This window comes from Podarcis filfolensis, assembly GCF_964270895.1.
Source record: "Podarcis filfolensis genome assembly, chromosome: 2".
In the NCBI taxonomy this organism is placed as follows: Eukaryota; Metazoa; Chordata; class Lepidosauria; order Squamata; family Lacertidae; genus Podarcis; species Podarcis filfolensis.
Genome location: NC_139605.1, coordinates 74,787,054 through 75,046,437, shown reverse-complemented (window position 1 = coordinate 75,046,437; position 259,384 = coordinate 74,787,054). Strand labels below are relative to the sequence as shown.

Genomic DNA, 259,384 nt, shown 5'->3' with positions numbered 1-259,384 from the left:
GGGAGAAGAAGGAGGAGGAGGAAGAGGAGGGGGAGAAGAAGGAGGAAGAGGAAGAGGAGGGGGAGGAGAAGGAGGAGGAGGAGGAAGAGGAGGGGGAGAAGAAGGAGGAGGAGGAAGAGGAGGGGGAGAAGGGGGAGGAGGAAGAGGAGGGGGGAGAAGCAGGAAGAGGAGGGGGGAAGAAGGAAGAGGAGGGGGAGAAGCAGGAAGAGGAGGGGGAGAAGGAGGAGGAGGAAGAGGAGGGGGAGAAGAAGGAAGAGGAGGAAGAGAAGGAGGAAGAGGAGGTGAAGGAAGAGGAAAAGGAAGAAGAGAAGAAGGAAGAAGATGTAGGTGTACAATTTATAATCAAAATGAATTCAAAGATATTATGTTTCTCATTTGCTCTCGCTGCAGAATCATACTATTTTTTATTACTGTATATACCAAAATCAAAAATAAGCTAGTTTTCAAATGGGGCAGCATTCTGTGGCCAACGTGATGCCTGTGGGAAACCCACACGCAGGACTCGAGCACCAGAGCAATCTGCTATTCCTGTTGTTTCCAGAAACTGGTATTCAGGGGCAGAGCGCAGCCATCGTGGCCTGTAGCCTAGTGGTGCACCACTTTTGCCATCTAATTTTTTTCCCCAACAAGCAAATTCATTGTTCATTTCATTCATTGCAAAATCATCGTTCATTTCAATTGTTCAGGCGTTCAGCATGGAAAATTTATATTATTATTGCAGGATGAATGCAGAATGTATCGGGTATCCGAACTGACCTGCCCAAGTGAAATGAAACCTGTCTGTAGCACGGAGAACCAAACGTATAGCAATTTATGCATGCTGTGTTTTGCAAAACAGTAAGTCAACCGAACTGTAGGATTTGCTACCAGCAAAAAGCTCAGTTGGAATAATGCTAATGGAATTCTGCACTTAAAAGGTATTTACAGTGATGCAGGATTGAAAGATATATGTCTGGGTTCCAGAGAGGAATATTCTGTACACCTAAGGCTGCACGTGGCTCTTTCCTTCAAGCAGTAGCTCCCCACACTCTGCAAGCTGCTGTTTCTCAGGGTAGATCCACACCACACATTTAAAGCACATCCAACCCACATTTAAAGCACATTACTAACCCCCCCAATTCCCGTGGGTACTGGGAATTGTAGGTTTGTGAGGGGGGAAATTACAGCTCCTTAGATTCTTTCAGGGGTGACATGTGCTTTAAATGTGTGCGTTGGTTGCATTTTAAAGGTGTGGTATGAGAGAAAACCTCAGTGGTTTCCTCAGTTTCAAGGGCTTTTCAGTGGTTTGAAAGACCAGAAACCCTCGCACAACACAAAACACCACACAGAGCACTTGGGTTCTGGGGCTGTGGCGATATATTGTGTCATATTTCCACTGACTCCATGCCCGGCTATAAAACAACAGCACCAGCACAACAGAGCATGTAGCACATACTGCTACTCTCCAGCTTGCTGGAGCAAAGGGAGAATCCACATCTGCCAGCAACGTGGCTGTCGTTAGTGTTGCTACCCAAGCAACAGGGAGAAAGACTGCACAGGGCTTTTAAGGCAGATAGAAATACAGTGGTACCTCGGGTTACATACGCTTCAGGTTACATACGCTTCAGGTTACAGACTCTGCTAACCCAGAAATAGTGCTTCAGGTTAAGAACTTTGCTTCAGGATAAGAACAGAAATCGTGCTCCGGCGGTGCGGCAGCAGCAGGAGGCCCCATTAGCTAAAGCGGTGCTTCAGGTTAAGAACAGTTTCAGGTTAAGAATGGACCTCCGGAACGAATTCAGTACTTAACCCGAGGTACCACTGTAGATGGAGAAGACGGTGTACAGCCGCCCCTAGTATCTAGAACCACATCAGTGCAATATTGTGCTGCAGAATGGTGCAGTCCAAGGCAGTTTTTGCTGACCTTGTGGTTGCCTTTTCATTTATGTCATTGTAACTAGACCCGAGAATAGGATTGGACTGTATCTGTAATAAGTATGGGGAACCTGTGGTCTTCCACAGATGGTTGGACATCAGTTTTCTCTCAGCATGGCCCGTGGTTAGAAACGAGGGGAGTTGTGCTCCAACAACAACCAGAGGACCACAGATTAGCCACCCCTGCCCAGATTATTTTGTGAGTTTGTGGAATGTGTTAATCTGAATAAGTATTGTGACTCTATGTTTTTTTTCTACATTCAAGGCACAAGAAGGAAATTAATATGGCACATGAAGGCAAATGCAAGGAAATGGTACCTATTCATTTTATGTTCAGAACTTGCTTCCCTTTTCAAATATTACTTGACCATTGGTTTGAGTCCTGCCCTCCAGAGGACGAGAAAACAAGCTTGTTCCCTCTTCCACATGAGATATGTGAAGATGGCTGTCATATAACTTCCCAGTCTCCTCTTTTTATGCTAAACATACCCAGTTTCCTCAACTGTTCCTCATAAGGCTTGGTTTCCAGACCCTTGATCATCTTGGTCACTCTCCTGTGCACACATTCCAGCTTGTCAAGATCCTTCCTAAATTGTGGTGCCTGAACTGGACACAGTACTTCAGGTGTGATCTGACCAAGAGCGATACTATGACTTCTCTTGATCAAGACGCTATACTTCTGTTGATGCAGCCTAGAATAGCATCACACTGTTGACTCAGTGTCAAGCTTGTGATCTACTAAAACTCCTAGATCCAAGTACGACTGGCAAGCCAGGTGTCCCCCATCTTATATTTGTGCAACTGATTCTTCCTGCCTAAGTGCAGAACCTTACATTTGTCCCTGTTCAAATGCATTTTGTTGGTTTTGGTCCAGTTCTCAAATTTATTAAGGTCACCTTGAATCTCAATTCTGTCTTACTGGCTACCCCTCCCAGTTTGGTGTCATCTGCAAAATGGATGAGCATCCCCTCAGTTCCTTCATTCAAGTCATTTATAAAGATGTTGGACAACAATGAGCTGCAGACAGGACCCTGTAGCATGGCACCTCACTTGTCACTTTTTCCCAGTATGATGAGGAGCCATTAGTAAACATTTTGGGGGTTCCATCAGTCAACCAACTACAAATCCACTTAACAGTTACCTTGACTCACACACATTTTACCAGTTTCTCCACAAGAATATCATGGGGGATTTCTTTCCGAAATCAAAATACACTACATCCACAGCATTCCGCTGATCCACCAAAATTGTAACTTCGTACTCTTGAGCGGCAGCTCATCAGGTCTAGGAGATCTGAATTCATTTAAAGTAGCTAGGTGTTCCCTTAACGCCTCTATTCCTATTTTGGGCTGTAGTTCCCTCCTTGCATCATTTATTCTGGGCACTGCTTTCCTTTTGGGTGCAGAGTAGGTTTTGAGCAGTTCTACCTTCTCTCTGTCACCCAATAGCATTTCTCTGTCTTCTCCATGCAGAGAACCTACTATTTGCTTGTTCTTCCTCTTGCTTTGAACATAGCCAAATAAACCTTTCATTATTATTTTTAACCTTTATTGCAAACCTGAGCTCAGTCTGAGCTTTGGCCTGCCTGACCTTCTCCCTACAACTGCTGGCTACTCATGTACACTCTTCATGATTTCCCCTTTCCTCCATTTCTTGTACATGCCCCTACATTCTTGGCAAAGTTTGAGTTCCAACAGATATCAGGGTAATTGAAACCTTCCATGACTACTACATCTCTCCTTTTTGAATGTTTGGTAATCTGCTGTAGGAAGGCATCATCCAAATCTTCTGTCTGGCTTGGAGGCATACAGCAGACACCTACAGTAAAGTAACTGATGCTTCTCTCTCCTACAATTTTTGCCCATATACTCGCAATTTGCCTTCCATGTTCCAGGTCATAGAGCTCGTCACCAGTCTATACATCCTTAGCATATAATGCTCCTCCTCCTCCCTTCTTGTTAGTCTATACCTTTTCAACAGGTTATACCTTTCAATTTCTACATTCCAGTCATGACTCTCATCCACCAGATTTCAGTAATGCCTATTAGGTCATATATGCCAATGTGTATTAAGAACTCAAATTCATCTTGCTTGTTTTCCATACTCTATACTAATGCACAGAGACAACTGAAACCACAAGTCAGCCCTCCCCAGCAGCTTCCTTCTTGTAGTTTCTTGCTTTGTAACAGGTACCTGTGGCACCACTTCAGTTTCCTGTGCATCCATGAAGCTATTATCCCCAGTACCAGGTGTTATTGCGTTGTCTGTAATGTTGTCTCCTTGCCTCTCAAGATCTATTTTCCTCTCTCTGTGGACCACAACCTTAAACAGGAAGGAGTGGTGAAAAAAACACCTGTGCCCCAAGGCCCTTCCTGCCCAGAGTCTCATAGACCCTTGCTATACGTTGAAGGCTGTGTCTGGCAGTATCATTTGTACCCACACGAATAAGAAGGAAGGGGTTATGATCAGTGGGCTTTATAAGACTTCACAACTTCTCTGTATTTTTAACTAGTTTTGAGGGCTGTGCACACACTGCACATGCACCCTGACCCAACCTGGGCCAATCTAGGGAACACCCAAGTAGGATCCAGATCCAAATCAAACAATTAAATGCCAAACACTATATGGTCACAAGGAGAGAGCAGGAGCTACTTCACCAGCACATTCCCTGCGAGAGACTCAATGGCAGAACAGAATCCTTCAGGCAGCAGGCTTGCACCCTTGGTGAGCAGCTCCTAGCCTTTTGGAATTGATCCAGGCACCAGGTATGCCACACTGCAAGTGGGAGAGGGATATGGATGTTAGCAGGAGAGAGAATGGTTTGCTTTTATGAAATTTGGCTACATTGCTTATAAGTTGTTTCCCCCTTCATTACTATTTTTTAAATGAAGATTTTCTTGCAGCACTCCTTACTATGACAAACTATACCTTTATTTTTCTGTTTTCATTTTCACAGAAAGATGAATAACGATAGAAGAAACATTATTCTTCAACGGAAGACATTTTTTTGATTACTCTTTGCAAAGATACTGTATCTGTACCATGTACTGAAAAGAATAGTTTTTATTGATTGACTGATAGAACGAAGCATATACAGTGGACGCTCGGGTTGCGAACGTGATCCATGCGGGAGGCATTTTCGCAATCCGTAGTGCTTGCAACCTGCAGCACCGTGCCTGTGCACGCGCGGGTCGCAATTCGGCACTTCTGTGCATGTGCAAAGCGTGATTTAGTGTTTCTGCGCATGCACAAGCGCCAAAACCCGGAAGTAACCCATTCCAGTACTTCCGGGTTCGGTGCGGTGCGCAACACGAAAACACGCAACCTGAAGCATCTGTAACCCGAGATATGACTGTATGAGAGACAAACATTTTACAGTGAGAAATGTAAAACCCATTCACTCACCATTTAAAGGTTTTTCTCAAAGATTCATGGTTTGAAAGGCTGGTGGCAGCCTTGTTCAAAAATATAAAGTTTATTTAATCTCCTGTATTATTCCAGGATCTGTTGTGCCCAGAATAAAATACATATTTAACAAATTATCATCTCAGGTTGTGTGTTAGAACGAGTACTGCTTGCCACCTGAAGAGTTGGTCAAAACACATAAGACACAGTTGACATACTTGCCGTTCACTTTGAATAAGGGTTTGATTTGATTTAAAGCAAGGATGAAGAGGGGCCAAATGTGGCCCACACAGCAGCAGAGGAAGTGGCTCGGGCACCTGGTGTGGTGCGTTCAAGGGCGGGGCAAACTGCCCATAGGGAGGGGACAGGGCGTGCGGCACCCACAAGGATGAGATGGGGAGCGCCGCGGGGCCTCTGCCACCCTACAGCTGGGGGGAGGCAGCGGGTGAACAGTGCTGCCCGCCATTTTGTCACCCCTCCTCAGGGTGACACCCAGGGCATGCTGCATCCCGCACCCCCTTCCTATGCCCCTAGGCCCACAATCTCTCCTCCCTGCCCTTTCCCTGTATATCAATTTGTCTTAAAAAACAGTCCCCCATTAGAATCAGTGTAATACTTTTTTCCAAGTCTAATTTTCAGAGAGGCATTTTCAGAGTGGGGGCAGGGGAGGGAGCAGGGAGGGAAGAAGTGCCTGCTCATCAAAATTGCTCACACTGAATGCAACTAGGCTTGGAAACTGCCATCAGTTGGCGCCAAATTTATTTTGCCTGTGGAAGTCCTGTTCTTTGTCTCCGATAGTTCTGTCTTCACGATATTGGCTCAAGGCTTAGACTCTACGCTAGAGATTCTCAAACTGATCTGGCCTACCACCCCCCTATTCAGAAGAAGAAGAAAAATATTTAGTGCCACCCGTGGGGTGGACCAGCTCAATCTGCTCAATATAATGCTGTTTGTCAATGTACACTTCGGAGAGGGTTGTAGTCCAGACTGTAGAGCTGCTCCTTTCAAAGGTCTCTGACCTCACCCATAGTTGGGGCTGGCCTATCATGAGCTCTGCTGAGCAGTGTGACTCAGGTGACAGATTTGGGTAGTAGCAAAACATGCATTCCCTTGTCTACTAGCAACATGGCTGCCTATTTCCATATCTTCCCAGTTCACTGGCAAAAAGCAGACATGGCAAAGGTGCTCCATGAGGCCATCAGCTGCACTGCAACCGCTAACATGGCATCAAATCTAATGCCATGTTAAAGCTAAACTGCAAGAGGGGGAAGTGACATCCAGAAACCCTCGGGTTGTGCAATATGTTGTTCTGGCCCTGCTCACAGTACAGGTCAGAAGCATCTTCCAAGCTGAGCAACCTGCCCACAACCAAATTGGATGACATGAAACACATGGTGGTGGTGGGGGGATGCACTTGCCATTTATTTTATTTGTTGTAAAGAAAATGGAACCCATAGCTGTCAACTCCCCCCCCTTTTTTTAGAGAAATTCCCTTATTCTGAATAGGACTCCTTGCAAGAAAAGGGAAAAGTTGACAACTATGGGAACCTATGATCAGGGACAGAAGAATGGCAGGCAGAGAAGCTGCTTGCCCCATTCCCTTCCTGATAATTTCCCATTCAGACTTTTGGGTCCTCATCTCTTCTAACCTCTGGAAAGGAAAGTAGCTGGTGAAAAGCAGGTTTGAGTGGATAAATGGTGGAAGACAAAGGCTTACCCAGGTTCCTTCCCAAACCTTCCTCTGCTGAGTGTAGCAATCTCTTATGGCCATCTATCAACAAGCAAAACAAATAAAAACCCTTGGGTTTCCTACACATAGCTGGGGGCTCTCAGCGCACACGCTTCTTTCTCCTATTATTGCACAATCCTTGCCAATAGTTATTACCAATTTATTTCACCTATTCTGACCCCACCTGTTGCAAGCTTCCTTGCGTAGCTATTTAAATGAAAGAAGGGGAGAAACCCTTCCTTGTAGCTCACATTTAATGTTGCAATTACTGACATTGCAAGAGGAAAGTCCCACAGGGTCAAAATGCAGCAATGAGAGCAAGTGAAATCTGCCCACACAGAGAGATAAGAAGGGAAGTCATCCTCAACCTGGTTTGCTCCAGATGTTGTTGGGTAGCAGCGCCTCTCAACCTTGTCCATTAGCTATGCATAAGTCCTCAAAATCAATTCAGTTCCTTCCTTGTCCCTATAAGTGATGTGTTATTTTTTTCCTGATACAGCTACAAATAAAAGCATTTTGGACCATGCCTCTGGAGTCAGACGGTGTGTATCCTTCAAATTCAGGGAGATAAACACACAACAACCAACCTGAAGGCACACAGGAAGCTCCCAAGTTGCTGAAGTTAAATAGATCTGGGTCTGGTCAATGCTTGGACATGTTGAGTTAACACATAGAAATCACATGTGTGCCACCCTGGGTTTTGTGAAGGAAGAAAAGTAGGATATGAATTTAAGAAAACAAAAATCCTGGGTATAGAATGGGCCACCCCCTTCTGCATGAACTTCAACAGGTGTTAACATCTTCCTCTAAGTCCTTTTATGAGTCCAGCCATCGAACAGAAAGTGGATGATGACTGGAGATCTCCCCACTGCACCCTCAAGTTCACTTCACTCAGTGCTTGTTCTTTTTCCAGCACCAGATGTAGAACTTTTTTTTAAAAAAATGTGCCTCTCTTGCTTGTGTGCAGTGCACATCAGCTACAGTTCGGACTCACTACAGACACATGACTCCAGAACAGATCAAATCAAAAGAACTTCCAGCCTCAACAAATCTATGCCAAAGAATACAAGGGCCAGCAGCCTAGGATTAACACACATTTCTCTACTCACTCCAACGAGGAGGCAGAAGGTGCAATTTGAGCTACAGTATGTCTGGCATTGCTGTCTCAGGGCCATTTACTACAACCAAACAGGACTCTGGATATGCCGCTCCCATTTAATTCTCTGGGACCCTTGTTACCTGAAGAGTGGAACTTTAATTTTTGTGAATGGTTGGGAGAATGAACAGAATGTATTAATTAGACAACAAGTTAAGAGTTATTTGGAGGTCATTTGGGATGCCGAAGAGTGAGATCATCCCATGAACTATCAAGCTCTGCTACTGTTCTCCTGTACACATACAAGAAGGTACTTGTCAACTTTCCCTCCATATCTCATTACCATCTGTCTTTCGTTTCCTGCAGGTAAAATAACAAGATGATGGAGCCTGGTGATAATTAATGACCTGGTCCAGATAAAGAATGTGATTGCTTCTATAGATATGGTGCATATGTATATATGTCTATGATTGTGTACGTTCTTAGGTAAAGCAGACAGCAGTGGCTGAATCTTGAGAGAAGATAATACAGACTTCATTAACCATGAAGATTACCACCTTTCTTCTGATACTTTCTCTAGCAAACTGCTGCTTCTTTTTTGGTAAGACACCTTCACATTGTAGCACTATGTTAAAGTCTCCATAACCAATGACCACTTTATAAGGGGTAGTGGGAGAAATGACATTTGACTGCTGTTTCATTTTTAGGTTTCGTTTCCATCCTGTTGTGATTGACATTTCCATTTGTAAGCTACCTTGATCTTGATTTAAGCCTAGGAAAAGAAATGTCAAAAGGGGGAGGAGGTTGGGAGGCGCTATGGTCTAGTAACCACTAGCTTGCATGGGTTTGAACTCACTTAAGTTAGTCATCCGTAATGTTTGTCCCAGAGATTTCAGTGGGTCTACTCTAAGCATAGCTAAGTCTGGATCCAACCTAAGATCTCTCATTGGTAGTGTTTTGAAATGCTTTTTTTACTTGTTTTTCAGGTATTGAAGCTTCAGGAGGGAAGGTCAGTACATATTTTGTTTAAAAATAGCCTTTAGTGTCCTTGTTTAGCAACCAAATTGTGTTCACATTCTGCACATTAGAAATAAACTGTCCAGGAATGCATTTTTATATTTCCTTATTTATAAAAGCTGTAATAAATGCCCCACTTAGCAGATGTAAAATGGGATTAGTATGGGGGACAAGGCCTTTTTAATTTTAGGGGCATGTTTTTAGTTCTGACCCTTAGTGGATTTTTAAATTGACTGCTGTCTTTAAATGCTTTCCCGCTGTGTATTGAACCCAGACTATTTTTTGATATAGACAGCTGGGACACAAGTTATAGAATTTGTAGAAAGAGCTTTGGGTGGGGAAACCTCTGGTCCTCCGCTTAATTTCATGCAAGCCACAAAGATTGGGTGACAGGAGGCAGAACACTGCAATGCTGCACACTACCCCCACCATAGGCTCTGGGCCTGCCCCCATAGGTCTCTGCTTACTGTGTACAGAATACTGCTTAAGAGCTGTACAGCAGCATTCTTTTTACATTTCTAACGGAAACAGCATTTTGGACATCCCATTATACACCATATATTGTCATCTGGTCACCCAGGGTGTAGATAACCATGCATGCTGTTGTGGTTGATTTGTCCAAAAATGCCAAGGGTTTTCTAATGAGGGTAGAGATTCTCATTATCTGGTTAGCTTCTCTAGAAGGGCTGTTTCCCATATGGCTTGATACCAGTGGTCCATGTTCACTCCTGACAGGTCCCTCCAGTGTCTAGTAATGATGTTCCTGGCTGCTGAGAGTTAGGTGGCTTATTTTTTCTCTCCTTCTACAAGGATACCTTATCTGTCCCTCCCGCCTCGTTTCACCTGGCCAACAAAGGTTGAACTTGCTGAAAGTTTGTATTGTCAAGCTGCATTTGTTTCCACTCTCTGGATTATATATTTATTTATAGGTTGACTGCAGCAGGTATCCGCAGCCACCACTTGGTGATTGCCCACAAGAATACAGGCCTGTGTGTGGCACTGATGGTATGACCTATGCCCATGTATGCATCTTGTGTGCACAAATCTGGTAAGTCCTCCCCCCCCATCACAAATATACTTATATCCATAACATACAATTTGCATAATATCCCCTCCCTCCCTTTGGACTTCCCTCAACTTCCATTTCTGATGTATTATCCTCCCCATGGTACTCTGCTGTTTTTTACAAGATATCTACTTACTTACTTATTCAAACCTTTATTAGGCATTATACAAACAAAACGATAAAAGAAAAAGTAACATATAAAAGCCTTGAGATATATACAGAAAGGCAGCAGTTGGCTACATACATATATATTTATATACATATAAAATCAGTGGTTTTCCTTGTTAACCTGCTCCTTGGAGGACTGCTACCAAAAACTCGGCTACCCCCGCCGTTACCCTTTGGTCAACGTCGGATAGGCAGAATCCCACACATTCACCTTGTTGGAGCTCCAGACCACCCAAAAGAGGGGACAGCACGCGTTGACGGAGCGTACTGTACAATGGGCACTGAAAGAGAATGTGCTCTACCGTGTCCGGGACATTCATAAAACATCTGCAGAATCTCTTGTTTCTAGGGATGTTTTGATATCTTCCCCTGACAAATGCTGAGGGAAAAACATTCAAACGGGCCAGCATAAAAGCCCTACGTTGGGCTGGAATTATTAATTTGGTGACGTAATTGGCTCTGCTATCTAAGATATTTAAATCATAGAATATGGGCGAACAAATTTTATTTACAGCTGCCATAATATTTTGCCTCTCGACATCCTTTAGTCTAGTTAGGATATTATGGAAAATGTATTGCTCATTAGAATTGTACAGGGGCTCCAGCTCGATGCCTAAAGATTCAATCTTTTTTTCGAGGTACTGATACCATCTTGATTTGTAGGAGTCTTTGAGCAAATCAGCGAGCAGACTTGATGGAGGGCAGCGAAAATGGCAGCGTAACCAGTACTTTATTGAGGTGGACCAGGCCCAATATTCCATTGTGTGTATGCCTATTTCTGCACACATTGTTTCATATTTGGTCACAGCTGGGAGTCCAAGAATACGTCTCAGAAAGCTGGAGTGAATCTTTTTTAAATCACTATTATATGCTTGGACCCATAGCGGTATTCCATAGAATATCTGGGATTGCACTTTTGTTTGGAATATCTGATTGGCCGCAGGAATAAATTGATTGCCTTTCTGATAATAAAAACGGGTAACTGCTGATGAGGTGCACTTTGCCTGTTTTATGGCATTTGTGCGATGATTTGCCCACCCTAAATTGCTCTGGAATAAGATTCCCAGATACCTATAGATTTTCACTTGTTGGATTTCCTGCCCTCTTATTTTCCATTTCTCTAATTTCCAACCATTCGAGAAGACCAAAATTTTTGTCTTCTCGTAATTTATAGAGAGCTTGTTACATTCGCAGTAAAGGATCAGAGAAGATATAAGACGTTTCAGACCCAAGCTCGTTAATGATAGTAGAACAGCATCGTCTGCGTATAATAACAGAGAAACTGGTTTCTGATTAAGTTTAGGGGCATGTGATTCTATTTTTTGAAGGTGATCTGGCAAGTCTGATAAAAATAAATTAAATAGGAAGGGGGCAAGAATACACCCTTGTTTTACCCCTTTCGAGTTTGGGATGTCTGATGAAAGGTGACCTTTGGTGTTAAGTTTGACTTGACAGATATTGGAAGAGTATAAATTTTTTATTAGGATCAATAAGCGCTGATCAATTTTTAATTCTGCGAGTTTCCTCCACAGCTTTGGGCGGTCAATTGAGTCAAATGCACCACGAAAATCTACAAAAGCAGCAAATATCTTAGATTGCCTTTGAGATCTGTATTTTTCAACCAAATGCATAAGTATAAGGCAGTGGTCTAATGTAGAGCAACCTTTGGAGAAACCTATTTGTTCTTTCCCTGGTAAGTTTAGATTTTTCATCCAGGTAAGGAGTTTAGATAAAAGGTGCTTAGCGTAGATTTTCCCTATCACTGATAATAGGCTTATCGGTCTATAATTCCTTGGTTCTTTTGGGTCGCCATTTTTAAAGATTGGGATAATTATTGATCTTAACCATATCTCAGGTATGATCCCATATTTATCTATGAGAGTAAACAATTGAGCTAAGGGTTCTGCCCACCAATCTATATAGGTCTTAAATAATTCTATTGGTAGACCGTCTGGCCCAGGAGATTTCCCCGATTTGAAATTTTTAACTATCTCTCTAATTTCCTCTTCTTCTACCCTTGGCCACTCCTGGAGTTTATTGATTTTATTTTTAGTGGTTTCATTTCCTTTAAGTTCACTGTGTAGATTGTTAAATACAGATGTAAAATATTGGGACCATTTGGATTCTGCAATTGGTGGTAGAGTTAGTTGATTTTCGGCTTTCAATCCTCCGTACACTAGGTTCCAGAACGCTTTGTTATTTTTGCTCTGAATTGAGTCAAGTAATTGTAGCCATTTTTGGGTTGCATATTTCTGTTTCTTTTCGGCCAGAATGTAATGATATTTTCTTTTTTCATCAAGATAAGAGGGCTCTAGTTTAGTGCGATTATTTTTAAATGTTTGACGCAGTTTTCTTTTTAGCTGGAAACATTCATCATCAAACCAAGGGCTAGCGCTATGTTTAAGTACCCAAACTTTAGGTGGAGTACTAAGTTCTACGAACATTTGGAAGATTTCATTATAAATTTTCGGAATATCGCTGTAGGAATTAGTGGTCTTTAAGTTGGATAATACTTGTTTTCTCAGGTTGGCTGTAAGTTTTTGCCCCACTACTGCACTCATTTCCTGGGACCATTTTAATTGGGTCATTTGTTTGTATTGAGAGGGTTCTATAATATTGTGCTTGGTTATTTTGGTTTCATCCTTTAAGTTAATAGACAACAATAATGGCTGATGGTCGCTTTCAGTACGCGTTCCGATTTTGAGGTCCATGATCGAATTTATAATATTATAAGGGACAAGAATATAGTCGATGACACTGCATCCTCGGGGGGAGAAGTATGTAAACTCCCCGCTTCTATCGCCTTTTGTTGAACCGTTCACAATCTGTAAATTAAAGTTGTTACATAATTCAAGTAGGCGTAAGCCTTCGTTGTTTACAACCCTATCTCTGGAGAATCGTCCTATTTTCAGGGCATGTGCGATATCATTGTCAGTATTCCAATTTAGTTTGCTACATAGTTGTTCATTGTTGGTTCCCACTCTGGCATTAAAATCACCTGCTATTATCAATGAGGCATTTGGGTATTTAGCGGTCAAATTTTCTATATAAAAGGTTAGTTGTGACCAATTTTCACTGTTGCTGTTGTTTTTGGATGGGGGGATATAGACATTTACAAGTAGCAAAGTATCTTCTTTTTGGGTTAAAAGTAGGGCTTGTGCAAGTGGCAAGCATTTTTCTAGCTGCTTGATTTCAAACCCTAAGTTGTCTTTGATCATACAACAGAACCCTGCTTTCGGCCGGCCCTTCGTGTTTGTTTTCAATGCGGGTTTCGTATAGGAGGAGAATCCATTGATTTTAATATCTCTAGTTGACCATGTTTCTTGTAGAAGTATTAATTCAAAATCTTTAAAGAAGTTCATTAGGTCTGGGTCTCCGTCTTTGTTTCCCCACCCTGCAATATTCCAGGACAGCAAGCGTAGAATCCGTTTTTGAGTTGGTGGCTGGTTGACAGCATTTAGTCATTCTAATTCTGTTATTGAGTCCAGCGAGGAATTTTGTCTTGTGCCGATACAGCCATTTGTCACTACTTTCGGTGGGGAACATAATGGTGGATCTTTTAGATTCTTTTTTAAAGTGCGGGAAATTAGAATTTCCTCCCTTTCTTGATTTTCTTCCTTAGCTGTTCCTTGTTCCTGAGAGATTTCTGTGGTTGGTGGACTATTATGGACCGTAGGATTGTTTTCGGTCTCTACTTCCATTTCTTTGGTCTCGTTTGATGTTGAGTTCAATGTGTCAGGTCTGTTGGAGGTCATCTTTTGTTCGGGAATGTTAGAATCCTTTGTAGTACTTAAATAAGGGGTACCTATTTCGTTTGGGGCTAGTATTTGATATCTCAGCCAGGAATTTGTGGTCTCATTACTGGAGTTTTTCCTTGTCATTTCATATTTTAAAGGAGGCTGGATTTGAAGCTCTGCATCTATACATTTAAAAGTTCCATTAGTAGCTCTCTTTTTGACTATGCATTTTGGGGAGAGGGTTGATAGGTGTGAGGTTTGATTGTGTATTGTTTCTACTGCATTTTGTTGACCTTGTTGGTGAATTTCGATCAATTTGGCCTGTAGTTTCGTCAGTTTACTGAGTATGCTTATTTGTTCTTTATCTGGTAGGTTGGTAAAGTTACTCAGCAGATCTTCTTCTTCTGGGACTGTCCAGTCTGTTGTGTCAAGGGCGAGGCTGTTAATTGATGCTACAATCGCATGGTTTGGGAGCTTGGATTTTTCTTGCGTGATTTCCCGGGTATCTGGCAGCGGTTTCTCCCATCTACTGGGTTCTTCCACGGGAGTAGGGCAGATGTCGGCTTCTGTTGGAATGGCCTTGTTCATCTTGTTCTGTCTTTTAGATGCAATCAATGGTCTGAGTGATATATCTTCAAAGTGTCGACGTGGAATAATTCCTTTCTGGGCTAAATGAGCCTTTTCCCTTAAGATTTCGGTTGGGATTCTATGACTACCAAATCTTAGTAGTACTTTTTTGGAATATCCATCGTTAGTGAGCCTCTTGACTGCTTTTAAGTCAATCCTTCCCCCCTCAAGGCCTAGGAGCAGATTTAGATGATGTCTGGCCCAGAAGGATGACTCCCAGTAAGGTAGGGGCCCTCTGTATGGAAAAATGTGGAGAACAATCTCACATGGCCTCAGTATCAAGTTGACTGAGTGAGGGGGGCTTCCTCTGATTTTTGGCTGGTTTAGAGGTATGAATTTGTATTTGTTCTGTTTATCTCCAGGGCTTGTTAAGGATGGCAAAAAGGGAGTGAGTTGCCTCCTTTCATCTGGGTTATCCAGCTTCTTGAAGATGTTTTGTAATTGTTCAAAGATTTTTTGAACTGTTTGAGCAGTCAGTAGGCAGCATTCCTCCAGCAGCTCCACCTTTCTATCAATTAGTACTTGTGCCTCGGTTGTGGGAGTAGTAGCCTTGTCCTCGTTTATTCCTAGGGATATCTCTTCAACTGTCTTTCCATGTAAAGAGTTGAGGGAGTTTTTGGGAGGAGATATGTGCTGTTTTTGAGGTAGCAGATACTTATCTAGATTACTCTGTTTGAAACCAGAGGGCTCTGCGTCAGTTTCTGTGTCAAGACACCTGAGTCTTTTGGTTCTTCTCATTGCAGATTCTTCTTAAATCAATGAGATCAGACTTCTAAATAGAGTGATAAAGTATTAAAGTTCTCAGGTCGCAATCTCGTTCAATTTTCATTCCGTCCTAGGTGGGCTGCTGCGAGGAGTTTAAAAACTGGGTCCAATTAGAGCACTCCTTTGCAGTATCCCCCCCCCTTCTTCTCAGTTTGTTAAAACCACTGAGATATTTGGGGGTCCACGAAATTGAAGGTGTTTTAGGGTTAAAAGCCCATTAGAAGTCCTTCAAAATCCTTGGAGTAAGTTTGTCACGCGGAGTCAAAGAGAAACTGGGAGGGAGTGCCTTGAAGCCCGGAAGGGAATGTCTGAGAGCCTTTGTTAAAACTTCACTAACTTCATTAAGTCCCGGCACCGAGGAAGATGAGATACGAAGTGGTGAGAGGAAATAAAATCCAAAAGAAGGAGAAGAGCCAGCAACAAAGGCATTTAGCTAAAAGATTTCTTTGAGCTCCGATAAGAGCGTCTTACCTCGGCGCCATCTTGAATCTCCCCCTGCTGTTACAAGATATCATATTTTCCCTTCGTTACAATATTTGTTCCCTGTGCATAAAATTGTGAATGTTTATTTAAATCCTGCCATCAAGTCAATATCTTCTTTGTGTCTGCAAATATAATATAAAAGGTTCCCACACTTTTTCAAAATCACTATTGTCCTTTTCCTGAAGTCTGTCTGTCAGCTTTGCCAACTCTGCATAGTTCATCAGTTTTTCTTGCCATTGCTCTTTTGTAGGAATTTCTCCAGTCTTCCAATTCTGTGCTATCAGTATTCTCGCCGCCGTCGTAGCATACATGAATAATGTCATTTTCTCTTTTGGCAGATCTTGCCCTAAGATACCCAACAGGAAGGCTTCTGGCTGCTTAACAAATGTTATTCTGAACATTTTTTTCAATTCATTATATATCATTTCCCAATATATTTTAACGCTTTTACAATCCCACCACATATGGTAAAAAGTTCCTTCAACTTCTTTACACCTCTAACACTCCCTCTGTTCGTTTTTGTATATTTACGAATCTGGTAAGTCCAACATGGTAAGAAACTACTTTTAAGACAACTATGAAATACCATGCGCACACTCTACAGCAGACTTTTTCAACCTTGGGTTATTGCTTATGTTGATGATGGTCTTGCCAATATACCGGTAGTTTTAAATGGTAAAATGCCTTGGAAATAATAGGATCGAAAGCTGGGGGAGAAATATATATGTGTGTGTTTTTGTTTGTTCAAGAACTACTTTCTTTATGATACTTTAGTGATACACAGCAACTCTAAGTACATTATCCCCATCAGGATATTAGAGCCCCAGACTTTTGGTAGTCATTTATATAAATCATTCCTCTGCTATTACAGGGCAACTGGAGTTCAAATTGGCATACGACACAGAGGAGCATGCAGCTCACAAGGTGCCTTATGTCCAATTCTTAATGTTGATATTTTTAAGCTGAAGTTAACTCAGTATAGCAGAAATTCTCACTGAAAGATTATGACTGCAAAACAACAGCTCCTGCATTGGCACCATATCTAACCATTTGCCTAGTACATAATGAGCTTCTAAGGTATTAATATTATTGATTTGGGAAGTCATATTTGTAGAAGTCAGAAAATTTGCTATATTATAACAAACAATACAATCCTAGGTATGCTTATGGAGAAATAAGTCCCCATTAGTCCAATGAGACTTTTGCAGCTAAATCTACCGTTATTTGCATACAGTTAGAAAAGTGGCTGAAAGTGTAAACATGCAAAGTTGTTTGGCCTCTTGACATTTTCTGCTGTCCCATAATCCAAATTAAAAGCTAGCCTATTTTCTTTTCTTCTAGGTTAAGCTGCAGAAGAGCTGGTGTTAATAAGAATGGACAGTATTAAAAAAACAAGGAGTTCGTTATTACAATACTTGGCTCAATTCCACTTGTCCAAAGGCCTTTATTAAACACAAAAAAATAAAAGCAGAAGCCTTTCCTCTTTTACCAGCACACCCATACTTACACACACACACCATGCAAATCAAACCCAGAGTCTCTGCCTTTCACACCTCTGTGCCAGTTCAAACTCTCAGCAGGCCAAATACCTTCTGTAGCCAGTGGTGCAATGGGCCAATGCAATGAATGCATCACCCTTCACCAAGCATGTATAGATGTGTGTGCTCCACAATAGGTCCAAACACATGTAAGCTTGATTGACACCCCTCTTTGCTCTCTCCAATGTTTCCGGACGATACATTCCATGGGCTGTATCCAATGCTAGCCATACTGAGAGTAGACCCAGAGAAAGTAATAGAGACTCTTTAATTTCAATGTTCTACTCTTAAGTAGACATTAGCTAGATACAACTCCGTATGTGAATTGCTTTTACACATCACCTTATGCACACACAATCCCCTCCCTCCACCATGCAAAAATGAGCTATAGTTGGATTGTTATCTATCATTTGTCAGTTTGCAGAGGCCCAAAGCAAGGGTCAGCCTTTCAGTACAAGGAAGAGAGGACAATTTTTACCCACTGTCCAATGTAACTGCCTGAAGCAATGAGATACTATCCAGGAAGGATCCAATTAATAGATAAAGACAAGGTCATAGAAAAAAGGTAAACTAGTTCCAGAAACTTCCTAGTTGTAGATCTTTCCCCAAGTGGTGGGGTTGGGGGAGATGCTAATCTTTTCCTGTTGCTTTGAACTACCTGTTTGAACTATGACCCATCCGTTCCTTGAGAAACAAGCATGACACAGCAGAGGCCAAACATAACAGAGATATCGGAGATATAGAAAAGGCAAAGGGACACAGTCAAAATAACTGCAGAAACCTGAAATTCACCATTAGCCACTATAATCTATTGACACAGAGTGCTGTCACTCTGCCCCCTTGAGCCTCTTACTGCCTTTGTATAAGAAATCGGAAAAACAGTTCACTTTTAGACCAGCAGTATTAATAAGGACTGCAAAGGTGTAGGATTCCTACATTCTTCTAACTCTATGAAAAAGACAGCGGGATGAATACTGGAGATCTGTTGCACACCAAATGGTGATTTCGGCTACAATACTATGCATATTTTTACCTGGGAGAATGGTCCATTGAAATCAATGTGGCTTACCTCTGAGTAGATATGAATAGGACTGCACAGTCAAGGAGAGTAGGAAGAAAGTCTTTTTGAAATGATGTAATTTTATTAAAGAAATGTATTGTCACAATTATTCAGTTAATGCAAGCTAGACTACCATTTGTTGCTTTATGCAGAGTTGCAAAGCCCAGCCCCAGCATACCATTAAGCCTTTACCCACCACCAGGTTGCAGTGGCCATCAGCTACAGCTCAGACCCACCACCAGAGCAGTACTCTAAAGGCAGCAACAAGTACAGAACAGATCACACCAAAAGAACCACTACCCTGGGCAAACCTTTCCCAAAGCACACATAGGAGTCAGCAGTCCAGGATGAAGATAGCATTGAAGCACCTGCCTCTACTCACCCCAATGTGGAGGTAGAACCTACAGTCTGAGCTGGGAAAGAATCACAAAGCTTAAAGTTTTGTGCATGCATGTATGTGCATGTGTAACATCTCCTACATCTGGTACTGCTGTCTCAGGGCCATGTACTACAATTAAACAAATTGGGGAACTATGTGATCCAAGGTGTCTTCAGACGGGGTATTCTCCAACAGTTGATTTAAGGAGACCTGTAGACAATAATGATTTCCTTACAAATGAAACTGATCACCGGGAGTTGCATATCCCCAAACTACACCCCCCCCCCGACACATCATCTTCCTGGCAAGTGAAAGGCACATAATTTGCAATCAAAGGTGCAATTAAAGGTCACAGAGAGGTGCCACTTGGAAGAGGCCATCTGGGCAGAGTGGATAAACACGGCTGCGATCTCTTCAGCCAGCCGGCCAGTCCCCAGCGCACTGTGCGTCAGCGGCTTCTGCGGGGCGACTCAGTGGTCCTTGAAGTTCGCCTGCCTCTTCTCCACGAAGGCGCTCATCCCTTCTTTCCTGTCGTCTGTGGCGAAGGTGGCGTGGAACAGCCTCTTCTCTGCCTTATTGCCCTCGGCCAGAGTCATCTCGAAGGCCGCGTTCACCGCCTCCTTGGCCATGGCCGCCACCAGCTTGGAGTTCCTGGCGATCTTCTCGCCGCAGCTGACGGCTTCGTCCAGCAGCTTGTCCACGGGGCAGACCCTGCTGACCAGGCCGGCCGCCTTGGCCTCTTGCGCCGAGATGCGCTCGCCGGTGAGGACCATCTCCATGGCCAGGGACTTGCCCACGGCCCGGGTCAGCCTCTGCGTGCCGCCGGCGCCGGGGATGGTGCCCAGCAGGATCTCGGGCTGCCCGAACTGCGCCTTCTCGCCGGCGTAGATGATGTCGCACATCATGGCCAGCTCGCAGCCTCCGCCGAGCGCGTAGCCGTTGACCGCGGCGATGACGGGCTTCCTGACCGTGGAGACCCGGTTCCAGTGCGCCAGGAAGTTCCCCGCGTAGCACTCCTGGAAGGTGCGGCCCTGCATCTCCTTGATGTCCGCGCCGGCCGCGAAGGCCTTCTCGCTGCCCGTGATGACCACGGCGCCCACGCCAGGGTCCCGCTCCAGGGCGTCCAGCGCCTCGCTCACCTCGGTCATCAGTCCGTCGCACAGCGCGTTCAGGGCCTGCGGGCGGTTCAGGCGGATCACCGCCACGCTCTGCGCCGAGCCGCGCTTCTCCACCACGATGTACTGGAACTGAGGCGCCGCCGCCGCCAGGAAGCGACGGGGAGGCCGCCGCGCGGCAGCTGCCGACAGCAGGAGAGGCAGGCGGAGGCGGCGGAGGGCGCAGGCGGCGGCCATGCTGGCAGGGCAAAAGGTAAGGGCAGGAGGAGCCGCAGTCAATGTGGTCCTTCAGGAGGATTTCCGGTCCCCGCGCGGCGGAAACCCGCCATTGGAGTGGAATGGGTGGTGGAAACGCGCGTGTGAATGGATTTCGGAGGAGGAGGGGGGTTTAGAGAGAAAAAGAAATCTGGGGAGAGGGAGGGCAGGATCAGAGGCTCCCTTTCCTTGCACGGCTTTGAAAGCGTCCCTAGAATCCCCTCCAGGGTCATCTAGTCACCGCCCCTCGCAATACAGGAATCTCAGCTAAAGTATCCTTGACACTTTAGCCTCTGCTTAAAAACCTCCAAGGAAGGAAAGTCGACCACCTCGCGAGAGAGTCGGTCCCACAGTCTTACCGCCAGAAAGTTCTTTCCGATGTTTAGTCGGAATCTCCTTCCTCCCCTGCTTGCCCCCATGGAGCGTTTTAATCGAAGCCGGGAGTGACGGTTGCTGAGCTCTCTTGTTTTCATTCACCTCCCTTTGCGCACGAGCCTCCGGAAATGCCCGACGGCTGAACAGGAAGCGGAAGCGCCGCGTAGCGCTGGGAGGAAGTGTCTCCAGCTGGAGCGGCTCCTCGGATCAGAACCCCAATAACGGGGGGTGGCCGGGCAGGTGAGAGGCTGCTGTGGTGGGTTGTGTCTGGCGGGTCCCTAAGTCCCTGCGCTGAGGCGAGCGCGGAGAGCCGGGCGGGCAGCGGCCGCCGCTGACACAGCCGCCTCCGAGTCCCGCGGGGACTGTATTGGAGCTGACGGCGACCCCCTTCCCCCGACCCCCTTCTCCCCCCCTTCGCAACTGAATCCGAGGAGGGATGTGCGCGCGTGTCCGTGAGTGTGCGCGTGTTTGGGGCACCTTTAAATGCGCGGCCCAGGCTGGCCTTCCTCTCCTCGGCCTGCGGCTTCCTTCCCACCATGTTTACTCGGGAAGAAATGCCATTGTTTTTATGTGGGAGGCTGGCCCTTTTACTCGAGAAGAAATCGGCTGCTTTTGCCGAAAAAACAGAAGGTATTCGCTTTGTCTCTCTCTTTCCCCAACCTTCACCGTCTTGCTCTTAGGGGATCCTGTTTCATCTCTTTCATTTCTTACCTGGCGAGAGCTAGTGCATTGCTCTCGCTGACTCTCCCCAAGCTCCACTCCTTTTTAACGTTTCTTGGAGCAGGGGACTGATGTTGCTGGACTTGCTGGGGCTGATGGGAGTTGTTCACCAGGCGGTCATCACATTCATTATCCCTGTCACACAGAATCTCTGCTATTAATAGGAATGGTGGCCTGGATTTTCAGTTTCCTTTTGAATAATAGAAGTGAAAACTAGTCAGTGAATTCATTGGGCCAGGACTGAAAGGGGAATGGCTAACCATATAAAACACTGGCTTAATGAAATGTACATCACAATAAATATGTTAGTTTTATAGTACCACAGAATATTGTTCTTTTAAACTTGTTTTTCAGAAGTTGACTGCTGAAGAAATGGTAATTAGCAAAATATTTTTTGGAGGGAGGGGTTATATAAGAAGTCCCAGCTGGAGTCTGTTTATTTATTTTATGGAAGTTATACCCTGCTTGCTTGTAGAAAGCCTCAATTTACTAATTGGCTTCTGCTAACTCTGGGGTTTCTTTAGTCCTTATTTCTCACTGAGAGATTTTATATATGAAAGAGATCATAATCTATATATTTTTTTTCCTGAAATAAATTTATATTTACTATTTATTTTTATTTGTTCTTTACTAAATTTCATGTTTACAACAGGTCTTGCCTTGAATTTCTGTATGTTAAATACTTACATTCTCCTGTGTCACCATTTTCTCCTGCAGTTTCACTGTATCTGCCTACCAGCCCTGATCCCTTTAATCAGCAAACATCACCATAATGGGGCCTAGGCGGAAAAATGTAAAAGTATGTTCCACAAGCAGGGGAGGACCCATATGTGTTAAAACTGCTGATCTGAAGGACTATATGAACCAACTTTCACATGAAGTGCTTTGTCATATTTTCAGGTGGGTTGGAAGATAATGTTCTGTTTTTGATGTTTCATGTAATTCACTGTCGTACCTGAGGACAAAGATCAGATTATCCGTTCAATCCTGAAAGTGAAATACGTCTTAAATTTAGCCCTCCTCATCCCTTTTTTCCTTTGGTGTTGTGCCTTTTAGATTATTACACTTCAGGGCAAGGACAGTCTTATTTTTTAATGGAACAGTTAGTGACTGGGAGCCTTTTCAGATGCACATGGGAAGGGAAAAAGCAATCTGTGCCTCTAGTTGTTAAAGTTAAAGTTATTCTAATGAGCATCCTAGTGGAATGGCTGGTGCTACGTGACAATTGAGGGAAGCTTTTCTCCACCTAGAGGCTATTTTGAGTGGCGAGGGACCTATTAGGATGGTCCACTCTCAGAAACTGATAGAGCCAATGGGTTTCTGGATGGCTGTGGGTGATTTTTGATCCTGTCAGCCCTCTCCTGCTTTGTGGAGCCTCTTTGACTCCCTCATATACTCCAGAGCTTAGGGCAAGAAAACAAGCTGGGAGATGGCTTGAACGCGAGTGGAGGAAAACTCTGGTCAAATGCAATTGAACACTGGTGAAGGCTCATCATCGAGGCTACCTAGTGACAATGAAGGCTGCCTCCATCATGGAGGGCTTTCTTGATGGTGGTGCCTGCCCTGTAGAACACCCTTCCAACAGTTGTCAAGGAGATAAGTAACTATACAACCTTTAGAAGACATCTGAAGGCAGCCCAGTATAGGGAAGGTTTTCTTTAAAAGTTTAATGTTTTATTCTGTTTTTATATATGTTGGAAACTGTCCAGAGTGGCTGGGGCAACCCAGTCAGATGGGCCAGCTACTATTACTACTACTACTTTTTTAATTTGTCAGGTGGGTCTCAGTTAGACTGACCAAGGTAGAATTTCAAGTCCTAATGTTCAGAATCAAAAGAGCCAGCCCCCTAAATCATGAAAATTGGATGTAGCAATCACAAATTGAAAGTATTGTGAATGAGAGATGCTTGCTATTTGCCTTGCTGTAAGCATAGAGAAATGCTTATAGCTCAGCTGGTTAGAGCGTGGTGCTGATAATGCTAAGGTTGGAGGTTCGATCCCCGTATGGGACAGCTGCACATTCCTGCATTGCAGGGGCTTGGACTAGATGATCCTCAATGTCCTTTCTAGCTCAGTAATTCTATGAGATTTATTTTGACAAACTTCGATATTTTTAGTCTAATCATCCAATTTAATTTTCTGATGTGATGGGATGCTATGATTCTATACATGACTGTGGCCTGATGGGAAGTCTTGCTTCTAAGCTTCGCTTCTGCATATGATGCTGCACAAACCGTTCTAAGCTGAAACATTCCTAGAATGTTCAGTTCACATTGAGTTCGTACCTGACCTGTTCTTAATGCATAGTTGACCACATCTACGGATGAATGCTATATCAATCACTAGTAAAAGTTTAATAAGGAGGTTTTCATGCCTGTCTAGTTCTGTGCTCCCTTTCCCAGCCTTTAGTCTATCGGTGATTAATGCCTATATGCAACCCTTTGCTTTGTACTTGTGTTAACCAATCAGCAATAAGCACATATGTGGCAATGCTGTAATATTCAATAAAAGAGGCTCCTCGAGACTTGCTCGGGAGATGCCTCCCAGATGACACTCGCTACCTGTCTGTCGTTATTTCAACCCAACACTGATGAAGTGAATGGTATTAGCCGCAGTTGTATTATTTCCACTCAAACTATGTTGAACTGAGTGCCTTGCCTGTTTGATAGCCATACATTATTTCTGCTTTAATACAATAGTACAGTTTTGATACAGCTTTAATACTGTTTTAATACAATAGTACTTGCATCCATTGCTGAATTTATTATGTGCTTTGAGTGTGTGTGGATGTGTATAGCAGCATCCAGACTGTCATTTGTTTTAACAGCAGAGGAAAGAAAGAAACAAACCATTTGAGAATTAATCCTATCTTTTCTTCTCCCACTCTCCTTCTGAAGGTATCTTCCCCTGCAGGATATCATGTGCATGGAATGCCTCTCTCGGAAGTTAAAGGAAGCAGTCACCCTATATTTGAGAGTGGTGAAGGTTGTGGATCTCTGCGCAGGCCGCTGGTGGGAATATATGCCCACTGGTGAGTGTTGCTCTTAATCAGGGTAGTGATGCATTGCAGTATATCTTATGCTTTTAAATTATAGCTGTTACAAGCCATTGTTTTTAAAAAGCATTTCATGGATTCTAAATTTCTATAGCACTTTTTGCATGCACCATGGCTTTATGGAGTATTTTCTCAGGACCCCTTCCAGTGCTAGCAACTGTTTCTATTCATAGGAGTGCATCCTCAAGCCACTCCTTTGATAAGAATTGGAGCAGCAGAAGGACTTTTACCCATCTTCAGTTCACAAGGAGACATGGCAGAAGTCCCTCTGATGCCTTTTTTTGTCATTCCCTTTTGTGACTTGCAGGTGCACTCTGATGGACAATATGGCAATATCAGATGTGACCCTTCCTTGTTCTCACTACAACCTTATGCAAGATGATGCTATACCTCCCATTTTGCAGCTGGGGAACTGGGGCCAAGAGTGAGTGACTTGCCCAAGACTATCCTTTGAATTTGCTGGACTGAATGATCCCTCTGCCAAAGATTGTTAGATAAAGTTATGGAATTAAAAACTTCTGAAAACCCTACATGTGCATGGACCGAAGTTTGCCGCTGTGGCTGTTCTTATTTCCCCACCCCATGGTATTACTTAGTGCCTATCTAGAACAGGCATAGGCAAACTCCGGCCCTCCAGATGTTTGGGACTACAATTCACATCATCCCTGACCACTGGTCCTGTTAGCTAGGGATTATGGGAATAGTCATCCCAAACATCTGGAGGGCTGGAGTTTGCCTATGGCTGATCTAGAACAATTTTTTTTCAAATGTTTGTGTACCAAGATTTCTAGAACTGAGAGATTAAAAATGGAGGCCTTCCTCTTTCCTTTGTATAGGTTTCATTTTAAAGGAAATCATAATAGCAGTACAAAATAAGGAGCCACCAATAAAACATGCCAAAAATATAAAAACACAGTATCAAGGGGGGCGGGGGAAAGGTGTAGGCTTAGAGCAATATATGTCACATTGTATTCTCCACTGAGGAGGTCAGTAATGGCAGATAAGCTTTTCTTAAATATCTTGTCTATTATTACCAATCTTCTGCCTTATGTACCTGTGTGTTTTGGTGTGTTTTTAGTTGAGCACTTGGTTCAAGAAGGGCAACAGTGAGGCACAGGAGGCTCGGCCATGTCCCATGTGAACTTTGTGTATAGCCTAAAATATGCACTGAGTCCTCTTTAAGACAGTGCTTTCTGTTGGACAAATCAGTGAAGAGTTTCTTGAAAACAGAAAATTTGAAACCACTGACTTAGACAATGGAAAATACAAAAGAAGACATGTTTTCTGCATGTCAAAATACTGTGTAGTTGCTATGATATCTCTCAAAAGCCATTCCTTACATGATTTATCTAATTAATAGACAACCCTTCATTTCCTGTTCTAAACCTGCTGATGGTGAAATAGCTTACACACCCACCCACCCCAAATGATTGTAAAGTACAATCAGTATTTAAAATGCCTAATAAAAATTTAGTTGCTGTTTTCTGGATGCACATAGAAACAAGAGGAAGATCATCTTGAGCCAGGAAGGCTGGGGACAGTTATAATAGTCCAAAGCAAGAAAATATGGTACCCAACTTTAAAAGGGGAAATGAGAATGGCTGAAAGAATGAAGGGACAGGTGGCCTTGGTTTGTTAGCAGGAAAAATGAGTCAAACAGTGTATTATGAGTATATGAGCAGTAACATAATGTGCTCAATTACAAAATGGGGAGGTGGGGAAGCCAACATATATTTGTGCCAAAAGGATTGTAAAAAAAAAGTTGACATAACTTAGTCAAAGCATTTTAGTCCCCTCTTATTCTGCAAATTAAGCATCTTCAGCTTATATCCACAGTGGGGGAAATGCATAACTTTAGCTGGATCATGTCCAAATTAGATTCCACCTTTTTGAGTACTCTTATTTCTGTCAAAACTTGACTAATCAACCATACTCTCTTCTTGTATGTACTCAAATTTTTGTTGTTGTCTAAGCAGTGAAGTACTTTTGTAGTTCTCTAGCCTTGCCTTTGAGCTCTAGAATTTGAGTTCTAGAATAACAAAATTAAGTATATGGTTCCTCTTTTTTGCGTTTGTCCAAAGCATGGGTGGTGATGCATGTGGGGTAAAATAAAACAAAGAAAGCAACACAAATCCTTGCTCCATTATGTGTGGATTGTAAACTGCACCATCCGTCTTCCTTGCATATCTATACTTCTCTTCTTCCTCAGAGATAAAATATGTGTCATCTTCTCAGGATTCACAGATTCCAGCTTCCTGACATTGCTGAAGAAAATGCCAGATATTGAGCAGCTATATGGGCTTCACCCCAGGCACCTGGACAGGCGCAGAGTTCGTGGTTATGAAGCTTTCAGCATTCCAGGAGTTCTAGAAGCCCTGCAAGCTTGCCCAAATCTACTAGTAGGTGTTGTATATTCAAAATATAAACATACATGTTCATATGGCAGTTGTGATCCTTGATCATACTTGTGGGGCGTGAGGGGATGGATATGGTTGTACAAAACAGCAGATGGTGCTGTATCTCATGGATTTTGTTCAGTTCCATTCACTTATAGCTATTTATCATATTATTAGCTACAGCAACTGAATTTTAGATTCAGCTATTATTCAGCTGTGCTTTTAATTAAATCTTGAATTCTCTCCTTAAAATCCAACTGTTGCAAACAGATGGGCCAGAAATTATGTGACTGGAAAATAATGTACAAATAGCTATTCATATGTCTGTGAATCTACACCATTTAATCACTTATTTTTGTTTGCACGATATGTGGATTATATGCAGAACGAAGGGTGGGCCGGGAAGGTCCAAAAACTGATTACAGGTGACAGAGCAAATTGGTAGCTTCAGAACCGTCATGTTAAAAAGGTTTACCTTTCATCTATGAGACCTATGCATATTCTACTGCATTAAAAAAAATCAGATTCTCTTGCCTTCTGCAGTAGCTACTGATTTTGACATTGGAAATCAAGGTCTGTTTTCCATTGTGTAATTCCACCTATATAAAACTTTTGAATTCTTTTCTTTGAGGAATTTATCTGAACTTCAATACTTAGGCTTAAAAAAAGTTGAAGTATTCCTTCGAACCTTTTTTGAAGTTTCGAAATACTTAATCTAATTGGATTAATTTCTTTCTGTTTTTATAGCACTGAATTTGTAAACTTAATTGATGTTAAGATAATTTAGTTGCATGTTTTTATTGTTAGTTGCCTGGGATTTATGGAAAGGTAGGTGTATCAATCACTAGCAAGTAAAAGTAAACTTTAGAATTTTAGATCTATTGCAGTGTAAGCTAGGCATGAGTTATTACAACATCATAACTAAGAAATGCATGTGTCAATTGAGTTCGGTTTTTTTACTGCTGCTTACATGAATTGAAAGAGCTCAAATGTTGAAGATTATTCTTACTACTAATTGTTACTTGAGAGAGAGTGTGTGTGCGAGAGCGCTTATGCTAATGATTGAGATTTCCCATCATTCTATACTGGGTTTTTTGGTTTTTTGCTTTAGGGAGTTGAAACTTCCCACTTGGAACTGGTAGAAGCCATTTGGACATACATGCCACAAGTTCACATCCTTGGAAAGTTTCGAAATCGCAATGGTGCCTTCCCAATTCCAGCTGAAAATAAACTAAAAATACCAATAGGAGCTAAAATTCAGACTTTGCACTTAGTAGGTAAGCATTGTAGTGAAATACTTCCAGTGGATACATCATGACTGAAAAGCTGTGAAATCAGAAAGCGCACTTATTTCACTTGTGCTGAATTCTCAGCTTGAACACTGTTTCCTTTGCAGACTAAAGTACTAGTCTGCAAGTATTGCTTGCACACACCCCTACAAAAATTAAGCCTTTAAGTGTTTGTCCTTGAAGTGTCTGCTTTTTGGACCTGACGTACTGCTTTATTTCATGTATTTTAGGAGTTAATGTACCTGACATTCCTTGCATCCCAATGCTGAGGCACCTGTACCTGAAGTGGGTGAGGCTCACCAAACCACAGCCTTTTAAAGATTTCCTTTGCATCAGTTTACGCACTTTTGTCATGAGAAATTGTGCAGGTAAAAGAGCATAAGGTCCCTTTCTCGAATTTATATTGGGAGGGGAGGGTATGCTTCTCATTTACTAACAGTGAATGTGGATCTGTGTTCAAAGTAAGTTTGAATAAGGAAATAGCAAATAACTTGCTTAACAACCAAATGACTATTTAGTCAGTTTAACATTGTGAGAATTGAACTACGTCTTTGCTGGCAATTTTATCTAATATGTTTTCCAGGTGTGTTGTTGCTTTCAACATGGAACTTCCTATAGTGCTTCTGTAGCAATACAGAACTATAGCTCTGTAAATCTGTTCATATGGGCATTTTCTGCATTTTCTTTTCAGTACTAGTAAGCAAACCATTTCCCCACTTGGGTACAATGTTTGAAAAGTCATCTATGAGCATTATAATGATGTTGCTGCTGTACATAAAAATGTTTACCTAGCCATTCACCAGTGAATGCTGACTACTGGAATATTTCTGTCTTTTGTAGGACCCACAAACTCGTTGAAGTATGTCCCCTTGGTCACAGGATTGGCTTCTGCCCGAAATCTGGAACATCTAGAATTAGTTCGAGTTCCCTTCCTCGGGGGTCTTATTCAGCATGTTGTAGAAGACAGCTGGAGATCTGGTATGCAGTCTCTTACTTGCAATACAAAATTTGTTCTTTGAAACCAACTACTGACAGTATTTACTTTTCTAAGACTTTGTGGTGGTGTGTGAAAGCAAGTGAAGGTAATAGGTAAATTTAGATATTTCTTTTTAAAGTTTAAACCAATAATTGGATTTCACGATGCTGAATACTTTGCCTTAGACTACATGGGAGACTAAGAACTTGTTCACTCATGGTCCCAGCATGTACATTCACCATGCTGTAGGTGATGCTAGCCTTAGCTTGTTCACAAACACACCATTTTCTGTGAACCAGAGCCTCCATTGATATTCAGCTAGATTCTTCTCATGCAATCTATCCATTGTGAAAAGAAGCATTGTGGGTGTCAAATGTCTGCTGTATTTGAAAGTGCTGTAACAGGGCTTTATTGTTGAGATATTAAGCGTGCTAGAAAAGGCAGTGGGGAAGTCTTTCTTCACACCAGTGAATGGCCTGTGGAGGTTGCAGACAACACATTTGCTGCCATTTAATTAATTGCTGTTGGGAGAAAAATTATATACTTGCCAACATTTGAGAATCGGTGTCCTTTTTTATTCCATGTATACAGCTCAGAAATATACTAACAGCTGCTTCCCAATCTGTGCATCCATGATAAAAAGAGACACATCATTCCACTCAGATATTGCAGAGCACACAGGGGTGTTTTTTTTTTGATACTGACTTGTATCTAGCTAAGTCATACTCAGTGTAACCCTACTGAAATCAATGGATTTAAGTTATTCAGGTCCAGCTATTTCAGCTGGTCTATTGTGAGTGTGTTGTAATTGGGTACAAGCATTGAGATTGATGTATGCTCAATAAATAGAAATGTGCTGAAGCAAATTTAAGTTTGTTTCTTTAGTCAGACTATCCTTTATAGACAAGGATTGGTGGAGCCTATATTGAGATGAAACTGTAGAGTTTTGCTGTTGTTTCTCCAAGACACTGTGTACATAATTATTCCAGGGAGGCTTAGTATTGATACTCAAATATAGTGAATCCCTCTTATCTATCAACAGGGGGCTTTAGAAATTTGCACACTATAGTTCTGGGAGCCTGCAAGAATGCTCTGGAAGTGGACCTTGGCTACCTCATCATAACTGCTGCACGAAGGTACTTGAATCATTTCAGCAGTCTTTCTCCTTTTAATTTTATTTGCCAGTGAGTCACCATTATGTTTATACACAAAAGTCATATTAATAGACCTTTGCATACTGATGTTAGTGAATTCTGTGCACTGCTTTTAATTCTGCAATGCCTTATTTTTCATCATAGCGTATTTTTTAAAATCCTCACAATATTGCACTGGCTGCCCATTTGTTGATGAGCCAAATTCAAGGTGCTAATAATGACTTATAAAGCCTTAAGCAATTTGGGATCTAAATATTTGAAGGTGTGTCTCCTTCCATATCAACTCGCCTGTGGGCTTGGATCAGCTAAGGAAGCTGTTTTGGTTGCTCTGCAGCTAATGGAAATCTGTTGTGCAACAACCAAGGGAAGGGCCTTCTCTGCCATGATGCCTTAAGTATGGAACGCCCTCCTCTTAGACCTGTGACTGACAACTGGCCCTTATGAGTTTTCAGTGCTAGCTATGGACCCATTGATTTGATCAGGATTTTATTAAGATATTAATTTTTGTCAGGGATGTGGTATTGGTGTTGCTTTTGCTGCTATTTTATCTGCTCCTTGCTTTTTAAAAAATTATTGACGATTGTGGTTTTAAGCCTATTTTATGGTATACAGCCTGAGATTGCTCTCACAGTGATAGGCATATTCTTCTTGCAAGTTACAAACAATAGAAGTATTGTCTCCTATGTGAATGTGCATATTCTGTGCCAGGAAATATTTGTTAGTCTACGCTTTTCTCATTTTGTTTCCTCTCTTTTCAGGTTGCACGAAGTACGAATCCAGCCTTCCCTAACCAAAGATGGAGTATTCTCTGCACTAAAAATGGCAGAATTGGAGTTTCCACAATTTGAAACACTACATCTTGGATACGTTGATGAGTTTTTGCTGCAGTGTATGAAATCCTTCAATTTTCCTTTGGGTTATCTGTCAGATGTTAGGGTAGATCTGGATGTTATCTGCCTAGATCGGGGATGAGCTAACCTTTCAACTTCCAGATGTGAGTTGCAATCCAACAGCATCATATCTGATTATTGGCTATGCTGATGGGAGGCCAATAAATCTGGAGGGCCACAGGTTCCCATCCCTGGTCTATATGCTTCTAATCTTAGAGAGGCCAGCTGCTGTATGATGCATCCTTGTGTAATGCATGAGCAGCCTCTAGTTCCCTGTTGATGCTTTTCCATGATAACACCTGCAGATGTCTTACACAGACTAAAATAGCTTGTGCAAATATGGACATGTGGGCATTGGATTTTGTGGTGTCATCTGTTGGTGGTATGGAAACAATCCACATTCTTCAGAATTCCCATGTGGTGTGGAGTCAGTAGTGCATGAAAACGCTATGATAGTGTCATGCACTATTTTGAGTCCAAATTGGAAGGCAGCTCTTTTTGCTATCCCTTCCTCCTTTTCTTTCTGCCTATTGCATATGAACTGTCCCTCTTTCCAGAAGAGAAGCGAATAAGTGTGCAAGTGCAGAGGAAATAATCACAGCATGTGTTGGCATTTCCCCAGCCATAGAAATACAGGGGAGGATTGTGGCTCCTGCCTCAGGGCTGCTGCTCTTTCTGATTTGCCAGGAGACAGGGACAAACATTTTGACCAGTGCTAGTCTAGGGACTGGCACAAGCAAGACTTCAGGAGCAGGAAGGGACGTGTATTTCCCACTTGCCTGCTCACTTGACATTCATCCCAGGCAAGCAGCAAATGTAAATATCCTAAGTCTCTGGAGATGTTTTATATTGATAGATGTGATGGCAGGTCGGTTGTAATGTCATTATTACTTCATACCTGCTCCCTTGCGTACCCAGCCCTGTGATTTGTACCCTTATGGGGGGGGGACACAACTAGACATACTGATTCCTTATAAAGCAAGGGGCAGGGAGATTGCATTGGCAGTTCTGATGGATAAGGTTTTTAGTTTAAAACAAGTGAAAGGCAATATAAAGACTGTATCTTTTATAGACCAATGATGGTTGAAATTGCAACCTTTTGAAGCACTTTGATTTTTAAAGGCTTCACTTTACCTGCTTTACTGATCCCATTGTTTGGGTCCAGCAGATAAACTCAAGCGCTCATTCAGTGCCCAGACTGAATTGCTGTAGAGAATTAGGGAAAGAGCAAGTTGCTATTTTTTTCTGTTCTCTTCCCCCTGACCCCAGGTAAAATGATTAATGCGGACCTCGTGAAATATGGCTTAGCTGACGTGGTTGAAAATCCAGGCATCATCACAGACATTGGAATGAAAGCGGTGAATGAAGTGTTCTCTTCCATTAAATACCTTGTTATATACAACTGTCCTCATCTGCACAATCCAAGCAGTTGGATCACAGGTACTGTGTGCACAAGAACATATCTGGTTAAGGGGTTAAAGCACTTTAGCAAACGAAATGCAGCCCCACTTAATTAAATTGACCACTGTTAGTGATTATTACACTTCTCGGATAGACACCTTTAAGTTCCAGTATGACTTCAGAGTTTAAGCAGGTGGCAACCAGAGATGGGGCCTTAACTGTGTTACCCTAACTGTGTACACCCTTTCCTGAGATGTTTTGTTTGACACCATCTCTCTTGGCTTTTGATGAAAATTCAGAGTGGTTTTATTTATTTTTTTGAGCTTTTGGTAAGCAAATTTGAATATTCTTTCAGAGATTTGCTGCCGCTTTTTTTTAAAAAAAAAACTTTTTTGAAGTTCCTTGGTATCATACACAATGTTAAATTCACACGTACAAGTACAAAGAAAGAAAAATAATCTTAAATAAATTTAACGTGAAAGATTAATTTAGACTTAAACATTCTCTTTCCTCATAAATTCTAACTAAACTAAAATAGAATACGATAACATAGAATAACATAAAATAATATAAAGTAAACTTCCCATCATTTCACGATATAATTAACACTTATAATAGTGAATGTACTTATGATTATTACCTTACTCTTAATATATTTTCTAATACTTGCTTACAACATATTGTACCCTTTTCCCTTATTTCTCAGTGTTTTATATTCACAAGGGTCATTCAAATGGTGCCATAGATAGTATATCACTGTTATTTTTTTGTAGATATCTCTTGAACATATCCCATTCTTCCGCTTTTAATTGCCTGCATACTAGATGCCTTGATCTTGTTTTGGTGATGATGATGATGATTTGATAAATTGTATTTGGGTTTGTTGGGGTAAAAAGGCAGAGTGCCACCATTATAAAGAAATCCGTACTTCCTGGCTATTCTAATACGTTCACATGCTATGGGGGTTCTCCATCTACTCCACCTACAAGCCACCAGGAATTGTGTACCCTGAAACTTTTGAGATCCCTAGAAGTAATCAATAGAAGGGGGAATGCCACTTTGCTATTGACTAAAATTTCAAGTTTAGCCAGCAGATTTTAATGGGTGGGATCCATTAAAGTTTATTTTGTTCATAGAATGAAAGTTGGGCTCATAAAGGGGACCTTTCATGAACAGAAGCTCCTACCAGAATGATTCCTTCCATTAAAACCTACTGATTAAATGAAATCTTGGACAGTCAACAAAATTATTTCCTTTCCCTATTTTATTTCCCTTCTAAGAGCTAATTGACTGTGTGCTACACAACTCCAGTCTCTAAGAAATGGAGTTCAGTTCTTGTCTATACCAAAATTAAGAGAATACATTTTCAATTAGGAAGCTAAATTCTTTTGGGCCATAGTGACAGTTTCTGTTCTGTCTTAGCAACTAACTGCAAAAGGCTAGATTTTATTAGTCACTTGTTTTTTGGCATTCTGAGTAGGCAAAGGACCTCAGTTAAGAGTGGATGCATCAGAATAGCTAGGAAGTATACCTTTTTTAGAATGGTGACGATTCTAAATTGAAACTTAGAACTTTAAGTGGGGAATAGTTAAGCAGATTTTAGGTAAGAAATCTGTTAATTAAGTTCATTTATTTCGCTCACTCTCCCCACCCTGCAATAGATCATTCAAGATGGACTCGGCTGTTTGATCTCACCTTGGTGAGATGCCATGCAATAAAACTAGACTCATTTAGTCAGTTTATTGAGTTACTGCCAAGCCTGGAGTTTATCTCTCTGGACCAGATGTTCCGGGAACCTCCCAAGGTAAGGTGTTTGGGTTTTTTAAAGTGTACTTTGCTGTGTGCTTCAAATGTCTTTAGGGTATGTGAAATATACTAGACTTTTGGTATGTATTTTTTAAACTTCTGATTAAAAAGTACTTCAGGTAACTGTTTTTAAATGTTCAAACCATGGTTCAGTGACCATATTAGGAAAGCAGTAACATGAAAATGAAAACAAGTTCAGTACTGCAAATTATAGTAGTATAATTACTACTATAATTACTATTTACATTGTAATTAGTATAAATACTGCAAATTATAATGAGCAAGAAGCTTGTTACAAGAATGTCTGAATTACGTCTACATCGCTGCAACGATCTCATTTTGCTGGAATTCTTGCAGATCTTTATATTTTGCATTCCCCCTTTCTTTTCATTTGGTTTAATTTCATGCTTAAGAAAATTAGATTTGTTATGTCATGGAATCTCTTACTTTGCCCAAAATTGAACAATACTGGAAGACTATCAAAAACCAGAGAGCCATGACTAGTTTGCATATTTCACTACATATATTCTGTAGCAATGTATCACACTTCTGTGAATCTGTCTGCCTTGATGGAGAGGGATTATGTAAAAGCTGAGACAGGCTGAAATAATAGCATATGTTTGGGAAGCCTACAGCCTCTCACCCAGGAAAGAGCACCCCCCCCCCACACACACACCTGTCCCTTCCTCCCTAGGGACTGCATATGGTACAGCACTGCTGTCTTCTACTTTAGAAAGACAGCTGTACCTCTGTATCATCAGAAGCTGCTATTCCAGTTCCTATCCTTATCTCAGGCTTGCTTGCTTGCTTAGCAACCAGTTTGCACCAGACTAGGGAAAGATGCAGATACTTCTCTGCTTGACATGGTGAGAAATCAAGGGTTAAAAATAAATGTGAGAACCTGCACAAGCGACGCTGACACAAAACCCCACACATACATGAAGTAAAATAGAAACATTGCCACCCGATCCCACCCCCACTCACCACGCCCCCTCTACCTCTTTTCCCCCTTTCTTCCTAATGTAACACTAAAGTCTCAGCAAATGAAACTGATTTATAGAAAATGTAACTTGAAAAAAGAGATATTGCACATACTTTTGTAAACCAAGAAATCTTTAATAAAAATACATATTAAAAAGCAAACATAAAATAAATGTGAGCAGTGACGAGTGCGGCTTTTGTCTTGAAACGTAAATGAAGAAATATAAATGAGCAACAGCAAGGGATTTGAGGAAGTAGAGTGAGAGATGAAGGCCCCAAAGGATGGGGAAGGAGAGGAAGCAGAAGGCAAGGCAAAGCCAACCACAGAGGAAAGTTATAGCCATCGTGAAATTTTATTCACTTGCTGTGCAGTCATGTGCATGTTTACTCAGAAGTAAATCCCACTACATTAATGTTGTTTACTGTTCAGTAAGTAGGGTTGCATCCTTGGCTACAAACCAACTTCATATCCCCTCTTACATTTTCCCACGATTACGTATTCGCCTCCATAAATAGAATAAATTTACACAATAGATTTCTGCAAAAGCATGTTGTACTTCCTTGTCTTAATAGTGTGATGACTCACAACACCTTCCTAATGTTACCTGTAGTGTTCTGTCTCTTCATATTGAACCAACTGGTAACCAGAAAAGTAGCGTCGTATAGCTCACAGTATCATGATTGACTTGTACATCACAACCTTATTGGTTTGGCTCATGGGAAGTGTTCACTTGTCTCAGGGCAGGAGGTTTGAAATGGCCATGCAGAGGTTAAGAGCAGTTGGCAATGTGGAATTGCTTGCTTCAAATCTCTTTGTTTAAGAAGCAGTACACTGTGGTCTATGTATCATGGAAGATATCGCCGATTTCAAACTGTGTTTTGTTTTGGAGCCTCTTGCCAGTTGCTGTCAACAATTTTTACTGCATTTCAGGGTTGTGCTCGTGTAGGTCTTAGTGCAGGCACTGGGATTGGTGTTTCCTCTGCTTTGGTCAGCAATCAGAACTCCAACAATGAAAACGACAACAATAATAATCACCAGAACAATAATGCCAATATACACCATAACAACCACCAGCAACCAAATGACCAGAACGAGGAGAACGAGCTGCGACAGGAGGAGCAGGTGGAAGAACAGCAGATTGCAGCAGAAGGTAATTCAGGAAACAGTTTTGTTTGTTTTTAGTACTGGACCAGTAAATTGGTCGGCATCCATCTGTCTTGGGAGGGCGCCTTTGGGGGTGAAGTCAAACCACTGGAGAGTTACAGCGCCTGCTGTGGCTGCAGAGACCAATATGGGAGTCATGTTTTCTTTCAGATGAAGGCATCTGCTTGTGCTGATGCAGTTGTACCATGGCGTTTCTTCTTTCTGCACTGCTCCTAGCAGTCATTTCCCCTCTGGTCACTGCTGTGGATACCTGACCTGACTGTCTCCAGGCGCTTTGGACTATTATTGGTTTATTAACCAATAAAGCACACATTAACATCTCCAATTGATATTCAGGCTATTAATGTTCACAAGCATTTCCTAAGCATCTGAGCAACGCCTAACACTGCCATAAAATGCTATAAAGCTATTCATTTTGATTTGGCATTAATAACACTTTTCTCATTTCTCGTCAATATATAACGTTGCCACAGCAGGAGGACTTAAAACCAGTTAATGGTACTTTCTTCCTATTTAACAGCTCTAAAGTGACTTAATGCTCCTGGTATAACAACCACCATAAATATTATACAGTTAAATTAGTAGTTTCAGTTTTCATTCACTTTCTTCTTTTGGCATGAAGGCCCCCATTTTCTGTCTGAGAATGATTAAAGGGCAGAATCCTCATCGAAAGCTACAATATAGAAATGGATCTAAATGCCTTTCAGATTAGTGGAGATCTGCCTTGTTAAGTTTCCCGGGCAAAGACAGATGCTCCTCCATAGTCGCAGTGCTTTGGAGCCTTCCTAAGATTGTCATGCAATTATGTGTGACCAGCTTCTGCCTCCTTAATAAAGAGTGGTGTCTTCATCCTCCTTATCTCAGTCATTCTTATCTCTCTTTGCAGCACTGAATGAAATGGAGGAGGTAGCACAGGAAGATGGAGTGGCTATGGCAGAGAGCCGCAGTGAAGCCTCTGCAACTAATCAGGCACTTCTTCCCATGGAAGTTGATGAAGAACAAGCAGGTAACTTGTCAGGATCTCTCCCATCCATTTGCAGGCTTCATTGACTTACTACAAAAAAAATGTTTGTTTGTTTGTTGCTTAGAGATATCAATAGCATTTATTTTAGAATTAATAATGCAAACTATTTAAGAACTGTGAAGTCAGTGAACTTGAATAATTCTATAGCCTAAAATTAACCATGGTATTTAGCATTTATAGTCATTTCTCAGATGCAAAAAGAGTTGTGTACACATCATCTCAGAAATCTTGAGCACACTTCCGCTAGGTAAGCCACTATTATTACCTCCATATTGCAGATATAGGGGCCAATAGTGATTTACCTAAGGCCAAATAATCAAGGCAAGATTTGAACTATGGATTTGCAAGCTCCAACTAGCTGTACTCTGACTGCCAAGACATCCTCTGTTGATTGTTAAGTTTGCAATGCAGGTGACGGGGGTTTCTTGCATGTGTTACCTGACATTTATACTTTTATGTAATTAATAACTTGTGAGGTGTTTAAGATGATCATATGCTGTGTCTTGAGTTGCCTTGATTGCACGTGGTCTCATGGCCAGTGTTCCTCTCTTTGCAACCTTTTAATAGTATCATAGGGGAGCCCCCAAAAGGAGAAGCTGAATTGGTATTAGCAAATTGTACTAATCACCCAAGCAGCTTGTTCTCAGTCACTTATTTTACAGCACATTAGATATCTTTGTACACAGGATCAAAGTTGACTTGATGTGGGAGACTTGCAGCATGTCTCCAAACAATTTCTGTTTTCAACTCATGCATTTAATTAGGGTGGGGGGAGCGGCTCATTCTCTTCCATCTAGGCTGTTTACGGAATCAGAATTGCACCTCCACCGTGTCAGTAGCTGTTTTTCCTTCAGGGCCAAATTGATGATGACCTAGTATGGTTTCCCCTGCAGGGGGAAGAGTAGCCAGGAGGGGGCAGGGTTTTGATCACAGTAATATCCTGTGAATAAAGTGTTAAGCAGTGCTTTCCGTGCTCCAGTCTGATTTGGAGCTCTTCACAGATGCGTTAAAGTCAAACCAAGAATAGTTGTGAAACAGTTTGTATGCTTCCATGCTTCTTCTGGTTTGGCCCTGAAAGTCTCTAAGATGTTGTGTGGTTAATTTCTTGTTCTTAAAAAGTTCCATTTGCAGTGTGCGTTTTAATCATAAGCAGCTATATTTGCTAGGTAGGAAAATGTCAGTTTGATCCCACAGTAGGCCATGGGCTTACTTCCACCCAGTGCTTCTCTGTTCGGTAAATGCTAAGGGGATATAAATGAGATTGGGTACCTCATTTGTTTGCCGTTCTCTTACAAATTCATCCTTACTTTAATTCGCTAACCTGCTTTTTCTCAAGAAGTTGGAGATGGTTCCATTTTGCTGCCCAATATCAACAGTGCGGAAATTAGTATCACCAACTTCAGAGCTACCTCTTCATACATCACCACATTGTCAATATTTCCCAGATCTATTTCCAGTTTAGGGAATAAGAAATTCTAAAACTGAGTTCTTGCCATCATCCTGATGTTTGTACAGCTAGATAAAATTCAGCGTTTGAGCACACAGTTGTGTGCGTGCTTCAAATTGTTTCAGCTTTGATTCTGGCTGTGTCCAGATCCTTCTCCTTTGCTTCATTTTGTTACATATAATTTCTCCTCAGTTTCTACCTTTGATCTACATAATGCCTCCCCCCCCTTCTTGAGGGTCCTATGCTGTACAGAGATGCCTGTACACATGTGGCGCCTTAACCAAGGAGAGGTGGTTGTTTTTCACCCTTAGAGAAGTCTTGAAGCCCACCTCTAATTGTAAACATCTTTGCTGCTGTGAGATACCTTGTGGCTTTAATTTTTCTTTGCTTTTTCCATGTTTGTGCAAGAAACAATAAGGACGTAGGGCAATAGCCAACATTGAATGGCCCTTCTGCCACCCACACATACAAATATTCATCTGCTCCTGAGGGTCTTCTAACTTTCTGGAGCAGATTTAGAGGGGGAGTGTAGAAGGATTGCAGGGGGCAGGGAATTTTTTTGTCAATTGTGTCAATTTGGCTGGCGGATGTACTGTTGGATTTCATCCCTAATCTCAGTACAGCGCCTGCAATTTATAAAGCACATTGTGCTTTCTAATTGCAGTGCAGATTGGTGGATTGTGAGGTGGGCTGATCAAATTGGTGGGGAAGGGGTTAATAAAGTAAGAGGAGAAGATCACAGCGTAACACTAAGAATAACTCCAGATCCAAACACAATGCAGTACATGTTGTGTTTTGTTCGTTCTTTTCTACTGTGTTGTGCATTGTTGGTGTTTGAGGGGAACTGTGAAGAGAGACCTAGCCAGGTGTATGAGTGCAGAAGGTCCTTAGGTATGCCAACTAACCATGTAAAAACCAACTACTTTGTATGCATGTTTCGAAGGAGTAAGTTGCTCAGTCAGGTGAATTAAAGCACCCTGATCTCTGGAAAGCATGCTAGTTGGTTGCTGAACTTTCTTTTCTTTTCCAGGGCCCAGTGGCCTTCAGCCAAATGTAAAGCTAGCACCTATTACTGTCCATGACTCAGACAGTGAAGATGAGGATGAGAATACAGCCACCTCAAGATCCTGTATTACAAATAGCATTGCACAAAATTACTCAGATGGAGAGGAGAGAGTCAGAGATTCAGTGGAAATCCGGGAGCCCTCAGGTGAGAATTTTCGCTTCTTCATACATGTCGTAAAAATATTCCTTGTTGTGTTACAAAGCATAAAATGCACAAACAAGTTTTCTATGGAATGTTGTTCACAGTGGTTGTGGTTCAGCTTTAGAAAGATAGATAGATTTCCCTCATGTCCATTTCTGTTGTTCTTTCCATATTTCTGCAGATCAGCTGCAAGAGTGATGCCTTCTTACTTGACAGTGGTGGTGTAGTTGCCACCAAAACCACTTGTGTGAGGGAGCTCTGCTGTAATTGAAATAGGCTACTTGGTATTCATAGTCCCTTTGATCACAGTTATTGGGTGATTTCCATCAATTGGATTGCGGTTCAATTTGTAATTCCAAATTGTACAACAGTTTGATTCTGGTTTGTGTTCTGTGGTTGGACTATACTGCAGTCCCCCAAGTTCATACATAATGAGGAATTGAATTCTAAAGTGAATTGCAATCCTTTTTGCATGTAGGCTCATTCAGAATTGACTGAACAACTTCAAAAGCTTTGGATGAAAACTTCCACATGTTTTGCTAAGATTTGACAGGCTAAGCATCTGTAATGTATTTCTCTAGCAGATTCCTGAGGGATTTGATCCCAGTTACCTTTATTTCTTCACGGCTTGTGTCTTTCTTGCACAGCCTCCCTGCAATCTAAAGTGGGGACAAGGCACATCAGCAAAATATGAGGCAGGAGGCCAGGATACTGTAGACATTTTACTGTTCCACAAGCCGTACCTTCTGGTCAAAAAGTATGCCAGTGTAAACTTGAGGGGTAAGTGCATCAGGGGTGGGTTGGGGCGCTATCAACATATCTTTTGAACAACTTAGTCCAGGAAGAAAGGAAATTATTTGAAAACTAAGATTCTCATAAATAAATGGCAGGGCTGTAAATGTTTCTTGTTAACTAGGTAGCTACCGTAAGAAGAAATTAGGTGCAACAACTAATTTGAGCCTGTTGAGCAGCTTGACTGTGTGCAGTACAGTGGGTCAGATTCAACTAAGTAGTGCCACCGGTGGAAGTGTGCACAAGGACTTCTGCTAGCACAAAAGACTTCCCCATTCCTCCCACCCTGCCTCCAGTTAGCCCTGGGCAGGGAAGGAACCCCCAGAACCATAGGCAGGGGGAGAAGAGGGCAGATCACTCCATCAGACAAGTAGAAGTGCTTGTGCTGACAGAGCAGTCTGCTTAGTGCTACGTTGAATTCCTCCCAATATGCTTAAACATACTGATTCAAGGCGTGAACCTCTAGTAAGTGAAGTAACTCAACATATCTGCACAATATCTTTTCCTGCTTGGAATAATGTTGCAACAGTCGCAGCAGGTGTCTCACCAGGTTGTCTGGGGTGTGTTGATAACTAACAGGGTGCGTTTCCATGACTTTCTATCACATCGTAGCTCTCTTCCCTTTCGTCCTTGTTGTTGTTGCAGTGAGCGGTAAAGGCAAAGCTCCGCTGCGGAAGAGGTGCAATGCCAGCCGGGTGAAACTGTTTCTTTCTGAGGAGAGCAGCTGCGAGAAAGGCTGTCAGGTCACCAGTGAGCAAATTAAAGCGGATATGAAAGCGGCCAGTGACGTGACAGCGGAAAGGAACAAAAGCAAGGATTGTTACCCTGGTTGTGGTGGCGGCACTGGGCCTCCGGGGGCCTCGGACACTGCAGCGTCTCCAAGCCCAGATGGTATGAAAACGGCTGATAGCGGCAGTGACGCTCCCTCCGCAGCAACAGAGGACTCTGGGAAGTGTCTCTGCAAGAGTGAAAGCTCCAGCGAGAGGGACAGTGAGGAGAAGCCATTGTGCTCCAGGTGTTCCTGCTATATGCCCCAGAACCAGCAAAGGAGGACTAATGGCGTCTCGGGTGGCGAATGCCCATCTACCAGTGGAGCTTGTGGTATGAATGGGCCAAATGTGAGAGGGGCAGAATTCTCCCTAAGAACATTACCAAACTGTGGCTCTTCAGGAGAGGCCAGCAATGGGAGGACTAATGAGAGAGTCTGTGGGACTGCTAATGAGGAACGGAGCCCTCCTTCACAGCAAGGGAGATACGAAATGGAATATAATGAAGATTACCCTCGCAGGCCTCTCACGAGAGCCAGAAGCAGACTTTCCCATGTGCCTCTGGTGTCTCAGTCAGGTATGGTTTCATTTATCCAAGTTTTGCATCAAAGCAGTCTATTATTGTCAAAGAAGGGCGAGGACCAGCCACATTATCGTAATGTCAGAGCAGAAATGCCATTTTCTCTCTGTTGTTCTTGTGTTGGTTTGTTTTGGGTGTTGATAATTGAGCACTGGCTCTTTGAGAGAGTATTTTTTTGTGGGGGGAGATTCCTTGAAATACAAATACTTATAAACTGATTTGAAGCCTGCTTTCAAAATGAAAACATAAGCTTACTGATAGCTACTTGGTGAATATTGACTGGATTCTGTGATCACATAAGCCTTTGAAACTTCTCACCACACCTAAATCATATTGTTTCTGGTATATGTTTTTTGAAAGCGTAGAGCAGTTCTATGCTGGGTGCAGCCATCTTAGGTGATGGCCCATCCAGGCTCTGGGATGCAGAACAAGTCCAAGTCTTCCTTCCAGTTCTTGAGCTGGAGACTGGGAGCGTTGCTGAGTGTAAGCAGAGAGCAAAAAGAAACTTCTGGCTCGGAACTGCATTAGATCGGTGCAGATGCCACATTTATAGCCGCTTTCAGGAAGTTTTTATGAATACCTTCCAGTTAGGAGTTAGTTCCAGGAATCAGGGCTTAACTGGTATTTCACCCATGAGAGGGAGCAACCTTCTGCTGAGGCTTTGTTTGGCACATAAATGGTAGGTTCAGCAGACTTGTCACCCAGCTCCCATTACAAAAATATATATTTACATAAAACATGGTTAAAATAATTGCAAGAAATTTAGGAACATATTTAATGAGAGCAGTGCAAAAGTCATATATTCTAGAACAGTTTTATAAAAAAATAATAATTACTTCTCTCTCTATTCCATTTATCCTATAATCACAAGGTAATATAACTCCAAGCAAAATTAAATCAAAAGGATCGCTATTCCTTAACCTGATTAAAGGCAGGACTGATTCAGACTCGCTCCTAAATGTGTGCTTGTCAAAAACCCGTTAGATTCCAGGAAATCATTCATTTTCAGTCGTTCCTATCAGAAGAGATATTTTTCTTGCTGCATACTTCTTCTCAGAGCAGTTTCCCTTAAACATAGCAAGACCAGATAATGACTTCCAATTCAAGGTGATTCTTTCCGGTTTGGGAGATCATCAACTAAGGTCAGAGTCTTTCACCCAGAAAGACTCATTCGCAAGACACCAGTCGAGTGACGCTATCAATCAGATTGGCTCAGAGGATGGCTCCCGCTGTGACATAGGCATGGTTGCTTTTTCTCTGCGCCTGTTGAGGAGGTGGAGCTTCAGCCACCAAGCAGGCAGAGACTGAGCTGGAAGGGCATAGAGAAAGCTTGTCCCTTAGAGCTGCCCTGAGGTTCCAGCTACCTGGTAGAGGCCGAGACAAGCTTTTGTTGCTCCATACAGCTCTGAGTAGAAGAGGAATGGCGGAAGGTACGTTGTCATGACCCAGCAGGCAAAAAGGCAGGGAAAGCTAACACACTTCCACTACCCATCACCAGCTTTGGTTTGTGCCAGATCTCATGCTACTTTTCAGAGATGCAGCTTACGTTTGGGAGCAAGATGCTGCCCCTTAGGGTGTCCAGGTGGCCTCAAATTGTAACTTGTTGGCCCTGGTCATATTGATGTTCATGTGTGTGCAAAGCAGTTGGGAAGATCATGTTGCATTTCTGCTTCTGCTCACTGCAGCAGTAGGCCTACATTCATCCCAAGTTAACATTCTGTTGACCTTTGGGGCACATTCTGCCATACCAACATGCAACTACATATGTGTACCTTTAAGCGATAGTGCACGTTTCTTAATGTGAATTAATTATCCTGTAATGCATTTTGTCTACCCACTTTGAATGATTGATGGGTGGAGTTTCCCGTTGTTGTTGTTGTTGTTGTTGACAACATGTAATATGGCAATCCTACTGCATGTTTTGTTTGAAAGTAACAGCGTAAGCACATGTGTACTCATGTTCATTCTGCCTCCATAGTCTAAGGCTTCCCTTCATTTTACCCTCCAAAATTCAAGTGCTTATTTGGTGAGGCACGTCTTGCTTTCGCAGGTCTTTGGTTTGTTTTCCAAGAGTAAAATTACTTTGGGGGAGTGGGAAGAATTTGCACACGAAAGCTTATACCAAGAACACACACACACACATACACATATATTTCAGAAATTATCAGTTTCGTATTCTTTGCTTTAAGTACTTTGAATTATAGTAGTTAAAATAATTAATTTTGTTCAGCATCGATACATGAAATATTGAGATTTGCTCCTTTTCTCGGAGTGTTGAAAGGATCACTGCTGTTTTATATGGTGGGAGGAAAAGGGTGATGGTAACCTAAAGAAAAATATTGGTTATTAAAACTGAAAAACAATAGTCACTAAACCTCACTTGGTTTAGTGACTATTTAATGATTGTTTGTTATTTAATGATTAAGGTCTATTAATTTTATTACAACCTAAGCTAGAGGTTTCCCTAATCAAAATAACTTCTTACATGTTGTCTGTAATTCTGAGAGAGCCAACATTGTGCCCTCCAAATGTTGTTGGGCCCCAGCTCCCATTAGCTTTGATGATTGTGGTTGATGGGGGGGTGAGAGTCCCCCAACATCTGAAGGGTGCTGTATTTAGGTGGGTTTTTATTTTTATTTTTTTAAAAAAGAAATGCAAAGGAAATTCATGCTTTGAAATTATTCTGCACTTCTTTTAACTTAACATTTATTGAAATATTTAGCAAATGGCTATTTCTGCTTATTCCCTGCATATAACAGGGAAAATTAGACAGCAGGGAAAGGAAACATTTCAAAAAGAATGGGAAAAAATTATGCCATATATAGGAAAGATAAGATGAAATAGTGAAACCAGTAGAATTGGAAATAAACCTCATAACGGGAAAGATTAAGAAAAGTGATGGATAATGAAAATAATAAGCAAAATGTATAAGGAGATTACCGGTAATATAACTAACAGTAGTTGTAAATGAATACAGACAGACAACAAGAATTGTATAAACAGGAGGATTTATTTGTTTATGGATATACTATGGACAAATATGGAAAATGAATAACAATATACAAAATGGATGAAAATAATGTGATAAAATTATATGTGATATAAAAAAAACCAGAAGGAAGGAAGGAAGTCAGCGCTTAGGAGTAAGTATAAATGTAAAATGCAACACATTATGTGTATGTGGAGTGTGTAACCGGAAAACTAATAAAGATTATTTGGAGAGAGAGAAAAGAAATATTTAGCAAATGAAGACTGTAAAAACTGAGGTTGCTGATGGCTGTATTTTAGTGAATTAAATATTCGCTAAAACAATCTAGTTGCCTTTTTGAGATCTCTTTGGACAGAATCCATCAAAATGTTGTTTTTTTCTTCTCCATCACATATTAAGTAAAACAACCCTAATCATTCAAAGCTATATAAAATCTAGATAAAAGTGGCTGTATTCCTCTGAGCAACTCTTTTTCTTTTTCACCTATTGAATTTGTTTCATGTAATATCCCAATTATAAGACTTGTTTTTGAATGGTGTGTATCTGTAACCACAGTGCTTTTTTTACTGACATTTTCTGGCCATCTGAGTGTGGTGCCTGTTGACCTTGTTCTGCAGGGGCCCTGCAGACTTCAACAAGGCTGAGCCAAAGGCGAACTGAGAAATAGACTTTTTAAAATAAATAAACATTTATTCAAAAGTTACAGTACATTTTCAATCAATATATCCCCTCCACAGACACATCTGTGACGGTGGTGGCATTAAAATATCCTGTTGTACAATAAAAGAGAAAAAGGGAGACATGATGCACAGCATATCATCAGCTGTGTCCCATGCCCAAGTTTTCCTATTGAAGACACACTTATCAAAAGTTACTCAGCAAAATTAGTGCCCAAGTATATTTCCTATGTGCTTCCTTATTACCCAAAGGAAGGATGTATTGTAATTCTAAGGAAATTAGGAATCCTAAATTATTATTTCTTCAATGAACTGTGTTTCTGTGGTTGTTATTTTTAAGTAGTGTAGTCCATCTCCCCCCCCCCCCTTCCTGGGGTGCTAAAAGTACAATGACTTCTCCAAGCACTGCAATTCTCAAACCGTTTTTCTTCTTCCTTGCTGTATGCAGGCAGGGAGATGATATTTATGCCGCATGTCCCCTTCTCTTGTCTGCTTCAGTGAGCAGAGCTCCTGTAAATGTCACTTCCCTGCAGGTGTGCAGACCCAGGGTAAATATGCATTGGACGCGAATCTAAACAGAAAGAGCGCATAGGTCCTAATACCGAACTTTCCCTTCTCAGCTGTGCCCCTTTCACACCATCCAACCACATTGGTTGTTTATATTTTGTTTTAATGGTTTTTTATAACCTTTCAACAATATCTGAAAAAAATACCACGAGGAACTAAGTCTTTTCATGTCTTCATCTAAACCACTATTTAGACAAATATTTTATTTTTGTAATCCGCTGGACTACTAAGGCTTTGTATTTTCCTGCAGTGGTAGAAGTAGTTTCAGACTTACATAGGTAGATGATTCAAAGCTAGAGGCTGGAGCTAGAGTTTAGATAAGTGGAATTCATTTAGCAAGATGCTCCCACTGGCAGTAGGGTGGGAGGCATCTTTGTTCTGAGGGCTCTTATTCCTTGCCTCCCAGAAACTGTTCTGGATACTTGGGGGATCCTTTAAAATGAGCCTTTGTTCGCAGAGGGGCAGATCTCAACCCAACCTTAAGGGTTTAACACTATTTGTTTGCGCTGTTGTAAGTCCTACCACCGCCTGAACCTCACCATGTTTCACTTTGGTGTAAGTTCCACTGAGCCCAGTTAAGGCTTTTTTTCTGCTAAATATGCTTCAGGTTACAGTCCTAGAGCAATTCCAAAATCTACATGAGGGCAAGGCGTTCATTAGTTCAGCCCAAATGACATGAAGTACTGTGCAAGTTTTTGTGTGCTCCAGGACCTCTTTATCAAACTTAGATAGTTGAACATATGCTTATTTGGATTTTGTTTGTGTGTGTGTGTATGTGTACACACACACACACACACACACACACACACACACAATACAATATATAAGTGTAGCAAAATGTATTCAGTATAAACCGAAAATAACAACAATTACTAAACACTGCAGGCCAGCTACTTCCAAGACCCTCATTAATCTAAGAAACCATTCACAATGACTCTGCAATTCCTGTTACAGCTGCTCACAAATAAGAAATGTCCAATCTTTTATTCATTTGTTTTTGTTCCCAGAAGCGACCAAACCAAAGCCCAGGCATTCAGTGAAGCGAAAACGGACGGCCGACAAGTCCACAAGCACCAGCGATCCTGTGATTGAGGATGACCATATCCAGGTAAGGCCTTTTTGAGCCCCAAGCTGGAAACCTGTGCCATCTTGCTGACAGCCTAGATGGATGAATGCCCCTAAATGCTGCAGAAAATGTTTTGGTTCAAGGTCTACTCCGCAATTGACTGTATTTTTTTAAAAGGGCACTGTCAAACTGAAAAATCACATTCTGTCTTAAGGGGATAGCAAGCAAATTCTTCGGTTTCATTTCAACAGAATTTACTGCAAGTTCTTTGTGTGCAGTGCATATCTGGCTTGTAGTCTGAGTATCTTTGCTGCTAAAGACCAGCAGGCAAGGAGGAAGAAGTTCCTCTAGTAGAATGGTATGTCAGTCGATCCCTTTAACCATCCTGCTTGAGTCCCGTCAAATATTTCCACATCATTATGTTATGATGTTGCTCACACTCTGCAGAAGATGCTAGTTGCCCCGATTTCACCACCATTGGTAAATGTTTTGTTTGTCTGTATGTGTGTGGTTCATGTAGTGGTCTTTAATTTTGAAAATTAATTTCTCCAGGTTCTTACACTGAAATCAAAAAACCTTGTTGGGATCACTTTGACAAATTGTGGCATAACAGATCTAGTGCTGAAAGACTGCCCTAAAATGATGTTTATTCACGGTATGTATACTTTAATTGTAATTGTTGATGCCTGGGAAACTTGTATACATTTTCATCAGACTTGGGACATCTCCAGATGCACCACAGGGTTTCCTTGTTTAATTTTCTGAACATAATGGACTCTAGCCATTGTGTCCCTCTGCTCACAGAAGGCTCTTCAATCTAGCAGAGGCTTCTATGAATGGAAGAGATATTTTCATTGATTGTTTCCTTCCTTCTGCTCTCCCTTGAGGGGAAAAGTCTGATCCAGTGGGTTGGGGAACTCTCAAATAGCATGGGTGGTAGTGCAGTGGGAGAAAGGGGAAAGTGCAACAACCACATCCCTCCCCTGGAGCAAAGAGCCTTTCACAAACCAAGAGGAGATAGTTGGAAACAACCCTATCCATTTCACCAGCTATACTCCATGCTGTAACCCATGTGTTGGTAATCATGAAGTCGGGTTTCTGTAACACTTGCGATGTGGGGTTGCCCTAGGACCAGGTTTGGAAGCTCCAACTGGTGCTGAATGCAGCAAGAGAGCATCTGGCCAACAATATATGACATCATTGTTAAAACAGTTGCACCTGCTGCCCATCTGCTATAGAGCCAGGTTTAAGGTCCTTGTATTAATTTACAAAGCCCGGAACAACTCTGGTCAAAGCTACCTCATGGATCACCTGAACCATTATATCTTAGCTCAGTCACTGAAATCATCAGCAGGAGCCTTGTTGATCATTCCCCCATTTGGTGACACTCATTTGACAACAAGAAGAAACTCTGCCTGTAGTGTCATTGGCCTGGTATTGTGGCATCCTCTACCAACAGAGATTCAGCAGGTGCCTTCTGTGCCAACTTATAAATGCCTGCTGAAAACCTTTCTATTCCACCAGGCTTATGCAGGCAATTAAGAATACATCTTTCCACAATAGTGAGCTGATTTCTGATTTTTACTTTTTGATAGGGTTTTTAGTGTATGGTTTTGTGTATGATTGTTGTAAGCGTCTCTGATATTTTTAATGAATGTAATTTTTAAAAAAGAAAATAAATGCTTGAGTAATGACTGCTGTTAAGCTTTCACATTCCAGATAGGGTTATAATTTTGGGATAGGAGGAGTTGTCAGTGCTTCTAGATTCCTGGCAGCTTCATTTCCCAACCTAATGGGCTAAAGGGTGTTCTTTCTTTTCCTTTTTTCTGGGCTATCAGAATTTTTCTGCATAATGATAGAACAGGGAGGTGAAAAAGATAAGACAGCAGTGAAGACATAAGGCATAGACATAGTCATACTTCTCACTTTTTATGCTTTTAGTTTTCATTTCCTAATTTTACCCTAGGAGAACAAATAAGTGCAAATTAAGATTTTATTGTTCCTAAATGCATACAAATTGGCAATAAGACAACACAGCCTTTCCAACATTTGTAATGTGGTAGGTTGTCTGTGGCCATAGGCCATACCCTAAACCTAAATACATTATCTTACGGTCTTCACAATTTTCTTGTCCTGGAATATGTAGCCACCAGATGCCGCGTACTTAAGCACTTGAAGGTAGAGAACGCGCCAATTGTCAATCGATTTGACTATGCTCAGTGCAAGAAATTAAATATGGATCAGGTACTGGATCAGATACTGCGGATACCACCAGAGAGAAACCGGATCATTTACCTTCGTCCAATGCAGCAGGTAGTCAGATGGATTTCATTTACTCAAATCTGTTTGTATTCCTCAACATCTGAGTCTTGTCCATCCCCCCCTTTTTTTTAAATGAGAAATTTGCATGTCTAAGTGGGTTGTATGCAGTGGTGCTGCATTATCAGAAAACAATTCTGCATCAGGTTTTTCTTAATCCTCACTACTCTGATAAGCTTCCAATGGCACCCCAATAAAGCTGCTCCTGAGAACTTCAGAACCAAATGGGATAAGGTGCAGAAGTATTGGGGATAAATGAAAATCAGGTGCCCTGGTAAGTCTCCTTTTTGTAAGTGTTGGCAGAGCTTCATTGGAAAACATGTACAGAATCTGTTCATCATATGCATGCTATTTTGTTCCTTGCAGCTTTCTCAAAAGAGAAGTATGGCATATTTTATCAGGAAACTTGGAGTGGTGATAGGACACAGCTTGTAGATTATGTCACTGTACTTTGTTCTTTTATTTTGGTTATATTCCATGTTGTACCTTTTTTCCACAGGTTGACACACTGACTCTAGAACAGAAGATATTTAGTGGTCCCTACCCATACCACATCTGTGTAATTCATGAATTTAGTAACCCTCCAAATGTTCGTAACAAAGTGCGCATTCGCAGCTGGATGGACACAATAGCAAACATTAATCAGTAAGTCTCTCTCTGAATAGAACTGTAATGGATAAATATATATCTGTGAGTCAGAAAGGTCCTATGCTTCTCTCCCCCCACCACCCCAAGGATGTTGTTGGATTCCAATTTCCACCAGCCCCAGCCAACATAACCAACAGCCAGAGATTTATGGGAGTTTTATTCAAGCAAGAACTGCAGGTTCCCCTCCCCAGCTTAGTGTGATGTAGACATCAATCCTTTTCGGAATCGTTTAAAAGCTGATGGTGTTTTGAAACATCGGCGTATTCATTGTATTTTTCTTGTGTGAATGTAGTGATTCATCTTAAGTTTTATTCTGTCTAATCCTCATATCTATAAGGGGTCTTCCTTATGAGCCAGTGGAATGAGAGTAGGTTCAAGTCCAATAACTGTTGTCCTCATTATATTATCACAGCCTTGTAAGTTACTCCACCCACCCCCCAGGTACTAGCCTGTTTTTTACTCTTAGGAGGGCCTGCGTTTGGATGTACAGAGCACGCCATCGCTCCTTTGTCTGCCTCTCTTATGAGTGAAAAGCAGGCATGGGAAACATTCTGAAGGCTATGAAGGCTAGAAATGAGTGATTCCTCCTTCCTCCACAGGCCCATTTGGGTTCTATCTCCATCACACAGAAAAGAGCTTCACCTACTGCATACCCAACACGTAGAAACCAAGCATGCTAATGACAAAGCACATATTGCTTTGTCCCTTCTCCTCCATCTCCCTGTGTTTCTATGCTGGACATGTGGTGGGGGTGTCCTGTTCATCTAGCGTAGGAACCAAGCAGAGGAGTTAGAGAATGGCTTTTCCATTTGCCACTGGCTTACTATATTTCTTTGCTAGGTGTGCAGGAGGTTTGTCTGCTGAGTGTCCAGCAAAGAAATACAGAATACTGGCAGCAGAAGGAAGGCACGCTCTGTCCTCTGCTATCAGCTCTCTTGCTTTCTGTGCTGGGATATTCAGGAGGGAGCATCACTTTCTGGGGCCAGCGGGAGATGAAGTGCTTCCACCAGCATCCTGCTTGGTTTCTCCACAGGGCAGTATTAATCTGTGTTCCCGCTTGCACCCCAGTGAGTAAAGTGTAACTAGCGAGAAGGACCAGAGGCTCAAGATCGTAGCAGAAGCAAATTAAATGGTTTATTGATCCAAAATGCTCAACACGGGAACAGTAGGGAATTAACATTGCAGGTCTGCAGTACAGAAATAACAAAACATGAATTCAGGCAGTATGAGAATCAGAGATAGGAACTTAATAGGAACCAGCATAATAATGGCATTGACAAAGCAATCAGTCAAAGCAATTTGAAAGGCATCCTAAGCCTATAACTCCTTGCAGCTCAGATTGATGTGTTTGCTTTTTCAAAACCCTTCTAAGTTTCCTGATCATTGAAAAACTCCGTGTTGCAGAGTAAAGTCCATAACCAACAATGCAGTGCTGAGGGTGCAGGGGAGGAAAGGGTGAATAAAAGATCCTTTTTGTGAACTGGAACAGCAAAAAGGAGGCAAGACAGGAGGCAGGGAATAAAACTAGGAAATAAAAACAAATGAATGAAATGGGGTGAAATGTAAGGCTTTCTGGAAGTGAGTCTGAATAGAGATTGGGTCAACTTTTTTCACCTTTTATGTCATTTTGGGTACGGAGTCAGCAAGTGGATTTGTAGATTATTCAGTCTTTTATGGGTGCCCCACAGTTCTTCTGCTGTAAAGTGTCACCAATGTCTCTTCATCTTCTTATGCCTTTGTAAGCACATTCCACCATCTCCAAGGTTGTAAAGAATTCGTTATTCGCCATGTCACAGATGTTTCTCCGCCTCTTACCAAAGTGTCCCTGTTACCAACAAATAACATTAGGGTAGTCACTCTCTGCATCAAGAAAATAAGTCTCTTTGATGTCAACAGGCAATTAGACTTCCAAAGAAGTTACACTGAGCCTAGACTTTTCCACTGTTGTCATCTGTCTTGGTTGACTATTACTGCTGTGGGGCTCTCAGAATCCAGTGGTTCCTTGGGCCTAACAGATCCCAGATTTATAGGCGGGGAGGATGCAAAGTACCCTCCTCCACACACAGCATAGAAATGCAGTGGGCTGCCAGAGGCGGAGTTAATCTCTTTTTTGGTACCCCCCCCCCCCCGATTGTGAAATTCCTGGTCACCTATGGTGACCAGCCAAGTGGTTAAAAACAAAACTGGATTATAACGTCTCTTTCTCAGACAGAATTCCATGGTTCAGATATTCCATATTTCTCAGATAGAATTCCATGCTTACTCATATTTGTTGTACTTGTTTTCCCCCTCTAGAGAACTTATTAAATATGAGTTCTTCCCTGAAGCTACGCGAACAGAAGATGACCTGAAAAAATATACAAAGTACCCCTGGGGGAGAGACATGTACACGTTAGAAGGTGAGCATTATGGAGACATTTACCGGTATATTCTGTTTCTCAAGAAAATACTTGTTTGAGTTCCAACAGATATCAGGGTAGTTGAAGTCTTCCATGCCATGACTATATTTATTTATTATTTTAAAATTTCTATTCCACCCTTCATGCAAGGATCACAGGGCAGTTTACAATATAAAAACACAAAATACATTACATCATAACGAACAAAAACTATGACATCCCCCGATGCAGCTTAAAAGGCCATAGATTGTTAAATTAGCCAAAGGCCTTGAAGAAGAGGAATGCTTTTGCCTGGCACCTAAAGATATGTAACAATGCACCTGTCACTCAGACTCATACATAAGATGGATTGAGTAACTTTATCCAAACCTGCATTACACTCAAGTAGGATGCAAAATCAGCTCAGTCAGTGCTGTGAATCAAGTACCTAAATTGGCAGAACAGCAAAATTTCTGTGCACTCTTTAGCATGAAAACCCCATAAAGTAGGATAGCATTGTATTTGTTGCATGAACAAGTAAAAAATACACCAGATAAGCAATTGTTTTAAAGCTTATAATTGCTACTGCTTATTTTCCATTTTAGGGACGCGGGTGGCGCTGTGGGTAAAACCTCAGCGCCTAGGACTTGCCGATCGCATGGTCGGCAGTTCGAATCCCCGCGGCGGGGTGCGCTCCCGTCGTTCGGTCCCAGCGCCTGTCAACCTAGCAGTTCGAAAGCACCTCCGGGTGCAAGTAGATAAATAGGGACCGCTTGCCAGCGGGAAGGTAAACGGCGTTCCGTGTGCTGCGCTGGCTCGCCAGATGCAGCTTGTCATGCTGGCCACGTGACCCGGAAGTGTCTTTGGACAGTGCTGGCTCCCGGCCTATAGAGTGAGATGAGCGCACAACCCTAGAGTCTGGCAAGACTGGCCCGTACGGGCAGGGGTACCTTTACCTTTACCTTTATTTTCCATTTTGGCTATTGTATGTCTCCTTTTTGAATGTTTGGTAATCTGCTCTAGGAAGGCACCATCCAAGTCCTTGGGTGTCTGTAGCAGTAAGGTCACTGTTCTTTCTCCTACCATTTTTACCCCATATGCTCTCAATCTGCCTTCCATGCTCCAATGGATTTCTTCACAAGTGGACACATCCTTTACATATAATGCTCCTCCTCCTCCCTGTTTAATCTATTCCTTTTGAGCAGGTTATACCCCTCAATTTCTACATCATCTCATGTGTGATGGTCAGGTGTGTACAGAGGTGGCAGACCCAGTGGGTGCACTCAGTCTATCCACCTCAATGCACACATCTTACCACTGAACAAATACATGCACACACATTTTTCCATAGACTGGCCTCAAAGGCAGTTGTAGGTTGAACAGAGGGGATTACAGCTGACGAAGCAGCATGAAAATTTCCTTATTCTCTTTCCAATTGCCTTTGCCATAGGTGTTGTGGATGGTGCCCCGTACTCTATGATAACGGATTTCCCCTGGTTGAGGTCACTCAGAACAGCTGAGCCTAATGGCTATGCCAGATATGACTTTGAGGATGATGAAAAAAGTAAGTGAATGCAAATATCTTTACTGATGTAGAACATTTGTGCTGCCCATCTGCTCAAAACATACCCAAAGCAGTGCCCACCTTTGACATTCAGTAAAGCTTCATTGAAATGAGTGGCTTTCTGAGAGAAGGCCTTAAGTTCCTCCTTATTCATTCCGATCTGGGAGTGAAGCTTTGCTCTGTATTCCAGCAAGTCAGCAGTTACATTCTGCTAGGGCTCAGGGCAGACTCTGGAATGCACTAAGGTATGAAAGGCAAGTTGTCAACATCAGGTGAAGACAATTTTATTTAGAAGGATATTTCCTAACTGCTGAGTAAGGTAAGGTTATATATGGCAAGGGTGGGGAACCTTTTTCATATGGAGGGCCATATTTCTAGGCAACCTTCCATGGGCCACATACCAGTGGTGGGTGGGGCCAAAGTCAAAGGAATAGTTAATGTAAATCTTATCATTGTACAGTAGACTCGTTTTATACATACCGTTTCCTGTCCTCCATCCATGCAAGCAAGAGTCAATTAGAGCTCAAGGACACATTCCAGCTAGGCAGAAAACATGCAAGGAGGACTGACGAGGTTAGATGACCTCGAGATGCTTTCTAGTTCTATTGTTCTCCAGTTCTGTGGCAAACAACACTAAAGCAATGAAGCTCAGTCATGAGAGAAAGCAGGTTAAAAAGTGTTGCAGGATGTGCTTGGGTGAAAAGAGAGGACAGTCACACATGCCCTGTTGACAGCAGTTGCTTCAAATGAGGGGAAAGTTTATGTTAAAGTCGATGTTGTGGACCAGGGTCACCAGCATGGTGTTCATGGCAGCAAGGTTCCCTCTCTCCCCTTCCCCACCAAAACTTGGCTTGAAAGAAGCACTCTGTTGTACCCAGCAGAAGAGGCTCTGGTGTCCACAATGCTTTTTCCAGTTTTCTCCAAAAGGATGGTGACCCCTGTGCACTATTAGGCTAAATGGAATAGCCATATATTTTTTTCCATTTCTTTGTATTGCTTACACTTCAGTTTGAATGTTTGATGCTTATGCCTGAGAAAATACTCCTTGCTTTTTAAAAGCGAGTATAAATTCCATGGTTAATTCCTTTTGCTTCTATTTTCTTTTTCTCTCTATTTTTAGCTACTATTTATGCTCCCCGAAGGAAAGGACAGCTATCAGCTGACATCTGCATGGAAACCATAGGCGAAGAGATCTCTGAGCACCGTCAAATGAAGAAAGGTGTCTTCCAGAGGGTGGTAGCCATTTTCATCCATTACTGTGATGTCAATGGGGAGCCCGTAGAGGATGATTACATCTGACGGGATCAGGCTGCAGCCTTCTAGCCCTTCCTTCCTTTTGACTGGCGTCGCCGGCAAAGAAAGCAAGTGGATTCCTTCCACTTACCTTAGTGCACTGAGAGGTCTTGGAACTTGTGTGCTTCACAATTGCCCCAATGCCTACTGGGACAGAGTTTGTAGCAAATGTATAATGAGAAGTTGCATTGTACACTGAGGACTCTACGTAGAAAAAAAAAATCCTGAAGTTGACTTTATTTCATATGTTTATATTAAGAAATGTAATTTAAAGTTCCATTTTAATGAAGGCAACTAATTATGGCAAGGGAGAAAAGTTTGAATTTTTTTTAGCTCATTTTATTCATAGCAGTATTTTTGTTTGCCATGGGCAACTTTCCATATGCTACGTTTGGGAGTCACAGGATTCTTTTAATCTGTGCCTTTTTTTCCTCTTGAGTATCCTTAAGAATCCATTCTGAGTAAATCTGTTGAACAGTCTTTGAGTCGCATGCATTTTTCACTGGGAACTAAATCAGAGGCGCTAAGTGGGCCTATAGAAAACAGTCAGTATAAGCACAGACACACAAACTGAGAACTTTATCTTATTTCAGAAAGTTTGTGGGCCAGAGTGCAAGATAAAGCAATGCATTAAAAAATGGTTTCTGTTGCAGTTTCCTCCTCTAGGATACACTGCCTTTCTAAAAAGATGCAAATACACTTGATAAAAAAATATTGGCTAGGTTTTTATTGTATAGAATGGCAAGAAAAGAGAGGGAACTCACCTTCCAATCCCATTGTTGATATGCTATTCTGTGAATAAAAAACTCAGAATATCGTAAACCCTGAAGATGGAAATTATAGAGCAGTGCATCATCTTTTGTCTCAGTAACCTCGAGATACCAAATTATGCGAGCATTCTGGATATTTGCATAAATAAGATTGGCAGTTATGTGGAGTTATTGACACAGGAAGGTTATATAATCAAGGTTGAAGTAAAAGATCCAGCCGTTTAGTAGTAATTGGATATGAACACATTTCCTGTTCAGCAAATGGCTGGAATCTAATCTTATTTCTTCTGTTTCGTGCATCTCTAGAGAGCTTATCTCCCTGCATTTTGCTGAAAGCTGTGTTTTATGCATTAATTAATGTGTCTGAGTGAATGGATATGAAATGCAAGAGGAAAGGCTGTACAATCAAGGTTGTGTGTTCTTCGGAGGCACAGAATTCAGCACCCTGAAAATCTCCCACTTCCATGGATTTTATTTTCTTGGTGCATGCATTCATATTTAGAAGACCTTCACCCCACTGCAATTTTGAGAATGAGAAGCACCCATTCTCAAATTACAACTTCCTAACAGGGCTTTGCAGAGCCACACCTTCAGCCCTGCTGCTTATGGCAACCACAGCAGAAGGTGTGGGGCAGGACAATTGGGCAGCAGTCATATTGCCCCAACTCCCTCCCTCAGTTTAAGGCTTTGCACTAGCTCCTAGCAGCAGAGATCACACCAGCAAATAGAAAGAGGGGTTGCATCCAATGGGAAATAGTAGAGCTGGATGGAGAGACAAAGTGGGATGCAGTCCATAAAATTAAGTAATTAAAAGAGTTAATGCAACAATATTAACCTCATTACATTTAAACAATAAAATTGGCCTTGGAGAATGGCTCCCATTGCCTGCAATACCAATTTGAACTTCAGGAACCATTATGAAAGGATATTTTCAAAGCTTATTTAAAGAAAATCATAGAGAGTGTTTGCCTAACTGCCAGGATAGAATTCCATCAGGAAAGAGCCATCACAAAGATGGCTTGGTCCTTTTCATGGACCAAGCATCCAAATAGATTTTCCTGCTGGGCATCTCATTGGGTCCTCCAGTATAGAGCTGAACATATAGGTGAAGACAGTTCTGTTTAAGGCTTTGAAAGTAATCATCAAGTTCTAAAGATTTAGAACTTGAATAGCTACTGACTTTTGGTCTCTACTCTCCTGAGGACTCCCACCACCCCAACGCAACTAGTGCGGGAGCTTTGAATCAAGAGTTCCATTAATTCAAATGAGCTGAGAAAGTGGATCAATTAGAGTGAATCAATTATATTAGTTCCTAACTGTTGAGGATCTTTAATCTGCATATATTCTGCTACACATCTACTGGCAGATTAAATCACCCAGTTCGCAAGATTTGTGGACCTGCATCCCTCAGCACACATGAAACAGCTTTGCACATTTTTGATGGAATTTGTTGAGTCACTCCTAAAGCCAGCAGATTTCCTGTACTGTATAGTCCTGTTGGGCTGACATTGTGTTGAGGAATAAAGAACTAGATCAACCTATATTTACAAGTTCAGTGGAAATCAACTCTTAAAGCCAAAATATGTTCCAGACACTGTGAGGCTATACAACAGCAATTAGTTTTCCAGACCCACTGGGTGTTGATGAGACAACATGCAAAGGACATGGTGAGGATGTGTCTATTCAGATAATCATTTGGTGTGCAACTGCTTGATGGTTTCTCAATTCTGGGCTGAGGGCTAAAATTAACTTAGAATTCAGAGTCTTAACATTTCTGCCAAAGAGGGTAGATTCTGGGGATGTGGTAGCTCTCACCTCCGGCTTTGATAGGCTGAACTGACTACAAGCTGACAAAAATTAAGGGCTAGAAATCTACACTCTTAACCACTGATTGCAGTGGATGGACACACTGTCTGACCATACTGAGAGAGACTAAAAAGATGCTTACCTGAACACTTGGTACACATTTACAGTTATATTTAGACTGATGTCTCTCCAATCTTCACAGGAATTTCATGTTTATCTGCACAGCAATAAACAGATACAGATTTATTAGGTACTGTCCTTCTTATCTCTTCAAATGCAATGCTTCCCAGGTCTACCAGATTATGCCTATTGACATACCTATTGACACACTCAAGAACTCAAAAAGGTTAGTGAGAGAGAACTTACATTTTAAGAAGCCATGTTGATTCTCAGGCTCCTTAGCTCACTGGTAGATAGAAAGACAAAGGCCAGAGTTGAGAGTTGAGTGATGTGAGCTAGAAGCAGCTGGCTGGGAAGGCAGAGTGACAAAGTGATGCTTGATTTCTGTTTGAATTCAAGGCTGCAGCTATGGGAGAAGCGAGACCCTATTGGGGTGTTGTTGCTGTGATCCCCTCACTTGTAGGCTCAGATGGTATATATGTGTAAATAGAATGATAGAACTGCATAGTTGGAAGGGACCTTGAGGGTCACCTATTTCTAGTCCAACAACCTGCAATGCAGGAATCATGACCCAGACATTAAGAGTTCTGTGCTTTGCTAACTGAGCTGTCTACAAAGATACCACATTCTCTGTTGTACCTCGTTCCAAAGGAAACGCAAACCCTGGAAAAGTGCTGGAACCCCAGCAATTTTGCACCACTCGGGAGAGTGGGGGGTGGCATGCAACAGTATTAATGTGTAAGTATTTTTATGTATACCACAATGCATATAACACTATCTTTTTATGCGCTGGTTACTTTTGGAAACCTGGACTGTGCACGTGTATGCTATGTTTATAATAGTATACCTATAATAATACATACAATATGTGAAGATTGTATTTTTAGTGGAACTGGCAAAAACACAAAAACCCACATTTCTGAGATCAAGGAGTGAGATATAAATTAGAAAACATCTGCAAATAAGTTTGATATCAAGCTTTGATGATGTCCATCCCTATTTTGGGAGTATAGCTTCTAAATATAACCCCAAATAGCTGAAGAAGATCATATATGAGCATTAGAGGTAACTAACTTGAACAGTTCCGAGGGTTATCTGCCTGCATAATCTATTCCCTTTCAAATTGTGAATGGAATTCAAGCCTCAGTAAACTAAGAATGCAGTCTGCTTGATTTACCCTTTAATCTTCTGTTTGTTTAAAACTCTTCATAAATATGTTGCGAGAGAGCAGAATCTTGCATTCCAACTACAACAGGGATATCTGCAAAACATTCCTGACGTGATTGAAAGTTTTATCATTACAGATCTCTCCCTGGTACATAACTTTATTAAAACTAATGGATCTCCAAGAATAAACATAAAGGGTTTCATATTTTTGTCCAGTTGCATAAGAAGTCTCAAAAGTAGCCAGAAACTCATCTTGGTATCCAGACAAAATAAATTATAAAAAAATCCAGCTGTCAGTGCACTGCCCTGTTCCACCCCTAGATGTAGCTGCATTACAAAACTTAAATCACTTACCTGCATTGGTGTTTCGGTTTTAAAATATATAAAACTGAACAAAAATAACAGAATACTAAAGTTAGCTACAGGATCACATTTTTTTCCTGGAGCCGTACTAGAAAAACACTTTTTTAAAAAATTTTGTTGAAGATGCTTGCCTGTAATGCTGTAATCCTGACCAATTTGCTCAGAAGTAAGTCCTATTGAATTCAGTGGACCTTATTGCTAGGTAAATAGGGTTAGGACTAATACCTTTAGTAAGAATGTAGCGTGTACATATATATATATCTAGGTTCTTTCAAATGCTTACTAGTAGGTTTGGGGGTGGTTTTTTTGTGTGTGTGCCTGAAAGATGATTGTTGGAACCTATACACTGTATTTATTTGCTGGGTCCATTAATGGGAGTAACTCCTGTGAATTCATGTAAAAACCCTAACTGCCAAGCATTCACGGAGTGAAAATAAGTAGGCAAGGAAGCCCGTGCTGAAGTATTAAATTTGATTTTGCTTTGGTTCTCTGTCACACTCATGGCTCTCAGAGCTTAGGTGGAGAGAGATTATATTTTCAGTTTCATGCTTTGCAGCTGAAACCTTGGTTAGTAAACATACTTTGGTGTCTTGTATTATACTTCCTGAACAGTGTGCTGTAGTTATTGCATCAAATCTGTTATCTACCAAATAATGTTCATGGGTAAGCACAGCAGAACCACGTCACTGGTAGGAGATGTGTCATCAGAGAACTGAGTGGGCAGGTAAGATAAATCCTGCATTTGGGGAAAAGTACAACCTAAAATTCTCCATCTCTCCAGAAACCGTTATTAGGAAAATCACAGCAAGGCTGGCAGTTGTGGTGTTATCAGCCAGTCTTTTCCACCACTGATTGATTGTGAAACCTCTAACTCTAAACTCTCAAATGCGGAGTGACTGAAAGGCAGACAGCAAGGATGTAAGAACTGGCCCCAGGGGTGCCTCTTTCCAGTCTGTTTGCCTTTCAATGGTCCATTTAGTTGTAGCAGGAACACCCACAGCAGATTATGGCATTACAGAGGGAGAGGGAATTGGCCTGGGAGAAGATTGTGTGCCATTAGGCATCCCTCCCATTCATGTGCTCCCAGCTCAGTTTCCTTCCAACTTCACATGGCAGGCCCATTGTTCAAAGGGGTGGCCCCAGCTCCGTGGAACCAAGGAGGGTGGGTAGAAGGAGCAAACGAACCCTTTCCTTTGCAATGTCCTCCTCTCAGACTGCAAAAGATTTTCAGTACATTCAGTAATTGACATCTTGTCTCCATTCAATGCCACCCAAAATCTACTACCCACCACAGTACATGTGATGGTAGTGTTGGCTGTGTTATATAAATGGACTTTCTCAGCAGAGGGGAAACTTTTTCTAGATCCTTATCTCCCCAGCCCTGGAGGACCAAATCTGACAGATCTGCTGTGCTTTGAAACCCCTTGGACTTCAAAGCGCTGGGCTGTTTGAAAGCCCTTTTGCAAACAGCCCTATACTGCTCTTTGAATGTCCCCAAGCTGGTTCTCATGGTTCAAAGAGAAGCATGGGGCTGTTTGATGTTGCAGGGCAGATGACCAGTATTAAGTGTCTGAGGGCCAAAGCTCCTTAAAGTTCCACCTGACTCCTTATGCTTCACTTTTATCACTTAGAGCTCAACCATGCCTAGAAAGCACGGGGCAAATGAAAAACCTCTCGGACCAATGCTTTCTATGCATGGGATAAGCAGAAGTGTGAACAAGCCCTGATATCTGCTGATGGGAAACTTCTAGTGGTCACCTGTCATATGGCTGGCCTTCACTGGGGGCTGAGCCTTTGATATGGCAGGCCCTGTTCTATGGAAATACCTACCAGTAGAGGTTCAGCAGGAATACTCCCTGACTTCCTTTAGACATCTTCTGAAAACTGCCTTATTTAGACAGGCCCTCACAATACAAATTTAAAAATCAGATAGCAAGTGATGGGAATGACTCCTATCTAAGCCCCCAGAAAACTGCTACTAGTTAAGAGTAGACAGTACAGTCGTACCTTGTTTTGTGGCCGGGATCCTTTCTGGAGCCCTGGCCGCTAGCCGAAAAGGACGCAGGGCAAAGCGCCACGTCTGCACATGTGTGTGGAGCAGTATGCGCTTCTGCGCATGCACGAGCAGCAAACCCGGAAGTAACCCGTTCCAGTACTTCCGGGTTTGCTGCGGACGTTCACCGGAATGGACGCTAGACGAGGTGAACGGTTGCGGAGGTATTACTGTACTGGGCTAGAAAAGCAAATATCTGGTGCAATGCAGCTTCCTAGATTCCTGACTCTGTACGCATAATATTGCTAGGCTCATGCTGCTGGAAGTGAGGGATAACAAACTAAGAACATGAAGATTTGAAATACAGCAGACCTCAAAGGTGATCTGAGAAGACTCTTAACCCAGCGTCCACAGAATTGTTCTAACACGCTCAGTTGCCCTGTGGACATGTTGGGCCTTTCCATTGTTTGCACTGTACCTTTTGAGGTCTTTGTTCTGTGCTGGTGCCTTCCCTTCTTTCATTCTGTAGCAAGATTGGAGCAACAACTTCCTGGGTCACAGAGGCCAGACATGAAACTTACTATGTGCCTGGAAAGCAAACTGAACAAAAATGAAAGTTGCATTATTTGGTCTCAGAGGCAGTGCCAGGTTTTAGGAGGCCCTTGATTAAATACCTGGGGGGGGGCACTACAACTTTGGCACTTCTGGTAGACCCCCCCCCAATAACTTTTACTTTTAGTGGATGCTGCTACAGCTGTTCTTTTCCTGGTTGTTACTGCCCATCTTCTAATGGCCATCATCATCCCATTTCTCTTTCCTTTCTTACCTTTTGAGGAGGGTTGTGGGGTTGATCTTCACCCAAATGCCAGTGCCACCACCTGCCATCTCACCACTCCCATCACTACTGTGGGTAGTGGGTGGCTGGTCTGCTAGCTGGAGCAGGTGAGCAGCAAGGGAAGGTGCCTGCCAGCAGCAAGTATGCAGAAGCCCATCACTATTTTAAATATTTTCTGAAAATGAGAGGAAGTGAGCGCAGCTCCTAAAATGGCAACTTTAGGGATGTGGGACGAAGGAAGACACTCAAATAGCAAGAGGTCTACCTGCTATATGCTCCACAGTTCTCCTAGGTACTACCTTTGGGGACTGTGGAGCCAAAGTGGATGTACTTACTGCCCATCTCATCATACTCACAGTAAGTTTTTACCATTAAATAAAAAGTGTGGTTGGGTGGATATTTGGCACTTCCTAGTATGCCACAGCTTGCGGCCGTGTGTCCTTCACAGCTGCCACCTGTCTGGCAGTTGTCTGAGCCCTGAGCTACATGTGCGAGACTCAGATCTATGCCCCTAATGGGGCTAACATGACCAGTATTCCACCTTCAGGCTGGTCGGTCTTCCTGTAATTCTTCTGGTTTGCAGCGGAGAAACTAAAAATAGTCCTTTTCAGGATTAAGAAGACAAATGTGTGATCTTCCTAAACTCTGCCTGGAAATTATCAGTTGAGGAAGGGAACAGTCAATGAGCTAAAGACTCATCTAAATATTAAGCAAAGTTGACAGATCAAAACACTTTCACAGATTCCTACAGAATGACTATTTACAAGCACTAGAAGATTCTGTAGCCATCTTTGGCTTTCTGCTATCTCTATTGTAATTACGTTCAACAAATGCCATGCATCTGCTAAATTTTTCCAGCGCCTGACTGCTGTCACAGTTCTGTTTTATGGATTGTGCTTGCAGCATTAAAAAATATGCTTATTGTGTCTAGTACATAAAAAAAACATAGTGCTATCCCTTGATCACCCTTACAGTTAAGCAGTTCCATTTGGGTGAGGGAGGACACATGAAAAGCTTTTGCCTGATCAGACTTTTTATCAATAGCCTTGGGCTCATTCATGCATTATAACTAGAGTCTACTCTGCAGTAAGCAAGTGGTAATTCAAAGAAATAAATAATAATAAGCACCAGATGTAATGCTTCATTCTACATTAACTACAAGAACCTCTCTTGGCAATCCTGTTTCTCAGGGTCCACAGTATTCCAAACTTACATATTGGTTTTGTGTCTGTATCTGTCTCTCCTTTGCTGGATCATGTATTTGTATGATCTTCTAGCATACAAACTGTAACTGGAAAAATGCAAAAAACCATGACTAGACTTACCACCGGTGAGGACACCACCCTTATGAAGAAGAGCCAAAGAGGTTGGTACTTTCAGTTTAGAAAAAGACAACTAAAAGGAAGAAAACAATCATCAATAGTGATGGGAAGTGGATAGACTGAATGGGCTTTCTCTTAAGACTACACATTTTAGCTCTCTCAATGAAATTAATTGGCAAGGAGCTCCAGGTTGATAAAAGAAAGCTCTTCGTATGCTGCTTAATAAACTCATGTAATGTATTACCACAGGATGGCTCTAGCTTTGATAGCTTACAAAAAAACAACAACCCCCCCACAAGTTCATGCTAAATGATCAACCATTAATATTGAGAGAGAAATGGAACCCCTCTATTTCAACAAAGTATAAGGCTAAATACCAGATCCTAAAGACAAGCTAACCATCACCACCACGATCTAAGGCACAAACGGAAGGGGTTGGTTAGGCAGCAACACCTCCAATTGTGGAGCGAGTGCAAACATTTGCAGAGAGCCTTTAAAATCAACATTCCCACACATCGGTACTTCATATGGTTAACATTGCTGGAACTGTGTCCTATATGCATGACTTCTGACAATTGTACAGTGTGCCAGATTTTAAGTATATGATTCCCCTTCAAAAGGAATAGCTTTGAAAGCATGCATTTCAACACTGAATTATATTACTCATCTTTTCCTTCCTAAATACTAGTTCAAAAAAAGATTCTGCTTTATGGCACACCATTAGACTGACCGCCTGGTGCACAAAAACTGTGGCAGTCACTTAGCTGAACCTCTCACATAAGCCAGGCAATCTCTATCAGCTTGTACCCCTGGCATTTGAGAAGCACATATCCATTTATTGCTTTGCATCTTCTAGACAGGGCTGATCAACTTCTAATTGAAGTGTCTGACCTCTCCTCTGCACTCCTGTTCAGATCTTCTGCTTTATATGCATCAGTCTTCTGTTTGTGAAATGCTTTTATTAGATTTCCTTTTACCATGATTTAGAAATGAACAGAGCTTACTGAGAATGGTGCAGTCAGTGCTTCTGTACAGTATCTTAACAGGTGCCTGTTATTTCCATGAAGTGAAGAGCTAGAGTGTTTGTCACAGATCACACGTAGGAACATAAAATCTAGGAGGCATTGTTACAAACTCCTGCAAAAATCAGTGCTGGCATTTCAGTTTATCACCAAAGAACCCAACATATTTGCTTTTTCATTGGGATTCATTGTTTTTCAGTTTATGCCCTATAGAGAATGGACCATGAGAAGAAACAGATCACCCTGAACAGTTGCTATAGCTGGGAAGAGTTTTGAAGAATGACCAACACTTGTCAATAAAACACTGTTTTATTCAACAGGAAATCATGTCCTCCAAATATGTCAGATAAAGGAGTCTGCACTTGTTCACAATAATATAATTCAGCCAAGCTTACATATGAGCTCTCAGTGGCACAAATCCCAGACCCACACAATTTTTAATGAAATTTGGTTTTCAGATTATTGGACATAGTATACATTTTAAAAAACCATATAGGTAGTTTTTAGACATTCATCCAGCCAGTGCTTTTTTTCCTTAAAAAAATCTTTAGGGGTACTCTCATTTTCCTACTCATATTGAAATACTGCCCCTCAATGAGGCCAAACTTAGATTCACAAAATGTTTAGGGGTATGTGTACCCCCAGAAAAAGCACTGCATGCAGCCATGTAAAAGCTGCATTACAGTGGTACCTCGGGTTACATACGCTTCAGGTTACATATGCTTCAGGTTACATACTCTGCTAACCCAGAAATAGTGCTTCAGGTTAAGAACTTTGCTTCAGGTTGAGAACAGAAATCGTGCTCCGGCGGTGCGGCAGCAGCAGGAGGCCCCATTAGCTAAAGTGGTGCTTCAGGTTAAGAACAGTTTCAGGTTAAGCACGGACCTCCGGAATGAATCAAGTATTTAACCCGAGGTACCACTGTATCTCCAAGCAGGGCTGCTTGGGTAGGTCTTTCTCCTGGAATCTATACCTGCTCCTGGAATGGTGCTCATTCCATGAGAAAGATGCAAGCAAGTATTGCCTCTTCACATGGTTTGGTCATTTCAGTCACACAGGAGCTTCTTGTGAGTAAGTGGCTCCCATGTGGTTGGGAGGAGGAAGAATATTTCAATGAAAGGTGAAGATGGCTGGATTTCCTGATGAAAGCAATCTGCTGGCTGTCATCTGACATAGACAGGGTGCAGGGCAGCAGAATAAAGGCTAACTTCCAGAATTGCCCATAGAGGTGGAGGGGCAGGCAAAATATGATGTGTAATGTGGTGGTAGTGGCAGCTTCCCCTCAAAAACAAAGCAGCATGGGCTGGCCTTGTGGGTGGTGAAGAGGAAGGTTAAAATGTAAATTTGGCAGCTGATATGTCATTGTTCCAGGTTCTCTAGTTTCTGCGGAGCAGGACAAGTATGAAAGAAGTGAATCACTTAGTCTCAACACAGGGCCACACGGGTGGCCCATTTTAGCTCCTCTGCCTTTACAACACTGGTGAGATCGTGCAGTCTAGTTTTCTCTGGGGTTCATAAAGCTCATGCTTCTGCTCACTTCCCTTTGGGTATGGCAGCACACAACAGCGAGCATGCAAAATATCCAAAGGATTTCTCCCCACCCCCAGCTGGGTTACGCTAATCTGTAAAGCTAGTTGCACAGGCTGGTTAGAGCCTACCCAGCAGAATGAAGTACGCTTTGCACCTGTGTACAGCAGAGACTGGGCACAGTAAAATAGCACTCTAAGTCCCCATAGTTTGGGGCCAGCTGCACAAGCAACAAGAGTCTGCAGAGCAACACCAGGGTAAAAGCCATAGACTCATCCTCTCAACAAGAGTAGACCAATGAAATGTCCTTTGAATTGCATTTGTTTTGTTATAAAAGCTGTCTTTTCCTTCTTCTTTTAAAACAGTGAATAGCTGTCACATGGCAACAGAAAAATAAAACTGTTTTTTAAATAAAAAACAAAACACTAATGAAAATGTTTTAGCTCCTAAACTCAGAAGACGTCCATGGGAAAATAAAAATTCCCTTAAAATAATAATAAATAATGTTTTTCTCCTATACACTTAAAAAAAATATCTGTACATAATTACACAATGTAACAAAATACCTGTTGTCCAGAGCGAGGTTATCATCTTTAGGTTAGATCTTCATTGAAGGAGAATACAGATCCATGCTTGGATCTGTACATTTCTCATGATGTGAAAATCAAACTCCCAGAGTCCTTCGGTCTACAGCAAAGCTGATAAACATAACATGCAAAGAAAAGCGGAGCTACCACTGATAAGGAAGGCAGTAACATCTGCATGCAGGAAACTGCTGACATAAGCATGGCTGACATCCTTTTGAGGGACAGTTGCACAGGGAAAATATCTGAAGTTCCAATAAAGCATTAGAAAAGAAAAGAAAAAAGCCCTGCAAAGGTGCTAGGGGTCTCAAACCAGGACCTCCAGCAGGCTCCAACATCTTGCCACCAAGGCAGCATCTCCACTGAAGGAGTTGTGGGTACCACATAAACAGCATTACAGGTCCCACCAGCTGAAACAGCACTCAGGCAGCTGTCCCAGCCTAGGGAGCCAATGAATCTTTGCCTAGCTCAATAGAGCCTTAGTCCTGGGACTTCCTCATCATTCTGAACAACCCGTCTCCTACCAAGATGGCCATTCCAGAAGGCATATTTACTTGTCCCACCCTTCTCACGTAAGCAGCAGCTGTTGGCACTGCAACTGCCTCTAGTGTCTTCTTCCCTGTCTTACATCATGTACCTGGATTCCCACCTGGGTGCCTGCCTACTCCCTAACTGAGGGCTCTGCTCCTGTTACTGCCTGGGGTCATCAGCAAATACTGATAAACCCTAAGACACAAAAGTAGCTACTGGTCCATCACACACAGTCCCTGAGCCACAGAGCCAGCTTTTGGCAAAATGGGGCAAGTAAATGAGTCAATCAGTTTTCCAAACTGAGGGGGCAGATGGAGACATCTTAGTGATAGAATCTGCGACTGTTCATCGTTTAATCTTCACATTGTGCACAGTAGATCAGTTTGGTGGGAGCCTGCAGCACTTCATACCGCAATCAGTTCCATATCCCTAGGCCACAACGTAGTTCTCTTTGGGCTATTCGTGCTCCTCAACTTATTTTGGCCAGGAGACATACTAGGGTGGGGGAACATGCATAGCGTGACTGCCACTTTTCTTCTTGCACAGCTGGGGGAGTACATTTCTTGAGTAAAAGCTCACAATTAAAAACAGCTGAGAAAAATAGTATCAGTTCCTTGTTTCTTTTTGGTTAAGCAAAAGTGTGGTTTGATATTAGCACTTCAAGTCAAATTCTGGGAGAAGATTCATATTGTTGCCACATAGCAATACAAAAGAGAGACAGAGACAGAGAGATGTGTATAGACACATCTGTTGAAGCAAATGCAAGAACCATCAAGCATGTTGCTTACTGTTTGCGCATCACATGCAAAGCACTATGACTTTTCCAGGCATCACTCCGCAGCAACAAAAAAAGGACCTCCCTCCTCCTCTCTGCAGACTGCCTAATCCTTCCGGTTGGTAAGCACATCCTTGCTGTTGCTGCTGATGTCAAATCAGTAGAGGAGAGCACTATGGCAATGCAGACAACATTGATCTGGCAATAGGTTCCTGGTGCACCATCATCTTGCAACTGTCCTGCATGGCAGATCACATTCTGGGACCTTAGTCAGAAGCAGGACTCTTGGGATTCTGGGTCATTATGGATCGGAAGCTTGTCATGTTCCTGGGGTTGCCCATTATACAAGACTGTATACCTACAGAAAAGGAGGAAGGGAGGGAAAGACCACATTAGAACAAGTGCAAGGAATGCCAGGGGCGGGGAGAGCCTTTCTGATATGCCTAAGCAGGGTGTCTCTTAACAAGTTACATTGGGGGGGGGGGAGCCATGACTGTTTAAAGCGATATAAGAGTGCTTTAAATGCATCATGTGGATGTGAGCTAAGAACATGTGCACTAAACTACTTGGCTGTGGAAAATGACTTTAATTTGAAATGTAGTGACTAAAAGGAAAACCAAGTATTTCTAGTTATCCTGCATCATTTGGATACACAATTATCAGATGCAGTTAGCTGTACAGATTAGCAAAAATCTTTATCCTATTTAGTACAAACACAAACTTCCACTCTCTCCTATATAGACAACTTGTGGACACGTCACCTCAAAGGATTGGACCCATAAGGGAACCCACCTTAATAATATTGTCCTTGCAACCTGGTCAGTTCCAAAATTTAGTAGCAGCACCTTTTACAGGCCAACTCTGCTTGGTATGCCACATTTTGGGGGGCTGATACAAGCTCTCTGGTGCACTGCCCAGTATGGCTGGGGCAGTACTGAAATATGATGGCCATTTGTTGTGGGATGAGGCTCCAGACTGAGCCCAGAGTTCTACTCCTGCACCAACACATCATCACCTGCTGATTTTCTATTGGGAAGGAGGTAGCAATCAGGCTTAATCTAGACACCTCTTTCTGCTATCAGTACACAAACCAAGATGGAAGCAGTGCAGTGTTGAACCTCTATTTTTGGGTGGTTGGAGAGAAAAGAACCCAAACAGGACAGGTAATCACCAGCCACACAGATACATCACTTACTTATGAGTTAAACAAGAGAGGGAGGGAATGGCTTAAAGGCATATGGGTACTTTCTGCTAACCTGTAGGTAAAAACTTAACTAAGGATACTTCAAGTTTTAACTAGATAGTCTCCTACCCCACTTCTGAATTCGAACTGGGGCCCTGGGGAAACTTATGGGACAGAAGGTGCAAGGTATAATTTAAAAAAGAAATCTAGAAAAAAGTTGGTGTCAAGTATTATGGCTCGATAATCTTCTTGGCTCACATTTTCTTAAGGTACAAATATACAACTGTAGAAATCAGTTCCACCTGGCTGCTGCAATTTTAAATAACATCCACTGTTTTTCACACTTCCCATCTCGCTAAACCCTCTTTCCCCTGGTTATATGAAAAAGAGAAAGTAAATAATCCCCAATTCTAATGATTCAGGCTTACAGTTAGCAATTGCTTAGGAGCCCAGACTAGGCTATTTTAGTAGATGTGTTGCCTTGAAATAAGCCTTCCACCATCTGTTCAGCTCTATAATTACAAATGCAAACAACATAATTCACAATTGCATCATAAGAACACAAAGCAGAGAGATTAGGATGACTATGTTTGTTATTGCATGCTGTGAAGCATCTGTTTCTCTATCATTTTAGGGCACAGGTGGGAAGCAAGCCCTGAGAATAGCCTCTGTTTTTTATGACCAGTCAGTAGATCACACTGGAAGGTTTATATGTAGAAGTAGTTGCTGGAAGCAGCTGATTTGACACAATCATATGCACATCAGTTAGTGAACACAAGGCACTTTAAGACTTGTACAGTACATCCAGGAACAGGGCTCATCTGCTCCTTCAGAGGGAGTCTAACCCCATCCAAGGGAATCACCCACTAACAGCACCTCAGTCTTATCGGGATAAAGATTCAGTTCATTACCGATGCCAAACATTGGCCTAGCACAGGCATAGGGAAACTCAGTCCTCCAGATGTTTTGGGACTACAACTCCCATCATCCCTAGCTAACAGAACAAGTGGTCAGGGATGATGGGAATTGTAGTCTCAAAACATCCAGAGGGCTAAGTTTGCCTATGCCTGGCCTTGCATATCCAGTGCCACACCAGCAGGTGTAAAGGAGAAACAGAGCCACGTATCATCAACATACTGCTGACAATTATTTTTATGCCAATGCTGATGGTGTTTTTCTTACTAAATAACTTGAAGTGACTCACATTAAAACAAAATTAAAAACAATAGAAGCTGAAAAACACAGCAATACAATTAGAAGGGTAAAAAAATGCACAACAAAGCCCTGTAGTGGCTTCATGTAGATGTTGAACAGCACTGAGCCCTGTGGCATCCCCACATTGAAATCAGCATGGAGCCGAACAACCCCAAGTACCCTCTGGAGATAGCCATCCAAGCAGGAAGAATCACAAAAGGGAACTACCCATATGCTTTGTGTGCAGAAGATCTCAGGTTCAGTCATGCTTTAATCTTTTAAAAACTGAATTTCAGAATGTTTTAACCTAATCTCAACCCTCCACTGCCAAGTTATCTGAGAGCTCTCTTTTTAGCTATAGTCCCAAGTTCTATGATCTACAAGGTTTTGGAGAAGAGAAAGACACATTTATTATGAAAAGAAAATGTACGCTTTGACTTCCTCTGCTCTGTTATGGGAAAGCAAACCTTTATTAAATATATTTCCTCATCTTCTTCCGCTGCTGAAAGTTTACTGAACCTTTTAGTAAACCTTTGGCAGAAAAAAAGGAAGCAGAAGAACAGACATAATTAATATTAAGTCTTACTTTGTTGTGACAGAGTAGAGGAAATAAAAATGTACTGCTTTTAATAAATCTCTCCCTCCCCCCCCCCTCCTTCTGAACCAGAGCAGCCTGAGACTAGTGTTTTTTGCACAGTGTACTGTGGAATGCGTGGACCTGCTGAAGTATGTGACTCATAGGAGTCTAAGAACACCTTTCAAAAATTGTCAGAAATAATTTAGCCACATGGGCTTTAAAAACTGGACAAAAGAGAAGCGTGAAGAATCATTTTGCAACACCCTCCCCTCACAGTTTCTTCTCTAGCTCAGTCTTAGGCATAAGGCCTCTCCACCCCAAAAATTAAAAACCTGTGTGCATGCACAGGGAAGCAAATCTCTGTATGCATGACCACAGTTGACCTCAGACTTCAGATTGAAACCCAGGATTCAGACATAATGGTGCATTATTGATAATAGGATGTTGAGGGAGAAGACTAGACGGGAGGAGTACTCAGATCCATGGGACATAGAGTCAGGTAATTTTTTTAAAACTAAGTACAATCTATTTTTTAGATTTAAAAATAAAGCCAGGAGCCAATAATTACAGGGAAAGTTAGCTAAATTCAGCTTTTTTTAAAGTCTTGCTCACAATTCTAAGACGTAGTACCAAGACAGAATTTTAGGAAGCAGTAACTTTAGCATCACATACAGGACACAGTGAAAACCGTGATGGTTCAAAGCGCTATTTTGTGCTTCATCTACTCTTTTTCCATTACCTAATGCAGTCATTAAATCTGCTTTTCCGAGGGTCAGAGATTACTTAGTAGTTTATCTTGCCTTACTTTATCCCAGAAACGGAAATAGCTATGGAATTACGGCTGTTACTCTACAGTCTTGAGACATTTCAGCAATCGACAATAGAAATAGTTCTTTCCGGAGTTGCTTTATTTTAAAAATGAGACAATCTTCCCATAGCTCTAAATTGCTGCAGCATAACAAAACCCCATAAGCATTAGAATACACTTCTGTCAATTCCACATACTTTGTGCCATCACAGATAGTTTGATGCAGTATTAGTTATAGCATAAAGCTGATTTCAAATACAGAAGTTTTTATGAGAATTTCTCAGAGCTCACAACCTCCTGTTGAGCATGAATCATCACAGAAAGCTCTCTCTGGGAAATAGCAACACGATCAAGCTCTGACGACTACCACTTCTGGTTTCTGTTATTTCTTGTGCTCACTTAACTCCCATCAAAGCAATAAGATGGAGGACATTCTGTGAGTCTGCAGTCCCTTAATGGTGCACAGCCCGCCCACCTCTCTGCAGAGTTCAGTGGGGGGGAAGTTTCCACTGATCACCAGTAATTACTAGTTTGTGGTTCTGGTGCTGAGTCACCCAACAGCACATTTCCCCTTGTGCTCAAGCCAACTCCCGGCTGTTATATAGCAGCAGGCTGTGAACAGGAACTAGTCCAAAAGTAGTCAACATAGTGCCCTCCAGATGTTGTTCAGCTATAACTCCCATTCTCCCTGATCATGGGCCAAGCTGGGGTGGAGCAGATGGGAAATGGAGCCCAACAACAACTGGAAGGGCACTACGCCGGCTACCCCTGATCTAATTCTTTAGAACCTCTTGACGATGTGCTTCAATTGATACCAGTGTCTTTCCCAGAAAGGGCTGGCCCTGCCATGAGGTAATGTGAGGCAACTGCCTCAGGTGGCAGGATCCATGGGGGGCAGCAGATGTGGGCTCCCAGGAATGCATCGCCTGCTTCTGTTGCTGCCACAACAGCTGTAGCACACTCCTTGGCGGCTGAATCTGCCACTTCCTCGTTGCCCCCCACCCCTGGCGGCTCTACAGTGGCCTCTAGGTGAATAGGAGGTGCTGCTGGTTTCTTCCCACCCTTCTTCCTGATGTAGGTTTTCACCCACCCCTTCTTCCCTGGCAGAGGGGGATGCCATTTTGTGATTTGCCTCAGGTGTCAAAATGTATTGGGCCAGTCCTGTCCCCAGAGATTAGATTCAGAGTCATTCACAAGCACCCAACTGGCACTGTCCTAGTTATGTTCCTGTGAGGAACAGCTGTGTTTTTCAAGAATACATTCAGAACTCTTTTTACTCCAACAGACAAACAGGTTGGATCTCACCTCTTTGGGTGTGGGAGGATGAGGCCATAAGTACAAAGTGACTGACTTACTCAGAAAAAGAAATGTTCAAAACTCATATGCTTATGTGAACCAAATAATCAAGCCCATCCTAACATTTGCAGTCTTAGGCTGGAACTAGGCATTTCAAATGACACAAGGTGTCTGCTGAAAAGGGCACAGTGAAAGCGTCCAGATGCTTCAGGAGGCTATGAAGCGAGGGCAGATAGCCAGCTCTTTCAGAATGTGTTAAAAACCAGCTCTTTGCATATTTGCTGACAAGCGGGAAGAAAAGAAAAACTGCTTTCGTAGTAGCTTACCCACTCAAAAGTGCCTTACCCACTCAAAAAGTGGGTGGGTGGGAAAGAACACACATTTATATTCCTGGGGAAAATAGCCATTTTGTTTGTTTTGCTTGCTGAGTGAAAGTATACTGTTATGTACTGAGTTGAATAGGATCCAAACTGCAGCAGTCTGATTGGTCCTAGAACAATAGGATTCAGAATGCAGCAGTCTGATTGGTCCTAGAACAATGCAGCAGTATGATTGGTTGGCAGGAACCACCCAATCATGCTCCAGATAGAAGTGAATCCACAACCTGATTGGCTTACAGTAGAATTCCGGAATTAGCCAATCATGTGCAGCCCATTGTGTAAATAATGTATATAAAGCAGATACTTTGAGGGGACATTCATTCATTCCTCCTCACCACTATGAGCTGAATAAAGAGCATGAAATCACTTTGCGACTCTGAGTATATTTCATATACCATCACCTGATGGGATTTAAAAGTGCCATAGTCTTTGTTCCTCAGGAAAATATCCTCAAGAGCAAATCTGTCTCAGTAGCTCACATTTCATTTGTAGGTTTTTATCAATGTTATTTGTAGGTTTTTATCAATGCATTAGATTTGAACTTGCTCATTGTGGTCAATCTAACTTTTCCATCTTGGCCAACAATACTCAGCCTCCTGATCTTCCATAAATTTACAGAGTCTTTGTTGCTTATTTCCCAATTTTATATATTATTATTTTATTTCCTAATTTATTCTAAGAAATGGAACGTTAAAGATAACGCTGGCAGTAATTTTTTGAACACGTGTGTCTAGTAGGACTTGACAAACCTTCCTCCACACACCAGTTTCCTCAAAATAAGGACAATGAGAGATATTCTGTTTCTTTCTTGGGGGGTAGGGGAGAAATTTATCTGAAATTTTCTGGGCCTAGTTGCCCCTGAACATATTGTGGTCTGCTAGGAAGCGTGGCCATCAGAAAGAGAGCCCTGTGCACATAGTAGAACCTTTTTAATTAAAGCAAAAAAAAGAGTGGTGGAAGTGAAGGAAAACCCTTTGCCACATTTTAAGGCTAAGTAAGATAGCTGACAGCTCCCTCTCAGACATTTCAGACACATCCTCCTACCCCGCCACACTCCTCACCACCTGAATAATCTTCTAGGATCCAAAGAATGGACCAAAAACATAGTCTAGTAAGATGAACAGGAGAATTGAGTTAGGTCAGAGAAATCCTTGGAGACAGGGGGAAATAGAGGAGAGAAGAGAAAGAGAAAATTATGGCCAACTCTCCTTTTAGGCTAGTACTGTAATGGCTTTCTCCTCCTTGGGAGGCAACTGCCCTGAATGGAATATGAATCCCACTTGTCTAGTTTGGATGCTGCTCATGTCTAAGCAAAAAAACCCCCACAAACCCCAGCACTTGTGTGTCTGCTGAGGGACATGGCTTTGAAAGCTCATTTAAGTTGCTTAGTAGAGGTCAGGAACTTGCTGCTCTCACTGCATGCATCACAGTAATCATTATTTGAGCCGGGCAGTTTAAGCATGAAGGGAAAAGAGATTTCTCTGCACCCCCACCTGCTCTCTCACCTAGAGATGAAGAAGGGGGCTTCCACTCTGTCTTTTCCACTTGCTTAAAACTACATTTTTTGTGGAGTGGTTCTGGCACTCCAATACTGCCTTCTGCATCTTCAAGCAGGCTACTGAGCTGAAGCGTATGCTGTTTGTGCACAGCTCCTGTTCTTTCTAGTGCAGTGTGGAAAACTGTTCCCCTGATCCTCCCCCTCTGCAATCCTTTTAATGGCACCTGCCAAGATACAATGTCTATGGCGGCTGTATGACTCCAATGCCTCTTCCCTGTGGAAATCTACATTCTCAGGTTAGGAGGCAATAGCTCTCAACTGAAAGAAAGAGTGCTACCCTGACTCTTTTTTAAAAGTTGGACACTCTGGTCTGCCAAAAGATGGAAGAGCCACAGAGAAAACACAGATGGTCCACAACTGGGTGCACATTGTGGATGTCCTGCAAAATGTGGGTGGACCAAGCATGGCTGTTGTGGAGTGAAAGCCTTGCATGGAAAGCACTTCATCCAAGGCTATGAAATTATGATTTTTTAAATGGCACAATGTTAAGGATTCTGTTTCCAACAGTTTGTCTATAAAGAGAATCCATTGTAGTAAGTTTTGTTATTGTTACTTTTTTTAACTGTGCAGAAAGTTCAGGAGTACTGAAGCAACCTCCTTCCCCCGCAAAGAAACTCGGTTCAAAACTTTGTTCCCTGATCATTTTAAATACAGCCCTAGGTCCTAACCCTAGACAGCTTTCCTGCCCGTATCGTTTTGTATCTGCATGAGGTTTTAATGCCAAACCAACACCTACCCCTTCTCTCAGAAGCTGTGTTGTGTTTTGTTGCTGACAACTTTGTTCATCACATACTGATTGTTCACAGTCATTCCGTAATATCACACCGCCAACCATTGTCACAGGCCTCGCTGCCAGAAGTGAAATAAAATACAGATTCATAACAAGCCTAATTAGGAGAGTAATAATAGGTTTGTGCAGCCTTCTACTGCCTTAGAAATTACACCCTTTCCCAGGAGGAGGAATTTACCGCTACCCACATATGTAATGTGGAATAATCTCACAGTATGTTTAGTTAAGCTAAAGCAAGCTGGTTTAATTCTGTAAATACTACATGTTATCAAAGAATGCAACCAGGGTAAATAAACAACCTCAACAATAAGAAGTATTATAAAACTGTCATAAGCTTTTCATTTCCTGAAAATTAAAACTTGTTTTGTAAAGTGTTTCCTGGATCTTTCTGCTACTGGTAATCACAAAGAACAAGGGTTTTTGCTATACCAGATCACTGCCTTAAAAACTGGGCAATTATATAAGCAAGCAGGGCTCGATGGCAATATCCTGTGTCTGACCATGGAGGCTAGGAGCAGCTGAAAACCTAACCAAAAGCAGGCAGCATGTCAACATTTTCTTATAGGTCTAACTTGCAACATCTCTGACATGGTTCATGCCAATATTGATGTATGTTGCTTGGCTGAGAGTAGCCGAGTTAGCGTAGGGTTGCGAGCAAGTGTGATGGCAAATTATTATTCTTTTCCATGCACCTATTGAAATATTTGGTGGGCTGTTGTTATTTTCAACACACAGTTTCCTGGTAGACATCCAAATCAGCACATAGCCAGAAATTACAGGTGTCTGACCCTTAAGTGCCCTCAGAGTCCAACAAGCAGATGGTAATAACATAGCAAACCTAGATCTAAGCTACAGTGTTCCTCAAGCTCACGGGTGCATCGAGTTGTTCAATACTACGGTTGTCAAAACAAACAGAAGCTGAAGGTGAGCCGAACCCTTTAATTAAGAAATGCTACTTCAACAACCTCCTGTAATTGAAGCAGATGAGACTGTGTTTATTACACCAATACAAATTATGATTATTAGCCCAGTGGTGCAAATAAAAATTCAGAGACCCATTCCAAGACAGCCAGTGGTCTATTATTATTATTATTATTATTATTATTATTATTATTATTATTTACTCAGCTTTTGTGCAATGGCTTTGAGCAACTTAGACTTTAACCTAAGGGCTATATTGTTAATACATATAAGCATTTTAAACTAAAATAAGTCTCCCCTCCAATGAACACAATAAGGAGCAGCCAGATACCCAGCTAATCTTTTTAAAACCCAGTTGCCATGGTTGCATTCACAATCAAGATGCTCACACATTCCAAAAGTGCCTGTCTTTGAGACTGATATAATGCTAGGTGAATTTTTAAAAAAGTACTAGAGGATAGGTTTGTATAGCATCCTTTCACGCAGAAGATGTATTACACATTTATTCCAAGCTACGCTTGGATAGCTACCAAATGAATCATATACTTTGCAAATCTAGTAGCATCTGAAGGGTTTCCTGAGAATGAGGAATCCCAATACAGACTTGGACCTGATATAAGATGGGACTTCCATTATGGACCATTCTGCAATTTGGAAAACTGCTATACAATAGCTTAGACAATTTCTTTAAGTCACACAACTCAGTTTATGGTCAAGTAATGTTGTAACTTTTAGTAACTTTAAGCTTTCTATAAGATAGGAGGGATAGGATCTAGCAAATGAGCAGAGGGAGGAGTTTTTTTTAGGGGATGAGGCACCTTGATCCACGCTGCCACTTGCTTTATTTCACATAGTGACGGCATTTTGAGCATGGCTCTGAAGATAATAACTAATAATAATTATTATTATTTCTACCCAACCCATCTGTCTGGGTTTCCTCAGCCACTCTGGGCGGCTTCCAGCAAAATATTAAAGCACAATAATTTGTCAAATATGAAAAGCTTCCCTAAACAGGGCTGCCTTCAGATGTCTTCTAAAAGTCAGATAGTTGTTTATTTCTTTGACATCTGGTGGGAGGGCATTCAACAGGGCGGGCACTACTGTGGTTTTAACCATCAGTGTATTTCAAATGGGAGGCAGCTATTATTCAGGCACTCTAGTCCCAAGCAACATTCTGAATTGTGCCCCAAAACAAACTGGCATCCAGCATGGATTCTTGAAGATCTGGCAAACTATGGTCTGTGATGCTTCAGCCAGTTGCATTTTGCACCAGTTGTAGTTTCTGGATAATTTTCAAAGTTCGTTCCACACCAAATACATTGCAGTAGTCTAGTGAGATGTTCCCAGGGCATGGATTCCTGTAGCCTTGATTTTCTCCTTTTTTTCTTTATAGTAATAAGAACTTCACTTGGGAAGATAAGAACAGCCGGGTCTGATGAAATCGTAAGTCACAGCTAATGTAGCCCCCATAATAGCCCCCATAAACTCTAATGTGTAATTTTAGGAGTTGATAACACAGACTTCCATTTAAAAACCAGGAAATTTAAAATGAACCATACAACCATTTCAAGTTTTCAAAGATGTATGTGTAAAAAAGCATACCCCAAACTACAAGAATAACATTGTGTCAAAATAGCTGCTAGTTTTCATTTTTGAGATAAGCTCTCAGGTAATAAACAGGAAACTACCGTACATTTCCTGAAATCACAGAGGAACAAATCCAATGTAGTACTAAGGTGATTGTTCTGTGAGTGCAAGGATTTCTGCATGCATGGCTGAATGATCTCTCCTCCCTCCACAAGGTGTTCTGGAGGTTCTCCTGATCCTCCAAGCCAATCTGAGGGGGGCAGGCATGCATGGGGGTGAGGATGTGGGGGGGAAAGCCCCACTGCGCTACTGGAATTCCTTACATGCGCATCTGCTAGTGGAACTAGTTAGCTGAATCCAGCCTCAACAGTTTCCTTTAATAATAATAAAAACACCTTGCACTCATAAGTTTACCATTTCAGAGATTCCTTTCTACTTTCTGCCTCTTCAAGGATCATAGACAAGTTTTCAAATCTTCTCCACTGCCCCAAATCTAAGAACTTTGAAGATGAAATACAGAATCTTAGAATCAATTGGTTTCATTTTTACAGCACGGTAAGCTATTGTGGGACAAACACATTCCAACTGCTTTTAGGAGCATTCGCACAGGGAAAGGCTTGAAACGTTTCAGAAAGTGCCTGTAGAAGACATGTCACTTTAGCCAGGCAACTTAATTTGCTGTGGGGCTCTTTTGTTTGAGAGACTGGAATTCTAAGTAATTTAAAGGAACACGTTCATTGTGCTTGTTGAGAAAACTAGATAGAGCCACCCACCTATAGAAGCAAAGGCTTTTCTCTTAATTTTTGAAGGGCAGCAATGAGTCCTCTTTTACTGGGCCATGTTTATATTAGTCCTGTCTTTTACTTGTATAGCTTTGTTTTTGGGTTTCTTACTTGGTTGTTTTTAATTGCTTTTGATGTAAGTTGCTTTGGGAGAGACAAGTGACTAACAAATATAATATAATGGAATGGAATAAATAAATAAATAAATATGCAGAGAAAGATCATGTAGGTGGTACAATTTGTACCACTTGAAGTGTGATTATAACATACATTTCTTCTGAACAGCAAAACATATTTTCAGGGTGGGGATGTGGAGAATGGGATGCTCAGTCTAAATCTTATGTCGTGTTTATAACCTTTTGAAAATAAGAAATAAATGGGAACGTGGCCTATGCTGAAATGAAGCCTTTTTGGACATGCCAGTTTCCTCGTGTGATGATTTTTCCATCCTCCCAGATAATGAATAATTCCATCCCTGACACCCCCTTGTTGCTTCACTGCATTGTACATTCATCTAAATACTTCACTAAAACTAATCTTTGCTGATCTTTTCAAAGTCTCAACATAAGATTTATTGGAATATGTCAGGAGTCAGCATGTGCTGGAATAAATGTGACCTTTAAACTAATATTTGGGTTTCTTCCCATCATGGCAGCAATCCTAGTTTTGATATTTTTCACCTTTTCCTTTAGTTATAAAGCATTTTCCACCAGGCATGAGAATCAAACTCAGATTGCAAGTCCCTCAATTGGCAGTTGAAAAGCTCAGTTTGGAAATGGAAGGAATAAAGAATCTCCTAAATGAGAACTGTGTTAGGGATCCATGTGTGACATAGAGATCTCACCATTTTGTTACATAATAGGAAGAAAAAGCCATTAACACAGCACTGTGAGATACTGCAGCTATTACTTGAATTTGATTTTCATGGGCAAAGAAAAGTCTAAAGGAAAGGACAGGTGATGCACACTTATTTATTTATACATGTAGCTCTGCTTCCCCACATTTAGGGGCCCTCAGAACAGCAGAGTTCATTTCGTTCTCAGGCACTACTAGCATCACACAGTTGGGTGTTATACTCTTGTGACATTTGACAACTGCCCCACAGTGGACCTGTTTATTTCTTAATGCTGCCTACCTAATAAACCAGGCATAGGCAAACTCCGGCCCTCCAGATGTTTGGGACTACAATTCCCATCGTCTCTAGCTAACAGGACCAGTGGTCAGGGATGATGGGAATTGTAGTCCCAAACATCTGGAGGGCCGGAGTTTGCATATGCCTGTAATAAACTATTGTTTCAAATGCAAAATCATCTTTTGTTTATAGCTAAGAAAAAAGAACCAATGAATTATTATTGTGATCAGCCATCTTGAGAAACAGTAAATCATTTGGGTCTTCTTTTTCTATCAGGGGAGCTATTAGCCGATTCATTTGATCTTTGATGTGATTAAATTCCAACATTCAAAGATTTACATGAGCAATTTAAACTTTATTATCTCTGTGGCTGCCTTACTGTTCCATCTTCAAATGGTTTAGAATTGCACATTAATCCCTTGTTCTGTAGATATCTCTGGAGGGTCTTTTCCATGCAATAGCATTTAGCTTTGTGAGATAATAACTGTATGTAATCATAAAATCTTCATAGCCATCAATAGAACAGTCTGCCATAATGTTAAACGAGAGTTTCCAATGGCTTGAGCCAATTTAATCATATACCGGTACTCCTGAATATTTTTTACTATCAAGAGCAGTTCAAACACCAAAATCAAAGGCTTTTGTTATGTTTGATCATTTATTTAAGCGATCAGATGTGCGTACTCAAAGTATCAACCCAGCCAGACAAAAAAAGAAGAGAGAAACTTCTCAAAATTTAAAAGTATTTAAAAACATTATGCAAGACCTTACCATGATTAATTGCTGCAGTTTTAAGCAAATTCTCTTTAATTCCAATAAGAAACCATGAAGTAGTAACCTGTGGATCAGCTGGAAATATAGCAGAAGCTACTGTGTAACTGGGACTCTTAAAGTCAGTCTGACCACTATCTGTATTAATGCAATATTTTTCATCCTCCTTTTATATTAGGCTATAAGCTCCTCGATGGCAGGCCCTCCTCTATTTGTTTTTTTACTGTTGTGTTTATGAATAATCATAATATATATATAAAGGAAAAAATGATCAGTAAGTCAGCTGCCTCAGTTTAACTTATTTTCTTTTAAAACAGAGTTGGACGACATGCTAAACCAAACAATGGCTTAGTCTAGCTCAGCAGCAAAACAGCAGGGGAGGAGCAAAGTGCCTGTGATCTTTTCAGGAGACAGAATGTTTGCTCATAAGGACTAAGTTCTTAGCATTACATGCCAGCAAGCAGTACATCTCTTAGCCTAAACTACCAAACAGGGTCATCACTAAGACAGAACAGGATCAATACAGGTAGCCCATTTTAAGTTCTTTGGAGGGAAAGTGGGACAAAAACATGACTGGAAAAGAAAGAAGAGCAGGAATCCCAGTGGTCAGGAGCAGTGTTTCAATTACCTTGCCTAGATATTCACTCTCAGTACAATCATTGCACATATATTAATCCACATTAGGTATCTAACTTCACTTAAACTTTATATGGATACTAATTACCAAGAGCAATCACTGCCTAAGTATACAGAGGTGACATACAGTCATACCTTGGATCCCAAACGCCTTGGTACTCAGACGTTTTGGCTTCCAAACGCCACAAACCCAGAAGTGAGGGTTCCTGTTTGTGAATGTTCTTTGGAACCCAAATGTTTGATGGAGCTTCTGCGGCTTCTGATTGCCTGCAGGAGCTTCCTGCAGCCAATCAGAAGCCGTGCTTTGGCTTCTGAACGTTTTGGAAGTCGAATGGATTTCCAGAACGGATTCTGTTCAACTTCCAAGGTACGACTGCATATGTATCTTGAGGCCAGGGAGGTGGGAAGAGCCAAGTGCAAAACAGTGGCTCAGAGAGCACAGTCACTCTTCTACAAATCATACAGCAACCTGCCAGCAGGACCCAATTTACCTTCTACTCACCTGTACTCCAGAATACATTGAAATACTGGGAAGAACTGAATGTTGTGATGTTGCAAACATTCCACCGGCAAAAGCATTTCTGCTTGCTTGCTGGTACAATCTCCCCTCTGCTCTTCTCATGTGCAGTTCTGGGGGTTCTCCTGACACTTCAGAGTGGATTTTGGGGAGGCGGAAAGCCCCAGTGCAAGTCCTTACATGGGCTTCTGCTAGTGGGACAAGTTAGTTGAATCTGGCCCATTTTGTTCTTGTGTATAGGACATCCCTTGGGGATGTAGAATATCTCCAAGGTCAATATCAGCATGACCTTGTCTAAATGCCATCTTCTCATAGCAGAAGGGCAAGCTACATCCAATACTTCCTGCCTTTGAAAGGAAACTGTGCCTGTGCATTAAATGTGAAAAGAGCAGAAAGATAGAATGAACCAAAGTCTTGCTAAATTCCCATGATGCTCTTTACATGAAACCTATAGTAAACATCAGTACAATACAATTTCTTCAAAAGCAGGCAGGGTATTTGCCTGACAAAACAGCATGCTCAGAGGGGCTTGCATGGTGAAGCCTGATATGTTGTGCACTGTGCACACTGCATTTAACAGGTGTGCTCTCTGACAGTGTGACAGCATCTCTGACGGTGTGACATTGCTGCACACCAGGCTGCCTTCAATTCACTGCATCTTTTTTTCTATGAGGTAAAAGTTTTCCAAGGTTCAGTAGTCAATGCTTTTAGAATAAATACCCCTTAGGTACTTCACACAACATTTACTGTCACCAAAGCTTTCTCCGTGTAGTTGATGATTAAACATAGCAGCAAAGAGCTGGCATGTACATGAGAACAATTTCCTAGACAAAATTAGCTTCCATGGAGGCAAAAGTGCATCAGACAGCAACTAACGAGTACTTTCACTGAACTGCAGAAGACCCTCTAGAGAGATAAAATATATATATAACAAAGCTATGTCTCTGAAGCCTCTAGAATTCTAATGCAGAAATGAAGTGGGGTTTTCTCTCTCTTTCTCTCTCTCTCCTTTGATGTCTGCTCTGGGATACTTGAGTCATGTTGTATTTTTCTCTAGAACTGCATGTAAGATAACAATTAGGGAGACCAACAAACAATTAGGCAGACCTGACAAGTGGCGGACCTTGGGATCTCAAATTTCAGTAGCGCCCTGGGTGACTCTGAAAGTTCCTCCAATCAGCGAACTTCCTTTGAGCCCAGATATAATATGGTCTGCCACAACATAACATGCCAATGACTTCACAAGTGATATAAAGCTTCATTAACTATATGCTAGCTCCTTACAATACTACCATAAACTGACTATTGTCATCAGATCAAGGCCTGCGCCATACTCCCTCTTTGTGATGAGCAAAATAATTCTCAAACATTTGGGAATGGCTCCCGAGTGAGCTCAGAACCAAGTACCACAAAGGAATGTGAAAGAGGTTGCAAAATTCATTTTGCGTGGCCTTTAGCAGTTAAAAGGAAAATTATGGCCATGAGATGTATTTTTCAGTGGTTGCTGTACTACAGCTCCCATCATCCTCGAACATGCTGGTTGGGGCTGATGGGACTTGTGGTCCAAAACATCTGGAAGGCACCAAGTTCAGGAAACCTGGTTTAAACCATGTTGAGTATGCACATGTCTCACATCAGGGCTGCGAAACCTGTGGCTCTGCAGGTGTAGGACTCCTACTGCCATCAGTTCCAACCAGCATTGCCAACGGTAATCACCAAGAAGGCTACACTTTCCCCTGCCTTATATAAATATACCTTATGTTTCCCTCGCTCCATATTTTATTGTGTTTTTAACCAGCTTGGTATTGAAGTACAACTGTGAATTCCTCTTAATTTCAGACCAGCCCCTCCCCCGCCCAATCCATCATTTCATTGGCAACTTTCATGCTGAGAAAGTTAACAGCCTCTAATTTGGATATTTTCATGAAAATTTATTCAGAGAACTTGAGGGAGAGAATGTGTGTGTTACTGAACAGACTGTTCCAGATATGCAGCTTTATGAATCAGTTTGTCACAGCTGTATCTTTGAGCCAATGAGAGCCATCTGCACTGCTCACTTCCATCCTCTGTTGTAAATCACTTCGCCTAATTAGTTCCAATTAAGTGCTTCAGGCAATCTCTTGATCTCAGTCATTTTCTTCATTTAATTGTAGTAACACATTGTGCTATCCTTAGGATCAGCACTTTTCACAGTATTTTAATCCAGTAGCTAAAGGGGTTAATTGGCCTGCAGGGTATACAGAAGGACATGATAGGAACCTCTGCCCTCCTGTCAGTCTCAAGTAATTAATAATAATTAATTGTTCCTCATACAAAAAATATTTCTACAGATACGGATGCATTAAGATGTGGGGAATATGGCTTTAATTTTCTCACTATAACACTGGCACTTCTGCCTCATTTTCCAGTGTTCCCTTCACATTGCAGTGCTTGTGTTATGGAATTGTGGATTTTTGACAGGTATACTGACATGCCACACTAAATTTCATTCACATCAGTGGGAATGCTGTGACACAACAATCAACACTGGACAACATCATCGCTCTCCTATCCTTTCCATACATAGAATCATAGAACTGTAGAGTTGGAAGAGACCCTCAGGTTAGATTATCTAGTCCCACCCCTTGCAATGTAGGAATATGCAGTTGTCTCATATGGGGATAAAACCTGAAACTTTGGTGTTATCAGCACCACACTATAGCCAACTGAGCTATCCAGGCTGCTTCTGTTTCCCCTTTGATTCCTGTATAAAAACAACAGAAAACCCCACTTGGTTTTCTGAGTTAAGGTGGCAGCATTTTTCCCCCCCTGGAATCAAATAACATGGAAATGAACACTTAAAATGCACCACATTGCATTGGTTTTCTTAAAGTGGCTTTTGCATTATGTGAAACTGTAAATATAATGTTGAAATCACAGTTAGGGAAACACCAGAGAAATGGAATGAAGTGCTGCGTGAACACAGCCAATGACATGCAGGTCTGGGGAGGTATTCTCTAATGATTCCCATCAGCGCAAGAAATTCTGTTTGTACAAGACTTCCCTCCCATGCCCTCCATACCATCCACTCTCAAACCTGCTCCAGATGGTTGAGGGGAAATCTAGGGCAGATTTAGGGGTCCACAAGGAAGGGGGTAGGGAGTATATTCCATTGCGCAAGCAGAAATCCTTGCGCTGATGGAACTTTTGTCTCAGTGGATTTGACCCACTAACATAAGACATACATACAAATTGCACCCATGTTGTAAGGACTTCATCCTCACACATTCATGAAATCATTACCATTTATGCTACAAGAACGACCAATTCATTACCCTTCTTATTCTGTAAAAATGAGCATGTTCACTGATTTTATTGAAGCTAATGACTTGAGAGTAAAACAGAAACAAAACCCAATGCACATAAGCCAGATTTACCCAAACAGGCTATTCTCAAAGAGCACAAATTTGAGATGTGTGTATATAGAACAAGCATGGCGAGTTAAGCTAATAATCTAATAATAAATAATCCCTCATTGCAGGGGTAAGATAAAACACACATTCTGTGCAAGAGCTTCCATCTGTGTCAGAGGAAACACATTCTAGATCAATTTGTACTGGTGAAAATATTGTGTAACTTCACTGACATTAGACCACCTCACTGCTATCTCTGACAGTTTGGCGAATGTTAAGTGCACACTACCAACAAAACAAAACCTTCGTCTGGAATTCATTTACGGACTACCGCAGCATTAGATGATAATCGCTACATTTTAGGTACAACATCCTCACCAATGTATCCATCTTAATAGTTAAAATTAGTCTAGGTGAAGCCTTTTCTTGTAGAGAACTCACAGTAAAACAGGCTTGATCATAATTAGGCCTGGCAGGAGCAGACTGTCAATTACAGAACAAATGCGAGAGGAGCAAAGTGACATATATCTGCCTTCAGCTGTTACAGATGCTGCAGGATGACATTAAACCGGAAACTGCACCACTTGATTAATGGCTTGAGGCAATGCTCAGGTAATTATTGAAGTAAACAGGGTCAGCACTACAATGGCTGCTTTGGCACAGATTGCTGTACCCTTGTATTTTTGAGAGGGCTAAAGATTTTTGATCACACACTAAAAGAATGGAAAAAGTAAGAAAACAAGTAGTAGGAAAAGGCCCAACAGACTAGCCAAACATTAAAACAGAATTGGCTCTCAACTGAAAAGGGCGAGTCAAAATTGCCATAAAGAACTAAAGGAGGTTTGAAATCACCTACTGCATTTTATCCCCTGGAGATGTAAAACTCTTATACAGTGGTACCTCGGGTTACATATGCTTCAGGTTACATACGCTTCAGGTTACAGACTCCGCTAACCCAGAAATAGTACCTCGGGTTAAGAACTTTGCTTCAGGATGAGAACAGAAATCGCGCAGCTGCAGCGAGAGGCCCCATTAGCTAAAGTGGTGCTTCAGGTTAAGAACGGACCTCCGGAACGAATTAAGTATGTAACCAGAGGTACCACTGTATACAAAGAAATAAAGAAAATGTCTGTTCTATATGTATGTGACTTAAACATCTTTTTATTTCATTTGATCAGGAAATGTAATGCGTATACAAGTGAATAAAAAGGGCAACATGGTAGATGAACAAAGAACTCAAAAATGAATTATGCCTGACGCTGAATAAGAGAGAGTGACCTGGAGAGGAGCAGAGAAAAGTTTGCTCTACATACTCTCGGATGTACAATATGATAGGTCAAACAGCCAACCATGCCAGTCACAATCAACAGCACAGAATGCAAGGAGTCACAGGTTGGAGCAAAGGAAGAAAACTTATTCCAGCTCAATTTGCCTGTTACAAACAATGGATCTTAAGAGTCAAAAGCACAGGTCTTTTGCATCTACCATTAAAACCAGATTGTCATAAAACTGGAGATGCCAGGAATTGAACCTGGAACCATCTTCATGTAAAACAGGCACATTAGCACTAAGCAACAGGCCCTCCACACCAAGTTAGAGGAGTCTTAGGGGAAAGTGGTCTTTGTTTCACCATGTTCTCTGTATCATTCCCTTTTTCATTACTACAGTCTTTCATCATGTTATTTTTCTGCATTTACAGCACAAATTATGGGTACTATTCTGTCCACCAGTGCATGCAGATATTGAAGGAAATATTTAAAGTCATACCGAAAAGCAGATTTGCTCTGTAGCTTTATTGGAAAGAGATCCATTAAACACCTGCACATGTGCATGCTAAACATACATCACTGTAGAAATACACCATTCATTCAAGCAAACAACCTGCTGGTTATTTGTTTTGATCTTAGTCATTTTGTCATTGAGCTGCTGCTCAATGTCTTGTCTGCATGATCAATTTGTTGACATATACTTGGATTTATTGCAGGTGAGAACATTCTTGGAGCATATCCTCTAAAGCTTAACATAGCATTCAAGCTCACTTTAGAATTCCATATACAGTAATTTACAAAGGCAGTTCAGTTGACCCAAAGCCCTTACACATCTAAATGCTGCTTTTCTGGTACATATGGCAGTACCATTCAAAGAGCTATGACAATTATACTGTTTATAGCTCTGAAAATGGCGCTGCCATCTGCACCATGATTCACCAGGAAGGCAGAGTTCAACAGGTGGACAGTCGTTTGGTCTGCCGATCTAGCATGCTAAGTTTGTAGCTATCACCCCGGGAACTGGACTGAAAACAAAACAAGCACAACATGGATTGGACAGAAAACCTTCTAGCTTCCAACTCTGTGAGAAAGTTCATTTTCCAAATTTGTATTATTAGCAGCTGGAGAAAATTCTATTTTGTTGGTCACATGGGATATCCCAGTAGTCAATAATTTCTCATGCACCACCTTTTGCCACCATTTAGCCAGTAAGAAGCTTCTCAGAGGTAGAACAAGTTCTTCTTCTCTTTTCAGATGCATCACAACAGAAGAGGAAAAGAATATTTGCTTGTATGATGTCCTGTTTGCAGGTATATCTTCTTTGCTGCAGTGCAGTGTAAAACACTCAATTTTCATGACAATGTTTAGCCAGCATACACATTGGACAATGATTCACAAAAGCATTCCTGTGCTTCTCCACTTCAGTATCTCCTCAAGATGCCCCTCTTTGCTCTGGCTTTTGACACCTGAGATGTATATTTTTAGCACCCATTTTGTCTTTGAGATTGTAAATTTTTTTAACATTGTGTTTTAATTGTTGTACCCCACCCTGGCACTTTAGGGTGAAGGATGGTAGTAAAACAAACAAAGAGATAATCATTTGCTTTCATTCTTTGTGTTACATTGTATGCTGTGCCATGTGGCTGCTTGTTAACAGGAAGGAAGGCATTGTTGGGCCTTGAATCCACAAGCATTCCCATGTAGAACCAACGTCACTGCTGGTAACAACATCCTAGTTATTCTTTGTACTGGTGTACCGCCAAATCTCCCAGAACAAGGGCTTCTTTCCTTGGCTATGTGAATTCCAGATGAAATGCATCCGTATATAAGAAGAGGCTAGCAACAAGAAAACTTTCTTTCCTAAAATAGTCACAGTGGTTGAGTTGGGCTAGCTATGTGTGCTTCAAGCTGAAAAAATGCCATTTAAATCCTGAAGTAAGCAAAGTTGGATTCTGCATAGCATATATATGCTGCTAAAGTGATACATACTCTGCATGCATTTTATTTAGAACAATTTATTTGTTCCATGAAGAACAGAGAGCAATGCATGGCACACCAAAGCCTGGCTCTTAGGAATGGAAATTCTATTAAGTCTCCCTCCCTGTTTCTTCTGAGATTTAAATCAGACACTTTCAGCAGTCCAGCCATATTACGCAGTAAGTTACCTCTTACGCCTTTTTTTTTTTTTAAAAAGCTGTGGCCTCAGGATGCTGAGTTCTGTGCTCACTTACCCAATTTTGCACTTTTCAATGCTAAAGCAGAATGATTCATGGAATATACACAGCCTTGGCCTTAATGGACACACCAGAAAATGCACGAAAGAGGAGAGAACAGAAAAATGTTCTTCTTTTGACACATTGTAGATGACCACAACCATTACTGAAATAAATGTGCAGAATTTCAGCTTGTTTCAGGCCATTCATCAGTGACACAATTCCCCCCCCCTTGGATCTGGGCTTGATTTGAGCCAAGGGAGATAATTAAAAATAAGTAAATGCCCCCAAATACCACTGAGGAGCCAATGTGAGGCTGTCCCAATGGCACATAACTGGGATGAGGGAAAAGGTGGGACATAAATGCAATAAATAATAAAAACCCACGGTCCAGCTGCTCAGGGTGGGGAATGGAGAGGGTAGCCAGCTCCAAGTGAGACAGACTCAGAGTTCAATGGATCCCAGACCAGCTCAGCACCGCCCCCTCCTCTCCCTCTGCTAGTGAAGAGCCTGGCAGCATGTCTCCTGCCTGCCCCTTTTGGGGGCAGAAGATGGTGATCAGTACCAGAGTGATACTTGCAGAGGAAGGGACACCACTCAATCCAGCACCTTGACCCCTCCACCACCCAAAGTGTGGCATAAGAGGATCTTGGATTGCTCTGTAAATAGCGGAATAGTGAATTCATTTGCTACAGGGAATTCTGGGGTAGAGCCACATGATCCTCATCTTGGAAGCCCTCCCAATAACCTAGGAAAGTTACTGAGATAACATTAAAAATTGTTTCCTGTGCACACCCTGCCACCTGTTTGCACTAAAGTACATGCTGCAATATTATTTTCATATGGCCTTATAAAATGAACCTCAAGTCCCCTCATATTTCATTTTCCCTTTAGACCAGTTTGATGGAGATTTGCCTTTTGAACATACGCATAATAATAATAATAATAATAATAATAATAATAATGATAAAAAATATCCAAGAAGATCAAACTAAATGATGTGTTTTGTTTATAAATAAATAACATTAGTTCCTTGCAGACTTTGATTTATCTTATCTGCAGTGAGTGGGCTTGATGAACTTTAATGAAGTGCTCAGCAGAATCACAGTCAAACTAGCCCTCATAGTCATTTTTGCAACCTGTACCTGCAAAATAACCTAACATTTTGCAGACCACAACTTCCCGCTTTCCAGCCTGTCAGAGTTAATCATTTCATCACAATTGGTACCTCAGTACAGTTAATTCCCTTCTAAGATGAATCACTCATTTCTAATATTGCCTTAGCAACATGAACGTATTTTTACGTTGGTGTCTAATCAAAGCTGCGACTGAAGACTTGACAAATATGGTCTGTCCTTGTCATTGGCAAATTGCAGACTATGTTCTTGGTTGAACTCTTAGCATCCCACTAAGATGTTTCAACAGGAAAATAACAAGTAGATGAGCACAACACGTCTGGCAGGGTTATGGCAGCTACAAGGTCACAGAGTTTCAACTGAAAGAAAGAAATGCCTTCTGAAATTGGAGATAGTTTTAGTTGTTATAAACGAAACATCTTTTGACTGCTGCTCACCATCTGTTAATGCTATGTCAATGCAAAGCCCTGGGCTTAAATTCCTTGTTGTTGGCATACCTAAAATGGAATTTCACACACCTTATATTACAGCTTTGTAGCATAATAACTCATTGGTGGCTACCTGCTAAAGAAATATTCACTCATATCATAGGAAGCCAATGCCATGCCCTTCCCCCCCAACAGCCCTAGCCAGAATGGCCAGTGGTCAGAGATCACGTTGGGTACCTCTGGGATTTTGCTGCTTTTAACTGGTGTTCAAATCATGAGTTCAAGCCATCATCAGATAGCTTCAAAAACTATTGTTTATGGTTTCAGAAAGAAACCATAAAGAAGACACTTACTCACTGCCCACTTAGCTCTGCATGGATCTTTTGCACAAAAAAATGAATGAATTTTGCATTTTTCCATAATTTATTTTAACATGCACTGCTCAATGGGTGTAAGGTACCATAATTTTTTGTAGCTTATCTTCAAAGCCTCTGAAAACAGTAACATTTAAACTACAAACTGAGACATGCAGATACAGTATAGTGGCAGCTTGGGATGAAAAGAAATAATAGTGCATTTCCCTGCTTGCTTAGAGATAGCTTTCCCTCTTGAGTCATTTTGGACAGTTTCCTCCAGCCTGAGAAAATGTTGCTTTAAAAACACCCAAGGTATTATGTGGGCAAAGTTGACCCCATAATAGGAAATCCTGTATTGAGAATGTCTGTTAAGTGCTTTCCATCTTCCTCCTTAATGAGTTCGTCTTTTTTCAGTAAACTTTTTATTTAAGTGCTCTTTGTCACACAGCATGGGCTGTTAAGAGTTTCTTAAACATCAGATTCAAATAAAAATAGCTTTCTTCTACAAGCAGCTGGGTTGATATTTGCCAATGAACATTTTTGCCCATGTACATGACCCTTAGTCATTTTATCAGACTTAGATTCTGTGCTCACTTGCATTATCTTGAGCTCAGAATTCCTGGACCTTCTTGTAGCCTTTTGTTATGCTTCAGTCCTTGTTTGTAAAGTCAAGACTAATAAAGTAGGTGGGAACTCATCAGGAGGTAAGTGCAAATGGGTTCAGGGAACTCCTTGAAGCCTTGTCTAGGAGAAATATGCAAAACTGAGGACAAAATCAGAGTAGTCCCATGATTTACTTCCTTCCAAAATATTTTTTTCAGTAATTCCCTTCTTGAAATACTGAGGTTTAGGATTCTTAACAAAAAAAGGGGGAGTTCATAATATAAGCAGGCAAGCATTTGGGGGGGGGCATGTATTCCACACTCTGCATTTTAGATTCAGAATGAAGAATACAGTACAGTATTTTTTTCTAAATATAAGGCAGGCACTACTTCTGGCAGCAACATTTAAATAATATCTTGTGAGTCTTAACTACCAGGTCCATTCCCTAAGACATGGGTTGACAAGCAAGATATTAAGGGAAGGATGACATTCTGTGGTGTCCTAACCATTTGTTCTGCTTTGTGATAAAATTCTTTTAAAATCTTCTTTAGATCACCATGCGCAACAATATTTGATCCCTATCACTGTAAGGTAAAGGTACCCCTGCCCCTACGGGCCAGTCTTGACAGACTCTAGGGTTGTGCGCTCATCTCACTCTAGAGGCCGGGAGCCAGCACTGTCCGCAGACACTTCCGGGTCACGTGGCCAGCGTGACAAGCTGCATCTGGTGAGCCAGCGCAGCACACGGAACGCCGTTTACCTTCCCGCTGGTAAGCGGTCCCTATTTATCTACTTGCACCCGGGGGTGCTTCTGTACTTGGCAACAATAATAGCTAGCTCAGAACACTCAGTATAAAATGTGCCACCTGTCCTTTGGGCTACAAGAAAATGGCACACTTTATAATCAACTGCAAATTCCTTGCACTGAGCCTCCCTTTCTATTAACTTTCTTAACACCCCCACTGTTTAGGGACCAGCATTCTGAAGAAAAGTGCCAGGTGAGGCAGCTGCCACCACCACCTTCATTTCCCCATTCTAGCATTTCTCCAGAAATGCCTCAGGACCCAGGCCCATGCCTGCCACTGAAGCCCCATCTCGCAATCCATTGCCCCCCTAATAAAATTGTTGGGGACCAATGGGGGGGCTTGGAGTGGTCACTGTAGTGCCCCTTGTTTAGGGCTTCTCAGTCCTGTAACTATTGAACTAGCCATTGAACAAGAGGAAGTTCTAGGACGTCCATTAAAATGAATACACACACACACACACACACACACACACACACACGGACACACATGAACAGAGAAACATGTAATAAAATAAAAGACTTACAGAATATGTTCAGGGTTAGACAGGAACTGGTCTATTGCAGAACAGCAGGAGGAACTTGGAGATAGTGGAACAGCCACTTTTAGTGCAGGAGGGAGGGAAGGACAGACACAGTGGGACAAGGGAAGAAAGGAAAGAAAACACAAATTATCACCGTTACCCATCAATTAAATTCCTAATTAAACATGCCTAAGCAATGTGAAAGATGTGAGTACTGCCAGCACCGTGCCAATGCATCTACCTTAGAACAGAAACATTAATAATGTTATTTAATACAATGTGCCATCTGGTTCATTACTGTTAACACCTTACGTCATTCAAATAATGCTTGTATATTTTGTCTTTTGTTGGAGCTCATGTCTGACTATCATCACCAACCTCCATATCTGAGCCCTAATTTGGATTTGCTTTTGGGTGATATGGTAAGGTTATTTAAGAGATATAATAATGCTCCAGTGTAATTGTTCACATTACCTAAGCACAACAATGAATGAAATCCATACCATGCAGTTGCTTCTGGATACCTGGAACCCACCTTTAAGATAATTGATGGATATTTTTCAAATAGGATTCATGGTCTTTAGTCGATCTAGCTCAGTATGGTCTACACCAGTAGTGTAGTTCTCCAGATGCTGGCCTCTAACTGCCTGCATCCCTGACCATGCTGCCTGGGGCTGATGGAAACTGGAATCCAAGAAGATTTTGAAGGCCACACATTCATCCCCCCCAAATCTACACAAATTGCTGTACCTCCTGCAGGGTTTCAGAAGAAAGTCTTTTCCATCCTTACTTTGAGATTCCAGCGATTGAACCTGGGACCTTTTGCATACAAAAATGTGCTCCACCACTGAGCTACAGCCTCAATTCTTTTGTGTACAGGGAAAGTGTTCACATGTACAGAGACTTTCATGGAGGTGAACCAAAGCTGTTTGCTTCCCCCCCCCCCCGCTTATTTTAGTGATGGCACATGCATTCCATTCTAGCTCATTACAAAGAATAGGAGAGGGACACGGTGTGTGCCCTTCATATCCCCACCCAGTCCTTTCCTTTCACTTGATCAAGTTACGCTAGCTCTAAGTAATTAAATACGAAATCAAAAATCACTTCCAATTTAAGACATGATAAGGACTCAGTCAAAAACACACTGGTAAAGACAAAAGGAAATTCTTTTGAATTCTCATCACGTCTGGCATTTCTGCTGTTAATGGTGTTTCATTTTTTAAGCTGTTTTAATATTATTTTTGGTTTTAAATTTTATGAGGTCAGCATGCGGAGGTGAGGAAAACTGACCAACTGAGCTGCTTCAGCAAACCCTAGTGTCAAACAAATAAGCTCTAAAAATAAATACTAATCTGTGATATTTTTGATAATGTGTTCAGATTAAGGAATGCCAGTGGGTGATTTCTGAAGCAACAGAGCAGAGATACACATTATTCTGTGGTGTGCGAAACTGCAGCAGACAAGAAAAGCGTTGAACTCATTTTGACAATAGACACCACATGATGGCAAGTTACAATAAACTGCCTAATATGCAGCATTCTATCTCCCACAATTCTGTAGTCTATCTATGGCATTCTATCTCCCACAATTATGTAGTCTGATGGCATATAGATTAGACTCCGTCCCTCATTTGAAGTTAGAGGCAACTGTATTAATGTAGGAGGATAAAAGAGAAACAGAGGATGAGGTCAGAAACTTACCCATCTTGTACAGAGTCCTGTCTGCAACAGAAGCCCATAAAAGATATTTAAGGCAAGGGAGATATGTGAGGAGCTACAAAGCAGATATGGGTATATTGCTCACACAATGTGTGGGCTGCTTTCTTGTTTAAAAAATACAAGATAAATCCCATAATTGCTTCTGTAGAAGTTGAGCCTTTTAAATGAGGGAAAGATGTAGCAAGAACTACCAGGATGTCCCCTTTTCACCTCTGTTTTCTCTCTTAATTCCTTCTTTGGGTGACACTCCCCTATATAAGAAGTCACTTAAATGTAGTGGTATTTAGTTGTAATAAAGTGTTGCATAGGACAGAGGTTTCACAACACTGCAAAAAAATGCACCTCTGTTTTCATGTACTTGGAGGAGTGTTTTAGGCAACTCACATTTTGTCTAATGGCAGATCCAAACTGACCTATTGGAATAAAGATGGACAGATTTTACACCTGCACGGTTCACTCTACAGAAACTAACTGCTTTAACTATGCCAACCCAAGACTATCAAAATTATCAACAGAGGTATGCAATTCAATAAGTTGCCTGTTTCACCCAAGACACATACATAGAAGAAGAAATATAATTTCCCCCAGAAATGTTCTGCAGTCAAATATCTGGGCATATGGATAATGCAAAATACGAGTAACTTATCAAAATATAACCACAGGAAATGATTACATAAAGTTAGAAATGAATTTATATCCTTGGGCACAACTAAATATATCGTGGTTGCGGAAGATGGTCATTTAAAAATGATATTAGCAAAAGAGGGTAGAAAGTTTTACAATCACTTTGCTGGAAAATTGAGCCTTTTCATCACGTAGTGGTGCAATAAAGTGCAAGGCACACCCCATAGATTGGGAAAATTATAAAATCAATGTTCACAATTTAATGAAGTAACTAGTATTAGTGGGGGTTGCTATTTGGGAGTGGGTTGGTATTTTTTTCTTGTTATTTTATGTTGCTGTTATATTTATTTAAAAACAGACCACAAATACATACATTAAAAATAGCACATCATCAAGAATCTGCCCAAATTTCTTTTCAGAAAACTCTCAGGGAAGGAACCAAAAGACACTTGGTAGCACTCTGTTTGTAAGCAGCTTTCGTAACAGCTTGAGAGATGAGAATGAAAATGGATGAGCCCTTTATGTGAAATTACGCAACTGTCTCATTGTAAAAGCAGCTGCTGAAAGCAATTGCTGAAAGCATTTGCCAGCTTTTTGATTGGGGGGGGGCGTGTATGTACATTGTCAAGAGCTCTGCTACGTCAGAAAAGGCTCAGAAGTAGAAAAGGTCGTAGACTGAATACAGGCATAGTCCACCAGATATTTAAAAATAGACTTTGAATGAAGCAAAACAGTTTGTGTTCTGTAGGACGGGAAAAGCAAGTTCCTGAAAATAGTTTCTTCAGGTAACCTAGTCCTATGAGATGCTGCATTGTGATAGTGCTCCATAGTATTGAATAGTAAGTTTCTTTCTGGGGGGGAGGGAACCTTTAAATATTCAGAGAGACAAAGGTCATTAAGGAAGAAAACAGAGAATCAGTGTGAATCTTCTTGAACTGACTTTCCAGACATCACCAATCTCTTCAGCTCCCAATTTGTTTAACAGGATGAACTACCACATTAAATCAGGAAGACGAACCACCAAGATGCTCCCCCCAACAACATGCACTGGGCAGTGACAGAATTTGTTCTACAGGCCAGCCACAGCTCTGCAACTAGGATGCCATTTCTGACCTTTGGGATCCTGAAAAGGAAACATTTAACACCACTTCGCTCCAATTTTTTCTGCAGCTGTGGAATAACTAATGAGTCATTTTGTGTTCCCTCATCAGAAAATTATCTTGTAGCAAAGCCTTACTGAACACAGTCTTTGTTGCTTTCTGATTACTGTTCCTTATTGATGTTAACAATTCCAGCGAGAAAACAAAAGTTCTCAAAGTGTTGTTCTCTTTGACACCCCACCTGCACTAAATCATACAGCAACACTAAAACTATCTCTCTCATTCTAGTCTTTCTCCCTCCCTCCCTGCCCACAGTTTCTATTCTGCGATGGAGACTTCAAGGCTTGCACAAAGAATGTCAAGAGCTACCATGGACTGCTCCTGTCTGGGATTGGTAGGCAAAATGAATACACTATACTAATCAGACTGGATATAAATAGTAGATAAGGAAACTCTTCACTTGATCAACCTTTGGCCTGCTGCACTTCTCAAGGCAAACTGCTGACCTGAAAGAATCTGGGCTGGAGAATATACCTTCCCGTTCTGGATTGAGTAATTGCTTCCCATTGCCCAAGCTTGGCTTTTATATCCTGAGGTTGCTGGATACAGATTGCTATTGTGTGTTCCTCAATAAATAACTAAACTGCATTCACAATATAGCTGGTTGCCTGGGGCACTAGGACTAATAAAAACTGTATGTCTCTTTTGTCTTCTGCTGCCATCTATTTTTTGTTGTTGTCACCTGTCTCAAGAGACAATGGTGTGCACCTCCAGGGCTGAAGTCAAGCTGCTGGAGAATCACAGCGCTTGCTGTGGCTGTGGAGACCGGAAACTCATCACTGATGCCTCCCACGTCATTTTTGCTGTGCTAGCAGCACCAAAGTGACCTCCCTGGGGCGCACGCCTGGGCAGTGCATATGGAGGGCCTTGGCTGCCTAGATAACAAGACCTGCCCCCCGCCGTCTCGGCCTCACTTGCTACTGTGGTCCAAAGGAAAGCAGACACAGAGAATCAGTTTCAGGAGCAAATGACATTTGACATCAGCTTAGCTGCAGGACTTGCTGGAAGATGCAGCACAAGATGCAGTCCAACCGTCTTCTGGACTCCACTCTGGATTTGTGTAGGGTTTATGCCTTAACCATCTACTACAAGCTGAGATACTCATACAATTGAATGATGACATTTTAAAAAATAACATCACCAGTGACTGCTACTATGAAATGGCCAGGTTAGTACTATGCAAATCTTCCTCTGCATAGAAATCCACGCCATTATTCCATGGCCTTTTGGATATCACTTTTTGTGGGGAGGAGGGTCTTATCAGTGGGGTTCAGGCCAAAGAGGAGACAGTTTCTTGATCAGCTGACAGGTAGAAATCAGACAGGCTGCTGGTGCAGAGGAGGCTTGGTGGCCTCCATTCGTGACAGAATGGCCAGATTTAAGAAAGGCAGCAGATTTGGGAGCTGTGGATCAGTCAGTAACCCTGGGTTGGCCCTCTAATGTTGTATGACTTCCTAGACCAGGAGTGTTAAGGGCTGTGGCATGCATATCTCAGTTGGAATTACCTTTAGCTCCTCCTCTGACCATCAGGCCCTGGGTTGCGCCCAGAACTCCAGTCCAACTCACAAGGTTCTCAAGCTTAATCATGGTGGCACCTGATAATGCTGGGAAGAGCAGCTTGACCTGTCTTCCTCATTCAAGAGCGACTGCCATGGAAAATCCAAGGGTATTTGAAAAGTCAAACATTACCTATCATGCTATGATAATGGTTCAATATTTGCAACCCCAACAGATTTTCCAGGTGGCATGACATCTGATGTAACTACTACACAAATAATACCTTCCTTTATCTAATTAAGCGGCTTGAACATAAGGTTGGTTGGTGCGTCTCTTTATTACAGAGGAGAACAGTAGGAACAGAGGGAAAGCCTGAACAGGTTTCTAACATTCAACATGAACAAATATTGATCTTGCATGTTAGACAGAAAGGTTATCCCTTTGATGTCCTGAAGCCAACCAAATTGGACAAGCAGTAGAAAGAAAATCTGAGCACCTAAGAGGTCCCCACTTTGTCTGAAACACTGTATGAAGCTCTTCACCTAACAGTGATCAATCTATCTTTGATTCTCATTCTCCAGATTCTCATGGTACTAAACTAACATTGTACAAATTTTGTGCTAAGACCTCTGAGATACTAAGACGTGAATGCCATGAATAATGAAAAACAAATATAACTGTTACTCAAATGAAAGGCCATGTGGAGGAAAGCAAGGATAGATTTTATACCATCCAGTGGCTATGCTGGTGGCTAAAAAGCATTCAGATGCAATCAGACTAGAAATCCTGAAAACAGATAAAGTTTTAATTTATCAGCAAAGACTTCTTGCTAATTAAAAAATTCGATTCAAGGTAGCAGACATTGAATAAGGGTTACTACCATTATTGCCAGTCCAGGAAAATGCAAATGTGATACCTGATAAGGAGTCAATGTTTCTGCTGACAGAAGTGCTTCATGCTTCATCTCATACCATCATAGCTATTCTTACACTTCAGTGATTGGAAGAACATTCTGTTACGCTCTTAAAGAAAATTCATGAACACTAAGACTATAAAAAGCTATCAGTCATGATAGCTACATAATACATCCAGAATCAGAGCCAGGTACACCAGTGAGAGAGGGCTTTTGCTCCTATGACCTGCTTGTGGGATTTCCAGAGTTATCCAGTTGGCCACAGTGAGATGATGATGGACTAGATAGGCCTTTGGCCTGAGGCAGCAGGGCTTCCTTAGGAAAGGAAAAAGAAGATGACAGAAGAATTACAACCCACCCTGAAGGATTTTGTGAACTGGGAAAGCAAAATAGAGATGACTAGCAACTGTCAAATATGGATGCAGGCAAGCCACAGGGAGCAAGCATAGCTGCCTGCATCTCATCTGTGAGAGAAGCATTAATGGAACACCTGGGAAATTGTTGCCAATGGGCTTCAGCGACCCATAAGGACATTATATTCCTATTATATGCCAATGCTCCCAAACTGCACAATGCAAAAATTAATTCATTATGCAAGCTGGTTGGGCAAAGCATATTGAAATAGGAAACAGTCATGCATATGAAACAGCACAGATATTTAATTTGCTGAAACAATATTTAATTTAAGTTACTTAGCATGCATACTCAAGTCAGAAATACAATGTCACAGGACTGACAATTACACTGAAACCAAATTGTGGACACCCGGTGCAACCTTAAGCAGCAAGGTCATTGTTTTTCATTATCCTTCAAAACAATGACTCTGTTTTGGAAGACCTAAAGAGATATGCTATGGCTGTGATACATTGCGAGAGAAGGAAGACATAGATCCACCTTTACTCCTCACACTAGCCCTCGGTGTGGCATACCCAGAGTCCTGTTACTGTAGGTAGGGTAGCAACTGGGAAACAGTGGCCTGCAAGCGCTCCAGTTGGAGAACAGACTTTACCAAAGGTGTCATGGGCTTTGAAGACACTCAAACTAGGACGCAAGGGAGAAATGTGCTAAGAGGAAGGCACGCTTGGCAAATCCACACCATGATCAACTCCCGCCCAGAAACCAATGTCTCCACTGTGGAAGGACGTGTGGGTCCAGAATTGGCCTCCACAGTCACTTATGGACTCATTATTAAAACTGTGTCTATGGAAGACAATTGTACTCGGCTATGAGTGATAGCCAAAGAAGAAGAAGGTAGGGTGGCACAGGGGAAATATGACCAGGATCTCTCCATGCATGGTGGTAGTGGATTTCAAAGGTACAGGGCAGAGCTTGCAGCTGTGCCTTGGCAATCCAATTTATACTTGCTATTTTCCCAACTAAAGCAACAATGGCGTCTGTCAAAATTGTAGAGGCAGGTTATTAATTGAGTTGCACACTTTTGTTCTTCTCTCAGTTTTTTAAAACAATGTATTACTAATAAGCAACCCATGACAAATATGAAAACAAAATATTAAGCACATTAAATTGTCAAGCTATGGTGGGGTGAGGGTTTTGAATTGTTGGCATCTGAATTTCAGCACTTCAGCTTCCAGCTGGAGAGCCACAAGAACAGCCTTATTCTAAAGATATGCATCTTTTCTGTTTCCAAGCAAACTCTGCCACCAGTTTGGTCAGCTCTATATAAAAGAGCCCACAATACACCTGGGAGAAATTGTCATGCCAAAGGCAGTTCCTAAAATGCAGATTGGTTCACAGTCTCTGATACTGACTTGACTCTTAAGTTCAGCTCATACCTGCACTACTGCTTGCTAAATCTACCAAGGGAAGATCCACAGCACACATTTAAAGTTACATGACTTCTCCCAAAGAATCATGGCAGCTGTAGTTTCCTCATAACAGAGCTATAATACCCAGCACTCTTAGCAAATTAAGTTCCAGGATTCTTTGCGTGTGTGAATAATTATGTTACGGATCGAGTGATGTCTGGATTTATCCGGAATTTTGGAATCGTGCGGAGCTTGATGTATGGGTACCCTCAAAAAAATTTAAAATTTGGCTGTATAATTCGGAACCAATGTGATTTGAATAATGTGATGTGATTGGCCTGTTAATAAAAATTATTTTTTTAAAAAAATAATTATGTTACGGATCTGTGCTAAGCCTTGGCTTCTGGTTTGTTGTGGTTTGCCCCACAGACCATTCCAGCATTCTCTTTCTTAGGCTTCCAGGCTATACCTGGCTCAGACACCGACAGCTCTTTCATGCTGCTTATATCCCAGCATCGCAATAACAATTTAAAATAAAGTTGAATGCATCAGCATGCCAGTGGCTTCCAGGCTCAAGGTGTCCTGGATGAAAATATATTCATCTCCAGAGTCAACACCACACACAAGGATGGCTTTATCTCAAATCTTATAACAAAAGGTTTCAGCATTCAATGTTATCTCTCTCTTCCAGTGTAGACTCCTATTAGAATACATTTTACTTACTGTTGGTATTTTGAAGCTCCAACTCCTATTTGCTACCCATCCTTCTACATTCTCCCATTGTAGAAGATAAACATCTTGATTTTATTCAGTACAACTATAAGAGGTTCTCTCCTTTGCAGGATTTATAACTCTTGCTACTGAAACTTTCAAAGCTGGGTAACTGCAGCCCTATTCAGAACACTGTGCAACACTGAACATTAGTGCCCTGCAGCCATAGGTTGGGATGCTCACAGGAGCCTGATTATCCACACTGTCAGAGCATCCAAATGCATAGGAACTGTCAGATACAGATGGGTCTATTTTGTAAATGGTACACATTGAGGATATTACTCCAGGCACTAAAAGGAATGTAGACTGCTAAATGCAGCAGAAAGAAGCTTTGTTAAGAAGTGTGGATTCATTCATCATGCCAGAGCATATTATGATTGCAGCTACAACACGTACTAATACAGTGGTACTTCGGGTTACATACACTTCAGGTTACATACGCCTCAGGTTACAGACTCCTCTAACCCAGAAATAGTACCTCGGGTTAAGAACTTTGCTTCAGGATGAGAACAGAAATCGTGCAGCAGCGGCGCGGCAGCAGCGGGAGGCCCCATTAGCTAAAGTGTTGCTTCAGGTTAAGAACAGTTTCAGGTTAAGAATGGACCTCCAGAACGAATTAAGTACTTAACCCGAGGTACAACTGTACACAGCTAGAATACATCTGGTTGGCCACTGTGAGAACAGGATGCTGGACCACTGGCCTATGTGGAAATCTTAAGATATTGTCAGGTCCTACTTCCTGCTGGTCACTTGTTCTTCCTGCAATATTCACATGAAGCAGGGTCGGCATCAGCACCTGCCACAAGGCTCCCCAGCACTTATTCCTGTCCTGTCAGTTAAGAGCTACCATGTCAAAATCCCTGCAATATCTCAGAGCGCCCAACACAGTGCTGCTCCAGTGCATTTCAAAACATTTGATTTTCCCCCAAATTCATTTGCAATTGGATGGGCCCATAAAGGGCATCGTCAAACCTGGAATCAGCCCTGTACACAAGAGCAATTTCATGATTGCGCCTCTAAGGAAATCATTCCAAAACATTCCCCACATACTCAAAAGTTACATGGATGGAAAAAGCTAACAGAGAGATTGGTGAGTATATCACACCTACTCAGCAAATGCAATTATCACAGTAGCTTCATATAAGAAGATTTAGTAAGGATCATTAATATGTTAATAGACATTCCAAATACTGGAAGGATCAAAGGTGTTAAGATTAAAACATATCTCAAGGTGATAAACCCTACACATAATACTTCATTGTTAAACCATTTCTAAAAACAACTTTAACACAATTATCACAAGGACAGCAAGATGCCATAGCCATGGATAATGGGGCAGGGGATACCACAATTAAATTCGCTAAACTTCCAGACAGAGCCAAAGTACTTGTACTCTTGTGATTATTTTTTGCCTCAGTAATTGCAACAGTCTTTTATACTCAACAAATAATTAAAGAGAAACTGGATGTATTTTAGACATTGAAGGTATTCAGCTTTAGTGCAATTAAACAACTCAGTCAATTTTTCCTGCTTTGATTCTGCACCTAGACACTGATTCCTGCAGACGCTACTGGCCTTTGCCCTGTAATGGCAGGACTTAAAACAGCAGCACATACCATTTGGGTTAATGATTTGTCATCAATGCGATGCGGCTTGATGGTGCTTATATAATGAGAATTCAGGCTTCATGTCTCCTATCGATCCAGCAGCCACAATAGCATGCTTGACTGTTGTATCTGTAACGTTCATGCTGGATTAGATATCCAAGATGCCTGATCTTTAAATGTAAAGCAGAAGGGTTTGGAAGACTAACACAATGCTTGACAGTGAGGGCATTTCTGAAAATACTAAGAAAGAGGGCCAGATATTAAAAACAACAGCAAACATGAAAGGGAAAGAGACAGAGATCATTGCTAAGGCAGTCAGACAGGTTCTCCACTAGCCTTTTATGTCCTGCTGTGTGCTTTCTCATCTGCCTCTATTTACATTTTCCCCCTCCTAGTGGTTGGGGGGGGGGACCACTCAGGGTTCACTTCCCTGACAAGGACACCTGCTGCTTGAGAAACCTCAGGATGGTGGGTAGGAGCAATGATGATAAAATCACCTCTACAGCAGGCAGTTCACATATATTTCAGCAAGAGAGGGGTGACATATTAGATGTTTATACCTTTAGAGCTGCCTGGACTTTAAGCTTTACAGCTTTTGAAAATGCACAAACACTCTTTGTAGGAGTGTTGACAACGCTCTTGAGGCGTCTCTGTATTCTAACTGTTAATCTGTCAAAGGCAAAGCAATAGTGAACTCTTGTAAATGGATTGCCGCACCGAAACAAATAAATGGTCAGTTCAAGCTCATTGAGTAATGTTTTTCTGTCAATGTTCCATTCCAAATATATTCTGGACTAGGTCTTAAATACCAGAAATGGTATAGCTGTTTCTCAACTTCAGACAGCAGTTGGTTGCTCACACCACTGAACATTCTTCCAGACCAGCACATAGCTGACTACCTTGCAAGGACAGGAGTTCTAGCCTGATATTTCCAGCACACTTTATACATGCATGGGTGTTTATTTTTAATGGAAGAAAATCCAATCATGTGAGCCCTAACCAGGAGTCTGGAGTGGCCACAAACCCAAACCATGTTTCCTTCACCATAAACTACAGGTTGCCATCTCTCCCCCTCATGTACCAATGTACATATCTTACAGATAAGGACACTTTATGCATCCAGGCATGGTTCCACAAAAGCTTAGTGTATCACAGTATTTTGAGTTTCTATTTTTTATAAAAAAAATCATCAATCAACTTTGCAATTTTTTTAAAAAAAGTCCTTTAAAATTTCACCAGGATTTAGTATATATTTCCTCCAATATATACATTTTTGCAGTTTTCACAATACTATGCATTTCTGTATGTTATTTTCACTAACATATGCATTTACATACATACTTTCCCCTAATATACACATGTTTTGGTTGGGGAATTGCATCATAAAATTTGGAATGTGAATTTCAAAAAGATAACTTCATTTTGGCTCAGAAATGGAGGATTTCTCCTGGCCCTAGGTATCTATCGTCTATGACTGGTTGGAGTTGCAGACAGCTGTGAAGCCAAGGCACAAAATACAGCAAGATGCCCAGTATCCTGGAGATGCCAACCAATACTGGCAAAACACCTTGTCAAAACAAAAGCAAAAGTGCAAGACAGCTCATTAAAGAAATTCCAGCTTTCTTTTCATTTCTTATGATGTCTTGTTTAATTATCTCTGAAGTTCAGTTCTGGGATTTTAAAATGCATTTTCAAAGTAGAAGTTAATGAAGGTTAAATTCTAAGTAAGTGGGCCTTTATACCGATTCATTTTGAAATTAAGATGGATAATTAAGAAAGCAGGTAGCTTGTGGTGCTGCGAAAAGTGAATTCTTCCTTCCCTTTATCATAACAGCATTTGCTGAGAGATATCTGTACAATATGTTTCCATTAATCTGTAGAAACTACCCATACCGCTTTTAGCCTCTTTCATCACCTGCCTCCACCTCAGCCTCTCTTTTGAAGTTCTTGCTTTTTCAGCAAAAGGGCCATGAAATTACTTTCAGTTCCCACAGTGGAAAGTCAACATGGAAGCTGAATTTTGGTTGAAGCAAAGGCATTTCTTCTGCCTTGAATGGGACAATCAGCACTCAGCATGCAAGTTTGTCTGCCCATGGCAGCATTTGCCCTGATGAAAATAGTTTGTTGCATGCTGCTAACCAAATGTTGGGTTCAGATTGCCATGCATCTCTCCCCAGGGGAAAGATTATTCCTTCATGTGTATTTCCTGTGTTCAGTGTGCTGCCATTGCCCAATATTTTATGTCGGTATTGACTACAAGAAAAATTAAAACACATATTTGTGAACATGAGCGTCACATAAGAACAAATAAATCACAGGCCGTATTAGTAAAATTCCTTTCTTGCATGTAAGCATGACAAGGAATCCCCACAATTTTGCTGTGTAGAATGAGTACAAACCTCAGGGGAAGAATTGTATAAACAGCTAAAAATTAGAGAAGTATTTTGGAAACATAAGTTAGGTACTTTGTTACCAAATAGTTGCAATGAAAATATGGACTGGAAAAGGACAACACATACTGTTTCATGTATTGATTTACTTAATACATATTCTAGCTATTGCTTGTGAGTTTTTGGCTGTGTAAAAAATATTAGGATGGCATGCATTGTATGTATATGTTTGCTGTGTACTGGAGTTTTAGCTTAAATCCACACACAACATATCTGTGGCACAAAGATTAATGTTTTTATGTCTAGCTCCTTCTCCTGTTAAGGTACAAATCAGGGTCAAACTGTGAGCATTCCCCCCTGCCAGCAATTAATTCCAGTTATCTGTAGCTGAACAAAAGAGGGTTTCTTTCAATGCCAGTTTTACCTTTTTTTTTCTTATTCTGCAGTAAATTTAAGACACTGACTTCACTAAAGACCAGGACCCACTTCTGTCAACAGTGAAAGAACATGTTTTCCACAGTCCTGGGCGGAGAACTCAGAAATATGAAAATACCAAGGGCTTTCCTCCAACCTCTAGTACTACCTATAAACCAAATGACTATTATATGTAAGGCAGAGTCATTGCGGACCCACTTGCAGTGACCCCTCCCCCAGGAAGCAAGGCCTAACCCATGAAGGTGAACAAACTGGACATGACTTGCCGCTCCAGGGGGACAGGCCCGCCTTGGACTTTATTGAGTGGGAATGGACCTCCTGATTATCAAGAGTGATGTGTGTAAGTTCCTCATCAATGGCCCCTGGGCAGGTTATTTGGAGTCAACATCCACCATACCCCTGGCAGTACACCTGAGACCCCCACCATCTCCACCATAGCCTACTACCCAAGGACCCTAGCCGGTTCCACATCTGGCTGAGTTGGCTTAACAACCAACATCATATGTATTTTACACATTTTAATGAACTGAATATAACATGGGGGCGTGCAGAGTGTGTATACGTGCTTAGCTTTTTTATTAGTTGCTATATGGGGAGAGGGGAGTGGCCGAATGCCAGGGCTGGATGGGGAGGGCCAGTTGGCTGCTCGATGCTCCCTCACTCACCCACCTACTGTGGCTTTGCCGGCCAGGTGAAGAGGCCTCCTGTGCCCAGCTTTGGGAAGAAGGCAGCAGGGCTCCAAGATCCTGTCAGCAGTGCTCCTCCTTCCCTAAGCTGGGCAAATACTTCCCGAGCTTGGGGGGGAAAGGTGTGATGCTCTAACAGGGTCCAAGAGCCCCCCTTCCTCGCAAAAAGGTGGTGGTACTGTTGGGTACTTCCAGGAAAAAACGCACTGACTTTACCACTTAAAGGATGTGATTTAAAGCCCACGATTTTCATAATGTGGTACTGTTTGGGTGATGATACTAATTAAGAATTAAAAATATGAGTTATGTATGTGCTTTGATATGTAAACGTACAAACCTTTATTAACTGGTCCACCAAATGGTCTACAAAAAAAGAAGTTTGAGAGCTACCAGCCTAGAGTTTGTTTTTTTTACTTAGGTGGAGAGCAAAATCCAACAGGACTAATATAGCTACAGGCTACTCAGGATTCTTTTAAGAACGACATTCTGTTAAATGTAATGAAGTCTTCCCCATCAAAGTACCAATTTAAAAGCTCTTCAGAGAGAGGGAGAGTAATAAAAGGCATACACAAAAAAGCAACGCATAATGATATTTGCAGGCAAGGATATGAAGAAGAGTTGAGAAAAAAGCTTCTACAATAAATGTAGCAAATGAATGCAAATGCCACTGCTTTGACAAATATATGAATGTTACATCTAAGCAAAATACATAAATTTAATTAAGAACTTGAAACTTCTAATGTTTTCAATCCTCTAAAGAAACTCTTCTATGTCCAAACTGAGGAAATTAGGCAAGCTGTTTTCTATTATACAGAGATGTTCACCATTAGGATATACGAAAGGAAACATACCCATGACCTTTGATTCCTCGCAAAGATGGAAGCCAGTTGCATCACTCCTAAACTGTATGCATTATAGTTTGATGAAAACTGAAGCTTGTAACTTAAGGCATTGGAAGCTAGAGATAACTCCTTTCTCTATACTGGGATGCATGTATGTAGACCACCACACCCACTCTGGCAACACTAATACGTCACTACAGCCCTGTGGAAAGCAGGATTCAAATGTTATGCTTTTTGTTGTTGTTTTACATATTTAAAATATTTATATCCAGCTTTTCTATTATGAACTATCAAAGGTGCATTAATAAATCCATAGACATCTGCAACTGGAACAATCCCAAAGTAGTTAAGAACAAATAGATCACAAAAGTAGCAGCTAAATTACAGATCGCTCCAGTCATAAGTGAAAACAAAATGAAAATTTATTAATATCAAGCCTGAATGTTGGTTCCTTGCAAAGCCAACTGGGGAGGAAATTCCAGAAATGTGGAACCATCACTGAAAAAGTATTATCTGTGGTCTTCAACCACCACGGAGAATAGCATCTAAAGGAGAGCTTCCAAACGCACATTTTAGAGGCCAAGGCAAGTTCATATGGTAGGTGGTGGTGGTGATTTGCTTAGTATATCACTGCACAGAATCTGTGTACCTGTGTACATGGTGTGATGTTCCAACTAGCCTTCACTTTTATTTCTGAGATACCACAACATTGTGCACTAAATAGCTCTGCATGAGAGGAAGAACTTCCCTCATTAAAAATGCTTCATTAAAAATGTTGGCATTGGCTTTCTGGCATAAACAGTGTAGCATTGTTACAGAAACTGTTTTCGGCTGTTTTATCTGCTATATAATTAATTGCTTACTCCCAGATTTGTTTGTGAAGGAGAACAACAGAAAGGCTTACACAACAAGTGCAGGTCCCAAGTCCATTGTACCCAGTCTCTTTACTCAGAAAGGAAGTAGCTGTATGTCCCATGGTTATCCACTGGGCTCTGTCCAGGTTTAATAATAATGATGATTAACAACAACAACAACAACAACAACAACAACAATAATAATATTTGTACCCTGCCCACTCTGGGCGGCTTCCACAAAGACCAAAAATACACTAAGATGTCACACATGAAAAACTTCCCTGAACAAGCAGGTTTAGTTTGTTCACCTCAACAATCCACCCATCAGCTGCCCTTTCTAGCTATGTAAACCAAGAACACACTTCCACTATCACTGGCATTCTGGGAGACACATAAGTTAAGCAAGATGCAAACAACAGAGTAACATCATTTGAGAAATATATCTACCTTCCTTAATAGCTACAAACACATTGAAAGTTTGTGATAAATGACTAGTGTGGCAGCTTTGAGGGTCAGCAAATTGGAAATCCAAGGAAATGGAAAATGAAAGAGCCGCCTTTGAAATACTGTCCAGTACTAGAAAAGACAATTTAGGGTGAGTGCAAGGTATCCTTAGCTGAACTGATAAGCTCCCTTCCTCCTGTACAGTGCTCAATTATTTTTTGATGGTTAGAAAAATTTTCCTGAAAATATAATGAATGATTTTATTCTGTCTCTGGAGACTTTCTTCTCCAGGGCTCAGCTTAATGTGGGGGGTGGGGGGAGAAATGTAAAAAACTGGAGAGAAGATTAAAGGAAAGCCATATGAAGAGAACAAGGTATTTCTGGTGAACTGTAGTCCTTGAAAGAAGCTAGTCAATTACATCAGAGAGCAACAGGAGGACATATTTTAGAGCTGATTGCCCCATGTCATCAAATGACATCAGTAATAGATGTATAAAATCGCAACAAAAAAATTATAAGGATATCAATATACATCTCAGCCTCACCTTTTTACTTTGTCTGATTTGATGGTGAAAACTGTATTGGTGAGAATTTACAAAGTGAAAACAAGAAATGCTTGTCTGTTGCACACTGTTTTTTCTCTTAAAAAGGTAAAGGTAAAGGTACCCCTGCCCGTATGGGCCAGTCGTGTCTGACTCTAGGGTTTCGCGCACATCTCGCTTAAGAGGCCGGGAGCCAGCGCTGTCCGAAGACACTTCCGGGTCACGTGGCCAGCGTGACGAAGCTACAGCTGGTGAGCCAGCACCAGCGCAGCACACGGAAACACCATTTACCTTCTCGCTATAAAGCGGTACCTATTTATCTACTTGCACTTAGGGGTGCTTTCGAACTGCTAGGTGGGCAGGAGCTGGGACCGAATGACGGGAGCTCACCCCACCGCGGGGATTTGAACTGCCGACCTTACGATCGGCAAGTCCTAGGCACTGAGGTTTTACCCACAGCGCCACCCGCATCCCACGTTTTTTCTCTTAATTACCCCAATATTTTTGTGCAGGTAAACCCTGCTTTGTTGTGAATGTTTAAACCTTGGGATTGCCTTCAAATAAGGAAATATGGAGGAAAACAGGATTTTAGCAGAATTACCCAAAGTGAGAGACAGGCAGCAGGAAAGAATATTGGTCTGAAATCTGTTTCATTATAGGATGCTATCATAAAATGTATTTTGAAGGCCAAGCTACTTTCTGCCATTTACGTAGGAGGCAAAGCTAATACAAAGGAACCTAAAATCATAGCAGGCAAGAAAATTATGGCTCTGACTCACATAGAGCTTTTTAAAGGTCACTTTAAAAACAGTGGGGCACCAGATTGACACCAAGTGGTCTTGTTTTGTCACACACCCCTCACAGCAACGCTTGTCTATTCCCTTAGTTTGTTTTGTGGTGCTGCTTTATGTTGCTACATTTAATGCTTTGCTTCAGGCTGAGTCTTGCACTGAGTGGGTTAAGGTACCCTGCAATAGAACTTAGCAAGGGCTTTCTTAGCTCTGATCACATTAAATCAGCCAGCAGGAGAGAGAAAAGAAAGCACATCTTCATATAAACACAAGAATTCCGTGTCATAGTAAATGGCTATGGTTAGTAGGTACTTTCTATTGCTTCTCTGGGTTGGCATGTTTGCTATCAGTCAATCCCTGAGTCCAATCCCTGTAGCATCTTTTTCCTCTGTGGAGACCCCGGACTTAGCATCACCTGCCAGGGGCCATAAGAGACTGACACTCTTGCCCTCAACACACACAAACCCAGCATATTCCTGATAATATTCTAACGTAGTGCAGATTTGAAAGTTGTTTTGTGTGCCAATTGCATGTGGAATAAAGTAACTAGCATTGAAACACTGAAAAGGTGGCTTTTAAGAGTGATACAATGGGTAGGTCTTAACAAATGTAAGACATGTTGGCTTGATTAAACCTCCAGGTTCAGAGGCAATAAGCTTCTCAGCACTGGAGAAATTTGCCAACATTTGCAAATAATCAGGCACTATTGGACTGTGAGGAACCTGTGGCCCTCCATGTATTGTTGGACTACAACTCCCATCAGTCCCACTCAGCAAGGACTAATGGTCAAGTACAATGAGAGCTGTAATCCAGTAACACCTGAAGCTTTCTAGGTTCCCCATACCTGGCGTAATTGAACCTTCAGACAAGGTGTTCCATGCATTATTAATCCATTTTCACACTACAGAATAGGTCCAGCTACATATGGAATTCCATTGTCCTTCCAGTTTGTAGGAAAAATTCACTGGCATTATGTGCTCTACTCACAAGGAAGGAGCAGCAAAGATCTCCCTGTCTCATTGGATTGTAGGAATCTTGCTTTTGATAATTTTGCACATCTAGAAGAAGTTACTCTTGACAACTGGCAGTTTCTCTTTTGTGGGTTTAGGGGTGAGTGGATGCTTGCAATTCTCCAGACTGGAATTGAATCTAAGCAGAAGAATTCAGGAGCTTGCATTCCTCCCTTTGAATCAAGATTTTATGACTTCTGAGACTGAAGCTAAAGACGTTTGCCAGCACCTGTAGAGTCATTTGCCGTGCAAGTATACATATACTAGATAGCATTATAATTCTTATATTTAACTATTTCAGCTTGGTTTCTTGTTGTTGTTCCTAGAGAAAGAAATCCTGCAAAATTTAGTAAAAGTCTGTATCAAAAGCTTTCTTGTTGTTCAGATAAAAGAAATGGTGTGTTTAAATTGATGCATCTTGACTTGAGTGCGATGAAAACTCATGTTTCATTACACTCATTGCTTCACAAACCTGCTGCTTAGAGCTGGAAGGAACTGAAACCTAAACCTATCATTAGTAATTGTAAAATACAGAAATCAATCTAAACTAAGATGAGTACTTAAATTCTGTACAGTATGGAATGCATTCAATCATGCCCTTCAGCATAGTGCTGCTTATGATTTAAGTGTCCAAATATTTATATATAATAAATTCATAATGGCTGCACAGATTTCCCAGTTTGCACAGATGTATCATTCCTCTCACTGCAAATCCTCTTCTGTAGCTGTGGATGAAATTTGTTTTGAAAACAGCAGATATCAAAGAATAAATTACTGCTTACTGAAATAAATCTATATTTCACGGTCGGAGGCATTAATGCTTCCGAATACCAGTTGCTGGAAACTGCAGCAGGGGAGAGTGCTCCTGTGCTTGCATCCCGCTTGCAGGTCCCCCCACAGGTATCTGATTGGCCACTGTGAGAACAAGACATTGGCCTGGACAGGTCATTGGCCCGATCCAACAAACTCATCTTATATAGCTGATTGGTGGCCGAGTTTTTTCGTCAGACACAAAAAGGCATAGGCAGTCACTGACTACATTTGACCCCCGGATAAAAAGACTTGGTTTTGCTTCTTTGGAAAGTCTTTCATGAGCCCTGAGAGCATGAAAGTGTCTCCAAACAATACCCTGTTGTTTTTTTGACACAGAGATCAGCATAGCTGGAGAGACCTTTACATTTTTGCCAATTCCTTAACGGTGTCTCTCCCCCACTTGTGACTCACCAGCATGACTTCCAGGTGGCCACAAGCACTGGAAGTCATAACACATGCAATTTTAAACTTCAACACACAGTTTGGACACATTACGATGAGCCCTCGAGGAAAGGGGGATCCATGCTTTTGCTCCAAGACTTGCTTCTTGTCTTATTCCAATGACACCTTTTTAAAAATAAAAATAAAAAATGTATTCTGCAATTTAACTCCCCGCCCCCACTTGCCCCAGCTCTAACCCCGCCCCCACAGTTTTAGGTAAGCAGAGTGGACCACAGATCACCATTAGACCACTCTCTATTATCAAACCCCAAGTAAAATTTACAACCACATAGGGACCTAACGAACACCTTCTTCATCAGTTCAGGAAGCTGAGAAAACCAAAACATAATTGCTCTCTGATGAAGCAGTGTGCACAACAGGCATTCCTGAGCAGCTATGTTCGATCGTTAAAGAATCTCCAGCTGGGAGGAGGATGGATGGAAGCCTGCATGATGAAGCAAGCTTTTCCGCTGTTCAGTGGAGTTTAATCTTAGTGCCTCAGCATTTCCCAATTTTATATAAACAGGCCGAAGAAACACAATCTCCTCTGTTCCCTTGAAAGTTTTATGCCTCAGCCATCATAGCAACTAATGCTAAGTAAAAAATTTAAGGTCATGAGCTCAAATACAGTGGTACCTCAGGTTACATAGGCTTCAGGTTACATACGCTTCAGGTTACAGACTCCGCTAACCCAGAAATAGTACCTCGGGTTAAGAACTTTGCTTCAGGATGAGAACAGAAATCGTGCTCCAGCGGCGCGGCAGCAGCAGGAGGCCCCATTAGCTAAAGTGGTGCTTCAGGTTAAGAACACTTTCAGGTTAAGAACAGACCTCCAGAATGAATTAAGCTCTTAACCCGAGGCACCACTGTATTTGTAGGAAGGTTGACAATCTGTAGGTAACCTTGCAAACCAGGAATAATCCTTTTGTTATCTCAGCAACAATAAGAAATCCTCATGCCCGTGATCACTGAGATCAGGTGTCCCAATGCATCCCCCCCATGGAAGCTGCCCCAGCCATTCCGTTGGCTAGGGCCCACTCCCAGGGCAGCCCTGTCCCTCTCCCCTTAAAAACAAATTAACTTATACAAATTAACTAATTTAGAAAAGACTAGACTCAGTGTTCTGAGTCATGGAACCAAGTCATTTTTACTTTTTTACTTTTTACTTGAACTGATTTTCTGTTTGGATGTTTCTGGATCCTATATCCTGGACATAAGACTAATGCCTACTAACATATATTTTATACATGGTAAAAACTCTTTGGTTCTTCTGAGCATCTGATTGATATGTTCTTTACTGTTTCTTCTGGGAAACTGTACTGGATTTTTAGGTGATGTGTTGCTTCTTATGGTCACTGAGCCATGTTTAACAATGGATGTAGAAAAGGTGGGCTATACATGTGACGGTAGCCAATGGGTCACTGAGCCATGTTTAACAATGGATGTAGAAAAGCTGGGCTATACATGTGACGGTAGCCAATGGGTCTCAAACTCTCAGTGAGTTAGGGACTTTCCTTGCATGCAAAGACAGGCTCTGGTGGATTAAGTGGATGAGAGCAATAATGGGTCCAACAGTTGAAGGTGGTTTCTGCATGGCTGTAGAGGGAAGTGAGGGGCAGGTGGGGCTCATCAACCTGGGAAGGTAGCCCATCTAGAAGGAGGAAAACTCTGACCCTAAACCTCCACTGCCTTGCAGAATATATTTGAGAGAATCAAAGGCTAAGGAGTAAACCCTACAGAAATCCAGAATAGAATTTGTAAGATGGTTGGATGGCATCTTGTATGCCTCCTTCCAGCATCTCCTGCTGCCAAACGTATTGTTCTGCTTTCCTTTGGACCACATCAACAAGAACAAGAGGGGGATCTTGTCATCTGGGCAGTACAGGGCCTGCATTTACATTGCCCAGGCTTGTGCCCTGGAGAGTCCACTTCAGTGTTGCTAACACAGCAAAAACAACGTGGGAGGCAGCAGTTATTACCAGTCCCTGCAGCCACAGCAGGTGCTGTGATTCTCCAGCAGTTTGACTTCACCACTGATGGTGCACTCCATTGTCTCTTGAGCTAGACAGATACCAACAACATATAAATAATAACTAGTAAAACTTTCAGTATTGTTCAATACCTGTTCAACTTCATGTGAGCTTTAAACAAAAGGCCTGTTAATAATAGACCACGTCTTACTCATTGCCTCCACAAAAACATTGTTATGCATCCTATAGTAACACTTCAGCCAGAAAAATTACTGACTTGGTGCTTACAAAGTAAATGACTCAAATTGATATCTGTAAAATAATTCCTTAGGATCAAAACATTTTGACTGATTTCTTTGGAATCCCAGTGTGACATACATATTAGCCCATGCTGAGACTAGACAGTGGCACTGCATCATGTCTCTGATAGGTGCCAAAGGAATTTGCAAGGAATTTAATTTTGGCAGGACAATCAACTTTAGTATTAACAAAGTGCACATTAGTCAAGTACATCCAGGTGAACCATGTTACTAGATGAGATATCTCTGGTATCTGTGGAGACATTCCTTTCCCTTGACACTTTCTCTTTTCACAACACTCCTCTGCACTCATATGTTCTCCCTTTCCTCTTGTGCTCCACCATGAAGCTCCATTTATAGATCCCCTTCGCAGGATACCTCTTTCATACCTGTTGCCATACTGAGAACAGCGAGGAAGATTTGAGTGAGGGGAGGCCATGGCTAACCCACTGAAATGTGAACATGCCAGCTTTTCTAAATCAGGCCATAGCCCTGGCTACTTCAGTACAAAAAATCCATCCCCGCTCCCCGCATAGTGGATGAAAACAGAATTATCCTTGCTTTTTTCTCAACCCAGTTTTGAACAGCCACTCACCTTAGCACATGTGTAGATCCATTTATAGTAGTAGTGGAACAAGGGACTGTTTGCCCTAAGATGGAAGGCCTTCGGTATCGTTCATCACCACAACACAGGATGATGAGGAAGGCACGTCTGAAAGACTTGTTCAAGAATGCATAAAGGAAAGGATTCAATCCTGAATTGATGTATCCCAGCCACAAAAAAGCAGTCCATATCTTTGCAGGAACTGCGTAATCTATGAAAGGGTCTATTACATTTGTGATGAAGAATGGTGCCCAGCATAAGCAGAAACACCCCATGATTATACAGAGGGTCTTGGCTGCTTTAGTTTCAGTCTTCATACGGTGAGTGCTGTGCTGGTCAGGGTGGTGTGGCCTCCCATCTGTCGGGGCCCCTGCACGCTGAAGAATCTGTATCTGATGAGCATGCTCCCTGGCTGTAATGTATATTCGGTAGTAGGCTAGCACCATTAGCAGAAACGGAATGTAGAAGGCAACCACAGAGCAGGTGATAGCATAGGGCTTGTTGACCATAAATATGCAGTAAGTTGAGTTGGACATACTGTTGAATTGCTTTTTCTCTACCTGAGGGAGATGAACAAAAAAAGCAAAGAAAGACAAGGACATATTATAGCTTCTCTGATCATTAATTGTCTTCTCTTTGCTTCATTTGCCCATGTGAGGAATAAAAAACAACACTGCTGAGAATCTGGAACTTTCTCCACCAACCCTTGTACCTATTTCTCATTTCCCAGTTATTCCGTGTCTTTTTCATAACCAGTAGAACCCACACTTTGGAACTCCCTGCCTATTGACACCAGGCAGGCACCCTAACTACTCTTTTCAGTACCTGCTAAAAACATTTTTGTTTAGGCAAGCCTATCCAGACATGTAAAATGTTGGCGTGTGTTTTAATAATTGATTTTAAATATTTTTGAATGTGTAAAGTACTTGTTTTAAACTTTTTTTACTGATCATTTTATTTCTTTATTCGGTTTGTAAACCACTTCTATCAATCAAATGGTAAATAAATATTGGGAAATAAAATTAATAAATATAGTTATGAATTGACCTATTGAATATTTTTTCTCCATTTCTATTATCTTCATTGAATGTTTTATGTTTATCATACAGTGAAGAAAATGTTTATTCTCTGACATTTAAATATCAGGATGAGTCGCAATTCAAAATGTAATGGAACCTTTTTTGGGACGGACGATTATACAATGCCCAAATCTTCTTGTTATTGCTGAATCAATGCCCATACTGCAGATACTATATTGCACATGTGTGTATAGAAGCATAGTAGAGGAACGAAGGAATGTTAATTACTGATAGGCTGCTAAAGAAAATAATTCCATCAGTGGAATCTTACAGAAATGTGGCACCAAGCCTATTGCAATGGTTGTGACTGCTTGACTGTATAGAACATTCCTCTGCCTGCCCATCATTCCCTGCTAGTACTGATTGTGAAAGGCAGGGTGATGAAAAACCCCATCTCTTTCTTGACAGTTGTAGTAGTTCATGGTTGTAAATTAAATGGAGCATGAACTGAAAGCAGTTTTCAGAAAGTATCAGGTCTGAGTCTCATGGAAAGAGTTGCCAACTGTCCCTCATGCTAGGCTGACAGCAAGTTTACTAGATGGTAAGGAGGATCAATTTAAAGAACTGTTATTATGAAAGGTGGCATGTTGTCAATGCACAGAAGTAAAAACAACATTCACTGGAAGGAAGTCAATGGAAGGGAGGGGAAAATAGATAGAAGTAGAAAAGGTTCTTTCACAACATGTTAGCCAATGAGTTCTGAAGGTATCATGGATGTCACTGTGATCTGTCAGTCACTCAGTATCCCTGTCAGACCACAGCAGATATTCAGAGTGAGCATGTAATCATTAATGTCTCCTTCAAGGACTTTCATGGAATTGTAGAGTTGGGAGGGACCCCAGGGATCTTCTAGTCAGGGTCCCTTCTACTGTTTGGCCTAAATCATAGCATGCAAAATGCTGCTCTCACCACACATTTAAATATTTGCTTTACCTTCTTCCTAATGGTTCAGAATGTCCAACTTTATGTCCCACAGCCCAATAAAAAGCTTCTAAATCCAGACATTATGTACTTTGGCAACATGACCAATTCTCCCAGTTGCCTTTGTGGACCTGACCCACTGGGCTGAGATAATCCAAGGTTATGAGAGGATTCCAGATTATGCTTCCAGATTATGCTTCCAGATAAGGGAGATATATCTGTTAGGGTAAACTTAAATCTATCTTTTGAAAATCAGGGTAATACTAAACAAAATGTGGGTGTAAATAAAGATCTGGGTGGCTGCTTTTCTTACTAAAATGCCACTTTGAAAAGCATAAATTTGGAAGATAAAAGGGAGGGGAAAGCGCTGACTAGCCCTTCTACTGCTTTTCTGAAGTAACTGTCCTGCAGATATGCTTCTTCCTCATGAATTCGAGACAGGTGTTTACCTTTGCAAGCACACACCTGGAATTCCACATAGCACCATATGTATGTAGAAGTGATTCAGAGGGAGCCACTATAGCAGCCTTTCCAACCTGTGGGTCCCCAGATATTGTTGAACTACAACTCCCATCACCCCTAGCTAGCAAGGGATGATGGGAGTTGTAGTCCAACAACATCTGGGGACTCACAGGTTGAGAACCGCTGCACTATAGAAAAGTGATGATCAGAAGAAGGGTTACACATTCCCTCCCTACAGCACTTAGCTGCTTCCAATTGCTTGCTCTCAAAACTACTTCTAACAAACAAACAAAAGTGGTCCATCAGGGTTTTGCTATGCTAGATTCATGCAATATTTATTTCAGCCCTAAAAAGTTGTGAATAAACTACAGATCATCAATCACTTTGTAATGACTCGGTGCAAGGGACTCTGGATGAACTGCAACTTTACAGGAATGTCCATTTCTAGGATTCCACGAGCAAGACTTCATTCTCTTTAAATTCACAGTAATGATATTTCATAGAATCACAGGATATTTTTGGAGGCTATCTAGAACCAACTCTGTCAACTTTAGCAACGAGTGGAACAAGTGAATCAAGTGAATGATAAAATATTCAGATCACAAATGGAAAAGAATAGTGATGAGTTCTAGAGTGTGCACAAAGGTCAGAGTCATTTCAGTAAAATAAAGTGGCAGGTGGGGTTCAGATTTCCAAGGGAAGGTGATAAATTCCTAGGCACAGCAGCCAACACTATGACAGAAGTGAAATTGCCTTTCTGACCCTAAGTTTGGTAATATAAATGGTCTGGAAGCAATTTTGAACTTCTCTTTCAATCTTCTTGGGTGAAACTGCACGCTATTTAAAGAGATGAGGGATTTTGGTCAATACAAGACCTGCTCATACAAAATTTAACTTCACACCAGACAACTAGGGTCTACTCACCAAGTCCATGATGCCAATGCTATTCCATCCTTGCATTATAGGGAGAAAAGAAATAAACATTGGGATTACCCAGCAGCCACCCAGCATTACAGCAATGCGCAGTGGTGTCATCTTATTCCTATAAACCAGCGGCTGGCAGCAGATAGCATAGTACCTGAAAGATGAAAGAAAAAAGAATTAATGGAAACAAGGAACCAAACATTCTTCAACCAGTCCTATCTTTTCAAATCTGTGAAATTTAAGCATTGGCTTCCAGCAATTTGCTGAGAAGCATAGGGGATCAAGTCTAATGCTTCTCTCATATGTGCAGAAATAAGTGAAATTGTACAATCCTGGCTATTCGTATTATTATTAATACAGTATCATCAGTGTACACTGCACTGTGCAATAAAACAGATGTAAAAGCTAAAGCTCACATATAGCCAACCTGTGTATAGAAGATTGCTTAGCATTAAAACTGTTAATATTTGGTAAACTGAAAAACAGCTGTCGTTATCTGAAGAACAGGAAAGCAAGATTCTGAGGAAGATTCTAATGACCCTTGCATCTGACACAGATTTCTCCTCCTGCTGATATTTATGCTAATGAGCTGAAAGGTCTGCACAGGTGGTCACGTACTAGTAGACTATATCCAACAATAAGCACAGCTTCTTAGCATTTATGGATCAATAGGAAAAGCAGATAAAGCTGAGTAGCCTTTTTAGTAGGGAGCCAGCAAAAACCTTAATGTATCAAACTAACTTTTAAGTGGGAAGAAAGTAACGCTTCTCTTTTTTACCTTTTTACCAATTTTTACAATAATTTCTATGCTATTTCATTTAAAACACAAGGAATACTATGCCATCTTGAAATATCTTAAAATAGCTTTTTTCTAATATCTATAAATTATATATTATTATAACTTGTTCAAACGCACATACATATTCTAACAGAATGTTGAACATTTTTATGGAACATTTATTTTGCTTATTGCCAAAACCGTTTCTCAATCATTCTTCCAATCCTCATTGGTGAATTTTCCCTTTATAAGAATAGTTAATTTTGTCCAATAGTTAATTTTTCCCCACGTCTGAAGAGACCCCTACTGGAGAGTGCTGGATAAAGCTGGCTGCTGTGCTAGAAGGAAATGGGCATTTTGCAGAGAATATTTATGCAGAATATAGAGTGTTTTCTCTGTGCATCAAGAGAGGAAAGGAACATGATTAGATATAGAAAGAGAAATGAAAGGACTGCAAATTCCCCTGGCAATTAACACATTGAATCAGAAGCAGCAAAATGATATGGAAATATTTCCAGATGATATTCAATTAACCACAATGAAGGAGACAGTTCAGCCAGGCAGTTCTGCTGCACAGGTTTATCAATTTCTATCATTTGCAGCTGACAGTATCACTTTGGTTAAACAAACTATTAAGCAATAGTTAATTCTATGAAAGGGACATTTTGAGATTTGAACCTTCTTGCCGCTTAAATTTCAATATTTGTATGTCTCCATTCATTCACAATTCTATCCTTATTCACAAACCTACAACATGCACACTCGCACACATCAAGAACAGACTTCCAGCCACAGAATCTGGTCTCCTCCTCACCCCTGCCTTGCAACACCCCCTGCCATGCACACTAGGAATGTCAGAAGATTTCACTGCAGACTGCCATAAATGCCACCCCCCCCCCACACACAGAGAGGCTCCAATCTGTTCCACTGAACCAGTCCATAGAATGGACCACAGATCTGTGAACTAAACCTTTCTGACAGCTGGTTAGACGATGGTACTTATGAGATGATCTGAAGGCTTACTCTATTTTTCTTCTTCTAATTTTAACACTGCAAATCTGCTTGGGGCAGCATCTGTGTGTGTCATTTGCTGCATAACTGTGCATACTTTAAGACATCCACATTCAGAACCAGGATGGAAAGGACTGCAATAGGATTTCTCCATCCCTATCATACACTCTTTAAATCTGCTCCAGAGGTTTAGGGTATAAGAGGAAAGTGTCGATGCACAAGCAGAAGTCAACTCTTGCAGCACTGAATATAGCCCCAGGCTGCACTAGGTTTACACAAGCTAATTGGAGCACCAAGGAGCTCCCTATATTTCTGTCTGGAATGGTTTAATAAATTTCCTGCAAATACCTGGGAAAAGTTAAAAATTAATGTCCACATTAAAAAATCATGTTCAGACAAGTTATTGAACCATACTGCTGCTATTACTAATTGCTCTCTATTGATTTTTTAAAAGAAAGTTGATAAGCTGTTGTTTTAAGAATTACACCATTTTATGAATTTTATATATCCTTATTTGATTTTGTAAAACTGCCTTATGCCATATGGAAAGGGAGATATATAAATAATATAAATAAAGTGAAAGATTCCAAGAAATATATTTTACCCCAAAGGATCAAACATGCTTCTATATTCTCACATGCTGCCCATTTACAAGAAGCAAGAAATTCCAATGGCAGCACATTCCAGATTTTAGCTTCCTCTGTAGGGGAGTGCACTGAATATTTATGGCACTTTAAAACGCTTGCTTTATTTACAAGTATACAAGTAGAGGCAAGTAGGATGCACTCCTACCAGGCAGCAGGTTTACTACATCCCCATCAGGTCACCAGAGATAGATGGTACCTTCAGGTCTGTCTCAGCCTTAAACCTGCATGCATGAACACACATGTTGGTTTCTGCTTCCTCACTGAGCAGCGAATGCATGTCACAAGACATTGTTCTGCATTCCACAGTCCAAGTTACTGTTGGGTTCCCACGGGAATGGGAGACTGGATGTGACGTACACTGGTTTCCTGTTTTTCAGTGTTCTCTCGGTTTCTTTGTTAGAGAGACAGTTGCGTCTCTGCTCTTACAGAGGCAGGATGCATGTTTGTATGCTCTCAGCATAGCTTGTAAATAAAGTCAGCATGTGGCACATTACCTGCTTATCCTTCTGCTGTGTGACAATGCTCTGCTTGGGCTCAAGATAAGACGAGCCTGTATCAGCTTCAGATGGGCTGAAGCTGGTCAAAATCTCACAGCATCCACACCCTCACCTGCCCTGCCTTTAGCCTGGGAGCTTCCACAAACCCCAACAGCTATCCTATTAAAAACACAGCATGGCCAATGGTCAGGGATAATGGGAGCTGTAGTCTAAAAATATCTGGAGGACACCACAATGGCTATCCCTGCCATAAACCCACGTTTCCTGTCTCCCCATATACTAGCAAAAAAGGAGATTGGACAAATTCTTGGAGGAAAAGGCTATTGACAGTTACAAGTCATGCTGGATAGCTACACGGCATCTTCAGGATTAGAGAAAGCATCTCTCTGAATACCAGTTACTGGGGCATAACAATGGGAAAGAGTTCTACTGCCCTCAAACTCTGCTTGTTGGCTCCCTGGAGGCATCTGGGAAGCAGGTTGCTCAATTATGTTCTTAACAATGTCCCAAATAAAAGCAACTACTAATACTCCTAATTAACTAAAGACAGTGCCCCACACCCATTCTTCTAACAAGATCTATTTCAGATGAAACTGCTCAACAGAGCTAAATTAGTCTAACGAGGAATACAAATAAATATACTGCCAAGTGAAAACAAACAAAGTAAGAGTTCCACGAAGACTTTGGAGAAGGTGGCGGCAATAGTAGCAAATAGAAAAGGGAAAGAACACACATTTCAAATACTTAAAAAAAGAAAGAAAGATGCATAACGTGCCTTGCATGCCTCAGATTATGCCTCAGCCATCTGTTCTGTTGTTTATTCTTGTGTGGTTTTATTTTCCAGTTCACAAGCTCAGCAATCAATGCATTAGGTCTACTTTCTATAAATCCAAGATATTTTGCATTGTAGTCTTGAGCACTACAGAGGAAGGCTTCTAAAGCATCATACTGCATTTATTACCTGCATGAACAGGTTACATTTAGCCACTTTGGTCTCAATCCCATTTCTTTCCTCAAAAGCTCTCGCTTCCTTTTCTTCAACAGTTCTCCTTCATTACCTCTGAACAGGCACGTTTTAAGGGGAATTGAGTTTATTTGTGGCTGTGTAGAGAACTGAGCATTAACAGGACGCTTCGTCACATTTTATCTGTTTTAATTCCAACCTCTGAAAAGCCTTCTTGGTTCTTTTTCATTTGCACAGAGCTTTAGCAGGATTGCCCAGAATGGAAGGAGGGACTGATTAACACAGTTGCAAAGCCAGTCTTTAAAAAAGAATGATTCTTGTGGTGTTGCAAAGGCTATACTGTACAATGTTAAGAAATCTCAGTTTGGCAATTACATTCATTGGTAGTTTGAGAGTTGCCTACTACTAAGAAATACATGCACTGTCTTTCTAGGTTCATTATCTCAAACATTAGAGTCACTTCTGAATATTTTGGGCCTGATCATTCCCTATTCAAGACATAAGACTCATGTGCAAATAGCTCTTCAGATGACTCATCAGACCCTCCTCTTTGTGTGGACACATTGCATCGGGGCAATCCAGGCAACAGCGAGTCTCTGTGTGCTTCCCATATTTCCATTTATGCACTCATAGAAGTCGGTGTGGGATTCTCTCAAAGACAGAGCAGTTTTCTCTCTGCTGTTTCCACAGCATCAGTAAGCACATGAGCAGTGTCATCAAGGCAGTCTGTAGACTTGGATGTATTCAAGTACCTCCCATTTTCCAAACTCTGCATCTTAAGTAATCCCCACTGTGTGCTGAAGGGAAGTCTGCTCTAAATGGGAATATGTAAAACACACAGAGACTCCCTATTCCCTGGAATGCCCTGATGCAATGTTTCCATATATCTAACAACAATACCAATAACATACCAAAAGATAGAACCTAAGAATGTCAGAGTTTATTGTTGCAAAAATAGGGATAAATATGAAAGTAGAAAATGAAAAGTTTGATTATGTACAAATTTGACAGGCAATCTTAGGGTTAATTCAAGAGACAGTAGAGATAAAAGGATCACAGTACCTAATGTGGCAAGGGGAAGGCAAAAGATGCAAGTGGACATCTGTGGAACTGAGTTAAATGAATACGTAATAACATCTCCCTTCACAACTAGGGGAAACCTAGCTTGGATTGCAGTTCTAAGTACTCTAGATCATTATACCCCAGCTCTGCATCTGAGATATAAAAGGCAATAGCACCCTACAAAACTAATGAAGGTATTTCCTCACCTGATAAATTAGGGTCTTGCCCACACCATATACTTAAAGCACACATATGCCACCTTAACAGTCATGGAGAACTCTGGGAACAGCAATAGCTTACGAGTGCTGGAAATTGTAGTTCTGTGAGGTCAGCACCCTCAACAAACTACAGTTTCCAGGATTCTTGGGAGGAAGTCATCACTATTAAAGTGGTATAAAAGTGCTTTAACTGCATGGTGTGTGTATGACCTAGAAAAGACAGTACTGAGTTTATGCAGAATGCTTTTGAACCTCACAACCAAAGTAGTTGGTTCACAATCCTCACAAACCTCACAATCAGCCATATGAACATAAGAACATCTCTGCTGGATCAGACCAAAGGCCTATCTAGTCCAGTATCTTGTTACCCCCCAGGGATGAACCAGAGGCCTAAGGATCTCCAACTCTTCTTGTAAATGTGATGCATAAGCATTCATAGATGGCAGTAATAATGTTCCTATGTTACGTTTTTGTAAGAAAAATAAGCTGTCACATTGCAGTTCATGTGGCAACCAACAGGTGGCCACGCAAACTGTAACATGACAGCAGCAGGTGCAGTAAGTGGGGAAAGCAGGCAGACCAGGCTAGTGGCACAAGAGCAAGCAAGCAAATGGGCAGGCAGGTGGCCCAGGCAGGACTTCCCATGTTGCCATTGCCTCCATCTCCCGCCTGTTTGTTTGCACACACAACAGGGTAATGGAAGCCTGGGGTCTGAATGAGTGGGTGACCCAGTTAGGCAAGTGAGCGGTCTGCCCTGCCACACTTAGGACAGTGTTTCCAAAGTTCATTAATTTGAGCTCCTTCTTCTACACTTACTTCACCATCTCCCTCAGTCTACCCAACCTGGCAATCATAACCCCTTTTCAGACATGACTGCTGTTATGTACTGAAGTTCTCACCCTGGGCCAGCAGGGGGATACTGTAGATAGTTCAGGTCCACATATGCAAATAAAGGATCAAATGTGACGTTCAGTGATTGGATAGTTACAGAAAATGGTTACTGTTGCGTTCTAGTGGAGCTCTATATAAGCAGGCTGGCTGAACCCTTCAGTTCAGTTCTGTTCTGGCCTGTGAATAAACAAGAGCTGTTTGAAGAATTGCTGTGTCGTCTGATATGTTCACCCACAACTTAACAACTGTGGCTTCATCGGGCATGCAGGGGTGGTGAGAGTAGCACAACACAAGGGAAGTTTTCCCCCCTGCACAACCAAGTATGATTCACCCAGGCATCTAAGACACAGATATCACTGGCACTGCACTAGACCTGACAGCAAAGTTCTGCATGAGCAGAAGCTGCAACCAGGTGTCACATGGAACCTGTTGTCTCCTGGGGATCCTCTCGACAGAAGCGCTTCTACACTTTACCCTTTCTGCCATGCTAACACTTGTTCCCTTGCAGGCTTCTGCCATCAAGAGTTCTCATCTGAGATCCTGTATTTTCGAATTATTTTACAGGAACGCATATCTTTCTGCAGAACTCACAATGTCTAAATCTTAGCATTCTCTTTGGGAAAAGGAGGGGGAGGGTTCTGTTTGTGTCTTTAGATATAGGCAGGAGGTGTTAATTTATGATAATATATTTTATCTGTGCTCATTGCTGCCTTTGCAAAAAACCCTCCAGGCTGCAGCTAGTGGAGGAATGAGGCAGGCTGCTCAGGTGAGGCAGCAGCTGAAATAGTCTTATAAGAAGGACAAAAAGCAAAAAAACAGTGTCTTGTCTAGAATAGACCAGGAAACCTACAAAGCCAACACCACATTTTTTTCTCACTGCTGACCTTCTATGCATCATCTACTCCACCCTGGAATGTGCCATAGCCAAAAAACCTTTTCCATCTCTACTATATCCTTTTTGAGGTGTGGCAACACACATGGTATTTCAGGATGCAGGGATGCATACAAAAAGTAAACTGTTGTATTTTAACGCAAGCAAAAGGTCTTGGTTTTTATTAGTTTCCTTTTTGCAGAATGGTGGCTTATTTCAACAGTTGAACCAATCTACACAGAGAGCAGCAAGCATTACGTCTCATCTTGATAAGGTCCTCACTGCTGCAAAACTTATGCAGGACTGGACATTAAATTGAACAGGCTCTTTCAGTCCACACTGCACCATATGATGACTTTTTTATTTGTTTTTTAAAGGAGATGCTTGATTATGAATCTTCCTAATCAAAGCTAGGGAGACTGGCAGAAATTCTAGGACCTAGTAGTTCAGAATCTGCCACAAATATCTGCATCTGACTAAGTAGTGTGAACAGAACACAGATGTTAGGGCAATATTGTCTAAAGCTTTCAGAATTGACTGTTTTAAAAAAATAATGCAAAATACCAATGATCCAGTCACAAGCACAAATAATCCAGCCATAGTCAGAGTTAGCATTAAATAAATATAACAGAATTATTGCAAGCAACACTAATTAGTGCTCTAAGCTCTTTGATGGCAAAAGAAAATCCCAAGGTGTCGCAACAATTATTTCTTCCATCATCTTTCACGAAGTCTGGGAAACTCTGCTCTTCTGACATTTCAATGCTAAGAACTTTCAAACATGTAGGGAGATGCCACCTTACTCTGAGGTCCAGGGTTTCTTCTGCTTGGGACCTCCCTAACCCAGCATGTAAATTAAAAGGGCTAGGACAAGCAAACAGGAGCAGAAAGTGAAAGGACAAACTTTTGGCAGAGACACTTTCCTTTAATTCCTACCCCATTTACTGGCCTAGTATGTATCTTAGGTCCTCACCATCCATTAAGTCTCTTCCATCAGCAGAAAATGATGGGAGATTCTGCCAGTAATAGAAGCCATCAGGTCAGCTCCTGTCAGTGGATGTGTGAGAGCCCAGATGGCCAGCACTAATGAAATGAAGCTCTCTATAATTTAAGAGGTAAGCCATTAATCAGTTAATCACACAGTCTAATGGAGTAATGGCTTCTGCCCTGATTATCATGAATCCAATATTCCCTATATGGGGACAAATGGACTCAGAATGTTTAATATGCCTATGTTTACAGTGCTAAACGGAAGTTACATATATTACCATCTAGATTGTCAAGAGTATGGGGCATTTATTGAATTACCAAAGGATCCTATCAGATTAAAACGGTTACAAAACATTCAAAGGGGGAAAAAATATTTCACAGGTACCTAGGAAGAACAGTCATGTTACATGACTTGTACTGACAGCTGCTTTTGTATTACTGCCTGCAATGCTCCATTGGCAATGTTACCTTTGATCTGTTGTAGTTATTTTCAGGTTTTATCCATGTAACTATTCTGTCTTTGCTGCGTGACGTTCCACAGAGCATATACTTTGTGGATTCTAGCACCATCCATAGAGTTTTGAGTGATTCTATCAAGGACCTCAGGCATTGTGTCTCATTTGTTCCACCTTGTACAGAAATGAAGGGTGTGTGTGTGTGTGTGTGTGTGTATCTTTACTGAAAAAAATTGCAGAGGGATTCCTCTGCCCCTTGCTGCTAGATCTAAGGACAACAGAATAAATGTATATGTGAAACATACTATTTCCAGTATTGCTTTAGCAACAGAGCCACAAAAGAAACTTGGTGCAGCCTCTTATTATCTTACACTGTGAATTTTAGATCTATTTTAATATTTATTTATTTTAGAACTTTTTATTATACTGCACTTTTTTTATTTGTACTTCTATTCTTTTTATTCTATTGATTTGACTTACTTCAATAAAAAATATTTTTAAAAGAACAGTTTCATTACTAAAGAGCTAATGTTAGGAACAAAGATAACTTCACTGGGAGATAGGAAGCACTTTGGAAGGTGGTGAGCTGAGCAAATAGTTTTACTCGAAGCCATTAAATATGATTGAAGTCTATATCAAAAAACAAAAAAAACCAGACTGGTACAAGAAACATGAAGACCAAAACAGAAAGACATCCCCCATAATGCACACTTTTATTTGAAGAATGAATAAGCAGAAATGATCACACATTCCAGGGTACAAGTAGCAAGGACATCACCAGAGTTGTCTTGGTACCCTTAACAAATAAGAACCATGAATTTCAATTACATAGCTCAGTGGCTAAGATGAGCTCGATTACCAGTTTAAATTGCTTATCATCTGTAACTGACATTACAGATAATTATAAAAGAAAACTTTTACAATCCAGCCCCATTACATCACAAGCAACATTTCTTAAAGTGGGGTGGGAGGAAGTAAATTTAAGAACATAGGAAGAACCTGCTGGATCAGGCCAATGGCTCATCTAGTCCAGCATCCTGTTCTCAAAGTGACCAACCAGTTGCTTGTGGCAAACCTGCAAGCAAGAGTCCTCATCCCTCCTGCAGTTTCCTGCAACTGGTTTTCAGAAGCTGTGGAGGCAGAGCATAGCCATCATGGCTAATGGCCATTGACAGCCCTCTCTGCCGTGAATTTATCTAGTTCTCTTTTTAAAGCCATCTAAGTTGGTGGTCATCACTGCTTCCTGTGGGAGTGAGTTTCCATATTTTAACTACGTGCTATGTGATGAATAATAATTTAGTTTTACTATTAAAGAATCCCGGCTTGTCATGATGTTCAAAGTATCAATTCTGGTTTAAAGTAAACGATGGTTATTCTAATAAGCCAGCTTTGTATCACCATATGTTTCAAGTTAACTTGTTAAGAAATTAAAGAATCACTGCTTCAAATGCAATGACAATTCAGGATTCTTCAAATGTGAAAGTAAACTCCGGTCAAATCCTTTCAGCTGCATAAGAAGAAAGAGGAAGAGGGGAGCGTTAAAGGCTGATGCTTTGCTCAGATTGGTCCTCTTAGTCGTCTTCTTCTTCTTTGGCGATCACTCGTAGCCGAGTTAGATTGTCTTCCATAAACATGGTTTTAACAATGAACCTGTAAGTGACTGTGGAGGCCAATTCTGGATCCACACATCCTTCCACAGTGGGGACAATGGTTTCCAGGCGGGAGTTGATCATGGTATGGATTTGCCAAGCGTGCCTTCCTCCTAGCACATCTCTCCCTTGCGTCCTGAGTTTGAGAGTCTTCAAAGCCCATGACACCTTTGGTAAAGGCTGTTCTTCAACTGGAGCACTCGCAGGCCAGTGTTTCCCAGTTGTCAGTGTTTATACTACATTTTTTAAGATTTGCCTTGAGATAGTCTTTAAACCTCTTTAGTTGACCACCAGCATTACGCTTTCCATTTTTAAGTTGGGAATAGAGTAGCTGCTTTGGAAGACGATCATCAGGCATCTGCACAACATGACCAGTCCAACGAAGTTGATGTTGAAGAATCATTGCTTCGACACTGGTGATCTTTGCTTCTGCCAGTACACTGATATTAGTTCACCTGTCTTCCCAAGTGATGTGTAAAATTTTTCGGAGACACTGTTGATGAAATCTTTTGAGGAGTTGGCGATGGAGTTTATGAGTGGACCATGTTTCACAAGCATACAGTAAGGTTGATAGTATAATAGCTTTGTAAACAAGCATTTTGGTTTCCCTGCGAATGTCCCGGTCCTCAAACACTCTGCACTTCAACTGGGAGAAAGCGACATTCGCAGAGCTCAGGCAGTACTGGATTTTGGCATCAATGTTGGCCCTTGTGGAAAGATAACTGCCTAGGTAGTCCTCTTAGTATGTATTGATAAACCACAATTTAGTGCTAACACAGTCACTCTTTGGTGAAGGAAATATACACATCCATTGTTACATAATATATTCAAGAGGGGAATCCCCAGTCTGCAGGCCAGATACGGCCCGCAGCCAGATTCCATCTGCTTTTCTGGGTTTCCTCCCATCCACCAGCTGTTCAGCAGAGAGCAGCCAAAGAGGAAATGATGCCTTCCTCTGCAAGAAAATCAAAGTGGGGTGGGGTATGTTTCAGCAGAGACATAAACCTGTAACTTAGTGGCTGATCTGTGATCATAATAATAAAGATGGATTGACTGACATAAACATGCGTTCCTTGCAAATAATGCAAAGAGTATCTATACTTTTTGAAACTTTGTGCATACAATTTTTGGGAAACAAGTGCATTTTTGAAGTTAAAGGCATTGAATAGGTGTGGTCTGCTCATACACTGATCTAAAATCCAACCTTTAACATCTTTCCACTGGAGATGTCCAGTAATTAGCCAAAGAAAGATTCCCCAGCTCTGTTCTAGATACTTGAAAATAGATATTTGAGATAAGCCCTGGCACACATTAAACCTTGTATACAGGATATATTTACATGGCTTTAATTCAATGGTTTTCTTGAAGGAACACATGAAATTTAACCAGATAAACTTGAAAACAGCAGCATTTTATTTTATGTACCTTTTTTATCCTACCTGTCTAATGAGATACAGCAGAGGTGGAAAATTGATGCTGTTGTGAGGAGGACATCAAGAGAAGTGCGGACTAAACAGAATGTTCTTCCATAAATCCAGTTATCTTGAACCAGCTCAATGGCTCCAAATGGCATCACCAGAACTGACACCAGCAAGTCAGCAAAGGCAAGTGAGACTATGAAATAATTGGTCTTGATTTTCCTGCAAGGAACACAAATATATTGATTCAGAAAGACATCATCAAGATGACAATTTGTAGGACAGTGTTGCCTTCTGCATTTTAAAACATCCATCCCTTGTTATTTTATCACTCTGTAAATCAAGTGCCCATGTTGAGTATGTAAATTCCGCATGGGGCACACCCTTCTGTTCAGACAGAAGATAGTCCAGGAGATAGTCGAATGTGTGCACCAGCCTCTTTATCCACATATAGATCTCAAATTCACAAAGTACCGGTAGTAGCCTTTCATTAGCAATTAAAATTCCCACCTGCATTTGTTGGTTCGCTATCACTCATGGTGAGCAACTCTCTTTCAAAGCCATTAACATGCATACATATTGGACATGTGATGCTTCAGTGGTGAGGGACCTTAGCAGGGATGCTGCCAGAAGTTGATTTGATGTTTTCTTTCGAGCTGTTTCCACTGAAGAGACAAGCAGCTGCTCAGTTAGAAAAGTGCCTTGTCTTTTTGACGCAGTAGGAACTACTGCATAGAAAAACAACAAACAAAGCTCTTGCTGGGAATGTAGTTCCCCCCATGCATGCACAACACATCTTTCATTTAGGTTTAAGGATGTGGACTTAAAAATTCTGCAGCTCCTTCCAATCCAATCCAAATCTTTATTACAGTCATAGGCCAGCATAAGATAAAAGCCGCTACTTTAAAGAAGCCCTTAATTCATTATAGCTTCTGCAGTAATATATGTATATATTTAAAAAACTTCCAGTATACTGACCATTAATACATGTTAACATCAAGATATAAATCAACACTGCAGGCAAAATGATGCTCACACCCAGAGGCAGAAAACAAAGGTCACATAAGCTTGTATGACCAATTATGCTCGTATCATACTGATTCATTAATGTCATAAAAGGCCTTTAAATAACAGGTTGTGCCTCCTCAACAATTTACACAGTCAGATTGCCATTAATATCTACAACTTCCTGATATATGGCCAAATAAGCCTAAAATAAAAAATGTGACATATCTGGCAAACTATACATTTAGAGATGTGGAAATTGATTGTGAAATGTGAGTGGATACACTGCTTAAATGTAGCATTTGATTTTTTCCAATTAATCATACTTTTCTTTGTCAAATAAACCCAAAGCACTGTCCTTTCAGGGCAGAAGTCCTGAATCCATCCCATGTCTAATATTCATTCCTGGCATAATTGCACAGTCTGTTACCCATGTCTGTTCTCCATCATCTGCTCTGCTCACTGGAGCTGGGAAATCCACAATGTCATTACAATCAGGACATGATGTAGTTTTTTAGTGCACATCAAGGAGAAAGAAAACCTGGCAAGAAATTGCTATTTTTGGCAGTGTTTCCTTGTCTCTTGTTACATGTAGCTTCTGCCCTCAAAGTGCAGTGTTAGTCACTTTGGAATTATTTGGTGATTTATGTGTTTTGATGATGCAAATTCTAGAAATGCAGGCACTAGATAATAAAATGATTAATCAGCTGCAATATAAATTCTAACTTTGACACTACAGGCAATCAAAGTTTGACATTACACTAATAAGCTTGTCTGGGGGAAAAGCAGTGAGAATGTTCTTCTACCACATTGTTTATGTTCACAGCTATTTTCACATTTGTCTCTTTGCCCTAGAGATTCAAATATTCCACCCTTGAAAAGCTCATTCTGCCAAAGAGATTGATAGTAACATATGGATGGACTCACCTGAGTTGCCTGTCTCTGCATACAGCCACCATCACCAGAAGATTTCCCAGGATAGCCATAAGAATAACAGCAGAAATAAAGGTGAGCAGTGCAATCTTCTCTGCCACGCCAAATCCCTCAGTTGAGCTATAAAGAAAAAAATATGGGGTACTTCTTGAAAATAGAAGACTGGCTGCTCGAGACTAACTTGGTTATTTTGAATCCATATGTCAAATTCCATTTTCCAGCCCACAGCAGCCTTAACTCATTTACTGACCCTTCCCTTCAACAATGGGAATACTGTAGATTACAATTCAACAGCTCAGGACCAATCTATGTATGTGACAGGGTGTACACTGGCCACCATATTAGACTTGCAGCTGTAACTTTGGGAAGCAGCCTGATCTGTTCCAGAGCCACCCTGTGTCTTTCCAATTTGACCCACTATTTAGTGTTAAATTATATCTGTTGAAAAACAAAGCTCTGTTTTCTTCCCATTCACTATAATGGGGAATCTAAAAACTGATCAATCTCATCTAATACCCCCTTTTTGCAGAAGTGGGTGAAATTTGCAGGCATAGCAGCTCCTCCACAGTGGATTAAGTCTGCCAAATTGTAGGCAAATACATCCAGGAATTTCCATGGAAGGTTAAATTTGATTTTATTTTTTTTAAGGCTCCAATTTTCTGCCAGACTCAGTGGCAACTTGCAGGCACAGCCAAATTTCCGAATGGCAACTGCCATGTCCTGCAAGGATGGAGTTTACCATTTTAGGGTGGGTGCAATAGAAGTACTATGGACTGTGGGTGGAAAACATTGGGGAGCATTGATATACAGTGGTACCTCAGTTTAAGAACAGCCCTGTTTACGAACTACTCAGTTTATGAACTCTGCAATACCGGAAGTAGTGTTTGCAAACTTTACTTCAGTCTAAGAACAGAATCCGAATGGTAAAAGGGCACCGGCGGCAGGAGACCTCATTAGGGAAAGCGCGCCTTGATTTAAGAACGGTTTCGGTTTAAAAACGGACTTCCGGAATGGATTAAGTTCGTAAACAGAGGTACCACTGTATTTAGATATTAAACCATATAGCATATAAAATGGATCTATCAAATTCTGAATCTTTCTCAATCCAGCTTGCTTTTAATTGATAATACAATTTCTGTTGTCCCAAAGCTACAACTTTTGGGAAAGGAACTAGACATATAAGTTGGAAGCTACATTCAGAAGACTCATATGCCACCACAATTTATTTATGTAGTGTACACACACAGCAACCACTTTGGGTTGGCAAAGGAAAAAAGTTGAAGCCTGGGGATTAGACAGACAGTTACAATATGGATTGTGGGGGTCACGTTCAAGGCCCAAGAAATGAAAATAGTCATTTCCCCTTTATTTATGCTCCTGGCTTTTTCTCCTCTCTTCAGCAGCATCAGAAACCAATATACATACTGAGCCAATGTACTGCTGCAGGCAGAGTGCTGGACTTGGAGCCGTGGTTCAAGTCTCTGACCCACAAAGTTCACTTAAATGGCCATGGGCAGCCTCACACTTTTGTTACAGGGATAAAATGAGCTAAACGCAGAGGAGTCAACCTGAGCTCTCTAGAGAAAGGCAGAAAGTCAGGGATTCAAACATGATAAATAATTTGAGACTAAGTTGGAGACAACATAGCTAAGATGGCAGCAGTTGCAGTGCAAAAATGGTTTCAAAAAAGAAGATTTAATGGGTAGAATTTGCTCAGAGTTTGCTTGTCATACCTGAAAGCCAGGAAGGAACTTCATCTCATAGAGTTTGACTTTCTCTGTGATGTTGTATACTTAAGAGCCCTACCATTCCTGACTAACTACAGTCTTCAAGCTCCCCCCACCCTCTGCTAATATGCATCCGTTGCTAACATGAATGCAGAAAAGAAAGCAGAAGAGAGGAATTTAGAATCCATGTGGGTAGCCTGGCCAATACACATTTCACATTTATATCACAATCCATCCGAAGCAAGCACCACTTTAAGTCTTACGTGGAACAGTACTCTTAAATTGGATTGTCTGGACAACGTGCCCTACAGGCACGTTCTTTGCAGTTCAGCTGCTTTCTGCTTTGTGGCACATTGGAGCCTGAGATACTACAAAACATTCTGTCCAGAGAGTTAGTGAGCAGAAATTCTTGAGGCAAGGGGCTGGAGTTGATAGCCTTCTGGTCTCTCACAGTCAAGGAGAAACTTAATTCAAACTGTGCTCGCTACTTCTAGGCGATCTAATATTGCTTGCTTGGGTAAGCTGGAGAGAAAGAGAGCAAGAGACGGCGCATGCTGCAGGAATAAAGTCACCTTGACAAGGAAGAAGAGGGAGAAATGCAACACAGAATGCCACCTGATCCTGTGAAAGGAGATGGAAACCCTATTCAAGGTCTGCTACCTTGCACCAGAATTATATCAAATACCAGATCTCCTTCACTAGGAGGAAACTGGGAGATATTAATCCATAAAGGCAGGGTAGGTGTTGCTAAATTATTAATCAACACTGAATTTAATAGGAAAGGTTTGGAACAGTTAGAAAATGATGACTTTTGCTTTATACATTGAAGAAAATGCATATGTGCATCCGCACTCTAGGATTTATTGTGGATAAAGGGCCAGCTATAAATATGACTGATAAATGATATATCTGAATTAGATTTCATAAGGCTAATAAAAAATAATCCTTGAGATGTCTTTAATGACTCTTGCTTCTCTGCTTCCTCCTTCTTCTCAAAATGTTCATAGATGCCAAATTGCTCAGTGAGCCGTTCATAAGCAGATTATGAGCAGGCTTTCACAACAGCAGCGCTAGCTAACATTCTGAGAATCAATGGGTTGTATCCAACGAAATCATCCCATCACAGTGCAAGTTCTCCCACTCTTTGCATGCCCACCCCAATCTGTACTAGGAGTTGTCCCAACCCTCAGGAGCAGATTTGGAGGGCATGGGGAGAGGAGATGGAGAGAAACTCCTGAAGTCCTTGAACTTACAGGATAACTTCATTGGATATAACCTATTATATTTGCTCACAATGCTCCATTAATGTAAAGTCCATTTCATTTAAAGTGGACTGAAGAAAAAATAACTTTACAACATACTCCAATATTTCTATCACTTCATCTGTGGGACATAATTACGTAACAGATTATTTATTTTTGGGGGTCTCTTCAACAGGCAGCCTGACTCATACTGGCAAGCAACCTATGCAACACTGCAGTGTAACAGGCAGTGGTGTAGCGTGGGTTGTCAGCACCTGGGGCAAGGCAAGTAATTTGCGCCCCCCAACCCCTGGATTTGCGCCCCCTAACCTGTGGATTTGCACCCCCTAACCCATGGATTTGCCCTAACCCCCAGATGTTGCGCCCGGTGCGGCCGGCCCCCCCTGCACCCCCCACGCTACGCCACTGGTAACAGGATAATTTTCCAGACAGAAAGGCAGTTAAGGTCCATGCTTAGATTAATATCCTGGGAGTTTAAATGCAGAACAAAAGCCTACCACACTGCAAAAGGCTAGTGTAGTGTGCCTGACAATACAGACTTTGGACCCCAGAGAGCCAAATTCAATAACCATCCCTGTTAGGACCTCATGGGAACTGAAAATGTGTATATTTTCAATCTATATCGGAGTATTCAATTTATTCTGATCTGCACACAAGGATTTATTTTATACAAGAATGATGGAAAATGCACAACTTTTCCAGTTCACAGAATATAAAGGTGAATTTACAGTGAACAACCAAGTACGTAATTGTAGCTACTAACCCCTCAAAGTAGTAATTCAGAAGTGTACTTTTATTAATTCTCTAATAATTGGATAACAGTTTAGTTAATTTGGTAACTATTTTCACTAATACACAATACGTCTTGTATCTATGCTGCCTAAAATACATTTGCATTTAATGGCTGATATCTATCAGCAGAGGGATTGGCCAAAACAAAGATGGACCCTGCAGTCAGTCAGACACACACACACACAGAGAGAGAGAGAGAGAGACAGAGAGAGAGAGACAGAGAGAGAGAGAGAGAGAGAGAGAGAGAGAGAGAGAGAGATGAATGCACCCCCACACTTTTCTTCTGCCAATCAGAGGGAGCACAGACATCTATTACACACACACCGCAGCTCAGCGCTCAGCACTGAGTGGGATTCCTCTCCACCCAGTGCTATGATGGAGAGGAGTGTACCCCCAAGATGCCTACTATTCTCTCCCTCCTCTTGCACACTGCCACTGCAAGCAGGCCAGGGTGCTCCTAAAACAGGAAGGATTCACTGAGTGTTCTGACCTGCTTGCAATGGTAACATGCAAAAGGCAGAAGATGTGCCATCACAGATTTTTGCCACCACTGCTATCAAATTGTATAAGAAGGCTGGCAGACCAGGCTTACTTCTGCTCAAAGGTAGCAGGATCATGTTCCCTGGCATAAGTGTTCAGCAGGGCCTAAGTGAAACAGTCCACAAAGAATGGGCAAATTAGGGAATTTTTCTATCAGGATCTCATTGAGTCTTTAACACAATGGCTGGTTTTAGGGTAGCATGACCGGTTTGGCTGCATTAGGCACTGCGTTGCAGGGGGACCACAACAATTCTGTAGAACTGAGCAAGAGAGGCAGGGGGTGGGTGCCGAATTTTAACGTTGCACAGGGCACTGCAGAAATTTGAGAGCCCCAAAAGCCACTGCTTTAACAGGTAACAGAAGACGAACAGTTGCCACTTTATACATCCCTATATCTACATGATGGGTTAGCAGATGAATTTCCTGCCCATTAAATAATTCTTATAGTACAAGGCTCTTGCTAAAGAAAAGTTAACAAGGTTAAGTCATTGTCAAATAAAATATATTATGATTTAAAAATAAATAAATCCTTGGTACAGATTTTATAATGTGGAACTCCCAATAAAAGTTGCCAACACATTTCCCCCCTTGATTATATTAACCAAGATTCCACTATTGTTGGGCCAAGCCCCCATGTTATACTTTTATTATATTTGTTCAGGCACTAAAGAAAAAATTGTACTGAAATATTTTTTTCTCATACCCACTCCTCCTCCCTTTACTAGGCCAGCCACCCATACCAAGGCTTGTTTGTCTACGCCCCCTCTCATGTTCTAGCCAACTCATCTAGAGCCAAGCCAAAAAATTCAGAATTTAAGAACGTTCCCCCATCACCACAAGAGCAATTTAGCCAACTATTGTCTGAATATTCTTCACCACGGCTATAATGCCGCTCCTGTCCTCCTAAGAACCTGTTGGATAATTTCACATACATGCCAAATGGTACCTTTGGAAAATGCTTCCCCATATAACCACCTACAAATAGGATGGAAAGTGTCCAAAGGCCGTTTTCATTCCGCTCCAGCCTCAGAGCTGAGGTTCTCCCTCTTTGTAACTCCACCAGCCTTCGCCGCCACCACAAAATCTCTTTGTGCATTTCAGCATCCATTATTATTGCAAAGAAAACAGCACAAACATTTTCTCTATTAGAGGCTCCAGCTTCAAACATCCTACAGGTAAGCCAGTGTCAAAACTTCAGCAATGAAAATAATGAGGAAGGGTTCCCTTCTGGAAAAAAAAAAGTGTACTTAATTAGGCAGATCTGTCTACTGACCATGGTACAACTTCAGCGAGAGGTAATTACAGCTTCAGCAAGTAATACACTAGTGGCTGATCAGGCTGCAGCCTTGTGGCAAGTTGTCTGTTTTAGTCAGAGCTGCTGACAAGCATTAGTGGTTCCAAGTCCAACTTTTTGACACTCGCCGAAAAGCTTAGCTTCGGGTCACTGCCTCTTGGTCAGCTAATGAAACGAGTGGGTCTGTTTTTGGCAAATACATTAACTTGACTTGGGCATAATTCAGTGGCTACAATTACCTCAACCATTTTTTCCTCCAGTGTTATCTTAGAAACATGACCAGAACAGCTAGTCATTCCAGTCCTGTTTATAACTAAACTGGACACATTTTACAATACAGTCAAACCTCGGTTGTCGAACATAATCTGTTCCGGAAGCCCGTTCGGCTTCTGAAACGTTCGACAACCGAGGCGCGGTTTCCGATTGGTTGAAGGAGCTTCCTGCACTCAAGCAGTAGCCGCATCAGACATTCAAATTCTGAAAAACGTTAGAAAACCGGAACATTACTGAAAAACGTTAGAAAACCGGAACATTACTTCCGGGTTTTTGGCGTTCGGGAGCCGAAACGTTCCAAAACGGAGCCAAGGTTTGACTGTAACTACAAACTCAGAATCACTCCTTCAAAGCTTCAACCTGTTACTAGATTTCTTATGTCTCTGCACAAACCACACCAAATGAAAAAAGCTGTGATCCACACTTTTACTTTACCTTTTTTTTACTTAGGCAAAGAAGGCATTCATTTTTTCATATTAATTCAGAAAATAATTGCAAAGTATACGGGAAGTATATCTATTCAATTTCTTAGAAACTGGAAGGAAGCTTGGGGAGAGGTTTTCAGCACTTGGGGAGAGGAACATAATGGAAAGGTTCATAAATCATTCCTGGCTTCATAATGCATGGTTTATGAAGCTGGCAATGAGAATCAGGCAGGGCCAGGTACTCCTCACTCTTCATTCCTCTCCCATTACACACCAACTTCAGTGTGAAGATCCTGTTTTGTATTATATGTCAGCTAACAAACTAGGAAAATAAACCAGAATTAAGTTCTATCACCATCCTTATGCCTCTCAACTATGGTGCAGGATTAACTACAATAATATGGTGGCAGCAGGACCAGAGGAGCACCACCTCTCTGAGACCTCTGGGTATAGGGCAGTATATAAATTCTAAAAAATAAAAAATAATAAAATAAAATAAAAATGTGGTCATGATCCTCTTGGCACATACATGGATGCTCCCCAAAAGTCATGGTTTAGCTTAGCATTTCATCTTAACAGGGTCCCCTCCACAGTCTCAAATATCTAAACACTGGCAAAAAAAATACTGGTTTTAACTAGCAGGGCAATCCTTGTGATCTTATTGTAAAACAAATACCCAATAATAGTGAAATATTACTCAATGTCTAGCCTGGAGAAAAAGGAAGGTATTGAAACCAATTACACCCTCAGCCCAATTTTCTGGAGTTTCTAGTTTTGATTTTGTAGTGTATATTTCTAGTTATCATAACACTGATGTCATCTGTACTCAGTAGCGGAGGAACTGGTGTCATGATAACTTAATCTGCATTACAACAGCTCACTGAAAAGGAAGAAGAAAACAATGTCGATTTAGATCGCATCTGATGTGAATTACTCAGAGCTAAAGGGCACAAGGTACGGTAATTTTCCTTTTTGGAAATTCAAAGAATTCTTCCACTTATTGTTCGTGATAGCTCTGCAGATGGCTGCTGCACAGCTGGGGAAGTTTAGGTACTTGCCAAACACACAAGTTGAGGGGGGTGGAAGTGTGATGGTGCCAGTTTTGCTAAAATGATAAAAAGGAGGGGGCGGTCCTTTTAAAAACTGGTCTTGTGACTGCAGGTTTGTTCTCCGTAAGAGATTTAAAAGCAGCCAGAATCAAAGACTGCAGTGATCTGTTGTTCCAATGTGAGAAAATGGAGCACACTAGCAATAGTCATTTGTGAAACAAAATTTCATGCTTCATGTTGATCATCACTGTGAAGCAGCACACCATGGAATACCAGTCACTGGGGAACAACAGCAGGAGGGGCTATTGCCCTCATACTCTGCTTGTGGGCTTCTTGGAGGCATCTGCTTGGATGCTGGGGAAAACAGAATGCTGGACTGGATGAGCCATTGGTCTGACCCAGCAGGACTCTTGTGTTCTTAGAAGGAGCATCAGAGGATAAACTATAGCAGTGAGTTTGCCAGATCGTTAAAACAGGAGAAAGGGAATTGGATTCAATTATGTTTCAACGCGGGTGGTGCTGTGGTCTAAACCGCAGAGCCTCTTGGGCTTGCCGATCAGAAGGTCACCGGTTCGAATCCCCGCGATGGGGTGAGTTCCTGTTGCTCAGTCCCTGCTTCTGCCCACCTAGCAGTTCGAAAGCACGTCAAAGTGCAAGTAGATAAATAGGTACCGCTCCAGTGGGAAGGTAAACAGCGTTTTGTGTGCTGCTCTGGTTCGCCAGAAGCGGCTTAGTCATGCTGGCCACATGACCCGGAAGCTGTACGCCAGCTCCCTCGGCCAGTAAAGTGAGATGATCGCCGCAACCCCAGAGTCGTCCACGACTGGACCTAACAGTCAGGGGTACCTCTACCTTTACGTTTCAAAGGTAACTTGCTAAAATAAGGTTGATTCAAAATATTTTCCAAAACCCTTAAAGGGAGGCCTGACTTGAACTCTTCAGTAGAGAGCATCAATGCTTTATGAAGATCTGATATTTTGATAATTGGCAAAAACTGCCTCAAACCACCACAGGCTCTCAAACTGCATGGAGTCACAGGCATAGTGTCACATAATTTAATTTCCCTGGCTGAGTTTGATCAGTATACTACCCAATGGCGGACATTTACGTTATCTAGCACATTGTAAAGCGTACAATATCTTTTCCCAGCTGATATCTATTTTTCTGGACAGGATCAACCACAATGACAAGTTCAGAAAACTCAGTCTAAGTGGAAATCAAGTTAACATAGTTATATCCTCTTGTGCCATCCATTTTAAAGTTTGGAGAAAACAAAAAATGAGTTCTGCATGAAATCCTGACCATCCCCACCCCCATAGCGAGAGAGGAAAAGAGATCAATAAAAGATTTACACTGTTGACAATGGAGAACAAAATTTTAAAGATCTACAAGGCATCAATGAACTATTTAGAAGGATGGCAAGGTATCAAGGAAGTATTTCAAAAGAGAAGGGAAACATCCACAGTAAGAGGAAGAATCACAGGCATAATAGCAACAGCCAAGGAGAGAAGGAAATACTAAAATAAAACAATGATATAAATTGTAGGGTTTGGGGTTGTTGTTTTATTAAGCATAGCATTGTTTATACTCACTTGTGCAAAACAAATTCCACTTACTAAACAAATAAAGGAGAGTACTGCCTGGATTGCAAGTGCCTTTCCCATTCATTTAATATCCACTTCCTGCAATGTCTGAATTACAGGGTAACATTAAGTTATTTCTTCATCCAAAAACAGTGTTTTATCAGTTAATTGCTTGCTTAGAGCATTGTGAGAAATTCAAGTACTGTTAAGAGATATGACATAGTCATTAATCTTATTTCAATGCCAAGAAGTTGGGTGAAGGTATCTAAACAGGAGTCAGTTTGACCGGTTTTGTGTTTGATTGAAAGCAAGGAAAAATGGTTTCATTACGTGATCTGGATGTCAGACTGCTGATTCTTGCCTACATAAATATTATCATTTTCAGACTCATTTATAAGCACTTATTCAAGGTATTCAATGTTGCGTCATGGCAACTCTTCTGTCAGAGCAAACTTTTCAGCTTGCCAGGTAGAATGATCCCCCTTTCCTTCTCATCTAAGTCCATTATTTCAGTGGGTCTACCCTCTTAGTTGGAGATCACATCTAGTTTAGATTCTGAGGCCTGAGATGGTAAACCTTGGTCTGAGCTGTGTCAGACTTCAGGCTAGGGGGCTCACATAGTTGAATGCTCCTCCACACACACATATAAAACCTTCCGTACAGAAAATGAGGTGTCAGGAAGGTGGGCCACAGCTAGGTTTCCTATCCAATAGAATGTGAAAATATTTTCTTTTGTATGGAAAACCATACATTCATATGAGCCCTAGCCTGCAACAGTGCAACTTATACACAGGTTTACCATATCAAACAGAAATAAGACAGAGGGTGTTACTATCTGTCTTTAGCTGCATTCCTTCTGGAGAATAAATCACTGAGGCACCACAAGAACTGTTAGTGCAAAGGATGATTAAAATAAAATTAGAAGGACTGAACTGGCAGATGGTGGTAGAAGAAACTGTCAAGAAAATATTGTGCTTCTGGTTGACCCCAAGGCATTTCATCAAAGGAGAACAGACTATGGTGCTGCTATTAATCTAAACTTGTGAAAAAGGACAAATCATGTGGATATATTGTCATCTAGAAATTAATGCACAGAGAGGGAGCGAAATCACGCATGCACCTTCCATGCCTTGCTCAAGCCTGTTCACAAGGCTTAAATGTTGGGAAGAAGGCTAGTGGGCTCAATCTTGCTCCTCCATGCTTTGTTTCTACACTACATAAACAACTAACATAGCTAAATTTATACAAATACTGCACAAATTGGGACTCTGGGAGATAAGGGCAGAATCATACCCATTTGCACAGGGCACACGAATATATATACATATATCATCTTTCACTAGGCGATCTGAAGATAGGTTTACAATAAGTAAAGGTAAAGGTACCCCTGCCCGTACGGGCCAGTCTTGACAGACTCTAGGGTTGTGCGCTCATCTCACTCTAGAGGCCGGGAGCCAGCGCTGTCCGCAGACACTTCCGGGTCACGTGGCCAGCGTGACGAAGCTGCTCTGGCGAACCGGCACCAGAGCAGCACACAGAACGCCGTTTACCTTCCCGCTATAAAGTGGTACCTATTTATCTACTTGCAATTAAGGGTGCTTTCGAACTGCTAGGTGGGCGGGGGCTGGGACCGAACGACCGGAGCTCACCCCGCCGCGGGGATTCGAACCGCCAACCATGCGATCGGCAAGTCCTAGGCGCTGAGTAGATAACAATGAATAATTGCATTTTTCTTTTGAAATACCAGGCAAATAGTGCTAACATTCATACTTAAACAGGATACATTTGAACAAAGATTCTTATTCAGTTCCACCACTCATAACAAGGGACAAAAAGTGTCATAGTGTAAGTCCCCTATTTCCTGTTTTCTCCCACCTAAAATAAAGTATAGTTGGATGCCTCCAATGCAAATTAGGGGTGTGGGTGGGTGTGGGTGTGTTCTGTGGTTGATATGACCATGATGGTCACAACAGCAATAATAGCAACAATAAATAAACTACAATGTGAATTAGGTGAATTAGGTGAACTAATAGAAGTTACGTATATGCATTAATGTCAAGCAAACAGCTGCCTCACTCCTGGAAATCTGCAATCCTAGTTGAGTGATAGCTGTTATGCTTGAAGCAATTAGTATATGTGCATCATTCTACTGACATAAGCATGATGTTCTCATATTGTTCACACATGGCTATTTACATACTGTTACGAGAAAATAGCTGTGTAAAGGTGGAACTGAACACACCAGCTGGGTAAGGGAATTGAGAAGGAAGGAGAGACTGATTGTTAGCAGCACAAACTTTCAAAATATCCTTAGGCAAACCAATTCCAACCAGAAAGGGCTCATCCCTTGAGTAATGCCTAGAATTCAGGGCCTGCCCTCTTTTACTAGCACAGACAGGAAACGATGTCTGCTTTTTGCAAGCAGTTCATAAGTTCATCTGCACTATTTGCTTCCAGTTGCAGCTGGTGAGGCAGACATTGTCACTACTGCAGTAACTGTGAAGACAAGTTTCCCAAAGTGAAGATGGAAGAAGGGAGCAGCTGAGTCATGAATTCATGGGACAGTTAGGGAGCAAAATACAGGCCAGACAGTCATGCATGCATAAACAGTCATGGGAATTACATGGTAATCCCTAATAAACAATTTCTTGGGAAGGTGCAAGGAACACCAGACATCAAAATCCTTACAAAGGACCTAAGCAGAATACATTAAACAAACAAAATGTCATAATGCAGTAGAGCTGCCTTCCCCAACCCGGTGTCCTCCAGATGTTTTGGTCTCTAAATCCCATCTGTCCCAGCTAGCATGGCCAATAGTCAGGGATGATGGGGTTTGTAGTTCAAGACATCTGGAGGGCTCCAGGTTGGGGAAGACTGCAGTACAGGCTGCTAACAGAACGAGATAGTCTTTTATTTTACAATTTGTGGTTCTATCTCCCTTTGATACTGAAATGATATACAGCATCTCTTCATTAATGCATATGGTATACTCTCTCACTCCACCCACCAAGAGAGAGAGAGAGAGAAAGAAAATCTCACTTTGACCAAGAAAACTTGGTCAACTTTGTCACACTTTGACAACTTGGGGAAAATCCTCCCCAAACTGCTTCAGATCTCGGAACTCTGAGTTTAGCATCTCCTTCCCACTCATTGTCTTACCGAATTGCTTTCTTTACTCCCACAAATATGCATTTGCCATAGCCAACTGTTTTGCACTATTGGCCCATTCCTTATTTTCTATGCATCTCAATAAGATTTAACCATCATGTCCCATAATCACTCTGCTGCTGTTCACAGAGATGTGTCCTACCCCATCTTAACCTCTGAGCTGTGTTCACATGTGGGCATTCATGTGGACGAGGGTCACTGTTTCCATGTATACATATAAGGACTTTCAATTTTGTGCTTCTGAAATCTCCCAGTGACTTTACTCCGCAGTACTGTACTATGCAGTGGTTTATGGGACATATTTGTTGTTGTCTCCTCCCCTCAATTAGTACCTCCCTACCCAATGTAGGTTCCAGAAACCTTAAGGTCTATGGTGGGGACATGCACAGATATTTATTTAGCTGTGCACACACCTTTATTTTATTTTTTATTTTTACAATATCCCAGATATGCACCAAAGAGCAATCAAAAAGTGTGTGTGTCACTCCAAGCTAGACAATTTGCAGTCTCATGAAAATGCTGCCACTTCCTTTCCCACCTCTTGTCCTGCCTCCTACCCCTGCAAGGGCACATTCTATTTTTAATACAGCTCTTTGAGCTCTTTGGGCAAGAGCAGTTCTGCACCGAAGAGCTGTTTTAAAGATACTGTAAATGTGCCTTCAGCAACAACCTGTGAAAAAGGGCAGGCTGCATCCTTTCCTTTGGGCTGATGGAAACAAAGTGGAAGTAGGGTATGTGGCAAAAGATGGGATCCGGCAAAATGCCACCCACCACACAGCTCGAAACTCACACAACACCCTTCAGTGTACCATCATTTGGGTAACATGCAGTTTTATAATGGATTTGCTTCCCTTATCAGATTATGTGCAGATTGGGAAAAACTAAATTTAGCTGAGAGAAAGACTGGACTGCCACCTGGGATGAGGAAGATGTCATATGGAAACAGCAAAAGGAGACACACACAAGCAACTTCAAATCCACACTAAACTCCAGCTTGGATGAGCCCCTTGGTCCATGCCAAGTGGAGCGCTTGTCAAAGCTTTCTTGTGAACTGAAGCTGCCTGGCATTTCCTTGCCCACCTTATAAAACCAGGCTGCCTGCCTTTCATTCTTTCCTGTTCTTTCTGAGAAAAAGGACACTGCACAAAGAAGCCTCAATAACAAACCTAGCAAATAAGTAAGATAACTTAATCAAAGCACCAGGCCATGCCTTTGAGGAGAACCAACACTGAAGATCCAGAGTCAGGATGGTGATGGAGCCTGCTAGTGTACCTGCAAGTACCACCTATGGTGCCCATAAGATGTCTCAGTAAACATTCTCTCAAAAATCTACACTTCCCAAGAAACTGTTTTCTGTTCCTGCTTGGGCTGCCTCTCCTGCATTGAGCATGCCGTATTAAACCTGCCTGCATTTAACTGGATGCCCACTCTCCCATCAGTTCTGAATAGAGGAGAGGTGCAAAATGCTTCTCTATGTGGGAAACCATAGCAATGACTGATTTAGGTGCCACACACCCCATGCGGTGGCTGATGGGGGAAAGACTCACAGCATTTCATGGTCTTGTCTGTTTTTCTGCCCTTTTAGATGTGGAAGCAATTATGCAACATCACTGTGGCAGCCGTTTTGTGGTATACCACACCCCAGAGAAAGCATTTTATGACTGTTGTCTATGACATACTCTCAAATTTCCAGATGTGTCCACTGGCTCCAAAAGATTGGCACCCCCCCCCCCGTGCAGTGGTGAGAGAGTTAGATTGAGTTGGTCAGAACCAGGTCCAAATCCACACTTTGCCATGAAGTTCCCCAGGGAACCTTGGGCCAGTCATTGTCTGTCAGCCTACCCTATGTCACATGATGAGAATGAGGAAGGGTGGTGCAGAACCAAGTATATCACCCTGAGATCCTCAGAGGAAGGGAAAGGCATAAATACCACCTGTGAACAAATACAAATGGTACTAGAATATGGAACTGCTGTATTGAACCTATGTAAGGTAAAGGGAAGTAAAGGGACCCCTGACCATTAGGTCCAGTCGTGACCGACTCTGGGGTTGTGGCGCTCATCTTGCTTTATTGGCCGAGGGAGCCGGCGTACAGCTTCCGGCTCATGTGGTCAGCATGACTAAACCACTTCTGGCGAACCAGAGCAGCGCACGGAAACGCCATTTACCTTCCCGCCAGAGCGGTACCTATTTATCTACTTACACTTTGATGTGCTTTCAAACTGCTAGGTTGGCAGGAACAGGGACCGAGCAACGGGAGCTCACCCTGTTGCGGGGATTCGAACTGCCGACCTTCTGATCGGCAAGTCCTAGGCTCTGTGGTTTAACCCACAGCACCACCTGTGTCCCTCTTGAACCTATGTACAGAGGCGTAATTTCAGAGCATTTTAGGCACTTGCCTAAAATGTATGTATGTATGTATGTATGTATGTATGTATGTATGTATACAATTCTGTCAGCAAAGAATGTATTTCAGAAACTCAGTGGTACTAAGTGACAATGACAATGTGTGGTACTAAGTGACAATGACAATGTTATCAGCCTAGTTACGTTGTGTATTGTTGAACTCTCTGCTCAGTTTCTAAGGAAGCACTTTATAGCAATATATTCATCACAGACAGCATCTTTCCAAACAACTCCACCAACACTTAATTAAAAGAATTGTAAAACCCAACTCCAACTACTGCAAGTTAATAACAAGCTTGTGCACAAACAGTGAGATTTTATCAGATGGAGGCAAAATTTCAGTGATCCATTTCTACCAATTCTACCTTTTCGTGTCACAAAAACTCTCATTTTTAATTATATGGGCGATAAACCACTGAACATTCCAATTATAAAAATACATATCTATTGAAAACATTTTTTTTCAGATGGGAGCCTAAATTATTGCAGAAAAATTGACAAAAGACTTTGAATGGGGCAGATACTGCATGTTAATTTTAATGTGTGTCTCTATGTACATTTCATGATATGGAGCAGTGAGGAGCCTAAATCATAATATGGATCAATTTATCTTTATCTTGAAAAGAGATTACTACTTTGGAACAATCCATGTTATTTTTCCATTAAACCCTCAGCTTGCTCATCATAATCAACCTCCATGGCTATATAAACACTATACGTTTAAAGCACATTTCTCATCCAGAGAATCCTGGGAACTGTGGTGGACCCCTCACAGAGCTACAATTCTCAGCACCTTTAGCAAACTACAATTCCCAGAATTTTTGGAGTCTGTGTGTGTGTGTGTGTGCTTTATATGTATGATGTGTATGCAGTCTATGTTAACTAAAGTGAAAGCCATTATTTGGGTAACAACCTATTTCAGAGAGATTAGTAGAGAAACAAGAGGCTTTAGGATGATGATCCTTCAAAGAATAATGGACTAAAATGAGCTGTATTGAAGAAGAGGCCAACTGTAAATACTATGATCCCAACAGAGACCAGTCAAAATCATCACCCCAACACTCTGCTTCATGAGGCAAATGCAACAACCTTTCTCTTACTATGTGCTTTTCCCTGGTACTTAGCAGAGGTGCAGTAAGCCTGCAAATGTCATGGCTGGAGGGAAACATGGAAGAAAGTAATAAAGGCCAATTTAAACAAGCCAATTTGGAGTTTGGTAGGCCACAACTTCATTTATTACAGATATATTATGGTCTTGGCTTAGGCATTGGGTGTGTATCCTGAATCAACCAACCCAGTCTGCTGGTTGATTGCTCCTACGGGATTGATTCCAGGCTAAGGACTGTCCCATGACACACATCAAATAGAGGCGGTCCCTTCAGGACACTGCTGGTGAAGGGTTTGGGGACTGTCCACTGTCCACCCCTATTTAGATATTTGGACAGAGGTACCTCCACTGGATCCCTTTAACATGATACCCTAGTTCTTTGAAGCAGGAAATGAAGTAGGGGCTTCGGCCTACCCCTTATGCCTAGACTAAGGATGCAATACAATGTCTTATCCACCAACCAGCTGTGACAATTTCTATAAGGTAGGCAAAACCCATAGACAGGACCAATTAATTTGAAGGCAAATTCCCCCCTAGCCCTGAATACAGTGACCAAATATATCCACAGCAAGGTCAAAGAATAGGCCCTACCTGCTTACCTTTGAGTGGGGTGCACAACCACATTATCAAGGGAGTGAAGGTGGGGAAGCCTGAAGCTGCTATAGAATCATAGAATCATAGAGTTGGAAGAGACCACAAGGGCCATTGAGTCCAACCCCCTGCCAAGCAGGAATCACCATCAGAGCACTCCTGACATACAGTGGCGTAGCGTGGGTTGTCAGCACCCGGGGCAAGGCAAGTAATTTGCGCCCCCTAACCCGTGGATTTGCGCCCCCTAACCCATGGATTTGCCCTAACCCCAGATGTTGCGCCCGGTGCGGCCCGCCCCCCCTGCACCCCCCACGCTACGCCACTGCTGACATATGGTTGTCAAGCCTCTGCTTAAAGACCTCCAAAGAAGGAGACTCCACCACACTCCTTGGCAGCAAATTCCACTGTCGAACAGCTCTTACTGTCAGGAAGTTCTTCCTAATGTTTAGGTGGAATCTTCTTTCTTGTAGTTTGGATCCATTGCTCCGTGTCCGCTTCTCTGGAGCAGCAGAAAACAACCTTTCTCCCTCCTCTATGTGACATCCTTTTATATATTTGAACATGGCTATCATATCACCCCTTAACCTCCTCTTCTGCAGGCTAAACATGCCCAGCTCCCTTAGCTGTTCCTCATAAGGCATCGTTTCCAGGCCTTTGACCATTTTGGTTGCCCTCCTCTGGACACGTTCCAGTTTGTCAGTGTCCTTCTTGAACTGTGGTGCCCAGAACTGGACACAGTACTCCAGGTGAGGTCTGACCAGAGCAGAATACAGTGGCACTATTACTTCCCTTGATCTAGATGCTATACTCCTATTGATGCAGCCTAGAATTGCATTGGCTTTTTTAGCTGCCGCGTCACACTGTTGGCTCATGTCAAGTTTGTGGTCAACCAAGACTCCTAGATCCTTTTCACATGTACTGCTCTCAAGCCAGGTGTCACCCATCTTGTATTTGTGCCTCTCATTTTTTTTGCCCAAGTGCAATACTTTACATTTCTCCCTGTTAAAATTCATCTTGTTTGTTTTGGCCCAGTTCTCTAATCTGTCAAGGTCGTTTTGAAGTGTGATCCTGTCCTCTGGGGTGTTAGCCACCCCTCCCAGTTTATAGTGATAGCCCACTGGGAGGGTACCAGGTTGGAAGGAAAATGCCCTACACCAACCCCCAAACCTCTTCTACAGTGACTTCTGAACAGGAACAGATGTCATGTTTCCTAAATAAGATGCAAATTAAGTAAGCCTTAGGGACGAAGCAATTGCAGCCTTTTCGAAATTGTCACAATAATCCTGGATATCAGGTAGTGACACACGGCTCTGTGTTAGTATATCACCATGGAGAGGCAGACAGAACTGTGTTCAACCTGTACTATATTCTGATGAACAATACAGTTGGACAATACAAAATAGTTGGTTTCTAAACCAACTTCCAAGTGAACAAGTACCCAGTTGTATGCCTCACAAAGATACTCCCGAAATCAGCATGTTGCCATGCTCTTGCCAAGTCTTCCATTAGCAACAGTGGAAGTGAGAACCAGTTTTGTTCCCCATAACTCAAGTCTGGGAATTCATCCAGGAAACATTAAAAGTTGGATACAGCTATCTTTGTTTGTCCCACACCAAAACTGTTAATGAGAAAAGTACACAGAACAGATCTCTTGCTAGCCAAATCAACAAACATATAAGACTGCTTGCTTATTTGTTCAACATCCCCTGTGAAGAATTTGTCTGATTTGGGCATAGCTGATACACTTTCGAAAGCAACAGTGGGGAGTTCTGCTGTGATCTGATACAATCTGGAATGTGTGGGTTGGCAGAATTTTCACTTTTGTTATGAAGGAGGGAAGAACTAATAACGACACCTCCACACCAGAACTTGTTTAACTGTAGTGTGCCCATTAGCCATTGTTATCACACTAGGAAATAATGATTAATAGATGTTAACTTCTCCCCCCCACCCAAACTGTATGTGGGGGATGCTTGTGAGGAGAATAAAGATATGAAGAAATAATACCACTGATTGTGTTTTGCTCTGCAGTTAAGAGACATGGTGTGGATTCATTAGTTCAGAGTTGTTCTGGAATACCTTGCTGCAATATTTTAGAATCTGGCAGTGTGCAGCCAGCTGTGCTACAATTCTAAGAACAGGTTTTCAAAGACTGATCTGTAATCTGGAAACTCAGTTCCTTGTGATTTGAATTTCCCAATGCACACCTAAGAACACCATCCTTAAATGCTCCCAATCTTTATAGAAATCACATGCCCAAGGTGTGATTATATTTCACTACAACATACATTGACATTTAAGACAAAAACAGCACAGTTAGGCTGAAAATTTCAGTGATTTGCACATAACTGTCTCCTGCAATAGACCCAGAGGTTTGCCCAAGCCAGCGTGTCACTTCCAACACACAATGCCCAATGGTCAGGGATGGTGCATATTGTAGTCCCAGCAACATCTGGAGGACTACTGATTCCCTGCCTGTGTTAAAAATGTCTGTTATATCTAAAAACATTGCCAATCCCATACACACCGGCCCAGACATACACTCTCCAAAGTGCTATGAGGCATGTATTACTGCTCTTTAATTTTTCTCAAGCTTGGATTTTAATCTGAGGAGAAGAAAAATCTCAGCTCCCATCATCCAATACCCTAAATGCCTTCCCTCCTTTTCCTGCCATTCTGTCATCCCACTTACCAATGGCAGTGCTCTAGCAACAGTTGTAGCAAGCCATGAAGAGAAGACTTTGCCCACCCTTTTCTTCAGCACCATACTACAAGGCTTTGTACAGTCCCCTGCACTATAAAGTTTTCACAACATTGCAGGAGCACTTGATAAAAATTCAGAACCCTGGCATACTGCAAGGCCTTGCATGTCAACACACAGTAGAACACTGTGTACCATAGGCATGGCCAAACTTGGCCCTCCAGATGTTTTGGGACTACAACTCCCATCACCCCTAGCTAACAGGACCAGTGGTCAGGGATGATGGGAATTGTAGTCCCAAAACATCCGGAGGATCAAGTTTGGCCATGCCTGAACTAGAGAGTGTTGGAAGCCACCAACCAGATGGGCAGGGTATAAATAATAAAATTATTATTACTGTTTTCAAGTCACTCAGATCCCTCCTCAAATTGATCCGAAACTTTATTATTGGACATGTCCTTTTCCGTCATACTGATGTGTATAAACAATCTAATCATTAGGATAAAATTCAATTAGAAGTGGGTTAATCATTTGAATTATGCTTGCTACATAAATATACTAAAATGCACTGTGGGGCATTCCAGATTTGTTTCCAGGCTCAGATCTGAATGTCACCTTGGTTAGCACCAATCAACAAGAACATATTTCAGTTTTTGCAAGTGGAAATACTGCCTAGCTTAGGAGACCCAAGCTTGCTGCAACTTAACTGTCTGAGATGCAAATTAACAATAATGTAAAATAAAATTCTGTTTTCACGGCCCACACCAAACATTAATATTTCCCCCCCTTGCAGATAATAAACTGGGGGAAATTGCCAGGTGAGCATAAGGCGGATGCTAAGTTGAAGCTCCTGTACCAAGCAAGCAAAGATATTGTTATTAGCACATCCCACACATTATTTTTAAAAGCATATAATCGCTCCTCTTAATCACTCCTATTTAAAGACTTACATTCTGAAAGGCATGTTGGCTTTTGCTCCAATTCCTGCAACACATGGTATAGGAATATGCAAGCAACAGAGGGCAAAAGCTTAACCTAAATTAACCAGTTGCAACTCACAAGTGGTTTGGCAAACACTGGTCTATGCAACAATGTATATCTACCAAAACATACGCATGGAAACAAATCTCAACCAAAAAAAACCCTCAACCACAGGCCCAGGTTTTCAGAAATTATTAAACTGAGTGAGATGTATAGCTTGTAAAATCAAATACAGTACAAATAAGCATAATTACAACTCTTGCTTTTTATTAAAGCATCATTGGAATTTTGAGATAATCTAATTTTTAAAGTTCATCCTTAGGTATTTGCCCCTAGCATTTTGATACTACCTTTATATAGTTCCAGTGGAAACTGCATTTTATTCTGACTGGAAATGATATAGCAATAGGTTTTTCTAAACCTTATCTGGGGAAAAAAGCCATTTAATAACATCTACCCAGTTTTGAGTTAATATCTTGGGCTGAAAATCTAAAATGGACCTACTTATGAATAAACCTCATTGAACATGCATGAGATCTTGCCTGCAAGTCTTAGCACTGTTCCACAGAAGAACCCAGCAACCCAGGTACTCAGGAGTTGGTTGTAGTAAACATTAGAGCACCTCATTGATGAAGTGGAATGCTATAAAGAGTATTTATTGTAATAAAAAAACTGTATTACTGGGCTTTTCTTTTTTTTTTACTTGTGTCACAATAGACAAAAGGGCATTTTTTTCTGATATACTACTTCAAGTAGCAAATGTTCTTTTGTTCTGTAGGGATCCTCCAATTCCACATCAGACATAATATTTCCTCTCCCTTTCATACCTCACATTCTTTATTATAAAGTACATCAATACAAGTAAAAAAGAACAAAGCCTTGTAGCGTGCACTGCTATTATGCTGAGTTGCTAAGCAACAAGTAGTCCATTTTGAGGCTAAATGAAGGACTGGTGAAGCTATGAGAATTGTAAATCTAGATGGGATCTGAAGATCAGTGAACCCAACGAACACACCCTTCCTACACAATGCCCCAAACACCTCTAGTGGGCTAATTGTTTTTTATATTGTGTTATCAGTGGGCATGGTCTTTCAAGAGTATAAGACAAGTTATCTGCAACTCAACAAAGGGGAGAGAGAGAAAAGAGTGAGCTTGTTTCAGTTCTAAATTTGCATTTGGTTACAGTAGGTAATGGTGGGTATTAAGGAATTATTACAAAGGCTTAATGGATACAGTAGGTTTGGAGGACATATTTGAAGGAAGCAAGAGAAGCGGTACCACGTGGATTTTCAGGGTTAAGACATCTTATTTAACCCTATGCAGGTGCTCTTCACATGAAGTCTCTCTATTCTTAGTGTTTAAAAATGATATCTACAATATCTGTACTGCACTACTCTGTAAACTGAATGTGTACTAGACAAATGAAACAACTGAAAAACAATTTAGGCTGGGGGCTCTTACCACAATTAGCCCTAAATTGAACCCAGCTTGTACACCAAACAGCCCTGCTAAATTAGGGATGCACATGTTCAAACTACTTCAATATTCACAGATGCCTCAAGTGATCTGCAAGTTTTACATCTTCCTTCACCATTGACACAGTCTTCTATTTAATTCACCAGCCCCCTCCAAAACTGAAATATTAATTTTAGTGATGTCAGTGTCACTGGTCTATTTCTTGTGCTAATATGGCACTCTCATTTATCACTGTAGGTGGTACTTACGTTTTATGTAATTACAAAACCTCTTGCCATTTAATGATTTATACTAAACTCTACATTACTTGACACATAGCAGTCTATAGTTCAGTGCTATTTTCTGACCTCCATGAAAGAGTCTCTGATCAAAGCCCCTGCTTCATTCCTTCTAAATTATCTGTTTTTCCTAGGATCCCATTAAAGACATATTAATGCAGTTCAATTTAGCACTTTTTCTGCTGGTGTTTTCACTAGTTGCTTGCTCTTATCGGTTAATGATAACAGCAATAAATTTCACCACATCTGTGTTCCTAAGGAGCTGTTCCTTATGGGACAAAGAATATGTGGGATGAGTAATGGGACATTTTACTTACTGACATTACTGAATGAAGTGGTGAAAAGTGCACTGAAGGGCAATGAAGACTAGACTTAAAAAAAATGCTCCAAGAAACCTCTCACCACCCCCAAAAGATGTCACAGCATAACTTGAAACATATTGCAGTGATTGAAAGATGTATAAAAGGGGGGGATATTTGGTCTACTGCATCAGAGATAAATGTGCAGAAAGAGACAAATTTCCCTTTTGCTTTTCTCACCAAAGGTCTTAATTTTGCCTGTCCGTCAATCATGTTTTCTGTCTCCTGTGGATTTTGAGGAGAGAATAAGTCACGGGTTCCCAAAGTGAACAGGTGCCATCTCATGAACAGGTGCCATCTCAAAAAAGACAGAGGTGGCAGGTACAGTGCTGAAGGAAGATATACCTGGTATTTGAAGTAGCATCACAATCCTGGACTGGTGCATCCAGGTGAAATGGGACTGGCAGGGAGAAGGAATACAACTCAGGAGCATCAAGAGAGGATCTAGTATGTCCAGGCCATTATGGATTTGAGAACTGAAGATCTTGTGGGATGGTCCTTTGAGGGTGTTTCCCAGATACAAATGACAGACAGTTGCCTGAACAAGTGGAGTGAAGAGTGGAGGTTCTTCACTATCCCATTAGAGGACGGTCTCTCATATCCAGTGCTTTTTTTCTAAAAAAAATGTTTAGGGGTACTCTCATTTCCCTACTCATATTGAAAAACTGTCCCTCAATGAGGTTCACAAAATGTTTAGGGGTATGTGTACCCCTGTGTACCCCCAGAAAAAAGCACTGCTCATATCAATGGACAGCTTGTACACTTGCCCTTTGTGATCAGTCCTGTGATAGATCACCTTCAGGCAAAATGGGAGCTCTGAGTCAGGTTACTAGGAAAACACTCAAAATGGTTGGGGAACAGTCTCCATTGGCAATATAGGACCTTCCAGCATCTTAATCTTTTCAGGAGCTCTTTGTTTGGATGTCACCTGACTATATAAACTTTCCACTGTTCTTTCCACAGCTCTGTTAAGATTACTAGAAGAATGTCTGGGATTCAGCAAAGTGAAACACCTGAAAGCCTATGGAAACAGGGCATGTGAACAAAAATGCTTTCTCGCCATATCTGGCAATGCTGCGCATTTCATTTTATAATGATTAGTTAAAACCCAGTCTGATGTTGGGATGCTTTTGCCTAAGTGCACTGGATCCTATCATCAGAGCTGTCACTCATTTCTGCACGTGCACAATATGGGCGCTTCAGTCTAATTGCTCATTCTGTAAACCAGCTGCCCAATTTACATGCAGACAGATCCACACTGGATTCTAAAATGTCACAAATGCACACAGATGTGGTAAACACAAAGGCATATTAAATTGTCTAAAAATCATCAAGTTGGTTCATAAATTTTCTTCTTTTGTCCCTCTTAATGTCATATTAATCTCCATTATTTGTACTTGTAAGCTATTAATGCTATTTTGAGCTCATTTATGTTTAACTCTCTCGTTTAAAGTTCTGTTTTGTGAAGATGTTTAAGATATGGAAAAGCTGTTTTCACAAATGTTTTAATCTGCCCTGTAGATTTTACAAGTATCTTGTTTTAAGTTAGAGAAAGGCAATGTATACAGACTACATCTATGCAAGTTTAACACCACTCAAACACTGGGAGCATTATATTTCTGTCTTACCATCATTCTTGACAACTGAGCAACTCTGGTGAATGGTTTTAATAAGGTAAGAGGCACATAGTAGGCAGCCAGAATATAAACCCAAAGCTGGGCCATGTAATACTAAATTATAATTTAGCATCATGTCCAAGACAGGCCTTTGGAGTATCTGCATTCTGATTTAAACCAATCACAGTTTGTTGTTTCATCTGAACTGAGAACTCTGGGTGGTTTAAAATATGGTTTACTGAAATAAGTCAGGATAAGCCACAGTTTAATCGTGGCTTGTTTCAATTAACCAAGTATACCATACTTTTGTAATCACTAATACAGCAATGCTACAAAAAAATGTAACAAAAAATTAATCTTGTTAGCAGACTAAATAGATCTAGCCTGACACAAAAGAGTATTTACCTATATTAACTGCAATTATTATTTTTTAATTTCCAGAAACCCAGTAAGATAGATAAGGAGAGGGAAATCATGTTAACAGAAATATTCTCCATGACCCCCATAGTCATGAAAACTGGAGACTGCTTTTCCCTACTGTTCCATAGAATAGAAAAGGAACAAGATGTGAAAAGGGAGCTGTCTACCTGTGCCAGTCCAATAAACAAACTACTCCCGCAGAGATCTCACAGTAATCTAACAGGATTGTCTAATATTCCTGGCATAGCAAACTCTAAATTAATTATGTACAGCTGGACATATTACTTTTTCAGTTACAAATTACTTATATGTTCAAAACAGATTTTTGAACACATTTGCAAAAGACAGAGAAGAAATAAACCCTATTGCCAAGATGATGTTGAAGCTAACAAAACAGTGGGAGTAGAATTTTAGTGGCCTATATTTTACTTCATACAGACATCAAATCACTATGGGTAGTGCCCAATTGTGGTATCCTGTTTCTACAATGGTCTTCCACTTGTGCAAATGGGGCTTCCCCTTACTCTCCTCTTCTTGCAGCACACACACCCCCCCCACAAAATCTGCTATTGAGGGCAGGATATCCTCCAGATCAGATTTTGGGATCACATGGGGAGGGAGAAAAGATGGAAACTTCTGTTATCTGTTAGAGCAATGCTGGCTTTTGCCCTATGTGTAGCAAACTCCTTGGACTAAGAACTGCACTACAGAGAGGTAACAGGTTATTATTTTCTCCCTTTTTTATAAGATCTGAATTTCTTTTAAGATTTGAGAGCACTTACCTGTTGGTAAAATTTGTACTCATTATTTAGAAAGATTCAGCAGTCATGTCTTTTCTTAATGAATAATTGTCTCTCAGAGTAATTGCAGAAAAACAGCACCATATCAGGAAGATCTTCAAAAGGTTGTTTCCTTAAAGCAAATCTAATCTGATGCACTTCAGTCTAAATAAACAGAATACCAATGCTATTCATTTGTTCATTGGAATTACCACATTTACTGGAAAGAACTGAGGAATATAAGAGGAAGCAGGACTGGGTTCACCCAGTTCATTAAAATCTGTCGTATGACACAGCTGGAGAAAAAACTTTCCTGTGATTAAACTATGAAATCTCTGTTTGTGTTATCTCCAGATTGCAAACTTGCATATTTAAGTTTCCCTTGTGTGAGTCATTAAATGAAACCTTTGTGAAGCTGAAACTTATTTTTCTAGATTAAAAAAATATATGATGACTTCCACATAGGTATCAGAAAAGAAATTCAGTTCAGTTTGGATTTACAGTTTCCACACTTTCTGAAACAATATGTAAACCAGAACACATTCATTCTTCAGAATTTGTCTTTCTTTGAATTTGGCACTGCAGTTTTCCAGACAAATCATGTGTACAAAAATGAATTATATCCAGGAAAAATGTGCATTAAAATGCATATATTATTGAAAATAACATACAAAATGCACCGTATTAGGAAAAATGCTTTGGAAAAATGTGTACATTAGGCAAAATTGCAAAGAAAAATGTGCATATAGGGGAAAATCTGCACTAAAAGCTCATGAATTTTCTTGAGGGTGTTTTTTTTAAAAAAATAAACAAATCACAAACTTGTAAAATTGTGGAGAACTGAATTTAAGACTGAAAAAATGAGTGAGAGAAATCCAAATGGACAGATTTGCTCATCCCTGCTTACACACCCATCTGTACTAACAGGGCCTCAACTTGTCTCCTAGACACAGAGAAAATTGCCAATATTACCCAGACTTGTAGTGTTTCCAGTACAGTGTCTAGACTGGAAACATTGCAGTTTATAATTAATTGTAGTCCTGGCATAGCTCTGATTAGTAACCCATGTTTTACATATTCGGTATCCAAAATCATTTGTGATATCATTATGATATCCATTTTTTAAAAGTTAGATCTAAAACTGGCTTGCTTCTCACTTTTCAAGTAGATATTTGTTTTTACATATAAATAATAGTGTGATTCAGAGCTCATGACGAAACACATGTTCTTACTTGAACCATTTTATTTCATTTAAAGGAGTTTCAGTCTCATATTTATAGTTTGTATATCTAGAGAGTTTGGTGCTAAAAAGGCCCGTGGGCTGTCCACAGGCTTAAGGTTCTACGACACCCATACCTGCCCCCAACCTCTGGAGGCACTAACTGAACCCTCAGCCAGGCCAAATAGATGAGGCATTTTTGCTGGTCTGGGTTGCTTTTGCAACTATTGAGGGCAGTTCTCAAGAGAAATGCTAAAAGCTGAATGGCTGGATGTTTTCAGCCAGTTAGCATCAATATATTTTGCTCCAGTTCCTAGCTATCTTTATATAGCTTTTACAAAAGTTCATAATGGTATATAAATCAAAACTAAATCAAAACTAGCCTGCTCTCTCTGCTTTTCAGCTCAACTTTTCTGTATATTTTATTTTAGCGTAGATGCCATTAATACAAAACCTAACTATCAGTCCTGACTTGTTTTTCACAAACACCTGTTCTGCTGCCACAGTGTAACCAATGCATTTCAAGAGTGTGTCCTTATGGTTGTTAAGTAAGCAGTTAAAGCAATTAAGGCTCATTCAGTTTTAGAGCATTATAATTGAAAAATAATTCAAGAGAACCCATTACCAATACAGGGGTGGGAGGGGTGTACATGCACACACACATGTTGCTGTGTGGAGTACCTCTATTCAGGGTTCCAGAGAAGCAGCTATGGCCTTGTCTAGGGAACTCCATTCCATTACTACTTCCCCTCCCCACCAAGAGCCAATCAGCATTCAGTGCCTATTGAGCATGCTCATGCTTCATTGAACTTCCCCCAGGAGGGGAAGCTAAATATCTTGTTTCCCAAGTTTACCAATACATTTTCTCTGTGCACGAGGAGTGTTGATCCACAATACAATAATGAGTTTACTATCAGCGTATGGAACATCATATTATACAACATATCAAATGAGGTGACTTGAGCATGCTGCCATCTCAAATTTCTATCGGGACCAGATTAAAGGACTCAGATGCAGTTCCCACCACCCACCCACTACCTCAGCAGAAGCAACCGGTAGAATAGCATGGGTGAAGCTCTGTTGCTCTCCTGGCTTCCCAATTCCATAGATGGCTACTGCTGCTTACTGAGAGGGAGAGGAACAGGGAGATGACTGCAAGGTGGGGTGGTGAAGCCAATCCAATGCTACTGTTGTCATAAGCAGCACCAACCTGCATTGTTGGGAAGCCAGGAGAGCAAGGCAAGGAATCACTGTGGGCTTATTTACAAGGCTGCCCACTGCCTCTGCCTTTTGCAGGGCATCAACCTTCCACATTTGCAGGGAGGTACTCAATTGCTTGGCTCCTCTGTAATGGTCATACTTAGGGCTTCTTATCTTGCCCTCTCTCATAACACTGTGGGGATGTCTGGAAAGCAGCTCCCTCTTTGTGCTTTGCTATGAATGTCCCCTTAGTTCATATTACAGACAAACAGAGGTATTGGGAAGAAACCACACAGACTTCGCAAACATAAATTAGTATTGGCCTCCTAGGGCTCAAAAAACATAAAAGTTACTGCATAAACATTTCCTACCTCACATCCATCACAGGCAACAGGCATGGAAAACTGGGAGTTCAGCATCCATAAGTGGTCCTGAATTGAAAACAGTTAAAAGGGACAATGATTATTAAGGCACTTGGCATTTCATAAAATTCATTCAATGTGTTTTTGTCTAAAATTCTTGTAGAGACAATCTGCTTGAAAAGGGGGGAGCAGTTTTTAGCAAATGCTTGAAAATTATACAATTCCTTCTATCACACAGAGCACAGATGGCCCACTTCTCATCTCTCAGCTGCTTTAGGCTTAATCACCCAGTATTCTCAGGTACTGGTTCATTTAAAAGCCACTCATACAAATTGAAAATTCAGAATTTAAGCTATTCCTTGCAGTTTTCTCTCCAGGCCATATAAAGGAGTACCTTTCACCATATCAGGCAACCCAGGCCCTTTGATTGGCAGAGAGGGCTCTTATTTGTGTGCCACCAGCCAGTCCTGCTCACGGTATCAGGATGAGGAACAGAGCCTTCTCACTAATTGCACCCCAACTGTGAGATGTAGCCACACACAGAGATGGCTTCATCTTTGATGAGCTTCATTCTCCTTGGTAAAGCTCATTTGTTCTCCCAGACTTTTGGAAGATCTGGCTAAGTTGAATTTGGAAGTGAGCTGCCTGTGGATTTTGATTGCATTCTGTTTTGATTGTTGTGCTGGTTTTATCGTGCTGAAAACTGCTTTGGGGGTCACAATGTGATGAGCACCAATCCAGACATTTTATAAAATAAATGGCAAATAAATATGTGTGTGCAGTGAGCTTCATCTTCTTTGGCGAAATGTACTGCAGGAAGCTTGTAGTCTTCCTGCATGTAGGTGCATGTAGTCTAGAGTGCTGGAAATAGCAGCCATAATTCTAACATCAGAACTAAGGGATACATCTTTCATCTTCTTCATGCAAAGCTACCGTATTTTTCCATGTATAAGACGAGGTTTTATTATTATTAAAAAATGTTGAAAATTGGGGGTCGTCTACACGGATAGTGCAGAGGAGGGACAGGCGATTGGTGCCAGCCAATCCCCCCCCCAAAAAGCTCAACAACTCTGGGCAATCCCCCCCATAGGGGGATCGCCTTATACATGGGGGGGTGTTATACATAAAAAAATACGGTATGTAGCACATAGACAATCTGATGAGAGGATAAGTATACATAGTATGAGACACTGCTTCATTAATACCTATTCCTTAAGATAAAATTACTCAACATTTTTGCCACCATATAGTTCAATGTTCATTGTTAACTTTCAAACAATTTAACATTCTGCTACTTAAAGTTGACAATTTTCGTTGACCCAACCCAGCAACTGGTAAATACAGGATTACAAATTTCGCATAGTTCTATCCTCAGTGAATTTATAGGTTAGGACCCAGAGTCTACAAAACAGATAGAAATAACAGCAGGAGTCTCATATGAAAGCAATATGGAAAGACCTAATCAGCGGCAGTATTATTCTACTTCCTTTTCAACTAATCATGCCCAGAAGCTGCATAAAATCATGAGCTTTTAGTTTATGCATCAGTCTGATTTCCCTCTGTGTAAAGGCAAATGAGGCTAATTGATTTCTGTTTCCCATGCTCATTTCCCCACAAACACCTGCTTTTATTAGATTTACTCATATGTTGGATCACACCAATAATCATATTTATTTAATTCAGCAACAGTTTATTAAAAACAAACAGAAATATTTGCTTTTTGGATAGTCATAGTAACAGGGCAACAATCCGACAGTATTGCAGGAGTACTAATGATTTAAAATGAAGTAATTAAACGAGTGCAATAGTCTCTCAGTGCACACTGACCCCAGCATAGCTCCCTCTTGTCCATTTTTGAGAGACCAGGTCCAATAAGTGGCATGTGGTCTTTAACTAAAAATGCCATGCCATTATCTATAAAAGATTGGTTCCAACCGTCTGTGAAAAGTCTTTCCCGGGAGTGGGCCTTTTTGTCATGTATTTCTCTCAAGTAGAAAAACTCCAGCATTAGTTGTTACCATAAAAATGTGGACTATAATACAGCATTCACCCTTGTACTGATATTTGGCAAATTGCCCAATTTCCTTCCAGTAGCTTTGTGGTGGTGTAGGCTTTGAATATCACTCTTTTCAACCAACTGGGAAACTGGGAATAAGGGGTGAACAAAACCCAACACAGCATTGTGCCCAACCGCCACAATGCAGAGCTATGGAGAAAAATATATTATTCCCTGTATTGTGGAGCAAAGCTAGGAACTGTTGTAAGCCAACAACAAATGTTTTACTGTGTTGATACAAAAGGCCTCCATCAAAGTTACCCTTCTAGTTTGTGCTGTTCCACTGCCCCCCAGTAGTTGGCTACACCCCTTCACTCCTTGTTCCTTCAAGCCCAGCTCTTGAAGCAGCCCAACTCTCACAATGGACAGTTGCTATGTATGTGCCTGTGTAAAGGCAGAATGAGAGGTTCCACGTGTCTTGTATGCTGCGGAGATCATGCACTGTGGCACAGAAATATACTTAAGAGCATAGGCACCTTAATACATGTTCCAAAAACACCAAACAGTAAAGTATTTCTGGAGTCTGCTCTGTGAATACCTTCAGGAGAGTATAACTGCTGTGTTATCAAGGACATTTATTCAACTATGCAGGAAAATAACATGATTCGCATCGCTTGGTAAGAGCAAAACTAGGTTCTGAGAACAATCACTACCACCTGGCTGAAATGGGAAATAGTAGTTAAGAATCTAAGATTTTCAATTTGTCTCTTAGGTGGAATTCAGCCCATTAACTTTTATTCATGTTTGTGGTGCCAGAAAACAACAACACTTAGTTACACAAATCCCATTACTGCTTAATGGTGTTGTCTGAGCACACTGGTCTCGGCAATCTCATTTGCACAAGATAAAATTAAATAGAAAAAAAATAATGAAGAGGGCCTGTGGTGTCTTGTTAGGAGGAAGAATGACTCTGCGTCGGTTTCCTGTTCTACCGCGCTCAGATTTGCTTTGGGAATTAATCTTCAGTATTTGAACACATTCATGTCATGCCTGCGCACCCCCCACCAGACTTTTCCCCAAATTTGTGAATAATGCTCTTTTTTGTGCATGCACTTCTGGTGGGCAGTGCATGGTTTCCTGCAGCTGACAGCTGGTGAATCAGCTTGATACAAAACCATCTGTCTGAATGAGACACTCCCACTGCCTAGGAATCTGACCTTTACCAAGTCACAGGACTGGTCCTCTAGCTCAGTGTTGTCTAGGGCTAGGCTGACTCACAGTGGCTCCAGTGGCGGAGCTTCATGCTCCGGCACCGGGGAGTGGGGAGCAGGCGGGGACGGGGCTGGCACGCGTCCTGGGGGCATGGCACCCAGCGCGGGCGGGGGGCAGCCACGATGGCACCCCACCAGGATTGCACTGCCAGGAGCAGTGCGCTCCCCCCGCACTCCTCTTCTTCCACCAGTGAGTGGTTCTTCACACCTTCGGCATGCAAAGCATACTTAAACACTGAGCTACTTTCCTAAGTAATTACTAAGTAATTTTGGCTTTGAGATACTTTTGCAGCTTTCGTTGATGAAACAGGGTCACTCCTAGGCATAAGTGGGTGGAGCTAGAAGCAGTGCTTTTTTCTGGGGGTACGCAGGGGTACGCATACCCTTTAACATTTTGTGAATCTTTGTACTTTTGTCCATTTACTGAATTTATTTTCCCCGATTTGAACTATAAAATGGTGGTTTTCTTGAGTCAAAATGAGAGTACCCCTAAACATTTTTTTTTAGGAAAAAAAGCACTGGCTAGAAGTAAGTGTGACCTGACAGAAATAGTAGGACTAACACAATCTGGACTTTAAAATGTGTCACAAGCATAAAATAAAAACTACAAGTACATGCAAGTAGGTGATAAAAGCAGGTGATGCAAGCCTCAGACTACAAAGCAAATCAATTACTTATAACACACACACACAGAGAGAGAGAGATAGATAGATAGAGAGAGAGAGAGAGAGAGAGAGAGAGAGAGAGAGCTTTTTTTCTTTAAAAATATTGAAATATTAAAAAAATAAAAATATTTATAAAATATTGAAATATTTTTAATATTTTTAAAAATATTTTTCTACTCATATTGAAATTCTGCCCCTCAATGAAGCCAAACTCAGATTAACAAAATGTTTAGGGGTATGCGTACCCCTGCATCCCCCCCAAAAAAGCATTGTGTGTATTTGTGTGTGTGTGTTACTAATATTGCACACCACCTCAAGCTCTGAAAGGTGAAAGATTCCAGGGGTTCAATGTGTCTGTATTTCCCTTTGGAAGCAGAAGTCCATGTACAGAGCTTCCACTACTGCAACTCATTCATGGAATCCTGGCCATTATTCCCACCCACCCCCCCCCCCCAACCCCTAGCATAAAAGAGAATATTTCAGAATTCTCTGCATTGCTGTGATAGACAAGTTCCCTTCCAAAGTATTTCTATGCATGTATAGAGTGCCTTTTCACCATGACTAAACTACTGTACTTTCCTGCACATTTAGAATTCAAGAACGGCCATGGGTTAACAATTGATTTTTCCATACAATAATCATTGCTCTCCACTGTGTGTGTTACACACACACACACACACACACACACACACACACACACTATTCCATGTATCCTCTCTCTTCCACAATTTACCTCATCCCAGTAGCCCAAGTGAAAATAACAGATCTATTAGCTCCCTCCCCACCCCCTCTCCAATTCACTAGCACAGTGAGAGGTGGCACTTTAAACATTAATCTTTTACTGTTGCAGTTTTTCAGTATATTAAGGGAGTCTGCAGAAGACTGAGCCAACTATTTCCCTTACCCAACCTCCTGTCCCTCCACAAACATCATTTGCAGTTTCAAAAGGCTTTCGTATCACCTTAATTCTTGGATCTTCTACCTCCAAGTTTGTGATCCATTTCCCTAATAATCTGCGAGAAACAGAGATAGCTAGCCAGGAGTAAAACACCTAATTTGCATTTAACACAGAGGTTTTAGGAAGAAAGCCCAGAAGGGAAAATATCAGCTCTTGGCTTTTAAAATGATATGGTTTTGTGCCAGTTTATTTCCTTCCTTCAGTGAGAACTTAAATATTTGTTTAGACTGCTTACAACCAATCCTTCATCCCAAAGATCCCAGGCTTAGGTGCAACTACCTTAAACACCACCATAGAATCACAATAAAATATAAACTCAGTAAAAACAACAGGAGCATCTGAAGCCACCTCTGTAATTGTGAAACAGGACATCACTATTCAACTCTATACCCTTATTTGCACCCTTAAACGTGTTTGGGTGAATAAATGGTCATTGGTACCAGAATGCCAGAAGTGTTGCTACCATGCATATTTCTAAGGGGAGGACAGCCCATAGATAGAGAAGACTCTTTATACGTCCAGTAAGGTGTTCAGTACTGAAAACTGGTCATTCAGATACTGCAAGCACGTCACTGGAAGCAGGTACATGTTGCATGTTGGATTTCTCCTGGAAATGGTAAACCCAGATTAAATGGTGATGGGGGGAATATCAGCTTGCATTTTGATGCTAATAATGTTGCATGGACAATGCAAAAAACTTGGATGCATGAGGAGCACCAGTTCCACTTGGAAGCAACATCTCTCATCACAACACAATAGCTCTTCCAGTAGAGGACAACATCCTCTGGTGATCTTAGGATACACACAGGATGGTAATGTGGGAGACACTCCAACTTTTTGGGTCCCAAATTTAGTTTTACACAATGGCTCCCTTTCACACCAGCTGCTAGTGAAGGAACTAAACAGTTGTTGGCATCCTTCCCCAAATTCTGGATAGTGGGTTTTCTCATGGCAGGGCTCTGAAAACTCTGGCTGTGCCAACAGTTTAAACTGACATGAATACCCTAGTAAAGTTCGGAAGAACTATGTAAGTGACAGTGGTATTGCTATAGGAATAAAAACATTACACTGCTTATTTATGGTAACAATTATGTCTGCTGTTTTATGATGCACTCGAGATAATACTACTTGCCTAGTAATAATTCTGCCTATATAGACTCAAGAAATGGGCTAGCATTTCCAAGTGCACAATGAAATTCATTAGAACCTGTTTCTCTTATTATTTGCATAATACACATGCATATCCACTTGGCACCCCCTGGCAATTTGAATGCTTCTTCATGCCTAATAAGTAAACATAACAGGTATTTCTCCTGAATTTTAGAGTTCACTGTGTTGTCAAGAATTATTCAATAAACAGCTATAGAAAGAATCATCACTCTTGCTGTCATATTTTAAAGTACCAGTATATTTTCAAGAAAACTGTAACTAATAGTTACAGAAGTTCTTCTTCCATCTATTTATGTATATGAATACAATCATTATTGGGTATTTTGAGATTGCACCCCAGCATAGTAGTTGGAGATTAGGTAAGAGATTTGTTTTTTAAGTAAGTGTTCCAGTATGCATGAAAACAAACACTGACATTCCAACAAGAAGCACCAGTAAAGTATTGCTAATGTTGCCAGCATTGGAATTAGACATATTCTACACCAATGTACCTATTTCATTACTTGAGAACTTGAGTAGCTGCACTATTTTATTTATAATTATTTTTATTAAATCTATATACCACCTTTCATTCATGTATCTCAGGGTGGTTCACAGCATAAAAATACAAGATACAGACACAAAACAGTAAATTCAGCAAAGAGCTAGGCATGTTCATGTCCCATTGAAGTAAAATATGAGGATACACTAATGCTGTTAAGTGTAGTAAAATATAGCTAGTGCCCCCTTGTGTCACAAGGTGAACATCCTTCCAGAGAGATTTCCATTCAAATGCAGTCATAGAATCATAGAGTTGGAAGGGACCACAAGGGTCATCTAGTCCAACCTCCTGCACAGATTCCAATGGCTGCTGAGGCTGTTATGCAAACACAATTAATTGGTTGGAAGAGCAACAGGCAACTAAATGATCTGATTGCCAATACAGTGCTACTGCGCCACTCTTTGGTACAGTGGTACCTCGGGTTAAGAACTTAATTCATTCTGGAGGTCCATTCTTAACCTGAAACTGTTCTTAACCTGAGGTACCACTTTAGCTAATGGGGCCTCCCGCTGCCACCGCACGATTTCTGTTCTCATCCTGAAGCAAAGTTCTTAACCTGAGGTACTATTTCTGGGTTAGCGGAGTCTGTAACCTGAAGCGTCTGTAACCTGAGGTACCACTGTATAACTATAAGATCTTTGAGCTGTTTCCTCTTTGCAGTTAATGAAGCACTGGCAGGTGTACAGTGCCAAGAGGGATAACTGAGACCTTTTTCCAAAATACATACTGATGGAAACTTCCAAAGCCAGGTGCAAAAATCTCAGGTGCATACGCTAATGAAAAGAGTAGGAACAGCATGGTTACTCAAAATCCATGCCAGCCATAAAGATTATTAGTTTAACCCTAACCCTCCTTCAGTACCTAGCTACTAAGAACTATATAAAAAATCAAGTACTGTAATAAGTATTAGCACCTTACAGCTATACATCATACTAGCCAATAATGTTTCATTTCATCCAATAGTTAGGGCTTCCATCTTGAGAAACACAGATCTCAACTAAGACTAACATGGCAATCAGCATACCACATTTATATTACCCTAAAGGACAGAGAATAAAGCATTAGCTAGTTTAAGATGGAACTTCATAGAATTTAAGCTGAATACACACACCTAAAAGTTGCATGATTTTATTTTATTTTTTACTGAACAGGTTGTGTGTGGGGATCGAACTATTCAAGCCAAAAATGTTTTTGTGCTGGCTTTCTTATGATAAACCTTGGCATTAAGAACACATGAGCCTAATGCAAACATTAACATTTAGCACTGTTGCCAGTGAATGCATACTTCAGAGAGGAAGCAATGCACAGAAGATGATGGCTAATTGCACCTGTTTGTTCCAAATTCAATTAAAGCATTTTCAATTTTACATTTCCATCTGCTCCAACACCCTCTATGAGTGGAAGGCCTCAACTTCAGAATGTTACTCGGGGCCATGTCCAGGGCTGGATTTAGGTTTGATGAGGCCCTAAGCTACTGAAGGTAATGGGGCCCTTTATATGTCCAGCTGTTCTTTGTCAACAACAAATTGTTGCTGTTTTTTGTGTTGAATGTATGCTATATGGTAATTTATGGACCTAATAGGTATCTAAAGCCATTTGCACATGTTGCCATGCAACCAGTCTACGCAGAATGTAGGCACCCTATATATAGAAATGAGTAAACCAGTGATATTTTAGGGAACAGGCTAGCAGGTGGGGCCCATCATAAGAGCCTGCACAACACAAAACAAAGTGGTTTTTTTCTGGAGATACTCAAGAGTACGCAGCACTGGTACCCCCCCCCAAAAAAAGTTAAACTATACCAACTTCATGGTGAGTACCAGCAACTTTTATAAATATATATAAAAGCATTGGTCACAGTCGAACCTACGGTGCGGCGTACTTGACTGCAAGCACCATTTCATATTCAGAGGCCATGTGCCACTGTACACAAATTGTTGAGGAGCAACAGAGAGAGGACACACTGTTGCTGGGTGGTGAACTAGATGGGCTTTTGGTTTACTCCAGCCAAGGGCATAGTGTGTGGGGTGCCAGGGTGGCTGTGGCCCCAGGTATACAATTTTTGAGGGGGTGTGAACCAGGAGCCCCCAGCACTGCCCAGCCCAGTGCTCCTCTCTACCCACCAAGGACTGCGCCAGCCAACCAGGGTCCCCACTGCATGCCCAGATGGCTCAGAATAGCCCTGCTTTACTCTGATGGGGTCATCACTCCAGCGGCGTTGGTGGCAAGGGCTGGGTTCACACTCGCCCTGAGCACCAGCAACCAATGCTACACCACTGGCTCCAGCAAGATTTTTCTTATTGCTCAAGGTGATGGAGGAAGGGGAAGAGAGAAAGTGGAACAAAGGGGGGCATTGTATAGCAGGTGGGGGGGGGAGTGGTTCCTGGACTGCTAAGATTAAAGATTACTGTTGTAGAAGCATCACAAATACTGACTGTCATATGATTATTGATGTTGAAAAGGGTAAAGAGGATTTGTTGACTTTTCCTTTTTACAGATCTGCATAGATAAGCATGTGGCAGGGGGTAAATACTTTCTTTTCGGAATAAATCCCACTTGATTTGAATTCATTTATGTTGATATTGAATCATTCAATCAGGCTACAGTTACTGAGTCAATATTTTACAGTTCTGATTTAAGATATGGGTCTGTAATGAATCCACTTTCCCTAATCATGACGATTCATTACTAATGTTGGTTAATGCTTTACTAAATTGTCAATAAATGTTTTATAGATTACTCTGGTGTTAAGCCAACAGTTTCAGAGAAAGATTGCTATGCATACTTTCTAATTACAAATCCCACTTCCTCAGTTGTAATTAGTGCTTCCAAGTAATTCTTATCTAACAGAGAAAACTTACTTTAAAAAATAAATAAAATTGAAATATATTCCTCTCTGTATTTATACAGATATAATTCACATGCCAGTAAGAGACTAATATTGACTACTTTTCCACCATCAACACTGTTTAAGGTATTTGGTGATAATCCAATATTAGCCATCCTCTGAACAGCTCCAAAGAAATCAATAGATTGAAACTGTGTCCACTGCTTTTAACTGGTCTACCTTCAAATATGGCAGGATTGCCAAAAAAGGCAAAAATATGTGATATGCATTCTGAAGTACTTTTCAAACCATCTTTCTTTGACTTTAAATACAGTTGTCAATTCCCAGTGCTGGAGAGGCATAATAGCTAAAGAAAAGGTTTTGGAATGAGCAATCTAATAGTTGACAATTATCTTCAATATGATTAAACAAGACAAACAGATCCAACCTATTAACTACCATAATTTGAAGCACAATATTCAATACCAGAGACTGGTGATAATTAGAGTTCCATTAGAAATTAATAAAATCATCATGGTCTGTTGAGCAGTTGCAACATCAAAATGTGTCAGCAGGAAACATTTTGTTTAGTCAGGGGGATAAGAGACATTATACTATGCTTCCAAATATTCAAATGATAATCAAATTCATTTACTAAATGTGCCAGGTGTATAATCTGCATATGGATTTTTATAAAAGAGCATGAACTAATGGGCATTTCCCACCTGATGATTTCACTGACTACTACTTTTGAAAAGGGACGTGGGTGGCGCTGTGGGTTAAACCACAGAGCCTAGGGCTTGCCGATCAGAAGGTCGGCGGTTCGAATCCCTGCGATGGGATGAGCTCCCGTTGCTTGGTCCCTGCTACTGCCAACCTAGCAGTTCGAAAGCACATTAAAGTGCAAGTAGATAAATAGGTACCGCTTCAGCGGGAAGGTAAACGGCGTTTCCATGTGCTGCTCTGGTTCGCCAGAAGCGGCTTAGTCATGCTGGCCACATGACCCGGAAGCTGTATGCCGGCTCCCTCGGCCAGTAAAGCGAGATGAGCACCACAACCCCAGAGTCATCCGCGACTGGACCTAATGGTCAGGGGTCCCTTTACCTTTACTTTTGAAAAAGGGATCCATTTCCTTTCCTTTTCTAACTTAAAAGATTGAAAGATGGGCTAACTTAAAATGTTTCTGCCTCAATAAATGAAGGGATCTTTCAAAATTTATATGAACAGTGTTTGTATCAGTCTCACATAACTGTATTATCATAGAAGCATTGAATCGTAGAGTTAAAAGAGATCCCAAGAGTTCATTTAGTCCAGCTCCCTGCAATGCCAGAATCTCAATTAAAGCATACTGTTCCTCGAGGGATTTATTTGACCCATAAACTGATGATAAACTGATGCACACATTCTTCTTCTAATTCATTTGTTTTGCCTTAATAAAAATAGCCAAAAAATCATTGATGGCTCCAGAAAACCAGGCCAATCTCTCCTGAGATGACATTGAATCTACAAATTCACCAAAATTCACCAGATTTTAAAAAAATATTATTTCATCACTACTGTTTGCAAGAGTGAAAATGGTTCAATATCTTAACGGGTATGAACTGCATTGATTAGGATCCCAGTTTGCATCTCTTGAATGTGGTCCGCAAAGAGGTTTTTAAATACAGTACTTTCTTATGAATCCCATCACTGCTGCAACTGGAAGGACTTGCAATTCACAAAAAAGAAAGAGAAAATGCACATTTAAAAATAGTTACCATAATTTAAATAGAAAAGTAATAGAGTGGGTAAGACCGATTAGGTGAGCTGTATGCCAGCTCAGGGACCTTCCATTCTTAAGGTTCTTTGTCTTTAAACTAAACTTAGGTAAAGGACTACTCTAACCTAATAGTCTTTCTAAAATTGGGTCTTATATTGAAGTTCATTTTACATGGTGGTGTTTGAGCCCCACATTGGACAAAAGGTTCCTGCACTGCAGGGGGTTAGACTAGATGACTCTTATGGTCCCATGCAACTCTACACTTCTATTATTCTATGTTTCTTTCATACATACATTGAGTTAAATTAATCTTAAATAATGATTATAAAAAAGTTCTGCTTAATATTGTTATTTTAAACATGAGCGGTATTGGGAAGGGGAGGGGAGGGAATATGATGCATAGCATTGAATTCTGCGACCCCGGGAATCCCACAGAGAGTTATTTCTGTGGCTTTGCCTTCTGCCCCTGCCTGCTATGAATAGAACAGCTGATGGTTCCTCAGAGAGCCCTCTTTGGAACAAAATACAAAGTTGCTGTTTTGTGTGGTTCTGCCAAAGTTTCTTGCAGCCTCAACATATTTAAGTGATAAAGTAGGACTTCAGTGTCATAACATCAGCTCCAGATTCTGACTGAGATGCCTACTGTTTTATACATACTTCATGAGGGGCTCTTTTTTATCAGTCCCCACTAAAAATAAATAAATCTGTATGTTGAATATAAAAAAGGTTTACAAGTAAATGGAAAGAAATTAATTCTCATGTCTATTGGCAGATCGTTGTTCTTTGCTGTGATTCAATCTTAAAAAAATAGCTCCTTATGAAGGAAAACAAATATTTTATCATTAGGAATATATTGGGGCTGAAATGGGAGGCAAAACAGAGCCACAAGTGTCAAGTAAATCAGATAATACACAGCAACCTCCATAGTAAACAAGTTCCACCTATGGAATATTTCACAGCACCCTCAAATTGTACTTTGCTTGTACTGTTTAAGCTTTCCTTTATAGACTTTCCACCAAGGAAATGATGGTGACAAAATATTCCTCCTCAAATCCTTGCTTCCTTAACGGCTGAACCATCTGGGGGAAAAGGAATATGTCAATCCGGTTAACTAAATACAGAAGCACCTCTGTTTTCAGAGCATGCAAAATATAAAGCACCTTAATGCGATCCTATGGCTTTTTCTTCTGACTGTTAAACGTTACGACACCCAGAGGGTGAAAGGTGTTGATGACTGAGAATCTCTTACCTGACCTGTCTGACCAAGTAGCTTGATTTGGTGGACTTTAGCTCCTGTGTACAACTGCAACTTTGAAATACAGATCTGTATGTGAGAGGAATCTCTCTCACTCAAGAAGAGAGTCATAGTTCAGCAAATGGTTCTGCACATTTCTCAAAGGAGCCACTGATTGAATGACACATTGCTATACGGAGCATCCTATTTTCTCCCCGCCCACACAAAGCTTATCAAGGTCTGTTTTCTGTTCCTGCTAAGATAGATGCTGACAGCAGAAGCCCTGAATCAAATTACTGAAAACCTATACCTTGGTTTCCGGCTTCCTGGATTCTTTTGGCCTGCTCAGGTCAAGTTGTGCTTATTTCACCCATACCTTAGAGATGGAATGCTGCATGCCCCAAATAGGAGGAGGAGGAGGAGGAGGAGGAGAAAAAGAAGAAGAGGAGGAGTTTGGATTTGATATCCCGCTTTATCACTACTCTAAGGAGTCTTAAAGCGACTAACAATCTCCTTTTCCTTCCTCCCCCACAACAAACACTCTGTGATGTGAGTGAGGCTGAGAGACTTCAGAGAAATGTGACTGGCCCAGCAGCTGCATGTGGAGGAGCGGAGATGCAAACCTGGCTCACCAGATTACGAGTCCACCTTTCTTAACCACTACACCACACTGGTTCCACACATAGAATGGTGTACATTAGCAAAAGGATTTATGCTTGCACAATGGCACTTCCCTGCTCCCCCCTCTCCAATCTCTTCTGGGGTTTCCTTCAAAGCTCCAGAGTAGAGCTGGGGAGAGGAGAAGAGAGGGGGAAAGTTCTGTTGTGTAGGCAAATCCTTGTACTGGTAAGAACAATGTGAGTTGGGTACCACCCATAGAAATTAACAACTGTACCAGGAGACCTTGTATATTTAACAGGAACTCTTTGACCCTGCAATATAGACCCAACTGCTGAATTCATCATGCAGAGAGGTGCAGGTAGGAATTAGCTTCTTTAAAACCCCAAAACTGTAAAGGTTGGTTCTTGCAGGAAAATCTCTGCAGCCACTTCTCAAATTTGATAGTATTGACCATTGTATGCCTAATATGCTAGTTTCGTGTGTGCTAGGAGATTTAATTTTAATTTGGGGAGCATTCAACGTCAATAGAGGTACAGCTTTTCTTTTTCATCAAAGGCAAAGTGCTCCTGTACTCTTCCATTCAAGCCCTTGAAACTGGTAAAACCCAGCAAAGTTACTTCTTCACACAGCAATTTCACATGCTATTTTATGAACTTATTGTAGGTTTCCCCCCCCCCCTCTTCATTTGAAGGCTGAGCATGATTTACACTTTGACACTTCTACTATATTTTTTTGAAAGGAAAAATAATAGTACAGCTACCCACAGAAAAAAATATCATACTCTGTCCATTATGTGGAGGCAATGTATTGTTGCAGCGCTACTGGGACCATGATTAATGTGAAAGGAGCATTACAAACAAATGATGGCCAGGGTTTAGCTAATGGAAAGGCCCTAATCTTTCAGACACAGCTTTATCACTTGTAAAGTAGGTACATTTTACTTGGTCACGACTCTCTCTTGCTCTTTAAATAAAGCTGCTCAAAATACAGAATCCTATCCCACAGCCAAAGATGGAGAAGCTCTATACAGTCAGAAAAAACAAGACCTGGAGCTGACTGTGGCTCAGATCATCAGCTTCTTATAGCAAAATTCCAGCTTAAACTGAAGAAAGTAGGAAAAAACACTGGGCCAGTAAAAGACACAATCTAAATCAAATCCCTTATGAATACACAGTGGAAGTGAGGAATGGGTTTAAGGATTTAGATTTGGTGGACAGAGTGCCTGAAGAACTATGGATGGAGGCTCATAACATTACACAGGAGGCAGCAACGAAAACCATCCCAATGAAAAGGAAATGCAAGAAAGCAAAGTGGCTGTCCAATGAGGCCTTACAAATAGCGGGGGGGAGAAGGCAAGCAAAATGCGAGGGAGATAGTGAAAGACACAGGAAATGGAATGCAAATTTCCAAAAAAGAGAGACAAGAGGACCTTCTTAAATGAGCAATGCAAAGAAATAGAGGAAAACAACAGATTGGGAAAAACCAGAGATCTGTTCAAGAAAATTGGAGATATGAAAGGAACATTTTGTACAAAGATTACCATAATAAAGGACAAAAGTGATAAGGACCTAACAGAAGCAGAAGACACTAAGAAGAGGTGGCAAGAATACACAAAGGAATTATACCAGAAAGATGTGGAGGTCTCGTACATCCCAGGTAGTGTGGTTGCTGATCTTGAGCCAGACATCCTGGAGAGTGAATCAAATGGGCCCTAGAAAGCAGTGCTAATAACAAGGCCAGTGGAGTGATGATATTCCAGCTGAACTATTTAAAATTTTAAAAGATGATGCTGTTAAGGTGCTACACTCAATATGCCAGCAAGTTTGGAAAACTCAACACTGTCCAGAGGCCTGGAGAAGATCAGTCTACATCCCAATCCCAAATAAGGGCAGTGCCAAAGAATTCTCCAACTACCGCACAATTGCACTCATTTCACACGCTAGCAAGGTTATACTTAAAATTCTACAAGGCAGGCTTAAGCAGTATGTGGGCCGAGAACTCCCAGAAGTGCAAGCTGGATTTCGAAGGGGCAGGAGAACCAGAGACCAAATTGCAAACATGCGCTGGATTATGGAGAAAGCTAGAGAGTTCCAGAAAGACATCTACTTCTGCTTCATTGACTATGCAAAAGCCTTTGACTGTGTCAACCACAGCAAACTATGGCAAGTTCTTAAAGAAATGGGAGTGCCTGATCACCTCATCTGTCTCCTGAGAAATCTCTATGTGGGACAAGAAGCTACAGTTAGAACTGGATATGGAACAACTGATTGGTTCGAAATTGGGAAAGGAGTACGACAAGGCTGTATATTGTCTCCCTGCTTATTTAACTTATATGCAGAATTCATCATGTGAAAGGCTGAGCTGGATGAAACCTAAGCAGGAATTAAGATTGCCGGAAGAAATATCAGCAACCTCAGATATGCAGATGACACAACCTTGATGGCAGAAAGTGAGGAGGAATTAAAGCACCTTTTAATGAGGGTGAAAGAGGAGAGTGCAAAATATGGTCTGAAGCTCAACATCAAAAAAACTAAGATCATGGCCACTGGTTCCATCACCTCCCGGCAAATAGAAGGGGAAGAAATGTAGGCAGTGAGAGATTTTACTTTCTTGGGTTCCATGATCACTGCAGATGGTGACAGCCGTCATGAAATTAAAATACGCCTGCTTCTTGGGAGAAAAGCAATGAAAAACCTAGACAGCATCTTAAAAAGCAGAGACATCGCCTTGCCAACAAAGGTCCGTATAGTTAAAGCTATGGTTTTCCCAGTAGTGAGAGCTGGACCATAAAAGAATGGACCATAAAGTATGGAAGTGAAAGCTGGACCATAAAGAAGGCTGATTGCCGAAGAATTGATGCTTTTGAATTATGGTGCTGGAGGAGACTCTTGAGAGTCCCATGGCCTGCAAGAAGATCCAACCTACCCATTCTTAAGGAAATCAGCCCTGAGTGCTCACTGGAAGGACAGATCCTGAAGCTGAGGCTCCAATACTTTGGCCACCTCGTGAGACGAGAAGACTCCCTGGAAAAGACCCTGATGTTGGGAAAGATGGAGGGCACAAGGAGAAGGGGACGACAGAGGACGAGATGTTTGGACACTGTTCTCGAAGCTATCAGCATGAGTTTGACCAAGCTGTGGGAGGCAGTGGAAGACAGGAGTGCCTGGCGTGCTCTGGTCCATGGGGTCACGAAGAGTCAGACACGACTAAACAACTAAACAACAACAATCCCACAGCATGTTTTCAGAGTTATTACTTCAATTCCAGATCAAGCCAATTCCCACATCATTCCAACTTTTTTTCTTTATATCACTGGGAACCAAATGCATACAGACACATGTCATCTTTACAGTTAGTTTTGCTAGGATTTATGTACATCAAAGAATGTGAATCATCACCATTTGAAACAAAAATTAAAGACACATTGATTTCCATTTAATTATAATACAGCATGAACAGAGTACACAGAAACAAGGATTACTTTTTGAAAGAGTAAAGAAATATGATCAGGAAGGCTAGCATATTAAAGGTGAAGGGATCCCTGACCATTAGGTCCAGTCGTGACAAACTCTGGGATTGTGGCGCTCATCTCACTTTATTGGCCAAGGGAGCCGGCATACAGCTTCCGAGTCATGTGGCCAGCATGACTAAGCCGCTTCTGGCGAACCAGAGCAGCGCACGGAAACGCCGTTTCCCTTCCCGCCAGAGCAGTACCTATTTATCTACTTGCACTTTGACCTGCTTTAGAACTGCTAGGTTGGCAGGAGCAGGGACCAAGCAATGGGAGCTCACCCCGTCGCAGGGATTCGAACCACCGACCTTCTGATCGGCAAGTCCTAGGCTCTGTGGTTTAACCCACAGTGCCACCCACGTCCCTTAGCATATTATAGCAGACTAAAATAAAACATACTTTATAGCAAACTGGATAGCATGTGTTTAATTCTTAGTAAAATTAGAAAGGGTACCATTTGGCCTGGAAAACTTCAGGTTTTATCGGACCTTAAGAGAGAAGAGATCTGTGCGTAAGTTTTTTATGACTTTAAAATCATAGTTTATGATTGTATGAACTGAAAACATCAACACAAAAACCCTGTTCATATGCTGAAAGTTAAGGTAATGGCAACATCTCATGCCATGTGTACCTCAGTACTACTGCTTCATTTCCTCACCTCTTTTCCAAGTTGTGTGGGCTTGCATTGTGTTACATCTTCCATTTCTCAGTTGTTGCCAATTCCTTCAGTTCCTTATAAAAAATGGGCAATGCTGCAAATATGTAGTGCAATAATTGGAAGGAGTGGGAATTCACAAGCAAGCCGAATTTGAAACATTTCAGCAGAAAGGAACATAGAGTCAGCACTTCACTTATGGTAAGTGGAAAGATCTAAAAAGCCAATGTACTTAATTTAGTTCAGGGGAGGGAAATCACACATTAAAGTACCTTAGATAAAGGCTTAGATTCCAATGCTAATAATTACAGTTTAATGAATGGAGTTCCATTGATACAATAGGATTATGCACCCTCCCCATTCCTGCTGGAGTCCCCTGCCCTCCCCAGAAAGCTGCACAACATCTGGAAGGCTCTACAGTCACATTAGACAACAGTTATACAACAACAGTTCAGCTAAATGCTGCATAACTTTGATTAGAACTTTACTCTTTTGCACCAAAATCCAAACTTCCTGTCTGAGCTATTCAACCATGCTGCTGCTTATGAGATTTATGGAGCCTGAGCTGGCTAGCTGATTCTCAGTAGCAAATGCTTAAGGCTGGCCAGTTGCAACTCAGCCCTTCCCCAAGAAGCTAAATTATGCAACACTATCTGAAGATCAGAAACTAGGAAACAGTCAGAAAATGAAAGTCACAACGTATTGTTACTTTTTTATATACAAAGTGAATGAAAGCATTTCGTTTTCACTTTTTTAAAAAGCATGCACAAAAAAGTCTGGCATATGTTTGTCAGTAAATGTTAGTTCCCTGTGTTTTTGCCACTAAATTGTTATGCCCTTTAAAAAATAAATTGCCTAACATTATTTGTGTAACCATTTAATGTCTCAATAGTTTCAGAGCTAATGTCAGTTTTCTGATACAGGTCAGCAAAGGAAGGGGATATAAAATCCTAGACATCTTCAAAAAAATTTAAAGTCTTCAAGGCCGATACAAGTCCAGAATTAACAATGGATGCACTGCCAAAGGCAGACACAAAACAAAAGCTTCTCATGCATAGATTAACATTTTCAATCTGAATTCTAGAAATTACTCTAAAGTCTTCCAAATACACTGTTGATATATCTCAAATGGGAAAGCAATTGAGCTCATGGTTTTATTGTTTTATATTTAATTCAAATAAAATATTGACTTGAAATGTTTTAACAGAGTACTGAAAAGAACCCCTATTTCCCATGAAATACAGATTTTAATCTCATCTGCAAAAGATCATGGTTAATTAGTTTCTTCTACACAGCAGCACAGACTTGTTTTATATACACTAATGGCTTTTGAAAGATGTTTAAGGAGTCATAAACCATACAAAATATGTGCACTGTTCTTATAGCTGGCCCAGTATAGGTGGATATCCTGGAGGCAGTCTAGCCCTTTAACCACTCAGGCACCATCAAAGCCACACACATTTATTTCCTAGCCCATCCCCTTTTCACATGGCCACTCACACAGTTCATTTACTTTCCCTATGCATGTCATGCCTTCCACACAACGGCCTTCTGCCAAATGGGCTTTGGAATTGTAACCACTAGTTGTCCAGCAGAACTCTCATATTCCTCTTGCAGACCTAGCCCCATGTCCAGGCTAGACTTGAAGAGGCAATGGTACTCGGGTCAAGTTGGAAAGATAATGGCAGACATAAATTAAGAGAGTGAAAATGCGGAAAGGGTGGTTGGCCTTTGTGCACATGTGGACTGTGTGACACAGAACAAGGAAAGAGTCCAAAGAGCAAAGGGAAAAGGTTCACTAAAAATGGTGCCTAAAAATGAAGAGCTGAAATTGCAAGGAGAAAAAAACAGTAGAGTGAAAAATCACTAACCTCGTCAGCAGTGGGGTTTATATACAGCTACAAATTCTGTTATTACACATCAGCTCTGTCCTGTATATTTTTTGCTCTGCTATATAAAGTGGGGGTGGGGGGAGTACTTCAGGGATGGAGACTCTGCAGTCCTCCAGCTCCCATCAGGTTCAGCCAGCAGTCTTATTGTGCAACACTGATAATTACAATGGAGCTATTTACCATTTCTATAATGAAAAGAAGCCAATGCAAGTTATTCAGGAAAAGACCCCGGTACACCTTTCTCAGAGTGTATTACTACATAATACAAGTGGGATCACATGATTGGAGGCTTTCTCTCTATTTATGGATAGCTAATATGTCAAGGAAAAGCTTTCTAGGTGAGTTCATCCCCTGACATTTCAGTTAAAGAAGGCATTGATTTTTTTCCTTATTCTTATTTTACTACTTGATCAACAAGTGTGTGTGTGTGTGTGTGTGTGTGTGTGTGGTTCCTCTAAAGAAAAAAATATTGCATATTATACATATATTTACACTTCAGATTTCCTAATACAGCTAGCATATAAGCAGATACATATAACGATGTATATAACTGTAAAGAATAATACTTGGATTAATATTTATTTAAAATTTATGCTATAGAAATATAGTACTGCTCAACTCTTAATGATATATGTGTGTGTGGTTTATTTGATCCCTTCTTACTGAACAAATGGAGCCACAGGTCACCATCCCCTTGGTAAAGAAAAGTAGATGATATTTATTAATCCTGTTGCCAACAACATTGGCTGGATATTTATTGACCACTTGTAGACAGAATTTGGAATGACTATGTGATACTACTGTGGCAAGATTGTATAAATTTGGAGAATTGCCCTTTACAAAAACTTTGTCAAAATTGTGTAATGCCAAAGGAAAAGGAAAAGAAACATTTGCACAAATGGTGGAACTTTGTTTTTACAATGACAAGAGACCAATACCAAAACTATTTACAAGCCTGTGGATACATTTCTCATTTGGATAAGATGTAACCTTACCTTAGTCTCATTATGGCTCTGTGCTGAAAATACTGAATGCTATCACTTGTGCACATATTTGGATATTTTATTGGAAATAAAAATTTTATGAAGGAAAAAATATTTGCCCTGAATATCATCTTAATGTGGTAGCCATTCATGAACTTTCTATAGGGCCGCTTAAAAACATAACCAGCTCACATAGACAAAGTGGTTTTAAATGCAGTTGAATTAGCCACACCATATGCTGAATCTACCCACAGAATACTACTGCACCTTTAGCAGTAAAAAAAATATTCACAAAAGATTTTATTGTGCAGGCTGTAAATGAGTCATCCTTTCCCAATGTTTATAAGGATACATCATAAAGGGACATCTTAGTATTACTACTTCCTTGGTTCCTCATCAACTTTGTGGCCCACACACTCAAAAATAAAATAAAATGCTGACCTAAAAAATAACTCTGGCCATGCCAACCTCTTTCCTCTGAATAACAAGAAAGCCAGACAGATAAAATTGTGGTGACATTTTATAATTAAGCCAAGATAGCTATTTGTAAATCTCTTACTTAGTGCCAACGTGAGATACTTATGGCTAAAGGAGGAAATACCCACAACCAAATAAGAGTTTGGGAAAAGAAGAAAGAATTGGAGAGTGCATAGAAACAAAGCCTTTTATGAAAATGAAATCATTTTTATTCTTTTGATTTTGAGCACCTGTGCACAGAAACAGCAGTTCAGGCAGGTTTTCAACTTTGTAAGAATTTGACTATGTGCTTCTCATTTTGGAAGGTACTCTTACTTTATTTGCAATGTTAATTGTGTTGCGATCTCCCACCTTTCTGTACCTAACAGTAAACACTGGCTTATATTTTAAATATTTTGAATACTCCAACCATCAAGAGTTCAGTACAGTATTTTGTTTTGATTTCTTAGTTTGCTTCTTAACTTTTTTTTTAATGCTTCAGTTAAAAAGGTAAAGGGGCCCCTGACCATTAGGTCCAGCCGCGGACTACTCTGGGGTTGCGGCGCTCATGTCGCTTTACTGGCCGAGGGAGCCGGCGTACAGCTTCCGGGTCATGAGGCCAAAGTTATTAACCACCTTATATGAAAGACATAATAAAATCAGTTAAGTTTCATACAAAAAAAGGCAGATGGTGATCAAAGAGGACGTAGAGTTGGCCTCTTTAGGAATGGAAAACCAAAACCTAAGCATGAGCAATAATGTTATTTCTCTCTGCTAGCAACCTGGGCATTTTATGTTAAAATGGAAAGGCAAACTATCTTCGTTAGTGCAAGCAGAAAAGTGAGGTGGGAGAATACTATCCTTTCTGCAGTTGTACACAAACAGAACATTTCTAAACACAAGACTGAAATGGCGAGGGCTTTAAAATTTAGAGCAAACTAGTAAAATGACTAACCATGCTCAGGACAGGGTGGAAAAAGACAGATGGCGATTTTATGGGATAGCGATAGTTTGATCTACTGCTTTGCAAATACAAGCATCTCTTCTGCTTTGGAAATGCATAAAGGGTCACACAAATCCCACTGTAGTGTTCAACAGCTTTCTTTGTCTCAATGTATTGGTTTACAACAGGGGGTGGGGGAGAATAATTATAAAGAATCCAGCAGTAGATGAAACTTATACTATGAAAGCCTTTTTGCCTCCTTTTCGTTTTTGCTGAAGTTGGCTACCAGCATCTTCTTTATAAAACTGTCACATGTGCACTCCATTGAAATTAATGGAGGTACTGTAGCAAGGGTAGATTGTTCTCAGGAAGAATAATGAGTCACAATTGTTTGCTTACCCTGAAGGAATCCCCAGCCTGTTCATTATTGATATAGGGACAGAGGCTCTGCGGTGCCTTGTGGGAAGCTTACAGTTAGTTTGCACCTTGAGCACTCAGGAAAGATTTGTACTTCATGCCAATGGCGAAAGCAGGTGTGACTGCTATCTTCATTGGCACCGTCGAACAGGACAATGAAGCCTCCTTCAAAATATGCAACTTTGCTTCATTATAACCCACAGTGCATTTATGTTTTTTACCAGTATTGCAAGGGCCTTGGAAATCTTAAAGACAACACTGGAAAGACAGAGAGAAATGTCTCATTCAAAAATACTGAAACTCAGGCAGCTTGTCCTTAAGTAACCTGGTACTAATCTGTTTAGGGCTGCAAAGGTTATCACCAACACTTTGAATTGTGCCTTCAAATAAACTGATAGGGAGCAAAGCTGTTTTATCATGGGAGTTACATGCTTCCTGTAACTGGCCCTGGCACGTAGTCTGGCTGAAGCATTCTGGACCAACTGTAGTTTCCAAACATTCTTCAAAAGCTGTACAACATACAGTGTGTTGCTGTAGTCCAAATTAGACCTGTCTGAAAAAGCCCATTTCAAGATGCAAGAGCCAGAAGCTACTAGAACTGCAAAATTTGTTAGCAGATGAAGCAGAAACAACTGCAATATTACTGTTTGAGCTGAGATTTGTAAATAGTCTTAATTTATTATCTTTCTGATCCTTCAAGGGCAGGCATACATGGACCTCCCTCCCTACTACACAAACAACCATGCTTTGAAGTTGGGAGAATGTGCCTAGTCCAAGACACCCTGTAAATTTCATGACTAATTGCCACTTTGAACCCAATTTTAATGCAATGCTACTGTACCACTCTTTGGTACAGTGGTACCTTGGGTTAAGAACTTAATTCGTTCTGCCGTTCTTAACCTGAGACTGTTCTTAACCTTGAGGTACCACTTTAGCTAATGGGGCCTCCCACTGCCACCGCACAGTTTCTGTTCTCATCCTGAAGCAAAGTTCTTAACCCGAGGTACTATTTCTGGGTTAGTGGAGTCTGTAACCTGAAGCGTCTGTAACCTGAAGCGTCTGTAACCCGAGGTACCACTGTATAATTAACCTAGTTCCAGGGAAACTGAAGAGGACAAAGTAAAAAGATTTAACTTAAAGCAGGAATGGATAATTTGTGGCCCTCCAGATGGTATAAGAGCCCTGCTGAATCAGGCCAATGGCCCATCTAGTCAACATCCTGTTACCAGATGCTTATGAGAAGCCCAGAAGTAGAACCCGAGTGCAACAGCACCCTCTCCAATTGTGATTCCCAACAAGTGGCATTCAGAGGCATTGATGCATCCAGTAATGGAGGACAAACATAGCCTTGTCCTCCTTGTGGCTGGACTGCAGCTCCCGCCATTCCTTACCACTGATCATGCTCGCTGGAACTGATGAGAGTTGGAGTGTGACGACATGAGGAGAGCCACAGGTACCCACCCGATCACCGATTCAAATGTGTTTTTAATAGACAAATCCTATGCATGTTTACTGTGAACTATGTCACAGTTATTTTATTAGAACTTACTTCCAACTGTGCAAGCATAGGCCTGAAGCCTAAAATCATCACAAAATTCATTATTATAGGAACTGGGCAAAGTTTCTTAACTGAAAATGACTTTTAGATAAACTCAGTACTTGAAGGCTACAGGAGAATGGAGCACCTGTATTTTCTGTCAGCTGTAAGTAAACTGGGATGATGAATGAAACGTGGCCTCACATTTTCTTTTGTTTCAACATCATAAATTGGCAGCAACCACACATTTAATAACAATATTTTAAGTTATAATTATGAGGGCTGTAGTTCAATGGAAAAAAACATGTCAAACAAAGTGCCTGAGGCTTCAGTCATTGCAGGGGGAAAAAAATCATTGGTAAGCAATTTGCAAAGCTTGATTTGCTTGGAAGAGCAAGAACATTCTTCGTATTGTGCGCTCTCCCACATGACTGGCAAAATTGCCCTACAGCAAAGGGCAGACAAACTACATTCTGTCTGCGGCACCTCTGTGGGGCTCAGGAGTCCAGTTGCCTCACCCTTTGCCTGCAGAGCTGGCAGCCCCTCACCCCTTTTTGAACACCCTCCCTTGTGGAGTATTCCCTCAGCCTCCTCTCCTCTCCCCCCCTCCTTGGGAGTCCTCTGGGCAGCCATAGCTGCTGCCCTTGGTCTCTGAGTTGCCCCCTACCCCCAAAAGAGGTGCCTCCTCACACTGCCCCACATGGGCCTGGGAAACACCCCCCCCAAGCCAGCTCCAGAGGCACCATTCACCTGAGAAGCTTGTAGCAAGGGCTGCTGAAACAAACAGCTGTGCAAGCCTTAGGAGGCAGAAATGCAAGAGGGCATCAGAGGAGGGAGGGAAAGAAAGAAAGAAAGAAGGAAAGAGGGACAGAGGTCAGTATTGCCCAAGGCACTCCTGACCATCATTCAAGGCACCCCAGGGTGCCACGTCACACCAGTTGAAAACCATTGCCCTACATGTTTGCTTCACTGTCAGATATACTCCTAAAAGCTTCATTAACATGATTCTGCCAAGCAAAAACTTGTATAATATTATGTTTTAAAAGATATGCATACTCCCTCTGTCTTACATTAATCATGATGAAACAAACCAACTTAGCTGCTTTGCATGGATTTATGTGCTAAAGAATGTGGCATTCCCATATCAAGAGGAAATCAGGTAAGCCTGTTTTAACAAACCCGTTCTGCTTGTTCATTTTGTTAAGAACAGGAGCTGAACAGTCAATAAAACTCATTGATAGTTTTATTTTTTTGAGATTCTTGGGGGGGGGGGTGGAATCTACAGGGTGCCTGTAAGTTAATAGAACTTTTGAACACGCAAAAGCCTGAAATGGAGTTGAAATTGTAACGTGAAATGAAGCTATGATATTGTGGGCTAACCAGCCTCATATAGCCAACATGCTTAAGTCTAATTAATGCATGAAGGGGCTAATGTCATGGGGTAAGTTGTCTTGCCAGGCATAGCTAGGCCACTCCCCCTCACCTTGGAAGGAAGGTAACCAAGCCTATTGCTGTACCTCAGTTAATCAGAGAAGCTCAACATGTGGAGAGGTTTTGAGCTGGCTGCTACAGATCAGACTGCATGACTGTTACAAGCCATTCTTGTGTTCCTATACCAATAATTAAGGAACTTTCAAGACTCTAAGTTTCATTGCCCATGAAACTTTTTTTCTGAATGCTACATGGAAAAGTGAATGAATTTGATCTTTGGAGAGTTTGTAAGTAAACCATTTCTGATTTACGAAACGTGGTCATTTTCTATGCTAAGGGAAGAGAGAAGTTTTGGCACTCACAAGGACATATTTTAAAGGTCTAGCAGCCTACATTTCCATGCTAGACTTTGCTGAATATTTCATTATTTTAAAATAAATATAAATAAATTTATACTTTTATAAATATGAATATAGATTCCAACAATACTAATACTGAGGCATAAACAATGCTAAATATACTCTTGGCAGAACAGCCACACTTATCCAAGGCATGTCTTAAAAGGCAGCATTAAATATACAGCTAATGGTGCTTATATCCCATCAACCCATCATTGTTTACAAGTCATTCTTAAATGCCATTTCCCTGATTCAGCAAATTGACTATGCCAAGTCTTTGACATGATTGCTGAGAACACATATAAGTGAAAACAGCAAGGGACGTAAACATAGATTAGAGACAAGTAGTGATGACCTGAGTGGAAGTTCTTAATGAAAATCTCTCCAAGGCACTAAATGCTGAATGGGCCAAGAAGCAGCGCACAGCACCAGAGATACTGGCCTACATAATAAGATCAACTGCAATAAGATGTGATACGGGTTGCATCTAACTAAATCATTGCATGCACATAATAACTTCCACAAGTTGAACAAAACATCCCATCCTTCTCCCCCTACAAAGCTGCTCTGGGTGTTCCTCAACTGTCTGGAGCAGATTTAAGGCGCGAGAGGGAGGGGAAGTTCCATTGCACTCATGGAAATCTCTCAGTTGGATACCTCTGTTGACCTTACTCCCACAGATTTCAGTGATATACCAGTAAATTGAACTAAGCTCAACAGCTGTTTCAGTGGGATTGAGTTAACTATCTTACATAGATTCAAATGATTATTGCCTAGCAAGTGCAAGTGATATATTCTGAAAGTAGTATTATTCAAAATATATCTTTCTTTGCAAGATCCTGCATTTACAGCAACTGAAGTGGTTTTGTTGATTCCTTTACAAATCTACTTCAGCGTTCTAGCCAGTCATTCTACATAACATTCCCAGTAAGAAAATGAAAGTCAATTTATTTCCCTGCACAAAACTCTTGTTAAATGAAGCTGTCTTCTGTGCATGCACAGTGGCTGTCTTAAATGTATACACCTCAGCTGAACTGCAGCTTACGTTTTTAAATCAGATAGAAGCTGGTCCGAGGGGAAATGCATCAAACAGCAGTATTTCTCAAGAAACTACGGGCTATATGGATTATTGCTAACATCATGTGCCTCAAGCAACAGAAGTGGAAACACAATGGATTTGGAGTCACAAGGTACACTGGTCTTTGTTATATTTGGGTGGAGTTAGGGATTTCCTATTACTTTTCTGCCTTGCTTAAGACAATAAAAGTTCTTGTCTAGACTGATATGTCCTTCAAGCCTTAAATGTCACATTTTTCTTTTGCTACCAAAGTGACAGCATTCAGAAAGTACGAGAGGGGCATCTTTTTCCTGTTACTAGTGAATCAGGTGCCTGTCAATGAAGCTGCCTATTTTAGCTCTGCAGGGAATTGCTACACAAAGTGAAAATAATGAACTACAAAAGTCAACAGGAACAAACAAAAAAAGGTCTAGCAACAAAACAGAAAACATTTGAATTACAATGGACACATCGAAAACATTTGAAAAATACAAGGTGCTTGTGAGTGACATGCAATTATATTGCAAAATAGAAAGGCAGAAATAACACTCCTGTTGGCTTTCCACACAGCAGCATAGTGGGGAGGCAAAGCAACAGAGGCGCCACAACTCCACCCACTGTAAGATAAGTGTCTGAACCAAGAAACAATATATAGGAGGAATGGCAGCACATACAAGGCCAAGGGCTATTCAGTCTGTTTCATCCTACTAAGTTTTCAACAAACTGCCTTCACAACTGCTCTTCTTTTTCCAAGCACCAAAACTACACTTTTTGGACTAGTAATTGATCATTCCTACGCGGGTGGTGCTGTGGTCTAAACCAGAGAGCCTAGGGCTTGCCGATCCGAAGGTCGGCGGTTCAAATCCTCGCGATGGGGTGAGCTCCCGTTGCTCGGTCCCTGCTCTTGCCAACCTAGCAGTTTGAAAGCACACCAAGTATAAGTAGATAAATAGGTACTGTTCTGGTGGGAAGGTAAATGGTGTTTCCATGTGCTGCTCTGGTTCGCCAGAAGTGGCTTAGTCATGCTGGCCACATGACCCGAAAGCTGTACGCCAGCTCCCTCAGCCAATAAAGTGAGATGAATACCCCAGAGTCGTCCGTAACTGGACCTAACGGTCAGGGGTCCCTTTACCTTTACCATCGGTTTAAAGGCGTTATTTTTAATTTTTTTACGCAATGGAAGTGGGGAAGCAAGCAGTGGGATCTATATTGAACAAGCACTATTTAAAAGGTTTTCATAGGTGAGCTGGAGTTAGGAATAAGCAGTACACATTTATGAATGACACCCCACCCCCAAAAAATTTATCTGCCACATCCTTGTTGCTGTTGCAATAGCTTACCCTTACCCTTTTAAGAAACAATAATCCTTGGCTTTCAGAACAAAATTGTGAAAAAGCAGTTTATCAAATAATAAATCTAAAGATGTATGCAAATTACGCACCAGTATGGATGAATAATAGTGATGGCTTTCCCCCTCCTCCTGTAACTGATTTAAGAAAGAAAGAAAGGGAAGACTATCCCTTTGTTGAAACTAAAAAAAATCCTGAAACACTTTTGAAAATGTGCTTTATTCTTTTGAGAAAGCACTTTGGAGCTTTTGTTCAATGTTTCATACATACAAGAAAGAATCAATCAAGTACCACTTCAAAATCTTGTTATAATGTTGTTGCCTGAATAAAGACAAGGGGAGAAGCATCTTTCAGTTTTCCTCAGCCTGATCTTAGGTTTTGTTTCTTATGCAAACATCCTCACCATATTTGAGGATTTCACACTGGCAGTACATTGGCAAAAAATAGCCAGCTGCAAATCAAGTCTAATTACAGTGTGACCTCTTGCTAATTACTGTTTGTCTAACCCTACTGTTGTTCTTTCAATAAGAGTAAAATAGCATCCACTTCTCTCCCTGCAATATTTACAGTTTGTAATTGGCCATGCACCAAAGCTTTGGAGCTGTAGGGATCTTTCATTAAAACCAGGGGTTGGATTCAGAATTTTACATTCACAGTAACTTCCTTCCCACTGATAAGCAGCATCAAACAAAAAGTGATTTTTAGGAAGTCATTAGTTTGCACCAGGCATCCTATTGGGAAGACCCAGTTTTCCAAGTGCATGTTCTGGAAGTTGGGCAATAGGGGCAGTACAGGATTCCTTTTGGTGCACCGACCTCCCCGCTGCACCAAGGATTCCCTGCCCGAGCTGCTTCAGGGTCGTGGCGGATGTTCTCCTGGAGACACCTAGCTTGGTCGTCCTAGGGGATTTTAACATCCATGCCGACACGATCTTACAAGGGGCCGCTTGGGACTTCGTGGAAAGCATGGCCTCCATGGGGCTGTCCCTGAATAAGTCTGGCCCAACCCATAGCCGCAGACATGCCTTGGACCTGGTGTTTACCTCTATGGATGTTGGTGATCTGACACTAAGTAAAAGCAAAACGAAAGAAGTGCCATGGTCAGATCACTTCCTGGTGCAACTGGACTTCTCTGTGACCCATCCCCTCTGCAGGGAGGTGGGACCAATTCGGATGGTCCGCCCCCGCCACTTAATGGATCCAAATGGTTTCCAGAGAGTGGTAGGGGATGCTTTATCCCATGTTGATGGCCTTTCAGCTGATTCCCTGGTGGCCCGCTGGAATGTGGAGTTAACCAGGGCTATTGACTGTTTGGCTCTGAAGCGCCCTCTCCGATTGCATGGAGCCCGGACAGCCCCGTGGTTTTCCACGGATCTGAGGGCAATGAAACAATCGTTGAGACGGCTAGAGCGCCGGTGGTGGATAACTCATTCCGAATCTGACCGGACAGGTTAGAGCTCAACGTCGAGCCTACCAAGTGGCGATAGCGACGGCGAAGAAGAATTTCTTTGCCGCCTCTATTGCATCTGCAGAAAACAGCAGCAGGAGACTTTTTCAGGTGGTTCACAATTTAGCGGAACCACCTGCAACATCGGGGCCCAGTATGGGCCACATGTTCTCCTGCAATGATTTTGCAAAGTTTTTTGCAGATAAAATCGCCCAGATTCGGGAAGAAGTAGACTCCACCGTGGGAGCAGGGCCGGGGCGGGAGAGTGCTAGAGTTCTGTCTAGTCAAGTTGAGTGGGATCAATTCCAATCTGTTACCTCCGAGGATGTGGACAGGCTGCTTGGACGAGTGAAACCAACCACCTGTCTCCTGGATCCTTGCCCATCCTGGCTTATAAAAGCTAGCCGGGAAGGACTGGGCGATGGGCTTCGTGGGGTGGTGAATGCTTCCCTCCGTGAGGGAGCCTTCCCAGACCCGCTGAAAGAGGCGGTTATTAAACCGCTTCTTAAAAAACCATCTTTAGATGCGGCCACGATGGCCAACTATCACCCAGTCTCAAATCTTCCATTCTTGGGCATGGTGATTGAGCGGGTGGTTGCCGAACAACTCCAGGCACGCCTGGAAGAAGCGGACCATTTGGATCCCTTCCAGTCGGGATTCAGGCCTCATCATGGGACTGAAACTGCCTTGGTCGCACTGGTTGATGATCTCCGGCGGGCTAGGGACAAAGGTGAGAGCTGTTTCCTAGTTCTGCTGGATCTCTCAGCGGCGTTTGATACCATCGACCATAACATCCTTCTGGACCGTCTTGAGGGGCTGGGAGCTGGGGGCACTGTCATACAGTGGTTCCGCTCCTTCCTCCTGGGCCGTGTTCAGAAAGTGGTGGGGGGGGATGAGTGTTCAGACCCCTGGGCTCTCACTTGTGGGGTGCCTCAGGGTTCTGTCCTCTCCCCCATGCTTTTCAACATTTACATGCAGCCGCTGGGAGAGATCATCAGGAGGTTTGGGCTGGGTGTTCATCAGTATGCGGATGATACCCAGCTCTACCTCTCTTTTAAATCAGAACCAGTGAGGGCGGTGAAGGTTCTGTGTGAGTGTCTGGAAGCGGTTGGAGGATGGATGGCGGCTAACAGATTGAGGTTGAATCCTGACAAGACAGAAGTACTGTTTTTGGGGGACAGGAGGCGGGCAGGTGTGGAGGATTCCCTGGTCCTGAATGGGGTAACTGTGCCCCTGAAGGACCAGGTGCGCAGCCTGGGAGTCATTTTGGACTCACAGCTGTCCATGGAGGCACAGGTCAAATCTGTGTCCAGGGCAGCTGTTTACCAGCTCCATCTGGTACGTAGGCTGAGACCCTATCTGCCTGCGGACTGTCTCGCCAGAGTGGTGCATGCTCTGGTTATCTCCCGCTTGGACTACTGCAATGCACTCTACGTGGGGCTACCTTTGAAGGTGACTCGGAAACTACAACTAATCCAGAATGCGGCAGCTAGACTGGTGACTGGGGGCGGCCGCCGAGACCATATAACACCGGTCTTGAAAGACCTACATTGGCTCATAGTACGTTTCCGAGCACAATTCAAAGTGTTGGTGCTGACCTTTAAAGCCCTAAACGGCCTCGGTCCAGTATACCTGAAGGAGCGTCTCCACCCCCATCATTCTGCCTGGACGCTGAGGTCCAGCGCCGAGGGCCTTCTGGCGGTTCCCTCATTGCGAGAAGCAAAGCTACAGGGAACCAGGCAGAGGGCCTTCTCGGTAGTGGCGCCCGCCCTGTGGAACACCCTTCCAGCAGATGTCAAAGCAATAAACAACTACCTGACATTCAGAAGACATCTTAAGGCAGCCCTGTTCAGGGAAGTTTTTAACGTGTGATATTTTACTGTATTTTTGGTTTCTATGGAAGCCGCCCAGAGTGGCTGGGGAGGCCCAGCCAGATGGGCGGGGTATAAATAATAAATTATTATTATTATTATTATTATTATTATTATTATTATTATTTTATTATTATTATTATTATTACTTTGTGTCTTGTATAAATGGGATGCCATAACTGGAGTTATGCTCACATAACTTATTACATACTCACTGAAAATGAGATATTGATTCGTATTTTTCCTTGCAAATAGTTCTATGATGGTAAGTAGCAGAGGGTCTTCAGCATTTTAAAAAGAGGCAGTACATGTATATAGTATGAGGACATTCATATGCCTAGTTTAATCTTTGTAGTTTTTAATGCTTAAACTATTCTGAAATAGTTTTCTGCTGTGCTATGTTACTGTGTTTATTATGGTATTTTCAGTCTTTCCTGTAAGCTACTCAAAGATTTCCAATAACACTGATGGGTAGGATATAAAGTTCTAGAAATCAATAAATACTGTATAGAGCACATCACAAAGAAAATGAGGGGTGCTTCCAGCCAACCTGCTTATTGGCTATTTGTCCTGATTTGTTTGCAGGGAGATAGATAACTGCTATTTAATGAGCATTTATTCCAATTTGTTTGCAAGGATGTTAGATGACAAAGCAAGTGTTATCCCACATTCTGCATTGCATTTTCCCAACACCTTCCATATCATAAAAAGTCCAGTCTTTTGGGGAAGTGGGTTTGTTGTGCCACCAAGCTACTATAATTGCTGAGCCCGGATTTGCCAATATGTGACTGGGGGCTCAGCTACATTGGTAAAAATATTATTTCGAAATAAAAATGCATTATAACATTGTGACACCAGATGGTGCTGTAGAGCTGAAGTTGGAACGCTATTAAATTTTTCATTGTGAGCTTTGAAACGTTTTTTTCAGAGTATTTTCAGAGTGTTTTTTTTTTTATAGCTATGTAGATGCAGCCTGAATCCCATTGCAAAATAGGTAATGTCTAGAAGTGTCCTAGATCTTCATAGCTATTACACAAAAGACTCTCCCATTTATCCCAAGAGGGGGCAAGAATATAAGTTTTTATTCAATAAACTGAATGTATGGAAAAAATCAAGTCTGTGTTGTTTCAGATGGAAACTTGGTTTTATGCCCAGTCCCCCAAATGTGCCTTAAATGTTTAAATGAAAATTATTTAGCCACAAACAATTCATGTCCCAAGAAAGTATGGATTGACAAATCAGTGTCCTTCCATTCCATGAGAGCTTTGCATGCACACACTCACAAATCCATTCCCATTTCTTTGGGGTTTTTTTTAAAAAAAACCTCAAAGTATTTACAGTTAAACTGCATGCATTTTATATAGAATCTTCCATACAATACACATAATAGTACCTGCTTATCAGTACAACCTGAAGACAAGTCTGGGATCATTTTAAAATGTGGACCAAAACAAATTTCATTCATCTCTACACACAAATCAGTTAGAAAGTTCCCACAGAAGTTAACAGAACAATATTGCTGCCTCTCACACTCCATTTCCAAGCAGGCATTATAAGCCTAGTGATGTATTATCTTAATGAATTATTTCCTACTCATAAAATTCCTTTCTTCCCTGGGTGATTTCATGTTGTAAAGGCCATATTCACTAGGCAACAATTACCGCAGCTTGCCTTTGTTGCCATGGCACAATGTATGCTCACTGCAGAGCATGAAAACAAAACAGGTTTAACAAAAAAGTTCTGAATATATATATAGGCGAACCAGGACCAGTGATAAGATATGAAGACAAGGGACCGAAATGTGTTTGGAAAACATTTTGGCACCAACCATTAGTGTCACACACATACCATATGAATATTTCCAGGCCTAGCCCACCGTTATGCAAGGTAAGATGGCTGTCTCAGACAAGGGATTGGGGAAGTTAGAGCTGTGAAAGCCATGTGGCCTACTCTGTGCATCCCCCTAAGCTAACCTACTGCCCTAAGATAACAAATCGTTAGTTAGTTAGTTAGTTAATTAATTAATTAATAATTTATTTATACCCCGCCCATCTGGCTGGGTTTCCCCAGCCACTCCCCAAGATATGGTGAAAGATGTTTTCCCATTGCCACTGCTGAAGTAAAATTCAATTGCAAATCTGGCTGGGGTTCTGTACATTGTGGGGACAGGGGTTGCCACCTTCTCCTTTGTCTCAGGCATCAAAATGTTTTAGACCAGTCCTGAAGATCATCCAATTCCCGTTTAGAAATAACCAACTACAAAGCACTTTGGTTGTTTAGACAGGCCCTTATAAGCTCTTCATAGGACAATGGTATTCTGACATCCCATCTGGTAGAGCAGTTGCAAATTTCTAAAACCCAAGGAAAGGTTGGATTCCACCAAAGCTGATGGTACCCTGGATCAGAACTGGTTTGTTTTACAATGTAGGAGTAAAGAGGAAGAGGGAAGAACCTACTTTTGTCACAACATAATCATCATAAGAGAGAGAAAACTTGAGATAAGACAACAGAAAACTGAGGGCAATGGAGGGCAAGTAATTTGTTGACTCACTCTTTACTTATTTTCGAGTCTTCCTGTACAAAACTGTTCTCAAATTCAGATGCCTTAAAACACTTTAGAATTTATTTCACTGCATATAACAAAGAGGCCAGAGTGAAGATCTATTAAAATGCTTTTAGATTTTAAGCACTAAGCTAGCTTGATTTAATAAAGTTTTTAGTATGTGATCTAGGATGCAATATGATTTTATAGGGAATTTCTAATAAGCCCCATGATAATTTTATTCTTGATGTTCTGGAAGAAAAATAGCTGCAGCAAATTTCATTTTGGCAACTGCACTTAGTTCAACTGAGTTGCTTACATTGCTGAAAGCTGTATTCTGTTTTTCTTCATAAGTCTGTGTTGTCAACTCAGTACAGAGTTAAGTGCACACGTGGTAGCACACGTCTTTCAGACAAGTCCGTAAAGTCTGGTCTCATGAGGCAGCGCATCAGGAGTCACTCAGCTGTTCCACAAACTTCTCCAGTGTCCTTTCCCTGAGAAGCAAAAGTAGCATGCCATTGCAGATATTCTATAACGGTTCCAAAAAGCGGGGCTTGAACACAAGGTGAAGAAGGAATGGACATGAAAATCCTGTGCCTGTATTCCCCTACAAGCATTCAGCAGAGACCAAAAGCTGCTTCACACAGTATGTTTCCCTTCACAGAGATAGTGTACCTATAAGGAAAACGGTATACATGGATTGTAAAGTAAAACACGAATTTCAAGGCATTCATGAAGGGCAGCTTACACAGGTTTTTCTTTAAGGACAATGTATCCACAAATAAAAATACTGTTTGTGAAAGGGTACCCAGAAACAAAATAAATCCATGAACAAACACAACTGCTTGTGTTTGCCCCCCCCCCCATGCAAATGACAGCTTTGGTCTTACTTTTGATGTTGGGTGCAGTGGACAAGTATGAAGACCACTCATCTCAAAGGAAAGAATGAACATAACATGCTAGATTTTCTTGTTTTCTGCTGAAATAAAGACTGGGGTTCCTTTCTAAGGTATGATGCAGCAGCACTACAGAATTATATAAAAGGTAAAGGTAAAGGACCGCTGGACGGTTAAGTCCAGCCAAAGGCGACTATGGGGTTGCGGTGCTCATCTTGCTTTCAGGCCGAGGGAGCCGGCGTTTGTCCACAGACAGTTTTCCGGGTCATGTGGCCAACACAGCTAAATTGCTACTGGTGCATAGAGGACCATGGTGAGTGCCAGAGCGCACGGAAACGCTGTTTACCTTCCCACCACAGCAGTACTTATTTATTTACTTGCACTGGCATGCTTTCAAACTGCTAGGTTGGCAAGAGCTGGGACAGAGCAAGCCCAAGAGGCTCAGTGGTTTAGACCACAGTGCCACCCGCACCCCTAATATAATTAATATGTAATATAATTAATATAATATAATATAATATAATATAATATAATATAATATAATATAATATAATAATATATCTATTCACCTTATCCTGCTCTGGTTGATGGTGGATTGTAAAAACCTATTCAACTCCATTAACTCAACTTATTTCCTCATTTTAACACAATATAGATAGAACACTAAAGAGTAAGAATATCTATAGGTCAAGTACTTAAAGTCCAATACATGACTAAGAAGTCTTGGGTGGTATCCAGGGTAGGTTTACAGATTCCCACAGGGGGAGTAAATGCTAAATGCACAATCAAACCTAAACTATCAACTTCAAGAGACATAGATAATGGTGAGCAGTGTGTAAAAGACACTGAGACACTTCACATGTGCAGAGGAATAAGCAAAAGTACAGGACAAGTCTTGGCTAAAACTGAATATGAGGAAAGTAGTGGTTTAAGGAGAATAGTGCTCCAGTCTGACAACCATTAAAAACTTGAGCAGGGGTGAGGAACATGTGTCCTACCTGATGTTTCTGGATTACTTCCCATTAATCCTGATCATTGGTCATGTTGGCTGTTGCTGATGGAAGTGGGAGTCCAATCAAAGTCTAGAAGATTACAAGTCCCCTACTCCTGATCTGGGGGGCGCAGATGGGGCTGTGGTGTAAACTACTGAGCCTTGGGATTGCCGATCGGAAGGTTGGCGGTTCCAATCCCCACAGTGGGGTGAGCTCCCTTTGTTCGGTCCCAGCTCCTGCCAACCTAGCAGTTCGAAAGCACGTCAAAGTGCAAGTAGATAAATAGGTACCGCTCCAGTGGGAAGGCAAACGGTGTTTCCATGCGCTGCTCTTGTTTTCCCAAAAACGGCTTAGTCATGCTGGCCACTGTCTGCGGATAAACGTCGGCTCCCTTGGCCAGTAAAGCAAGATGAGGGCCGCAACCCCAGAGTCATTCGCAACTGGACTTATCTGTCAGGGGTCCTTTACCTTTACCTTTACTCCTGATCTAGCACCTTCACCTGGAAAGTTGCTGCTAAAAACTGAAGTAATGGCACTTGGATGTTTCAGGAAACGCATAGCTAATTCTGCAACAGATATCCAGTCTGCTCTAGTGATGACTGGGTAATGCTGCCAAGGTTTGTAATTATATGATTCAGAACAAGTGTTTGCCTTACATGCATGGAACTCATCTGAATTGTATTTTAAGGCAGGAGGCAACTGCCAGAAGACCACCCCCCCCCCCGCCAACAGAATCCGTTTTTCTAGAAGGGTTCAGCAACTTCCCTTCCATTATGTTCAGATGTATAGAATTTTAGGCCATCTGCATTTAATTGCTCTCTTGCATTAGTCTTTTACATTTTGCTTTTTCATATTCTCATTTTGTTTTTCAATTCCTATAAACCTCTCTCACACACCTCTCTAAACTAGCAAAAATTGCATCTTCACTCAGTTTTTAGATTCAGCACATACCATGTAAATAGCTATGATGAACAAAAGAAAAGAGCTGGAGACAAAGGCAATGTGTGCAAATCTTGCTAACACCCGTACAAGTATATTCTGTAAACAGATGAACTACATTTATACTGCACTTACCTCTCCACAGGCAGCATAACAACTAAACTTCAAAGCTATGTGCACTTGTTAGGGAACAAGTTCACTGCTTGCAGTGGAATTTACTCCAAAGTAAAAACATGTTTTGAATCACACTCTCTTATTGTGCATGTGGTTCACAGAGCAGGACCACATGTAGGCCAGTTTGAGTTATTCATTCAAATTGCCAGACTTATACTCCGCTGCCTCCACATTTCCTTTTCCTTCGCATTTGCCACTGCAATTTTCAGACATGGCTGCTACCATATTTATTTTCTTTAAAACAGCTACATTAATGCACTGTGTGTACACATTATACGTAGAGCATAAGCAATTCAAAAATGGTGACAACAATAAGGACCAGGGAGCAGCTGAGATAGGTCAGAGCAGTGGAACTAAACCTAGAGATCAAAGCGTGCTGGAAGGGTTGAGAAACCAAATCTCCCCCCCCCCACAAAAAAACCCACAAAAAAACCACAGGCATTGCAAAGGACAACGTAATTATTGGTCTTTTGATCAACAAAAAGGATTAGATGGTGTATTGCCTTGTAACAAAACTGCAATATTATAAGTGCATTATGGGCTTTCAGTCTAGCATCCCGATTCATTATTTGTTTACTCCACCATAATTCAAATGAATCCAATTGACAAATCTAGTAAAATAAAAATCCAGTCCTTCTGCTTAAAAATCCATTAGAAAGAACAAAACAATGCTCGCTGCATCTTCTCTTTCGTCGTGAGAACTCAAAAGGTAAAGTACCAAGTGTTTTAGCTAAAAAGTCAAAGGTGGCTAGGTTTTGAGCTGCACAGATCTCAGGACAGAGGAACGGGCAAAGCTCAATTCAGATCTGAAAACTTGACATTCTTATAGTCAATGTAAAATGGTTGGATGTCTCCATCAAGATGGAATTATCTTTTAGCTTAATGAGAAAATTTTAATGCTCCCTCCTCAGTGAAAGTGAGGTAGTTCACACAGACAATACTGACTCCATACAATGAATTCCAGGCATGCCCCAGGAATATGACAAGATTTAGGGTTCTCTCATAGCAGGTTTCTTTATGCTGGTGACTGCCATGGAAGGAGATGGCATGCCAGGTCCTTGCAGCAAATGTCATGTCCACACCAGATCCTAAATCCTCAAACAGAGAACACTGTTTGCTTGCCTCTCAGTGGATAAATGTGCAGGAACATTTTATTTAACAGGAAAATCTGCTAAGTTTTCCAGTAATTAATTTGTGAAGCTAAATTTAACTTGGGAATGATCCAAATCACATTTGATTCCTAAAATATTTAACTTGGTGTTCTTAAATATGTGTTGGATTAACATAATCCAGTTACAATGGGCCTAACTCCAACTCCAAAACCCCAAACAGCCAGCCATAATAAAGAGACAAATTACCGTATTTTTTGCACCATAACACTCACTTTTTTCCTCCTAGAAAGTAAGGGGAAATGTCTGTGCGTGTTATGGAGGGAATGCCTACGGGTGGCGAGGGGGATCTGCTGCAGTCGTGAGCAGAGAATCCATGGTTCCCCTTCCTTCCCTCCTCCGTGGCTCACTTTGAAACAGCAAAGCGGGAGAAGAGCCGCTGAGTGGGGAGGAGAGAGGGACAGAGAGCCTGCTTCTTTAAAGGAGCAAAGCAGGAGAGGAGAGGAGCCGCTTACACGAGTGTAAGCGGCTCCTGTCCAGTTGGTTCCTTTAAAGCAAGCAGGCTCTCTGTGTCTCTCTCCTCCCCACTCAGCTCGCTACATAGCAGTAAAGTTTTTCAGCTCGCTAAGCCGGGGATGAGCGGGGAGGAGGGAGAAAAGCAGAGCCTGCTTGCTTTAAAGGAGCAAAGTGGGAGAGGAGAGGAGAGGAGCCTTCTCCTATTATACCCCTCTTCTTCATTATTAGCAGCATCCTTCTCCACCCACCCCACGCGTGCTTCTTCTCCCCTTAAAACCCTTTTCTGCATTATTAGCAGCATCCTTCTCCACCCACCCCACACATGTTCCTTCTCCCCTTAAACCCCTCACCTGCATTATTAGCAGCATCCTTCTCCACACACCCCACGTGTGCTCCTTGTCCCTTGAGTGCTTTTCCTTCCCTCCACACTTAAAACGTGATTACAAAGCACGGATCCACATGGATCCTCAGGATTTTTGCACTGGGTCACCCCAAATTCACCATCAGATCACATAGCATGTCCATGGCTACATCTTGCACCAAAAAAATCACGCACCCACTGTTGCCTGGGGCCGCAGTGGTGCAAAAACGTGGTTACAAAGCATGGATCTACATGGATCCTCAGGATTTTTGCATTGGGCTACTCCAAACTCACTGTCAGATCACATGTCTGTGGCCACAGCATGAACCACAAAACTCATACATCCACTGTTTCGTTTAGAATATTTTTTTTTCTTGTTTTCCTCCTCTAAAAACTATGTGCGTGTTATGGTCGGGTGCTTTTTATAGAGCGAAAAATACGGTAAGTATTCACACCTCTTCCTCCACCCCCCAAATCCCATTCTCAGCCTTCTTTGGGACACCTTGTTAGGAACATAGGCCAAACAGAGCATTTTCAGTACCATCAACAAACCATCACTGTCAATGTAATAAACTCACTTACAAATATGGTTATCAGGGAAGCAGGAGAAACAGTTGTGTTTTATTTACTCCCTGCAGATGACAACCTATTACCTCACTTTTCCAGATTCGCCATTAAGCCTGCTCCCATCTCAGATGTCATCATGACATTCTATATGTGAGCAGCATCTTAGCTAGCAAAAGGTCTGGGTTATTCAAATGTTTGGTAAGTTAACAAACCTTTATCAATGCCCCCCTCCCACAATGTTTTGTCTTTTCAAACATTTAGGTATTATTTGTGCAGATGAGTATATGGAACAGGTATACAATATTTCTTGGCAGGCATTGCTCATCACTTAAGCAATTACAATGGTACCTCGGGCTACATACGCTTCAGGTTACATACGCTTCAGGTTACAGACTCCGCTAACCCAGAAATAGAGCTTCAGGTTAAGAACGTTGCTTCAGGATGAGAACAGAAATTGTGCTCCGGCGGCACGGCAGCAGCAGGAGGCCCCATTAGCTAAAGTGGTGCTTCAAGTTAAGAACAGCTTCAGGTTAAGAACGGACCTCTGGAACAAATTAAGTACTTAACCTGAGGTAGCACTGTACAACTTGCACTCACTTTACATATCTACTCACAACCTTATGCTGGTGGTGGTGAAAGAAAGAAAGAGGAAAAAACCCCAATCCCACCTTCCCATTTATTTATTTTCCCCCACCCATTTTTTCCTTGCTTACCAGGGCTCTTGGAAAGAGGGAAGGAGGCATGAGAGGGCATTCCAGGACCCTCCCACAATGTTCCCAGAGCCTGTTAAGCAGGCTTCTGCGTTGCATGTAGTTCTGAGGGCTCCTGACTTTGCACAATTTTGCCTTTGCACACAGACCCCCGGAACCGAACCCTCATGTGAGTGGCAGGGCCCACTGCATTGCCCTCATGTTTCACATATTCAGCAGCTTGAATATGTTATCAAGTGGGTCAGATAAACAACACACCTTTCTAATTCATTTTACAACTTAGTTGCCTTAAAAATAACAAAGGTCCATTCTTCATTTCTAGGAGTTACAGTAATTCAAGGGCACTATAAATCTTCTGTCACCATAAAATAAATTGTTGAGGAGCATATGGCCTATACAGAAGGTACGACAATGGCCCATTAAAATAATAATAATAATAAACACCACTGCAGCTGTTTGGCAATGTTCACTTTTTTATTTTTTTACTTCTCGTGACTGAACTCCCCGCTGATCTGCCCACTCAAGAGAACACCTAAGAAATCATGCAACCTTCCTTATTAAAACATTCCTTACTGGTTGGCAAAGGTGTATCACTGATAGTGAAAGCTGTTATGTGATCACCATATGCCCATTTTAAAGGAACTAAAAAAAGAAAACACTATCTCAAAAACCATTCTTAGTGCTATAAAAGATTATCTAAACAAGTATTTCCTAGTACTGCAGCTTGAAAGGTTGTTCAAAGGTAGACTGGAGTTGTGAAAGAACAATGACAAAGAATGCTGGGTTCTGTGTTAGTATTTCATTAATTGGGCTCAAAGTTTCCCAAACTTGGGTCTCCAGGTGTTTTTGGACTACAGTTCCCATCATCCCTGACCACTAGTCCTGCTAGCTAGGGATGATGGGAGTTGTAGCCCAAAACAGCTGGAGACCCAAGTCTGGGAAACCCCAATTTGGCTGTAATTGCATTATGTTGTTGCTGTTGTTTAGTCGTGTCCAACTCTTCGTGACACCATGGACCAGATCTAGTGGTAAAGTAAACGAAACAGTCCAACTAATGTGCAGCCATTTTTCTTTTGAATTAAAACAGTCCTTCTAGAACAGGTGTGGGGAAGGTTTGGTCCTCCACATGTTGCTGAACTACAGCTCCCATCATTCTTGGCCATGCTTGCTGGGTCTGATAGGAACTGTATTTCAGCAACACCTGAGGAACCAAAGGTTCCTCACACCTGTTCTAGAGAATGTGCAATCAAATTGCTCAATGGCAAGGGATCTAAAAAGGAACTATGACATCTCACGTTCACAAGTGTAGAAAATATGCCACTATCAAGTGTCAGTAAATATGTCATCAGTAACCTTTGCTATAAGGAATTTATGCTGTAGAAACAACCAGACTCCTTACAACTCACATGGAAGCAATTTTCTTATAATTCAGCAAGCTTACTAGGTTGTGGAGCCGGGGGAGACAAAACAGCTTGGCAAAGGCTTTAAATCATGTTGTTGAGGAAAGAGACAGATGGACACATTCGTTTGTAAAATGTATCAATGGAACTTGCAAGGTTTTGCGTTAGAATCATAGAATTGGAGAGTTGGGAGGGACCACCATCTGTCATTTAGTTCAACACCCTGCAATGTAGGAATCTCAACATAGCTTCTTCCCTGCAAGAGTTTGTTGGTGTATTCTTAGCATTCCCCTATGACTGAAGCATTTCCCACACTCCATATATTTAAATGGTTTCTCCCCTGTGTAAGTAAGGTGTGAGAAAGAGTCCCTTTACCCAAAAACTAACAATTCAGGTGACCAGCATGAGTTTCAAGTAACTGAGTACTGCCTACACTAATTGACAGTGCTTCTCCTAGTCATTATCTTTCCTAGTGCTGCTACCAAATATGCTTTTTGCTGAAGATGCAGCTAAGATTTTATGGCAAAGATCCCATGTTCAACGCACACTATTCAAAAGTTATGGCTAAACTTAATTGACAAAAAATATATATACTTTGCTTGGATTAACTGTTGACCAGTTGTATACATGGTAAGAAGGGGGGGATATTGACATTTTCAAAGGGAAAAAAAGACAATGTTTCTCAGCTTCATGGCTGAGTGGGGATTTGAACCCTGTTCTCCCAGGTCTTAGTCCAACACTCTAACCATCTGGATCTGATTTGGGAACCTTGGTTGGAGAGATGCAGCTGAACGACAAGTTGTAAAAGGTCTATTTCCTGCACAGCTAGATACACAATACAAGGAGCCTGCTGCATAGGAACAGTCCTCCTCTATCCAACAGCGAAGGACAGAGGGGAGAGACTGATCTTGCTGGGTGTCATATCATCCTTCTATCACTGTCACTGGAACCAGATGCTTCTGGCACAATGCCTCTGACTCACTAGCTACTGCCCGGAATATGTCTCAGAAATGTTCTTCCATTTGATTCAGTACCAACAATATTGCAGAGCATCCTGTACATGATACTATTTTTTGCTTCATGTTTCAACTTCCATGAAGAATGATAATCAATGTGCCCGGTGTTTGTCATTTTTCTTCTGGGAGGACCCTTAGTTGCTCGGTGTGTTTTTGTAAAAACTTGCTTTTTCCTTCTGACTTTACCTAAACATGTTCTTCTGAGTCAAGCCCTTGGCGTCTCCCTTGGGTTTTCTTATTTTAGGCTCCTCTGCCTGATTTCTAATAAATAATAATAATAATAAACAAGAGATATAATGTCCTGGGGATTATGAAATGCTTTGCAGCTTGCTAAAGAGATGACTAGTTAGATGACTTTAAAAGATAGCTAAAACTTAAGTGAACAGGGGAGGGGTAACAAAACCAAGTACCCTTAAACAAATTACAAGTGCTTCTTCCTGTACACAGACAACTACTGAGAGACGCTGGCTTTAAAATGTAACACTTAAGGAGCCTATTATTAGATGTTTGCCAAGTTATTTTAAGAACTCTACAGAAGACTGTCTCAAACACTTGTCCCTAGTCAGAGCATAGTAGTCAAGGAACTGTTACATCAGACAGAGTGTTGAAAGGTGAACTGTACCTTTTTAAAAAGCTCAATGCAGTAGTTGAAATAAGATTACCAGAAGTAGATATATGCTGGATTTGTATATTGTATGTACTTGTAGTTCAGCTCAGCTCCCATCACTACCTTGCAGGCCACCACTGCTTTTTCTGCTGCAGCAAGACCTGCTGCTTCTGCCCCTTCCCATCGCTGCTACGAGGACTCGCAAGCCACCGCTGATTGTGCCGCCACCACCAGGCCTTGCAGGTTGTCACTGCTACTGCCAACACATACCATGGTCGTGGCAAACTTTTTCTGCCACTGCTGCTTCTGCCTCCTAGCAGGCCTGCTTGCAGTCTGGCAGTCCCACATTATTTGTATTCACTATAACTTATCACCATACTTTGGATTGTCCTGAATACCACCATTTGGTAGCCAAGCCCAAAACCAAAAGTCCTGTTGGGATGCATTTTGGCTTGCCTGCTGATAAAACTGAGTGTGTGTTGATTGATAATATTGTTATCTGTTTTAGACCCCTAAGTAGTAGCAGTTGCCAGGACATTGTCCTGCTCACCTCTGTATAGTTAAATCCATATTTCAGACATTGTGGCAGATTGCAGTGTTTAGCTGGTGAGTTATCGCAATGTTGAAAACCAGATATTGCCTAAACCTTACACACATTGTGATTCTCAATATATTGCTAGCTCAAATTTTATGAAACAATTATCACGATGTGAACTTCAAACTGGTTTTGGATATGTCGCCCAGTGCCTATATATACAGAAATACACAAAACATTGCCATTTTTCAATAGCTATATTATCTATATCATTGGTCTTCAACTAGTGGATCTGGATCCAGAAGTGGGTCATGGCCTTTTGCTGTACAAAACTTTAAGATAAACCTCAGCTTCTCAAAGCACTTTTACACAACTTCCAGTTCAAAGGAAATGTTTAGGGTTAATTCTATTACTTCTGAGCAGAAAAATGTTGATGCAGTGTTAATGATTTTATCCAATGTAAAGCAATGATATCATCACAGCTTAATAATAATAAAAAAAACCTGGACATATTCCATAGCAATGACATTGAACATGTGTTTCTGTTGGCTAGTTGTTTTGATAATTCTGGAACAAAAATATTTGAGTCAGTTAGATTACTAAATAAAGATCAGAAGAACTCAAATCACTGAGGTAATACACAAGGACATTTACAGAACACTCAAGCTAAGTCTACATGTTTGCTGAAATGGATGTCAGCAATTGCAGAAGTACATCACTGAACAAATTATATAAACAATCTAATAAGTTACCTGGACTTAAGTATACTTAACTATGTATACTTGCTGCTTTAATACTACTCTTTGAGAGCTGGAATTGTTGTGGTTTGTTTGTTTTTAATCACTTTCTTTAAAAAGCCCACCATTTTCAGACAAAATACTCTAAAAGGCAATTTATGTTGTTCTTAGTTGCTAAAAGAGAACACAGGTTTAAACTAGAGGGAAACTAACTTTGAATTTCATATTCTGCAGAAGAGATGGAGGCAGCTTTTGCAACTGCTGAAATTAGTAGCACTGAAATCTACATGGGAGAAAAAATCATTAAGAGTCATAATGTTACTCCTATACAGAAGCCTCTTTAGCAGGAAAAACAACTGCATTGAAAAAACACAACAGTAAGAAATCACCAAACTCAACTCAATCCTGAGTTGCAGCCTCTGTTTAGAGAGCCACATATTACCCATCCCTGAGTTGGATGATAAATTCAGCAGAGGGCTGTGTGTTTGTGTAGCTATAATCTCTGTGTGTGTACATTTCTGGCCTCTTGCCAAAAAGGAAGAAAAGCTATTTATGCATGTGAATTAAAACCCAAGTGCAGAATTTGTACAACTTCCAGTGCTTGTAGGATGCCTCAGGTTTAAATCCATACATTTTAAAACACAATGCAGTATTAATTTCCTGGTGCATTTTACAGCAGTTATCCCTTGACCCACAGATTTTTTTGTCCAGCCATTTTATAAGTCTTTAGGATAATACCTTGCCATTGTAACTTGGCTTCACAACAGAGATATAAGACTTCTTATTTAAGCATTAATTGTTTGAAGTCACTCATTGCTTAAAATACCACTCAGAAGTGTCTATACAACTTCTAACAAAAAAAAAATTTTTTTTCTTTCCAGTAGCACCTTAAAGACCAACTAAGTTAGTTCTTGGTATGAGCTTTCGTGTGCATGCACACTTCGTCAGATACACTGATATACAACTTCTGCACATAATGGTGTAAAGGGCATGCAAAGGAATACGATTACACCCAGCTTATATCCATATAGAGAGGGATACATGTAGCCACCCAGAGCCACTTGTATCATCTTGGGAAATACAGTATTTTTCCGTGTATAAGATAATATATTTCCTTAAGAAAGAATTAGCCAAAATTGCAGGTCATCCTATACATGGATAGCAGGGGGGCAGGCGATTTGCCTTTGCAGTCTGTAGAGCGATTGGCAACTCTGGGCAACCTCCCTCCCCCAAAAGTTGTACAACTTTGGTCAATTTCCCTCGGAAATTTTTTTGTTGCAGTCCCAAAAAATAGCGCTTGTCTTATACATGTGGGCGTGTTATACACGGAAAAGATACAGTAAGTGTTGAAGTGAATTATGCATTGCCATGCTGGCTTTAAAAGTTTCAAACTGATGTTACTGTATACTTTTATTGTTGTGATCTGCCCTGGAACCACTTTGGCAATGCTGAATAGGATTCAAATAAAATAAAAGCAAACGTGTAGAACCAGACAGAAGCCCAAATGTGCTAATGTCACACAACTAATGTTATGCCCTGAAGATGGAAAGGTTTAATACAATGGTCTATGGAATAATGTTGCTTATTTTGACAGTTTTGAAGGTTTAACTTTAATTCTTTAGATATTATGACAAAAAAATAGAAGGTCAACCAAACAGCCATCTGTACTGCTTCCTAGTTCAAACTCTGAATTCCAGTTTACCACCTGCTTGTAACACAAGGCCATTGTGGTTATCTTTATTTATCTAGTTTCAGCTATAAAGTTGTGCAGGAACTTTCAGGAACTCTCCCTCCAGTCATTAGCATTGGGGGGTGGGGGTGTCAATTCTTCCTTCAATTTTACATTAATTAGGCTAACATCATATGAGGAGACTAGTCTAACTGGATATTAAGGACACATTCAAACCTAGGAAGTGGGAAACCTAGGAAGTGGGAGGTTCATAACACCCACTCAATATTGTCATGCAATAAACTTCTGGGACAAAATTAAATTAGCGTATTCAAATTTAAAAATACACTTGCTTTTTATTTTTTATTTTCTGCTCTTTTCTAGTTCAACTAAGTGCAGGGGAACAGTCAGACTCAGAAATTGAACCAAGTGAGACAGAGGCTGGCTCTGCAGATGAAAACTGACAGAGATGGGAAGGGGGGGTCAAGCTCCCCTTCACAAAGAAGTCACAGACACAGATAGCTCTCAAGCAGGGGGAGAGTTAGGAGGCAGTCAGAGGGTTACTAGGCAACCAGCAGAGAGGCAGAGGATGAAGTCTGTCTAGTGGAAGTGGGGAGGGGGAAGTCCAACCTCTCAGCCCCTGTTCTCGGAGACTGGACAAGGTCGGAGTGCAACGGAAGGGCAAGAGGGGAAGGGCAGGAATCTGGTGTCCTTCCTGTTGTGAGAGGGGCGGAGATTCAGACTGACCAATTCCTTCATTGGGAGCAGGCTAGAAACCACACTCTCAATGTGTTTTTGTAAATAAAGGTACCATAAAACTGCCGGAGAGTCATTAATTCTTATCGAGGCTTGCTTGCCTGCCTGAGATCAATACATTTTTATTATTTCATTCATCTTTTTTAATGTATGGTTTTGCAAACAATGAACCCTGAAATGTCACACACAAGCAATTATTTTAACTGTGAACAACCTGATTTTAAATCCATAAATACAAATACCGTGAATTGGTATGTAATTCTAATCATTGTTTTCTAATCATGTAATTCTAATCATTGTTTTGCACATGCCTTTCAGCACTGCTTAAATCTAATGACCAGTGATCATTCTCACATCTGCAATCTGATGACCAGCTTGTTAACCTGTTTTTAAAAAGTTTTTAAAAGCCGTTCTCACAAATGAGTATCACTGCAAGGCAGCAGAGGTTTAGGATCAGAGTTTTCCTTCTCCCATATGGACTACCTTCCAGTTTGATGAGCCTCAACTGCCTCTCAATTCCCTCCACAGCACATGCAGAAACTGCCTTATTGGCCTTTGGACTCACTATTGGTCTCGTCTGCTCAATCCACCAGAGTGTGTTTTCACATGCAGGGGGAAGTCCCTAACTCACTGAGGGTTTGAAAGCCATCGGCTACCCACACCTGGTTTAGGCAGCCAGTTGAAGCCATTCCTGGGGTGTGGCCGCTGTCGCATGCTGACAGCTTCTAGGAGCCACAGCTGAGAGCTGAGTGCAGGGTGGGGACGCCAGAAGGAGCACGATGTGTCCCCACCAGAGGTACTACTCATCCCTGAACCTCCATACATTAATAATAATAATAAATAATAATAATGAAATAATAATATCATGAATCTAGAACTCATACCATAAAAATATTAATGCATTCACATAATCTCTATACGCCCCCCCCAAGCCAATTTCCCTTCAGAGACTGCCCAGTATGAACCATCAATCTTACCACGTAAATCTCAGGGGAGGAACAGGGTTAACCTCTTTTTGTCACAACTGCTATTACATTTACATTACAATATATCATTGTGCAAGTGCCATGTGAGGATACTAGGAATTGCTTGAGGTGTCCATTAGTATTCCTTCCTTGATCCTCTTTCTAAACGGCTTAAGAGTTAAAACAGTGATATAAATAGTAAGCTTGGTAACATTTATTTTCCCCTCATCTTTACTGACTTCATCAATATCCATATACTCATCTATTGGCTAACTCCCCCCGGCCTTAATAATATGACATCATTATACTTGCATATGTTTGCATGCTGTGTAGGTAAAAACCCAAAATTAAGCAAACGGGCTTCCTCAAGGAAAGAGACAGACTCCAGATTCCTGTCTGTTTCCTTGTCTCTTGTTTTAATTATGGCCCTTGTAATTGCTGATGTTTTATTTCATTACATGTAAACAGGACTGTTGACACTGAAAGGTAATTTTTAACATAAGCCATAACAGAGATGAAGGTAGAGGAGAAATGATACCACGAGAAAATGTAGCAGATCTGTGCTGTAGGGGTCACAGCCTTTCTACACAACAGTTCACATTTTTTGGTCACAAACACAACAAGAATGCTTTGTGCCTCAGGGCTTAGTGGGTACATGAACAGTATATTCAGGACATCAAAAGTGTAACAAAAATCTTATGAAACCTCTATGAACATTTGCGTACTGAGAAAGACAGTACTAAAAGATGGTTACTGGTCATTTCCCCCTCTTGCTTTTTCAGAACAATTGATCTCTCTTGCTGTTACACATACTTTGTTCCCAGGGAAACTGAAGCCCTTCTGCACTACGCATTTAAAGCAGTACCATACCACTTTAAATAGCCATTGCTTTCTTCCAAATAATCCTGGGAAGTAAGGTTTGTTAAGAGTGCTGAGAGTTGTCCCACCACAGAACTACAATTCCCAGAATTCATGGTTAGGCCTGTAATTTCAACATGGGCTATGCAAAATTATTCCGGTGAAGGAAAAACCTCAAAGAAAATTGAAACGTGCAATAACTGTCTTAAACCAGGATTGTATCTTATCATTGTGTACCTTAATTGTGATGCATCATAGACAATATTTCTTCATCCTTCATGCCCACCCAATTCTCACCTATCCTACAATTTAATTGCAGCAGCATGGGGTGTTCCATGCTGTTGGTGCCTACACTGCCAATACTATACCTGCCCAAGTACTAGGAATTAATAATCTTCAGAAACTGATGAACTAAAACATTCATTTCCTGGAACATCTAGGAAAACAGCCACCAAAACCTTAAGAGAGTTCTGCATGTAAAAATGATGAAGGGAACATGCTTCCTCCATCCCATGCCCCAAATCCTCAGAATACAGAGGATTCCGCCACAGAGTCAACTTTAGCTCATTCACTGCCAGAATAGACCCAGAAGCTACAGAAGACTTACCAATCTCAACAGAGTGGATGTCTCAGATTCAAGAGCACTGCCACCAAAAGGTGCTCTCTTCCATGGTAGGAATACTTCAGAACAATGTTGTTGGATTCTGATTAATGCTGTACCAACATTTCATTACTATGCTTTGACCTGGACCCTGCTAGTTAGCTTTAGCAGCCATGCACTGTCCCAGGTTCTGATGTTCATAAAGGTGCTGGTTTTAACCTTTAAAGCCCTATACGGCCTAGGACCCTCGTACCTACGGGACCGCCTCTCCTGGTATGCCCCACAGAGGAACCTACGGTCTGCAAATAAAAACATCCTGAAGGTCCCAGGCCTCAGAGAGGTTAGGCTGGCCTCAACTAGAGCCAGGGCCTTCTCGGCTGCGGCTCCAATCTGGTGGAACGCTCTGTCACAAGAGACTAGGGCCCTGCGGGACCTGACATCTTTCCGCAAGGCCTGCAAGACAGAGTTGTTCCACCAGGCCTTTGGTCAGGGCCCAGCCTGACTCCCTCCTCTGGCAACCTGCACAGAATTTTGCTTAACGGTTGCCATTAATTTGATTTTAATTAATTTTTATAATGAAATGTTTTTAGAATGTTGGATTATTTTATTGTTTGATTATTTTATTGTTGTTAGCCGCCCTGAGCCCGGCTTCGGCTGGGGAGGGCGGGATATAAATAAAATTTATATTATTATTATTATTATTATTATTATTATTATTATTATTATTATCTTATACAACAGCAATAGTTGCATCTGAGAGCATGAAGATGTTTACGCCTGCCAGCCAAACTGAGCAACCTACACTTCCAGGTACTCCAATCATCTACCATTCAGCACACTTCGTTCACAACCCAAATGCCATTCCTGATTTTAAAATGCATTAATCTTCTCCACAACCTGTGCTGAACCTGTGGGAGCTGACAACACATACAGGCTATCCAGGCAATACTCCTCTGCTCAACCAGTAATTTCATTACACTGAATTCTCTGGTCAGGACAGCAACCCCTTAATTCCCCCTTAATTCAACCCCTTAATTCAAAAGCCAGCCTAGTTTTCTCCCTCACATCTTAGCTATCCTGTGTGCTATGACAACTTTATCCAAGATACAGGTTTTTTCAAAGCCCGTACTCCTTCCAGACCTTCAGTTCTAATATAGTACTTTCCCCAACAAAACAGTTTTGATGATTTGTCCATCACAGAAAGGGTGACTTCCCCATTTCCATTTTTTTCTTCCTCTAGCACATATTATCTCAATGAAAGTGAATGAACCATCAACAATCAGGACAGAAGTACAAATGGATACTGTGTTTTCCTGAAGGCACCTGATACCTTATGAATCTATGAAGCAATTTCATTCTTAAGAAGATGGCATTGTCCTTTTAAGACTGCTTATATATTACATGCTAGTAAATCCAATTTGACAACAACCCTGGGGTATTTTGAGCTACATACGGAATTGGAAAGCAAGTTTTGTTTTGCTATTAATGTCAGTAGCATGCAGTATACCTTCTTTAAGAAAACCACACATCTTGTACTGAGAACAGGTATCTGCTGGAGGTAACTACACATTACATTGAACTCCCATGTCCTTCTCAGTTTCACGGTACCAGGGAAATAGTTCAGCAACTTTGCACTTATAGTTTAACAACTAACAAAAGTGATCTGAAGGAAAATGGTCACACCTTAAAAAAAAGATTGATGTAATTTATTGACTGCTTTTCAGCAGAAGCTTTCAAAGCATTTTTTCAAGTAATAAAATCATAACACACATAAACATAACAAGCAATTAAGTCCAAAACCAGATAAACATTCCAACATGGTGTATTGATGTAGATTTTTTTTTTTTTTGCTATCTCACCCAGTAATTCCTTGCTGAGTTTGAATTCGAATTGAAATAATTTCATATTTGTTCAAAATACAAATTTGTTCAAAATATGTCAGTTTCCCAGCTGAGGAGACTAAGAGACATGCCAGGAAGGCCCTGCTTTGAAACTCACCTCAACCATGAATTCACTAGGGGGACTTGGGCAAACCACTTTCCCTCTCTCAGCCCTCCCCAGCTGTAATATGGGAGATAATATTTTCTCACCTTACAGGGTTGTAAGGATTACAACAAGATAATTATTTGTATAGCACTTTCAATTGTTCAAAGCGCTTCACATGCATTAACTATATCTACCACCATGCTTTGTTGCTGCTGCTGTAATGAAAGATTGTGGTTTCTACTCCACCTCCCAAAACACACACACACAAACACACAGTGAAGCAAGCTTGCCCCATACTGTGAGACCTGACAACAGACTAGAAGATTACCTTGGTAACCAATGATTTTGCTCTGGCATAGCAGTTTTCATCTCAAACTTAAGTCAGAGGCACTATAAATGTTTGCTTCCTTTAGGACTAGCATTGTCCTAAATCTGGATTTCTCAGTCTGCACTGGTTATTATTCAACAGCTGTGTCCCACTGGACCAAGGGCAACAAGCCTTTCTCAGGTGCAGACACACATTTCTGAGTTGACAGCCAGGGCCCACATGCCAGTTTTAGTTTTGCTCAGGAAACAAAAGGGAGTGGAGCAACAACTGCACAGGAATCAATAGGTTTCATCACATACCACTATATTTAAAATATCTCCATACCACTTTTCATCTATAAAGGAAACACCAAAGCAGTGCACATCTCACATAGCAATGCTCAATAATAATAATAATTTTAAATATCAATAGTCATCAGCAAAAACATTACGGTAATTAATGACACTAGGGACTAGTACCAACAGTCATGGAAACTCTAAGGTAACAGGTATGCCTTCAATTTATGACAGAAACCCATGGTCAGTGCCCACCTGGTATCAACAAGGAAAACACTCCACAATGGAGAAGGCCCTCTTCTGGACCCTCATCGTATCAGCTGTAGGTTGTGGCACAGTCAAGAAGGCCTTATCCACAGACCACAGCAACCTAAGAAGTCTCTATACAGGAGAACGCAGCCACTCTGATATCCTGGTCCCAATCTGTTTATGGCTTCATAGACCAGAACTAGCACATTAAACTTGGTTCAGTAGCTAGCCAACAGCCTGTGCAGTTCCTTCAGCACAGATGACATGTGCACACAGTAGGAAATCCCACTAAAGGAACCAAGTCTCTGTATTATGCATATTTCTCCATCCAGGCAAGCAAAAGGTATTATCACAGTTCAATGATGTGTTACAGTCACACATAAACACTCCAGGAGGGCATGAAGCAGGACCAGTGAGGGTTATGGCCTGGGGAGAGTCCCAAGGTACCCCAACCCTGCACCAGAATATGCCAAAATACACTATGTCACCAGCACTCCATGCATCAACATTGGTGACCACATGGGAATGCCAACAACTAACCAAATTTCAATGCAAGTGCTACCCCAGGACTAGATCCAAGGGCAAGATGAACATTAGTTCCCCCATTTAGCACCTGTGTTTTTGATATATCCCAAAATACTGTTTCAAAACTGGAATTCATGTGAAAATTCTCAAAATAATGTATCTTAACATTTAAGTGATTGAAAATTGTCTTAATGGAAAAACACAGTGATGTCATGAAAATTTAACTGACTGGAGAGACTAAACGGAAAGCATCAAGATGTCAAATTAGATTTTTGATCCTATTAAGATGAAATTCTCAGTGACACCAAAAACACACAAAACCCCCTCTTTTTAGAATATGCAAGTATATTTCCTATAGCACTAGGAAAAATAAACTGAATTTGCTTAGTGTGTCCCAGAGGAAAGCAAGATGAATGTCCTAAGCCTGTACGAACGCGATGCAAATTACCTACCTTGCTTAGGGGTATCATCTAGCAAAGTGCTGCTTATGCATAAAGTTCAGCAGGAGGGTGTAAGGAGTTTAGTACAGTCACTGAAGGCTGATGAATAAAGGACCAAAGCTGGTATTTGCAGCAGCAACGTGCTTCCTGTCAGCTGGCTTTCTTCTCTCTCACTATAGTGCACAAGCAGTTAAATACTGGCACCAACTTGAAATTAGTTTATTGCTCTTCTCAATGTTCCCTTTGTCTAACTGTGTGCACAGCATGTAGCCAGAGGGCACCAGAACAGCATCAAGCAGCTGTGCTGCGAAGCTATTCTTACCTAGGATTTAATTGGTTATTTGCCTCCAATCAGCTGCAAAACCTGAGCAATCTGTGATTATCTATTGAGACCTTATAAAATGTCAAGCAAAGAAATGGGGGGGGGGGTTGAGCAAGCAGTGCCCAGCCATTAGGGGCATCCACACAGAAAACAAAGCCTCTGAGAGTCAAAGTAAACAAAGGATGCTCAAGCTGTACTGGAATGTTCAGGCATCCTTGCATGCATTCATTAATTTCAAGGCTGAGCATATAGTTCTAAGATAGGTACAGTAGAGATGTTATGGTATAGAAGCACCTAGGCCACATGGGAACTGTGCTCCAATCATGCTCCAATCTGTCCAATCATGCTTAAAACCATATTCTTCCAGGTTCCACTTGATCCAAAGATCTTTAACAAAAAGAATTGCCAAGCTATTGCTTTTTCAAAAGCTGAAGAAGACACACATAGATTTCCATCAATGCCGATTTCAAACATTTCTTAAAACCTGAGCAAATGAATATGGTTCTAAATGTAGCACAAATGTGCCATAAACAGTCAACAGACTCTAGGACTTAGCACATGTTGTTGGCCTTTTATCTGTTTTACCACCATGTCTGTTACCCACCAAGTCAGAGGAACTACCTCATTCAAGTACAAGGGCATAAAATTTACGTATCCCTTCTATATTTAATGCAGGTCTAGACAGCAAACACAAAGGTCATGGAAAAGATGGGAAACAAATGAATGTTTTCTGACTATTCCATCTCCCTTGATAAACCTGATTAATGTCACATTGCAAATATCCAGCCACCACTCTTAAAGTTCTCTCTTCTGGGCAGACAACAGTCTTCTAGATTTGGCTTCCAGGAGCAGAATCTAGGAGCATATCCCAGCTCATTATCACATCTCAATCTTCATGGCACTACACTTACGTCAATTACAGGTCATTTGCTGTTCATTTTTAATCCCCTGAGATAATAAAATGTCAAAGAATTTCACATGAGTGGGATGGTGCCTGACAAATGCTTCACATTAGTGAAACAAAGGTTTTAGGAATGAAGAACTTTCCACAGATTCAGATGACTTCTATACATTTCTCCACAGAAAATACAGCTGCTGCTCAGACAGAAGCTGTGACTTCTGCAGGATTAAAGGACTATGGTTTTGGGTGATTTCATTGATACACTTCTCATCCTTTGATATCACTGATATACCCTAGCAGCAGCAATGTTCAGTGAAATTTTTCATAGGGGAACAGTTAGGGCCAGAGGCACTAGCTTGTGAGAGCAATGGGGAGGGGGGGCCGTGTTGGTGTCACATGTGTGAGAATCACATATCTCTCGCTAAGCCAGGCAGAAGCCTCCCAGGCTTTGAGATGGAGGTGCCAGGGGAACATTTAGGGGACTAACCTAGTCTCCTTAGTCCAATGATCACATGCCACTGGCTAGCAGCAATAATGAAAATACATCAGTGTTAAGAACCTAATACTTTATGGTTAACAGTAGCATTTATAGGTATAGTGTTGGCCCCAGAGTATGGACTGCATGCGTATGCAGAACGTGAAAGATTATCCTCATGGGATATGAGTGGTTTTCCTCTACTATATTGTAAATGCTTAGAATGATATATTGCATAAATCCCATTTAAAAACAACAAAACAAACCTGTTTCAGGAGAAAAATACTGCTGAGACTGCAGCTTTTAAATCAATACTAACCCCGATTGTAGTTTTTATTTAAAAAAACTACAAGCATGTTGCAGAACTCACGTAATGGCACATACTAGATTACTCCCCATAAGCCAGCAAAACAAAACATTTCTCTCTGAAACACACCAAAGTTGTTGAATAAAAGCACACAACATCTGTCAGCTTCCTGAAGTTGCTCACCACACCTTTAACTCTTCCAAAGCAAGTCTTTTTTTTTTTTTTTACATCCCAAATACAGCATGGAGCATGCTTAAGTTCACCTCTCCTACACTGCCAAGTTTCAAGTCTGTCTGTTGAAACCTCAGTTTCTCATTATAATGGAATAATGCAATCCAGGTGACTCACTCTTAACACAGAGTCATGACAGGGGCCCTATAATTTTCAGTTCCCCTCTGAACTGTTTAGCCAATTAGAATGGGTGGGTACATGTTAAATTGTTATCTCCCCTTAGCTGCAAGGTACCTAGAATGAACCTCTGTCCATGTTGTATGCAAGCCAAACATTCCTGGAAAGACTTTTCACCCTTCCATGCAGAACTTTGCACCTTTAAGCTTTTGTGAACTCTCCCAGCCCCTCTTCTTCAGGAGAGCTTCTAAAGCAGGTATGGGGGGGATTTGTGACCGTCCAAATGATGCTGGACTAAAACCATCATCAACCCCCCAGCCAGCAGAGCCAATTAGCGGAGAGGATGGGAGCTGTAGTGTAACAACATCTGTGGTCCCCAAGGTTCCCAAAAGCAACCATTTTATAACAACTGAACAAAACACAAAGTGAAGGAATTACCATTATTTCACACATGTACATGAACTTTCAGTGCTCAAAGAGATTCTGTCTTTGAGGGGAAAGTTAAATATTTAATTATGTGATTAGTTTTGGTTATACTTGAAATGCTCACCGAGCATTCAATTCAAAATCCACCTAGCCTCACATGCCCACCCTGCTCCCATAATCAAAGAATTTAGGACAATTTAAACTAGTTTTAGCAAGCTCTACAGAATATCTTTTTGTTACAGATGTTGTATCATAGATTCCAATTTGTGCAAAGCCAAAAGCAAGAAACAGAAAATAATGGCACTAACAAGACACAAGCAGCTACCAGAAAACCCCATTCCTGCGGTATCATGAAACCACATGCGTCAGAACCCCCTTAAGGTTTTTATGATAAGAACCACCGCGGCAGTAAAAACAGCTTTTGATTCAGGACACTTCAATAAGCATTTACTCTAACATTTAACATTTATCGAATCCATATGAAATCTAACTGGGCTGTTTCATGCTACTGCATGAAGCAAGCCAAGGACTGATCATTATAATGCCCGCTCAATAAACCTTCTCCACAAATGTCAATGCAATTTGCTGTCCAAGAAAAAGGCTGAACATGCAAACATTTCCAGGCATATAGCCCTTGCAGCTTCGGTCTCCTTTTCGCACAACATTAGTGGTTTTATTTTGTTTTATTTCTCTTAGAGACATAGGAACAATCCTGGGCTTTGACTTGAAAACATGAGTTTAACGTTGTTGCTTGCTTATAGATCAGGCTTCCTCAACCTCGGCCCTCCAGATGTTTTGAGACTACAATTCCCATCATCCCTGACCACTGGTCCTGCTAGCTAGGGATCATGGGAGTTGTAGGCCAAAAACATCTGGAAGGCTGAGGTTGAGGAAGCCTGTTATAGATCTAACTGCAATACTGTGCAAGTCGCATATCCAGCTTCAGTTGCATATCTGCAAAAGAACATATGTGACCTATATCCTGTATAAATAATTAAGGATCTAATCCTAATCACATCTACTCAAAAGTAAATTCCACTGAATTCAACAGGCTTACTCCAAGGTAACTGGGGTTAGGACTGCAACCTATATCAGGCCCATCACCAGCCTAAAAGTAGGGGAAGGGACCTAAAAAGTAGGGAGGGAGTTTATCGCACAGTGAATATTAAAGCTTTATTTATATTCACTGAGGCTATATTGATGGTGGTAATGGTAATACTGATCGTTATGGTTTACCTGCACAGACCCTGCAGCAGCAGTAGGCATGAGAAGGATTTCTGGGGTTGCCAGAGCACAACACACTCCTCCTCCATTTCCCTCTATTCTTCCTCTTTATTTTCATCCATCCATGCCTTGTCAGGTTTACTTCCCATGTCTCTTCCTTAGCCCCTTAGCTCCATTCACTTCCTTGTTGCCTCCATCTCACCCTTCCTTTTTATCTTTTCAATCCTCGTTCTTCCCTCTCTATCCTTCACTTTCTCTTCTTTCCACCCTTCTCCTCCATCTCTCTCTTTCCCGACTTCTTTCCAGCCACTGTCCCTCTCCTCAATCTAATCTGTCCCTCATTCCTAGTAACAACTCAGGATTGTATGTACATGGCCAGTAAGAACCTGCCAATGGTGCAGCAGGGACTTCAATGGCAGGAGTTGGGATTCTTCACCTCCAGTAATAATGCAGTACATCAGGTTCATCTCCATCCTGCACTCCAAGGACCAAATTACGTTGAGGCAGAAAGGCACCTCTGAATAGAAACAGAAGGGCTTCTCTTACACACACACACACACACACACACACACACACACAAATAAATTTAAGTACATAAAACCTATTTCCATTCAGAATTTAACGGGGCCAACCATCATAAAACATGAAAGCTAATGGGAGTGAACTCTGCAGTGCAAATGGGTGGACACTGCCGCAGCAGCTAGAGTGAAAAAATACACTTTCTTACTCCTTGCTCAGGGTAGACTTGCATAAAACAAAAGAAGAGCCCTGCTGGATCAGCCCAGACCAACACTGTTCTCATAGTGGTCAAGCCAGATGCCCATGGGGAGCCTGTGGGCAGGACCCAAGCACAGCTGCAACCTCCTCACTTGTGGTTCCCAGCAGCTGGCATTCAGAGGCATTCCACCTCCAACAGTGGAGAGGCAGAACAGCCATCATGGCTGGTGGCCATAAAAAAAAAACCCATCCAAAAAAACCTCAAGCATGAATTATTCATCCTGTTGATTTGCAGAAGCGGGTATAAACTCTAGCTATTTCTGTAGCTGTTGCTACAGCAGAATGATGGGAAAACTGAGGCTCTCCAGATAAGTGGTACCTCTGGTTACGAACTTAATTCGTTCCGGAGGTCCGTTCTTAACGTGAACCGTTCTTAACCTGAAGCACCACTTTAGCTAATGGGGCCTCCCGCCACCACCACGCAATTTCTCTTCTCATCCCGGGGGAAAGTTCTTAACCTGAGGTACTACTTCTGGGTTGGCAGAGTCTGTAACCTGAAGTGTTTGTAACCCGAGGTGTTTCTAACCTGAGGTACCACTGTACTCCCCCAAAAGCACCCACCAACAAGACCACCATTCAGGAATGGTGGTGGTTGTAGTATAAGGCCAGAGGTTCCCCACCACTGCTATAGCACGACTGATAGTTATACAAGAGTCACAGCTTTGTTCCTACCAGCTAAAACATTACATTTATGCTGCTTCGAGGGGGCATATCAAAGTGGGGCCCACATACAGGCACCATGCAGTCTCTGCTAGGTTACTGGGGCCCTTGACCGAGGGAGAGGGGGTGTTGAGAGCAAGAGTTAACACCACACACCTGAAAGCAGGTTAAAGCTCTTTAGGGGCCAAGTATCAACACTCTCCTGGTGCCATGGCATTATCATGGCAAATTCTGCTATTGCCCACTCCCAACTACTGCAAAAGTCCAATGATAAAAACAAAGCCAAAAGCTTACTGGCAGACAGCCCAATAGTAAAATACAGTGGTACCTCGGGTTACAGACGCTTCACGTTACAGACACTTCAGGTTACAGACTCCACTAACCCAGAAATAGTACCTTGGGTTAAGAATTTTGCTTCAGGATGAGAACAGAAATTGTGCAGTGGCGGCGCAGCGGCAGCAGGAGGCCCCAAATGGTATCTCAGGTTAAGAACAGTTTCAGGTTAAGAAAGGACTTCCAGAACGAATTAAGTTCTTAACCTGAGGTACCACTGTAATCATAATAACTGTCCACACTTTTACAGTCCATAAATTATTTAATAGCCATAGGCCTGGGTAAAGAGGAATTTTTTGCCTGGCATCTAAAGACACATATTAATGGTGCCAGGCGAGCCTTTCTGGGGGCAGTATTCAGCAATCGAGGAGCCACCACAGAAGAGGATCGTTCTTTTGTTGCCACCCTCTGAACCTTGCTGGGAGCGGGGAAAACATACAAAAGCGCCTCCGATAAAAAGTGCAGGGTGCAGGTCAGTTTGCACCTCAAGGTTTTAACTAGCAAAGAAGAGATGTAAGCTAACTTTTTGATTGATCTCTTGACCCATGTGTGGTTTAAGTTTAGAGTTTCAGCATGGGTGAAATAAGCCCCACACCTGGAATCTGAAATATATCTATTGAGGGCCAGCACTTTAAAAAAAACAACCCTGGGGCTAGTACCTAGGAGTTTAATTTCCCTACCCCCACCCCTCCATGTTTTAAGACTATAAATCTTAAACCCACTGTCTCAGGAGTAAGCCCAACTTGTCTCCTAGTAATGCGATGAATTTTGTTGCATGCTTCAAATATGCACCAGAAACATTGTGGCACACATTAATATTCTGCGGTGCTGAACTGTTTAATAGGCATCCCCTCCTTACCTCAACACCTAATCACAGTGCAAGCTGAGTGCTGATTACATTTTCCATTATTTTCAATAATTGTTCACCTAATTATATAAAACTGGCTTAGCCTAATTTGTCTTCTTTCAAATTAATTTGCTTTTCGGTGTACATTAGTGGATGCGTCTCCCACTGTTACTCGTGTGTCTGCAACCACTTTTATTCATTTAGGGCTATTTTCTCTTTTAAAATGAAATTATTTGGTATAACAATAAGGCTAATAGAATTGCATAACGTGAACAAATCAGAACCAGCTGCTTTGGGGGGAAAGCAATCTAATCCAGTTTTCCCCTCTTCCTTCCCCAAGTGGTCTTTCCATGGGTGTAGCCAAGGGGGGGCAGCTGCCCCCCTAAGTAAATAATAAAAAAGAATTAACAAACTGAGGCTCTGTCCCCGCTCCCCTACACACAAACATAAATCCTGGGTCTATCCCAGGTTACAAAGTGTCTTCTAGAATGGACAAAAATAAAGAGGGAAAGCAAGAGTGTGGTTTTGTTTTCTTAAATTTTTATCCCCCTCCTGCTTTTCCTAAAAAGGGGGGAGCATTTTAGCTCCATAGTAAGTATGTGAGGTAGGTTTGGCTACCAGTAGTGACTTGCCCAAGGCCATTCAATAAAATCATGGTCACGGTAAGGGATTTCAGCCACAGCTTGCAAATCCATAAATGAGCAAGCAAGCAACCATTATTCATGTAGTAGGTTGGAACTATATTTCAGACCAGTTACCAAAACAGATTCTGAGAAAAGACAGGATCGGAATATTTGATGAATACTGAAAACAATGATATTAGAGTGATTGGAGTGGAAAGTAAGAATGTTGTAGCAGCAGCAGCAGCAAGAGGGCTGGACTAGATGACCTGGAAGTCTCTTCAAACTCAGATTCTCAAACGGAAACTTCCAAAGTTTGAGATTCAAGTTCCTTAGTATCCAAGCCAAAACCTCATTGAATTTCAGCTCAGCTCCGAAATAACTTTGGCCCATTTCAAGCTGGCCCACTGCCTTCCCCTTCCTCCAATACTTATGAAGTGGTGCACAAATCCTCAATCCTTACTAAGGACCTAGAAGCCCTGGTAAACCACAATTCCATCAAAGAAAGAAAGAAAGAAAGAAAGAAAGAAAGAAAGAAAGAAAGAAAGAAAGAACATCCTATGATTCTTTGCACTGGGTTATTTCTGTGGGTAAAACTTTGGGGTCTACTGAAGGGCAGTGGAGCAGCCTCATACACATGGGTATGTATAGCTCCTGCAACTGCTATTAGAAGGTACATTGTGGGGATGGATGCTTGCAAGTAGGAGAGGAGGGGGAACACTGTAGGGAAGTTCAGGTGGCATAGTGGAAGTCTTGCAAGGAAGCATTTCCACACCCCCCCCCAAAAAAAAATCCCACAGAAAAAGCCCTATTTCCACCAACAACAACAGCCTGGAAAAAAATGTATGAAAAGCTCAGAAATAATAAGTCCATTTGAAATTGAAAGGAAAGGGGAAACTCCTATTCCCAGTAGTACAGTTATTTCATAAAGTTATGAAAACCAGGATTTATATTTTGTATGCACACAAACATTCACACACTGAAAACTCCATAAAGAAATTACAATGTAAACAAGTATTTATTCCAACACCCAGTAAAACATTAAAAAATTGCTTCCCTTTTTCGACCAAACGTCATGGCAACAATCTCGCTATAAGACTATCCTGCAAGAGAGAGAGAAGAGAGAACAAACAGCATGATTTTCCTTTCGGGAGAGAACACCAAGGGTGTGTGAGAGAGATGATATCTCTACCTGGTATTTTCACCTTGAAAAATGGTGTGTATGATATTAGCCAACAGCTGCCTAGTTCCAGCACTAAGATGTTTTACAATTTGTACTCCCGTCTTGTCCCTTGGTATTTCACAGCTTCCTGCAGAATGCAAAGCATTTTATATTAGAGACTAACTCCAACAAGCTTTCCCATCAGAGATGCAACTACAGCCAATTCCATGAAGGAACTTTGGAGCCTTTCCATCTGCCCCAGGAACCTTACCAAGGAAAACGGCCTCCATGTTTCCCAAGGAGCAAGAGTCACTGTTATCCCAGCCATTGCCAAATAGTGAGCCGCACCTTTGCCTTATGGATAACCTGCAGAAATTTCCAGCAGTGAACATAGGAGGTGAAAGAAAGCAATAAGTATTCAGGTAAACAAAAGGTGAAGCTGCTACTTCTGAACAAACACACAAACACACACAGTTTTATTGGCGATTCCACATATGAAGCACTAAGTACCTATGCTGCTGTTAGCTATTTTAAATTCTTTTAAATTTTGTGTTTTAAATTTGTAACCTTAGGGTGAAAGGTGGGTAATAAATAACAGTAACAGTAACACAGAAGATGGGATACAGCCCTCTCCGGCTCACTCACAAACCAGAGGACGTAGAGTGCTTTAAATAACTTTGTTTCTAAAGCAAGTGGCATCATATGCTCTAAGCCGGTTTCTTCTACCTTTACAGTGGACCTAGTTTGGGTACCAAGGTCTAAAGAAATGAGGAGGGGTTTATCTAATGATGGCTACAGAACAGCAGCTGCAATACCCAGGCATTCGATTTTTTTCAGTGACTCCGGGTTCTATCTCGTTGCATTGCAGGAGGATTATTTAAGATGCCTCCGAAGAAAGATACAATTAAGACTTTCCAGATTTTCCCCCCCCAGTGCTCCAATAATTCAAACTCTAATGAAAGATCCATTAGCAGAATACACTTTCACTGCTCAGTCTACAGACAGGCAGCATTCACAGAGTGTTCTCCATTAACTACTCATGTGCCTAGGAAGTGCCACAGGAAGCTGCCTTATTTTAAGTCAGGCCACTGGTTTTTCTAGCTTAGTATTGTCCACACTGAATATGAGCTAATAGCATAGTAAACTAGTGTCACTTTTAAGTTGACTTTCTCTGCAGTTAGTTTTCACCGAAAAAAAATCAAACAAGCAGAGGCATTACTGCGATAACTGCCCCAACGTGAAGAAGTGTAAGTGTCCTCACAAAATTGTGACAACAGATACTCCTTGTTGATCCATTGCAAGCGACCATGGTGCTTATCTTTGTACTAGGTTCATCTCTTTGTGTCTCCCTTGTCTTTTCTCCCACTGATTGGACATCCCATGCGATCACAAAAAGTCAGCCTATTTTTTTATCTGACTCTTTGCATGAGTGTACATTGGTCATTGGTGCACTGACTTGGAAACCATGGGTTCTGAGTTCAAACTTCTCCATTCAGCCACAAGTTCAGAAGATAGCCTCAGTTAAATTACTCTGGGCTTCAGTGAACCCAGTCTATAAAATGGAATCAATAATGACGTAACTACAGAGGTTTATTTATTTATCACATTTGCATCCTATTGCTTAGTTAATGGTGTGTGGGGAAAACTGTACAACTTTTGAAGTTTTCAAGAAATTCTTCAGGAACAGTGTTTTATATTAATTCAGCAGCTACTTAAAGGAGCAGACAAGTCAGATAAAACAGCAGCTAAAGTCCTATGATCTAACTATGTGCTGATTTGAGTATTAAGCTGCAAGTAGTTTGACGAAAGGCTGTGGCACCTTGCTCTTAGATATGCAAGTCTGGAAATTCTGGAGAGATCTACTCATCATTAGCAGCAGCCAAAGAAAATGAAATTGTTATACATAAGAAATGTTTAAGCCTTCAAGCATCTACCAGTTCAAACAGAGCTCAGCAGAAAATTCCTTCCTGGCACATATCCAGAAATGTTCTTCCAATTCTTCTTTTCTCTACTGCTGATTGGCAGTTCAGTAGAGAAAAAAGCTGCTTCACTTGTCCAAGCATCATCAAAATGTCACTTAGGTGACAAACCTATACTTACTAATGAGAAAGGACCACTGAATTCAGTGGATCTTATTGCAGAGTAGACATGCACAGGATCATGCAGTAATTTTAGCAGAGTCATTACTATAGGAAAGCATCAATAAAAAGAATTTAAAAAGTGAGTGCAAATAAACAGAAAAATTGTTCTTGAAAAATTTAGTAACTGAATGTGTATGTGTGTAGCTGGACACCTACAATAATGGCATGGTGGAAAAACAAGTCATTTGAATGTGATGTGTGCACCTGGCCTTAAAATAAATAATCCCTTCACTTATGTGACTATATCAATATTCACAGATAACAGGGTACAAAACTACATGTTTAAAAAAATGCAAATAATTTTTTTACTGAAAATGATTTGAAATTGCTTTGCAATTTCCATTACATAAATTCATATTTGCATTTGCGATATGATCCTATACTTGTAACATGAAAAGTATGACAGCTATGGCTCTCAAATCCTGTGGTGGTAAAGTTGCTCCCTTAATAAATGGAAACCTAAGACTACTTCTTGCGTCGCTGTGTGGTACAGCATATTATTGAATCCAATGTGTTCTATGTTGAATTTTTAAGTTCAGTTCATTTGTGTGTCTTTCCTTGCATTCATGAACTGGCTCCCCCTCCCTATATATTATGTTCACACACACACACTTTTCTGTGCTTAACAGCAAGGCAAAACTGACTGCAATGAGTTATTTACTTTGCTGCAGTTTAATCCTAGGTAGCTCCAAGAAACTGCAGCCCTTCTCCATTAACATACACTGCTCTTTCTTCCATGCACTGTTCCGCTAAGTAAAAGAAACATCTTCCACAATGCTGTGAACCTCAATACCATAAAAGCATACAGGACACTCACCATCCCAACCCCAGCTTTGTTCCTACACACCTCCTCCCCTCACTTTCTACCTCTTAAAGGATGCTTGTGCTTTGTTGCCTACGCTCCATTTGTTTGCACCATGCCCAGTATTCAGTAGTAGTGAAGTAAAGGTTTCTAACTTACATCAGAGGCTATCTATTATCACCTGGGGCAGCCCCTTGCCAATACACAACTTCCTTATAAGTAATTACAGAGCAAAGCAAAGCACTAATCAAACACAGTTCAACGGTTCCTCGGATTCCTCTTTTTCACGTTCCTCTTTACATAACTAACACACAACGTAGATACTACAACATCACCTAGTTACTTGGTCAGTATGCATTTCCACTGGCAGGAAACTTTTGCTTTTGATACTCATGCATTTTATTATTCCTTTCGAAGGAAAAAAAAAACCTTTCTAATGTACCGTTGCTTCAGAAGATATCTATTACATCACCGGGGGGGGGCTGCCAATACAGAACTTCCCTCTCTGACCAGGTAAGAAATTATGGAGCAAAACAAACCAATAATAAAGCAAAGTTCAAAGTTCTGCCACCTTCCTTTACCTACCTCTAGCACAATGTATAAACTCTCTAGCATCACCTAGCTATTAATTCGGTGGACGCATTTGGACAGGCAGGAAACTTTTGTTTTTGACACCCTCTTTCAGACCAAGGTTATATTTCTTCTGATCCGGATTATTTACGTTGGGCTGCTTCCCAGGTATTGTCATATTTTCCAGCAGGAAGGCTGCCTTCTTTTTAAGAGTCCTCTACTCTAACAAATTACTTCCAGGCACTATCTGGAGGCAGGCGACCCAGAACCACCCGATAGTGCGTGTACGAACATGCCTTCGAAAGATAGATTCTCCGTAACAACTTCCGGGAAACCTATCGGCAGCGTGCAAGCCAATAGGGGATTGTTTTCAGCCCTGCAAACCGGTATTAGTAGACGCAAGAGTGCCTCTGAACATATGCAGAATACCTCATCATCCCTAGGCAGCCTGGCAGAACCTGTCCTCATGAAGGGGGTGGAGAGGCAACTCTGGCTTACTTTCCTTTTTGGAAAAGAGGTCCAGAGATAAAACAAACCAGCGATCGGAAATAAAGCAACTGGGGAGACTGGGACGCGCGCGCGCGCGCGCACGGGCATCCCAGCAGGAGCGAGGTCTCACCATTGCAGAGAGAGCAGCCCGGACGGCCCCACCATGGTCCAGCTGCCCCGCTGCTCACGTGGCCGGCTGCATCTGCTCCGCGGCGGCTCTTCGCGCCGTCGTCTCCTCCGAGTAGAGGCGAGGCGGGCGTCTCGCACGGCGGGGAAGGAGCGCGCCGCCTCGACCATTCGCTCCGTCCCGCGTCTCTCACTCACTATCCGGCGCCGCGGAGGGAAGTCAAAGCCGCTCAGCCGCCGCGGCTGCTGCCTGCTAACACTTTGCGCGCCCCTCCGCCGCTTCAGTGAAGTTGCTGTCCCGGGATGAAGCGACAGGAAAGCCCGCGCCGAGCAGACCTTCAAGCTCCTTCACGGGCTGCCTCCTCTCCTCTCCTCTCCTCTCTCTCTCTCTCTCTGTGAGGCAGCCGGCTTCTCCCGCTTTCCCTCCAGCTGCCTTTCTTAGGTAGGCAGCGCGCTGCCTGCTTTGCGCCGGGCCAGTCAGTGGCAGCCAATCAGAGCGGGCTCCCCGCCGGGCGCCTTCCTCCGCTCCAGAGGGGGAAACGGCGGAGGAAGAATAATCCGTGGGGAGCCGCAAAGCAATTCGGCCACGAGGGAAACCAGGCGCTTCCCCGGCTTGGGCTACTGTACCTTGCAGTGCTGCGCGAGCGAGCGAGCGCTCTCTCTGGAGGGAAGGAAAAGGCGCCTGTTCGGAAGCCTCTCTTCTCTTTATATCGCGATGCGGGGGCGGGGGGAGCGAGGCAGCTGCCCCACCTGCGGCGCAAGAAAGGACTCCGCGGAGTTTTCTGCGTTTCCCTTCGCGCTCGTGGAAGCACGCGGGCGACCGCGCAGCCAAGTCTCGTGGAAGCGCCTCTGCCTCCTCCGCACGCCGCGGGTCAAACCGTCCGTGGCAACAGGTGCTGCTGATCTCGGCTCGGGCTTGCCGAGCGGCCGCCGGCGTGGGAATGCGCGCGCTTTCCGGTCAACCGCAGACACCTGGCCGCCGAGTCCCTCCAGCCGGGAGTTGCTTCTCGGTCCCAGGCCTGCGCTTTAATTGGCTGCAGAGCCGGAGGACAGGCAGCAGGAGGGGCTGCTTCTCTCCGCAGCGCGGTACCGCGAGCCCAGAGAAAGCCGAACTTTTTCCTGCCCTGCAGGTGTACCCCCAAAGTAATGGGGAATCTTCAGGACAAGGAAGGACTAAGGAGGAAACCCAACACAAATCCGGAGTGGAGTCCCCAAAGTGGTTGGATGGCACCTTGTATGCCTCCTGGCAACTCCCGTAGCCAAGCTGGTGCCAAGCGTATTGCTCTGCTTTTCTTTGGACCGCACCAGTGAGGCCAAGAGGGAAGTCTTGTCGCCTGGGCAGCCCGGGACCTCCATACACACTGCCCAGGCTTGTGCCCCAGCAAGCTCACTTTGCTGCTGCTAACGCAGCGGTTTGATTTCACCCCCAGAGGTGCACTCCATTGTCTTTTGAGAAGGGCGAAACTAGGTTTTATTTCACCCAGGAGCCTCAATGGACGCTTCATGGGGGGGGGCGAGCTAGCCACCCCCATAGCTATAGCACTGCTTTTGAGACAGACAGATGCCAGCAACAAGGGGCTCTTTACTTTAGGCTACAGCCTAAAATAGGTTGGGGGATCTGTGGTCTTCCAGACTTTCCTGGCCTGTAGCTCAATGGAAGAGCACCTGCTGCACATGCAAAAAAGGTCCCAGGTTCAACCTCAAGTGTCTCCTGGCGACAGGCCGCTTCCTGAAAGGTCAGAGAGCATCTGTCCATCAATGTAGACAATACTAAATCGAGCAATGGTCTCATGCAGCTTCCTATGTTCCTTTGGCCATGCTGGCTGGTGCTGATGGAAGTTGGAGCCCAACAATATCTGGAGGGGTTCAGAATCGCCATTGGGCCTAAAGGGGACAAAAGAATAGCATGGGAGGTCAGGTTTTGGCAGCTCACAGACTTACCTGCTGGGATTCATATTATTTTGCCATAGGAATTATATATGGTAGTGGTGTTGTCATGGAAAGTTTTTTCCATAACTGAAAGCCAAGGGCTATAGCAAACTGTGTCCCAATCAACAATTAAACAAAAGGAGAGTTCAGATTGTAACAGCTTTTTCACGTCTGTTTTCTGAGATAACACTCTTTAGTTAATAACAGTAATGCATCATGCAAACATGGCGGTGAATTCAGTTACCGGTAATAATGATTTGCATGGTTTGGTGTAACATGGGCATCTTGGCAGGGCACACTCTGCTCCTAAGAAGATGCACAGTTATCTCCTTAAGCAACAAGAAGCACCTCTAAGACACATGTTCTAAGAGACACACGTGCTTTGACACCTGCTGTATAGAGCAGTGGCTCCCTGCCAAGGTATAAATATGTACAGCTTGGAACTCTGCCTTTATATCTCAATTCACTGAGCACATCACTATAATTTTGCATTATTCAGTTCCTTCTTCTAAGGGTGTTGACTCTCTTGTCCTTTTGGACCATATGCACCCACACTTGCAGGCTCCTTGTTTCTGCTTGTTGATGCACCTACCCAATTTTATAATGGTAGCACCCTGGGAGACTCTTTGGTCACAAGCTTCTGCCTCTACATCAGGAACAGAAACTTGTAGCCTTCCAGCTATTGCTGGACTCAGCTCCCATCTGCCCCAGCCAACAAGGCAAATGGTCAAGGATGATAGCTGTTGTCTAGCAACATATAGAGACCCACTGGTTCCCTGTCCCTGATAAGTACACTTCAATTTTCAGCTTTGGGGTATAATGTTCTGTACCCCCTCCACTGAAGGCCTTAGGTGTAAGTATATGTAAAATAAACCATATTTCTTAAAGTAACTATTTTCCACTGTGCCTTGATTTCCCCAACCGAAACACAACCCTGGGTGAGTGCCTGGAACCCCCTGGAATCTTGCAGAGGAAGCTTGCAGAGCTTGCAGGTGGCATGTAACAATATAAATTAGCACAAAGGTTTTATTCAAATCTGTGCTACCTTTTGCCATCTTTCTTTGGTGACATGTAAATAATCATTCTAGGATACAGTCAGGTTAGCAATCAGAATGCAGCCTTATCTGAATGGCATGGGAACTACATGGGTAGCAGAATGTCTGTTAAGAGGAACCTTTATAGGCCAGGACACTGGTGTAGCTGTTGTGCATGAACTTGTGTTGTTATACATTGTTTCTACATGTCATCACAAACACCCAAAAAAGATGTAGCCAATGACCTCACTGAATGGGAAAATGTCCCCAGCACACACCTAGCAGCACTGCGAGCGCGCATGCGCATGCGCGCGCGCGCACACACACACACACACAGAAAGAGAGAGAGAGAGAGAGAGAGAGAGAGAGAGCGTGCAAGACAATACCATAGCATCTCTACTCCATCTGATATTGCCCCCGTGCCGCACACCCTGTCATCTTGCTTCCTGATATACTTGTGGTGCTGTGCTGTGATGGTGTGTTGAGTTCTGTCCTATCTTAAGCACTGCCAAGGGGGATGGGGTAGGATGTGATCTGAGACTACTTAATTTCCCCCCTCTTCCATTGAATTCAGTGGGAGAGAAATTCCTTGCACCAGGTTGAGGATGGGTGTAAAGTTCTGCCATCAATGGTGGGTCGCAAAGGATTGAAGGTGCATAGGATTTGGCATAAGTGTACTCCTCCATGCCACCTACCCCACCCAACTCTGCATCCCATTTTGGCTGCTCTGCTGGTCTATTGGGGGAGTTCTGCTGATGTATCTCTATGTTGACAGCATATAAGAAGTTTTGCCCATATAGCAGAGCTTCTCCCAAATTGTACAGCCACTCAGCCTGCAAATACAAAATTGCACCCCAAGTTGCTTGTTGGCTGTAGTTGCAGTGGTTGATCAAAGAGAATGCCATTTCTGGGCACTCAATGCATACAAGATGCTTGTGGCTTCCTTTCACTGTTTATTTGAGTAAATACATTTGTATCAGTGTGTGCTTGCCAGTTGTGTGATACAGACTTCCTATTTCACCTGATCCAACTATTGTGGGCTTCCCAGAGACATCTTGTTGGCCCCCATGGGAAGCCGGGTGCGGGATCTTTGGTCTGACCCAGCTAGACACTTCATTTGTTCTTACTGATACATCTTTTACAAAGATGTACTATGCAGTCTGTTTTTTAAGGTTATGGGCGCAGAAACATAAAATGAATGTATAAGTATCTTGTCCAAGGATTTTGTTTAAAATCAACTTGTTTAATTAGGCTACTATTTGAGGCAACTAAAAAGCAATTGATGCCTGTTAAAACTGACCCAATTGAGCACATGTGGTTTGGGAAAGTATAGGAATGAGGAAGGGAAAACATCTCCACTGGCATTTTGGCTGCAAAATGTTGTCTAGAGGGAATATTCCGAATGGGATATTAATCTGAGCTTCCTGGTTTGTGTCAGGCAAGAGCTAATGTTCCACTTAAGAGGATGGGAACGGGAACCAGGATGTCCTTGAATCAAATCCCACTTCAGTCATACACAATATTTGCCAACAGATACTTTGCCTACAGATTACAGAGTTGGTGCACGCTTTGAGTACAAAGCAATATATATATATATATATATATATATATATATATATATATATATCTACTGTAATAGTCTCTATTGTCCTTTTGGTGCCTGCTAAAGATATTTCTCTTGCAACAGGCCTTGTAAATGGAGATCTTTATGCCATACCCATATTAGACCGCAATACCTCAAGGACTGCCTCTCCCCATATAAACCAATCTTGACCCTGCGATCATCATCTGAGGCCCTTCTTCATGAGAGAGGTCTGGAGGGTGGCAACACAAGAACAGGCCTTTTCTGTGGTGACTCCTTGCTTGTGGACTCCTCTCCCCAGGGAGGCTCACCTGGTGCCTTCGTTACATATCTTTAGGTGCCAAGCAAAAGCATTCCTCTTCTCCCAAGCCTTTGGCTATTTAAACAATCTATAGCTTTTTAAAATGGGTGGGAGTATTGCTTTTGTTTGTTATTGTGGTATGTATTTTGGTGTTTTTATATTGTAAACTGCCCTGTGATCTTCAGTTGAAGGGAGGTATGGAAATTTAATTCATCATAATCATATACAGTGGTACCTTAGGTTACATACACTTCAGGTTACAGACTCCGCTAACCCAGAAATAGTACCTCGGGTTAAGAACTTTGCTTCGGGATGAGAACAGAAATCGTGCTCTGGCGGCGTGGTGGCAGCCGGAGGCCCCATTAGCTAAAGTGGTGCTTCAGGTTAAGAACAGTTTCAGGTTAAGAACGGACCTCCGGAACGAATTAAGTACTTAACCCGAGGTACCACTGTATTGCTATGTAGTGTAGTGATATGTGTGTGTGCGTGCAATATTTGCTTTAGAAGCATCAGACCTTGGTGTTTACATATATTCATTTCCAGAGTGATTAACATATACTTTTTATTTCAGCAATGTATATACTATTTAATTACAATCATCTCTAAACAGTGTACAAGTGAGAAAACAATGCAATAAACAACAAAGCAGTCGAAACCATAATATCAGTATTCAGTTAAATGCCTGCTGGTGTTTTTTAAGTTCAGTAGGTGTTGGAAGTTCAACAAGGAGGAGATCTTTCTGACATCAGCTGGAAGGGAGTTTTATAAAATTGGGCCCACGATACTGAATGCATGACTCCTGGTTGATATGAGTTGTGCATTGAAGCAATGGGGGACCACTAGCCGTGACTCCCTTGAATCTCTCGATGATTGGGCAGAAACATAAGGAATCAGGCAGTCCAGAACTTTCAGGTTTTAAATTCAGTAGAAACACAGAAATGCCCTAAAAAGAGTGGAACTGAATATTCTGACCCGAGGAGCAAGCTGAGCAACTGGTTTGGCACTGATACTTTTTGACCGCTGCCAATGAAAATTGTTTTTGGAATCATGGGAACATAAGTAAAAATAAAAGATAAGATAGGCTGCCAGAAATAAACCTCATTGGGGGCACATGCTGCCCATGACCGACAAGCGGGCAGCCCTTGTACTGGAGCCATAACATTGGCTCTTGACTCAAAACGGCCAGTCTTCAATCAACATGTCAGCCATCTGGCAGCACTGTGCTGTATCTAGGCCATTTAGAGGTAGGGAATCTCAAAGCCGAGTTTTTGTACATGTCTCAAGCCACCAGCTGTCAGCCAGAAAATCCCAAAGTGATCAGGGCAAGAGTCTCTGGTTGTGCTAGCAAAACAGTCAGTTCAACTGTCCAAATTCATTTCAAATGGAAGTTGAAAGGCCAACAGTAAAGGCTGCTCCAGTTGACTTCTGAGACTTTGACAGGTTTTAATTAGCTGAATTTCACTATCCGCCAGATGGGTAACAAACATGTATAACCCTCCAGTGTCCTTTGCATGGGATGAGCATAAAAGGCCAGAACAAAAAGACATCAATGTTCTATGAGATGCCTTAATATTAGGTACAGCATTGATGACAGGAGAATCACAGAATCATAGAGTTGGAAGGGACCCTGAGGATCATCTAGTCCAACCCCCTGCAATGCTGCTCCATACAGGGATTGAACCTGCAACCTTGGCATTGTCAACACCACACTCTAACCAACTGAAGAAGGTCTCTTAATTTATTATTGACTTTATTATTCGCTCTACTGTCTAAGACACTGAAAGGGTAAGAAAGGGAAAACTTTTTAACCCTTCCTTGTTTTGGCTCATGGCTGGAGCTGGGACAAGGCTCTAAGAGAAAGGGAGTGCGAATTAGAATCAGAACCTTGGAAGAAATAGCAAAGGCCACTCCCTTCCTTTCCTCTTAGGTCACTTTAAATATCATCAGAACCATGTGACAAAGTTTTCCTGGAGTGCCACACTTTATGCTATAGGGCCTAGATTCTAGTGCTTCAACATATTTGCATACAAGCTGCACACTAAAATAATAGTCTAGTCAATGCATAACATTTGATTCTCCTGATTATATAAACTGGTACTCAGGGAAAACAGCAAAATAAAATACGATCCACTTCCATGTTCATAATTTCTCTAAAGCACTTTATAGATCCTTGAATGAAGTCAGGCAAATGTACTGATACAGAGAAATAAAACAAGATTATGTTTATTTATAGAGCCTTCCCAGTTATACACAGCTATTAATCACAGTATGTTGTAGTAAAATACATTACAGATGGTTTTGTCAAAGGTGATACATACACCAGTGAATTATCGTTAAAGGACTTCCCAGGAAGCTGCAGTGGCAGACTTATAAAAATATGAAATCTCTATTAAGTCACTCATTAATCTTTTATAGCTACCTCTTAAAAGCAGCAGCACCGTTAATTGGTTGTTAATTATTAATTACTGTAGTACGTATAATTTGGAAGGTGTTTTCTGAACAGGAAATGAGATGAGCCCAAATGCAGAACCAGGAAGAATGATTAGCAGAAGGTCCAACACTCACATGATATATAGCCGATTGCAAACAGAGCTAGTTCTCATTGTTCTCTTTCCCACACATACCACTAAAGGACAAGGAGAGGGAAATAGCACCAGAGCATTCTCCATTTCTCTATCTTACCCCTGCCCTATTCAGAAAAATATATATTGTTTCATGCCACCCCAATCTCTGAGCAGTGGAAGATTCCAGGAGTCCCAGGCGCTTACCCAGAGTTTGGTTTTCTCAAAATGAGGGACAGCGGAGACTGTGGTGTCTTTATTTACACATATATACAACCTGAGCCTACAATGGAGGTGCTCACATCATTAACACCCCAAGAAGATCCTGCTTCTCCCATAGCCACAGCCTTGGATCCCAGCAGAAATCAGGCTTGGTTCTGTCTCTCAGAACCACTAGCTCTGTCTCATACACACACGTACATCTTGACTCTTGGCTTTGTCCTTCTCACTAACAGACAGTTGAGGGTGGGGGGCCCACCCATTTGTGTTCTGGCACAGAGCCACTTCCTTGTTACCTTTAAGGACTCATACTTAGGAGGCTATTACCATGAAGCTGGACTGGCTATTCCAGTAATGGAATCCTTCGTTACATTTTAATCCTTGCGGGATCCAGGAATTAGAAGGGACCCCACTCCAACAATAGCTTGACTGGCTCTCTACAGTGGCTCTGAAAGCTGGTGTGCCACTTACATCAGTGCACAGAAAATACAGTAATATATTCTTGGCATTATCACAACCAAGAGCAAAATCCATATGTACCACTGTTTCATCTCCATTATGTTTACACTGATTTTACATTATTCTGACTTAAGAGATCTTGACTTAACCTTATCTGTTTTTTTTTTATAATATTTTTATTTTTTCCATATAGACACAACACAACAAACATAAACATACAAAAACAAAAACAAAACAAAAAACATGTATCATTTCATATCCTAATTTCATATACCTTTCTTCCCCGACTTCCTCATGCCTCCCCTTTCTGTATTCCAGATTCTTATCAATTGTTCAGCAAATCTTCCCTTATTTTAGTTTAAATTTAGACTATTCTTTCTTATTCTCCTTGTCTTAACCATTACTAATAGTAACCAATTACTTTCCAGTCCAACATCATTCTAACTTTCATTAACTTTATAATATTTCTTTAAATAGTCCTTGAATTTTTTCCATTCTTCTTGCGCTGCTTCTCTTCCCTGGTTTCGGATTCTGCTCGTCATTTCTGCCAAGCCCATGTAGTCTATCACCTTCATCTGCCATTCTTCCAGTGTGGGTAGCTCTTGCGTCTTCCAGTACTTCGCAATAAGTATTCTAGCTGCTGTTGTAGCATACATAAAGAAAGTTATATCCGTCTTTAACACCCCTTGGCCGACAATACCCAAGAGAAAGGCCTCTGGTTTCTTGGGGAAAGTATATTTAAATACCTTTTTAAGTTCATTGTAGATCATTTCCCAGAATGCCTTAATCTTCGGGCAAGTCCACCAAAGATGAAAAAATGTACCTTCAGTTTCTTTACATTTCCAACATTTGTTGTCAGGCACATGGTAAATCTTTGCAAGCTTGACTGGGGTTATGTACCACCTATATATCATTTTCATAATGTTTTCTCTTAAGGCATTACATGCCGTAAATTTCATCCCGGTGGTCCACAACTTTTCCCAATCAGCAAACAAAATATTATGACCAATGTCCTGAGCCCATTTAATCATGACCGATTTAACCGTTTCGTCTTGTGTATTCCATTTCAGCAGTAAATTGTACATTTTGGACAAATTCTTAGTACTGGGTTCTAACAGTTCTGTCTCCAATTTTGATTTTTCCACCTGGAAGCCAATTTTACTGTCCAGTTTAAACGCTTCATTTATTTGATGATAGTGCAACCAGTCTCTCACCTTCCCTTTTAATTTCTCAAAACTCTGCAATCTCAATTTGTCCCCTTCCTTTTCCAAAATTTCCCAGTATCTTGGCCACTTGGACTCCATATTTAACTTTTTAACTGCCTTAGCTTCCATTGGCGACAGCCACCTTGGAGTTTTATTTTCCAACAAGTCTTTATATCTGACCCAGACATTTAATAGTGCTTTTCTGACAATATGATTTTTGAAACTTTTATGTACTTTAACCTTGTCATACCACAAATATGCATGCCACCCAAAAATGTTATTAAAACCTTCCAAATCCAAAATGTCTGTGTTTTCAAGAAGTAGCCATTCTTTCAGCCAGCAGAAAGCTGCCGCTTCATAGTAAAGTTTAAAGTCTGGCAGGGCAAACCCCCCTCTTTCCTTTGAATCCGTTAATATCTTGAATTTAATTCTGGGCTTTTTGCCCTGCCAGACAAATTTAGATATGTCTTTTTGCCACCTCTTGAAACAATCCATTTTATCAATTATTTGCAATGCTTGGAACAAAAACAACATTCTTGGCAATACATTCATCTTTATAACTGCAATACGGCCTAACAAGGAAAGCTTTAAGTTGGACCAAATCTCCAAATCTTTTTTCACTTCTCTCCAAGTTTTTTCATAATTATCTTTAAACAAATTCACATTTTTAGCTGTCATATTTATACCCAAATATTTCACTTTTTTAACCACAGTTAACCCTGTCTCATTCTGAAACCTTTCCTTTTCTATCTGTGTCAAATTTTTCTCCAAAACCTTTGTCTTAAACTTATTCAATTTAAATCCTGCCATTTGACCAAACTCTTGAATTATTTCCAAAACTCTTTTCGTACTAGCTTCTGGCTCTTGTAATGTAAGTACTAAGTCATCTGCAAATGCTCTCAGTTTATATTGTTTAGCTCCGACCTGAATCCCTTTAACCAACTGGTCCCTCCTAATCATATTAAGCAAAACCTCCAGGACCGATATAAAAAGTAGTGGGGAGATAGGGCACCCCTGACGTGTCCCTTTTTCAATCTTGAACTCTTCTGTAACCACATTATTTACAATTAGTTTAGCTTTCTGTTCAGAGTATATTGCACCTATACCATTCTCAAACCCTTGGCCTACCCCCATCCCCCGGAGGTTCTTCAACATAAAACTCCAAGAAATATTGTCAAAGGCTTTCTCGGCATCCACAAATATCAAAACAGCTTTAGTGTTTATGTTCACTTCCAGCTTTTCCAAAATGTCAATTATATTCCTTACATTGTTCGACAAATGCCTTTTTGGGAGAAAGCCCGCTTGGTCCCCGTGAATCTCCTCCATCAAAACTCTTTTCAGTCTCTTTGCTAAAATATTAGCAAAGATTTTGTAATCCACATTCAATAACGAGATGGGTCGGTAGTTTTTAAGTTGGGTCTTTTCAGTCTCTGTCTTTGGTATAAGTGTAATGTAGGCCTCTCTCCACGTATCGGGTGCCCTTTTCCCCTCCATAATCTCGTTGCAGACTTCCTTCAGAGGTTGTATCAACCCTTCCTTCAAAACTTTGTAATATTTGGAAGTCAGTCCATCCGGTCCGGGGGATTTGCCCAGCGTCATGCCTTGAATGGCATCTTCAATTTCTTGTGCTGATATCTCCTGATTCAATATTGTCTTACTTTCTTGCGAAACCTTTTTCAGCCCATTTTCCTCGAGGAACTGTTGTATGTCCATTTCTTTCTGCGGCCCTTGTGTGTAAAGTTGTCTAAAGTAGTTCTGAAAACAATTCCTAATTTCGACTTAACCTTATCTGAGGCTGCAGTCCCACAATCACTTATTCAGAATAAGCCCCTTTAAATTCAGTGGTACTTATTTCCAAGTAAGCAAGCAAGCATGCCTAAAATCATGAAGTATCTGGAAACCAAGCCTTATGAGGAACGGTTCAGGGAGTTGGGTGTGTTTAGCCTTGATAAGAGGAGACTAAGAGGATATATGATAAAGGTAAAGGGACCCCTGACCATTAGGTCCAGTCGTGACCGACTCTGGGGTTGTGGCGCTCATCTCGCTCTATTGGCCGAGGGAGCCGGCGTACAGCTTCCGGGTCATGTGGCCAGCATGACTAAGCCGCTTCTGGCAAACCAGAGCAGCGCACGGAAACGCTGTTTACCTTCCTGCCGGAGCGGTACCTATTTATCTACTTGCACTTTGAGTGCTTTCAAACTGCTAGGTTGGCAGGAGCAGGGACCGAGCAATGGGAGCTCACCCCATCACGGGGATTCGAAGCGCCGACCTTTTGATCGGCAAGTCCTAGGCTCTGTGGTTTAACCCACAGTTCCACCTGCATCCCTATGTATATATGATAGCCACCATCAAATATCTAAAGGGCTGTCACATGGAAGATGGAGCAAAGTTGTTTGCTCCTGCTCTAGAGGCTAGGACCTGAACCAAGGGATTCAAGTTACAAGAAGGGAAATTCTGACTAAACACTGGGAACAGCATTGTGACAGTAAGAGCTGTTTGACTGTGGAATGGACTCCCTTGGGATGTTGTGGACTCTCCTTCACTGGAGGTTTTTAAGCAGAAGTTGGATGGCTATCTGCCATGGATGCTTTTGTTGAGATTCCTTCATTGCAGGGGGTTGAACTCAATGGTCCCCAGAGGTCCCTTCCTACTCTACAATTCTATGATTCTATGATAAGATTGAGCAATGTAAAGAATCTTAGGGATAGGAAATCTGTTTCCCCTCCCAATGTTGGTGGACTCCAACTCCCATCAGCCCCAGCCAACATGGCCAATGATGAGGGATAATGTCCGACACACCTAGAAAGGCATAGGTTCCCTATCCCTGGTCTAAGGATTTTAGACAAATATGTAGAAGGGTAAGACTATCCATGGCTACTAGCCATGATGGTTATTTGCTACCTGCAGAAGCATCCTCTGAATGCCAGCTACTGGGGGACAATAGTGGAAAAGGCCTGCTGTCTTAAAGCCCTGCTTGTGGGCTTCCCAGAGGCATCTAGTCTGTCACTATGGGAGATTATCAGCACCTCTGATCATTTTCAATCTGCAGGTAAGGATGCTGATTCCCTTCTCAAGCTCTGCCAGTACAAAAGGATGATTATTTTAGCTGCAAAGTTATCACTGTGCCAAGACAAGGATAGCAGAAACATATTCCATGAGGTGCTTCCTGCTGAAATTCATTTGGCGCTGCAACAGTTGGGAATGCCCCAAGAATTTTATTTTGATGTGACAAGCCATTTGCACAAGCTTTTCATCTCCCTTCTCTTCTTTTCCACCCCCCTTTTTTTAAAGGAAGCAGATGATCACCACTAGAATGAGAAAGCGCTAGATACCCATTTGTTGCAAAATGAGGGAGTTTTGTGGCATCTGAGAAATACAAGTGAAAGAAAGATTACCGTATTAAAAATAACAATGTATGTTACATCAATACAGGTTTGGCAGCATGGAAGAGACACTTTGCTGCACAAACATTACTCTATATAAAACAGAACACAGAGCAGTTCTATCTATGTGCCTATGTGCAAATGTACATTTGCTCTAATCTGTTGGTCTATTACTACAAAAAAGTTGTACTTATTGAACTATCAATGCATGCAGTTAACTAAGATTTTCATGACACACATTTCAGTAAGTTCAGACATGCATAATAATTCTGAAAGAACTCAGAATTCATATGCTTTTATCCATTATTTGGCTGGCAAATATTTATCACTTTTTCCTTGTACAGTAGCCGCCATTAATCCTAAGAAGGCACCTTAAACTTGAGTAAGACTAAAAATAGCTTTGTTGGTGATGTTCATTTATTCTAGGCCCAAGGGAGCAGAGAAATCAAGCAAATGAGAGCGAGAGCGCAAACATGCAGTGCTATATGGCTGCGTAAGTTGAAATGTCCCAAGAGTTTTATTAAAAACTTGGAGTTGCTTAAGTAACACCAATCACTGTCAATGTGCACAATTCCCTTCTTGCATTGCATTGCCTGGGAAAATATGACAGAATGTGGCCTGCCTGCACTTTTCAAGACAAATGCAAAGCCAGATTATGGAGCAGCCAGAAGGAGGGAACTCTCCTCGCCCCTCCTTTAGGGTAACTGGAACTGGGTGTTATGGTCATTTTATGCCGGGCTGTGCCAATGGCACTGGATCTCAATCTATTTCCAGACGCAATTCATCTCCTTTCTCAAGCACATTACAGCTTAGGGCACTTGAAGGGCAGCCTGTATCCTTACATATCTACCAACAAACACCAGGTAAAGGAATAGTAACAATAAGGAGGATGGAATAATGCACTTGGCACTAGCATTGGTAGGCCTTGCTGGGCCTTCAGAGTCCAGGCATTTGTCGAGTGATGCTGAGAGCTGACACCAGGTGTGTGTGTGCATGCATAGTTTTGAAGAGTCAGCTCATGAGTTTTTGCTTTTACCAGTCATAGCTGACAGAAGGGGCAAAGGAAGGAAGTTGAAGTGCACAGACACAAGATACCCGATGCTTTGCCAAACCATCATCAACCCTTCTTGATCACCACCACTTGGAGCAACAGCAACAAAAAGAAAATATGTTATATGCACTAAAGAAAAAGGAAAAAGGGAGAAATTGACAGCCCACACTCATTATACCCTTTCAGCTGCTAGCTTGTTAACCAGCCTGTTTGCTGGATTTTCTGAGTCATGCAGTAAAATGAAAGGGGTCTCTTTGGATGTCTGCTTGGTCCTCCACTTTGGCCGGGAAGGTTTGATAATAGCTTTGATTAGTCATGAAAGTCTTCAGCAGAATTTGTTTTGTCTTTGTCCTCCTGCAGCACCAAGGGCTTCATTTCAGAAATTGCTTGTTTGCGTAAAGCGTGGGATTTGGGACCAGATGAGTGGGACCTGGCATGCAAAGTCTTGCCTAGTCATCTTCCCTTCCTGCTGCTGCTGCCATCATGACCATCAGCCCCCTCTCACCATGAATAGAGATTATGATTATGAGAAACTTGCATCTCCTATGTGTGTCAAAGGAAATTTCCTTCTCTTTCAGGAATGTTCTCAACAATTTGACTCTTTTGTGGTATTATTATTATTATTATTATTATTATTATTATTATTATTATTATTAAATTCTTTAGCAGAATTTGTATTCTGTTAAATATAAAGCTCACTCAGTTGCTGGAAACGGCAGGAGGTGAGGGGGCTCTTGTGTTCAAATCCTGCTTGCTGGTTGGCTACTGTGAGAACAGGATATTGGACTAAGATGAGCCATTGGCCTGATCCAACAGGCTCTTCTTCTGTTCTTATGTAAACCATAACCTTAAAAAATGCAAAATATAAATAAATGAAACCTGCTGTTAAAAATATCCATTATAAAAGAAAACCACATGTTAAAATATAGGTCAGCTTTACCTGTATCTGGGTAGCCTTGTCTGAACAGAGATTTTTTTTTTTTAGCAGGTGCTGAGAACAGAGAAAGTGCCTGCCTAATGTAAGTCTGCTTTGGCCCTCCAGATGTTGGTGGACTACAACTCCCATCAGTCCGAGTGAGAACAGTTAATGGTCAGGCATGGTGGGAGTTGTAGTTGAGCAACTTCTGGATGATTAAACGTCCTCCATCCCTGTGCTAGAGGAAACTCAGTTGATCTGGATTGTGGGGGATCATAAGGAAGCAGCATCTAAAGGAGAGAGTATTGTGTAGTGACTAAGATAGATAGGAGAACTAGGAATGACCTTTTAGTAGAAATGAAAAAGAAGAAGAATCACAGAACTGTAGAGTTCGAAGGGACCCCTAGGATCATCTAGTGCAACCCCCTGCAGTGCAGAAATCTTTTACCCAACATGGGGCTCAAATCTATGAAATTGAGAGCCTCATGCTCTACCAACAGAGCTGTCAAGGAGAAGGAGGAGGCAATTCTTGGAGAGTCAAAGAAGAATGAATTTTTTTTTAAAAAATCAGAAAATGGACACAGCCCTCTCATTTAACTGAATCAGCTTGGATAAATGAATAGTGTTTCATTTGGGAGTGGGAGAAAGTGTGTGGGAAACCCTGGGGTGCCCTGCCAGTGTATATTTCATATTGATGGCAATGTATCTCACTTTCTCCTGGCATAGTGGGGTCTCCACCAACTTCAATTGGCTCTCATCTGGTATAACTCAAGTGTTGGATTACTTTGTCAACTGAATTTAACTTGTAGTTCCAGCAGTCAATTGCTGGTAAAGTCTAGAGATGAAACACTAGCCTAATGCAGCTGATGAGAGGCAAACATGCAGGAATACTAGAACAACAAAAGTGTTCTCATCAGTGACCAGCTAAACAAAGTAAGAATTTAAAATAAGCTAGAGGGTGTTTGCTAGGCAGGTAGATGATGGAACGGGAAGGAACCTTGCACATTTCTTAACACATGTATAATGCAGTTGGGAAAACAAGATCTGCTGAGGACAAACTGTTCTGCCTTCCTCTTCCCACTCATAAGATGGCACAAGAAATGTGTTTAAACTGGAGCGATGCTACATGTAAAAGAAAAATCTCTTGTAAGAAGCACTTCGTGGGACAGGATCAGTGAAGGGGTGGTGGGGGTGGAGAGGTGGTCTTTTCATTTTTGAGCTGACAGTGCTCCCTCCAAGGCTGGCTATGAATCAGGGCTGGGCAGCCACAATTGGATCCATCTGCTCAGGATGCTTTTTGATTTTAGCCTGAAGAGCTCTGCGATCAAAATTGAGGGATGTTTTGTGTGCCATGTCATTTCTACAGGAAACTCTAGCAAAGTCTGCCCTCTGTACGCACATCTATTTCAGCTCTTATACAAGGAAGCAGGAATGGAACAATTTGGTGCTATTGAAAAGTTTGCTCGCTTTCAAGAAGAGAAATACTGGGCTATTTCTTGGAATTGAGAGAGAGAGAGAGATATTAAAAGAAGATATGCACAGCTGACTGCCAGAAAAGTTGACCTTGCATCCTCTTGCTTATCTCCCTCAGCTGTTTTCTTGTTTTTTAAAAAGCCACAGTCTGAATATAAACATATTAAACAGAGCAACTGTCTGTGGTTTCCTGGTCTGAGGTAAAGGTGGTAATAGAATACTGGAAGAAGATTGATGGGGTTTGCTTAAGTGTTGCACATTTTTGCATAGAAACTAGACCTGCCTGCTAGGAAAATAATGAGAAAACATCTTTGTTAAAGAAGGTTACTTAGGTGCAGTTCTGCTGTATTAAAGTGCTAAGCTTTCTGCCTTCAGGATACACATCAACTTGTCCATCAAGGAACCCCAAAAAGTGTCAGGGATTGGCAGTGCTCTGGCAAGTGTGTGGCAGAAGCAGGGGGCCAAGAGGCTGACCCAGGAGAGGGAGTCAGTGACTTATGGGGTTTGGTGCCACCTGAAAAAAACTGGTGTGGGAGGGGTGTGCCAAATGTTGGGACAACATCTTAGATCATGCCTAGCCCTGTATCCTTAGACTTCTGCTTGTAGACATACATTTGTGTATCATACTTTGAACTGATGATGAGACAGTGTACTAATTTCTTTAAAAAAACCCTTTGTGTTTCCTCAAGCCAAGAATCCGAGTAGTGTGTCAGAGGGCGGGCAATTCAACAGGTTAAAACTTTTCTAGTATGGAAATACAATTATGGGGAAAGCTTTACTATGTCTGCACTGTCTAATTTTGTGCTATGTTGTAACTGTTGCACACAGCACTCTCCCCAAATTAACACTGTAGAGTGGTTCCAAAAGTTTGCTATAATCAGTTCATCTCACTGTTTATAGCTTGTAGCCATATATATCTTGCTTTTTGATATTGAAATATTCAATAAATCTTCTTTGAAAAGAAAAAAAGTAATAGGCCAAAATTTATGGATTGAGGCTGTGTCTTACTAAAATAAATAGGACTTGTTTCTAAATAAGCATAGTTAAGAAACTGCTACTTTGAAGAATGCAAGACTGCGGTGGCTCAAATTGCTTCCACTTAATTGGGAATAGGGAATTTAAGCTCACATCTCCATACCTCTATCAGACCGATCAGTTTGTACGCCACTATTCAAATAACATTCACACATAAACTGCCAGACCAGACCCTTTCCCTAACAGTAGCCAAGAAACATTATGAAAATATTGGCATGGAAGCTTAGGCAGTGATCAGAAGTCATAATGTATAATTGTGGATGCATGTATAGCACCATGCAAATCTGAAAAGCCACCAGATGGGAAAGTAATGTTCTGATATGTTAAATATTATCTCAGCTCCTGGAAGGTCCACACGCAATGTGTGATATGCATCTTTATTGGTGTCACTCTTGGTGGCATTGAGTAAGATAAGCTTTTGCTTCTGCTCTTTGTCTGGTGAACTTAACAGTATGATTTTTAAATACATTTTTACAACTGCCACCCAAAAAAGGAAAAGAAATCCATTACAGGAATGTCAGAGTTGTGGACATTAAAAAAAAAAAGGCCCTGGGGAGCCAGCCATTATTATGATATTCACAGAAAATACCTTGAAACCAAAGATATTTGACCAAACCCTACTGAGTAACATCAAGTGAGCACTCTCTTTAAACACTTTCTATAAAGACATTTCCCTTTCTATAGTGTGTTTGGGTAAGAAAAATGGTCACACTGCAGCTTGCATGGCTGAAGGCAAGTGACACACCAACTACAGAGAAACAACAGAACAGCAGGTGGGCAGGTTGTGGGCAGTGCAGGCAAGATGCTGAGGAAAGAACAACGTCTGAGGGAGGGGAGTCGGCACTGCAGAAAGCAGTTTGCCAAACCACTTTCTGAGGCCCCATCTCCCTGCTAAACATAGCTGGAGTAGAAGTAGAAGTAGGAGTAGAAGGCTGGGAGGTGCTTCAGAGAGTGGTTTGACACACAGTTCTTGAAACATCTGCCCCCCTCTATCAGTTGTCACTGGAGTAGCATTTAAAGGAGGGCAGGAAGCAATTCAGAGAACAGTTTGGTAAACTACTCTTTAAAGTAGGGGTCAGCAACCTAAGGCCCATGGGCCGGAAGCAGCCCACGCAGGTCATTTGACTGGCACACAAGCCGCCCCCAACCGAGCTGCCCGCTCACACGCTGCACTAAACTGGCACAGCACAGCGTGGGTACTCATTTCCGCGGCACTGAAAATCGCATCTACGCAGACGCCGAAAATCGTGCGCAGGTGTGCTCACACATGTGCACAATCCAGCCCATGGAGGGATCTCCGTGTGACTGATCTGGCCCAGGCAAGATAAACCTTGCTGACCCCTGCTCTAAAGCTCCAGGTGTTGCTGGACTACAACTGCCATCAGCCTTGATCATTGACCTGCCTGGTGGAAGTCAACACCTGGAAAGCCATCCCTGCTCAGTAAAAACCCCCACCACCACTCCCAACAAAGTTCTTATAGTAGCTATGAAAAATTATGCGCTTCAAGGTTCAGTAGGCCTAGGTATGGAGCAACCACAGATAATGGCTCACTGTGACTTCTCGAGCCACCTAAGGCAAGATCATACATTGCAAAAAGTTTATCTCCTTTGCCAGAGCCCCATCCAGAAAATCTGGGAACCAGATTTAACTGGGTGACTTTTGCCCTATTGCTCACAGTCCAGGATAGTATACATTACAACCATGTACAGTGGTACCTCGGGTTACATACGCTTCAAGTTACATACGCTTCAGGTTACAGACTCCGCTAACCCAGAAATAGTGCTTCAGGTTAAGAACTTTGCTTCAGGATGAGAGCAGAAATTGTGCTCCGGCGGCAGCAGGAGGCCCCATTAGCTAAAGTAGTGCTTCAGGTTAAGAACAGTTTCAGGTTAAGAATGGACCTCTGGAACGAATTAAGTACTTAACCTGAGGTACCACTGTACTTACTTCAACTAAATAAGTAACAGAGAACAAACTTAAAAGTCTTCTATTCTCCCCGCCTCCAGTGCATTCATATGGACTAAGGCTTTTAAAGATCCAGCCTCATCAATGCTTAGAAATACATTTCAATCTAAGCACAGGTGTAGGACTGCTGATGTAAGCAGAAATATTTGCATGTGTACATTTAAGTATATTCAATAAGTATATTTGCAAGCGCCTGTCTTTGTTTGCATTTCATAACTGATACGAGTTTCGTGATTACGGCAGTTTACAGATTATTCTCTGGTTTTTCTTCCTTTCCTGACTGCTCTGAGCAGCAACTGATTAAAGGCACAATTTGTTCTCCCTAAGTGTAAGTAAAAGTTAACCAGCCCATTCCTGTTTCTCCAGTTTCGCTGCTGTGATGCTGTTACTGTAAGTGGTACATTGAGTAAATGTGGCAGGACCCCTTTATTACAGTGACTGGCCAATCAACTCCAAAGGGGCAATCCCAGTGCTAAGGGGATTAAGGCATACCAGTGCCTCCTTTCACCATTAAGTAAGGACTGCTGCCCCCACCCAAAAAAAGCATAAGAACAATTTGCAACACTAAAATAAGGAAAGAAGTGCTGTCAAACTTATTACAAGTGCTGTGAGCTTTGCCTGAAATCTTGTGTTCCATCACCCCAGGGCACCATAACTTGGGAGTGAGATGTAACTTAAAACACCTTTTCTGTGTTGACTTCTTGCTCTAATGAAGCAGAATAAGATCCCCCCCCCCGCCAAATGTGCAGAATTCAATGTCGTCTATGACGAACATTCCATCAGGGAATGTTCCAACAGGGAATTCCATCAGGGAATGTTCCAATAGAACAATCCCTCCTTTCCTTGCCTGCCCCCTGCTCTGTTCTGTGGGTTCTCCAAACCCCACCCCCATGCCAATTTCAGGGGGTTGAGGGTGTACAGAGGGAGGGAGGGGGTGGGAAGCCCCACTGTATAAGCAGAAGTCCCTGTGCAGGGCTTCTGCCGATGGGGCTTGTTAGGTCAATCCTGCCCAAAATATCTCAGCTACTAGTATCTTATTTCAGGAAGAAATATGGTAAATGTTTCTTGTCCTTTGTGGTAGGGGTAAAAATATCCAAACCCTGCAGAAACAACACACTTGATTTTTGCTCTAACAGAGCTCCTTATAGTTCCAGATGGAGTATTTCAAACCACTGGGATGGAGCATGGGAAACAGATGTACCAGATCCAGAGATCTCAATCTACCTTCCAATAGGGCACTTGGGAGCATGTTATGACAAGCCAGAGCTGTAGTAATTCCCTAAAACCTCCCTCTTTGGTTTTCCTTTGTGCAGGGTTTTGGCACACACAGACACACTATTTGTTTTCAGAAGTTGCAGCCACCCTTTATCACAATTCAATTTTAAAATGCACATTGGCAGATGCAATATATGTATTTCTGTAGCGCATTACCTGCCCTGCAGATTAGCAAATTTAAACTAAATTTGGTTACCTGGTCAAATTGCCTTCAGTTTACAAGATGTCCCTTCACTGCCCAGCCCCATTAATCTAGTTGGCTATTGAGTTTTAACAATTCCAGTGGTTTTCCTGTTTCCATTGGCTGTTCACAGTGTGCACAATATCAAACACAGCCTGTTGTTTCAAGAGCAGCACTGAGAAGATCACTCTCTGAGCAACCCTACTATTAACATGCAAGTACAAATACATAAGACTGGTGACTAAGCTGTTCCTGCATACTGAATTTGCAGAAATTTGAACTTAAAGGCCCATGCCAAGAATTCCAGGCTTCCAGTGTGGTTTCCTCTCTGTATTGGTGACTAATGTAATATCCATTGACACCACCAAGTAACAAAGTAAGGATGCAACTAGACATCCTTAAAGCAGAATGATACAGGATTAAGAAAACAAACAAACAAACAAACACCCCTTAAACCAAGCTTTTAACTAATAAAATTAAAATAAAATAAAATAAAATAAAATAAAATAAAATAAAATCCAGACCTCTCCTGTCCTCAGCAGCCCACATTTTGGACAGCCTCACTTATTGCAAACATAGAGAGATGCAGGAAAAAGAAGCAGAATCTGGTGAAGAAAGAAAGAACGAACGAACGAAAGAAAGAAAGAAAGAAAGAAAGAAAGAACAGTGGCACAAGGCTTTGTGCAGGGACTCAATCTGGCTTGGATGTTTATTTATATCATATTTTGACTCAAGGGAGGGAACCCTCAAATCTTCCTGATTTCTTCTTTTTCTTCTTTGGTGATCACTTGTAGCTGACTAAGATTGTCTTCCATAAACACGGTCTTAACAGTGAGTCCGTAAGTGATGGTGGAGGTCAGTTCTGGATCCACATGTCTTTCCACAGTGGGGACATAGGTTTCTGGGTGGGAGGTGATCATTGTGAGGGTTTGCCAAGCGTGCCTTCCTCTTAGCACATTTCTCCCTTCCATCTTGAGTTTGAACGTCTTCGAAGTCCATGACACCTTTGGTAAAGGCTGCTCTCCAATTGGAGTGCTCGCAGGCCAATGTTTCCCAATTGTTGATGTTCATACTACATTTTTAAAGATTTGCCTTGAGAGTCTTTAAACCTCTCTTGTTGACCACCAGCATTACACTTTCAATTTTTAAGTTCAGAATAGAGTAGTTGCTTTGGAAGATGATAATCAGGCATCTCAACAATACAACCAGTCCAACAAAGTTGATGTTGAAGAATCACTGCTTCAACACTGGTGATCTTTGCTTCTTTCAGTACACTGACATTAGTTTGCCTGTCTTCCCAAGTCATATTTACCCCATTATTTGGCCCCTATAAAGACCTAATGCACACCCAAGCACAAGGTGCTCTTGGTGAAATACACAAAAGCATCAGAGAAGACACAGAAAACTAATTGGGGCACTGAGGAAAGAAGAGTGTGCTTGGAGATAAACAGGAAACTTTGAGTGCCCAAGCTGGAGATTGCCTCACCAAGTACTAACTGCTTATAGCAAAAGATTTGTTGTTTTCCTTTGTCATGGGGCTCTACTATCTGAATTCCACCCTGCAGATTTCTCAGCATTCCCAGCAGCTGCTTGTGAACAATCCATTTCCAGCAGCCTTTTCATCCTGGGCAGATATCTATAACACAATGCCCACATTTGCCCAAGAATTGAAATGGTGGTGCCTGCACCAAATGACACCAACATGGCTTGCTTCCTGTTCTCCTATTGCACAGTCAAGCAATATACAGTAGTACCTTGGGTTCCATACACTTCAAGTTACAGACTCCACTAACCCAGAAATAGTACCTCGGGTTAAAAACTTTGCTTCAGGATGAGAACAGAAATCGTGCTTCGGCGGTGCAGCGGCAGCAGCGGGAGGCCCCATTAGCTAAAGTGGTGCTTAAGGTTAAGAACAGTTTCAGGTTAAGAACAGACCTCCAGAACAAATTAAGTACTTAACCCGAGGTACCACTGTATATGAAAATGTTTCTTTAAATCACCCTTTCAGTTTTCATGGGCCTGCAAGCCATCATAGAGACTGGAACTCAGCTTTGCCTCCCTAATTTTCATCACCAATCTTTCAAAAGTCTTGGGTTCTTCAAGGGTTCACCTTAGTGGCAGGGCCTACTGTATATTTTGCATATTATGGTCTTGGCTTCCATCTGGCTTCCATTTTTAAGCTTCTTGGGCTGGGAAAGACCTCCCACTTCTTCATGTATTAACTTAATAGCCTGAACGTTCTGTGAAGAACTGAGACTAGCTAACATTACTTGATAATTGCTGGATGATTGGTCTAATTTAGTATAAAGTTGCTTATTGCATTGGAAGGGGTAGCCAATATGCTACCATTCAGTTGTTGTAAGCTACAATTCCCATCAGTCCATGCCAGTAAGCTCAGTGGTCAGGAATGATGGGAGTTGGGATCTGGAGGGCATGACATTGACTATGTCTGGTTTAAAACAGACCTTGGCAACAGCAGCATGTGAAATGACAGGCACACTGCTTGCTACCTTAGTGCTCATGCATATAAATTGGCAGGACAAGGTATATCCATTCATTCAGAGATTCAACTGCTACAGACCATGGAAAGGGAGTTGCGGCTGAAAAGTCTCCCAGAACAACTTATATAAGATCAATAAGACAGTTCCTGCCTACAGGCTTATAATCGAAGAGACAGGACATAAAAGGAGAAATAGATGAGGAGAGAAGAAGTAAGCACACAATCTCAGGCACTTGCTCTTAAATGTTACATCTGAAAACTGTATCAAGCTGTAACAAACCATTCAGGAAGAGACAAAGTTAGCTAGACCCTCAGCAGAGTGGACAGAGTAGCCCTGCTTCCTATCATTCCCTCTGTGGCATGCCTACTGACAACTGAAGACAAGAGGAGCTCAATGGAACTACTTTTTCAGTAGAGACAGTGGAATAGCCCTGCTTCCTATCTCTAATGCAGGCATAGGCAACCTTCGGCCCTCCAGATGTTTTGGCCTACAACTCCCATCATCCCTAGCTAACAGGACCAGTGGTCAGGGATGATGGGAATAGTAGGCCAAAACATCTGGAGGGCCGAAGGTTGCCTATGCCTGCTCTAGTGTATTCCCATAGTATCATCTACTTGACATCCAAAAATCATTTCCTCTGGACCGGAAAGTGAATGTGTTCATCATGTATTACATGACACATCACTCACTACCTGAAGCTCAGGGTTAGCCAGGGGAACATGTAGCTCAGCTCTCAAATACCTTTTTCAGTTTGATGTTCAGAGAAAGACAGCAAAGAAAGGAGGAACTCACTTGCAAAAAGACTAACACCGTCAGCTTCCTGCTTACATGCTTCAGGGAGCAAGGGGTTAAGGTTTACAACTTCAATCAACTCCATTGCTGACTAAGGAAATTATTCCTAGCCTGTTGGGACCTTTCCCAGCAAACATGTAATTCAGTTGGGTGAAAAGTCACTGAAAGAGATTCTGAATCTATCTATCTAAGTTTAGAACATTCCAGTTACTTAGGAATTATTGAAAAAACCTGGCATGCAGATCACTTATGCAGGCTAGGAGAACTGAGCATTGTTTGAATAGGAGACAAACTGGAAGCTTTATCTTCTGGCAATCTGCATGACCTCCTGCAAGCTTCTTCCTAGAATATAAGCAGCATTGTTCAGACTCTCTCTCGACTGCTCAATCTGTCTCAAAAAGTATTACAGCTTCCCTAGGAAGCAAAATAGTGCAATGGTACCCAGAGAGACTAATTGGGCTGTAAAGACAAGACCTTTTGTGTTGCTGGCCCTCCACCATCGAATGCAAGAAATGGACTTCCGCGTCTGTGAGTATAATGATAAACCAGGTGGTAGAGCTCACAAAAACTCTGCCTTCTCTGTGCCTATACAACATTTATTCTTAAGAAACTAAACAAAACAAAAAACAGCTCTCCAATGCCATGTGTCAAAAGATTATTATGTTGTTCGTCTTTTTGGTATTACTGGCTGCAGGGAACTTGGTTCACACAACTCTCGGATATGTCACATGGTGGCCACTTCAAATCACAGCTTGCCCAGGCCCCCCTTTGTGCAGACACCACGTGCTTCTAGGGTTTTCCATTGATTTCTACATACTGGGCCAAATTCAAGGTGCTACTATTAACATATAAAGCCCTGAATGACCTGGGACCAGTCTACCGGCAGGATCACCTTAACCAATGCTATTTTTCTAGAAAAAGAAGTGCCCGAACTCACCATGAATGCCTCCCTTGTTCTCTTATAATGGCAATGGTGCCCACCTGAGAGGTGCCAGAACTGAGTTCCAGTGAGTTCCGGCTGAAAAAACTGCCTCCATCTGTGGAACAGGCAATGTTACAGGTGCCATGTAATGCCCATTTCACACTTGTAAGGAAACATAGGAGCTCTGCCAGAAAAAAAAGTGTGGCAACCCTCGGTGTCAACCAATTCCCTCCTTAATTTCAGTTCTTCTCAGGTATAAGGGGAAAGTATAGGAAAATACTCTGGAAGGAAATTATTTAGCCTAGTAAAGTATGTTTTTGTGGATTTTTTTTTTTTTTTGTAGCTTTCTTCCCATGAAAAAAGAAAGAGTAACAATGCACATATTACTCAGGCATCTGGGTGAACGCGTGATATTTACATAATATCACATCAAGCTTATAAAGTAAAGTAAGTTTATGGAATTCTTAAATTAGGGATTGTGATCATCATGGTTCAAAGTATGCAGTTTCTCTTGTGAATAAATAACCACTGAGATCAGTCGCTGACACTTTCTGTAGAGTCACTTTGATAGCCAGGCAGGCATGACAGAACAATAAACTGCCAACCACGAACTAACAAGTTAAGAAGTCTTTTTCCTCCCATGATGCAAAAACTCCAAAACTAACTACACAGAGCCATAGAAGTCTTGGCTTTTTGGGAAATGCTCCTTGTCTATGACAGCTGTGCCTTTCCAGTTAATATCATTGTGAAGTCATGATGCCATCTTGTGGTAGTCCACTCAAGTGACAGGTAGCTCACACATTTCTTCCACATGCTGCACCCTGGCAATCTGTGGTGCTTGTGCGTGCAATTAAATTAGACACAGAATCTAGCCTGTCATCTGTTCTATTCACAGACAGAAGCAAAACCACACAGCAGCAATTCCCACGAGCGTGGCAGCTTGAGAAAGTGCTGAAACACAGAGTAGACATGTGCAGAATTGTGCTATTAGTCAGGGGAAAACAACTGCAACTCCTTCCTTGACAAATGCCCTATAAGAATCTGTCTTGACAGTCTCTCTGCTTCACTTACCTTGCCTGAATTTCTACCAATGCTCTCCAGCTGTATCCTCAGCAAAAGAAAAGAAAAGAAAAGAAAAGAAAAGAAAAGAAAAGAAAAGAAAAGAAAAAAAAAGAAAAAAGAAGCATATTTCTAGGATGAGAAGGAGAAACTATTCCCTCTTGTCTTGTCCCACCTTGTTTTGAAAATGTGGCCTTGCACTATATTCCACTATAGTGGATTTTCCTATTGTGTGGAAGCTCAAAAATAATGCAGAAACTAACAGTTTGGGAAAGGTCAGGAAAACACAATAAACTGTTTTCTGGTAGGTGATTGCTTTTAATTAAAGGAACTGGTGCTGTGGTATTTATTATTGGAACTATATGTTTTTAATAGTTTTAATTCTATCAGTGTTTAACTGTTTTTAATTATTTTTTCTATGCTTTTAGCTGTTCCTATATTTATCCATAAGCCACCTTGAGTCCCAGTTAGGAAAAATAATAATAATAAAATTGTCACGCAACAACTCCCTTCAGCTTTTGTTTCAAGCATCAGCCTTGTAAGAAAAAATGTACAGGAATCAGAAGCTCATTAATATGAGCTCCCCATAACAAAATTCCAAGAAGTGGAGCCTTAGAAAAGGATGCCATCTGGCATGAGCTTCACTAGCTGTTTACGCTTACATAGGAGTAAGCTCCGTTGAACTTTGCAGGGCTTAACTTTGACTAAATGCACACCGCACTGAGCTGAAAATGAAATGAAGATCTCTGGGAACCTTGGGTGTAAATCCCATTGGCAATCCTGCTACATCTTACAAACTTGTAAAGGGATTTACAAGGGGCTTGTAAAAAGAGCCTTGCCTTTTACCCTCCTCAACAAAAGCTGTGCATCACATGTATGCTTTCAGTAAAGCAAAATTTGCAATGTGATGCTTGGTTTAAAAGGGAAAAAATCCTGACATTTCCCCAATGTCTAGAACAGGACATTTTTGCCTTCGTAGTTCCCATTAATTGGTTTGCTGCTGATAGCATCAAACTAAGGCTAAACCTTTTTAAAGCTGAAAAATAGGTGAAGGGGAATGCCAAATTATTTGGGGGGGGGGTCAGTGATGTTTGGGGAGCAGCACTTCATTCTTCCCCATACCATTCCTGAAACTGAAATGGTCTTTCCTCCAAAGCTGCCAACTGTCTCCCTATTAACTAAACTGTACTCCTTGTTGCTGCTTTTAGGCTTTGAAATGCAGCCCATCACAGATCTCTGTCATGCTCACACACAATTCACTTCAGAAAAAAAATAATTATGATTTTGCTCCTGTGATAGCAACCCACCTTTTGCCCAGTGTTGAGTGAGGCTGCAATCTAGTCAATATCTCCCTTGAACAAACAGCTAACTTAATCATGAAGCATTCAGCTATTAGATTGTGTGGCAGTTGCCTCAAGAAAAAGAAAAACAGTAAAGAACATCAATTTATATTCAATCAATGTGATAAAGCAATTTTTTTAAAAAAGTGCATCCTTCACTTAATACAACTTAACACATAAGAACTTCTAAGTTTGTGTGATTGCTTTTGTTCCATTATACCCACCAAGGTATAAACGTGTTTCCTTTCTCCTATAATGTTGCATTCTGAACCAAATGATATTTCCAGAGACTTATCAAAGGCAGCCTTGCATGCATCGCATTACAGATAACATTGTATTACCATATCCAAACACCCTTGAGCTCATCTGTCCACACAACTCGATATAGCTAACACTGAGGCAGGAAGCACATTGTGATGCTGCCAGTTGAACAAAACTGAAGATCGAATGCTGAGCAAGGCTCCTTTGTGGAACACTTTGTCTTGTGTTTAAGGTTAATCACAGACACTAGTGTGACTAACATGAGCACGACTTTGCAATCATTGCCTGGGCAATATGATGCAGCAGCTGTAATTCGCCCTTTCAAGATACAGAAGCGCTTCCTGAGGAAGGAAAGGCTGGTAGCAGAGATTAAAAATTAAGTGGATACATCATAGGATGGAAAAGTACCATGACCATATCCTTTTTCAGCTTACCTTTCAATGGGGATGGATGGATGGATCTGTCCATTTTGCTTTCTCTCCATTTCTCATTTTTACAACCTTAAATACAGTTTGTCACATTTCCACATCATTTTGTTATTTTTTAAAAATTTAAAAAGTCATCATGAAAAATCATCAGCATTTTATAATGGACACACTTCTATACGCGATTTTGCATGTTCATTTTTTCCAAATATATGCATTTTTTGCATACTTTCTCCAAATATATGCATTTTTGTACACATTGGTTGGTTGGAGAAATGCATCACCAAATCCAGGGAAGTGCAATTTGAAAAGATACCTGTATTTTGTTTCTTGGAGTAACAATTGGGTAGGCTTGCTTTAAAATGTAAATCAAACTGAATCCCCCCCCCCAGCCTCAAGTGTCACATGCAAAATGGTGGTCAGGAAACACGGTGGCAAAATAATATATTTACAAGTTGGTGGATATAATGCAAGAAGAGAAATGGCAGCACAACTTTAACATTTCTTCTAATGGGTAATTTTATGTAGGAACACACACACACACAAATCCTTGAGCACATTTAAGAACAAGATGATATTCCTTACCAAGAAACAAGTATTATTTGCTCTACTGCAACCAACATAGTCAAAACAACCACACAGGATAACACAACAAATTTCCCTTTTTTTTACTCAACGATTATAGGAGCCTCAGATTGCCCTACCTGGGTAGAGATAACACCTTGTTATCTGAACCTTTCCTAAGTTGAAGATGAAGGCAAAGAAGAAGCTGCACCTGCTTATTTAAAGGGCTGGTGCTGTTAAAGACACAGGGGTGAGGTAGCAATCATATATCTGTCACGATATTAGCAGGTTGACCCATCACACAGAGCCCCTCCAGACGTCCTTTATACTGTATGATGATTTCATGATGATTTGTGCTAATGGTGGTATCACAACAGTTAGATGCAATCCTGCTTTGAATGCTGTTTGCGCCTGCAAATGTTTTGGGGCAGACCTATTTATTGGTTTCCATTCACTAAGGAATATAAAGACCAAAGACAATTGTGTGGTACGTGGTACACTGGAAAGGATAATGTACCCGTGCCACCAGCTCTCTAGGGCTGTGTGCATCACAATCCCAGCAAAGAATGAAATTTCATTTTCTCTACTTCCTTACGCAATTCATGCAGCAAACACTCAGCATGTTTTTAGTAATATTTTATCAAGTTGTTTTTTTAAAAAAAAGAATCCCATTTTTAAAGTTGTTTAAAACATTCACATGCAATATTGCCCCGAAACCCTCTATCTGACAGCTGGGAAAGTGGGGGGTGAGGGGAAAAGAGACAAAACTTTTTAAAGTTTCCAAGGATTTAAATCTACCCAGCTGCTTCCTAAACACCAGTAACAGCTGCTGTACAATCTGCTGCCACTTCTAGAGCTCATGATCTTGTCTAAGGTACTGCACTCTTGCAATAAGCCAGCCTATAAATCTCAGTGAATGATGGAGGATTTAGCGTTTTACAGTAAGGAGAGAAGGAAGCTTCTATGGCAGGCAAGGGAGGGGGAAGAATAGGGGAAAACTGAGCAGCAGTAGAGCATGGGTCTTGGGAAAACTCAAAGTAGACAAGGCAACAAACACTGTTGATCCAATTTCTGTTGCAGAGCTATTACCAACTCCAGTTTCCTAAGAATGACAATTCTTCAGGTCCTTCCCTCCAGGCAGGCAATTTGTGCCTTTAATAAGAACATGAGAAAGCCCCATCTGCCCCTCATCCTGTTCTCACAGGGGTCAGCCAGATGCCGGCAGGAAACCTGCAAGCAGGACCCATGGAAAGAGCCCTCTCCCCTCCTGTGACGTCCAGCAACCAGTATTCAGAAGCATTCATGCCTCTGTGGAGGTAGAGCTACTTGCATGTCAAGACCCCGCAGCCACCCCTTCGTTGGGAAATAACACACACAAGGACACAGATATTAGATTTATGTTATTGGGCAAATTTGGCCACAACTTTATTGAATTACAGAATGTGAGCAGTACTGGCTTAGGCATTGATTGGACCTGACTATATCTGACTCTTGACCGCTGTGCAGGAAGTCCGGTAAGGGTAAACCACTGGAAGGGGGAGCCCTGTTGATGCAGACCAACTCAAGCTCCCCCTGGTGTTCCCGTCGGGGTCGTGTCATGGCCCTAGCCCCCGACCCGGGCTTCAGACAAGATCAACACCCCCGGATTCCTTTAACGGAATACCCTTAAGTTTGGAGGGCAAGGTGATGGCCAAACCTCCCTTCCCCCACACAAGGTCAAACAATGCCTAACCGCAACCCTAACAAAGTTGTGACGATTGCTACGAGGTAAGCGAAAACCAAATGGCCAGTGGCCATTTGCCAAGTGGAAAAATTCCTACCAGGCCCCTCAACAGCGACCAACTGCGGTCCATAGCAAGGCCAGTGCCTAAAATCTGCAAAATAGGGAGGGAGGGCGGGTGATTGAGGAAGCGAGCCAAAGAGGAAGCCCTCTGGCTCACTCCTCTGATTTTAACGGACCCGGCCACGCCCCCCCCCCCCGGCCAGTGGATTGGCTGGCCGGGCTCTTACGTGGCCGGGATCCCCCAGGCAACGGGGGACAAAGTCCCCCTCCCCCGGTGGGGAGTGGGTGGCCACACGGTCCACCACAACTCCTCCCCACTGGGAAGTGGAGCGGATTAGTTGTTGATAGCTGCAAAGGAATAGGCCTATAGCACATCCCTCAAGCTGAAGACTACTGTGAACTGTAGTAGGAATTGCAGCTCTGTGTGGGATAAACAACAGTTCCTAGGATTTGTTGGCGATGGTACTTTACACAAATGGCGAATATGCAGCCTACGTTGTATGCTTCTAACTACATCAGGAGGGTGACTATTTTCTGGTATGGAAGCATGGAAGGATAAGATACAGTACTGTGCTGATCTTAAGGCCAAAATTAGATTTAACTGGTAAACTGTTTTGTGCGCATTGATCTGTGTAACAGCATAGGTTTGCATTGTGAAAGTAACAAGGGAAGCAGAACCTGGACATGACATTTGTGTGGGTGCAATTAATTCTGAGAGAGAGAGAGAGAGAGAGAGAGAGAGAGAGAGAGAGAGAGAGAGAGAGAGAGTGCACAGCCACTGGGAAGATGGCTGAGCAGCTTCAGGACTCTAAAGAGGGATGAGTTCATTGAACTCTTCCTCTCAGTATCATAGGTACAAAAGGCCACCTCTCTGAAGCTGCTATATGCATTTCAAAGGAAGCCTCTATTCCTGTGAGTCAGTTAATGGATAGGCAGGTGTGGTTTGGGGGAAATGGCCTCACAGGCAAAACTGGTCCCCTTGGTGGGCTGAAATTGGCCTGTGGGCTGGAGCATCCCCACAAACGCTGACAGCTTCGGAGATATATTTTTGTTTGGGGGGGTCAATGGCAGGGAAAGAGAAAAAAGGTAAAATGCCCCCTTCTCATCCCACCAGTCCAGCAGTTACTGTTTTGGTAACATACAATTGCCACCATTGGTTTGGCTTTAGTGCAAACCTACACACCTTAGGAACAACAAAATGGGGTCCATTAGGGGGTGGAAAAATGTCATGTTCTACATTTCTTGTGTGACACAAGTGTCACTGTGAAGATGTCACCTGAGCAGGCATAATCTCAGTGAATCAAAAAATAGTGAACAGCTTGCAATCATGTTCTTCTGTGACAATGCTAAGGTGTTGTCGTCTATATTAATATTCATATATTCAGTCTCAGTATAATTCCCTTTTTAACTGATGGAAATTAGCACCTTGAGGTGAACGTACTTTATCACTTGTGCTATTCTCCCTTGGGAAATAAATTATGTTCAGATTGTGGCAGAAATATACAGCAAAGGTCCTATCTCTGTGTGTTTGCAAAGAAATAAATCCCAATGAAGGCTAAACAATAACTGTTTTTATGAAGTTTAATATGCCCTAAGATTGCTGCTTGGAACAAAGTCCTCACTGTCACTTGCTCTAGATTTTATCCCAAAAGATCACTTCCTTCAACAGTCGCTCTGTTAGTGCTGTAGATTGCGTTTTTGTGACATACTCTTGCCCTCTGGTGGTCAGTGTAAGGTAATATTATTGATGCATCAGATAGTTATGTATTACTTCGATAATATCCATATTCTGCCCGTCCTCCAGGGTATTTGGGTGGCATATATCTCTTCTCCCCCTCACATCCACAAGAAAATCAAATCCTCCCTCAGCAAAGAAGCTCTCTGGGTAACAGCCAGTCACTATTAGCCAACCTACCACACAAGGTTGTTGAAAGAATAAAATGGGGAAGTGCCTGCACTACTTGGAGGAAAGGTGGCATATATATTATTATTAATTCCTATTATTTGTTAAATTTCCATCCCACCATTCCTTGCAAAAGAAGCCCAGGGGTGTAAAGAACAAGTGATATAACAATTTTAAAAAGGTGTTTAAAAGATCTTTAAAACAATTCCAATACAGTGGTACCTCGGGTTAAGTACTTAATTCGTTCTGGAGGTCTGTTCTTAACCTGAAACTGTTCTTAACCTGAAGCACCACTTTAGCTAATGGGCCTCCTGCTGCTGCTGCAACGCCGGAGCACAATTTCTGTTCTTATCCTGAAGCAAAGTTCTTAATCTGAAGCACTATTTCTGGGTTAGCGGAGTGTGTAACCTGAAGCGTATGTAACCTGAAGTGTATGTAACCTGAGGTACCACTGTATAGGTGCAGACTGGGAAAGATCTCAGCTTCGAAGGCCTGTTGGAAGAGGAAAGTATTCTGTAGGCACCAAAAAGACAACAGAGGTGGCACCTGTCCAATATTTAAGGGGAGGGAATTCCGATGCGTAGGTGCCACAACACTAAACACCCGGTTTCTATATTGTGTGGAATGGATCTCCTGATAACATGGTATCTGTAGGAGGCCCTCACATGCAGAGCACAGTGATCAACTAGCTATATGAAGCCTGAGGCAATCTTTCCATTATGCTGATCCCAAACTGTAGAGGGTTTTACACATGAAAACTTGCACCTTGAACTTACCCTGGTAGGTAATTGGTGGCCAATGCAATTCTTTAAACAGAAGGGTAACATATAAATGCAATAAATAAATAACATGAAATATACAGACAATGTTTTTTTTGGTCTTGTTTTTTATTTCATTAGTGCATGAGAAAAGGAAGTGAAGTACTGCCAGGGAAATAGATGTCAAAAGATAAATTGGAATGTCTTTTTTAGAAAGTAAAGGAATTCCTCTAGTATTCAGATAGACACATCAGATTGCTAAAGCCTTCTGGTGTGGCTTTGTAATGCCAAGATTCGCCATGTACTCTTAATTTAAGACTGATCACTCTCCCTGGAAAATCATCACCCTTTGCCCTCCCACACACACCAATGTCACTCCATTAGTGCTCTCTTGCATGTCTCCATACCTTGCTCCTTTTTCTTTTAGTATCTACCCCCAGCCAATCTCTGATGCTCTTTTCCTGCACTGATGCTTTTGTTAGGCAACAAGCCACTGGGCATCCATGCACAACTGCTACCAGTTCCCAGGATAGCCTGCATGATCTGCATGGCAGACTTGACAATCTGTAGGGTAGCCGATTCCACTAAAGAAAGGCATATAAACTGACCCTGCTTCCTGCAATGCATCCACTGTTGGGTAGTAGGCCTTCCATCTCGAACTCTGTTTATTTGCAAAGCCAAACTGTTTATTTGCCAAGCCTGTGTGAGGCAAGCCCAGACACTGAGACCTAACAAAAATGGGAGGGATGAAAAGGGAAATAACCTAAAACAAAAACTCTACATCTGAAACAGAAAATCATTTCAAACATGTTTCCTTCTTTCACTCTTTAGATCCACCAGATCCACATAGTATCCAAAGGGAGTAAAATTGTTGTCCCTGATTATGCTAGTGGAGACCCTTATGCCATCGCCATGCAAAGTTAAGTGGTATATAAATTGTTGAAATGAGTAATAGTAAATAAAGAGGGACTGAAACCTTTGAGAAAACTACAGCATTATAATGTTGCTACCATCCCGAGTTTTAACAGTCCTCTTGAAAGCCTCTTGGCCTGCTGCAAGAAACTGAATGTCAATGTCCTTTTTAGGTCATTCACAGCTATTGGGCATGTGCACCAATAAAAATAAG

At 41.6% G+C, this 259,384-nt stretch overlaps 4 protein-coding genes and 1 long non-coding RNA gene across 15 annotated transcripts in view; 2 read left to right on the top strand and 3 right to left on the bottom strand.

Annotated features, from left to right (window-relative positions):
* Positions 1–226: 226 nt before the first annotated feature.
* Positions 227–5,454, top strand: LOC310752685. The gene is made up of 4 exons (XR_014543005.1): positions 227–323; positions 722–837; positions 2,180–2,228; positions 4,871–5,454. It is a non-coding gene; the product is annotated as an uncharacterized lncRNA (long non-coding RNA).
* Positions 5,455–18,667: 13,213 nt separating this feature from the next.
* On the bottom strand, positions 18,668–20,340 carry ECHS1 (enoyl-CoA hydratase, short chain 1). The gene has a single exon (XM_083597486.1). It carries the CDS (start codon positions 20,334–20,336, stop codon positions 19,455–19,457), a length of 882 nt encoding a protein of 293 aa, XP_083453612.1. The 5' UTR covers positions 20,337–20,340; the 3' UTR covers positions 18,668–19,454.
* Positions 20,341–20,835: 495 nt separating this feature from the next.
* On the top strand, positions 20,836–56,359 carry FBXO38 (F-box protein 38). 5 transcript variants are annotated; one of them, XM_083596770.1, is made up of 23 exons: positions 20,878–20,969; positions 22,167–22,349; positions 24,346–24,479; positions 24,811–24,927; positions 26,739–26,902; positions 28,011–28,176; positions 28,419–28,556; positions 29,029–29,166; positions 30,207–30,300; positions 31,077–31,207; positions 32,478–32,648; positions 34,271–34,413; positions 36,328–36,547; positions 37,448–37,567; positions 40,063–40,242; positions 41,677–42,375; positions 47,619–47,719; positions 48,230–48,332; positions 49,824–49,990; positions 50,496–50,641; positions 52,940–53,043; positions 54,473–54,586; positions 55,707–56,359. In XM_083596770.1, the coding sequence occupies exons 4-23, from the start codon at positions 24,882–24,884 to the stop codon at positions 55,883–55,885; spliced, it is 3,324 nt and encodes a 1,107-aa protein (XP_083452896.1). In that variant the 5' UTR covers positions 20,878–20,969; positions 22,167–22,349; positions 24,346–24,479; positions 24,811–24,881; the 3' UTR covers positions 55,886–56,359. The 5 variants fall into 5 exon arrangements, with proteins under 5 accessions (XP_083452894.1, XP_083452896.1, XP_083452898.1 ...); XM_083596771.1 differs by having other exon boundaries at positions 20,944–21,359; XM_083596768.1 differs by lacking the exon at positions 24,811–24,927 and having other exon boundaries at positions 20,836–20,969.
* Positions 56,360–56,417: 58 nt separating this feature from the next.
* Positions 56,418–226,305, bottom strand: HTR4 (5-hydroxytryptamine receptor 4). 6 transcript variants are annotated; one of them, XM_083597354.1, is made up of 9 exons: positions 225,385–226,305; positions 160,119–160,178; positions 132,495–132,620; positions 130,584–130,784; positions 119,112–119,265; positions 115,717–116,285; positions 67,371–69,052; positions 62,577–62,698; positions 56,418–58,672 (listed from the first exon to the last, which is right to left on the bottom strand). In XM_083597354.1, the coding sequence occupies exons 2-7, from the start codon at positions 160,127–160,129 to the stop codon at positions 68,965–68,967; spliced, it is 1,149 nt and encodes a 382-aa protein (XP_083453480.1). In that variant the 5' UTR covers positions 160,130–160,178; positions 225,385–226,305; the 3' UTR covers positions 56,418–58,672; positions 62,577–62,698; positions 67,371–68,964. The 6 variants fall into 6 exon arrangements, with proteins under 6 accessions (XP_083453480.1, XP_083453483.1, XP_083453482.1 ...); XM_083597356.1 differs by lacking the exons at positions 56,418–58,672; positions 62,577–62,698 and adding exons at positions 65,568–65,951; positions 93,552–93,627 and having other exon boundaries at positions 66,200–69,052; XM_083597355.1 differs by lacking the exons at positions 56,418–58,672; positions 62,577–62,698 and adding an exon at positions 65,568–65,951 and having other exon boundaries at positions 66,200–69,052.
* A 31,654-nt stretch (positions 226,306–257,959) lies between these two features.
* LOC310754759 (sulfate transporter-like) overlaps positions 257,960–259,384 on the bottom strand; it is a 21,482-nt gene continuing 20,057 nt past the window's right edge. For both annotated transcript variants that reach the window (XM_083597000.1, XM_083596999.1), the window contains one exon: positions 257,960–259,384. This exon is cut by the window's right edge and continues 1,662 nt beyond it. The gene's annotated coding sequence lies outside the window, so the exon portion shown is untranslated.

Bases quoted from the DNA above. Each gene is read 5' to 3' on its own strand.
- HTR4 (XM_083597353.1), bottom strand. From the start codon at position 157,354: ATGAGTACAAATTTTACCAACAG. The intron at 132,621-157,331 runs GTAAGTGCTCTC...TTTTCTTTATAG, and splicing joins AGTACAAATTTTACCAACAG to CTCAACTGAGGGATTTGGCG. The intron at 130,785-132,494 runs GTGAGTCCATCC...TGTTCCTTGCAG, and splicing joins TGCAGAGACAGGCAACTCAG to GAAAATCAAGACCAATTATT.
- ECHS1 (XM_083597486.1), bottom strand. From the start codon at position 20,336: ATGGCCGCCGCCTGCGCCCTCCGCCGCCTCCGCCTGCCTCTCCTGCTG.
- FBXO38 (XM_083596768.1), top strand. From the start codon at position 22,222: ATGGGGCCTAGGCGGAAAAATGTAAAAGTATGTTCCACAAGCAGGGGA. The intron at 28,177-28,418 runs GTAAGCATTGTA...CATGTATTTTAG, and splicing joins TCAGACTTTGCACTTAGTAG to GAGTTAATGTACCTGACATT. The intron at 32,649-34,270 runs GTACTGTGTGCA...ACCCTGCAATAG, and splicing joins TCCAAGCAGTTGGATCACAG to ATCATTCAAGATGGACTCGG.